We start from the raw sequence: 233232 nt of genomic DNA, 5'->3' as shown, positions 1-233232 counted from the left end.
TGGAGCTGCATTTCTGTCTGCAACTTCTGACAATCTGCCTCACCCCTCTGCAGAGCATGTGCATAGAGTGCTTCAAAATGAAATGGTACAAAATTGTACCTGCTTCCTCTGGGTTGCATTTGACATTCTTTGGCCATTTTTAGAGCATTTTATCAGGCATGTTCTACTGTCTCCTTGCCATTTGAGATGTTTCAGAGGCATTTGGAATGTTTCCAATTGTTACATCTGTCCAGAGCCTCAGTACCACTGAAGTGGTAATTGCTTGGTGCGATCTCTTTTCTTTTGTCTGCTGAGGATGGTCAGTGTAGACACTTTAACACATGCTCTGGGGGTGGGGGAGGGCAACACGTTAATTGGAGCGACTCCAATAGGGCCCGACCGCCATTTTTAAGCATGGGGGCACTGATATGAGATGCAGGAGGCTGTAGATCGAGTCTGGCATTCCAGTGTGTTGGAGCTGCCTCTGTGCTTGACTGCCCTGAGGTCCCCTACACATTTTGCTACACTGCTGCAAACTCTTCCTATTATAGGTGGTAAAACATCATAAATTACACTGTCCAGTTAATTTTTAAAGGCAGTTTAAGAAATTATTCCTATAAGAATCTGTCAACTATGAGACACGCTAGTAGCTTTAAAAGTTTGATTTCTATTTATTAGATTATTTTAACCTTATCTTTTGTAGTATTCTTTTGTGGTGCTATTTTATGATGACAGCTATATTTAAAACATATTACTACTATGGACTCACTGAGTTAATGTTTAAGAAAATAGGCAACATTATAAGCCAGCTCGATCTGGTGAAAGTACAAAGGTAGCTTCTCACCTCCAAGTATTAGTGTGTTTGTTTGTAGAATTCAGTTCTTTTTTGAGGCGACTTGGGCTAGAGCTAACATCCTTAGTTGTTTGCTCCATGTATGTAGAATATCATGGAAACAATCAATAAATGACATTCTGGCTTAAACTGCCTTTTTCTGACACCTTGAAGATCCACTCTTCACTGCCTGAGCACACAGACTGCAGTTCAAGTTAAACATTAAACTTCTGGAGTTTCTAAATGTATTTGTTATACTGTTAGACACAAAAGCCCTTTGGTGATAGGTTTTATTGGACCAACTTGGTATCATCAGTGACTTTGGACAGCGTGTTTTCCACACCCACATCCAGATCGCCGATAAAGATATTGAACAGTACAGGCCCCAGGACCGAGCCCTGGGGGACTCCACTGCCCACATCCCCCCGGGTCGAAAACAACCCATCCACCACCACTCTATGGGTGCGACCATCGAGCCAGTTTGCCACCCATCTGACTATGTAGGTATCAGTGCTGTGGTCACCAAGTTTTTTTAAGAGAATGTAGTGGGAAACTGTGTCAAAGGCCTTCTTAAAGTCCAGGAAGACGACATCCACCTCGATGCTCTCGTCCAGGGACTTTGTGACCTGATCATAAAAAGAAACTAGGTTAGTCAGGCAGGACCTGCCCTCACTGAACCCATGTTGGTTGCTCCTGAGCATTACCTCCCCTGCTGGGCCCTTGCAGAAGTGCTCCTTGATCATTTTCTCAAAGGTCTTCCCAAGGACCGAGGTAAGACTGACTGGCCTATAATTGCCAGGGGACCACATTGTAAATGGGGACCACATTGGCCCTTTTCCAATCCTCTGGTATCTGGCCAGTGCCCTACAAGCACTCATAGAGCCATGCCAGGCCCCACTATGACCCCTGCCAATTCCCTCAGCACCCTCAGGTGAAGCGCATCTGGACCTACTGATTTAAATAAGTCCAGCCCCTCCAAAATTTCCCTAAGTAGGTTGTCCCTGACCCTAGGCATGACGGTGCATCCGCAATTCTAGTGGCAGGAACGTCTTGGTTCCTGTTCAAGAATATGGAGACAAAGAATTTGTTAAAGAGGTCATCTTTTTCGTTTGCTACAATCACCAGATTGCCAAGCCTATCCTGTAGGGACCCCATGTTACCTAGTGCCGCCTTCTTACTTCCTATGTATTTGAAAAAGGACTTTTTATTATCCTTAATTCTGGTCGCTAGCCCTAGCTCCATCTCTGCCTTGGCCTTCCTAACATTCTCCCTGCAGTCCCGAACAATGGAGGTGTAATCCTGCTTGGTGATAGCCCCTTGCTTCCACTGTTTGTACGCCTCCTATTAATTACAATGGGTGCCCCTAGTTTTTGTGTTTTGAGAGGTGATGAATAACAGCTCCCTGTTCAGTTTATGCATCATAATCTTATAGATCTTCATTATATTCCTCCCAACACTTCCTTTGCAAAATGAAGAGTCCTGCCTTTTTCTAGTCACTCCTGGTATTGCAGCTGCTCCATACCCCTGATCTTCTTTGTTGCCCTTCTGTAACTTCTAATGCCACTTCATTCTTGTGGAGATTCACAGACCAGAACTGTATGCAGTATTCAAGATGTTGCCATACCATGTATTTATGCAGTGGCATAATGAGATTTTTCATTTTGTTTTCAATTCCACTCTTAATGATGGTCAACATTTTATTGGCCTTTTTGGGTATCCTTTGAACATTGAGACAATTTTTTGAGAGAAGTATCTAAAACTGACTCCAGGATCTCTTTGTTGTAACAGTTGTAACAGAGCCCAGTGTAGCAAACACATAGTTGAGGTTACTTTTTCCCAATGTACATTACTTTGCATTTCTCAACATTGAAGCTCGCCTGCCACTTTTTTGCCTACTTTCTTAGCTTTGCAAGTTCTTTCTGCAGCTCCTCATTGTCAGATTGGGACTGAACTTCCCAAAATAATTCAGTATCATTTGGAAATCTTGCTATTTCCCTATTTTTCCCCCAGGTCATTTATGAAAATGCTGAGCAAAAACAGAGCCAGCACAGATCCCTTTTATTCTGAAAAGTGACCATTTAGCCCTGCTCTGTTTCCTATCTTTTAAACAGCTTTAAACAGTCTCCACAAAGAGACTTTCCCTCCAATTCTGTGAAAACTCTGTTTTGCCATCTCTTTGGTGAGGGACCTTGCAGAAGTTTTTTGAAAATTCAATTACATTACATCAGTGGCATAACTAGAGTGGGGCAAATGGGGCAACTGCCCCAGGCACCGACTTGGGTGATAAGACCAGTACAGAGCACCACTGACACCATACTTGGCCCAAAAACTACTGCAGCTAAAGTGGCTCTCCCTGGATGCTTTTCCATGGACAGACTGCTTCACTCCTTTGCTGGTTGTAAATACTGATATGAAGAATACAAGACCAGAGTGTAAAGGATTGCTGGGTCATGGGATGTCACCACCCTTCATGAACTGCTGTGAAATGTTCCCCTTGAGGATAGGGTAGGAAATCAATCAAACAAATAAATAAACACACCCTGCATCATAAGGATGACACTTAGAGCTGCAGGCAGGTCAGGGGTTATTGTGTCCTGTTTCTGTACCTGCTGCAAACAATGATGAAATAAAAATAAGCTCAAAGATCCCTATGCCAAGCACAGTTTCATTCTCCAAAGGGCCAAAAGCCAGAGAAATCCTCTCAGGAACTTTGCTGTCACCCTGAAAGGTGCACAGGAGATGCTCAAAGCCTGTGATGGCGGGGTTTTAGAAGGTTTCCCAAGATAGATAAGATCTCAGCAACTCACCGGCAACATCCACGCTTCCATTCTCCCTGCCCAGTGAAGGGAGAAGGAATGAGGGTTAGGACCAAGCACACATATTTTTCCACCTCTTCATTGTCAGAATTGTATCTGAGCAGTGCAACTATTCGTCTTCTCTCTATACAGCTTACCTTCAAAACACGTGCCACAACATGTGCCTGGGAACTTCCCTCTAAAAAGTCCCCTTGTGTTGTTTAAATAACATTTCACCAAAGAGGCACTAGTTCTTTTTCCAGAGAAAATTGAAGGCAAAATCTCTAGTGTTGAGATTTGTGGTTACGTTGAACAAAAAGTAAACACAGAGGTCAAAAGCCTGATTCCACTCATGTCATTGGCAAATCTCCCACTCGATTCAGCTTATAGAGGATACAAAGACTAGCAATGATTGCCTGCTGTAGATGGTGAAAAATTTAGCTTTCTGGATCTCTATTACTACTGTAGTATTCAGCTTTAATAAATCCTTTACCTTGAATAATATACAGCACAATGAGCTCCCTCTGTTGGTTAAACTGTAGAACAGTTTCTGTTGTAGAGCAAGTAGTTCCAAAACATTTGATCCAAAATTTCACAAGCATTTGCAGGTGTTTCAAAACAGTTTCTGTTTTTAACAGGGGAAGTTACACTTCTCTAGACACCTTCCTCACAGTTAAGCCTTTCAAAGGTCACTTCAGTAGCTTTAACCAAGGCTCATGAACCATTCCTAGCTTCCTTCTGAATTAAATACCGTTAATATTTCAAGATACATAATGTATCTTTAACAGCTTATTTTTTCTAACATATCAGATTTGTTAAAGACGGTAACTTTATTACAATCTAGCAAATTTGGTTTTAATAGCTGCCGGCAGTATTCTTAGTCTTTTTGAATGTGGGGCCGGATCATGAACTTTTTATCATCCAGTGGGCTGGCAAGCCATATTCAAAGACCTCACAGGAAGCGGTATCACATCACCACCCCGAAACAAAAGTACAGTGTTTACTTTCGTTTCCCATCACAGCACCTTGGGCCTCAGAAAACGACTTGGAGGGCCACATGGTGGCCCGCGGGCTGTACGTTGGACAAGCCTGTTGTAGATCATTGGGTCCAGTCCACCTGAACTAGGCAGGAAAAGACAACTGGGGTCAAGTGACACAAGCAAGGTGACTGTCCAGTCTCATTTTGAAGATTTCCAGGGTAGGTGACTGCACCACCACTGGAGAGAGTTTATTCCACAGTCTGGACACCCTGACTGTGAAGTTTTTCCTGGAATTGAGCCTGAAGTGACCTTCCAGGAGTTTGTATCCATTGCTCCTGGTCTTCCCCAGGGGTGCCCTGGTGAACAGCTGTTCACCGAGTTCTTGATATACTCCCCTGATGTAGTGGTAAGCCGATACCAACTCCCCTCTCAACCTTCTCTTCTGTAGGCTGAAGAGGCCCAAGTCCCTCAGCCTCTCCTCATATGGCTTGTCTTGCAAGTCCCTGATCAAACGGGTGGCTCTTCTCCAGACTCTCTCAAGTTCTTCCACATCCTTGTTGAAGTGCAGCACCCAGAACTGGGTGCAGTACTCCAGCTGCAGTCTCACCAGTGTGGAGTACAGTGGGAGTATCATTTCCTTAGTTTTGCATGAGATGCAACGGTTAATGCATGCCAGTGTGCTGTTTGCCCTGCTGGCCACAGCATCGCACTCCTGGCTCATGTTCATGCAATGGTCAATCACTATCCCTAGGTCCCTTTCGGTCGTGGTGCAAATCAAATTGTTGCCACCGAGCCTGTAGGTATGCTGGGGATTGTTTGCCCCAAGATGGAGCACCTTACACTTCTGAGTGTTGAACTTCATTTAGTTCTGGTCCACCCAGTTCTCCAGCCTGTCCAGGTCCGCCTGTATCAGGTGAAGTCCATCTGGTCTGCTGACTTATAAATGTCTAACTTTTCTAGTTGGTTTTGCACCAGCTCAGCATCCACAGTACTGGCACAGGCTATCATTCCCACCATGCCCCCTGTGATCTTTATCTTGCTTGTCTTTCCCCTTGGTCTGATTAAATACTGATGCAAAGTGGGCATGATAAAGTGCAGTTAGCTTTATACACACACATGCACACACACAAAGGTATACTCAAAGGGTGATACCACCAAGCTACTTTCCAGTCCCACTGTAGAATGGAAGTGTACTCTATATATGTGTGTGATCAAAGTTTAAATGAATGCTCATCTCAACCTTGGAAAATCATTCTGAGAACCCCAGAGTCAAGCCAGGCTCATCTTTACTCATGTATCTCCCTTTGTAAAGTCATCTGCAAATTAGCCAGTCCATTTTCTTTTGCTGGCTTTGCTTGGGTGTAACTGATTAAATCAGAGTGAACATTTCTGTTGATGATGCACGTGGATAACTAGGACTCTCAGATTAACAGGAGGAAAAAGAGCAAGAAATGATCATTCTAAACAGTAATGGACACAGGCTTGAAAGCTGGAGAGAGCTGACATCCTATTTTTAATAGCCATTTCTCGAAGTACAACCACATTTTCAGCTGGTCAGGAAAGAGCACATGAGCTGGCTGGGGGTGGGATTTTCTTAACTTTTGCTCTGGCTTTTGGTGCAAGGGGGAGCCAATGACAGGTATCCAAGAACAGAAGCTGCATTTCTACTGGCATTTGGGCTCACTCAAGACTGTGATACTCCACCAGGTACATTTTTTCCCCAAATGATTCTGTTCTCTCCTCTGCCCATTTGAGAGTTCTCTCTCTCTCATTCTTTCTCTCAGCCCTTTCATCCACATCCTGGTGATTGAACTCATAGAATCATAGGGTTGGGAGGGACCTTGAGGCCAAGGGTCCAACACCCTGCACCCACAGAGGAATGATGCTTCTAAATCATCCCTGACTAATGTTTATCCAGCCTCCTCTAAGACCTCCAGTGAAGGAAATTTGGCAACCTCCCTCGGCAGTCTCTTCCCCTGTCTCACTGTTTGAATAGTAAGGAAGTTGTTCCTGAAATTTAATCTAAATCTACTTTACTGCAATTTAAAGTCATTGTTTTGCATCCTGATCTCTTTAAACAAGGGTGAACAGATGTTCCCCCTCTATGGCAGCCTTTAAAATATTTGAAGACTGATACCACATGCTCTCCTCTCCTTAATCACCTTTTCTCTAAGCCAGGGGTATCCAAGTTACAGCACAAGGAGCCTCAACATATGGGTCCTAGTGCTGCCCCTGGATCTGGAGTTGACCCACACAGTGTACACTGAACTGATTCCACACACAGGACCCAGAAACTGTGCCACATGCAGCACCCACTTCAGCCACTCCAGGACCCACGCTGCATGCAGTGCTTCCCCCTGGCCACTCCAGAAAAGGTGTGAAATGCGGTATGGGTGGGTCCTGGACTGGGCACTGTATGCAGTGTGTCCCTGGATTGGGCTGGGGCATGCTCTGCAGGTGGTGTAGGTCCTGGACCAACCAGAACTAGCACCATGTGCTGGATCTGGCATGGGGTGGGGAGGCTCTGTGGGCCTGATCCAGGCTGCAGACTGGCCACACACCATTCATCTGGCCCATGGACAACCCACACCACTAGCTTGCAAAGCGAAAGGAGTTTGACACCTCTGCTGTAAACCAAACACTTCTAGTTCTCTCAACTTTTCTTTATACAGCTTACCTTTCAACAAGTACTTAATATTTTGTTGCTACCTTTGGACTCTCATCTCTCACATACTTCTTAAAATGCAGAGCTCAAAACTGTGTGCTATACTCTAGACTAGTGGGAACCAACCTGTTTGTCAGGCCTGCCACAGATTAGAAGGCATCTTAAGACAGAACTGAGTTGCCTAAATCAAAAGGATCTGATGCTCAAAAATCCTGCCTAAGCCTTTGGACACCTGAAGACTATGGACTTGTAAGTAGCAATACTGCCCAAAGCTTAGGTGCCAAGTGTGCTGCTACTACATCTGCCTGGATTTGCTATCTTCTTGACAGAGCTTAGTATCTCAGTAGCTAACCCTTCTTGGGGTTCAGAAATTAGGATTCCATGCTAAATCATCTGAGCAGCCTAATGTGATCATTATGCTCTTAAGGGCACTTAACACACCATGAAATGCAGTGAAAGTCCCAGCCTCTCTCATTCCAAAGCATGCAGCTGCTGGAAGCTCTTTACAGGAGAGTATAATAGTTACAGGAGAGTACAAGAGTCAGGAGGCTGGAGAGTTCAAGGAAGGAGGAGCAGGATTCTATGGGTTCAGTAAGGAGACTCCAGCAGGGAGCCCTGGGTCCTGTTTCCAACACCTTTTCTATATTTTATTCAGTGAATGGTACAAACCCTATCAGTCATCCCTGGAGCAAAAACCAGAATCCAGGTCTCCTCCTTTCTAGGGGATTGGCCTGGCTGCCAAGTCACAGTCCCTCTTGCTTGCTCTGTAATTTTTGGCTATATAGTTGTGTAGCTCCAATGAAGGATGCAGCAAGACATCCCCAATCCAGGTGGGCTTGTATGCTGCCAGTTAGTATACTTTCCTGGAAAGTATGAAGGCTAGGTCCCCAATGGCAGCAGAGGGCCTATAACCCAGATGTCCCACTTCTCAGTGCTGCAGCACTAGGCTGATCAGCAGATGGAGGGCAGCAGCACTGACATGAACCTGTGCCCAAACGGAAGACTTTAGCCCTTAAGTACAATAAGGGATCTGTGGATAAGAGCACCTTACTCAGGGCTGTAGAGGCAGGCACCCAAGTCCAAGAGAGAGGCAGGACTGCCTCAGGCAGGCACCATGCCATGTGCTGGCCTTTGTGAGTCTTTTGTAAGTGCTGTTGTGGGCACTCAACTGTCTTACTCTCTACGTGGAGAACTTAGAGTGTGTCTATACCTGCACAGGTGAAGCTGGTGCTAAAAAAACTCCCAGGTGCTTCAAACCCAGAAACACACTGGTGAGGACAGTGCAAGGATGAACACCCACCCTTCGCTGCTGCTTTCAAGTACAACTGAGGTCTTAGGAGTGAGAGCTGGGACCCCTGGGGCATCTTCACGGACACACGGCTGGGATTTGGACCATGGGAAGGGGTCGGGGAGGAGGCTTATTTTTCAGTAGGAGCCTGATGAATAGGAAGAACTAGTGTAGACAATACACTAGGCACCTCCACAGCTTTGCAAATTCCTCTCCTGATGGAGCTGGACTTTCAGAGTTTTCATCCTCCAGAAAGGAGAGCAACAGAGTATGGACCCTGGACTTCAGAAAAGCAGACTTTCCCTCAGGGATCTGATGGGCAGGATCCCCTGGGAGAGGAGTCTGAAGAGGAAAGGAGTTCAGGAGAGCTGGTTGTATTCTAAAGAAACAAAGGGCACAGGAACAAACCATCCTGATGTGCAGGAAGAATAGCAAATGTGGCAGGCAGCCAGCTTGGCTTAGCAGAGGACTCTTCAGTGAGCTTAAACCAGGGGTGGGAAATTATTTCAGCTGCAGGGCCACTTAACGAGTTTTGGTGAGCTGTCGAGGGCCACAAGGGTAACCCCATCCCTTGACAGGTACCCAGTCCCCTGCTGTCATCTTGGGACCAGAGGTCCCGCCCCCCCTAACCCCTGACTGTACATGGTGGCAGTGAGCTGGGCCAGCCCTGCTTGGCCTCATATTGCACAGCTCCCATACTCCCACCTCAGTCCCCAGCCACAGGTGGTGACAGCCCTACCCGGACCTATAGCATGCAGCTCCCGCCCAAGTCCCTGGCTGAATGTCAGCAGCATGCAGGGCCAGCCCCACCCGGCCCAATAGCGCTCCTGCCCGAGTCCCTGGCTCCACGTGGTGGCAGCATGCAGGGTCTGCCGAGTCCGCAGCGTGCAGCTCCTGGGCTCTGACCCCAGTCCCTGGTCACAAAAGAAGCATGCGAGGCCAGACCCACCTGGCTTCATAGCGTGCAGCTCCCCACACTCCCACCCCCTTCCCCCAGCGGGAGTCCCTGGCCCTGGCCCAGTGGGGCCCTCACCTGAATTCCCAGACTTGCTGACAGGGAGGGCTAGAAACAGCCTCAGGGTGGCCAGGAAAAGTCTCTGCCAGGCAGAGGTTTCTAGTAGCTAGCACCCCCAGGTTTGGGGCTACGGGTGGGTCAGGCCAGGCTGGGGTGGGGGGGTAGTTGCTTAGTAACCAGAACCGCACCTCCTGCATAGAGGTGGTGGCTTGTAGAGAGGCAGCCCAGAGCCAGGGCTTATGGAGGGGCTATGCAGGACAGATGGAATTGCCTGGCATGCTGGATCCAGCCCCCAGGCTGTCTTTTGCCCACCTCTGGCTTAAACACGAAAAGGGAGCTTACAAGAAGTGGAAGCTTGGACAAACAACTTGGGAGGAGCATAATAATATTGTTCAGGCATTCAGGGATGAAATCAGGAGGGCCAAAGTGCAACTGGAGTTGCAGCTAGCAAGGGACATAAAGAGTAACCAGAAGGGTTTCTACAAGTATGCTAGCAATGAGTGGAAGGTCAGGGTCCCTTACTGAATGGGAGAGGCAGCCTAGTGACAGAGGAGAAGGAAAAGCTGAAATACTTCATGCCTTTTTTACCTTGGTCTTCACAGGCAAGGTCAGCTCCAGACTACTGCACTGGGCAGCACAGTTTAGGAAGAAGGCGAGAAGCCTTCAGTGGCAAAAGAACAGGTATGGGACTATTTAGAAAAGCTGGATGTGTACAAGTTCACAGGGCTTGATGCAATGCATTTGAGGGTGGCTGATGTGATTGCAGAGCCACTGGCCATTATCTTTGAAAATTCACGGTGACCGGGAGGTCTGGGATGATTGGAAAAGGGCAAATATAGTGCCCATCTTTAAGAAAGGGAAGGAGGAGGATCCAGAGAACTAGTCAGCCTAAACTCAGTCTCCAGAAAACCATGGAACAGATCCTCAAGGAATCCATTTCTATGAACTTGGATTGCCTTCTATGAAATGACTGGCTCTGCGGATGTGGGGAAAACAGTGGACAGCATATACCTTGACTTTAGCAGGCTGTTGATACTGTCTCCCACAGTGTTCTTGCAAGCAAGCTAAGGAAGTATGGGTTAGATGAATGGACTGTAAGGTGACTAGAAAGCTGGCTGGATTGTCCGGCTCAATGGGTAGTGATCAACACCTCAAGCTGGTCACTGGTATCAAGTGGAGTGCCTCAGGGGTCAGTCCTGGGAGTGGTTTTGTTCAATATCTTTATTAACGATCAGGAAGATGGATGGAGTACACCCTCAGCAAGTTCACAGATGACACCAAGCTGGGGGGGAGGGGGTATAGTAGAAAGAAATCTACACTGCAGGGTAGGGCTAGGATTCAAAGTGAGGTTCAACAAGGACAAGTGTAAAATCCTGCACTTAGGACGGAAGAATCCCATGCACCGCTACAAGCTTGGGACCAACTGGCTAAGCAGTAGCTCTGCAGAAAAGGACCTGGGGGTTATCAGCACTGGATTTATGACCAATACCTTCTTCCAGGTAGACCCAAACCCTCAGGCTGACCACAACCTCTCCATTCAATAGCAGGCAAATTTTATTGATACACAATGATAGTGGATAAGAATAATTCAAACAGTTCTGTATCTACAGTCCTAGAGCTGTCACAGAGGGGAAATACATCTGGCCATTATGCAAGCTTCATCCTGAGGTTCCTTCTTGAATATCAGATGTCAGCAGCCTAGAGGTTGAAGGCCGAGGCCCCCCACTTCCCCCAGTGTGGGGGGAGAGGGGCGGAATGGATGAGACAGGTTGGTGGTGTGCCCTCTGTCCATGGTGGCCTCGGGTTCCCCTCTCAGGGACCTTTTGCTGCTCTAAAATTCCTCCTTTTGTATTCTCTCTCCCCTCGGATGACTCTTCATCTCTGGGTGTTGTTGAGTGGTTTCCCTGTAGTCATCATACTGTCCATGTTCTGTCCTGTCAGCATACTCCCTTGTTTCAAAAACCTATCATACGCATACATCTTAATTTAGTTATGTACTGGGCCTTCTAATTTGGTTTGTTCACCAAAGCTGGAAATCCCAAGGGCTCTGCAGTTTGGGACTGTGACCTAATGCCACCTTATCTCATATTATGGAATAGTGTGGTACACGTCCTTAATTTCCCAGCCTGTCTCTCTGCTGGCTTCAGACACAGTGGGTCTTGAAGAAAACTTTGTCCCAAACAGGGTTTTAGACACCAATTAACCCTTGCCATTCTCTTGGACCACTGTCCTAATGCAATATCTACTTTACCTACATGCCAGTTCCTAAAAGCAAACCTATAAATACCATTTTCTAACTACCAGGGTTTATAATGAACAATAAGCTTGACATGAGACAACATATCCTTGTTGTCAAGAAGACTAACAGTATACTGGACTGCATTAGTAGGAGTGTTGCCAGAAGATTGAGGGAAGTAATTATTCCCCTCCATTCTGCACTGGTGAGGCCACATATGGAGTAGTGTTCAGTTTTGTCCCCCCACTACAGAAAAGATGTGAACAGGCTGGAGAGAGTCCAGTGGAGGGCAACATAAAGGGTTTGGGGGTTGGGGCTGAGGGAGCTGGGCTTATTTAGTTTGCACAAGACAGGACTGAGGAAAGATCTGATAGCAGCCTTCAACTACCTGAAGGGTGGTTCCAAAGAAGATGGAGCTAGACTGTTCTCAGTGGTGTCAGATGACAGAACAAGGAGCAATGGTCTCAAGTTGCAGCAAGGAAGGTTTAGGTTGGATATTAAGAAAATCTCTCTTACTAGGAAGGTAGTAAAGCAGAAGAACAGGTTACTTAGAGAGGTGGTGGAATCTCCACCCTTGGAGGTTTTTAAGGCCTGGCTCAACAAAGCTCTGACTGAAATGATCTAGTTGGGGACGGTCCTGCTTTAAGCAGGGGGGGTTGGTTGGACTAGATGACCTTCTGAGGTCCCTTCCAACCTTAATTTTCTATGATCTCCCTCTCCCCCTAACCCCCATACACAGAGTTTTGCAGATATTCAGAGTAGTGGAAGAGGGCTATGGTGCAGAATGGCTATAGCTAAATTAAGAGAGAAATTGTTAAATTTTAAAAACGAAGGTAAATGACACTCTTTATGATGTTTTAAAATGCTGGTTCTTTGGCTTGTAGCTTAGACCCTGCTTACCAACTGGCCTGCAGAATCAAGAACAGGAACTGGAGGTTGGCTAGGCCTCCGGTGCTCAGGAAACAGGGCTGGAGCTGAAGCTGGAGCAGGCTTTGGGCACTCCAGAAACAGGACAGGAGCTGAAGTTGGAGCTGGAGCAGGTTGGTGGGCCTACCTCAGACCTTACAGGGCTTTCTGGTCTAGCAGGGGTCAAACCTTTCTACCTCAAAAAAAAAAAAAAAAAAAAAAAGATTGGAGTTCTCCAGCAATGGACAAGCTAATTTCAGGGCATTACCAGAAATTGAGACTGATTTTCTTCATGTGCACTTTCACCTTATCAGAGGGATACCTCTGAGGATGTGAAAAAAAATCAGAGCTAGCACTGGATGAAACTGCCCCCTAAAATTCCTTGGGCTGCCATCTCAGTGGTCTAGCAGGGACACCTCAGTCTCATGGGGGTCTGAATGGTCACTGCTGACAGGGACTTCTCTCTCCTGTTGAAGGGTCTTCATTTGGGTTTGCAATGTAGTGCTTTGATACAGTTCTGTCTGCAGCCAGCCATCAAATCCTCTATGGAAAACTGAGAGGTTGAGGGAAGCATCCTGGAGAGCAGGGACTGCAGATGCTATTGTTCAGAGACTCCCAAGCTATCATGGGCACAACTTGGACATGCGGGTGGGGAGGGAGACTGTCAGGAGTCAGGGGCTACAGGCACAAGCCTCGAATGTCTGAAGGTGTCATGAGATGAGTATAGCCCAGGAGTTAAAAGTGGCACAAGCACAGGCTTCGCAGAGGTTCAGGCAGGAAGGAGGGCATCAGGGAAAAGACTGAGGGAAGGAAGCTGGATTAGGGAACAGGGGATTGAAGTGTAGGGACCAGAAATCAGAATTGGGAGCACTGGGACTAGACAAAAGCAGAACCTTTCTTGTTGGGAGCCCAAAGAGTACTGCAAGAGCTGCTGCTTCTATGCTGTTGCCACAACCAAGCACTTACCTGGAGCCATCTGGGGGAACTCAGCCAGTCCCACCTAAGTTACTGGCCCCAGCTGGGGTTTGCCTGGCTGACATCCTAACTCCTGCCACAATCATCCTGCACAGTCAAGTTCTTTCCCGCTTGTTTCTCCCTTTCCTTCCAGCCTCCTCCTAAGCCCAATTCTGCTTGCACCATGACAGTTTAGCATTTTGCAGGCTGGAAGACTGTAACAAATGGCAGCCATGTTTACATGCTCTTACCTCTGGTCAATCTGTGAAGCAGCAGTACCCCACAGTCAAGTGACTTCAGGCAAAAAACCCTAGAGTAAAGAAAACAGATGACTGGGAGGGGAAAAGAAAGTGTTGAAAGGCGGCTTGTTAGTCACTGCCTGGTGTCTGATGATGAGCCACCTTTTCTGGTAAAAGCATCTGTCAAGATCTAAACAAAGTGATGAGCAATAAAGCAAAATTTCTTCTGGCTAAAAAATTTATACTGGATGCATTACACAGTCGTTTATTTGAAGGGTTCAGAGGTGACTAATTCAAGTGCCTAATGAAAGGTGCATCGCCCCTGGGTAGTTATGTAGCTGTATTAGACTTCCAATTTGTAATTAAAGTGTGCTCAAAGTTAAGGCCAGGAAGCATAGTATTTGGATTACAGGAGCAACTCAAATTAATACAGTGTGGGAATGCAGCCGTTTTCTTTAACTGCTGATCCATCTGGAAAAGCTTCCAAGATGTTAGACAAATAATGCCTGAGACATAAATCAGTTGGACATTAGCGTGTCAAATGACACACTCTGAAACTAAACTAGCAGTACACATGTTTCCCCAAACAACTTTTCTGGTTTAAATGGATTTTAGTAGGACATACCTTAGGGTGGGTTTCGATCCCATTTTGAAAATAATTTTCAGATCTAGGGGCTGCATTTCCCATTAAACACTCAATTACCCTTTTCTAACAGATGATGTGTAAACACTGATCATTTGTGATCAAAAGTTGCAGGGTACAAAAAAGCCAGAAAAATATTACCCAACATCAGGCATATTAGCATCTGTTCAACATCCTGTTTCAGTTTGTCATGCCACATTCTTTATTCCAAGCACACTATGAAAACATCAGCCAATTCACTTAGTACTTTATTCCCTGTAAGAAGAACTTTCTGTATGACTGTTACGACCAGGCTCCTACACATGTGGGGAGCCTGGTTCAACATGTTGGAAATCTAGCGCATCAGGGCAGACTTGATTAATCAAGTCTGCTGGAGCATGGACATTAACGTGCTCCAGCAGCCTTGCGCATCACATATATCAGCACCTCTGCACTGACAAAGTGGTGGCAGTTTGCTTTGAAATAAAACACATCCAGTGAGCTTCAGTTCAAAGTGCATCACAACCATTTTTTCAGCACAGGGACATGTGGCAAGGCTCATAAACATGATGCATGGGCACTTTTAATTAGCACGGCTTGCTAATTAAAGCACCCAGTGCCACATTGGAATCACATATAAAAAATGCCCGCTGATTGCAGAAGATGAGTTTTGAAATCCATATGGAATTTCTGGGCTTCCTTTGTGTTTGTGAAAAAATAGCATCCTACAAACATTTATGTAGAGAAAATCAAGCTGCATCTCATCCACATGAATGGAAGCAGAAGTTGCTGTTGTTGGCTTAGAAACAGTATTTAAAGGCCAAGTTTTTGGGGAATTAGTTTATAGGTATAGAGATATGCATTATAAGGGGTCAAGGTAGGCAGCAAGGGCTAAATGGATTTCTAAAGAGCTTGGGAGACACGCACACAGCTTCTCATGGCCCTGAAAGCTGGTGGGCTGTCTAGCACAACAAGGCCAACGGATGGATGCAGCCTGAGAATTAGGCAGGGCATCCCATAACATGAGATCACGACCTTCAAAGCAGACAGGTTGCCTAACACAACAAGGACACAGCCTGGGAACCAAAGAAGTATGTACCATATTGTCCCATAACACAAGATAAGTGACACCAGCAACAAGGCCTCAAAGAGCAGGGGGGTCTAAGTCCCAGTTTGTGGGGAACAGACTAAATTAGGAGAAGGCCCAGAAGACTCCGTGGGCATGTGACCACAGACAGACAACCAACCAGAGGCAGCCACGGATGAGAGTCATCAAAGGAGGAGAATACAAAAGCAGAGACTTAAGAGTAACAAAGGGTCCCCTCCCTTTGTCCCATCTCTCTCTGTCCCTTTGTCCATTCCTCCCTCCTTCTCTTCCTTGACAGGGGTTCCCATCCCCATCCCCTGGAAAGGGTCCTTGGGGCCACCCTGGACCAAGGGCATACCAGCAGCCCGTCTCATGCACCCCACTGGAGGGGGGTTGTGGGCCTTGGCATCCCAACTCCAGACTGCTGACATCTAAGAGAAAGAGCCTCAGAGTTGAGCCTGCATCCCGGCCAGAGGTACTTTGACTCTGATGACAACCCTAGGATTGGTAGATATAGAATGTTTGATTGTTTGCATTGTTGCTTTTTGTTTTTACTCTGTATCAATACATTCACCTATTATCAACTGTCAGGTGTTGTGGTCGGTCTGAGGGTTGTGCCTGCCCAGAACAAAGGTATAGATGCTGGGTCCAAATCCAGTGTCAACAGCTGTGGTTACACATATGACAATGGATTGCAAAATCTTGACCTCTGAGCTCCTACTTAACAGATGCCATTTTTCAGAACAAGTTCATATTTTTTTTTAACTTACAGAGAAAAAGGCTCATGCAACCCAGTATTTATTCTCCCATTTAAAGAAATGGATTAATGCTGAAACAAGCCAAATACCTGCTAAAAATGAACATGAAATCAAGCACCAGTGTAAAATTTGACACTTTTTAAAATAAAGGTATGGTTCTGATCTGGAGTCCAGAGTTGAATGGGATACATTTATTGCTGCTGTGGAGTGACAAGTAGAGACAGGGACGAGATCATATCCAACAAAAGGTGAATTATTTCCAAACCTCCACAGTCCTATTTAGCACGAGGAATTAAAAGCTAAAGCAAGACATGTCCTGCACCTCGAGCAGCAAGCAGGGGTGTCAAACTTGCTTGGCCAAATCCAGACAGTGGGGTTTCCTGTGGGATTGGACAACATGTGATTGGCAATGGCAAACTGAAACCAGATGTTGGATGGATGCTTATGTGCCTGATATTGGGTAATATTTTTCTGGCTTTTTTGTATCCCTGCAGCTCCCACACCCACTGGTTTCACTGCAGCTGCAACACCTAGGGAGTTAACACCACTGCTGCTCCTCTTCCCCTTTTCCTCTGCAACCAATTTTAGTGTCCAGGGGTGACTAGAAACCCACATTTTGGTGGTGGGTAAGAAGAATGGGGGGAGGCAAATGCCGTTAACTACCTAGGTTCCAGAACCACAGCTCCAGCAGCTGAAGAGGATCAACAATGCTTCTGCAAGGGCTCTGGCAGCTGTTGCAATGATACTCACAATCCAAATCTGACATGTGGAGGGTCACAGCAGGTATTAATCAAGGTCCACGACTTCAGGCCAAGGGTTGAAGTATTGTGGTGTGAGAGGAAGGTAGATCAGAGCCAAGAGGTAGGAACACATTTTGGGTAGGGACAGTTCTGAGTCAGCTAGAGCAAACAAGAACACAGCAGGAACAAGGCAAATATCCAAGGAGCACACACGCAAGCACTATTGCTGGGACAAGTTCCATAGGAAATGGAAGGAGTTTCATAGTCCTCCTGTCAGGTGCCTGCAGTTCTCCCTGGTCACTTGACTTCTCATTATCATCCTCATGGGAGGAACCAGGCTGGGCTGGGGCTGGTGTCTGATCAGTTCTGCGGTGCCACTGAGGACCTAGCCTCCATCTGCAACCCAGCCATCCTGGATCTGAATCCTTATGGTCCTAATACTCTGGGCTAGAGAGAGTGTAACCTCTTTTGTATTAGTCTAGGAAGAACTTAACAGGCAGATTGGGCTTGTTTCTGGTGAGCTTCAGCTGAATTTTTTGAGATGAAGGGTACACATTCTCATTCAACTTGCGAGTTTTTAACTGAACAGTTGGCAAAGGCCTGGCCTTGCCTAGTCGGTCAGATCTATTTCTGATTCATCATTTACAGAAGGCCCCCTAGAGACTATGGTAAACCATTACAAAATGCAATGCCTACTATGCTTAAACACATTAAAACAGCAAATACCAGAGCAGCGGATCATTCTACACAGGGAAAGGTGTTAGCTACCCTAATATGGCTGAAGTTGAACTTTGGTAATTACAGCATCAATGTTCCCATCATAACATCTACTTGCATGTTCTTCTGGATTGGGAAATCCTCTTCTATTATGTGCTACTTGGTTGGGTAGGGGCAAATACCATATTAACCCAAATCTAAGATAACCCTGAATTTAAGATGACCCGCCCAAATAATTAGATACTAGACATAGAAAATTATAAATTTGTTTTAACTTTGCATGTCTAAAATCTAGTTACTTGAGGGCCCTCTTAAATTCATCCCTTCCATCACTGCCACAGAGAAAGTAGTGACAGGGAAATCAATGGCTGGAAGGCAGACAGCTTGCCCCGTGCCCCTTTTCCTGCCCCACCCCCCCTTGCCACTTGCCTCCTGTGCCTGCTCGCCTGCCAGCCATCCTCCCTGAGTGCTTTTCCCCCTCTTACCACTTGTCCCCTTCTTGTGCCTGCCCCCCTCCCACTTAATTTTGCGGGTGCTTTTTTTCTGGCTCCACTGGAAGCACGAAGCATCAGTATGGGCCAGGCAGCAGTAGTGGCTCTAAGGGCCTCCTCCAGCCCCAGTTGGGGTCAGGGCTGGAGCAGCTCCCCCTGCCATTCTGCATGCCCATTCCACTACTCTTATAGTTGAATGAGTATGGTAGCTGTTACACCAGTAGTGGTAAAAGTGATCTAATGTGTAGTTATATCATACAATTGATAAAGCTGAAGTAGTTTGGGACAAAAGTAAAAAATAAACATCACCTTACTTAGAAATCGTCCAGACACTGGATTTTAACCTGCCTGATCAATATTTAGCAGGAGTAGCAGCTAAGAAAATGAACACTGTTAACATGAATGAAAATTGAGTATGTATGGAAAGATATTGGGTGGTGCCTGAAGAGCTATCAGGCATATGTCATATTAAAGCAACAGCTAAGAAGACTAGATAAATTGGTACTAGCACCAAGCTAAGACACCAGTGAATTGGGCAGAACACTGGGAAAATACAGACTAAATAGTGAAGTAACTGAAAAGTATAAAACAAAGGGCATGGAAGGTCCAAAAAATGGAAGAAAGGACCAAAGTAATAGGATTGTCAAGAACTTTGAGTTATTAACAGGGTATGAGAAGCAGAAAGGAAGATGAATGAGACTGAAGAGGCTGAATGACTTCTGTAGCGAGAAGCCATATTAAGAGGATCCTCAGCTGCTCTGTGTTGCAGGAAGAAGGTGCAACATTGTTGGTTTGAAGGGACTGCCTTCAACTCTTGGACAAATGGACCCAATGGAAATTGTTAGGCATTGTGACCAAGCAAAGTGACTTGTGGATGTGATTTCCCTTTGAGTCTTAAGGAGATCTTTAATTGATAATCCAGCCGAAATTGTTAGAATCAAGGCATTTCAAAAACAAAAAAGAGGGGGTGGGGGAAGACATGAGGGCCAATGTAAAATGAATAGCATTGTATTAATGTTTATTTCTAATTACAAGAAACAGAATATCAGTCCCTTATTTGTACAAAAATACCTGAAAGATTACAATTAGGTTCACAAGCCAAAAAGCTATTTACAGTATGAAGCAAAGCATACTGAATAAAGGTTTTGTCTCTTAAGTTAATACCTTTTGCATTCCCTGAAAACTTTAACTTTATTCCATTTTACAGTCACTAAATCTTGCATTGTGACAATATAATTTACGATAAGCAAGTCTTGCCACTGGAAAGGTGCATTGATTGGTCAAACTGTCAGGTATTTAGTGCAGAAAAGATAAGACAAAACATCTGAACTGAGGCACGTGTTTCTTCAAGATTAATTAACAAATAAAAGTTTTTGTACTTTAACACCTATCGTAACATAACTTAACTAGTAACTTTATTACCAAAATGGTTTGGCATTTTCCTTCTCAACATATTCAAGATTGCTACATGAAGTATTTATTTAGAAAATAAAATCACAGGCAAAAAAGATAAAAATTCAACAGGCTCCAAAACAACCCTGAGCATCCCCCTTTACATTCATGTCATTTAAATACAAAAATAAGAGTCAAATGTCCTTCAGTCCTTGGTATTCGGAGCTGGCAGCCAGCTGAATCTGCTGGAAAACTGTTAGGGTGGCACTGACCACTTTCCAGCAAAAAGAAGAAAAAGCAGTAACCTGCTCAAGTAAGATTTTTGCCACTTTGAAGGTGGTCACTTTCTCAAAACAGTTCACTTTAGCTGGGAAAGGTACAAAATACTAAGTCAGCCATCTACATACAAAATTATGATTCATAGCCCAACTTCTCAATTTAAATAAAAAGCAAGTTTTATAAATATGAAACACTGCACATTCTAACTGCCTATGGGAAAATGCATGGATTGAATTTTAACTAAACTATGTAAACAGGAAAAAAAATAACTACAGCATAAATGGTCTTATTAAAAACTGGTAATGTAATCAACACAAGTGTCTTTTTCATCTAAGAGGGGCCAACAGAGGCATGCAGAGTGAAGTCTGAGACTTAAGTTAGCTTAATTTCAAGGTTTGAAAATACATTTTAACTGACTAAAAAGCAGGAACACTCAATTCAGTATGTACACTTAAAAAGGCTTTTTACTAAAAACTAAATCAAGTTTCTTCATTCTTATATGTAGACATTACATGGAAAAATACTAAATGTGTTCTGTAAACTAAAATACAGTGTTTCTATACCATTGACAAGAGAGATACAGCTGATATGGTTGACTCAGGCAGGTTATAGTTTGTCTTAAACTATTTTCAACACTATGTGAAGACCTAAGGGCATAAGATTGTTTCTTCTTTAGCCTTTCAGGTGGCTAGGATTCAGACTCAGTGGCAAATATTAGTTAGAATGAACTAGTCATAAACTAGGCTGTAGAAATTGTTCAGTGTCTTGAGAGGACCACTCTGTTCAGCATACTATTCTGAAAGTTCCCAGGGTGAAACACTTCTTGATATGGATAAAACTGCACTGGGTATTTGAAAATAAAGTTAATTTCTACCTACTGATCATCTTGCTGAAAGTGACAATGACATATGCATTTATGGCAGTTCAATGAGAACATTCTTTCAGTACCTACCCTGAATTTAATCCTGGTTTACCATCAGAAGGAAGAAAGTGTTATTGTGTAAACATTAAATAACTGATTTAAATATTAACAATGAAGTAGTTCTGATGGCATGCCAGCCTTAAGCAGAGTATATACTTGTGTACAATAGAAATCGGTATGGATTAGTGTGCATTTCATAAACATTAGTTGTCACCTTGATGGAGGATATTGCCAGCAGTAAAATCAGAAACACCAGTCATAATCAAATGAGTTTCCAATCCCAGTTTGTACTTGTTTCTCACCATGTAAACTTTCACATGATCCTACAGAAAGGAAAAGGGGTACAGTTCTTTTCAAGTTCTATTCCCCAGAAGAGCTTTATCATCGTTACTGTAGGTTTGTTATAAGAAAAGATAGCTCTTTGAAACAGTCCGAAAATTCAAGGAGATATAAAGCTAAAAAACACTGATCTTTTGTCATACTAAGTAGATCATCAGCATAAGTATTGTTCACACAAAAACAGCTGGTTCCAAATACAAGTGTGGTCATTCAGCCCAATTCTATTTAATAACAGTAAATATCCCTAGGAAAACAAAGTCAATAGGCTGAAAAACAAACAAACCACCACATCAATAATAAAAAGGTTCAACATTTGTGCATAGAGTCTGACTAACACAGTCTTTGCATGACTGGGTACCACTAATATGCCATAAACATACTACAGCCATTATGCTAAAAGTCAACAGTTCTAAGAGTACATATGGTGGTATGTTCTTTTAGAACTGTATCCATATACCTTTTTCAAAAGACATCTGCAGGTGACAACCTCAGGTCTCCAGAGAAGTTTTCACACACACACACACACACACACACACACGTGTGTGTGTGCGTGCATGGACATGCGTACACACATACACGCGCGTGCAAATACTTCTGGGTTTTCTTCTAGATCCTTTTTAGGCTGAAGCATTCCATACATGTTAGGGTTTAGATTAATACCCAACTCCTGCATGAATTTAAAAGCCACATCAGCTCCTAATATAGGCTGCATACAATATTCGAAACAAAGTAGGAGTGCAAAAAAAGTGATCAATACAAAAAGTAAACACACTAGTCTTAATTGTCAAGATTATTCCAGGGCAAGAGTTCTTTTCAAAGATTTCTCTTCACAACTTGTTTGTTAAGTGGCCCAGCCAAGATAGCTTCCAGTTTTGTTACAAATTTGCTAATGATTTTTTCATACCCTCCCCCCACATTTTTGGGATGCTGGGACACTCAGCAGCAATCACTCTTAGGTGTTGGACAAACCAGTAATCTTGGTCTGTTGGCACCAACTGAATCCAATCCCTTTCAGAGTCCCAAGGTGCATAATATTTTTACCAACTTACAAATCTGCCAATTCCCCAGTGTCAACTTTCTCTTAACAATTCTCCTTCTAGAAAATCCAGTCTTCGGTGAGGGTCAGATATGATGTCATAAGGCCACTCGGATGCAGTGGTGTTTGAGTTTGCAGGGCAAGACTCCTTTGTTTAGTTGGTAGAACTCGACAAGCTGAATTAGATCAGTGAATTTGGTATTCCCATCATCGAGGCTGAAAAATATTTGTCCATCGTCCTCACACTAGGGAAATAAAACGTCCTTTCCCAGTTAGGTAGCACCTTGGAATTTCCAAGACCAGCAATAAATTAAGATTCTAGACGTCTGATTTTACAATTCCATAGGATAAAGAATAAAGTACACATTAAAACTCTTCAGTGTGGAACTTTTGGGGGGACACCTTTTCATGTTTAGTTTAGTTAAAAATTTAATAGCATCTCAAAATAAAATATTCCTGAAGCTCACCGTCAGCATATCAGTGTCACTTAGGGTCTTCTGGCTGCATAGCTTAATGTGTTCTTAAAGATGCAAAGTATCAAATTCCTGCTTATCTGCAACCCCCCCAAAGCTTCACTACTAGGAACCAGCGTGCAACAACAACAATCTGGGTGAAGATTTTGCTTGCTTGTTTTCCATCCAGTGGAGAGGTGTGGAATCACACTTAAGTGATGGAATGGATCCAACACTGATTGAGCTTCCTGGCCCTCTCCACTATGGAGCAAGTTTCTTTGGTGAGCCCATCTGCTTAACAGGTTAGTAGTACCCCGGGTGCAGCAAAACAAGAAAAGCATTCCCGTTGCGACTCCCACGCTATCAGAGACATGTTCACAAATTCAAGTTGCTTTGGTCAAGTGCCTGAAGAGTAGCTATTAATGGTCTGATTGCCCAAAATGCTGAGTGAGTACCTATGTCTTCCACTGAAAGGAATGAGCTGAAATCCCAGTTAGAATTTTTTTTTAATAAGAGTAAAGGCACTCTGGGGAATGAAGTCTGTATAAGTTTTTAATTGCAGCTCTTCATGAGGTAAAGCAAGAATTCTCCTCAAAGACTTGTTAGCTGGTCAGTGTATTGGGAAGACAACAGTAGGGAAGAGCACAAAAGCCATTTGAGTGGCTAAAAGGTACTTGGTATTTACTTTGTCTAACATTCGGGGCTAATTGTCTGGATTGACTAATCTCATTAATGGGTTCTAGTGTGATGGAGACGACTGCAACTATTTTTTGTAATCTTAAAGAGCTGCAAAGGTCATAGTTCTTTATGTTGCTTCTCTACCTTGACTCAGATATTTCCTCCAGCAGCCAGGGCAATAATTATAAAGGGCATAATTAAACAGGCATGGAGAAATGCTGAGAAATATCTTTATTTTTAATGCTAGCATCAGTATTTTACTGCATTAATGCTTTATTTTTGTAAAATAATTATTTTTTTACATCTAGACTAAATCTTTATGGAGAATGAATACAATGAACCCCCCCCCCACGTTTTGTTTTAATGTGGAAAGTACATACTTACCGGTAAGATTTGAAAATGCTTAATTTTTTGATGGTGACACAGTGTTAGTACAAATGCCTTTGGGTTGCTTTGGCTGTCCCGGAGGAGAAATAGCCTAGGAAAGAACAGATATTGCTATTATTTATGGACAAAAACAAATGTTACTATCTGTAATGTCACCCTTCTACTCGAGGGGAAAAGGGTGGCTGCAAAAACATTTATTCACATTCAACTTCATGAAAGCCACCTCAAAATGTGATCCACAAATTGGGCAGTTGCCTAACCCAGTCAAATTGGCCAACAGCATACCATATTTTTGCACCTACTACCCCCCATATGACACATCTTGTTTTAGGAAAACAGAATGAAGATTTTTTTTTTTCTATTCTTCCCTGCCACAGCCTGGACACACAGTAGCTGAATACTCCTGGGCTGCCACACTGGTCAAAAATTGCTGCCAATTCACTTAATTCAGTTGGGTTAAAGCTTGAGCTGCACAGGCTTCAAGGAGAACTGCAAATCAGCTTAGCATTGTTCAGCTGAGTGAAGCAATCACACCCTAAGGTGAAAAAATGGCCGCTGCAGTTCTTTTTGCTGCTGCCCAGACTGGCTCATTACTTGAGTGCCAAGCACCCTGATCCTTTTTTTTCTCCAGAGCCCGCATCCCCATGTTGCTCCTGCCCCGGCTGCCAGCTGTCCAGGTGCCGCCTGAGCTGTGAAAAGGATTGGGTCCCTCAGAGCTCAGGTGGTGCCCAGCCAGTTGGCAGCTCAGCCAGCAGTGATGTGGGGGCTAGATCTAGAGAAAAAGAGCCCCTCAGAGCTCACACAGTGGTCAGTGGCCATCAATGGCACCGGGGGTTTGCTGCAGGCTGGTTATACACCACAAGAGTTTCAAGGGGCCTGATTCTTTTTTTCTCTCCAGAGTTTGCCCCCTGTGCTGTCACCAGCAGGAGCAGCAAGCCAGTCTGGGCAGTAGCAGGAGGCACTGTGACCATTGGGCTAGATACCACGAACATGCAAGTTACAATCAAACTTAAGAAATAGCCAAGTATATTCCTGGTAGGGCTGTGCGAAATGGCTGTGTTTCATTTCTGTTTTGGATTCGGCCGTTTTGAAGGGACAGTGATTCGTTTTGGTGTTTTGGATCACTGTTCCATTTCAATTCGGCCTCCATGGCTGCCCTGCTCGGCCCCATCCCCTGCCTGGCCCCAGCCTCTCGACACTTTAAAAGGAGGGATGAGGTGCTGTGCCAGACTATTCCTGGGAGGTGCCTCCAAAACATTTTGGATGGTTTCGTTTTGTTTCACAGATGTTTCAGAGCCTTCTGTTTTGTTGTGGATTCAGTGTTTCTGGTATACACTTTGGCACCTTATAAGCTTATATTGTAATTTTTAAATCCACACAAATGGAGTACAGTAATGTCCCCCTCTGTCTACAGCACTTCTGTAAGCCTAGATGTCTGCTACCATGGAAGAACGCTCATGCTGTCCAAAGACAAATAAATAGACCACCAGTGATAACACCTGTGGAGAAGAGAATTTCTTATACATCTTCACCTAGATAGCAAACTGCCTCTCAGGGTATATCTAAATGTGCGCTAATGTGCCATATTTACGGTGCATTAAGTTTAGTACCAGTAATAACAGGCACTAACTTAATGCGCTGTAATTGGCACTACTGCGCAGTAGTGCCAGTGCATGTCTTTTACATGACACTAGTGCACAGTAGACTAATTCTATAGCACATTAGCAACGATTTTTGCCATGATGCGCTAACACACAACAGAATTAGTTTACTGCGCTTTTAGTGCCTTGTGTATGTCAGAGCAGAGCTTAGTGGTTGAGTGCCTCGGCACAGTGGAACTTTCTAGCACAAGGCACGGTGAGATTTTGTACAAGGGAATTTCTTGGCACGGTGGAGAACCCCGGCGTGGAAAGGTTCCCGCCACTCATATGCAAATTCCGGTTCCGGTCCCCATCGCCGACCGACCCCGACATACCCCCGTGTCCTGCATGCTTGTATTAGAAAGATATCTCGTCTTATCAGAGCTCCTCGGTTAAACTGTAACTGAAGTTTGAAGTTAACTTTCTTCCTACGCTGTACAACTCGACAGTGTAAGTAAAGCCATCTTTGTTTGAACCAGTACGCGTTTGTGCCTAATTCTACTCCAGCGGTCGAAAGTACCCATCTGTATGTGCCACAACCCAGCCGACCCTTTCCCGGATCCCCCTCAGCCCTCACATGGCGTCACGAACAGGATCAGGATCAAGATTGGGGACAGGATCAGGATCGGGATTTGGGGAAGACCCGATGGAGTCAGAATTAGTTAGAGGCTGCCCCTGGCGTAGTGGGAGATGCCACGTGTTGGACGCCACAGAACTAGGCGCCCACATCGCCTATCATCAGGCGGGCAGAATAAGTGAAAGATGTGTCAGCGGCTACCTTTCGCTGAAGGGGGAAGAAGAAGATTCAGAAGAATGGGAAGCACATCTACACCCCGGAGCGCTCAAGTGTGTGATGAGCAGTGAGCAGGTCTTGTTTAAGCCCCGGGAGGAAGGGGGCACCGCATCCTTCGCCAGATTCGAGCCGAGCGAAGTGAGCCCGACCCTCAGCCAGGAGTTTGCCCGCTGTACACAACTCATGCGGGAGGGTGGAGAACCGACGCCGACCGACTGGTTCAGTCCCCCAACCCTGGCATTTGGGTTGAAGGGCTGTGAGGTTCTTTCCGAGCTTCGCGAAGGTCTAGAGGCGGAGGAACGCGCCACAGACAAGGGGAGAATATTGAGTGTACTGTTCCGCGCCGTAACAACTTTGCTGCGGAAGAATGCAGATTTGGAGGCCCAGCTGCTCGCAGCCGGTCAGGCGGCTAAAGAAGCAGCAGTAGAGAAAAGCCCCGAGGCGACGCCACTCCAAGATGGCGCCGAGGAAGGAGCGAGCTGCCCGGAGAACCCAGAAGAGAAGGGCGGAGCTTCGGCGGGAATCCGCCCAGCAACCCCGCCCACCAAGGTGACGTCACTCCTGGCAGCCCTGCCTCCTTACCACGGGGAGGGGGCATCGAGTGGAGGGTTACATCCGCCCTTCCTACCAGATGCAGCAACAGCTCTGACAGCAGCTTGTTCTGCAGTGACAGTCAGCCGAGTAACTAATGTGCAGGGTACAGTCCGCACCACCTATCGCGCCCGCACTTGGACCGAGTTACAGGAACTGTGTAAAGAATCAAGGATAAAGCCTGAAGAGATTCTAGCCGTGTGGTTAGGACATCTGGTCATGGGATTCGGGTCCGACTTGTTAGACTTAAAAGAGGCTAGTTTTCTAACCCGACAAGCCTCGTGGAGTGGAGGGCACGCCACCGACATAGACCTAGTGACGTGCAATGTTCATTGGCCTATTCCACTTGCAGCGCTTGTCGCGGGCCAGGTCGATCACAAATCCCACGTATGGCATGACGGCCGTCCATCGAGGGTCAGTGCAGTACAGATTCTACTGGCGATAATAGGAAGCTCATATTGTTCCTGGAACTATGGAGAGCATGCGCTGGGACTGACACCGCCCCAACAGCGAGGACCGTGGCCTCACCGCCACCTGCGAAACCCGGGAACTGTTCCGGTGACTTTCAATAGCGTAGAAGCCTGTGTTGAAGTTTACGGAGGAAGAAACGCCACCATCCTTCGAATCCTCCTCAACCCACTGGCTGGCCAACCTGCGAGTAATCTTTTGCGACAGCTCCCGAGGTTACAGGCCCTCATGAAGTCGGACACGGGAACCTCTAGCGAGTTAGAGCGAACATGGCAACCGCCGCAAAGAACGCCAGAGGAGAGGATCATGTTTGGATTCCTCCTGCATCATTCTAGGCTCACGAAGCGGCAGCTACGAATCCTGGGAGACGCGGGCCAATGGCAACTGGCCTATGAACTAGGTTTCCAGTATTCAAAAGATTCAGACGATGACTCCGGGACATCCTCATCTCGCTGAGCACGGACAAGACCACGCAGCGTCTGTGCATGGATCGTCATCTGTGACGGTGCATCTGCGGGTGTGCGAGAGTCGTCCAGAGCCGAGTCGTGTCCGAGCACCTGTATCGTGTGCTTTGGAGAAACTGGGAAGCCGCAAGAAAAAAAATCTGATTGGCTGTTCCGTTGCGCGCGCGGCTCCATATAGATATTTTAATATAAGTTAATTAACTGTTCAAAGAATTCTCTCTTTGCAGTGTTTTGTCCGAGGCTCGAGATACGTGTTAGAGGCGGACCCAGAGAAAGAGGTGGAGAAGACGCAGAAGCCTGACTTCGCCATGACACCTATCGAACTCCTCGTGATTGAACTTTTTGTAACAAATGTACTTATGTGTGTTTGTGTTTGTATTGGTTATTATTTGATTCGATCCGTTGAGGACGAACTTTTTTCGTTGTATGTTTTTGTATATAGCCAGTTACCTTATGAAACCCCCAAGAGGAACGACGATTTACACGACGTGCATGTGCTTCAATTTCCAGCTGTGCCATCGGCAAGGGGGCATGTCAGAGCAGAGCTTAGTGGTTGAGTGCCTCGGCACAGTGGAACTTTCTAGCACAAGGCACGGTGAGATTTTGTATGAGGGAATTTCTCAGCACGGTGGAGAACCCCAGCGTGGAAAGGTTCCCGCCACTCATATGCAAATTCCGGTTCTAAATTATTCCTACGTGGTGACTAGCAATTGGCTCGCTAGCCGTATAAAAGGTTGGAGCAGTTTCCGCCCAAGTTGGAGAGCTCCGCGCCCATCTCAGAGTGAACATGGCGGACTGATCAACTGCTGACGACTCCCCGTCGCCGACCGACCCCAACGTACCCCCATGTCCTGCATGCTCGTATTAGAAAGATATCTCGTCTTATCAGAGCTCCTCGGTTAAACTGTAACTGAAGTTTGAAGTTAACTTTCTTCCTACGCTGTACATCTTGACAGCGTAAGTACAGCCATCTTTGTTTGAACCAGTATGCGTTTGTGCCTAATTCTACTCCAGCGGTCGAAAGTATCCATCTGTACGTGCCGGGTTTGTGGCCACAACCCAGCCGACCCTTTCCTGGATCCCCCTCGGCCCCCACAGTGTAGATAAGCCCAGTGTATGCTTCACTGCACATGGTATAGGCACACCAGAGTTAGCTTTAAATTAGTTGCTCTACATACTGCTCAAAGGACAGCCAAAGTACCACACAGCCCTTTAAGGGCTCTTAAGAACTGCCTAAGACGATAGGCAGAAAAACTGGATGCTCACTTGTATTGAGCTCTGAGTTGGTAGTTTAAAGTAAGATTGGGTAGGTCTACATGAGCTGCAGTGCAAACACACTCTTAGTTACAATCAGAAGAGATAGCTAAGCACCAGAAACATCTACCACGCATTTTATTGGTCTTCTGGGCCTGATCTGAGCCATTAGAAAAGACCTCCAGTTCTTTTCTTAGGGTGACTTTCTGTTGACCTTGATTCACAAATGTGAATGATAGGAAAACACCAGAGACCAGACTTACCTACCCCAGATCTCTAGGCATGTAGAACCCCAAGCACTGGGGTAGTAGGTCACTTTGGAAAACCATGTGGCTATAAGACCTCCCCTTCACAGCTGAAGCAGTTGCTTTCATGCTGAGTGGGCTGTGAAGCATGTAAGTGCCACGCCTTGCAACACTTAATTCCATTCCATATAAAAACTCAAGAGGAACTGCTATCATGTTCCCAGGAGAAAGCAACCTGCACCAAAGTTCAACAGTGTGAAGTTGGCCAAGGAAGTAGAAGCTAAATTTCCCATACATAGTGTAGTACTACCACTGAGCCACAAATGAAGCATTCCAGCAAAACTTTCAAAAATATACAATAAGGATCATAAAACATCTAAGCTTTGACTGTAGCCTAAGAAACTGGCCTGGACACTCCAACTAAGGCACTTAAGGCAAGGGATGTAGTTGTCATGGGTGATCTAAATTACCTGGACATCTGCTGGGAGAAGCAGTCAGCCAGGTCGGACAATTCCAGGAGGTTCCTGGCCGAGATACAGGACCTCCATCTAACCCAGGAGGTGCACAGTCCCACCAGGGGAAATGCCCTGCTGGACCTGGTCCTGGCCACAGGCGATGATCTGGTAAGGGGGCTCCAGGTCCTTGACCACCTGGGTGATAGCAATCATCGCTTGCTGGAATTCATCCTCCAGCGCAGGGTGACAAGGGCCTGCAGCAAGGCGGTAGCCCTAGACTTCAAGAGGGCCAACTTCAACAAGTTGAGGAGATTGGTGGGAGAGGTGCTGGGCTTCTCAAGGGCAGGGGAACTCAGTGCCCAAGATGAGTGGTTGTTCCTTAAGGAGATGATACTCAGGGCCCAAGGGGTGACGATCCCAACAAGAAGCAAGGGGGGCAAGAGTGCCCAAAAGTGCCCAAAAGCCCCCCTGGCTCACCAAGGACGTCCGGGGATGCCTGGTTGCCAAAAAGGTGGCGTAGACCCGGTGGAGGGGGGGCTATCTCCAAAGTGGAGTATACCTCCACTACTCGGGCCTGTAGGGAGGCTGTTAGGAAAGCTAAGGTGGACAAAGAGCTAGAACTAGCGTCCAAGATCAAAGATAATAAAAAGTCCTTTTTCAAATATATAGGGAGGATGAAGAAGGCACCGGGAAATGTGGGGCTCCTGCAAGATACGCTGGGCAATCTGGTGGTTGTGCCAGAGGAGAAGGCAGACCTCTTTAACAAATTCTTCACCTCCATTTTCTTGTGCAGGGACCAGGACTCCCCCACCGTGATTCAAGACAGACTCGAGGGGAACCCCTCAAGACCTCAGGTTGAGGAGGACCGGGTTAGAGTGCTTCTGGAGGGGCTGGATGTGTTCAAATCAGCAGGTCCAGATGCTCTCCACCCCAGGGTGTTGAGGGAGCTAGCAGGGGTTACTGCAGGGCCCTTGGCACAGCTTTATGAGCGCTCGTGGTGCTCGGGCCAAGTGCCAGATGATTGGAAGATAGCCAATGTGGTCCCCATCTCTAAGAAAGGGAGGAGGGAGGACCCAGGCAACTATAGGCCCGTCAGTCTTACCTCAATCCTGGGGAAACTCTTTGAGAAGATCATCAAGGAGCACATCTGTGATGGGCCGACATCGGGGATGATGCTGAGGGGCAACCAGCACAGTTTCATTAGGGGCAGGTCATGTCAGACCCACCTGATTGCCTTTTACGATCAGGTCACAAAAGCATTGGATGCAGGTGTTGCCATTGATGTAGTCTTTCTGGACTTCAGGAAGGCCTTTGACACTGTATCCCACCCCATCCTCATTAAAAAACTAGACAACTGGCATTGATGCCTACACAGTCAGACGGATTGCAAATTGGCTGAAGGGTCATACTCAGAGGGTGGTGTTGGATGGGTCATATTTGACCTGGGGGGAAGTGGGCAGCGGAGTCTCCCAGGGCTTGGTTCTTGGGCCCACACTGTTCAATTTCTTTATCAGCTATTTGGACAACGGGGTGAAAAGCAACTTGTTCAAATTTGCTGATGATACCAAAATTTGGGGTGAGGTGGGCATGCTAGTAGGGAGGGAAAGACTGCAGCAAGACCTGGATAGGTTGCAGAGGTGGGCTAACAAAAACAGGATGTGTTTCAATACTGACAAGTGCAGGGTGCTACACTTGGGCAGTAGTAACCAGCAGCACACTTATAAGATGGGAAACTCCCTTCTTGAGAGCACAGAGGCAGAAAGGGATCTTGGAGTCATTATTGACTCCAAGATGAACATGGGCCACAATGCAAGGTCATGGTCGGCAGGGCTAACCGGACCGTATTGTGCATCCACAGGTGCATCTCAAGTAGGGCCAAGTAGGAGATCCTCCCTCTCTACATGACACTGGTCAGGCCACAGCTGGAGTACTGTGTCCAGTTCTGGGCCCCCCACTTCAAGAGGGATGTGGACAACACTGAGAGGGTCCAGAGGAAGGCCACCTGCATGATCCGGGGACAGCAGGGCAGACCCTACAATGAGAGGCTATGGGACCTAAACCTGTTTAGCCTTCACAAGAGAAGGCTGAGGGGGGACCTGGTGACCGTCTATAAACTCACTAGGGGGGACCAGAAGGGTTTGGGGGAGACCTTGTTTCCCCTAGTGCCCCCTGAGATAACAAGGAATAACGGCCACAAGTTGTTGGAGAGTAGGTTTAGATTAGACATCCGTAGGAACTACTTCACGGTTAGGGCAGCTAGGATCTGGAACCAGCTTCCAAGGGAAGTGGTGCTGGCTTCTACCTTGGGGGTCTTTAAGAAGCAGCTCGATGCCTACCTGGCTGGGGTCATTTGAGCCCAGTTTTCCTCCTGCCCAGGCAGGGGGTCGGACTTGAAGATCTACAAGGTCCCTTCTGACCCTACTTCTATGATTCTATGAACTAGATCCTGAAGGTGGGCAGGTAGCCACGGTTTTCCCACTGAAAAGCAGGGAAACCTGCTGAGTACAAATGCTATAGCAAGAAAACAATGAAAACCTGAACATGCTCCTAGAACTGTAAAGAACTAGAACCCCAGATACAAGCATTTTTAAAGGGTCCATTCAGCTATGTTTGTCCCTTTTTGCTGAAGAAAAGAAATAATGAGGAAAAGCCAATACCTCCTTTAATACAAGTAAGGGGAATGAAGTTAAATGCTTCTCTTGTGCCAACTCTATTTGCTGGTATTTAAATGTAGAACCCTACTAAGAGAATTAAGATTTGGAGGAAGAAATAGATATTTATTTCTTTGTTACAGGTTATTCTCAGCCCTTAACATTCTTCCCAAAACCTACCTTTACATGTACACTTAATATATTACTTTGGGGATTGAAGGTTTGAGCCCAACACTTATGTGACTGGTCCTACTGAAGCCTTTGAAGAGGACAATGGACTACTCACAAGAATTGATCTATTTGTATCTACAGTCTAAGTGCCTAATCCCCAAAATTCTTTAGGACAGAAGTTGTATTCTTCAACGTGTTTGCACAGTGCTTGTCATAACAAGCTTGTGGAACAACTGTAAATAAGACATACTAGAGAATAATGCTCACCCATCCACAAGCCCTTGTTGTTTAATAATCCTGTGAGATTCTTCTCGAGAGATTCTTCCATGAAACCAGTGCTGTGTCTTATGGATAACTGATGGGGGAGACATAGTTAAAAAAGGTTAACAGCAGTCAGATGTACAACATATGCTTTTCTAGATATAACAACATCATTATATTTTTTTTATTGGCATATTTTAGAGATATAACTTAAGTTTTATTAGAGAAGATAAAATATCTGCCAAGACATGGAAAAAAAATTGGTAAAAAGTGACAGCATATTCAAGATCCTTTATATTAAGACACTAGTCCATGCAGATGTTGAAACTGTAAGAGCAGGTATTCAGTTATATTAAAACAGGTTTTCAGAGCTTTCCAAAAAAACCTCTGCCCTGGGGCTAAAAACTTAAGTTATGTCAGGATTGACAAAGAAGGCAAAGAAAGTTTGAATTAAACTCATTAGCCATTTGAATTAGAACAGAATGAAAACCATCTCCCTCAGTTCTTCATAACTAGAGATGCCTCCAAGTATTTTTCCTTCATAAAAATAATTTAAAAAAATTAAGGCAAAGATATTGAAAACCATAGCAACAGAGAAAGCCCTCCTCTCCACCCCCCCCCTTACCTCGCTATCATTACACTTTAAAAAAAACCTACAAAGGGCTAACCATAAATAAAGGATTTTTGCTTTCAGTTCTAGAAATTCACGGAAGTTAAAAGCATAATACTGTTGAAATATTGTTTTTAAAAAGGATATACAACTTTTTTCATAAAAACCAAATGTCACATCGTTTTTAAATTACAATGTGAAGACATTTGGAAAATCCAGTTGTTAAGATTTACAGAGTATAAATCAATGACTATCACAAGTGATTGACTGCTTGTTTTTAAATTGTGGAAACATGAATTGAGTCCAGTTCACACAATTTAAGATTGGAACCAAAATCTGAGTGATGTTTTAAAAGTTTCTGTGAATTACATCAATTTTTTGTCTCTAGCCTCTTGAATATATTTAATAGCTTCTACATTACCAAGTAAGTTCCTGGGTACCCTGACATTAGATATGGATACGATTTCACCCCAAGTTCAAACTTTTAAAGGTGTCTGAAATTAGAATCTGAGTTTTAAAGGCCTGGCTTCCATCCCTACACTAGACTCATATATAGTGTTCTGCATTCTCAGTTTTTTATTTAAAAAAAATCTGGGAATGTTTTGGGGTTTATCTTTGAAACACAAAAACTGGGATGAAATCAGGGTAAAAGGAAGAAAAGGGGGGAAATCGATTTAAATCGGGAAAAAAAAAAATTGGCGGTGAGGGTGGGAGGTAGTAAGACTGGGACTAGGGAAGGGGTGGGGGGAGGGGCACAGTGCAACCCGTCAGCTGCTCCTGGGGCTGCAGCAGGGAGCAAAGCGGAGGGAGCTGTCAGCAGGTGCAGGGCACAGCTCTTGTTGCTATGGGCCTTTCAGGAGGGCTGTGGCTGGGCTCTTCTTAGGGGGTGCGTGACCCCTGATCTGCACATGGGACAAGAGCAGATGGATGCCTGCCCCAAGCACAGGGAAGAGGCTGATGCCATCCATGCTGAGCACCCAGGGGAAGCCCCCTACCACTGGGAGCAGGGCCAGGCTCTCTTGCCTGCACCTCCCAGCAGGGCTCAGGGCTCACAGTTCCCAGGGAAGGGCTGAAGCTAGAGCCACTGGGGTGCACATGGGACCTGCATGCCCTGGGAGTGATTTCCATGGCCCGTCCCACCCCGCCTGGAGCCAGAGCCAGGAGCCCCACACCCCCAGGCAGCAGCTCCAGCCACACTCCCCCGACCTCCATGTGGCCACCGCCACCCCCCCGCCTCCCTGCTCCGCAGATGGCCACTGCCCCCGCCACTCCCCCACCTGTGGCCAGAAACTTGTTCCTCAGGTAACTGACAGCGTCACTTAAGCTTCCTGGCACCACCCGCTTTTTAGTTCAAATCCCTGTTAAGCAGTATGAGTGGGGAATGGGTCATTACCCACTCATGCTGGTTAATAGGGATCTGAACTGAAAAACAGGTGTAAATCAGTAAAAACCAAATGACTTAAAAAAAAAAAATCAGGAAATTTATCAGTGAAAAATCAGTAAAAACTGAGAATGTGGAACATTATTTCATTTAACACCTTGCAACACCCGCCTCTTCTCCCCACTCCGGGTCTCATTACTACAAAACAAAATTTACCTGTGCTCAGTGTGGAAGGATGGAGTGGACTTTGGCTACCTAAGATGTTCATTCTTGTGCTGCGTTTCTACAGAAGAAATGAGTTACTATTAAATATGGCATGAAACCTTGGCATTAGAGAATTAGAGCACATGCACACAGATTCAATATATAAGAAATGGAGATAGGGTAAATCTAATGCAAGGAAAAGAAAAAAAGAGATGCAGATCTGGGGAGGGAGGTGGTATTCTACAAGCCATAGCACATTTCTGGTGGCTTAATATAAAAGCCGGTTCTTAATGCCTGAAAGCTCAATGACTCAAAAAAAGCAAACAAAAACCTATCTGATCTGCTGCTGCTCAATCAGAGAGCGCTATGCACTCTGCAGAGCAGGGTACATCTCCCAGACAGAAAGCACCACCTAGTGCTTCAGGTAATGACTTCAGGTCCCTAGCAGACGAGACTGTGGGAAAATCTGTACTGCAAGTGTCTGTCCACACAACACTACAAACAAGTTACATTGGTTTGCATTTCAAGAGGTCCTGACTCTTGTATATTCTGCAATTAAACTTACTGGGAGCAAGCCATTAGTCAGAGCCCCAGCCTCTTCCATGGGGGGGAAGCATATAATCTGACACATTCCTCCTCAGAGAGTGGTTTTGCAAACTGGCAGTAAAGTTCTGGTGAGTCTGCTCTCCCCCTCAACCTTCCTCTGGACACTAGTGGGGGACAGAGAAGCAGTGACAGAAGGTTGGTGTGAATGAGACAGGTTTGCTAAAGATTGAAACTGACTCTTTCAACTCTGCATGCTTGCAGCTTGAATGTTTCAAGTTGGAGCTAAGCTATATTGCAACCACCCGCTGTACTAACTTCATAGTGCACTGCGTGTTCAAGTGGAAAACAAAGAGGACAAAGCAGTTACCCTCCAAGCATGTCCTTCTTCTAAGGCGGCACACTGTGCTTCTGCAGGATTTTCAATAACTCTTCCTATTTGTCCCGAAAAATCCATTGCTACTAGCGAGTTTTCGGATACGCTTCTCTGAAAAAAGAATTTTAATTCGTTTCAAAATGCAGGGGGAGCGGGGGGAAGATGCAGCTTGAGAGCACCTGCCATCCAACTCTTGTTCCAGTTTCAAAAGGATGTTTTCACGTTTAACAGTGCTCTATTTTAATTCCTGATTCTTTGAATGTCAAATATTTGTAATGAGGATCCAATATAACTGAGAGTAAAATCAAAGCCATACCCCTCTCCAAATGCCTGATTCTCTTAGCACTTGCATAAAAGGATTTCTCATAAGGTCTAGCAATTCCATTCATAGTTAGCTATGGCCATGCCCTCAGCTACCTTTTTTCAATTTAGAGTGAAAATTCTGATTTATGACCACAGCAGCAATGGGTTGTGTGGCACTACACACCATCAGCAACTGCCCAAGAAGTACACAGAGTCAAAAAAATACAAAGCAGTCTAATTTTGTCATTGGACAAAGCCATGAAGGTATAATCATTCCTCTCTTTCAAAGCTATGATGACTAATGAGGAATTTAGTTTTACAGTGAAGAGAGGTGCGTACAAAACATCAGTTACAAACCAGGCATCTTGGAACCAGGGTGAAGACTGAAGAGGTACTTATGGGAGGGTTTTTTGGTATTTTTCCTTTTCTTTCTTTCTTTCTTTCTTTCTTTCTTTCTTTCTTTCCTTGTTCCTCTTGTGCAACTGCAGTTCAGAATAGGAGTAACCCAACTTGTTTAACGGATTAAAAAAGCATTGCGAGAAGCTGCAGATATATTTAAACATGTCTGAAAACTGGGAAACCTATGCCACAATGACCTTACAGAAAGGCAAAAACAATTTAAGTTTCTGCTTATGGATCTTGTAAGCAGTTCACAGTGTTCTGATTCTAAAAAGCAGACTTATAAAGTAAACTATGAGAAAGGTAATGGAGGGAAAGATGTCAGATAATCATGTATTTGAAAGTAAACTTCAGGACTTACCACTGGAGTGGAGAAGTGTGGAATCAGGGCTTTTCTCTGCTGGGGGATTCTGTAGTTCTGATACAGTAGCATTCCATACTGGAGGTGGAGAGGAGAGGAAAAGAATATTCAGCCATGTATCCTTGTACTGAAAACTATAGCTAGGATAAATGTAATTTGCTTTGGAGTAGGTATTGTAAGGTTCCTTCTTTGGAATTAGAAATGGCCCCAGAGCAACTGGATTAAATGAAATTAGCAGGGGGCAGAGATGGCACCAAACTATGCGTGTTAAGTTTATTACAAGGGTATCACCTCCTTGCATGTATTAGCTACATTCCCATATAAATGAGGTAATCATATTTCTCAAAATGGACAAGCTGATGTGTTGGGAAGGGTTACCCAAGTCTTTCCTTTTCAAAGGTCCTCTGGCATCCCAAAACATGCTCAGCTATCTCCAAGCTCAGTTTCAGCTAAGTGTACTGGGGAGAAGGGTGGCAGAGTGGAGTATTATGCAATGCTGGAGGACCCTCAGCCCCCTATCACTCCACCTGGCTGGAGAGCAAGCTTTTTATAAATGGGACAAAAGTGTTGATTTGAATAAAGCTGGTACGCTCAGAACAGGTGTTTAGAACAGTACTGTTCCAACAAAAAATGTGGCATATGATTACCCTGCATATAACTCTTCATTTGCACAAATACAACCCAGACATATGCATACACAGAAATCAGCTCCACGTAGCATCTTTGATCATGTGCCAACACAAAGTAAAGTGTTATTTATTACTGAGAGCAGCCCACCCAGACCATGAGTTTTTGCTTATCCCTTGGATTCCCTACTCAGAACAGACCGTTGCTGTAATTCTAGGCAGAGGATATACTGACACAGATAGCAGAGGTGAATACCACTGATTTTGTGCCAAACATTTGCAGCTACATAAAAAACTTCTGGAGTGGAAAGTTGACAGATTCAGTAGTTGGGAAGCAAATTGTTTTTAAACATATAATTGAAATTAGTTCATTAATTTGAACAAAGGGAAAAAACACACACACAATCTGAGGGGAAGGGAACAACTCATGGATGTTTCTTAAAATAGCTTTAGTTTGGTAGGTCATTATAAGTGGTGAAATTTGGTAAGATCTACCTGAAGGCCCTACATGTCTTTGAGTAATCTGGCAATAATTTGTCCAGTTTGCAGAGATTTTTAAAAAGCACATGCAAAAGGATTTTGTAATAAGTTCCCTGAAGAGCCTGCCAGTGTTCTACTGGCACCATGCACATGGAGCTTGGTAGTACCTAAGGAGCATGTTGCATTTCCTTATGCTGAACAAGTGAGGTCAGGCTGAAGTGGAAGTTGGCCTCTTGTAAAGGGAAATTCTGAGAATGCCAAGAGACAGAACAGTTGGCAGCAGTGCTCTTCCACCACCTCCCACCAAAATACATGTCAGAGATATCTGTTAAAAAACTTGTGTCAAAAAGTGAGTTCATTTCTGGGTAAAGATATATCATTTCAAACTTTCTACTTGAGTTTTAAATTTAACATTACCACTAACATAACTAAGGCCACTGACACGCATTAATTTAAAGGCTCAATGGGATCTTATCTCTAATCCCAACAATCATGCTTCCTGCCAGGCCACATATATATGGTGGGACGCATGATTTTGGGATCAGGGATTAGTTCCCAATAGCACCCTATTTCCCAGCACAAAGGGATCACAGACTCTCCCTGTGCTGGGGCTGGATGCATAGCAGCCAGCTGACTGCCGCCTGTTTCCAGGACTGCAGTGGGGCTTGAACTGGACCCGGTGCAAGCCGTGGGAGCTAGCAACAGTCAGCTGCACCATGAGATTGCAGGGATTGCACCATGACTATTTGGAGTTTTGGTGCAGACCTGATCCAGCTGATGATCAGCTACTTGGTTGACTGTTGGCTAGAGGGGACCACACCGGAGCCAGTTGGAATCTGGTGCAGTCCCTGATCTGGCCAGCAATCAGCTGATCTCAGCTGGCAGAGACTGCATGGGGGCTGGTTCAAGCCCCAGTGTGGTCCTGGATCCAGCCAGGACCCCGGTATGTTACTATCCCTGCCATACATTCAATTTAAGGTATGATGGAAACCAGGCAGAAAAATATTACATTTGTATTATAATTGTTGTATTACAAGACAGATTAACAAACTAACTGCATCTTAAATGTAATGTCTGCTAGGGGACTAAAATCCATAACTTCTAAGTGTTAACTGCAGTAGGGATTCAGTTTCTTTAATCATGAGATGTTGTTCTAAGAAAAAGGATTGCTAGGAAGAGGCAAGATCCCCCTGACAAAGTGGGAGAAGGGCATCTTTGCACACAGGCTTGCAAACCTAGTGGGGGGGGGGGGGGGCTTAAACTAGGCTCACTGGAGGGTAGAGAACAAATCCCTGACATAAGTGGGGAAGTGGGGGACCTGGAAGAAGCAGAAGCAGGAGGGGGCAACAGGGGAAGCCTCATTCTTCCTGAGAAAGTAGGGCAATTGGGTAGTCACCTCAGGTGTGTGTACACAAATGCATGGGGCCTGGGAAACAAGCAGGAAGAATTGGACGACCTCGCACAGTCAAGGAAATATGTGGTGATCGGAATACCAGAGACGTGGTGGGGTAGTTCACGTGACTGGGGCACTGTCATGGATGGATACAAATTTTTAAGGAAGGACAGGCAAGGGAGAAGAGAAGAAGGAATTGCGATGTATATAAAAGAGCTGTATAACTGCTCAGAGCTCCAGTATGAAACTGGAGATCGGCTGCTTGAAAGTCTCTGAGTTAGAGGGGAGAGTAACAAGGGTAACATCATGGTGGGTGTATCTTATAGACCACCATACCAGGAGGATGAGGTAGATGAGATGTTCTTCAGACAATTAGCAGAAGTGTCCAGATCACAGGCCCTGGTTCTCATGTGGGACTTCAATCACCCTGACATCTGCTGGGAGGGCAATACAGCAGTGTGCTGGCAATCCAGGAAGTTTTTGGACAGCATTGGAGACAACTTCCTGGTGCAAGTGTTGGAGAGACCAACCAGGGGCCATGCTCTTCTTGAGCTACTGTTCACAAGCAGGGAAGAACTGGTGGGGGATGTAGTAGTGGATGGCAAGTTGGACAGCAGTGACCACAAGATGATTTGAGTTTAGGATCTGGACAAAAGCAAGAAAGGAGAGCAGCAGAGTGTAGACCCTGGACTTCAGAAAAGCAGACTTCAACTCCCTCAGGGAACTGATGGTCAGGATCCCTTAGGAGGGCAGTCTGAAGGGGAAAGGCATCCAGGAGAGCTGGTAGCATTTTAAAGAATCCTTACAGAGGGTGGAGAAACAAACCATCCCAATGTGCAGGAAGAATAGCAAATGTGGCAAGAAACCAGCTTGACTTAGCAAAGAACTCCTTGGTGAGATCAAACACAAAAAGGAAGCTTACAAGAAGTGGAAGCTTGGACAAACAACTTGGGAGGAGTATAAGAATAGAATATTGCTCAGGCATTCAGGGACGAGATCAGGAAGGCAAAAGTGTAACTGGAGTTGCCTCTAGCAAGGGATGTGAAGGGCAACCAGAAGGGTTTCTACGAGTATGTTAGCAACAAGAGGAAGGTCAAGGAAAGTGTGGGTCCCTTACTGAATAGGGGAGGCAATCTAGTGACAGATGATGAGGAAAAGGCTGAAGTAGTCAGTGCCTTTTTTACCTTCGTTGCCACAGGCAGGGTCAGCTCCCAGATTACTGTACTGGGCAGCAAAGTTTGGGGAGAAGGTAAGCAGCCCTCAGTGGTAAAAGAACAGGTTAGGGACTATTTAGAAAAACTGGAACTATACAAATCTGAGGGGCTGGATGCAATGCATCCAAGGGTGCTGAGGGAGTTGGCTGATGTGACTGCAGAGCCACTGGCCATTATTTTTGAAAACTTGTGGTGACAGGGGGAGGTTGATTTAGTTTGCAGAAGATAAGACAGAGAGGAGATTTGATAACAGCCTTTTACTCCCTGAATGGTGGTTGCAAAGAGAATGGAGCTAGACTGTTCTCAATGGTGACACATGACAGAACAAGGACCAATGGTCTCAAGTTGCAGCAAAGGAGGTTTAAGTTGGATATTAGGAAAAACTCTCTCACTAGGAAGGTGGTGAAGCAGTGAAACAATTATCTAGAAAGGTGGTAGAATCTCCATCCTTAGAGGTTTTTAAGGCCTGGCTTGACAAAGCCCTGGCTGGAATGATCTAGTTGGGGATGGTCCTGCTTTGAGAAGGGGGTTGGACTAGATGACCTCCTGAGCTCCCTTCCAACCCTAATTTTCTATGCTTCTATGATAAATGTTAATTCAACAAGAAGTATAGATCTACTGCACTGCTGTCTCTCCTTTGAAAGGCACTAAAGTATAATGATGTTAAACAACGATCATGACAACACTGCATACGCATTCAGGTATTACTGTAGACAGCAGCTGACATGATGACATTGCTACAAGTTGTGCAAACTGTTTTCTGAAAGGTCCAGTTATAAATGGTATATCATTTTGCAAACAAAGCACAGAGCCTGATCATGAAGTGCCACTTCATGTAGCAAATAGAAAGGAGGGTGTGCAGTTAAGGTCAAGGCACCACCTGCCTAGCAGCATCCAGACTGGAGTCTTTTTTTTTTTTTTAAACATGAACACACACAGTACAGAAGAGACTTAATTTTATGCAACATAGTGCATGGGAAGCTTTGCAATATATATTTTGCTGCTGTACAGAATACGGGAAAGCCAATTCCTATAAAACAATCGGAATGCATGCTTACACCTAACCATGAAACAGCACCTCGGGGTGACATTCCCTTCTTTCCTGGTTGTGTGCGGTTTCTGATGATATGGCAATTTTGACTAAGTGGTCTCTATCCTTTATATGACATTTTAAGATTACAAGATTCATACAACATTCAAAGATTAACATCCAAACTGAATAACCATTTGACTGCTTAAGGCTAGCTGCATGGATTGATTTTAGATTGCCATTAAATGATCAATTGGGCATTCGTTCACAATGTGTTGCAATATCTGAAAAATCACACCACAATCGCAACCTGGACTCTCTTTGATTCTCCATTTATGGAGTAGGTGTCCACATTTTCCATGAAGTGTCTGGATGAGATTCAGGGAAGACCAAATCTTCCTCAGTAGGTCAAATCCTGGCTAGGGGATTGTAGGTTTGCTAACGATGTATTTCTGTGGCAGGTTGGTATTTGCCCAGGCTTCTCCACATTGTTCTTCCATGCTCTTGTTATCATCTTAGAACTTTTTGGTGCATTTCCAGAAGGGTTTTCTAGAAAACCCTGGCTAAGTGGTGAAAATACCATATGTGTACAGGATGGATATATAGCCCTGCATGCGCGGACAGCTAGGTGCACGTACAGACTGGGAACAAACTTATGCATTGGCAACAAGATGCGAGACAACAAGCCTGGCTGTCTTTTCCCCTGATGGCTGTGTAGCTAGGGCACTCACTTGGGAGGCCAGAGGACCTTGGTTCCCCCTCACCCGAAGTGGGTTTTAACTTGGGTTTTTCTGACTTCACAGCACAGCAATCTAACTATAACATCCCAGGTCAGCCATTATCCAAGGTCTCCGCTTGTGCTCCTTTGGAAGCTGAGCCATTCATATAGACGTTGGAAAAAAGGAATAGAAGGTGCTGTGTGTGTGTAAGTTTTTGGCCCACTGGAAATAAGGCACCAGGTTAGAACCCAGGGCTCCTGCCCTTTTTGGCAGCGGTCACCGTACTGAGCCACAGACTCTTTGGCTTGCTCCCTTGCTTCTGATTGTACATATGTCTGCATATGATCCCTTTTACGGCTGCCTGGAGGGGAGGCAGTTTCAAAAGATGTGCTGGAGAAATGACCAGATAGTGGCTGACCTGGGTGTGGTGTTTGGGTGCTATGTTGGGAAGTCAAAGACATCTAGGTTCAAACCCCGCTCTGGGTGAGCAGGGATTAAAACTCTGTTCCTTTCACTTGTCAGGAGAGTACCTTAGCTACTCAGCTATTTAAGGGCAAAACATGTGAGGTCCCACCCCAGGTCTAGTCAAATAGACATGAGTTTTGATCAATTCTATTTTCAGTTGTCTAAGGCTGCGACATGGCCAGAAGGGCCTGCATACATCCCCTGGGCGGCTACTACACAAAACCAGCCTGTGTGCTTACGTACTTATCCATATACACATGGCTACGAGGCCAACCTGAGTGTAAGTTGTCACTGGCACTTAGATGACCAAATCTGGCCACTTAGGGCCTTGTTACAAGGTAATTTTGGGTGGCTCCTAGAGCTTTTAACTCCAGGACTGTCTGCGCATAATACGTTAAACTAGTTTTAAGCACTTGTTGTGTTGGCTCCAAGTTACAACATTCTAGGGCAGGACTATTTCTGATCCATACTACTCAGCTCAGGTTACACTAAGGTGCAGCCACCCAATGCTACACTTTAGTGTAAAAACCCCACCTACCTCCTCCCCAACCCACTGGCAGGGATCAGGTCCACTCTCCCCAGTACTCCAGACCCCCACTCACTGTCTCACCCCCATCCCCTGCACTGTCCCAGGGAAGCAGGCAGGGAAGAGTTAAAACTTCCTGCCCCACCACCACTGCTGCTATTTAACCCTTCCCTGCCTGCTCCCCTGGGACAGACAGTGCAGGCAGCCACAAGTAAGTAATGCCCAGGGGAGGTGGGGAGGCAGAAGGTAGGGGGAACCCAAGGGGCAGGGGGGGGACACTGGAATGTGGGGGGAGGGGGCAGGATTCTTACCTTTCAGTTCTCCAGGCCCCTGCTGGCCTGTGGTGTGACTGCACCAAATCTCAAGCTAGCACTAACACCCATCAGCATCCGTGCTTCTAACAGCCTAAGGTGTAATAAGGCCCTTAGGTGATCAGGAAGGGAACAGAATGTTACTCCAGCTCATCTACACAGCTGGTAGGTTTTGCTTTCTCATGTGAAAATCTAATACCCTCATCTCTAGAAGAGGGTTCAAGTTTTTACTACTGACAGGACTCTTGGCTTAGCAGAAAAACACTGTCCTGCACCTCTGATATACTCTTTCTCTATGGGCAGACTGCTTAGATGAACAGCTCCATATGTGTAGCAATAATGGAACAAAGTTGAGATCCACTATTTAGAAGTGCATCCGCTATTTAGAAAGCATTTACTTCTTAGCAAGCAATTTAAACAAGAAAACAGATAATACCTGTGGAACTTTAAGTTTCAGTATTTCAGTGAAACCTAACAATATTTAATTGTCATTTAGTTGATCAGAGTCCACTTCAGGAACTGGGGCCAGAATTATGATGGAAGATAATAAATGCTAATTCTACATAACTCACATATGCGTTTTATAACTGAGATGAGATACTTTTTTTTTCTTGCATTGTGGACTATACTTGTATTATGTCTAGTACACCTTGTATTATATCCATTTAAAAAGAAAAACGATTTTCTGTACTGGGGTTTATAGAGAATTGTTCTTAAAGATTAGTAAGTTAGATAAATTGACAAGCAGTCATATGTGCCTTGATTTGGAAGATGAGAGCTTAATGCTATTGCAGGACAGGCAATACTCAAAAACGCTGCAGTTTTGTAGGCATAGGCCTAGAATAGCTAGGACTAAAAACTAGAGTGTCAAACTTTTGGAAGTGAATAAGTATGGGAAGTAAAAGTTTGAACAATAAGGCAAATATCCCACAGAAAACATTCTCACTGACATACATTTTGGTAAATTCCCTCCATCTCTCACAAGGGGAGAGGTGGAAGGCATCTCTCCTTGAGAGGAACTGACTACAAAGTTATAATGCTAATATAGATATGATGATGGGATTTCCAGTCTAGATTTACGCATTCCCACAACTACTACAGTTGATCCTGAACTTCCTGTTCAATCTTAGGTCTGTAGGACATTGTCTCAGAACAGAGTTCCCCCATCTTGGTGAATATGTGCAAATAGGAGCCACTAAACACAGTAACTAGAAACCCGGGAATGCATTCTCAGAGGGTACTGAAAAAGGCCAAAATTTCAGGTGGTGGGTTCCCAAGTTAATGACACTGGGTGTCCAGAAAGCCATTTTCTGGCTTTGGAAAATTTAAACCTAATAGAAAGATATTACAAACATGCCATCTGGATGGACTTGATGTCTTACATGTCCATCCTATGTTGTGGGAAATAGTCAACATGTGGTCTTAGCATACAGGGGGAGAGCAATGGCACAAACAGGAAAAGGAGGTATTCCATGGATAATACAGCCAAGACTCCTTTTCAGACAGTGGAGGCTCTAAGGAGGTTTAGAAAACTTCAAATAAGGTAGACAAGAAAGCAGTTTTTGCTTCCCTGCTAGACCAGCACAGAGAATTCTCTCACATTAGACACAAAAATACACCTGCATCCACCAGAACTTCCACTTGAGAAGCCCCCAGCACAAGTTTCCTCCAAAGTATACTACAATATTGTACACATGCTTCTACCAGTTTAAAATTTCTTCCCCAGCTTTTTGCTACGTACTATCACGACCCAGCTAGTTACCGGATTTTTATTTATTTTTTTAAATAAAGATCAACAACAACACTACAAGAAAATGCCATAGGTTTAAACACACATATCTGCCTAAGGAAACTCAAAACCAAAACTATACCAGACTATAGTTGAATAAGTGAATATTTTTAAAGCAGATTTTGCTGACACATTATGTTCAAAACAAACAACTGTGTTGCTTTTTGAGTTAAACGTATACTTCATGGGTTGCCTTACTGGGCTTATACTTTGTTCATATGTGCAATGAGAACAATGCAGTCTGTGATTATAAGCCTGAGTGTAATAGTCTGCCTGATAGTTTACCTCTGAAATGGAAGTTCTAGTATAGTATGCAGTTGAACTCAAGGTACACAAGTTTTAAAGGAGCTTAGGAATTCTTCATGAATAAATTAACCAACAGTAACTGAAAATATCTACTTGTATTCTGTGTACAATCCTGTAGAAAACACTAGATTATCAAAGTTACATCTGTGCTGCTTGCTTGCTATGGACGGCAATACTGCCCTGAAGCATACTGCCCTGCTTTGTGTGTATTAGCTTCCAAAGTGAAAGCAGCGTGACCACCTAAGGGCAGGTTTATGGGCAGGAAGGTTAACTGAATTGTATACCAGCAGAATTAATTAGTCTGCTTCCAGTGCTACACTTGGGTAGTTAACACAGTTTTGGTAGCATGTATGAGGTGGCAAAGAATGTTTCATCAAAATGCTACCCAAATGTGGTAAGGCAGAGCTAAAACCTCATGTGAAATTGGAGGGCAAGGCCAACCACAGATCATGAGAAAGTGGGTACCTTGAGGAGTCTAAATGCTGTCATCCAACATGTCCTGCTCTGCTCATCTTCTGCACACAGCAATCTCAGCTCCTTAGGTTCATTTCTCACTCTGTTGGGCTACAAAATATCAAGTATTTTTAGTATCAGAACAAAAGCATTTGAAATAGACTTCTTAGTAAAGTGAAGCACAGGCAATATAAACACACTGGATGTCTATCAAAACAACAGATTCAACCCCAGCATCCCACAATGCTCCTCCACTTTCCCTCCCTCACCCAGCTGCAGCAAACTGTTAGAAGCCACAGCGGGAACAAGGGCTCTTCTGAGTGCTCCCGGGGCGGCTATGGCAGCTGTGACCCTTGCCACCTCTACCGCAAGAATAGTGGTAAGAGCTGCTGATCACTGACAGCCCTGCCTAAGAGGGCAGGCTGTCAGTGATTAGTATAGGCGATGTGGGGGGGCATGGCCCCCCCTCCCTGAGATTGGCCGCCACTGAAGCTACCAGTGGCTCATGTGGGCAGTCTACCCCCTGCTGTCGAAGCAGCCGGTGGTGGCTGCAGGTGGTCCCCGCTCGCCATTACCAACACTGCAAACAGTGGCTGTGGGTAGTCCCTGCTTGTCGCCTGCCACCCCCACCCTCGCTGCCAACACCACTGTGGCTGTCTGTGGGTGGCCCCTACTCAGCCCACCCTCGCTGCCGACATCACTGTGGCTGCCTGTGGGCAGTCCCCGCTCGCCACCGCCATGCCCTCACCACTGACTCCGCCACCTGACTCCTCTGCCATGCCCCACCAACCTCCAGAGGCACGCATCATTCATGGTGATTAGGCTCCTTGATAGGCTCCCAGTGGGAAGTTAAAAAGCAGCTTGCTAGCACCTCCTGGCTGCTCAGCACACCTCTGAGGTGACCTTGACTAGGACAATTCCCACCATGAGACAATGCCCTCACCTCCCCTCCTTAAACAGGTGATTGGTGGAACAGGGGGAGGGAGCATTTTCCCAGGGTGGGAATCCCCCTGGATGTCTCTGGCAGTTACTGCTTGTTAGCAGTTGCCAATTGACATTTGACATTCTTCACCCTTCCCAGATGAGGTGGAAGACTGTCAAGTAATGGGCGACCTTAAGGGCAGGGGTAGCACAAGGACCAGCCCTCTAGATCCCCCTGGCTGAAGAACTTGCCCTGGGGTTAGAGGAATGTCTGTATAGCTTGGAAGCTGTACAGTTTGGAAGCTGCTCTAAAGCTATTTTTCTACTGGAAGAAATATCTTCTGGTAGAAATGAACATGTCTGCAGCCATTGCTGCTTTCCAGCCAGCTCTACAGTGCTATATTTTTGTAGAATTATGAATGGCCTCAGTGTTGAGGCATTTTGGAGTACTGTAAAAGACAGCTTTGCCATGCTCTAGCAACATATAACACAGAACAACAGTACATTAAACCTCCCCACCCTTGAGGAAGAAGGTTGTTTTATTTATTCCTAACTATAAAGGTGGGTAACTGGAGATCACGTGGCTTCTCCAAAGTCATCCAGGGAGTCTGCAGAACTGGATGCAGAGCTCTTGAACTTAGTCCTGGACCTTCCCCACACATCTTCCCTAAAACCACTATCTTACAGTTTAGAGGCTTTTCTGCATTCTTGCTGCTCCATGTTGTGATTAATTAATTTACAAGTGTTGCTCTCACCACCTACACTCGAAATGTAGATGATTGGGGATAATTAAAGCCCAATCTTTTTTTAAGGGTTTCCTTTACCTGGTAATTATCCACACTAACAGCTCCAGCTGTCCCCTCTAGAGATGGCACAAAGGCAGAAGTTTTAGTGTTGGAACTGCTTGCAAAAGAGAGCTTGCCTATACCTCCACAGGCAAAAAACCCTAAGAATGACAGCCCCTGTAAAGGCATGAGGAGGTAGAGGAAAGCAGGCTGCATACATATTGTCTTATTTACCTCTCTGTCTTATTGGAGGGAATAGAGCTCTGCCTCTCAGCGCCTGAACAAATGGCTTTCTAGGCTGAGCTCGCCCCACCCCCCAAAGACATCCTTTGAAGGATCCCTGGCAACAGCTACAGAATCCTTGCTAGCAAAGAGAACAGTTCATATCTGTCAACTGTTCTTCAGTGTCCACTTTAGCCCTTGTAGGGCATCAATAAAAGCAGGTCTCAGAGCCTGTCATGTGAATGCTCACAGTAGTGTGCTATAGAAGTGATTTAGATGATTGGATTTAGGAGCTTCTGAAAATTTTACCCAAACAGCAAGATCAATACACACTGAGGCAAGTCTACATAGGAAGACCATATATCTTTGGTTAACTTTCCAGCAGTACAACTACTCCTGTGGAAAAGTGGTAAAAAGTGGCCCACATGGGTATAAACTATTCCTCTTTGAAGATAAAAGTTAACTAGTTATACCAGCATAGACATTTTTATACACTAGTGTAATTGTGTCCATGACAGATGTTGTGGTAATTAAACTACAGATATAGCAACTGTGTCCCTAAGAGTATGCACAACTGGCATAGCACAAAAAGCTGTGCACAGACTGGGCCCAGTTTAAGAAAAAAAACATCTGCATATATTGTTTTCCATTTTTCAAACTAACTTCCATTTTAAAATATGTGCAAACAAGCTGTTTGTCATGTTAATACAATTATAAATCTGTTCAGAATTTGGCCATTGCTGTTATGCAATGTCACTGCTCACCATCATGATGAGTTTTCCTTTCATAGAAATTAACATACACGCACACAAATAAAAATAAGAGGTTTCTTGTGAATGTCTGGAACAAAAGTCAATGTGTAACCCACCCCATGTACCAGGCCTGCTGCTCTAAAGCTCAAGGGGCTCTCTTGCATCATTTTCACATCACCGCTTCTGACCCACAGAATAACAGTGTTAAGATCCCAAGCCAGCTACAGCAGAGGATCCAATATGGAAAAAATATGGTGGTTTTTGTCACGTTGTTTTAAAATTACACTGACTTAGACATGGAAGTGAACTCAGCTTCCTAGGATCATTCTGACATGATCATTGTGGTAGTAATTCAGAAGCTGGGGCCCAGGGCAGTGAAAGCTTCATTCCTCTGGTTCAGAATGTGCTGAACCACTTCATCTTCTCAACACTATTATAAATAATTTTGAACTCACCCAGACTGCTCGAGTTCATGTAAATGTTTACTCTGTTAAAATAAGAGAGTTAGTGACTTCATTTTCATCTTGAGATCAAATTATTAGGAAGAATTACCTTTATGCAAAATCCATAGTCTGCTGGAGCATTATACAATTTCTTGCCTGCTATCAGTGAGAAAATATTGCTGTCTTCTAGGTCGGCTAACAACTGCAAATGTCTTGGCTCCTGTAAACATATTGTAAGATTAAATCACCAAAACATTTCAATCTGAACCCTACACTCTCTAATGAGTGACATTCATTAGAGAACAGAGTATGCAAATTTAGTTTGCTTTGTTCCAAGCATTCAAAATGTATTTTTTAACATATAATTGACCAGATCTCCTCAGACTAACTAGGAGTTTAAGGCCAGCACTGCTCCAGGATATGCCCTGAAAAACGGAACTCACTTCATAAATATCTGTTTGCCCGGTTTATGAAAAGATTCACATTCAGGCATATCAAATCATGCTCAAGAGTAGTGTTGCCCACAACATACCTGCATTGTTTCTGATAAGTTTGGAAAATCAAGGTTAGCGATACTTAAGACATTAACTACTGCCTAAAAGAATCTCATAAGTTGATGAACCAAATGTTTTCTCTATACATGTGGTGATGAGGGATAAAACATTTTAAAAATTGGCTACTTAAGTTTACATATAAAATATAATAGTAGATAAATATGGATTGGATGAGTCACAGTGCTCTGGATTGCTATGTCCCTTGTTTGCTACCTGGCCAGAATTAGTTTAACTTCTTTTGTATTTTTCATAAAAGTGAATGGAGAACGTTAATCTTAAATCTATAGTCATTAGGCATCTGCTTTACATAGCAAGCGTGTACTAAAACTGAAGCCCCCACTCCTTACCTTTGAAGTTCCTTTCGTAGAGCAATAAAGTCCCGACCTCCTCAAACATACATACAATTTCTTCCATGATTTCCGACCTAGCTCTTTGACGTGCAAGAAACCTTGAATTTCAGGGCAGCTACTGGAGTTCAAAAAATTCTGTTGGAAGCGAAAATCAAGAAATCTGAGTTCTATGATTATGTACCATGTATACAACTAACAGTAGTGCTATGCCAGCCATAAGGAGCATTCAGTCACATTCACTGACTTATTTTCCACGTGCCAGATGCATTTCTGGTGCTAACCATTCTTCCACACATCTGCTCTTCTCACACTCATAGAGCCCAAGAGACATTTAAGGTCAGCATTTCCATTACATATTCACAGGCAGTTTATTAACTCTATAAAACTTGCTGGCACACTTCTTGTGGCACACTTCTTGGAAACACTGACTAGAATCTGAAAGCCAGAACTTTGTGATCTAAAATTTACTTAATAAACAGTCTATTTATGGCATGCCCATGCCCAATTCACACACAATACTTATGCAGGTTCTATCACAACAGGAAATACACACCAGCAGCAAAATCTTTAATCCTCAGTAACTTGAGTACAGGAAATTCAAGCAAATCTCTATACCTCCAGACTACCAGAATTCAACATCCAGGAGTATTTTGAAGAGTTATGTTGGTATGGTATGCCCAACCTATTTAAATATATTAGTAAGGGAACCAGAAGAAAAAGGCTGATTTGCATTTAAGCCCAATTAAGTGTTCAGATACTTTAATCTGCCACTACAAATGGAAAGGCTCCTTTCTCAGACATTTTTTTTGTCATCCTCTTCCTCAACGCAAGATACAATTAAGAGAAGCACAGATTCTCCTTTTTATTATAATGTCATAGCGAATAAATCAGAGATTTAAGGGGGAGATGGAGGGTGCTCAGGACTTTTAGGTGTCTCATTTAAAAAAAAAAAATCAGTATCATAATACTGGATAGATTTGACAAAGCCACTACATAGTTAGATGGAGCCATTCCATTAAGATCTGCACTGATGATCCTTTGGCTTTCAAAGTAGTTTCTGTATTCTGGAAAAGCCTTTATATTATATTTACATACATTGTAAAAGAATATATATATTTTTACCCTACTAGCATTTATTTGCCAAATAACAATGTTGCCAATATACTGAGCACTTCAGAGGATAATGTGTTTATCTGAGCATGCCCAACATGAACTCTGCACATACTACCTCTGAATTTACTCCTTTTAAGTTTTTTTTTAAATGAATATAATATACACTTTCAGCACAGTTTCAAAGTACTGTATATATGCATACTAAACATTAACGAAACATTTGTTTCTCTTCTCTTTCTCAGTCTTCATTGCCATTAGGCATGGAATTTAAAAGGAAAAATAAAACTGATAATTTATCTTGTTTCTACTTTGTTTCCTAAAGTTAGTTTCCTTTGGTTGGTATAAATATTAGTGTGCTGATTGCAACTAAACAAAACCTTATTACAAGGAACCTTTTTACTACTTTGATTAGCCAGGAAGCCATGTTATCTAGATAAATGTACTTAAATGGTTATATAGCTTTGCATACACTTACTCAGATTCTTAATTTTTATATTTATCGTTAGAAAATGACCTTTCTGTTCACTAGGCATTTTTGTTGTACTTTGAATCTCTGGCAGGCTGCATCTGACTCCAAACTAGAACTCAATCAAAACTATGCAAAGTCAGCATATCAGAATCCTTATCAGATAGGTTATATATCCTGTATACATAAGAAAAAACATGCACTGCATTTAAAGTAGGGGTGTACCAGTCAAGATTTCTGGGGCCTATACCAATAGCTGATTTTTAAGGAGGCATATTGGCCGATACTGATCTAATTTTTGATATGCAGATGTTCCACTTGATGTGGTGGAAACGGAGGGGAGGGAAGGGATGTGGGAGGGCAGATCATGACTCCTGCGGTGATGGAGGGAATGGGGCTGGAGCAGGCGCTAACCAGCCAGGGCAGGGAGGCGCGCGGGACAGAGCTGCAAGTGGCTCATCTGGGGAGGGCATATGCCCCCTGGATCTGCATAGCGTGGGGAGGACTGCAGCTGCGGGCTGGGGTTGGGATGGAGGCACAGCTCATCGGGGGGCCATCGGAAGGGAGGAGGAGGGCAGCTCCCACCACTGAGCGTGGCTCATCCAGTGCTTGTCTGTTGGCTCCTCCTGCTCATCTAGGAGGGCATGGAGGGGAGGGGGTGGAAATGTGCCCCCGAATCTGCCCTGCTGGGAGGAGCCTGGCCCCAACCCACCCAGTCCCAAGGCACACTCCTCCCTCCCACCCCCCATGCCCTCCCAGACAAGCGGAGGGAGCAGCAGCGGAAGCTGCCAGATGAGCCCCGAATGAGCCACGTGCAGTGGTGGGAGCCCCCGCCTTCCCACGCCCTCCCAATGAGCCACACCCCTGTTCTGTGCCTGCCCCAACCCAACTGGGCAGCCCTTGCTCCAACCTGAACTCTAACCCCACACCCTCCCTCACCACAGGGGCCTTGATCTGCGCCCCCACGCCCCTTCTCCTTCTCCTTCCACCACACCAGGCTTACCAGCTGCCTACAGCACTCCACACTGCTGGGCTGTGTTCCTCACTGCCTACATGCTGCACTGCGGCTACGCGCATGCACGGGCATTTATCAGACAAATTAACAGGCCGCGTTGAGCTGATTTCCGCTACAGAAAATGTTTTTTATATCGGTGCCGATATGATATCGGACCGATGTATCGGTGCACCTCTAATTTCAAGCCAAGTGACTTACCAAACAAAGGAACTAATATAATAACTGATCGAATCAGCTTTACCTTAAAGTGCCAAAAAGCCCTGCTGAAGTGCTCAATCTTTACAGATGCTTCAGAGCCAGGTTGAAGTAACATGCTGCTTCTTCCAGTAAAGCATTTTTTTTTTTTTAACGTCTGCAAGCAGCGGCTGTGGAGCACCTGCTAACTTTTTTCAGTGGGTGCTTGATCCCTCGAGCACCCATGGAGTCAGTGCTTATGGCTTGCAGCTGAATTCAGCTCGTGGAGTCTTTGGATCCAACCTGTGATATAGGGCTTTGGCAGTGGGCACTATTCCCATGCTGCTGTGGGGACAAGCACCAACAGTGGCAGGGTCCTACTACCTGCGTTCTCCCCTCTGATGAAGGATTGGGGTCATCCTAGTCTGCAACTGGAAAAGGTTCCCTGCCACCGATGACAACTGATGAAATCATTCATAGAATCACAGAGAAGTGGGGCTGGAAGGGACCTCTATAGGTCATCAAGTCCAACCCCCTACTAGAGGCACGATCATCCCTATCTAAACTATCCTATGCCAATCCATAATCCATCCTCTTAGTAAAACTACCACAAACCCTGACATAATACAAGACAACATTCTAATCTGCATAGGTAAAGCAGGAGGATCATGGCAGACAATGTCTTGCTTCTATAAAAGGTTGTTAATATACACTCGAGAGATCACAGGTAGAGGGCCCACATTCCATACTACAGAGGAAGGCAAAACCCCTCCAGTCTTTACCAATCTGGCCACGAGGTAAAATTCTTTCCTGACCCCAAATATGGCGATCAATCTGACCCTGAGCAGAGGGGCCAGACCCTCTAACCAGGGACCTCTGGCTTTAAGTCCAAGGAGGGGGACTGACACATGACAGTCAAAACCCCAGCCTTGGCTGCAGCCAACAGACTTAAAAAAGGAAACCCTGATATGAAGCAGAAGGGGGTGGAATTGCTGCTCAGCCCCATGCAACAACCAGCAAAGCCCTAAAGTGTAGGAAATACCTACAGCAGAACACAGACATAGCTACACCTATAGCATCTCTAACCCTCTTCTTGAAGACCTATAGTGATGAAGAGTCCGCAACTTCCCTGGGAGTTTATTCCACTACATCACTGTTCTAACAGTGAAGAAGTTTTTCCAGATATTCAATCTAAACCTATTTTGCTGCAACTTTAAGCCACTGATCCATGTTCTACTCTCTGCAACACGAGAGAAAAGGTGTTCTCCCTCTCCTTTATGGCAGTCCTTCAAGTATTAGAAGACTGCTCTTGTATCCCCTCATAAATGCCTTTTCCGCAAACTGAGCATGTCTAGCTCCTTCAGCCTCTCAGGACTACATTCCTAGAATACTGAAAGTTTAGAGTGGAACAGATTGAAATTACATTTGGCATGTAACAAGTCTCTGTTTAAAAAGAAAAAAAAATAATAAGAAACAGATCTCATTTAAATCAGCTACTTGTGTTTTTTTAAAACCAGATTTTATCCTTCCTAATCCTCTACCCTACCTAATCTGCTGAAATACTGGTGAGGCTCCTCTACAAAATGTGCTTGATAAAATCTTCTAGGAAACTTTACATTCCTACTGGCTTGTTTCTCTCTCTCCTTTCCAGAATTGTTCAGTGATAGCAACTTGCTCTCACAGGAGTTCTGTTTTACAGACCTTTTAGAGCAAGTTTGTCAAATTCATCTGGTCCCACAAGGTGGATGAGTTGCATGGGGCTGGTCCATAGGCTGGATACTGAATGCAGAGCCGTGCCATTTGGTCTGCAGGGGTGGACACTACTCCTCTGGCTGTCAAATTTCCAGCCTCAAAGGCACCCCTGTGGGCCAGATGACATGGCTGGCCAGATCTGGCATGCAGGGCTCAGCATAGGGATGGAAAGTTTGGAGCAGAACACTGTCACTTCTCATCCAACTGTCAAATTTCTACCCCCATGGGCAGTTGGTTCATGGGTCATATCTTTGACACCTGTGTTCTATAGTAAGGAGTGATCTTTGGTCTCCACTTCCCACCCATACGTAAAAGCCCAACAGTTTGACTATCTTTCTACAATGCTTTGATGACACCTCCATCCAAATAGTATGCCACTGCAAAACAAACAGAAATGGAGACTACCAAGCTTCAGCTCCTAAGTTATTTCCATTAGTTTGGCCTACATCCTTATGGATCAGCCAGCCTGAATAAGTAGGCTAGGGTACACTAGAAATTGTTCTTAATATGCCATATTTAACAGATCTTAAAGAGGTAACAGGGCAAAAATTGACTTAAGAGGCCTAACTCATTTTCCATGCAACATCCATTTTTAATATCAGAAATGAGCTTTTAAAATTGTTTTTCCCTAGTTAAGTGGAAATGCTATGATTTTTAATATTTTCCAATTTACCTGTACATGGTATTTAATGGGTTTTAGAAGCAAAAAGAAACTAGCAGTTCAAATCAGCAACAACTTGTTATATCGAACAGAGGGTCAGTACAAATATGCAAAGTGATAGAAATCAGAGGAGAAAAAAGCAGCTGTGTATCTCTATGTGTTTTTAAATAATATAAAGACAGAAGAAAACATATGTTAATTAAGGTATCATCTAGGCAACAACATCTTCTGTTTGTAACATACATCCACATAGGGATTACAATTTACAAACTTTATTGGCCCATAACAACCTTGTGAGGTAGGAATATACCCATTTGAAGAAAAGACTTAATCACTGGAGATTAGACATTTATTCCCATGCACTCATCTTCAAACAATTTGGTCACAGATAGATGACTTGATGATCAGTGTTAGATCTGTTCAATTCACCAAACAATTAGGAGTCAGAGATCCAACAGGATCATTGGAGAGGAGGGCTAGAAGGGACCTCATGAGGTCATCTAGTCCTGCCCTCTGCTTAAAGCAGGATCATTCCTGACTAAACCATCCTGGTCAAAGATCTGTCTTATCTGCTCTTGAAAACTTCCAAGGATGCAGATTCCACAATTTAAGAAGCCTGTTTCAATGCTCAATCACCCTCATGGTCAGAAAGTTCCTCTTTCAACCTACATTTCTCCTGCTGAAGCTTGGGGCCATCATTCCTTGTCCTGTTCCTTGTGGCCTGAGAGAAAAGCCCATCTTTATGCTTGCTATAACCTTCAGGTATTTGAAGACTGTTTTCAAATCCTGCCCTGCTCCCTCCCCATCATCTCTTCTCCAGACTAAAAACCCTAGGGGTCTAGCTCATTCAGAGCTGAAAAAGTTGTTCCAGACTGTGAATAAAAAACAGGTAGGGAAGACCAAGACCTGTTAACTCTAAAAACTTTGACAAAGGATTAGATTTTTAAGAGTAAGTAGCCCACAAGGAATGCCCAGCAGCATCTTCAAAGGTTCCTAGGCAGTTTAGATGCCCAAGTCCCATTCTTGATTTCAGTGGAAGTTTGGCACCTGACTTACTTAAAAATCTTGCCCATGGTGATGGAAGCAATCTATCCGTTTGTCAACTCCAGTGTAATAGTTCCTGTGTTTAGTTCTTCTTTCAGCCTTTCCTCATAAGTCTTGCTTCCCAAGACCCTGATCATTTTTTGTTGTTCTGCACTGGGTTCTTTCCAAACTGTCCACCTCCTCCTTGACGTATGGAGCCCAAAACTGGGCACAGTATTCCAAGTGAAGTTTTACCAATGCTGAATAGAGCAGAAGAATCATTTTCCTTGATTTGCAAGTGATCCCCTTGCTAATACAACCAAATATACTGCTGGCTTTTTTTAGAACAAGAACATGCTGTTGGTTCATATTCATTTTATGGTCCATTGTAACTTCCAGGTCCTGATAGGCAACACTGCAGCCCATCCAGTCACTCCCCAGTCTGTATTTGTGCATGCAATCATTTCTGTCCCAAGTGCAGGAGATTGCTAGATCTCATTTGGTTGATTGCAGGCCATTTTTGCAGCCTATCCAGGTCATTCTGGATCCTAGCTCTACTGTCTGGAGCATCTGCAACTCTGCCCAACTTGGTGGTATCCACAAATATGCTAAGCTTGCACTCAATCCCACTGCCCAAATCATTAATGAACACATTAAATAATACCGGACCCAGGACACCTACTTGATACCTCCTCCCAACTCAAGACAGAGCCACTGATAACTATTTGCTGAATACAATGTTCTAACCAGTTACGTATCCACCGCACAGCATTTTCATCTAGTCTGTAGTTCCATAGTTTGTTAATGAGAATATTGTGTCAAAATCCTTGCTAAAGTCAAGGTAGATCAATCTACAGCTTGTGCACTGTTATGTTTCCCTACCAGCAGATTTCCCAATAATTAAGTCTGCCATGAGAACCAAGTCCTGTGATTTGGAAACTTCTGGCAGGTGCTGAGAGAAGTTTTCACCCCACTCCACCTCCTGCCTTGAAGGCCTGTAGCAGAAGTCCACCATGACATCCTCTCTATTGCTTTCCATTTGGATCTCTACCCAGAGGCTTTCAACAGGCCTACCTTTTGCTTCATACTGAACTTCAGAACACTTGTATATCACCTTTACATATAAGGAAACTCCTCCTTTTTTGCCCCTGTCTATCCTTCCTGAACAAGCTATACACATCTATGATTGTACTCTCTCAACATGTCTATGTAATCCTAATTACATCTTAATTCTGTGTTTGTACTAGGTCCTCCACTTCTTTCCGTTTGTTCCTCATACTTCTCATAATAGTATATAAATATTTCAGATATCTAACTGTCCTATCCCTTGAGATAATCAGACTTGGTAATATATGGGATGTGAATTTTATTAGATAGATTTACCACTTAGCAATATGTGTGTTAACCTTGAAGCAATTATAGCTACAAACTACAGTCTACAAACTGTAATGTGGAAAAACACAGTATAAACCTGACATATGCGCTACTGACAGGAAGAAAGTACAATGGAAGTCTTTACTGACATATGTATTTTATACATGCATATACATGTGTGCACACACACAAACAATTTAGTTTGGCAAAACTTAACAGGGATTACCTAACTATTTTGAAGTTTGATGAATACTGCATGTACTTCATTTATTGTCACTGTCTCTTTTCCTGAAGGAATTTTTTACTCTACTAAAAAGGGTCTAAACTCTTTGGAGACCTGTTCCTTAACTCTGAACATTATCTCAAAACATTCTTCCAATGCATGTTTATGCTTTGCAGCACGGGAAATCTTGTGGGGAAAAACACACGTGAAACATTTAAGATTTAACACTTATTGCAGGTGCTATGCTAGGAAATACCAGGGTTATGAAAAAGTACACAATTTACTTTTACGGAAAATCTGGTTTTCTAAGAATACTTCAAAAATGAGAAATTCACTGTTAGGAACAACTTTATAGGGTAATATGCTTATTCTTATTGCTTTTAACAATAGGGGCCCATTTTTTCTCTTCAAGCTGCTGTTTTCAGGACAAGACACCAAGAAAAAAAAAGGTGCCTCTATCACTGGTGGGTCAACCTAACTGATAAGGGGATATCAAGAAAGAGGACAGGATGGGATCGATTGGAGAATGAAACAAAAATGTAAGAAGAGAAGAATGCAAAAGAAAGTCTGTTTATGCCTGTGTCTCCATGGACAGAAAGATAATATTAATCTCACACATTCATCACGTTAACAGCCTAACCAGAGCAAACACTCACAAATGCAGTAACCCATGATAATATCAGGTAACTTCCAAGTGGGGATGTAGATGTGGAAGTTCAATGTTTATAATTTAACACTAGCTAAAATCTTCACAAGAGACTTTGCACACTAAACTGAAAATTTGCACACAGCCTTTTCCCAATAACATATTTCCACATTTCTGCACCTTCCTCTTCTACAGAAAAAGGTTGATTTAGCATAAGCATGCCTTCAATACCTGCAGGAGCTGGGATTGTGGGATACTGCCATTTGATTGCTGACACCAAGCCACCATCTGCTCTGGAAAGAAATTCTGGGATGGAAAAAAAGAGAGAAAGAGAGAGGGAGAGAGAGACAGAGTTTGGAGTCAGATTACATTTATGCACCACTTCTGAATTAATATATTTAAAAAACAGTGCAAGTGACACTGAGGCTTTCAGGCCTTATTTACCCCTTCCTCCTTTGCCACCTGCCAAAAAATAAAACCATACAAACACAAATTTCACAAACATAGAAACTGGCTTTGTAAAATGAAGTCTGGGATATTTCACAAGGTACACTGCTGAAATTTGAGACTAAGTCATTTCTATCAACACCTTTCTACATAACACTGTTTTCCCCCTCCTCCAGAAAACTAAAATATAAATCAGCTTTTATGGCACTTGCAGCAAGGAGCAAGAAACTCTAGTCCCTGCTTTCTTGAAATGGAGAGGAATGGCCAACCTGTGGCATGCATGCCATAAGTGGCATAGGCAGATTGCGTGTGGCACATGGCAGACCAGGAAGAGAAAAGGCAGCATAGTAGCAGATAGGCTGCACAGAAGGCAGAAAAGCATATGGGACAGGGAGGATAGGGCAGGAAGCATAATGCACAGCAGCAGATCAAGTAAGGAGCATAGTGCAGGGAGATGAAAGCACAGAAGCGTATCAGGCGGTAGAAAAGGATCAACATGACATTCAGGCAGGGTGTGGGGCTAATCTGTAGCATGCCTGCCTAAAAGGCTGGCCCCCACTGGGCTGATACACCTGGGAAGCCTGGACTCAACTTCCTATGCCATCACAGACTTCTCATGTGGTTTCAGGTTAGTTACTTAGAGCCCATGTACCCCCAGATCCCCATCTGTAAGATGCAGAGAAGTGGTTGTCTCAAGTCCAGTTGGACTAGATGACCTAGGGGTTGGACCTCCTGTCAAACCCCCAGTATGACCTCCTGAGGTCCTTTCCAACCCTAATTTTTTATGATTCTATGATTTTAAGTCACGCAGAAGATAAGGCAGAGTGGCACTTCAGAGACTAACTGGTCCAGAGCTTTCATAAGCAACAATCTACTTTGTTACGTGCTAACATCTGACAAAGTAGGTTGTTGCCAATGAAAGCTCACGCCTCTCTGAACCAGTTTCTCTCCAAGATGCTACCTTTCCTTACCTTCTGCTGTCAAGGTGGGGATACTTCCTTGCCTTACAGGGGTATAATGAGGAAAAATACATTATAGAATCAAAGCTCCTGAGTTACCAGGATAAGCAAGAGGCATTTAAATACTTAGAGCAGTCTTCTCTCTCTAAGCAAATTGAAGTTTAATACCAAATCAGGCCTGAACAACTTTAAGATCCATCAGAACTTTTATTCTTAATTGCCTAGACCTGGAGCATAACTGTCAGTGTTTCAGCTAGCCATTTGTTCAGCACTTTTTTCACACTTAAGTCTTGACACATTCCAACTATCAATTTTCAATTTTTTTTCCTTGAAGATGATTATGTATCACAGCAATGTAAAAGAGCTTGTGCATTCCCTGCAGTGATTAGTTAGCTACACATTCTTCAAACTGGAACACAAAGTTTCATGGAGCAACATTCTGTGTATGATCAGAGCAACTTTATGTGCAGCACTTGCAACTTACAAACAATTTAAGTAGACACCCATTCTTACTACCCATTAGCGTAGCACAGTAATTTTAGGTCCAAGCAGAATGGGGGACACTTGCAGGGAATTTCTACAAAGCTTTAAATCTTCATAATACTCTACAATGCCAGCTCAATGCATCATCTTATTCACGCTGAATTATGATAAATCAGGAAACTATGACAACTAAATACATAACTTCACTTCAGACTGCCTCTTTCTTTCTATGTCTCATTTTCAACTTTATATAGGCTGTTAATCTTTGTTAGATGATTGGAGAAATTGAGACCTAAAATAAAAGGTGATCAACAAGCTGAAATGCAACCTGTAGCAATTAGGAACACTTTTCACAAATGCTTTAGATAATAGAAACACATTCCTCAAAGCATTAGCAGATTGAGGATTTAGGAGGAACTGCCTTCTCACCTCATCATATATTTAGCCAGGTGAATTATGAAAATTAAAATGACCAGTTTCCCATAAATATTAGCCAGTGCCAGATTCTGATATCTGATTGAATGGACCAGTAGCCTTAAAAGCTGAAGGAAACAGTAGTGTTTGATAGTCAAAACTAAAAGTCAACTGTTCTGCATTTTCTTTCTAACCTCTCTTAGATTAACAATTAATGTTAAGATTAACAAGCATGCTATACAAAACTTGGCAGTAGAAGTAACCGAACAGAATACAAGGATGGGGCATAGTTTATAAATTAGGGTTTTCTGATTAGAGGCAAAGGCTACAAATTCATATAGGGAGATGAAACATGATTCCCTTTCAAGGGGCAGAGTTCCAAATATGTACCAATAGCTGTCAAACAGGTATCCAGGTGCTTATATACAGGGCATGAATTAAGGGGAAGCTTAGGAGAGCTGAGCCCCCACATAAGAGATGAGAGCTCCCCTGTAAGATTTGAAAATCTTAACCTGTGGGTTTGGGGGGGGAGGGGGAGGTCCTCCAATTGGACTGCTCCTTCATTTATGTAGACTTATTAATCAATGAACTGGTTCAATTTTTTTTGCAGATCCCCGCAGGAGTCAAAGTGTAATTCAAACCCTGCTTATTTGTATGCATCACTGGACTGTCCCCACAGATTGTGTGCACATGTTTGACAGTATGACCCCAAATACATTATAAAACACCATTAAAAAATAACAACAGCTCTTAGGTTCTTGGTTTACTAGTATTACTTGCAGTTGAACAAAGGCAACATTATCAGGTGTTACACATTTATCTGTGAAAGGTGAGTGAGAGGGAAAAGTATTTTGAAATGTCCAGGAGAACTAAGAACCACTAGAAGAACTGTCATGGTAAGCTCACCTACTATGAGCCAATGGGCAATATATATATTTATAAACAGGAAATAATTGCATGAGGCAAATGCTTTAGAGGTTACCCATAGGTTTCTTCATTACTGGCAAAGATTAAGGGATCTGAATACTGCACATTATTTGATCAACTTGCTCCAATTCAAATAACAGCTTTCAAGATAATGAATATGTCGAGTTGCCATTGGCTTAGAGAAACCAAGCTGGCCTTTCCCTTTCTTCAGCATAGCAACAGCTACTTGAAAAACAAATTATATTTGGCAATTTGACAACCACCGTACATCTCTTATTTTGAGACTCAAGACAAGTTAAGATTCTTGCTTGCTTTTAAGAAAGTTGTTTTTGCATTTGAGACTTCACTGTGTTCACTACCATTATTAGGCACTGTAGAAAAAGATAAGCTCTATGACAGACAATGTCTCAAACAATTTAGTATACTTGATGTTTTAATAGTTTAACAATGAGACTCACCATAGGATTTTTAAAAAATTCGTATTTTGCATAATTCTTCCTGAACAAAAATTTACTTTCACTTCCCATTGTGGACTCGACTTGGACTATGAGTTCATGGTCTTCTAAGCATCTCTCTGTGGAAGGAAAAGATGAGTGTTAATACCTAGGGAAACAGGAGGCAAGACTAACACAACAAAGAACACAAACAGAACAGTTCAGAATCAGTGGATTGCACTGACATCTTTCATGAAGATCCTCAAAAAGCTTGAATTTTTTAGAGCCTTCAAGTTGCACTGAAACCTAGTGTAATTTAACATAGCAATACACTTTAGTATAGTAACACAGGATTGAAGTATCAAGGTATTTGGCTTTAAGTGCCCATTCTTTCCATATTTCATATGCCAGGATTTCACAAGTATGAGATTTTGAAGAGGAGGAGTACTGCTATGGGGGGGGGGGGGGGGAGGGGAGGGGAGGGGTTGGGGGAATGGGACTCATAACACTATGAAGCAAATTCTTCCTTACCACTTTGTAAACACTAAACGGAGTGAAATGCTTGGGAAAGCTTTAAGAACAATGGGTGATGGGGCCATCATCAAGTCCCACAATATAACAGAAAAATAGTCACCTCTTCAGCTATATGCTTCAAATGTACTTTCATCCCAAAGTGAACTTCAAGCCAGATTTGTAACATGCTAGACTGCTCACTTATTATAAAAGTTGTCAAAGGATTTCACTTAGAGGAAGGCTGAGAGACAGAAACATAGGTTCTATATTCGTTAGAGGGCAATTTTTTTTGCTTCTTGAGTTGGTCATCTGTAAGAATGAACTTCCCACCACCACCATCTGTTTAGAGAACAGCACATATCAAAGGATGAATAAGATAGCTTACTGGGTCCTATTCCAGTGAAAATCACAGCTCAGTTTAAAAACTTTTTAGATGCCAACTGAAATAGGTCTACACTTCTGTGATGAAATCAACATCCAGATGAGGTTTGATGAAAATACCTATGCATTTTTAGACATTTTATCATCATGGCTTCTGGCCTGTAACTAGGATTCCCTAAAGGTCTCATTATCTTTTCCTGTCTGCATTTGATTCAGCCATTACTATCATTTCACTGAGGTTGTCATTTACAATTCCAAGCCTTTATTACTAGAGTGCTCCTAATGCAGTTACCCATCACAATCACAAGAAAACTACAAGGAGGACAGAAAGCAACTTCCTGTCTAAGAAGTAGAGTCCCAGCTGGTGTAAACTGTCATAGAGCCATTACAATGAGTAGAGGTATGAATCTTTACACCATCTAAGAACCCGTTCCCCTAAACCTCTGACAGATTTCAGGTAAAATTTAAGATAGAAGTTATGACAAACATTATATATTAGTTTGCACCCGAGTTGCCACCGATCTCTTCTCTTTCCCACAAGGTAAGGACAGTGGAAACGTGACAGCAGGATGTGCTCTGATAGGCTATGAACTCTGAAATAGCTTTCCTTCACTGAACTCACAAAACTGTCCTCAACTTCTTCATGACAGTGCATGGGTCACCTTGAATCTCATGATTAAGGCAGAAAGTAAACTTCCTTAGCCTAAGGAAGTATAATTTAGGCAAAATATTGTCAGCATGTTTGGTATCTTGACTTTTAATTTGTGCACAGTGAATGTTTAATGGATCTGATACAAAAGGCTGAAAAGTCCTAAATCTGTTTCCTTACCAAAATAGTCTCCACTTCCCTCTGAAAATGCTGTTGTTTGTGGCATTTATGCTGACTCAACTAATGTCTGGATTTTCATTTTGAGGATGCAAGCAAGCCAGAAATAAAGATTTTATGAAACTTAGCTGCAGCATACCCAAAGTAGTCAGTGCCCTACAACTGGATATGGGCTGCATATGCAATCACGTTCCTGCTTTTAGTGACATTGGGATGAACCCTTTTTGAAAAGCTATTGGTCACATCACATAATTTTTTATGCATTTTGAACCTTAGGCTCCAAAATTAAATCCTAAAAATACATTTTGAGTTCTATCAAAAGTAACTGAGAAGGGCTACTAAATTATTTACAGCTATTTGTTTCATCTGGTGATGTTGTGCCCGTCTTCAAATTTGACATTCTGTACCACTCCCTGCTGTTGATGGGGACTGATCTCCCAGCTCCAACACAAACACAACCAAGGATCTTATTCTACATGGCCACGTACACAGATTCACTATGTTGGCTGATTGCCTTTGTATATATGTATCCTAAATGGTAGATTTCCTAACAGTAGTAACTAGAAAATGCTTACCTAATGGCTCAGAAGCACTCTCAAGTCAACCTTCTTTGAAGCTCTATTGCAACTAAAGGGACTAGAAGTAACTTTCTTATTCTTCTGATCTGCTCCTTGCATTATTTTAGTCTTCTCTAGTAACTACATATAGGCAGGAAAAGCATTTTAACTGCTTTTTTTACTTTTTAAATAGCATAAAAATAGAACTGTGTGAAAGAGAGCTGTTTTCAATACCCAGCAAGTTGCAGATGCAAGACCCAGAGTTCATCATTAATAACAATTATGCATTCCTCCCAAATTGATTTCCTATTTCAGTAACTGCTGTGGCTGTTAAGAGAGTCGTGTGTTTTTTCCATGAAACTTAAATAAGTCTAATAGAGATAATACACATGCAAAACCACAGAATGCCATTATTTACCAACCCTTATTTTCAACACAAACTACAGTTTAGAGACCCATAATTTTGCAACAAGGTCTGAAAAACTCTGCTCTCCCAGCTTTGTTAATAAGTTTGTCAAGGCATTTCTGAAGTTAGGCAGACAGATGCAAGAAATCTCATTTTCTACAACCATTTTACACCATATCAGCATTAAAGTTTCTTAGGTTGATAAAGATGACTCAATTCCTTATCAGTAATGGTTTGTAGTTAACGATGGAACACCATATAGTGACAGCTAATACTGATGGGGAAGGGATGTGTGCGTGGGGTATAGATTGATTTCTAAAGCTAGAAATAAAATAGTTGGATTATTATATTGGAGACTAATGGCTCAATGCTGAAAAACTTTGGGTAACATGACATGTCTTGGTGTGTCAGGAATCTAAATGAGTTTGATGTTAAGGAATCAAAACCATTGATTCTACATGCTGAACTGGATGCACAAAGTAATTTGCACAGTGAGATAAGTTTGCAACTATTTGCATATTAAAGTTAACACTGGCAGCAAATAAGTATGCATGCTAAACAGAGAGCCAGATTACTGGGACCTAAAAGGACTACCACATTAAATGAGTATGCTCTGCTCTCCAAGGATTTGAACATGGTACTTTATAGTGCAACATGGTACACATATGTAACCTAGAACCCGATGTGTGTTGTGTGCCTGGGTCCCAAGTTATGTTCCATGTCCATGGCATGCTACCTGCCCTGTGTAAAAAGGTGGGCCCAACCCATTTGACAAACTGAACTCCGTGGAAGAAGAGAGTAATGAAAGTCAAGACTAGGCCAAAGAAGTAACCACCACATTCTCAAGGAATTTTAGGACTATTTTCTAAAGCACTACTTCCGCCAAAGATCCGGAACAAGCAAAACCTAGGGCATGGACAAACTAACAGAGTTAAAGTAAAGTTATAGGACTTTACAACTCTTTGGTGTAATTTTTCTTGTCTGTTTGCTGTATTAAGTGGAAACAAAACTACTGTAACTTTAAGCATGTTTCATATAGGCTTACAATTACAGCCATTTAGCTCCAGGGTACTGATACAGGAGCAAAGAGTCTAAACAGGTCCATCAGTTCAACTGGAACAGTTAAAATGGTTTATCATTAGGTCGATCCACAGCCCTACTTTAGGCAAAGTAACAAACACCTAGAAATACTGTTCAACAGACATTTTTTTCCCTGTCTCCAAATACCTGTAACCACTGGTTAGTACCTCAATTGTTCGTGAGCGGCTAACTATAGTTTTACTTATAGGGGGGTTGTAACTTGAGTCCATTGCCATAATCTGACAGTATCTGAAAAAAACAAAAGCACTTAAGCAGTCACCCAGAAGCTTGCAACCAAGGCTATGGAACAAAAACAATGACTGTAAGTATAATCAAAATAGTGCTTGAGCGTGAGAGTGAGTTAACACTACAGTGTACATTTTTCTTCCATTTATTAAGAATTTGGATGACATTTCTTCTATGTGGCAATTTATTGCATTTTTTTCAGAACTACAAACTGCTTCAAGTAATGTATATATGCGATCTGAATTCTTTTGTTAATCTAAAATGGCTTTCATCTTTTCTGAAAAATTTCTAACATTTGCATATTCATATAACCTACATTAAGGTATATTCTTCAATGGTATAATCTGGGAATACTGAATAGCTAATCTCAACATCTACCTCCTCTCATCACTGCCATTTTCCCTGTGGAAAGTGTTTTACAATAACTCAATTTGTAGTTTGTACATCACATTCAATGGCAACAATTTTGGATCTGGTTTGTACTTCAACAGAAACCTCAATATGCAGGTTCTAATGTATATAAATGCAGAATGATAAGTATCTTGCTCTTTTCCCATCATTGTTAATTACCAAGTTATTTGTGTGTAAACAGAAGCTTTTGATTTCCTAATCAGCCTCCTGCCTGATTCATTCAGAGATGTCACACACCAGAGTTTGACAGCACAATTAGTCACCATGGAAGCTATTGTGATGTCACAAACACTGAATTGTGGCATCACTGAATGAATCTGGCAGGAGAAGGATGTTGGTTACAAAGGAGAAGGCTTCTGTTTACACAATACCTTAGTAATAAGCAGTGATGGGAAAGAGGATATAAGAAAGGAAGCCTGGTAGTTTAATGAGCATTGATAAAATTTTAAAAAGGATGTTAGAATGTGAATCCAGAGTTTAAAATGGAAGAAATATAAAAAATTTTAAAACTTGGACTGTTATTTTATTTTTTGAACTATGGACTGAAAGTATGCCACTTTATATGAATGAGTTTCCATTTTATATTTAGCTGTATTTTACATTAAAGAACCACCTAATTGGAAAAATTTAGTAATTTGGCTAAACATTTGAGAGAGAACTTGTAGAACAGTAAATTTAGCTGTGCTTACCCGTGCTCATTTAGGACACTGCAAGTCCAGCAAATTATTTCTCTATGTATCAAGGCTCTGAATTAAATGTTTTAAAGACCTTTAAAAATCTGCAGCAATACCCATTATGCCAATATTCATGATTACAGTTAATGCTTTACCCACTCCTGATCATTTCCTTCATAGCCTTTTTAAGGCAGAAATTCATCATGAAGTACGCTGGTTAACATTTCAAGTGCCATAGTCTTTAAGGTAATTGCACTCTCTCATATGCAGTTAAGCACTGTATATGCAGTGCCTGAGTAACATGCTGTAACAAGCTGCACATCAGTGCTACTACTAATCAGTTCCACAAAATAACAGTGAAAGCCAGATTAAATAGCATGAGATTCTTTCAGGTATTGTAATTAAACCAATTCACAGTGTTATTTAATTCCCCACAGTTCTTCCCCTTACTGCTTTCTTGAAACTGTAACCATGGCACCTTAATTTAAATCAGGTGGAGCAGCTGCTGCCTAGAGAGCAGATGCCAATGCTGGTCCAGGAATTGCCCATGCATTGCAGACTATACCAACAGTCTTCCCTTCCCCCAGCCCCCAAGTCAAGTGCAGTCCACCCCCCTCCCCCGCCATCAGTATGTGGCTTTCATAACCATACTGTAGGTATGCAAGGCTGAGACTCTTTACCCAGGTCTTGCAGCTGGTGATGAGCTGAGCTGATTCTCAGGGCCAGTACTCTTTAGGGATCAAGCTTAATTTGCCTAAGCTGTTTATTTGCAACAGCCTCAAACACAGCAAGATAACAAAGCACTAGTGTGAAGGCTAGACTCACGTACACAGTCACACACCCACACACACACATGCAACACACAGGAGGGAAAGGGGGAAAAAAAGTTAAAATGGCTCAAATAGTGAGCACATTATGTTTTAAGACAAAGCACAAAAGTAAATTTCAGCCCATGTTACAGAGAGAAACTTCTAATTCACATGAAAACAGGTGAAAGGACACATTGCACATTCAGATAGCCATGCCACCCCCTTGGCTGCTCCCTACCTAATCCTAGTTGAGGGTGATGCTCCACTAGGGTCCAGCTGTTATCATCCACACAATGACTTTTGTAAACGAGCAGCTGGCAGAGGTCCCTGGCTGTCATGTCTGCTAGAATCTCGACCACTTTGCTTGTTCCATCTTCACTAAAGACTTTTACATCCTGCAACATAAAGGACACACTTACAGATCAACGGCCTTGTGTTCGAAAACATGCAAACCACACAGCTACCATACATAGCATCCCTTCTTACAAATTTCAGGCATCTTGGCATTCAACACACATGAAACGTACAATTTACTTTTGATCACTTCTCATCCCCTTTATTCCCTCTCCCAGCATTAAATGAAGATTGTGATTATATTAATTCTGCCCATATCAAGTGAAAGCAGAGGTTCCTTCTGCAACAGATCAAGGCAAACCAAAATGCAACAATACCAAGAGTGTGTGCTTCTGGAACACGGTTAAAAGAAAATTTGCTAATGTGTTTAGTTTGGGGCCTTTTGCTTTTGAACATTTACATTGACATTAGTCCTGTTCCTAAAAATTAAAAATGGCTCTCTTGTTCAGCACTAACTTTTGACTGTTTCACTTTGGAAGTTTCACTTGCAGTTCACCCTCAAATCAATTAATTAGCCCTGTCCACTTACCTCTCTCTCACCCTTGAATTTATTTTCCACTTGAGAATTTGACTAGTTTGAAATCAAACAAGCATGTACTGTATGTTTTAAACATTAATGGAGATAAAAAGAACATGTCAGAAACCTCCCCCAACCCTTGAATTATACAGATGCTTTCCTGTTAGCATTTTTCTGCTCCAACAATATATGCTTACTGCAAAATTATATCCCCATACAATCACATTTTCAATATCAAGAATTAAATTAACCCCACATTAAAACACTGTGCATCCTAGCAAGAGAGGAGATAGATATTTATCTAGCAGAAACCTGAAGGGTAATTTGATATGGAAAATCTTACCTCAACAGCACGTAAAAGGCAGCAGTCAGAAGAACAAGATGGCATTTTAAATACAGATTGCCTCTTGAAAGAGAGTTTGTTCTCTACCTCCTTCCAACCCTCTGCAGACTAAGCTGCACACACTGGGCGTTTTATCGTTGTCAATGGATTATTGTACTGTACCTGTCACGTAGCCACTGTTGTGGGTACTGTTTCTGGGGAGGCAGACAACTCTTCCAGAGCTCCACTCAAAGGGTTACACGCAATCTTTGCGGTAGTGAATCAAACCACACTGTGTAGACCAATCCTAGCCCTCCCTGTGACTGATGTAATCATTTCCCACACACTATCAGACTTCCAAATTATCCCCCACCCCGGCAAGAAAAAAAAATTACATAGGAAATTTGTTTTTTTATGACCACCCACATACGTTTAAAAAACCTCTGATATGAAAAAGTTCAAAGGAAAAGAAGGCACAAATTCCAGAGCCTAAAGCAGGCATGCTCCCTGAATTCTGATTTCTTTGCCAAATCTCTCAATAGCCCAGCCTCACAGCAGCTGATGTCATCTACATGCAACTTAAGCACTTGAACTTCTACTCCGCTCGCTACTGCTACCTCTTGCTTCGCCTTAGCAGGCTCACCCCCCTCCTCCTGATCCTTTAACAAAGTGCTTGCTTAGTGCTCTGAGTTCTCATTATAACAGACTGTGGATTTAACAAGTGGAATATGTGCCGCTCATGTGCATGCCTTGCTCTAGTGCTACAGGTTAAAGCCAGTGCTATGTCACTGATTAGGTATGCCACTGACTGAATGCAGGACAACTTCCACCTCCCTCACGTCTTCCCCCAACCCCCACCCCTCACTTTCCTTTCCCACAGCTAAGGACAAACTCAAGCCCAGTTAGGGAGGAGTTAAAAGCTTAATCTAGCTAACGTGACTCAAACCCATGCATTCAGGAAACTGCTTCGTCTGACAGCAGGGATGAGCCAGCTCTTTCAGAAGTCGGCTCTGGAGAAGAGGAGGGGGAATCCCCGTTGCTGTAGCTCTCGGGAAGGTATGCATTCTGTACAATGTTACAGCTGCACACAGACTCCTGGTAACACTTCACCGAGTCTCAGAAATCCTAGAAAGGAGCTGTTTGAGGGGGCTTTCCCACTGTTCTGGGCCCCCTAGACAAATCTATTTTCTGCAATTAACACGTTTTACAGTATAAATATAAGGCATTATTCTACACACAACCATCTCAAGGTTGAAATGTGAACGTTACCGAACTACTTTGCAAAGTTTGCTGTGAACAGGGAAAAGTGATGAATGCCCAAGCCACTGAAGAAAAGCACGTGAATTAATGATGGAATGGACTTCCACATTCGTTGTATGGATCTAGAAGGCAATTTCAAAATAAAACTTAATGATCTTCAAGAAAAGAAAGGTTTTTTTTGGGGGGGGGGGGGTTGAAGGAGGAAGGAAGAACAAAAGGAGAATGTAATTTTCATTTTCAGATTCTGATCTATTTTTAGAACTGATACCAAAAAAAAGAGTAAGCTAATTTTTTTTTAAAGGGGGAAAAATCATCTTTCATTAGTTTATTTTGTACATCTGACACCACCCTCTGTAGCAGAATAAAATTACTCAGTTGGACTTCCTATCTCATGAACTAACCTGCTGGCATCACTTGTGTTGCTGAAAAAGGAACGTTCTTACACTTCCTGCTTCCCAGGCCCAAGCGATAAAGAGCTGTTTCAACTGGGAATGGCTGATGAGGACTTGTGAAGAATAGGAAGAAGAGCCATGAAACACTTGGCACCCTTCTTCCCATTACCAAAGAGAAGGAAAAAATGCAGTTGGAGTGAAGTCAGCAGGAAAAGGTGTTAGTACCCTCTCACTAACTTGTTCTCTAGTTGCCCCATGTGCACTGAAATGCTTCCTGTATTACTTAGTGCCATTTTCTTCCCTGACTCCCTATTCACACATAGAAATGCACCACTGATATTTCTACTTTTCTGTCTATAGCTATGTACTGTAAGAAGAAACCCAGTATCTGCTTTTGTAAGCTACTGCTAAGGCTTTATTAAATACAGCATGGAATTCATTCAAGACTTTAAGAAAAAGATTTTGTTCCTTAGGTGTTGCTGAGGGATCAGAATACAGCAGGTAGTCAGAATAAAAGCAAACAACTTAATTTCATCAGCTGTTAATCAAGGACAGCACGTGGCCACATGTCACCAGACGCTCCGGACACAAAGGACCACGTTGCTAGCAGGACATAATGGCCTAATTCAAACACTATTCTAGTAAGGGAACAAGGGAGAGCAAGCAGCAAAGGCAAAGCCCAAAATCTTTACAGCGTAAAATATGACATTTAGGGTTCTGAGACAGGAAGAAAAGCTGAGTTTGATTTCATTCAGGTGACCCACAGAATATTGTGTGTTAAGGGCAAACTTTAGATGTTATGAGGTTCGGGGCGGGGGGGGGGAGGGGGAGGGAAGAGGGAGAAGAAATGGGAGAGAAAGGAGAAGCTTAGGTCTAACAACCATTTTGTTAATATTGCAATAATCTCAATAATACTAAAATGGTACGAGGTGCGTGTGCATTTGTGTGTGTGCGTGCATGCATGTGTGTGTATGTGTGTTACAATGTGCTATCACCTAATATAAACTTGTAAGACTCCATTCTGAAGCCTGTATCTAGCAGAAATGCCACACTTGAACACACATGATACTGCTATGTAAAACACTAGAGCTCTATTAAAGGAACATAAATTTCACCTGCTTATTTTAATAGCAAGAAGCCTCCCCCCACCATCCTGCCCCACCATGCTTCACTAAGACGGGGTCCAGAAAATTAGTTTTAAAAAAAAACTTTCACTCTGCCCTTCTGAGGCAAAATAAAACAGTAAACTGCTTATAATAAACATTTACTCTTAATTACTATTAAAAAAATGCTCTTAATTACATCAGCAGCATGAGGCACCTTCTATTCAAAATTAAGGGTAGGAATGTTCAGCCAATCGGAGTACTAGATTGGCTGAACATTCAGTGCCTTACAAACGTAAAAGAACAGATAACAGACTGCACCATTGTTCTATGAAGAATTCTTTGAGAGAGAGAGAGAAACTTAAACTGAAAGCACGTTAACGTACATCACTTAACTAGTTTCATGTCATGGCCACTTATGACTGATAGCGTCCACCCACCCCCTCCTACCTCCCCCCAACACTTCTTCCCTCCTAATCCCACACCTTCCCTGTATCAACTAGAGTGACTTGGTTACATGAAGTAAGAGAGATGAATAAAAAGGAACAAGATTTAAAATAGTTCTTTGCCAGGGCTGTATTAATTTTCACCCCTTCTCCTAAAATTTTAATTTCTGCACTTTCTTTTTCCTGCAAATGAGCATTTTTGCAAGTACCTTGTGTGAGGCAAGAGTAACAACTACTTCAAATGAAAGGCTATAAGGGGAATTTTCATATGATCAACTTTCTGGAAAACTTTCAATGTTCAAAACTGAGTTGACCTAGAACTTGCTTTATTTTAAAGACGCCCGCCCCTCTCCCAACACAGTATACTAGTTATTTGACTTCTTGAAAAAAAGAGACATGGCAGTGGATTAGTTTCATTTTACTCACCAGCAAATTGGTTGAAAACTTACACTCCTTAGTGGGTGCATCTATGCATGTAATTATTGTGATGCAATAAACTATGGAGCAGTTTATCCCAGAGTAAACTGCTCCTGGACACACCATCTACATATGGGCCCAGAACAGCAGGAATTTGAGCCGGGGCAGATGGCTGGGCTGACCAGGCACAATTTATGCCCAGTCAGCATCCACACATGTTTCAGTAAAGTAAACTACTCTGCTGTAAGGCAGTACTGTCCCTAACAATACTGTCTTATGGTGGAATCAATTAATTTACTGAGCCCAAATACCAGCACATGTAGATGGTGATGCTTTACTGCAGAGCTAATTAATTTACCCCGCAGTAAACCGCATGTGTAGATGCACCCAGTGAGTAGCAGCTGGTTCATAGGGCAGCAACTAAGGACATGTTCACATTATAAAGTTTGATAAAGTTTAGCTCAGTCAAGCCTAGACCTCTGTAATAATCAGACCCTGGTTTTTCCGATTTCTCTAGGCAGCTCTGGAGCTGCTGGGTGAGAAGCATGTTCTAAGTGTCTCACTGAAACACATGAGGCAATTCTAACATTTTCTCCCTCCAGATTTTTCTGCAATGCTGGGGTAGGAGAGCAACAACAGAAGTAGCAGCAGCAGCAATAAGAGCACGAATTCAAAGTGTAGGGCCATTAAATACCACCATGCACTGGACAATGTTTTCTTTATAAAAAATAGGGAAATAAATTCATAGGTAACCTTAACCATGGCACTTTGTGCAAATAAACATAAAAAAGGAAATGTTGAGGTTAAGGTTCTCATAGCAACATTCACTCTCTCACATGGCACACACTATATTTAGGCACATGCTTAACAGCCTCTGTGTAAAAAAAGAGAGTTAATATTATAAAGGACCTCAAATCTTGGCATCTGACTTCTAAAGCTGACTGTAATATTAACATTGCAATGGGACTAAAAATTAGACACAACACACCCCCAACCACCTTTTTTGTAATATCACTCTAAGGTTTAAACTCTTTCCTAGATTCACAGGATTTATTTGATTTGAAGGGGACCTGGGACCCCTGAGGGACTCAACTATAGTTACATCCCAAAGTTAACATAGGCTGGTAGCTGCCAACACAATGACATACTGGGTACTGCAGTTTTCACTCTACTTACAATAGCAAAGTACAATAAACACACAGGTTTGACATATTTAAGCTTCAAAACCAGTCCTACTTCAAATGCATAAGGACTACCCAGTGAACAAACATCGATTTTTAGATTTGGTAAAATGCATCCAATGATGGTATAAGCTGAAAAACCAGTCAGTGTCCAGTGCCCAAGAAAACAGAGCATGGCTGCGAGCAAACTGTGTCAGTTTCAGAGCAGTAAGCTTTGATACCAGTGCTAAGGGTATGATCGAAACAAGCTTAAAGCCTACTATTTGCTATTGTTTTACTGAACAAAAAGCAGGCGTTTCTCCTCTGTCCCACACACCTTTTTACAAAGCTGGCTGCTTGATATGGGGGCGTCTGCTGGAGCCCCTGATCTTGGGCTATTGTTTTATCCTCTCAAAGGCATGACTACAAATGACAGTCTGTGGAAACCAAGGCCTGTGCTAAAACTTTGCTTAAAGCTTCTTCTAAAAGCTCAGATGTGTGAAATGAACTCAGAAGTACTGCATAAAACCACACTTTCAAACACTGAAGCTTTAAAAGCAGGCAGTTCTACACAATCGCACACTTGAAAAGTCTGAAGGCCTGGAAATGCTATGAAAATGATAAGTGCCCTAATATGCATATTAGCTGAAACTGCTTCTCTTAGACTCGAGGCTCCTGCCACGTTACACTTAAGACAAAATTAACCAGTTAATCACATTTTAAGTTGTGACACAGCCACATGTTCAATCAATTAATGGTATGATGAAACAAGGAATAAGCCACAATGTATACCACAAAAAATGTGGAATAATGTTGTGGCCCGTGCCTATCATGCCATTAACTGAATGTGTGAACAGATGTTCCACTGTGGCTGGGAGCCCCGTCAGCTGCTGGAGCTCACAGCTGTGAAGGTACCTCATGCAATAAGGCATGACTGGATCTAATGCTGGATACCACAATCACACCACCTGCCATCCACATGTAGCATGGTAGAAAATGTAGGTGTGGATTGTGTATTAGATCCTAACACGCCTTTACCTGAACATTCAGTAGGGGCCCAAGTGACACAAACCTACCCGTATTAAAATGAACTGCTTTTATCCTGTCCCAGAAGTTACCTCACTACTTTTAGTTTGTTACCTTAAGGCTCACAGCACCTTGATGAGTCATTTAACCCTCCAAATTCTTTCCACTTATAAAATTCAAAGCTAACTTTCTCACCTCACTTCCCCATCTATGCTGACTTTGGCTGTAGCATAGCTACAATTACTATTTCTGAAAACGTATCTAAATTTCAAGAACAGTTTGCAGGGCATGCCACGTAACGAACGTGGAAGTAAGATGCTTGAAATTTAGAGTAGATTAATTTTTTTAAATTGTAAGGCTCTGCAGAAATGAACTGGCAATATAAGCAGAGCAAGTTCATTCAGTTCTACAAGGTATTTGGGATTCCAGTTTCCTTACATGTTAATGTTTTTGAGAAACATCGCATCTCCCTCTCCAGTGTCATCCTCCCCTTGCACCTACCTTCCCTGATCAATTTTGGTGATTATTCAGAAGGCAAATTTTTATCCTCAAATCATTTCTTGTGGTACATCCTTTGTAAACCTTTATAAAGAAAACTTGGTACGACCACAACAATAGTGCACCTTGGATAATGTTAGCCAAGCATTAGTCATTAACCCTGAATACATTTTACTGAGTTAATCCATTCCTAATGTTTTAGTCTTCCCATCCTTATATCTACCATAATATTTATTTGTTATCTCTGACTTAATTTCAAGGATGAGAAAGATTTAATTTTTAATAGAGAAGTTCTTACAAACTAAATAACATACAGTTCTAGAAAAGGCTACAAAAAATAATTCAAGATTTAGGACTTCTTCAGTAGCCAATCGTCTTGCCAGCTATATTAAATTGTTCTTGCCATTACAAATTATTCTTTAGAAATTGAATTACCACCACATATTCCTCACTGGACAGGCTTTCGACCACAGACCCCACATCCATTTTAATTTTGGCACACAACATAAGACACTGGGAAGCAGTTTTCCAGCGGCTTAAGTAACATGGTTTGGGTCCTGCTTACTCCAAGTGGTAGTTCTTTCCAATAATATACTGTGATAACTATGGCTGAAGCATTTATGTTCAGAGCACCTTGGCCAGATTATAAGGCAACAGGCCAACTTCAGTTAGGTGACCTGGACTCTTATATTAGCTTCCTGCTTGAGTCTGTGAACATACCTTCCTCCCAGACACGCTGAGAGACTCGCTCTTTCTCCTAGGCTTCCCCCAAGGGACATTACAGAACAGAATATAGGGCTCCATTAGTGATTGTAAGTTCCAGTTCTGCATCAGACTGCAGTAAACTTCATGATGTGATATCAGTTGTGAGGCTGCTACCTCATTTCAGAGGCAGAAGGTCTGAAGTAATATTTCAGAAGGTCTGAAGTAATATTTGTGAGTAGCTGTATTTTTTTAATATATGGGAAATGCCTAGAGCTAAGACAGTATCTGCTGGAATTGAAGCTATGAGTTTTATGCAAGCCATTAGCTTTAAGCAGGCAGGTTACAATAGCACTGGTGTAATAGTCCCAAGCACGCAGGACAGCCCAAGTTAGGAGTTTTCAGCCATGTTGCATATCATGACTATTATGTTCACTCTCTTGCATAGAGCAGGGCACTAAGAAATTTAAATTTTGCTTTTAACAACAAGAGGTTACATTTTGCTTGAAACAAGTCATATTGGGTCCCTAAATAATAACTAATCCAAATTCCATTGCATCTTCATCCCCAAAACAAAGAAGCCTAATGAGGCAACAGTTGCTTGCCTATCGTCAGGGACCTACCAAATATAGAGCTGCTGCCCCCCCAACTTTGCAGGCAGAACGTGGGGCCTGGCAACCATTTTGCAGGCAGAGCAGTGGGCCACCCCATGTCTCTGGTTAGCTGGGAGGCCCCAGTGGCCCTGCCCCTCACCACTGACTGGCTGCAAGAGCTATTTGTTATGTAACCCCACCCCTCAACACTGATTGGAGAGAGGCAGGGCCACATGACAGGCAACCCTTGCAGCCAATCAGCGGCAAGGGACGGGGGGGAGGGGAGGGCAGCCATCTTCCTGGCAGCCCATCGAATGGGCAGACCCCCCTCCCCCTTTCTCTGCCCTGGTCAGCTGCTGCAGCATCTTGAAGATTGCTTGTTTCCCCTGGGGAGCCAGCATTTTCTTTTCAGTACCTTCCCCCCCACCCCGGCAGATTTCATGGGCAATGCCAGATTTCGTAAAATCTGCAAAACTGCAATTTCGGTAGGTCCCTACCTATCATTATTGAGCAGTAAGTACAGATGCTCCTGGAATTTTAATCCTTGATTTCAGGGCTGACTGTTGTGGAAAGAGTGGTTTTCGTTAGAAAGAATTTTTTGCCCTCAACTGCTTCACACATACTTTCCTAACATTACACTGATGCATTCCTTTCTTTTTCTTAAAAAGAAAGAAACACAAAACCAACAACAACTACAACAAAAACATGATCACACTGCTGTATGCCTATCTGCTCCTACTGATGATCCCATGCTTGGTAGTTGTGCTGAGCAGGGTCCATTCCCTTGTTGGACTGCACTGATGGAGTCTAAAGAGCACCTACAGCATATGCATACATTTTGATAAATGCCAGAATCTGTGGCCCATCAAGAAAGAAATCTCAGTGTGCAATTTAAACATTTTTGCACAGACAGCACTGAAAATAAACTGATACAAGTCATTAGCTAGCCATTTAGATGGAAAGGAAAAAGCTGCTGGTTGCTTCTCCAGCATGAGATGAAGGGGAGGGTAAACTAAAGATACCTTCTATTCCTACACCACAAACTTTACAGGAGAAAAATCAGGTCATGAAGGTTTAGGGAACAGCCTACAAGAGCTCCCACTAGCCCCCCTCCACCCTGCTAATCCTTGCATATACGCTTGATTAGAGGTGTGATAATGGTAGAAAGGGGCAGTGATAAAGCAGGCAACAGAGACTGTTATCAAAGGTTTTCTTGAACTTAGAAAAGTATTCAAGTGTTTCAAAATTAACAGCAATCTCCCTGGATGTGAATATTGTGATAGGAAAGAAAAGGGGATGAGTGACTATAAACTAAAAACAAAGCAAAATATTCAAGAGGAGAGAGGGGAGGGATGGAAAGAGCTCTAGCAGTGTGTTGCTCTGACCAGTCTTAAGGCTGATCTAATTCAGAATAATAATTAAAAAAAGGCATAAATATGCGAGTTCAGGGCTGGCAAACTCGTGGCACATGTGCCACAAGTAGCATGTAACATGCAACCATTTCACCTGGCAAGCTGCAGATCTGGCAGACAGAATACTGCAGATAAAGCAGAGAAGAAAGCAGAGCAGTGAATAAGGAAGGGAGTAGAGAGCAGAGCAATGGATCAAGCAGGGAAAGGAGAACAGAATGGCACGTGGGGAGTAGGCAAGCCTTCTGTTGTGGCATGGTGGCCAGAAAGGGTTGGTCACCAGATAGTGATGTATTTGGGGCAAGGTCTGTCTTTTTGTTCTGTGTTTGGACAGCATCTAGACCAACAGGAACCAGGCTCATGGGTGTGGCTCCTTTTTGCTACAAAATAAATATTAACAAAAAGCAGACATGGTTAAAACCTGAGTATTTGTGCACTGAGGACGGAGACAGAAGTTACTTCAAGAGCCAGAAATCATGAGATTAAATTTGAACAATATGTAAGCTAATTTATCTGGTTTCCATGAGAAAACTAATCCATAACAAAAGCAAATTAAAAAATGCATTTAACAGTATTTCCAAGAGAGATCAATAAATGAAAAGATGCACTTAATATTTTTAAGAGAGATGAGATATAATGCTGCGCACACAATTTGATAAAAGTTTGCAGTACATTATTGACAAGTTATATGCTGCTATCTCAAGCTTTTAAAATACAAGTCAACCATCTTAAAAATGAAATTTGAAATCTCATATGATCTAGAATTCTTTACTTTTTTTTAGTGCTGATGCCTGCAGCCATGAGTGTAAAATATATGACTTTTATTAAAAAAGATGAGTCTCAGTTAAACCTTCAACTTCTAGAATCAAGAGAAACAGCCTCAAGGGTTGGCCACACCAAGATACAAGTTTGTTACATATGCAGAGGGGTACTGGTTGTAGCTGTGCTAGTCTAAAGGCATAGGCAGACAAAACTCTTGCAGTAGAGACGATATCTTTTATTAGACCAATTAAATAGAAAGAAAATATTTTTGCTACTATTTAGTTGGTATAATAAAAGATGTTGCCTCTACCCCAAGAGTTTTGTTTACCTATGCAGAGGTATGTGGGGCTTCAGGGATGTGCCCCTGCTATGTGTGGATGAAGACATATAGTTTTTACTATCTGAAGGACAGACCCATGAAGGAGGATATAGTCTGCAACAGTGCAGAAGGAGAGAGATGAGAGAAATGGCATAAACTGCCCAGAAGGAACACTTCAGCTAAATACTCATAACTGAGAACCGATATACTCTTAAGGCACTTCATAAGCCTGGACTGTTTAATGGTACAGGTGTAGCTTTCTAAAACTATTTCACATGGCTAAAAAAGTACAATTGTCCTTTTGAACTGACAAAGCCCTTAAGAGTTCAAAGCATGCATTGAGAACAAGCCCTCCAGCTTGATAGCTTCAGCTGAACTTTGCAAAAGGCTTTTCCAGTACAGCCAAATTAATATTGTTCTATGAGCAGGTGAGGGTGAAGGGTTGGCAGGTTTAAATACTTATGCTTTGGTATGCCATCATAATGTCTGACCAGTGGTACATTCTTTGGGATGCAGTCCTCAGCACTGTTATTTAACTTCCTGTTTCACAAGTTACTGGTGCTTGAAAGCACGAGATTGCAAGCAGAGAGTGTTGGTTAATTCTTGCCGATTGCAGCTTTGAGAATATTTTAGAGTTCAGTTTGTCACATTAAAAAAAGCATTATTGTAACAGAGCTGCTCACATTAGGAAGCTATTTCTGTGCAAATGTGTCAGCATTAATTGTGTAACTAGAATTAACCCCCTATAGATCCCTGCCATGAAAAAGTTATATAATGGGGAATATCACGAGAGCTGTTTTGGTTTTTTTTAATTTGTTAGTACATTTGATTTTTACTGGCTACTTTAAGAGGGAAAACTTATTAAAACTTCTGGTGATTTGTGCCAGGTAATGGAAACCCTATGGAGAAACACCTTCTTCAGTTCCTTTTAGATCAAATTCAAGGAGTAACCAAACAAAAGAGGAAAAAAGCTTCCTTCCTGGTGCAATATCCAGGAGGTTCCTTTCTGATGCAGACTGCCTGATGGCTCCATCTTCAAAACTGCAAGCATCACACAGGCACAGAATTTCCATTCAACTTAGTGTGGCCAAGACTTGTTCACTGCTGGGAAGAAAACCTTGTTTTTTTAAACAAGATGGCATCTTGCCCACAAAAAAGTATGAATGCAGTCATGCATCAAGTTTATTACACCAAGTCTCTTAAAATGAAGGTGTAAAAATGCATGTATGTGTGGCTTTAAAATAGTAAGACTTTTACAGCACAAAATCTTATTTTCCATTATCCACGCATCCAGGCTGTGTGCTATGATAGGACCATAGGACATCAATGACAAAATGAGTTCTGATGCCATGGTGATCCCCTCTAATTTAACCTACCTGAGGTTCCCTTGTGTATCCTTACTTCACACATTCTGTATCTCTTCCTCCTGGTGGGGGCACTAAAAACAAAACATACACAACCTAACCCTTTGCTCAGCTTACAGGGACAAATTCCCTGCTGCCATGGTTACCATTCCAACTTCTCTTGTGGAACTAGAAATAAAAAACTTCCCTTGAGAACAGAAGGCTATAATGTTAGCTCTGTCTCCCTCCCCTCACTCATGATTGTTAGCCACTAAATCGGCTACATCTGGCATATTTAATTTGGACTAAATAAAATGTCACTAATTAAAAAGATGCCGAACAAGCAGTACATGACATTATGGAAATAGAGAGCATAGTATTTGAACACAGCCCATTAGGAATTGAAAGGGCCAGCTAGTTTTCACTAAGAGCTCAGGGATAAAGAAGGCTAAATGGTTCCTCTATAAATTCTTGTTTGTGACAGCACCCTCCAAAAGTTCTGCCTTAGAATCTAGGTATATGAAGGTCTTGACGTGTTCTCTCCTGCAGCAGTTGTGCTCATAAGCATGGCACTAATTCAGTCCGATGCTGAGAGTATTGTTAGTTTGGCAATGCAAAATCCTTGTTCTACCTTTTTAGTTGGATGCCTTTGTTAGAGACATAACAAGTGGAATGTTTCACAGAACGTTAATACAGGATGTTGCAGAATGCTCAAATGGTCATGTATCCTTCTCCGAACCTTAGAGAGCTGAAAGCAGTCTATTTCCAAGCTATATTTTAATAGTCTATTTTGCAATACTGTGCATCACAATGCTATAGTAATCTTCCTCCTTCCCTCAGGGCTGTTTTCTCTCAGTTATGTTCAAGGTTATCCTCCCCAGTTTCATTTAAAGTCTTGGATCCATTTCCCAGTCTACCAACTCTCATATACCCTGGTATCTGTATTTCACTCTAGTTATGTGCATCAACACTACATGTGGTCAAAATAATACTTTTTGCTGATGGCAGCTCCTTTTAGAACCTGCAGCCACACAGCCTGATAAAAGTTCAGCCCATTCTCCCGGGTGGCATTTATATCTGTGCAACTAAACCACTAGCCAGGACACTTCCACCCATTAAATTGCTTTTCAGAGCCAAACCCCTGCCTATGTAGGCACTTACAAAGCTCATTTCATATCCAAGATCTTGTCTCCATCTTCCATACCCTACTGGTTAAGCATCAAAGCTAAAGATGACCATCATTACAATATGGAAGGAAAACTAACTTTGAGATTCCACAAGAGGGTTCCACCATTTCCTGACTATTCAAACAATCCATAAGTAGTAAGGGGGGGGAAAAACAAACAAATAAAAACACTTGCATGCTTGTTTCATATTCCTTCCTTTAGCATCCCCAAGATTTCCTTAATCTTGTGAGAACAGCATTTTAAAACTAGTATGTTCCCAGTTTCAACTAATGAGAAATAAAAAACTCCAGAACAAACAAAAAACAACTCCCCCCCACAAAAAAACCTCAACCCAAAGCATGCCTTTATTTTCAGATGAGTATAAACTGCTATGCTGGATACCCAAAACATTTTGCTTCACATATTTTCAAGTTTATTCTTACTGGGACTCAAACAAGCTTCCTAAACTCTAGACAAATTCCTCCAAAACTGAGGTTTAATGGACATGTTGACTGATGCTCAAACGGTTCATTGTAGTAACAGTTGTACATCAGCTACCAAGTGTTTCATTCTGTATGCCTCACTGAAGAACTGCTTGCTTTAGCAACTCAATATCTGTTGCTGTATTAGCTAAATGCGTTGGAGTATAATCTCCACAAGTCTTATTAACTTTAATTAAGTTAACATATCATACCATGTACAGTACAACATGTAACCATACTATTTCACAGTCCTTTTCCCCATACTGACTTAAATATACATCCCTTCCAAATGTATTAAACATCGTGGATAAGAGTACAAAATTTCAAATACCATATACAGACGGTTTGAGCTCCCTAGCTACTTAGGTTATGAACTGATGTCTCATTTAACCCAGGACTAATTATCCTGGAGTTCGAGCTAAACTAAAAACAGGAGCAGCACAGTCATTTACACACTCCCTTCTAAGCTACATTGCTGCTCCTTTGCCAGTGAGTGGCCAGTGAGAGCACAGAGCCTGACCAGCTTGTCCCTGGAATGAACAACAATCACTACAAAAACAAAGAACAGGATGTCCCGGGGGGGGGGGGGGGAGGAGGGGGAATATTAGGACATTTTATCTGGCGTAGTTCAGAGGGACTTGAAATGGGACAATATACATGATCCTGGGACAAAAGGCTTTCTCCCAGGACAAACAAAGTATCTGTTTACAGCCAATGGGACAGAGACATCTGAGAAGATGTCTCGTACTCAAGTACCCTTGTGGTAGGGGAAGAAGAGAAAGTATTACGTAATTTTACTGTTAACTTGTACATATTTTAACCACTGAAAAACAAACCAGCCTTCAACCAAAATTGGAAGCAAGTGAATAAGTAAGCATTTTTCCATTTCATTACACACTTCTTTCAGCACGTTTAAGATATATGTGAGCATACCTACTTATATGTTGTTACACCTTAAATAAAAACATTAAAGCCCACTATAATTTGATCAGTAGGAGAATCCAAACATAACCAAATTGGCTTTCATTAGTACCTTGCTAGGCCATGGCAGGATGTTGCAAAACCCTTCCTTTGATGAAAATTTATCAGACTACATTCAGAAGGCAATATACTGGTTTAAATTTTAGTGTTATTCAACAGTAAGCCTGATGAGGTAAATTTACCTAAATGAATATCATGATAGAAAAATCTAGCTTTATCATTAGAATGAGTTTTACTTCTGCACACAACATTAATGTCAGATTATTATGGAGCTGTCAAGACATGGTTAGATTTCATTGATAGATTTCACAGATTTCTAGGGTTGGAAGGGACCTGGTAGATCATCGGATCCGACCCCCTGCTCCAGACAGGAAAGAGTGCTGGGGTTAAGTAACCACAGCTAGATGCCTGTCTAATCTCTTCTTGAACACCTCCAAGGTAGGGGAAAGCCCCACCTCCCTTGGAAGCCCATTCCATATTTTGGCAACCCATACCATAAAGAATTTCTTCCTTATGTCCAATTGAAATCTATTCTCCTTCAGTTTGTGGCCATTATTTCTGGTAACCCAAGGGGCGCCCTGGTAAACAGAGCTGACCTCCCCCTGATGAGTGTGTAGGCAGCCACAAGATTGCCTCTTGGCCTTCTCTTGCAGCAGCTGAACAGATTCAGGTCCCTCAGTCTGTCTTCGTAGGTTCTTACCTGCAGGCCCTCAACTATACGAGCAGCCCTCCTCTGAACCCTCTCAAGGTTATTCACATCCCTCTTGAAGTATGGTGCTCAAAACTGGACACAGTACTCCATCTGTGGCCTCACCAATGCTCCATAGAGGGGAATTATCACTTCCCTAGACCTGCTTGTGATACACCTGCTGATGCAAGAAAGAGTGCGATTAGCCTTGCTTATTACCTCATCGCACTAGCGACTCATGTTCATTTTTGCATCCACCAGGACTCCGAGATCTCTTTCCACTGTTCTGCCACTATAGGTCATCATATCTCCAAACTTGGTTGAAAGAACAAATTTTATTCCCTATTCCCATCTACCCTGCAAACTGAAGAATTTGTGGCAGTTTTCAAATAGGTTTGTCCAATACCATTGGTCTACCTGATTAACTTCTTGCATGAATGCAGTTTATTGCCCTTTTCTACAGTGGAAGAACCAATGTAACATCTTTCATGGAATATCTTGAAGGCTAAAATGGGTTGTGAGCTGCTTTAAAGAAATATTTAAATTGGTCACCTGCCTAGTTCTTTTCTTTAATGTAGTATGTAAGTGAATATTAACTTTTTAGATGGAAAGACTTAGGATCAACAGATTAACCTTGCATTTATAAAAGACTTTGCTGCTCTCTGTTACTCTGACAGAACAATAGAAAACTGTACACCTACAGGGCTTGCCAGACTGTGGCTTTACTGGTGTTATTTAGGTTGGAGAAACCATATGTAACACTGAAGAACAGAGAAGACAGAAACAGTTTGATCTTATTTTAGTAAGGCCAGTGGTAGGCAAGTTTCCTTGAGTACATAAACATGTACAGACAGAATGATCTTATAGCCTTGGAATTGCCTTCATTCAGAAGTGGAGCTAATTGGTTATGCCAATAAAATATAATACCTATAAACAAGTTCTCTCTAGTATGTCTAAGCATAGTCTCTCCCTCCCTGCCCCACATTTTAACACAGGTTACAGCCAAAGTTAAAGAAACCACTTATACAGAAGAACACTAGAAACTTTATTCCTGTCCTGGCACCAGGGACAGCCTTTAAAAGGATTTTGTAGGTGCAATAGTTGCAACATGGTGCTTCTTGAAGGAGCTCTCTGAGAAAAATCTAGGTCACTGAAACTTTATCTGAAAATGAAGCACAGAGGAGCCAAAACTGAAAATAAAGCACTGATATAGAATTTACTACTTCCTTCACAAGGACATTTTTTCCAGGCCACCTGGAGAAATCTGGGCACTTTTTAAAATTTAATTTTTATCAATTTTAAATCATTCCCATTCAAAATACATGTTGAACCATTTGTATGCATCAGTCAAGCCCAGCTACTTTTAAATAGTTTTAAAAAGGATTACAATTGAAAAACACAGACAAGTTTGGACAAAATGGTGCACTGTTGTGTGTGCATATATATTGTGTGTGCATTTGTATATGTGTGTGTGTATATGTGCATTTGTATATTGTGTGTGCATTTGTATTTAGTTTTTTTCCTTAACCAGAAAACTAGATACTTGTTTCATCTCTTCATCCCAGGAAAATTCTACAGCTTTTACAGATATACTTCCAAATAAAGCTGTCAGATGATAGTTTCATAGGTGCATGAACTTTTACTAACTTATTAAGATTTGTTGGCTTTGATCATCACCATTACCATCTTCACTTATATCACAAAAAGATCTGCAATAATTTTGACTTCATAGATTTAGACTTGCAAAACTTACTTCTCTTCTCTACCCCTCCACTTTTATTATTTTGGGTCAGGAGCAGACAAGAGTATTTCTTGAATTAAATACAACTGGTTTTACATGCTGCATCTTCAAAGTTCATTCTTTTAATCAGACATGTTACTTCTAAACCCATTATTATTTTTTCCCTTTTCAAATGCTGCTTTTCCTATTGAACCTGGATTTCCATAAACAAGCCAAATTCTAACTTTACACTGTTTTTTTTTTTTCCAGTGACAATTCCTTTTGCAAAAATGATTTGGGGTAATGAAGAGTTCTACTGAAGATTGGTCTAGTCTTGTTTTTGTGGTATGAAAAGTAGAAAATTTTTGCAGAAGTTGCCAATTTTCCCTTCCCCCAGCTTTTACTATGTATAATCACATTTAAGAATAAAACATTTTGCTGGCTGCTGAATATCAACAAACACAGACTGTACTTAAATGATTTTCTGTTCAACTGTTGCTCATACACAAATACACCAACAAGACAGACATTGATAAGACCCTCAATGCAACTTAAAAGAAATAATTGGGTTTTATGGGTTTGTTGCCAGAGTACTCAAGGTTCTTCTTTCTACTCATCTGACTGCACACACAATAAAAATCAAATGATCCAAGATTTGTTACTGTACCAATTTGTACTGAAGTTCTGCCAACCTATACGCTCTATTAATTTCACTTTTTAAAGTATTATGAAATAAGGAGACTGTCAGCTTATTCCAGGCTATATTAGGACAGCTGGTTTTAAAGACTAATTGAAAAGACTTACCCTATCGTAGGAGTGTATAAATCCTGTCAAGATGCACACAAGACAATGTTCAGGTTTTTAGCATGTTCCCCTCTAACAAAAAACATTCTCCCAATATAAACCAGCAGATTTCTTCCTTATGAGGACTGGCATTAGAATGAGTTTATTACCTTTCCCAATGCACACTGCAGAGCACTGGTATGGACTGAAGGAAAGTCACTTACAGCCTTGAAACCCTGTTTTAGAGAAATTAACCCACATTTCATCTAAACCAGGCCTGAAAAATGTTGCATTGAATGTTTTGACAGAGGCGTTATGAATGCAGGACAGCTCTTCAGAACACAGGAAGAGCTTGAAAGGTCAGAGGCAACTTGCTGCCATATTTCTGGAGTGCCCGCCACATCAAAAAGGGCTTGGTCTGTAGACTCCAACTGTTGCTCACTCCAACACAGTTGCTGGCTGAAAAAAGAAACATTTGCTGCTCAAAGAGAATTCCAGTGGCACCCTCAGAGATTTTGCAAAGCCTCTAACATGGGTCATTCTCAAGGACTGTAAAGGAGCTGCCAACTTCTGCTTTCTTGAAGTTTAAAATTGTCCCCCAAAACAAAATATGGACCTTCAGTTGTCATGTCAGTCCAGCCAATGTTAAATTGGACAGACATGCAGACTCGCACTCAGCATTTTATTTAAACACCTGTGTGTAGGAGTTACACAAAAGACAGTTCTAACATAAGCCCCAGGAAGAACTGAAAAAGTCTTTCAAAGCCCACCACCCTCCCAGATGCCAATATCTCTGCAACTAAATAGTACCTGCTATTTCTGTCACATGAAGCAGCTCAGCTGGCAGACATTTCATGGAGATTGTGGCTGGGAGTGGAAGTAAGAGAGGTCATAGTTTCTTAGTAGCTAGGGTCAGGAGGGACCTGAACAGATCATTTAGCCTGACCCCCTCCCACAGGCAGGAATGAATGCTGGGTTCACAAGACCCCAGACAGGTGATTACCTAACCTCTTTTTCAATTTACCCAAGGTAAGGGCAAGGACCACTTCCCTAGGAAGTTGGTTCCAGATTCTGACCACCCTAACTGTAAAATATTGCCTCCTGATCTCTAACCTAAACCTATTCTCCGTCAGCTTATTACCATTGTTCCTCACCACTCCAGGTGGTGCTGGGGAGAATAGGGCTCTTCCTATTTGCTGTTAATCTCCCCTGATGAGTTTGTAGGCAGCCACCAGGTCCCCCCTCAGCCTCCTCTTGCCGAGGCTGAACAGGTCAAAGAGCACAGATAGGCTTGGAAGATAATTCAAGTTCATCTCTCACAGAAGAGTTCAGCAGGTTGGGGGAGGAGGGGAAATGATTAGTCAGAGATGAGTAACTACAACTTCCCCTGGTTCTGAAGTCCACTGATGACAAAACAAGCCCTATTCCCTTGCTCTTTCTGTCCCTCCAAGAGAACAGGAACATGGCAATGAAGGGCGTACTGAGGTCTGCTCCAAGGTATCTATTGAATTGCCAATTCCTAATTGGACAGACATCCAGGCATGTCCATCTGAAAGACATGCAAAGACCACTGTATTTAAAATTAAGCTATGCACAAGTGCAACATTTTTAAATTTAACATTTAGTTACAATAGGCAAATAAATTTATCAAACAGAAGTATGAAATATAGCTCTGGACTAACATGCAGCATGTGTCTGTGTGCCTTTCCCAAATACCTTTGGCACTATGACCAAGTTGAAAGATTTCAGACATGTTGACGTAGATATATTAAAATGAATAGACTTGATACAAAACTTCTATATGTTCATTTTATCCCTATCTTGGTGAAAACAAAATTTTGTGGGATATACTTCAACAAGAGAGCCAGGAGCTTTTTAGATCAGGAAGAGGGGGGGGGAGGGGGGGGGCTCCAGTCAAGTCACCATAGATGATGGATTTTTTTCATAGAGCAGGGGGGTCAAAGATCAACCATAGGGGTTGGATGCAGCCCGGAGAGCTGCACTGTCCAGTCCATGGTAGTGGCCCTGGGTCTGAGTTGACCTATAGGCCACACGTGACGTATGCACCCATTCTGGGCCACTCTGGGATCTGGGATACATACTGCACACAGTGCTTCCCCCAGATCCACTGGGATCCACTCCACATGCATGGGTACCAGGCTGGCTGGAGTGGGTACTCATGCAGCCAATGGAATAGGGTACTGCATGCAGCAGCATTGACTGGAACAGGCACTGCCTGCAGTGGATCCAGTACGCAAGGAGGAGTGGGGAAGGTATCTGTGGGCTCAATCTGGCCCATGGACCAGCCCCTGTCCACTCATCTGGCCTAGGGACCATATGAATTTGATACTCCTGTCACAGAGATTGTATTCATATTAAGTGTGCTAAACTTGTGCTAAAGGACAAGGGTTCCCATAACTGGATCAGACTGCTCAGATTAATAAAACTTTTAAAAGTAGCCTGAGACTTTATATTCCGTTCATTTAAAGATTCCCTTCCTTCCACTCCTCACCCCTGCCCTGCCCCACCCCCTCAAAAAAAAGAAAGAAAGAAAAAAAGTGGCCTTTCTTATACACTCATTGAATTGAATGAGACTGTAGGAACATAATATCCTATATGGCATTGCTAAACTATTTAAAAGAACAACAAAAAACAACCCCTCCCATTTTCACCATTGCATTTTACTGACTGAAAGGTGTACCTTCCTGAGCAGTACAGGGCAAAAAGACCTGCTGTTCTGCATGTCATTAATACTCCTCTAAATAGCATCACTCAATATTTCCCAGGACTTTTCAGATGTATATTCAGCAGTACTCTCATACATACCAGTGATATGATTAAACACAGCAGAGGTAAAGATGGCACCAACTCACAGTGGAGCCATAAATGGGCTGCAGTGCTCTTTGAATCAAGTCTTACTTAAACAATCCAGCTCCATCCCTTCCTTTCTTCCTTCCTATCTTTCTTTTTAAGCCTCTTTGTAATTCCTTACTAAAGTGTCTGGAAGTGAGCTAGACCTTTGGATGCTCAAGCAGGAAGCTATTGAACTCTCAACCATTCCAAGCTGTATAAACTAGAAAAAAAAAAACCAGCTGGCAATCATAATTACTAAAGTATCAAACCTGGAGGTGGCTTGAGAGCAGTGGAAGAGAAAATATAGAAGTGCTGTTTCTATAAGACATGTAACTTCACCAAGCTACGTCCCAATACTGCTACTTTAGAAATAACTTATAAAAAAGAAATGCAGTAAGATGGTAAATACAGGGCTGCATTCCCAACATGCAAAAACAAAGACATTATCTGCCTCAGTTTACAATTTAAAAAACCCTGCAGCCTAGTATTTTAATAACATCCAACACTACTAACGAGATTATAAATCTTGTATAATTTTTAGTTAACTTTATACAAAATGTTTCAAATCTGCACTTCAGTTTAAATGGTTCCCACATATCTAGTCAGGTTGCTTTTCACTTTTAGATGCATCTTTCATGCTGCAAGAAGATGAAGAAGAAAGCATTAGGAAAACTGGAAAAATATAATGTAGTGCTAGAAAACTTGGGAAAAGACTCCATGGAAGAGATAGAATGTTAAACTTCTTCATTACAACAGACTGTAAGTCATTCAGACCTGGCCTCTGACTGATGAATTTGCAGAAAGCTGAAGCATAAGTCATAAAAGGATAAAGCGTTCTCCAATTTACTAGATGGGTTGAGGAAAGTCAGAGATGCGATCTTGAGCTGGCATAACATTTCTTTAGACACCTTCCCCGCACATGCCTTTTGTTACTGACATTTTTAAGTGCAGGGGGAGAATCTTCACATGATGCTTGGTTTTTATAGGCAGAAGGGTAAGTGTTTGGTAGGGGCTTACTCTAGAACAGGGCAGTTGGGGTTAGGTGTAGGCTCACAGGTGCAGGCTCAGGCTTTTCACTGCCTGGCCACTGTTCCACCCCTACTATCTAGACCCTCTACAGGGAGGTAAGCACCACAATAAATAAGTTAGTCTTTAGAATGGGGAGCTGCTCAATTCACAAAAGTTATGAAGGGGTGCCCTGAGTCTATCAAGGGGTGCCTCAAACCACTGCTCTAGATGCAGCCAAACCTTTATCAGACTTGCAGGGGGTAGGGAGATCATAAGGTGATCTGATTAGCAACTGAGGGACAACATCCCTTAACCATTATATGATAAGAATCTTGTTTATATTACCTCTTAAGCTAAGAGTTTCTTTTCTTTTGAATAGTTTGCTTACACAAAAAGAGAGCATTTCCTTCACATTGGAAAAAAATGTAAGAACACAGCATACAACTATAACAGAAGTAGTAGTACAAGTCAGTTAAAGAGAACTGCAATACTTCTGATAGCAGGAGGCAGAATGTGCAAACACCTACCTTGGAAAAATATTTTCAGCAGCAGGTATGGCATGATGCATTAGTTTAGGATGCTTAAGGGCTCTGACAAAGAACCAAGTTTTGTTAGGAAGTGGCCAACTATATTGTACAAAGTTTACAACAGGTAACAAGCTCTCTACTCTTCATTTAACCAGCACCAGCTTGGTTTCAATTTAGGTCATATGCAGAAGTAAAGAATAAAGGCCTGCTTATTGCCCAGTTAACTAAAGCATAGAACAGTAGTACTTAAACCACAGAAGTAAAGTATTACAAACGGTCACAATTTAATAAAGCAGACTTTGTTAATGGTGAATTAAGCCAAGGTTCTGGGAGCAGTGACACTGCATTTAAATTATTAATGCCCACTCCACTAACGTGTGGGAAACCACTTGTCTTTTCAGTAAATTAAGATACATTCAGAATTCAATGTTATGGATTGAGGGTATGGAGAAACATACATGCATACCTGCTACAAAGGGGAAGCGGACTTGAAGGAAGCAGGGTCAAAATTTGACTGGTTTTGCTACACTGCACAGACTCGCAGATGTAACAGAAGTGTGATATATGGAGTCTGAGAGCAAGGCAGAATCCTTTAAATGGGTTCTAGCACATGCCTTTTAGTCACAGACACATAAGGCTGGAAGGACTGCTGGAAGTCATCTAATCCAACTCCTTGCACAGGACAGGCTATCTCTGTCTAAACTAAGTGTTTGTCTAAACTGCTCTTAAAAACTTCAGTGATAAAGATTCTACAATGGCTCTAGGTAATCTGTTCCAAGGATTAACTACCTTCAGTCAGAAAGTTTTTAATATTTAACCTTAATCTCATTGCTGTAATTTAACTCCATCGCATCTTGCCTATCCCTTGCAGACCGTGAGAACAATTAATTTTTACTTAAAAACCTAATCCGAAGAATCCCCCTTCACACCCCCCTTCCCCCCTCAATCTTCCCTTATTCAAACTAAATAATTCCAGTTTAGGTCTACCATCCAACCTATCATAGTTAGTTGCTTAAAACAACCAGGCTACCTGCTGTCCTGCCAGTTAATGGAGAGGCAGTCATAGCCACCTACTACAGTCAGCAAGGCAGCTGCATGGGTGTCTCCTTTGGTTAATATGCAAAGCAAGTCATGTGCCAGGAAATGCCTTAGAAATACAACCTCTTCAGCTAAGTTTAGACCCATTCCTTTACACCACAATTAAGTTAATTCTGACCCTGCTACAACCCTAGTGGGAACACTAGCAGGTACAGGAACAGGCCCCCAGTCTGCACAGCTGGGGACAGGAATTCTTCCTTATGCAGAGCCTCCAAGCAAGTGCTTTTTATGGTACGCATTTCATCCTTCCTTTTAAGAAGTTCAGGTTTAACTGGCTGCAAGATTAATTTTAACACACTGACTGAAGGGATTAACATTAACCAAACAAAATACCTTTTCAATATACCAGTAATTCTACAGCTCTGGATATGAGACAGCACAAACTAGTACAAGTACAGCATCATAAAGGAAACTATAAACCAAAAGAGCAAAATGCGAGTCGTGAAAGGATGATCCCTGAAGTAGTTCAGTCATGTCCTTTTCCTGTAGGGGGTTTATTAAATTCCTACTAAAGTACTGTCCATTTAGGAACTGGAATGAAGGTGGATGAATTTAAAACATCAAATCACCATGCCAATAAATAAGAAAATTATAAAGTCAGGTATCAACTTAGCAGGCAAAATAACTACGTAAGTGAAGAGTTAAGTTCCAAACAAATTTCAGTTTTAAACAAAGACACTGTTTGCCATACAAGTACCATCTGCACATTTCTCTTTTAGAAGGGACAGTGTCAGCCTCAATCTTTAAAATGAGGACTGCTTTTATATAGTTTGAAAGTGAGCACACCAAATACTCTTGGGGCAGGTTAATACTGAAAGCTTTCAGTATGAAAATGATGACTATTAACTTTAACACGTCTGTATTGAAGTCTAATTGTAGTTACTAAAATTTTGGCTCCATCTGGTCAGTGCTGCCAACCCATCCACCATTAGAATCACCCACCCATTTCAAAAAATGCCTCTTGCTGTCCCGAGCACCAATCAATCTGCATTCTCTCATATATTACATCCTGTTCCCTTGGCCCACAAAGGCCTTATTCTTCTAACTGCCGACAACAAACAGTATAGATTTTATTAGACTGGTTTTATGTTTAGTTAAGTTACTGTCACCACGTTATTTCCTTTTATATCATTTGCATATTACTAAAATTCTATTAGGACACATAGGTGAGGAGTGTATATATTAAAGTCTATAGTTCACACACAAGCATGCTAATGTACCATTGCTCTAAGCCACAAGAGGCATTTGGTATTTGTATAAAGGTAGTTGTAAAGGTTAATTGCAGCTACCATGTTATTTCAAGCTGGTTTCTGAACTTTTACAAATATTATTATGCCTGTTTTATTGGGCTCCAATGGGGCTAGCCACGTTTACATGGTTGTTTTCTCAGTCCAGGCAACCCCAATTGGAGGAGTGCTCTTGATCTGACTCTACTAAGGCCAGCCATCAGCTGTAACTGAGAAGCATGCTTATGCATGCTCCAGCACTATGGGAGCACTGTGTACTAACAGACAGCGTACTCCTGGGAGCACGGCCATCTCCATGACCGAAAGAATTAAAAAAAAAAAAGTAAGTTTCAACACAAGAAAAAACCAAGGGCTTTTTCTAGGACTTCTCTTTTGGCCTTTCTGAACTACAGTATTGTCACCTGCAAAAAGCAATGATTGAGAGATGCTTGATTCTCTGTTTCAAAGCCATCTAGAGCAAGAGTTAGCAGACGGGCAGAGACAGCTTGAATTCATCTGAATCTAGTCCCAGACCCAAGCCGGAGCCCCACAGCCAATGGCAGCACCACTCAGGTTTTGTGCTGTGGAGTGACTTCCTTTACTCTCTAGCACAGGCATGTCAAATGTATGGCCTGCAGAGCCACACCATCTAGCCCACTGGGCTCCTGATAAGCCAGGGAATTTGGGGGCAGGGCTAGCAGGGGACAAGGCCTGCCACAGGACCTGGTGCCCTGGCTGACATAGCTGACAGAAGCATGAGGCGAGCTTGGCCCACGGCTGCTTGCTCCACAGCCACTTAGGCTGCAGCCTTTGTCATTTACCCATGCGTATCTGGCTTGTGAGAAACCCTGTAGTTTGGATACACCCCGGGGTGTGGGCGGGTCTGACACCCTGCTCTAGCAGCTGTGCACCATGTATAGCTTATTTAGTGGACACTAGAACTCTACGGTCTCTCTTCAGTCTCTTCTCTCCAAGCAAAAGGCAACACCATTTAAGTTGCAAGGACTCAGTTTTTACCTTCCTAAATCCTACAGCTCTGCATGCAAGGTCTGACCTTCCCAATTCTCCCCACTCTATCATTGCAACAACCTAATAGGTAGAAAAAAGACAAGACACCAGGGGTAGGAAACTATGCACTTTGTCTTATGAGACTCATAAGTGTACAGCTGAAGTTCTGGGAGCTTATTTTGGCTCTTGGAAATTTGCAGCCAGGGTTAAAAAAAATACACCAGAAAGCTAAAGGTTTCTAAAATTTAACCATTGGTGCAGATTCTGTGACTGGGACTTCAGAAACTCAGCTAAGGAAGCCTGGCAAAGAGGCAAGAGGCTGCAGACCGAGGCCCCTACAGAGTATCCTGTTAGAGGCAAAGGTTGAAATAAAAGCCTTTGTTTTGATGCTGACTCAACCTGTTGCCAGCACTTGTCATTTGACTAAAGCAACACTGTGTTAGTGTTACTCCAATGCAACTTTTACATATGGAATGAGGGCTAATTTTGCACATCAAGCATACATTACCCTAAATGTGCATAATTTTATACTGTTGGGCTTTCAGGAACTAGCAACCCTGCCTTCAAAACAAGGAAAGTATAAAGCTTTTTTGGGATGACAATTTATAAAATCTGTTTACCAACATGTAATTAAACTAATTAGAACTAGAAAGTTTGTTTACAGAAGTTCTCTTAAAGGGTAACTAAATCTGGAATAAAGGTGGATATTAATTTATAACCATTTGTGAGTTAAATTTGATACAAAACAGTAAATAATTTAGGTACATCAACTGCTGCTTGGAAGTTTGCCTGGGCTGTATAGAGAGGGATGTGAGAAATTTGCCCTATTTTTACAGTTGAAAGCTTCATTGACTCGCACAAGATACTTTAGACTAATATCCTGTGGCATTGCAGTGACCTACATGTAATTATTGCATACTTCTTCCAAAATATTTGTACACAACCAGAAATTATAACCTAAGTTACCAACAAGTTTTTGGTTTATACCAGCAACACAGAGATGGACTTCAATTAGTGGTAATCTATCTGTCTGATGTTTTTAGCAATCTTATATATAAATGTTTGGTCTTGGTCTAGTTTATTTTCTGGTTATAATTTTTCTTAGATAAACATATTTATCCAGTTAAGCAAAGGATATTTAAAATCTTTTAGCTGTCTTTACTCCCATCCTGTAATTACTGTCCTCCCTAAATTGGGGGGGAGGGCAAAGATCTAGATACATCTCTCTTACCACTCCTTCCTCCCCGCCCCCGCCAAGCACCCAACACAAGCTAGGAGCAATTATATATGTGCAGTTTCATACTAGCTTTATACTTAGAAGGGGCTGCAAATGCTCTTACAAAAAAGAAATGCACAGAGTAGAAAGTGAAGGGCTGGCCTTTGCTCCATGTAGGCCTCTCCAAAGTGTCACAACCCAAAGGTGTGATTTTTTGTTTGTGTGTGCTTCGGTACTGCTAAATTATTTCCTGCCAATTTGTTGCTTTCTTTGCACGGTAGAACTCTCTGCTGCTAGAGAGAACTCTGGTGCAGCAGGGGATTTCCCGCCGGATTGCAGCTTCTTTGCAGTGTGCATCTCTTTCTTGCACCGTAGTGATGCACGCTGTAAAGAAGTTCCCGCCATTTGTATTAGGATCCGTGCCATGTTATTGGCCGGTTCCTAATTTAGGCACACGTGGTGGCTAGCGATTGGCTTGCTAGTCGTACAAAAGGCTTGGGTAGTTTCCGCCCAAGCCAGAGGAGAGAGGAAGAGAGAGAGATTCTATGTGAAGATCTCCAAGCACTGCGGACCCGGCGCGCCTCCCCTAAGCAGGCAATAGAGGCAATAGAACCGAGCCTATGGAGCTTTCGCTTCTCGCCTCTCCCCGTCACCGAGCGCAATCCTAGACGTATCCCTTTCCTGTAACTTCGGACCCGCAGAGCCTAAGTAACTCCGGGGAAACTTTTCAAACCCAACTTAACCGGACCTGCAGAGCCTAGCAAACTCCGTGGGAGCAATCGATTTGTCAGAGTCCTCCAACAAGGGTTCAAGCAGGAGCTGTGCCTGGAAATCTGTCCAGCCTACACCAATGCCATCTTTGGGTGTAAGTAAATAATCTTTTCAATCAACCATTACGCCTCCGTAACTAATTCTAATTCACGTGCGCTAAACCGCCTCGCGGTTCTCTCCCGCCCCGTGTGCCCGGGCTGCTGGCCACAGCCCGTGTGCACTGAAGATGGGTCCGGTACGACCCTGGTTCGCCCCCGGCTTGCCCATGGCGGCCAGAATGGGATCGGAATCACCGCCGCACATGGCGACGAGGGCGGGATTGGGGCCCAGCCTGCACACAAAGATGTGAGAATTTACTGTCTAAATCTAAGGATAACACAGCTTTTCACTCAGTAGTTCTATCAGGTCACAATTTTAAGACAACAGCTAGGGATTCAGCAACTATTCTAGCAAGTGTCTTTGAAGAACCATAATTCCTTATATTATCCGATGTACTGCGGGTCTCATCCATTACAGCAATGGTTTTCAGATCCTTCTGGTTCTGTGGCCCACCTGTCCTACCTACCTGTGTTGTTGCATGGCCCACCTACCAACATCCCCAAACACACTGTTTACTAAATCAGCTCCTCAGTCCCCCTCTATTGTTACTCAAGTCTTCAGTATACCAACTTTTATTGAAACCCCTTCTACCATTTAACAGGGATAGGCTGATGCTCAGGACTACACACTGTTCATTCACTTCACATAGACTGTTGCATCTGTTCAGCCTTACATCACAGCTGGCAACTCACTGCAAGAGCACATTTGTCCTGTTACTTGTTCCTAATTTCCTTGATGCATCAGATGTCCGATCACACTAGAAAGAGCTTTCCCTGACCTTATCTCTCTTTTAACAGTGCACCAGATTTGATGACAGCACTTCAAACTGCCCTTTCACCTGTTCTCAGTTCCCTCATGAAAGTTGCATGACACGGGATTGCTAAAGTCATGCATTTATCATATAGGTTCATGTAGAAATTCCACTATCTGGCATCAGTTGTGACATCCCTTAATTCAGCTGCCCATCTGCCTCTTTTAAAACTGGTATAGTTATGCATTTACATATTTTCATATCTAGTCTCTCGCTGAAATGCAGAAAGTCTAAGTTTCCTTTTTTAAGATCTAGATGCATTTTGAATTGTACTCTTTAGAGGACTTGCTGTGATCAGATGTCCCACTTGTTTCATACCACACACACATTTGTATATAAGCTTATCTTAATAGCATATACATATATTTTTACAGAGGAAAGCAAATATAGTCATTCACCTTCAAGAAAAAGTGAAAACAATGTATTGCAAAGAGGGAACCAGTGAGTGATGGTTTCAGGTTTCTTTCCACTTCTGTTATTTTTCTCCCTGACGTACCACTGAAATGTTAAGTGTGTGCTACACTTTTCTATCATGAAAACAAAGGCAGCCAAAGGTTCTTAAGCCAATGCTAGATATTGCCCTACTTAAAATTTAAAAAACATTGCACCCTTCTGAAACAGGGCAGAGAATATGCATAGCAACCCTAGACCAGTGCATTAGTGAGGTCTTAAAGTAATTCCTGAATCAAGCAGCAGCAACTCGAACAAAACAGTAGTTTTTCTATGTACATGACATGAAGTACACAAGAAATCTGTAGGTTTCAGTTGCAGTGATGGTTTCAAACAAAGCTCTTTTACAAGCATTAAGCTGAAAAAACTCCGTGCTTTTACATAATATTTTGACTCCCCTACAAAGCTGCTAGCCACTTCCAACTACCAGCTTCTTTGGGCAGGAATCCAATCTTTGGTTTACATAGAGCAACACTGCAAATAAAGTTCCATGTATTTTGTCAAGTGCTTCTATTTCATAAGATTAGCGGAACATGTAACTGTCCTATATATTTCCTAATACTTTTGTGGCAAGTGAAAACAAAAATTCTCTAGCTATTACAGGCTGGGCAGCTTTAATCAGTAATCAGCACTTTCATCTATCAGCTATTATGAACACAATCTGAGATGTCTAATTCATTTTTTTAAAAGTGTAAGTGAGAACAAAGCCCCTCAAGCCTACTGCCACAGCATAAAGGGGAACAACTGGTTCGTATAGCTTGGTAATGCAAAATGGAGCCTTTCATCTGTGGAACACTTGTTACAATTTTTATCTGTCAGTAACTTAGACTTTGCTGTAGCCTGTGATTTATAAACTATTTAATGTTGCAGGTCTCAAGGGACGGGCATCTATGTAGCAGTTAACTACTTGGACAGACTAGCCTCTGATCCACTACACCTACAGGCTCAATTGGCATAGAAAGTATTACTTTTCCCTTGTACTTGCTCTCATCCCATGCACTCTAGGGTGGACTGATTTAAACCGCACATTTTAATTCCGATTTAAACCAACATGCAAAAAAAGCTGGTTAAGTTAAATGCAAAACAAGACTGTTTTGCATTTGTACATTATATACCTTCTTAAAGGCTGAGTCTCATTGGCTGGTAACCATTAAAGTATGAATATGTAACCTTCACACTAAAGCTGTCTCTTTCATCTGCAATCTAGGAAATTACAGCATATCTATGAAAATTTATTCAAGATACTTCTATTCAGATTCTTAATTTTCTTTATGATGTTAGAAATACAACATTCAATCAGGACTTTTAAGCTTCAGTTACCTTACAGACTGCACTTTATTACATTTTATTAAAAAAATTAAATCTACAAAAAGTTGCTGACCCTTAAAGTGCAAAACAAAGGAATGGAGGGAGGGAGAAAGGAAGGAGTAATTGAAGTCTCCAAATTTCTGCAGTCTCTTTCATTACATGCTCTCAAGATTGGAAGAAAGGCAGCAAAGTTATTCTGCCATCAAGTGCCATGGATAACAAGAGAATTGCTTATTGTTGTCTGCTTGGATACAGAAATCATTCCCTAGCACCAAAGGCATCCTGGCTCTCTAACCTCTCTAAGCACTGTATGACAGCACAGTACTCAGCCCTCAGATCAGAATCCTTCTAAAGTCTCATTACAGGACTCATTACTGTGTGGAGACCAATTGGGAATCTTTATTTCAAGTTAGCCCTTGTATTACTAATGCAGGCAGCTGTGAGGAGTTGTTTAAATTTCAATTTGCAGAACTGTTCTAGACAAACTAATACAGATAAGTGAGGTAATGTAACATTCCACACCTTGTAGTTCCAAGGGCAAATCATATTTGCACCAAACACAAATGAAAATATGTTAGCATAAAATGATAAATTATGTTAGTCTCCCTCAAATTGTTCAGGTTTTTCTGGCTCAATTTTAGCCTCCATTATTAGTCCCAGAGCACTCTTGAAATAGAGGTGGTGAAATGATGCTCAGTAAAGGGTGAAGAATAGCAGAAAAGGAGGAAAAAAAAGATATTTTAAAAGGACACCACCTACATGCTCATTGTCTTATACATCATGAGAGCTGTGCTGTGGGTCCAATCTGTTCAATTTCCATTGTAAAGAACTCCAAGAGCTGTTTAAATCAGCTTTCCCCATGTTCATTCTGCTGATCAGTCCCATCTCCTCAGCTATGGTCTTAAGAAGATTACTTTGCTTTTTGTGCAGCTTTATGCAGTAAAACCAATAAAGATGATACAATATCTCTAAAGAATATAGGCAGCTATTTACAGCAACCATGAATTTTAATCAGCAACAGGTAGTAAGCACTACTGTGGCTCCTAAAATATGCAGTGTAATTTACCCAATTACTGCTCTAACTCCAAGCAAATTATCCAGACTTCTGAAGTAAATGAGTCATTGCCTGGCATAATGAAATTCAAACAAGGATATTAAACATTATTGCTTCATTCACTACAAACATCCTTCATTAACTGGAAGAGCTGCTGATAACACTTCGTACTTACAAACCTTTTAAAGCTTTGAAATCTGGTTGCAGAAATTATTCTCTTTTCTGCGTTACCCTGCTCAAGGACAAGATATATAAATATTTCTAGTATTTTTTATGTTTTTCCTTCTGCCTTTCAAACTGAAATTTAAAATAATCAACCATCAGCTTGTAAAAAATATCTGTGACATGAAACTGCTCATTACTCACATGCTTAATAGCAGGTTGACTTTGAGGTAAAGACCCAGGGGTCAGCACTGGAGAGCTTGTAGGACTGCAGAGCTCTGGAAATGGATTTGGTATGGCAGGCAAGGATGATGTTCTGAACTGTTGCTCTTCTTCTTGTAGACGTCTACAAAAACACAAACTGGATATTAAAAGGAAAATTTGCCTCTCCTGGCTAAATCTGATGCCCACCATGCAAAATGGATCATATAGTTTAAGAAACGTGAATCAAATAAACTTGAGATAAACAAAGGTGGATTTTTTTTTTAGTGGAATTACAGAGACTACATGCACATGTAAAATTACCAGTCAGACATCTAAGCTTGTTTTGTTACTCATAATTCAATTTGTGTGCAAAACTGAGGTAACTGCACAGGAATGAAATACACCTTCTGTTTCAAAATTCAGGCCTACACCCTACGTAGCGAGGACTGATTTTCTCCAGCCACAATGCAGTTGGTTAAAGGTTGCTCAAATAGAATGAATGCATGAGAAAGAATGTTGACATAATTTGGAAGCCAAACTATACATGGCCTGAAATGCTATGTGTACCTAAAAAGATCAGGGTATGGTGATTGGTTCCAATACCCCCACCATGATACAAATAAAACATTCAAAGCAGCTCAACAGTTGTTTGTCCCAAATGAAAAGACAGACTCAACTACAGTAGCACAGCTAAGAGACGCTTTACTTTTAAGTGTTAACTGCAGCAGAAACTTCATGGCAGAGATGCTACAGCTTGAGCAAGTTGGCTTGAGATGCACCTTCTGAGCCACATCAAGTGAAGTGATTTTGTGATCCCTTGCGAGATCAAACATAGCCCACAGCTTATGGTATGCTGTCATTTAAGAGTTTCCTTCTAGCTCTCTTTAAACCTGTTAGTTACTGAGGACATGTTTAACAAAGTACAGGATGATTATCCATGACTAACTACTTTGTCAAGCCTCCCGATTAGTGTTCCAACACCAAGGATGCATAGGATGAGGGCAAGTTAACTCTGCAGCTGCTTTGCAAAACGTGCCATCTTGTAGCAAACCTTCAGCAGGTTTCAGTGGGGATGTAACAGCCATACCTGGCTCCACCCAAGTAGAAGACAACACAGAATTAGCAAACCTCTCACCCATCTACTTCCTAGGAATTTGTCATCATTTGACCCAGCTTCAGCCATCAACTATGGTTTAAGTCACCTCTGTTCCACTTTCTTCAGGAAGCAGCTCAAAATGCTGCCTACTCTACATAGCTGGACTGCATAGGACCCTGTTACTTAGACTTGGCCCTGACCCCCACCCAGGGGCAACACTATCATTCAGGCCATAATAATATTCAATCCTGTGTTCCAAAAACATCCTGACACCACCTCCCATTCTGTTTGGTGAAGCAAGAAGAATGGTCATTACCCCAAGATGAAGCTAGTTCTGCCACTGTTTTCACTGAGGACAAACATATGATATATTAGCACTTAGGAAAGTGCAGAATTAGGACAGGAAAAATTTTCCAACAACCTTGCTATGCTTCAGAATGCCATGCACAATTTTAAAAAGGACCTCTGCAGACCATACTGAACTATAGCAAGATGGAGAAGTCTCTCGAGCAGGAACTGGCAACCTGGTTTCAAGCCAAGGTGGTATGTCTGATTTCCCTGTGCCCCTGCTAGAACCACACAGCTGCAAATGGTAACTGCGTTCTGTTGCTTCTCCCCCATCCCCCTGCTCCATGGCTGCAGTGTGAGCACAGCTCTCTCTTGGAGAGTAGCTGTACCAGTGTTGGGAATCTAGAAGCTACCTCTATGCTGCCGCCACTTCTCCCTGCCTTCCTTCGCTCACTCCCACCTCCTGGCCTCAGTGCAGCTCTGTTCCAGATAGAAGCTGTTTTAGCACTGCAGCCTTGGGGAGAAAGGAGAGAAGTGGCAGTGTTGGACGCAAAGCTTCTAGTTCCCTGGCCCCAGCACACAGCTCCTCACTGCTGAAGCCCAGATCAGACACAGACAAAGCTATGAAGCTCCACAAACCAGATCCACTAGCTCTGTGGGTCATAAATTGCCAACCCCTTCTTTAAAACACGCATGTTGTAAAAGTTGCATTGCAAAACACAAAGCACTTGGGAAAACATCAGTACATTAAATAGTTGATGTGATTTTATCACATGTACTCCCCATTATCTGTTAAAATAGGAAAGCAGGAATGCTGCTTAAAGAAAGATGTTTTGTTTTGTTTTCAAGGGTATCAACTGGAGAAAAAAAAAGAAAGATAGCTCAGAATAAGTTTTAGAGAGCCATAATTTCCCATTTATTTTGGAAGGCTAGTCAGTAACTAGACAGATGGAAAAGTGAATTGATAAGATTTTTTTTTAGAAGACAATTTTGGAGAACTATGTGCAGTTAGTATTTATAAGGTTTGTTTTTAATGCAAACTTGCATTAGTTTCACACTGAGAAGAGTGAAATATTCACTTTCTACTTGTTATGGACTAGCTTACTGCCACTATGCTGGAGGAGCTGAAAAATGCCTGGAGGTGTGGTACTGATAATGGAACACTGCTTAGTATGTTTAACTTGGAGTTTTATGAAGACTTTTATATTGATCTAAAGCTCTGAAAATTTGTGAAGACCAACTGTGGTTTTATTTTGGGCGTTTCTAACAGGGGACCTTCTCAGGGCCGATTTTCCTGTGGCCCGCCTACCTGTTTCTGGGCTAACCGCCCGCCTTCTCTCCTGCCATGCCTTGTTGTTAATTAATTGATGTTAATCAAGTGGAAGGTTGTCCATTTCTTGCCCCAATGCCAGGGGGTGCTATCTGCAGCTCTGTTCCTCCCCTACACCACAGCCCAAGCCTCACAGATAGCATCCATAGTTCTTACAATCACCGGCCCCACGCTGGGCCCCAGACTTCTCCGATTAGGACCCCTCTAAGATCCCTCCATTCCGGCAGCCTAATCCACCTTCATTTTCAGCTACATAGCTCCCTGAGCTGCTTCCCCCTTACAGATGTGGTCCCCCTGGGACCTTTGGCTCTGCTGGCCCTGGCCCAGCTCCAGGCCAGTTAGAACCCCAGGCCCTCAGCTCTGGGCGTACCTTGCGGTTGGCCCCTGGCCCTTCTGGTCCTGGCCCCGGCATGGACCAGTCAGGTGATGTCAATACAGGTTTGAATCTATGTCCCCACTCTCTCGCCAGGGTCCACCTTGCAGACCCTACAAGGGGGTAACCCACCCAGTTGTGGGAGCTGGGGTTAAGGTGCCCCAACCTACCTTTCACCAGGGTGGTAACTGGCCTGGCATTTCCTGGGGGCTCCTGCGCTACTGAGAGCCCCATCAGGTCACCCACTCCCGGCAGGGTGCAGTTTTAGGTCAGGACCAGGAGCCTCCTGACCATCCCCTACAGCTCCTCCCTTATCTCCAGAGTGATACCTGCAGCCCCGCAGCCAGGCAATGTTGTTGCCTGGCCTTCCAGCAGCAAAATGCCCTGTTTATATGGGAAGCCCTGAATCCAAAATGGCTGCCCTAATCAGGCACCTGCTGGCTGCTGTCTTCAGCCCCTTAAAGTGGCAGGCACAAACAGTGCCCTGCCACAGCGTTATAAACATACCCTTGACTGAGGCATATATGTGGTTAAAGTGGTCATTAAAATATTCCTAAGGAACTAGGAAATTATTCTGAGCAAACATTACAACTGACAGTACACTTAGATGAAGGAAGTAAAATAAATCTCAAACAGGACGTTACTTAAGCAAACCCATATTAATGAAGTGGCTTGTAAGTAAGGCACGCAAATAATGCACCGAATTCCACGCCCTGCCCACCTCTATTTTACCCATTCTGCCCCATTCAAAAAAAAAAATAAAAAAATCAAGGATTTCATTCCTTGGCATGCTAAGCAGCCATTAGGTGTCAAGTCATAAGACACCTAAGACTCCTTTTCCCCCACCCCATTTGTTAGAAACTAGTTTTAATAAATGGAAAAGTCCCTTTGTCTCCCCCCTTTTCCATACCTCACTGCCATAATGCGTACTGGCTGAGATCGCTGCACCTTCTGCCTTGGAGACATAGGGTGAAGTGAACTTGTTCCTGAGGATGGCAATTGGCTGCGATTAAATTGACCATTTTGAAGAAGTGGAGTGGTTTCTGACTGCATACTGCAGGTAGTGTACAAGCTTTCAAATGAGGAGTTCATGTCGTTTACCAAAGCTTCTAGGTCCACATCGTCATCTGCAAAATAAAATAAAGATTGCATGAAACATATGAAGGCTACAGCTAAAAAAACATGACAAGAAACCTGCCTTGGTTTTGTAAAGAGATTGGGTACTCTTCTATTACTACACAGGTTTCCCTCGCTTTATGCTGTACATGCATTCCTGGAAAACAGTGCATAACTCGAATTCTCATAAGAGGAACCCACTTTACAATGTAACAAATAGGGATATGTTCCAAAACCTCAACTGTACTGACCCTCACTTTCTACCACTTTTACAAGACAATTTTGGTACTCACCAACAGCACACAATACACACAAGCACAGGGCACTATTAAAATAGGGATGGCACCTACAGAAACATGGCGCAGACAATGAGTGAGGAGTACAGATCCACACAGAAGACTATATTTTGGTGTGCGCCACTCCCACAATGCACCATACAAAGCAGCTGACTGTGGGCTTCCACCACACCAATCGCATAAGAGTAAATTTACCTTGCATATAATGAATTTTTAGTATAAATAGGGTCATCACATAAGAATCCACATAAAGCGAGGGAAACCTGTATATCCTTGAGGTCCACATTTCTTACACGATGTCTTGAACCATTGTGAAAAGGTAAGTTCACAATTTAAAAAAGCCAAAAAACAATTGTGACAACTATTGAGAGGACAAGCAACCTCAAAGTTAATTGTTAAAAGTCACTAGGTTCACTACCGTCAAGGTATATTTGGCCCGCATAGTGGATGAATGTACAGTCACAGGTCTCATTCACTGTCAATACCAATTACCATATTTAGTCAAATATAAGATGACCCCTCCCTATCAGAATGGGGGAAAAGCCCCTCATTTTATGTTTGCATGTGAAGCCAAGGGGAGAGCAGACAGCTGCTGCAGCTCTGACTCTGGCCCTGAGCCCAGGCTGGGGCCGAGCCAGACCAGACCCACAGCAGCCTCCTGCCTCCCCCTCTGGTCTGCTCTGCAGCTTCTGCCCATCCACTTCCCTCCCCTTTATTGTTTCTCTTGGGCACAGAATGCATGGAACCTCATTCCCCTAACTGGCCAATCGGCAACACTGACACTGCTGCATGGGCAGTCAAGAACTGAGATTCCATGTGCCATGCTCCAGGACAGAGCAGCTCAAGCAGCATCAGACTGTAAGGGGCAGGGAGGTAAAAAGGCAGAAACTGCAGAAAGTAGTTGGGGAGGAGGGGCAGAGACTGGGGGGGGTTTGGGGGCCATGATGCAGAAACTAGAGATGTGGAGACATGTGGTGGGGGGAGCAGGAAGGCTGCAAAGGGAAGGGGGTGGGGCAGAGGGCAAGGGGGTCACCTGACCCCTGCTCCAGCAACTGGTTCCCCTGCGGTAGCAGTGTGAGGAGTGGGGAAGGGTGATTCAAGACAACCCTACTTAGATTCTAGACCAGGAAAATTATTTTTTTTTAAATTTCCTTCCATATATAGCATCCAATTATTGGGGGGGGGGTCATCTTACATTCAGGGTCATCTTGTATTCATGTAAATACAGTAGTTGTTGAATCAGTAAGGTTGGGAGGGACTTCATGAGATCATCTTGTCTAGAGATCATGAGATCATCTTGTCCCCTGCTCTAGGCAGGATCATTTTTGACTAAACCATCCCACCAAAGTGTCTGTCTAACCTGATCTTTAAAATCTCCAGAGAGAGATTCCACACCTTCTCTAGGTACCTGGTTCCACAGCTTGAACATCCTCACAGACAGAAAGCTTTTCTTAATCTCCAACCTACATTTCCTGTGTTTCAGTTTGACGCCTCTGCGCCTAGCCCTGTCCCCTACAGCCAAACAGAGAAAGGTATCTCCATCCTAGCTTTGGTGGGGGTGGGGGAAGGAAGGTGCAACCCATGGCATAGGAGTCACAAATGGTATGGGCAGCCTCTGTGTGTGTATCACCCAGAGATCAAGCAGACAGGTAGTGCAGCAGCCAATAAGGCAGGAAAGTGGAAAGCAAAGCAGGAGATCAAGTAGGGAGCATGGAGCAAGAATCAGAAAGCAGAGCAGCAGATCTGGGAGGGGAAGGGGAACAAAGCAGCACTTGGAGAGGGGACAGGGCTAATTTGTGCCAAACGTGCCAAGAAGAGTGGCCCTCAGTGCTCTTCTTTGTACCTGCCCTTCAGGTATTATCAAGTCCTCCCTGAGTCTTCTCTTCTGGAGACTAAATAATCTCTCAGTTGGTTCAGCCCTTCCTCATAAGGAATTCTCAGGTTTTTCAGGTCTTGTCAATAAGAGTTCACTAGTGACTTAAAGCACTGTGATTTAAAGCACTGCTCTTCTTAGTATAGCAGCTTTATGTAAAGTTACAAATGCAATCACTTTCTAACTCTTCCTCTAAACCTAAGAATGTTTGAAGGTTCAGAAAAGGTGTTTAGTTGTAATATGTAATAACCTAGATTCGCATGCACACTTGCACGTGGCAGCCAGGCAGCGTAGAGGGCAGCTCTTGCAGCTCTCTGTAGGTAAGTCGGGGGGGGGGGGGGAGGGTTGAGACCCCCACAGTGAGGGAGGGAGGGAGACAGGGAGTAGGGCAGGGCTGGGGCTGGAGGCACTGCCAAGTGGGGCTGGAGCTGTGGGTGGGGAGTCAGAAGCAACAGCATGGACAGGGCACCAGCATATCAGGGCTGCTCAGCGCCACAAAGCGGGGGTGGGGGGAGGGGGTACAGCCACAGCTGAACCCAGTTCCTGGTGAATGAAGGGGACAGGGGGAACTCTGATTTTCTCAGATAAAACCCCCAAAATCAAATGCCAAAATACATAGGAATTTAAAATTTATTTTATTATAATGATTGAGGCACTGCAGGCTTCCAAATTGCTTTAAAAATGTGAGAATATCAATAAAAATATTGTGTTCAACTGATATCTATCTATCTATCTATCTATCTAGACAGACACACACACACACACACACATATATTAGGGAAGTTAATTTTAACCACCGAAAAACACAGATTTTGAGGGGTTTAATCAGATAATTTGGGATATTTAAACAGAGAAAACCAGGATCCCTGCTTATCATGTGCTAATACCCTTCCATCTACTCAGTTTAAAAGTATGGTACCTTAAGAAGCTAAGCAAATATTTAAAATACAAATAAAGTATTTTGTATTTGTATAAAACACTTTTTGCTAACCAATTTGATGTAATATACCCTGCCCTTAAATATTTCAGTACAAGTCAAGTCAGGAAATGAGGGAGGATTAAGAAAATGGAAAGACATTGGAAGATTGGTCCCAAAGTTCACCAGCCTTCTACTACTGTCTAGCCATGCTACCTATGCCACCCTTGTTCATTCTTTCAGTGAACTACAGTGACTGCAGATAAAACCCTGAAAGACTTAAAATGATCCAGTCTGTAAAATGTATTATAATTAGTACCTACTCACATGTGATGATCTATGTATTCTTTTCAACTTGTCACTTGGTGACCACACACACACACACCCACCCCACCACCCCTGCAACAAACACAGGGTGGTCTCTTCTCTCTCTCCTCTAATTCCTTTATAATAGCCCTCTCTAAAGATTTTTCCTAAAGTTATTGTATGTTGAGTGAATCAAGTGAGCTACCAAATGTTTATACAACACTATACAAATGAAAATCCATTCCTCATTTTTTTCCCTGTCAGCCAACCACTAAGTTTCCATCAAGTCACTCACAGTGGCTGATCTGCCTACAGTATTCCAGTAAACCATTACTGAACTTCAGAAAGAAGCTGGTAAAGCCTTTACCAGTCTGAAAAAGAATTTGTTGAAATCTCACTGCTCTAATTATTTAGTTGTAATCTGTGAATGGTAATAACACAAGACTTAAAATGCTGCTTTGAACTAGATTTGGACACTTTTTGCTACAAGCCATGATGGTCAATGATCTGTTAATTTGTTCAGAACAAGACACCAAAAACTGTGTTCAGATGTACTTTTAATTCATTGCACCATTATCAGAATCATTTGAGTGACTTTGGATATGCCTATAGAAGTTTACAATGTGTTATTTTCTCAACAGTAATGTCCTACATTTGTGCTCCTATCCTGCAGTAAGAGTAGATTTGAGCTATCTTGCCCCTCAATGAAAGTTATACAAACTTACTAAGTGTAAGTGCAAGACCAAACCCATAAGCACTTATCATAGAGTAGCTTATAATCTGTAAATTCACACCCTACTTTACCTTGTAGGATCTTCATTGTAGCTTAAAAGCCAGACCTCATTGTAAACTCTTACTCACTACAGGAACAGCAAACAATTTTGCCATGTTCTGTATTAGTTTCTCAACTTTTTTTTGGACTTAAAGCATCATTAGAAAATGCCAGCTCTTAGTTTCCACACAGTTTTCTTTACAGAAGAATATTAGAGCAATTGTTCTGTTGCAAAAAAACCCAGAAAGACCACAGCAGGTCAGAATGTCTTTGACACTATGGGTTCCTATTTGAAATTTCTGGGTTTATCGTGCAAATCATGTATAGATGTTTGCACACCAAACAGAGCTAATATTGCATGGCACCCCCAGCACCTTTAAAAGGACTGAGATATACCCACTGGTTGATAATCACCGTTGGAGATTTTGCCCCTCATAGAAAAGCTAGGCAACACTTCCAGCTGGTATACTGAAATATGTACAACTTCACCCTACTGAAGTCACTTCCTCCTTCAGTTTCCTCCTATGCACATGGCACAGATCTGAAACAATCCTGTTTCAGCTGTTTCTGTCTAAGCATAGGTAAAATAAGGATGGGAGGTATAGAGGTAGATTTCAAGATCCTTGTAGTTATCACTCAATTAAAATACCATCCTCAGGTGCCATTGGGTACCATCAGTAACACATGGGATAAAGCCAGATTGCTGTAAAGCAAGGATGAGACAACAGAAGCAAGACTCTGGTTAAGTGTTCAGTTACAAATTCAGATAACTGTTTCAGAGGAGTGAAGTAGAAGAACAATCAAAGATGTGTATTTTGTGGAAGTTGGCAAGGCTTAATCCCAGAGGGTCTAATTTTATTAACAATTTAGATGAAGCTATTAATGTGTAAGATCATTACGTTTTGATACTAACACAGTATGAATGATTAAGAGTCATCTGGAGCTGATCTCCTGGATGCTCCTGATTAAGCAAATAGGCTCAGGGGTGTAATAGGAAGTTTAATGTGCAAAAAAATGATGCACTTGATTAAAATACTGTGCAAACTAAGCGTAGCTTAAACTGTGTAGAATTAGTTAGTGTTAGCAGGTTTTCAGTGCATCAGTATTACATTAACATTCATTTAAAATCACTTTCCAGTTTAAAAGAACAGAAAAGGCTGGTAAGATTTAGCAAGTGCCAGTTAAAATGAACAGAATGCAACATCCAGTTTAACTGATAGATTTTATTAACAAACAGCTTTCTTCAAATATATAAACCAGAGGCATGCAAGATAACGGCAGTGAAGAACAGAATTAAAGGGCTTCCGTCTCACTCAGGCAAACCACAATCGTTAGAGCAGACTGAACTGAACCTCCTTGTTGATCCGAGGTGAATATTTAAATTTGGGTATCCCCCAAATAGAGTCTGAGACAATGGGCTTGTTTCACATAAAAGTGCCAACAGCAGCACTGACTGAGCCTGCATTCCTACTATTAGAAACCATTTGGCAATAAGCTCATGACAGAGTTTGATTTATTTTTTTAAGCTGTTTAACTAAGGAGAGAACTTTCCTGAACATGTTCAGTCCACTGTTTAAATAATTCTAAATGATTTTTCCTTGTTGACCTATCAAATCTGAACCTTCATCATTTTTTAGACGTAAGAGAGCACTTCAAAAATATCACACTTCCCTCAAAGCCACCTACAGGTTATACCCATAATGGAACTCTGGAGAGATTCAGGACAGTCTGCAGTCACAGGTTAGGCTTTCATACTTCATTACAGTGATGTAACTTAGGATCAGATAACTGTATGAAACAGACCCAGGGGAGCCAGACTGCTGGTTTAAACTTCAAACTTTTAGCCTAAGACTCCTGGCACATGTTATGTTTAAGGTGCAATTAACTTGTATAAATAGGAACAGTTCTACAAGTGCAGCTGATCAATCACACCATAAAATGGAACAGCAGCCACAAAAATATTCCACAAAATAGGAATTTGTATGCCGCCATACTTTACATGTGTAGCATGTCCATGCTGATGCTAACAACAAGCTAGCTGTCAACATTGGTATTGGGACACAAGTCTTGGGCTACTAGAGAAAGAGTCAAGTTGTAGAGTTCCACAGCAGTAGAAACTTAGTGTTCTGGGAATTGTAGTTTTGTAGAATGGCAATGGAGTTCACTGCTACTAGGTTGAGAACTAACCCCTGTTTCTTGCTGCTGAAAGCAGCAATTGTTTCCCCTCTTGACAAGGGCTTTGGCGGCAAAAAAAAGGGGCAAACACCCACCCAGCAACAGCAAACCCCATTGTTCCTGTAAGGAACTATAATTCCCAGAATACTTTCCATTCCATGATGCACGCAGCCCATGCTACTGCTTCCTAGTGCTCCGGCATGCTGCTTCATGCAGAAGTCAGAAGATGCATGGGAAAGAGGGGAGGGGTAAGGTGGGAGGCCTGCCCCGGGCACATTCTTCGCATATTATGCCTCTGGCCCTGCTCTCCACATGTCTAGATTCTCTAGGACATCTAGATGAAGCAGATAACACCTTCAAGATTGGATTGGACTGGGGTTTGGACTAGATAACCTCTAAAGGTCCCTTTAAGGCCTACTTTCTATGAATGTGGAGAGCAGGGCCAGAGGTCAACAAAAAGGGTCAACATGAGTCTGCAGTGCAGTGCAGCCAAAAAACGGTATAAGTACTTTTGGGATGCATCAACAGGAACACTAGGTAGAAGACACAGGAAGGGATAGCGGCACTCTACCTAGCACTGTGTAGAATACTGTGTGTAGTTCTAGGCTCTGCATTTTATAAGTGATATGGAGAAATTAGAGAGGATATAAAGATGGGAGACAAAAGTGATAGAGGGCTTGGAAGGCAATCCATGAGAAACAGTTGATAAAAATAAGCATGTTCAGCTTGCATAAGAGGATTTGATCTCAGGGGACATGATATCAGTCTTCAAAATTTAAGAGGCTGCCATATACAAGTGGGAGAATACCTTTGCTATCTTTCTGCAGAGACTAAAATGTTTAACAGTAGCTTAGAATTGCAACAAAATAGATTTAGACTGGATATCAGGAAAACTTCTTCACTGTTAGAACAATGAGGCAATGGAACAGACTGCCTAGGAAAGTTATGGAATCTCCTTCATTTTTCAAGGTTTTCAAGAAGAGGTTGCCTAAATATCTGTTAGGGATGATCTAGATGTAGCAATGCCTGGGGTGGGCTGTGAAAAGTTGGAAGTACTAGAAGTGCAGGAGACACCCACAAACACATTGCTTCAAGACTATGAAAAGAGCTCTACAGCTGAGAGCTGCTGGAAAGTGGAAAGGACCATGGTTTAACTGGAAAATGAAAAGGAGTTCCACAAATGGCTTGGTTAAAAAAAGAAGATTTAGGAGCTGGGATAAGTTCATGTGAATGGGACAGGTTAACACAAGGGTGGGCAAAATGTGGCCCGGGGGCCAGATGCAGCCCACCAGGCCATTCTATCTGGCCTGTGGAGCCACTAAAAAATTTAGAAACTTAATATTCATCTGCCCTGGGCTGCCTATCATGCGGCCCTCAACAGCTTGCAAAAACTCAGTAAGTGGTCCTCTGCCCAAAATAATTGCCCGCCCCTGGGTTAACAGAAAAGGGAGTTTTGGCTTTCCAGTTAGGGTGTGTGGAATTGCACTTGTGGTCCCCAAGTTGCAGTGCATAGTGGAGGATGTTTCAGTTTCCCCATGTTTCTCAGCTTCCCTGGTTGCCACCAGGAGTAGGAAATAATTTTTCCCCTCCTATTGCTATAGGTGCCAAGGGCAAGAGAAAAGTGATATTCCACCTTTTTCAGAAATGTTCGGTGTTAGCTGCAGACTTAAAAAGACCAGAGACACTTGTTTAGGAGGCTTTTGCTTCTCTGCTCTTGATCAGACCTCTTGCCATATTTGGGGATCAGGAAGGACTTTTAACCCAAGGTCAGATCAGCATGGGAGGAAGGGTGCTTTCCACTAAAGTAGGATGGCCATGGTCCTCCTCTTAGAATCTTGAGTGCATTTTAACAGACAACAGCATTAAGATATGGACATTGCCCTCACCCTCTGCTCTACCTATGGTAAGTTGTTGGTTTTCTCGGTGTGTTAAGGCTTTGGTGAGGCATACCTAACATATGTAAGGGTGGTTTAGATTACCAGGCCAACCTTTCTGGCAAACATGACACAAATAGCCCTACATCCTTCCTTTCCCTTACCCAGTCTGTTGCTCTGCTTTTTGCTCCGTGCTCTATTTGCCACTGTGCTGCCATTATCCCCTCCCCAATCTGCCAGATGTCACATGCAAAGGCTCCCTGCACTGCTTATGGCACTTGTGTTGCATGCTGGCCACCACTAGTTTAGATAGTGGCTGTGTGTAGATGAAACAGGGGCACTAAATTGAAACAGTGGGTTTTAAAAAGCACTGCTTCAATTTAGGGCCAATTAAACCCCCGTGTCATGCATAAACCCTGTTGACTTATCTGCCTCTCTGGCAGGGAGGGGAGAACAAGCTGCCAGCAGCCAGAGTGATCCCTGGGCTGCGGGACAGGGGGGGGGGGGGGGGAAAACTCGTGCTCCCTCTGCAGCAACAGCAGCCTCCAGCCCCTTGGCAGCACCTGTCCGCAGGCACACAGTTTGGGCAGTCCCAGGGAACACAGCAGCCATGGAGGGAAGCATCCGGCCCCTGCGCAGCTCAGGCAAGCAGGCAGGCTCCGGGGGCGGGGGGGGGGAGGGGGGGGGAATATTAGGCTCGCCACTTTTCTTGGGTACAGCCTGGTTTTCCAGGCTGCTACCACGCTGTCTGCAGGGCTTCCTGCAGAGCTGTGGAGCTGCATGGAGCCCAGTGCTTCGCCCTGCAGCTGTAGGGGCAGCAAACTAAAAACTCCTCAGAAGAGTTTTAGTTTGCTGCGCCCCAAGTCATTTAAGGTGCGTGTCACGGCGGGGTCCTCGCAGAAGGCCGTGATCTCCTTGAGGCCCTCTCACCGCGCTACTCCGGCCCGAGGGCACCCTCCATTCTCGCCCACCACGTCTTGATGGAATATATGTAATAGGGAGGCTGCCTTGTGTTTCCTCGGGCCTGTCAGCTCCTGGACCCCTTGTGGGTCTTCCCGTATAATGGGTGCTACCCAAGCGCCCTAGCCTTATGGGCTATGCGTGGCTCCTACCTCCCCTGATACCACGCCCCAAGCCTCGCAGATGTAAAGGACGTTGTCCGGTCTGTCTCTCTACTGTGGCCCACCCTGGGCTCCCTCTCTCATGCCCAGCCTCTTGCTGGGACTCTGATCTAGCCCACTCTGGGCCTCCCCTGCCGGTGTAGTTCCGCTTCGGGACTCTCTAGCGGGCCTCCGGTCCTATGGGCCAACAGCACGGACACCCTCCCTGACTCTGGCTCCCCGCGCTGCTACTCCCTGTCTTCTCAGGGGCAACCGCAGCGCCCTGCCTTGGTCTGAGGGGGATTGCCGCACTAGCCTGTGGCCGGGCTCGCTATGCCCGTGCGCCCACACTAGGCTACTCAATAATACACAAGGGCGTTCCCCCTCTCTGGGGGCTCGCCACGCCCACACTGGGCTCCTCAGTAATACCGCCCCTTTCCTGGGGCCGGGGGCTATGTTCCCGCACACGCAATCCGGGGTCTCAGTCCCCGTCCGCAACCTACGGGTTGCGCCCGCGACCCACTGGCCGCGCTCCTCGCCGCCAGCTGCTCGCTCAGTGGCGTGCGAGCTGCGCCTTCCCTGGCGCTATACAGGGGCTATGCTCCCCCACACGCAATCCGGGGTCTCGGTCCCCGTCCGCAACCTACGGGTTGCGCCCGCGACCCACTGGCCGCGCTCCTCGCCGCCAGCTGCTCGGGCAGTGGCGTGCGAGTAATTGAGGCCTCCTCCAACCCCTACAGCCTCGCCCAAGCCTCTGGGTGTACTAACACAAACACAAAGCAAAACCACAAGCCCCTAGGCTGTAACCCAAATGCAAGCCGCCTGGCCATAACTCCTCATCATAGCTCAAGCCTCCAGGGCTATCATGAGCTGTACTTGCGACTTAGGCTCCTTCCCATATCTTGGCCGAGGGAGCTCCTGCCTCTCCGGCTGCTGGCAGAGAACTGCCAGCCTGGCCTCAGCCCTGAGCTTTATAAGGGCCAGGCCCCGCCCCCAACAGGCAGCTGGCTCTGCTTGGTTGCTCCGGCAACCTGAAGCTGCGCTCATTACCTGAGCAAGCCTCAGCTGGGCTCGTTATGTCAGGCCAGGGCGCACTCACTCGCTCCCTGGCAGTTTCTCCTCTATAGGAGCAGGGGCACCGAGGTGCCCTGCAACATACCTCCCGCCCCCCCCCCCCCCAAGATCTGCACTCACCGAGGTAGATCTTCCTCTTCATCAAATTTGGTCGGATTTGGTGGGTCTTCTCAGCCTTTCTTCCAGCACCCAGCGTCTCTCTTACAAGTGGTGGAGGTTTTAAGGCGCCTCCTCCTCGCCTTTTACCCAGGGGCGCATCACGTGGGATTTCATGGGAGTTACCCTGCCAAAAGTAGTCCCCCCACGTTAGCCCTCCCTGGTGGGGTGCAAATTAGGCTTCCCTCTTTTCTTTCTTCACTGCCTCCTCCCTCCTGGGAGAGCTGCTTCCCACTGTTTGGGGTACCCTGCCCCACTTCTTCCATCTAGATCCCAGGTCTCCTTCTGCATGTCCCTTGTAACACTCCCTCCTTCCTGAGGTTTCTTGCCTATCTACGAGTATTCCCCAGAGCTCCCATTGTCTCTTCAAAGCTTTCTGGGCATCCTTCTCTTCCCAAAACTCTATTTTCCCCCGTCTGGTGGGTCTTCCTCTAGGCCCTTTATAGATTTTCACATAGGCAACGCCGGCGATTCTGGCTTCCACAAGCCTTCTCAACATCCACCACTGGGTTAGCCCTGGGAGGTTATTAACATAGACACAGGGCCTTCTTCCACCCCTTGGCTCTTCCCCGGGTTGGATCACCTGGGCTATTGGTGGACCTTCGGCCCTTTTACCTCGACCTGCAGTTCGGTTCCATTTTGGTCCCTGTTGCTGTGCAGGGCTAGATACCTCCATCTTAGGGTGGAGCTTGAGACCTTTCTCTCCTCCCCCTTTAAGTCCCTCGGGGTTTTGGCCCCTCCGGTCCATCCGAGGCCTTTGTGCCTCTCTTGTCCTTAGAGGTTCTACTGCTTCTTCTCTTTTGGAAGATGCCTCCTGCTTGGTATATGTCCGAGTTTGGGCCATCTCAGATCTCTGATCTTTCTGGTTCATGGGCCCCCCCTTCCGAGTATGAGCGAAGTTATCAGGGTCACCTTTCTCCTTTCTTCCACAGACCCAGTCCCTCTCTTGTCCAGTTACCGCCTTTTCCTTGTCCACCTCCATCTGTTGACGATGCTTTGGCACTGCTAAAACTCCAGGGTCATGCCTGCCGGCCATCCCATCTAATCTTTCCTTCAGATTCTTCATAACCTCAGCGTACTGATTTGTCCACTGGCCCCATGTCTGGTTTAGACACTCCATTACTATGGAGACGATCTCTTCTCTCCTTCCCGTGGGGTCTGCCTCCGGGCATACCTCCATTTTTACATCCTTTCCCAGCTGTTTTGGTTCCCTCTCCTCTTTAGGGTTGCTCTTGATTACACAGCCCCTGCTTCTGAAGAACCAGAGCAGACTCAATCGCCCTTTCTACTCTTGTTAAGGCTTCTTGCAAGCTTTTAAACTCTTGCAAGTGCCCCTCGCATTCGCCTTTAGCCCCAATCAGGTGTTCTTCCAACTGTCTACTTATTCCAGTTAACCTTTCCTTCTGTGCCTGGACAGCCAGCCCTAGTCGCTGCTCATTCTCTTGCTGCAACATTGCCTCTCTGGCTGTACTTTCTCTTAGTAGGGCCTTCAGGGACTGTCTCTCTTCCTGGAACCTTTTAATCTCTTCCTCTAAGGCCTGTACCTGTTGTTTCAAGGTTTGCATCTGCTGTCGTAGCTGCTCCCTCTCAGTGTCGATTGCTGCCTCTTTACCCGACCTCTCTTCTAGAAGAGCTTTAAGGTGCTGTACCTGTTCTTCACAAAGGTCCTTTTCCACTGCCCCTTTTTTCAACTGGGCCCGCAACTCTTCAGCCTCTCTCATCTTGGTCTCTAACTCTTTCACTCCCCTTTGACACTGGGCCTGCAGCTTTATATGCTCCTCTATTTTAGCTTTCATCCCGGCCTCAAGGGACTGCTTCTGTGCTTCTAAAGCCTCATAACTAGACATATACTCTTTCACTTTCTCCATTTCTTTTGTTATTGCTTTCCTGGTTTCTTCTGCCTGGGTATGATTCTCTGTAAGCTTTTCTCTGAGCTCCACAACCAAGCGTTCAGCCTGTTCAGATCTCTCCCGCCAAATTTCCTCATTCTCATGCATGGTCTCTATCTGCTCCGCTTGGTCGCGGATTTCTTCCTGGAGGGCTGCTATGAGGTTCTTGGATACCTCTAGCCGTTGCCTCGCTTCTTTTTGTTCCCCCGTCTGGCCTATATCAGGCTCTGGGGACTTCTTCTCCCATGCTGCTAACCGTTTCTGCATTTCTCGGAGCTTTTCCTCCCGCTGCCTACTTCTCTTAGTTTCCTCTGCCACGAGCCGTTCTATTGCTCGGGTCTTCTCCGCCTCTGCTGCCAATAGGCGCCTAATTTCTTTGGAGCCTTCCTTTTTTCCGGGTTGTCCCCGCAGTTCTAAAGTGGCCACTTTGGCCTCGGCTTGCTCTTTTTGTGTCTGAGCTATCGCTAGCTCCCATTCTACTCGTTCAATATTTTCCTCTAGCTCGCTCACCTGTAACAGCCATTCAAAATTCTCTCGTTTCAGGCTTTCTATATCGTCTATTCCTGCCATCGTTATGCCTCTTTTTCTCTAGACCTAACCCAACGTCTTTCTAGCTGCAATTCTGACTGGCAGTCTGGTACTTGACCTGGGCCTATGCTCCCAAGCCCCTCAATCCTACTGCCCCGTCTGTCTCTGCAGATCCGTTCTAGCCCTAAGGTTCTTTTCCCTTTTCAGGGTCACGGGTTCTTTCCCCGTGCACGGCCGATTCCCGGCCAATGCACCAGAATGTCACGGCGGAGTCCTCGCGGAGGGCCGTGATCTCCTTGAGGCCCTCTCACCGCGCTACTCCAGCCCGAGGGCACCCTCCATTCTCGCCCGCCACGTCTTGATGGAATATATGTAATAGGGAGGCTGCCTTGTGTTTCCTCGGGCCTGTCAGCTCCTGGACCCCTCGTGGGTCTCCCCGTATAATGGGCGCTACCCAAGCGCCCTAGCCTTATGGGCTATGTGTGGCTCCTACCTCCCCTGATACCACGCCCCAAGCCTCGCAGATGTAAAGGACGTTGTCCGGTCTGTCTCTCTACTGTGGCCCACCCTGGGCTCCCTCTCTCATGCCCAGCCTCTTGCTGGGACTCTGATCTAGCCCACTCTGGGCCTCCCCTGCCGGTGTAGTTCCGCTTCGGGACTCTCTAGCGGGCCTCCGGTCCTATGGGCCAACCGCATGGACACCCTCCCTGACTCTGGCTCCCCGCGCTGCTACTCCCTGTCTTCTCAGGGGCAACCGCAGCGCCCTGCCTTGGTCTGAGGGGGATTGCCGCACTAGCCTGTGGCCGGGCTCGCTATGCCCGTGCGCCCACACTAGGCTACTCAATAATACACAAGGGTGTTCCCCCTCTCTGGGGGCTCGCCGCGCCCACACTGGGCTACTCAATAATACATAAGGGCGTTCCCCCTCTCTGGGGCTCGCCGCGCCCACACTGGGCTCCTCAGTAATACCGTCCCTTTCCTGGGGCCGGGGGCTATGTTCCCCAACACGCAATCCGGGGTCTCGGTCCCCGTCCGCAACCTACGGGTTGCGCCCGCGACCCACTGGCCGCGCTCCTCGCCGCCAGCTGCTCGGGCAGTGGCGTGCGAGTAATTGAGGCCTCCTCCAACCCCTACAGCCTCGCCCAAGCCTCCGGGTGTACTAACACAAACACAAAGCAAAACCACAAGCCCCTAGGCTGTAACCCAAATGCAAGCCGCCTGGCCATAACTCCTCATCATAGCTCAAGCCTCCAGGGCTATCGTGAGCTGTACTTGCGACTTAGGCTCCTTCCCATATCTTGGCCGAGGGAGCTCCTGCCTCTCCGGCTGCTGGCAGAGAACGGCCAGCCTGGCCTCAGCCCTGAGCTTTATAAGGGCCAGGCCCCGCCCCCAACAGGCAGCTGGCTCTACTTGGTTGCTCCGGCAACCCGCAGCTGCGCTCATTACCTGAGCAAGCCTCAGCTGGGCTCGTTATGTCAGGCCAGGGCGCGCTCACTCGCTCCCTGGCAGTTTCTCCTCTATAGGAGCAGGGGCACCGAGGTGCCCTGCGACAGTGCGTTATGCTGCTAAATTTCCTACATAGGCTGGATTAATGCACAATACGCTGCCAAGGCATGCAAACACCAACACCATTAAAGAGGTGCAAAAGCATTTAGCCCACTTTAAAGTGTCACATGCCCCTCATTTCATCTACACATGGCCAGAGATGACCTTGTGTTGTCCCTTTCAGCCCCACATTTTATGACAGTGTTGTTTGCAGCTATATTGCGTTCCATCTTTAACCACAGCAACAGAACTGCTTAAATCACAGCACCATCTACTGTTCTTGGACTTTCTCCTTGTTACAGCCCTCACAAATCAAGCCTAGGGACACCTTCACCTCTGAGAGACTTTCTGAAGCTTAACTGATCATGCAAAAAGTTGTCCTCTTCCTCGTGTCCCGACTTGCTTTTTGTCCACCAGCCCTCTCTCCTGCTCCACCCCCACCTTTTTAAAGTTGTTACTGGTCCAGTAGAGCCACTCCAGCTAGTAGAAACAAGCTGGATTCCATTCTTTTTAAAACAGCATAATCTCTGACTTAATTCTCATCAATTGGTTTCACCTGGGTAAACCTACCAGGGAAAGCAGATTTTTCCATTGCTGTGACAAGCTCCTTGTTACTCCTGCATAAACCTTGTTCTTCAGGATGATGCACAAGAACAGAACCCAGATTTTTGCCTAGAATTACACTTCATTTATACTGTAACTGGATTACATTTTATTTCTCTAGATGGCAGCCCAGAAAACACAAACATCTTTATTTCCATATCAACTGTACTCCACATTGTATAGCGTGTCTTGAGTTAAAGACAGTGTAAGTGATGTTTGATTTCAGGGACGGTTAAAAAACTGAATATATAAAAAGACACAGCTGCTTTGTTTTCACTTGCAGCTCTGATACTGTAGGCACAGAAAGCAGTATATAGAGCTGAGTATTTAGTACTGTATAACAAACAGCCATTTATTAACACTGTTGTTGTCCAGTCAACTTAAAGTCTCATTAGCATTGCTCACTGAAGCTACATAACAGCAAAGGCCCAATCCTGCTTAACAAAGACAGCATAATTTTACCCAAAGTCTTGTTAAATATAGTAGAATTCTGCTCTGCCCCTTCCCCTGCCCAGCTAGCCCAGAAGAGGATTAAAGGGCATGGTGAAAAAGCTGAAAGGTCAGATGCATGTTCTTTAGAGTTTTGCACTGATTAGCAACCGCTATTATGTTAACGCTATTACAGGATCTAGGCAACTAAAAGGGAAGGTCCATCTATATTAAAGAAAGCACAGAGTCAATTTATGATCTTTCAAAAATCTGAATTCCAGATTGGTGAAATAATTTTGGCACTAATGTTGAGAGTCATTTTTTTTCAGGTACCCCAAAATTGAAGATAAAGTATTCTGGTTCAGATTAATGTTTTAGACATGTGCTATATAGGTGATATCAAGTTTTGATTCTGTAACTGGCAGGCAAGGATCATCACCTATGAAGGGTGACTGAGAAAGTAAGCCTTTAGGTAAGTTTTACCCAAATAAAAGGCACTCTTTGATTTAAAAAAAAAAAAAGAAAGAAAGAAAGAAAAGGATGTGATTATATAACCTAAACATATTCTAAGGACATCCATGTTAGAGATCGGAAAGGGAGTACCTAAATGCCTTGAGTACAAATGTTTTTGTTTGTTTGGTTTTTTTTTTGGGGGGGGGGGGGGCTTGAGGGCAAAAATCTGCTTTTCAGAAAAATGTTGCTACCTTTAGCAAGATAGACAAAGAGTTAATTTTATAAATAAAATAATGAGACCCTATTTCAGATGGATATCCCCTTTCCATATCAAGTATTTTCCTTTCCTCAAGAACAGCAACTCCCAAACTAATGGGTCATGAGTCATGACACCAAACAAGGCCACAGCATTTGTTTCTGGGGTAGAAACTCCTACAGAGACCCTAATCCCCCAGGCTGACAGTTACCCCATCTGTCCTCAATTCCCAGGGATTGGTGTGTCAGTTGCTCCATGTTACCATTTTTGTATAGACAGTTATCCTACAGTAAGCGAAAGAACTTTTTCATTCACCCGTTTTATTCAGGAAACAGCTTTCCTCATTTAGTTCTAATCTTTGAGTATGAGCAGCTGTATGGATTTACACCACAGAGCAGCTGAGGTGCATCTAAGTCCTCATTCCCTCTTAACCGTAGGCACCAAAAATATGACCCCAGAATGGGGTCACAAGCCATTATAGGTCTGTAAATGGCATTAACTGGAAAAAGATACACCCTATGATCAAGAGTAGGCCAGTACATGTTTTGAGCTTTATTAATTTTGCAGGTATTAGCTCCTTATGGGACCTTGCAGGTTCCAGACTACAGGTAGGGATCTACCCAAATCGTGACTGTACAGATTTTGCAGAAATCACAAAATTGGGTGATCTCCGCAAAGTCCAGGTAGGGGACAGGACAGCTTACTAAAAATAAAAATGCTAAGTGGGAGCCAGCAGCCCTGGCTGCGTAACCTGCCCAGGGAAAGGGGGAGGGGGGCTGTCAGCACAAAGGTGAGCAGGCAAGATGGCTGCTCTCAGCCAATCAGTGGCTGTCCAAATGATGGACAGCCCTCTCCACCAATCAACACTGGGGGCGGGGCCACTGCCCCCCCCCCCCCCGGGCCAGAGGAGAGAGAGTATGGGGGTGTGTGTGGGGGTGAGGGCTGTACCAGCCATGATAAGTCCTCAAAAATGGTGGCTGACCCCGTGATCGCCCCACAAAAATCAACGCGCTTCCTCCTTGAGTTGGGTAGACCCCTACCTATAGGGCATTTGGAGCCTACCAAAGAACACTCCATAAGTGCAACTGAACATTTATATATGTGCTCTTCAGAATACAGGTGAAGCCAAGAATATTTTCTATTAAAAATTTAAACAAAAAACTACTTAAAAACTTACAGGAATCTCTTGCAAATTATTGCACTGCGATAGCTGCAGCTACAGGCTGTTGCTTCCATTCACAAAACAAGAGTAAAAATTTTTCAATTGCTAATGTTTTTACAAAGCGGTCAATTCCAACAGTCAATTAGCACAAAATTTTATGTAACACGAAAGCAAGCAGAAAAACAACACACAATCACAGTACATGTGAGTAGCAGAGACTCTTTAGATTAGTCAGAAACAAACAGCTGAAGGAAACATTCCTACATTTAAGGGCAGAGGCCTGCATTTTTGGAATAGAACAATGTTCCAGCTCCACAGTCACTGTTCAATCTGAAGTGACCATTTGCTGAATGACAGTTAAAGCTATAAAATTTCAGGCACAAGTCTGTTGTTCTCCTTTGTGGGAGAAGATGAGCACATCCAGCTAGGGGGGGAGGTGGGGGAGAAGAGAAAAAAGAAAAAGGAAAAAAAACAGGGAGGGGGGAAAAGAGAAGAAAGGAGAAAAGAAAGAGAGGAAACAGAAAGGAGGGGGATGGAGGCTAGGTGGATACATAGGTGATTTATAAGCCCAATCTTTGCCTTGAACAATCTGCTGCAGAAGGGCAGGAAAGCAATGAGGACTGGGTACAAGAGGTTTTCATTTTCCTGGTCACGTGTTTCTTTGTTGCTTCTGCCATGCATTGCTGTTTGAAGGCCAGTGCTCCATTCTGTATTGATGACCTCCAGGATGGACGGCCACGAGCAATTTGCTCCCACAATTCTGGGTAGATGCCGAAACTCTTTAGGGACACCTTTAGGGTGTCCTTGTACCGCTGTGCTGTGAGAGCATACTCCATTTGACAGTTTGTCATAGAAGATTTTCTTTGGCAGGCGAGTGTCGGGCATTCTTGAAAGGTGGCCGACCCATTTTAGCTGTGCCAGTTTCAGTAGAGTGCGAATACTGGGGAGAGCTGATCTTCCAAGCACCTTGGTGTCCAGAATCTTGTCCTGCCACTTGATCTTTAGTATCTTTTGCAGGAAGCACAGGTAGAAGTGGTTTAGTTTCTTGACATGATGCTGGTAGATAAGTAGGTACACAATTTTACACAAAAAAGAATTCAAAAACAAAAAAGCTCTTCCATGTGTCCATCTATTACTGATTCATGTCACTTGGAATAAAGTCTTTGTTTCCAGTGTGCAAAACCTATCAATAACTTGGGCTATTGAAGTTCCAAGCATCATACCAGGAAATTCTAGAACTCACAAAATGTTATGGGGACTGTCTAGTGAAAAGGAGGACAGAACAGAAGCCACCAATTTTTGTCTCGGGGAAGTGTTGGGCTGTATTATGGAAAAAAAATCCTCCTTGAGTACAAAATTCAGTATGCATTTAAATCCAGGGCAGAGAAGTCAAAGTGAAGTTTGTAACCCTACAGTAGTCTTTGGGGAGCTTAAGTCCCACATGTATTTATTCCAATTTCTGAAATCCAAATAGGAGGCTGGGAAGTCTTTAGCACAAGATTTATGCATGTTAATCTTTATATACTGAATTCTTTTCAGCACATAAACAACTCTGTGTTTAAAACTTCATGAGTGCACTCTTGTGTGTTCTTAATATATACCTTATATTTATTTAAATAGTATATAGACAAGTTACATTACATAAAATTCTTGTTGCTAAGTAACAACTATAAAAACAAGCTATGTGCTTAGGAGGTTAAGTCTGTGTCAATTGCTTATTTCTGTATACTTTAACATTGGAGCCAAATCTACATAATATATAAAACTAGTTTTAAAAAGTTGGTTGACAAACAAAATGGAAAAGGGTTTCTTGCTTTTTTTTCCTGTAAAAATTACAGATTCAAGTTTTGCCTATCTGACAATGATAATAACATCATGGGAAATCATGAACACTGAGCAGCTGAGACAGGAATGATTTTCAGACATACTGTTTAAGACTAAGAGTATTTGGTTTATTTTGTGCATGCTTCTTGAAATTCCAACAATAAGTAAATACTTTAGCAAAGGCCATTTTTAAGACATTTGAAGAGCCTGTTCTCTGGTGACAATGAAACCACACAAATCAAACATGCAAGGGTTTCTCTACAGATCCTTTAGCTAAACCAAAGAAAAGAAAAAAGTGGATCACATCAAACCAGTTTAATTTCTTTTTTGGGCAGGGTAATTGGTGTAGTGAATATGGGGAAGCAGCAGAAGTAATGTATACTTTGACTTTCATAAAGCTTTTGAAAACACGAGCCAACTAAAGAAACATGACTTAGATTTAGCCATGCATCTATACAAGGACCATGTATAATTAGTTGAAAAGCTGAGTCGACGTCAGTGGTTTGCTGTCAAACAGGAAGTGCATCTCAAGCAGGGTCCTGCAGGTCCTGGGTCCAGACTATTCTTATTTTTGTTAGCAACTTGGATGATAGACTTATAACATCTCCAGTTTATACCAAACCAGGAGGGATTGCAAGCAATCTGGAGGCAAGAATAGTAATTCAAAGTAACTGACAAATTTGAGACAGTCTGAAAATTAGCAAGACAAAGTTCAGTAAAGCCAAGAGCTACAGACTTAGAAAAGAGAAATCAAATGCACAAGTACAAAATAGAGAAATAACTAGGTAGGCAGCAGTATGGCACAGAAGGATTTGAGGGTTATAAAGCAAATTCAGAAAATCCACAGTGCAATGCTATTGCGAGAGGCAAATCTCACTCTGAGATGAGAGAAGTTATTGTGCTCTACTCTGCTCTATGGAGACCCCAGTTGAAATACCGTGTCAGGTCTGGGCAACGCAATGCACCGATGTGGACAAAAAGGAGAGATTGCAAATGAGAACAAGAATAAGAGGTTTAGAAGAATGGCCTGAGGGCAGTCTGAAGGTATTGGGTTTGTTTAGTCTAGAAAGAAAGAAGAGAGGGAAGACATGGTAACAGATTCCAGGATGTAAGCTGTGCTTATAAAGAAGACTGTGATCATTTGGTTCTCTGCACTCACTGGGGGAGGGAGAGAAGTTAACTTAATCCATAGCAAAAGAGATTTAGGCTGGATATTAAGAAAAACTCTTAGTGTGATGAAACACTAGGACAGGCTACCCAAAGAACAATATGGACTCCCCTTCCTTATGAGTTCCACTCCCTGGGAAAATGTCAGCACTAGTGTTACATACAACAGTTGCTCAGTTCAATGTTGTATTGCTGCCTGAAGGCACAGGAGTGAAATCTACAGGCTGTAAAAGGGTTGCTCAAGAACTGAATGGGAAAAAATAAGAACAATGACAGAAAGCAGCAGAGGCACACAGCTTCAGAAGGAGTTCACCTAAGTGCCTGGGGCAGGGTGGGAACTGCCAGGCTAGAAAGAGATATTCTGTCCAAGGCCAAACCTCAGATAAAAGAAGACATAATACTTGGAAGATCCTAGGAGACAGATGGAGTTGGGTTTGCTAAAAGGGACTACTGCATGTGTCAATGAGAAGCCAACAGACCCACTGCAGCTGAGATTGAGAAATACACGCTGCAAGCAGAAAGGGTTCCTTCTCCCAACCACAAATAGAATTAGTTGGGCTGATGGGTAATCATTTGAGGAATAAGGATTGCTTTGCATTGAAGATGCCAGCACTGTCGCTGCAAGCATACTGTCAACAACTCCAAAGAGGAAACTCTTGCTGAATCCAAACCTCAACTGGACTTTCTGGCCCTTAAAATCTGAAGCTGGGAAAGAGATGATATACTCTGGGGGACAATGAGAAGGGACAGTAGCGCAGGCTGCCTGATAGCAGCAACTGTTACCTATAAGTTAAGATGCTACTTACCAGTAAGAGTTACAAATATCAGTATTAAAAGTTATGTTAAATAGTTAAAAAGGAAGAGGAGGAAAAAAGTGACAAATGTAACCTTGATTAGCAGCCACTTTAGTGAACTAGACTGCCTAGATTTTGTGACCTACACGTGCCAAGCATCTAGTAAAGCTGGATAAGCTGCCTTCATCTAGAAGGCATGGTGGGAAGAAAGGTTTGTACTTGATTTGCAATGACTGACTCTTGTTGAAAGACTGTCACCCATTCAAGGAAGTGTGGCTGGGGCATTCTGGACTCCCCCTCAATGGCACACTGCATGGGGAAACCAACTTGCTCCTGGAATAGTAACTTACTGGTCTAAAAGTAGTATAGGTCTGGAATTTCTGGTCATTTCATCTGTTTGCTGTAGGCATTGCCTGTTGCTCATACAGTAGATGGTCAGCAGACTATAACTCATTTTAGAGGTCACACTTTAAAAGGATTTCCAATATCAGCATGATCTGTGCTTTAACTTAGCAAAGGTTGCATTTACTGGAATGCAAGTTAAGATTCTTCAATATGGAACTGCATGCAGACTGGATACACTGTTTAAAAATGCACCCTATTTAGGCAGAAGGCAGGGAAGTACCTTAAAGGCTAATTTGTTCAGGGAAGCATAAAGCTTTCATAAGCAACAGCCTATTTCATCAGATGCTCTGAATTTCAGTTGGTCTTTAAAGGTTCCACCCTGTGCTGCTTTTTGCCTGACCTCAGACTAACATGGCTAAACTATCTCTCGCTACACCATATTTACCTTCCCTTAAGTCTATGGAAATAAATGAGTGAAGGAAAACACTATTAACTCTAATAAATATCCTTTGCTCTATAAAGGTAGAACTATACTGAAGATGTGTAGTGTAATGTTATGTTAAACATGCCTTAACAGCTATAGTTTGTCTATAACTCTGGGAAAGAGGCCACAAACTGAGTACCACCCCGATTCCCTTCTTCCCCAAGGAGGCACAAATTGCCAAAGGGGGGGGGGGGGGGGATGTAGGGAGAGGAAGAAATGGTGTTCCAGAAGGAATTTAGTTGAGACTCAATTGAAACCCTAGCAAAAACCTCTCACAGTGTTCTGAAATGTTAAGCAAGCATTTAAAAAGTACTGGCAGAAAAACCAAAAATACATTTAAGTGATTATGTTGCCTCACATTAAGCCACTTTTCTTTCAAGGAATTTTCACTCCTACATTGTTTAAAAGCAATAATGCACAGCAGAACTGGCAAACAACCCTTGCAAATTAATACAAATACTATTTAATGGATTAGCCATTTCAGTCCTGCTAAAGAAGCATAAGCTTTATCCCAGCTCCAGGAAACTGAGTGCATAACCTCATAGCATGCTTCTGATCACTCTAAGCCAAGGCCTGAAGCATCAGATCTGCTACTAAACCAAAGACTCCAGGACAAGAGGGCAACAACAATGCTACAACAGCATACTAGGCTTTTTCAGTTAAACTTTCAAGCAACAGTCCAGCTGTAATCAAGTATCAGAGCACTAATTTCACACCTAACTCACATTATTTGAATAAATTGTTAAGATGTCAAGCTAGTTATACCAGAAATAAAATTTTTCACTAGGTTTATTCTTCCCCATTTAAGAAACAGATAAGAAACTTATGAGCCAAGTTTTATGGTAGTCAATTATTGTTATATTAGCACACAACACATTACACCAGGATTATTCTTTTTAATTCCACTTGCTTATCACACATTTTTAAAACTCATTTGGAGTGTGTGTGTTTAGGCCCAAATACAATATTCAACTTAGGGAGTCTGTGCAACTTTTTCTTCTAAATTAGTTCAGACTGGGATTTATACTTCACTTAAACTGCACTGATGTAATTTAAAGGAAACTACAGGAAACTAAAAAACACCTAAAATATTTGGAGTCATGGTTTAATGAACAAACTGAAGTACAAGAAAACTTTTTAAAAGTTGTCCTTAAGTAGGAGTTAAGCAAGGCTGCATAATCACTCCAACACTCTTCTCAATATTCCATACTGCAATGCCACATCTGACAACAGGAGATAAACTTCCAAATGGATGGTAAACTATTTAATCTCAGCCAACTCAGAGCCAAAACTAAGACTACCCTGACCTCAAAGCACTGAGCTCCAGTATGCTGATGATGATGTAGTCTGTGCTCACTCAGAAGCACACCTTCAGACAAATCGTCCACGTCTTTACCGAGGCATACAAGAAAATGGGACCGATGCTTAACATTCAGAAAACTAAGGTCCTTCATCAACAAGCACTTAATGATCAGCCCCCAGCTCTGGTAATTCAGATTCACAGTGGGACTCTGAAGAAGGGTGAGTATTTCCCAAACCTGAGAAGCCATCTGTTGCAGAAGGCTGACATCAACGAAGAAATCCAACATCACCTCAAATGTGCAAGTGCAGCCTTCAGATGCCTGAGGAAATAGGTGTTTGAAGATAGTGATGTCAGATCCGAAACCAAGGTCATGCTTTATTAAGCACTTGTGACCCACACTTCACTGTACAGAGCTGAGACGTAGACAACGTACAGGAAACACCAAGTTGTTGGAGAAGTAAGCACTTGGAGGAGAAGGTGATTAGGAACAGTCTGTAAGGATTCACCAAGGACAAGTCATGCCTGACCAACCTGATTCCCTTCTGTGATGAGATGACTGGCTCTGTGGATACAGGGGAAGCAGTGGACATATTATAATTGGACTTTAGCTTGCTTTTGAAACTGTCTCGCACAGCATTCTTCCACACAAGCTAAGGAAGCATGGGTTGGATGAATGGACTGTAAGGTGGCTAGAAAACTGGCTGGATTGCCAGGGTCAACGTGTAGTAATCAATGGCCCCATGTCTAACTGGCAGCCAATATCAAGTGGAGTGCCCCAGGGGTCGGTCCTAGGGCTGGTTTTGTTCAGTATCTTCCTTAACGATCTGAAAGATGGGATGGAATGAACCCTCAGCAAGTTCACAGATGACAGAGCTGGGGGGTATAGCAGATACACTGGAGGGTAGGGCTAGGATTCAGAGTGACCTAGACAAATTGGAGGATTGGGCCAAAAGAAATCTCATGAGTCATGATGTTCAACAAGGGCAAGTGCAAAGTCCTCCACTTAGGACAGAATAATCCCATGCACCGCTACAGCCTGGGGACTGACTGGCTAAGCAGCAGCTCTGCAGAAAAGGACCTGGGGGTTACAGTGGGCAATAAGCTGAATATGAGTCAGCAATGTGCCCTTGTTGACAAGAAGGGTAACCGCATACTGGCCTGCATTAGTAGAAGCATTGCCAGCAGATCAAGGGAACTAATTATTCCACTCTATTCTGCACTGGTGAGGTCACATCTGGAGTACTGTCTCCAGTTTTTGCCCCTCACTATAGAAAGGATGTGGACAAGTTGAAAACAGTCCATCAGAGAGCAATGAAAATGGTTTGGGAGCTGGGGCACATGACTTGAAAACCTGAGGGAACTGGGTTTACTTAGTCTGAAGAAAGGAAGACAGAGGGGATTTGATAGCAGCCTGCAACTAATTGAAGAGTGGTTCCAAAGAGCTAGCCTGTTCTCAGTGGTGACAGATGACAGAACAAGGACCAGTGGTCTCAAGTTGTAGCAAGGGAGGTTTAGGTTGGATATTAGGAAAAATTCTCTCATTAGGAGGGTGGTGAAGCAATGGAACAGGTTACCTAGAGAGGTGGTGGAATCATAGATTCATAGATGTTAGGGTCGGAAGGGACCTCAATAGATCATCGAGTCCAACCCCCTGCATAGGCAGGAAAGAGCGCTGGGTTCAGATGACCCCAGCCAGATGTCTATCTAACCTCCTCTCGAAGACCCCCAGGGTAGGGGAGAGCACTACCTCCCTTGGGAGCCCATTCCAGATTTTGGCCACTCTAACTGTGAAGAAGTTCTTCCTAATGTCCAGTCTAATTCTGCTCTCTGCTAGCTTATGGCCATTATTTCTTGTAACCCCACAGGGGTGCCTTGGCGAGTAGAGCCTCACCAATTCCCTTCTGCGCCCCCATGATGAATTTATAGGCAGCCACAAGGTTGCCTCTCAACCTTCTCTTGCAGAGGCTGAAGAGGTCCAGGTGGCCTAGTCTCTCCTCTCCAGGTGCCCTAGAATCTCCATCCTTGGAGGGTTTTAAGACTCAGCTTGAAAATGGCTGGAACGATTTAGTTGGGGATGGTCCTTCTTTGAGCAAGGGGGTAGACTAGATGACCTGCTGAGGTTTCTTCCAACCCTAAGTTTCTGTGATTCTAAATACCATCAATACTGCCTGCATAAGATCCTTTGAACCCAGTGAGAAGACAGATGTGCCAACATTAACATCCTCTCACAAGCATTAGGGGTAATGATAATCTGACATCAACTTTACAGGGCCAGACATGTCATCTAGATGTCCAACTCCAGACTCCCAGGCAAGCAAGTTTTATTCTCCCAGCTTAATCAAGGTATACAATCAAGAGGAGGGCAGAGAAAGCACTTCAAGGGCATCCTCAAGCCCAACATAAAAAACACAACATCAACATCAACTTGTGGGAGACTATCACCTAGGACTGCCGTAAATGGAGGAAGAGTTTGCTGCAAGGATTTCAGTATCCTTGTATCCCATTTTCTCACTGAAAAGTTTCTCACTGAAAACTTACAGTGACAACAGGAGATGGAAAAGTGGGAGCAGCACAAACAGCATGTCACAGACTGAATCAAGAATCCAGAGCCACCCACTCCTCATGGAAACACATGCCCAAGTTGCAACAGAGTGTTGATCATGGATTGCTCCTGTCAGCCATCTTCTGACCCAGAGATAAAACCATCATGGAAGACAGCTATCCTCGACTGTGAGGGATTGCCAAGCAAGTAGTAGTAGTAGTTTATTTAATTAGGTAATAAGCTAAGCTATTTTAGCATAAACCCCATGTTTCAATTTAGAAATAAAATGGCTCAATTAACTCAACTGTATAGTGTCTCATCAGTCCATAGTCTGCTAGGGCTCTATTAAGAAATTCATCCTGCCCTCATAAAACCCTGTACAGGGTTTCTTCAGATCTGGCAATTTTTGGAAAGAAGGCATAATATAAAAGCATAACTTGTCCCAATATAGCCTAGCTTCCTAAAACACGTTTGATCTTCTGTCACTAATGTGTTAACAAGGAGTAAGACAAACCTATGTTTTCTCTTCTGTGTTCCATTAAAGAACATTCGCTTTTGGTGTTCAAATTTGAGTTGGTCTACCTACAGAGTTCTCCATCGCCTTTGATTTGACTGAATATAATGGGCTAGAGTTTCATATAAACTAGTTTTCATTTGAATCAATCAAATAATTTTTACAGTTGTACAACTAATAGCCATCCTTGGTTCTGTAGTTACATGCCCCTATCCAATTAGTGTAGCTAGCTTATAAAATAATTACTTTGGTAATGTTATCCTTTTTCTGCTGCATCACCAGTGAACACCAGAGTTGTCACGTGGATTCACAGATTGCAGAACATATTGCTGAAATCATACTCCAAATGGCTCTGTGGATCAACTGTTGAATGCATCCATATTCTATCATGCAGATGTCAAACAGAGACGTTAAGAAGTCATTATTCGTATGTTAAACAAGTCAGCCAACGTGTAAAAACTTAGCAGTACATTTACCCACTTCATTGGTAGTGTGATCACATGGTCCCTCATTAACTGGCCTTTCCAGAAGACATTTAGCAAAGTTTAGACACGTGGTTCAATAGTTTTACTGAAGGCAAGGACACAGAGCAGAACCATCCTAAAGCTTCCTTGTTAAACCTGTAAGGCATGTCACAAGAATGCATGCTCTAAACTTCTGCAGTTATTACATTTATCAACTGACAGAAGAATATGGAAGCCCAGGAAATAAAACAAAATTCCCCTACATGTAGTTATCATTCACACTTCCACTCCCTTAAATGAAGTTAAAAACAAAGAAAACAATCTTCTTCTATAAAACTTACTAGAATCAGATTTCCTTTTTAAAAATACATTTCTTCTCTATTTAATTTTAATACAACAAATTAGTTTGCACTCTACATCACAACAATGCCACCTCTGCATAGACTGGTACAATATTTCTGTGTATGTAACTGTACGTATGTGAATGGCTACATATGCACCCAAAACAGAATGCCAACCTGTGTTAAAGTGGCATTTGGGGACAGAAACAAACTGATCTGATTACCACCATGGTTGCCCAGATGCCCAGAAAGAATAGGATGTATCCCTTAGAAGCACACTGCCCAAATTAAGACTCAAATTGGGATTAGGACCACCAGAACAAAAAACAGCCTATGTGATCTATGAAAGCTTTCTCCCAACTTTGTTTCAAAAATGCATCCTAATGCTTTTTACAGAAGTTCCAGCCCTCCTTGTTAGACATTTACAGTTTGATTTTCAGAAGTGCAATTCATGCTGAATTCTGGTTGGTCTGTACAGTGAAACAAGATTCCCTAACACTTCCTATGGCACCATCAGGATCCTCTCAAATTAGTGGAGAGGTGTTCTATAGAATCTTAACTAGATTTACCTTATATCCAACCAATAAGAGAATGATAAAGCTAAAATAACAATTTCTGTTACTACTTTAATAATTTCTTACAGCTGTTTTTCTTTATAGAATCATAAAAAAAAATTAGGGTTGGAAGGGACCTCAGGAGGCCATCTAGTCCAACCCCCTGCTCAAAGCAGAACCATCCCCAACTAAATCATCCCAGCCAAAGCTTTGTCTAGCCAGGTCTTAAAAACTTCCAAGGATGGAGATTCCACAGCTTCTCTGGGTAACCTCTTCAAGTGGTTTACTACCATCCTTGTGAGAAAGTTTTTCTTCATATCTAACCTAAACTTGCATTGCTGAAATTTGAGACCATTGCTCCAGGTTCTGTCATCTGCCACCACTGAGAACAGCGTAGCTCCATCCTCTTTGTAACCACCCTTCAGGTAGTTAAAGGCTGCTATTAAATCCCCTTTCAATCTTCTTCTGCAGACTAAATAAGCCCAGTTCCCTCAGCCTCTCTTCATGAGTCATGTGCCCTAGTCCCCAGACCATTTTTGTTGCCCTCCGCTGGACTCCCTCCAATTTGTTCACATCTATTATGTAGTGGGAGGCCCAAAACTGGACATAGTACTCCAGATGTCGAATAGAGAGGAGGAATCACTTCCCTCGATCTGCTAGCAACACTCTCACTAATTCAGCCCGGTATGCTGGTAGCCTTCTTCACAACAAGAGCCCTGTTGGCTCATATTCAGCTTATTGCCCACTGTAACTCTCAAGTCCTTTTCTGCAGAGCTGCTGCCCAGCCAGTCAGCCCCCAGCCTGTACTGGTACCTGGGACTGTTCCTTCCTAAGTGCAGGACTTTGCACTTGTCCTTGTTGAACCTCACAAGATTTCTTTTGGTCTAATCCTCCACTTCATCTATGTCTCTCTGCATGTACCTACATGTGCATTTTACTGTGAAGTTGACTAAACTCCACAGTAAAGTGTCACCATCCACACATGCGCCAGTATTAGAATGCAGTAAATTAATTAACTCCACTGTGAAATAGTACTGTTGGGGACAGTACTATCCTACAGTGGAGTAATTAACTGCAGTCAAATGTTCATGTGGACAGTGACCCCTGGGTGCAAAATGCCAGAATTCTGGCTCCTGCAAGCTCCTCTGCTGCCCTCCCGAGCCCAGGGCTGACCCCCCCATACCCTCTGCCAGCCTGGGGCTGCTCCGCCCCACTTCTAATTGCCGCAGTCCCCAGCATATATGTAGATGCTGAGCCTGGGAGTAGTTAACTCCAACACTAACTGCTCTGGAGGTTACTGTCTCCTTAATAGCATGTGCAGATGAATCTTTTGAATCCTATCTCTACCCTCCAGCATATCTAGTATTTCCTCCTGCTTGATGTAATCTGCAAACTTGCTGAGGGTACACTCCATTCCATCTTCCAGGTGACTGATGAAGATATTGAACAAAACTGACCCCAGGAGGACTCCACTTGATACTGGCTGCCAACTAGACACTGAGCCATTGACTACTGCTCTCTGTCAAATGATGCACTAATTTAAACAAGAGACTTTCTAATTCTCTTGATTTCCAAAGAATCGAGAATCACAGATATTGCCTTATTATGAAAAGCAACCTCTTTCCCATGAGCTCTGTAGAGCCTGGAACCATTACAGACTTTCTACTTACACCAGTGCGTCAGCCAGGTCATACAGCTAAGGGAAAAAGCAAAGCTTATTGTTGACTTGCCTGCTTTTTTTTCTTTTCATTCTATTTCATGCTATTCTACAATCTGCTTTCTATATTCCTTTAGACAGTTAAGGCCAGGACAAATAATGTAACAAAAACCATATCTAGAATCATAAAACAGTAATCAGGACCTGCCACCTAGCTCTTATGTAGTTTTCCCAGATTATTGCTTTGATGGCCACACAGAAGTTAGATGAAAGGGTCTGGTATACAGAAAATGGTGCTGTATGAAAACTATATTCATCTAGCTTCCACTCCATCCATCCACACAGGAAGAACTTGAAATAAAAAACAGAATGGACTATATTACAAAAAAGAGACAAAAATTGCAAATAATTACTTGATAAACTACTGTATTATGAGCCAAAATTGTTGAGTCTGTTCTAGAATGAAGCTACGCCCAGCAGATGGCACTGCTTCCTTTTCAAAATGTATAAGTAACTCTTGCATTTATATTTCGTATCTTCTTGTCTGGAGTAAGAAACTTATAAAGCTTATTTCTGTAACTCCAACTTTCCCTCTGCACGCACATGCAGCTGAACACTCCACAGGTATACATGAGCAAATTCTACAAATTCTACATGGTTACAAGAGTTGCAAAGACAAATTTAATATCTTCCATGTTTTGGAGGTATTGGTTGTAGCTGTGTTGGTCTAAGGACATAGGCAGACGAGTTTATTTGGGTAAATCTGGTATCTTTTATTAGACCAACTGAATAGCTGGAAAAATTGTTCTTTACAAGCTTTCAGGCACAGGCACCCTTCTTCAGGCATAAGTAGGATCTACTGATGTTCTCTCTAGGGTCGAACTGAAAGCTAGCAAAAGAACAATTTTTCCAACTATTCAGTTGATCTAATAAAAGATATCACATTTACCCAAATAACATTGTCTGCCTAAAGACAAATTTAAACATCAGGTGATTAAAGAAACAACCTTCCAAATTTATGAAGATTGGGATAAGGCTGAAAATATCCAGAGATCAATATTTTTCAGATGTGAAAAGTGATTTTTCAGGTGCCCAGCTTAAGATACTTTACAAGGACAATTCTGAATTCAGGCAGTCCAAGTACAACATATAATTAATGTTGTACAATAAGTGGACCAGTTCCATTGTTTCCTTCCACATTTTATAACCTAGAGCAAATTGCAATCCTGATCTGGATGTAAAAGCAAAATATAGTACTTGTGTGAGCAATTGCAACTATTAATTTAATATTAATACTAAGACTTGCATCCTTACATATGATAGCTTTCTCTGGATCATAGTACTCTACATTTGTTAACTATTTACTTAGTAAATTGCCATTAAAGACTTTGTATTTGGCATTTGTCTTTGCAATGCCAAAATATTCCTATTTTGCTCTAGTTTCCACTATTGTATTTAGTCAAATAAGAAGCAGATTTACAGAATGGGGCTCACATAAGTTATATTAGTTTCCCCTGGGAAGCTTGCTGTTAGAAATAATGCACAATTATTTCAATTTTAAAACATTCATGCAAGAAATGAGTGACTAGAGATGTCAGCAGCTTTGAAATTATGAGCTTCTAAAGTATCCTTGCATGACACTACTTGCTTATGCTGAAGTGCTGCCATTAACTACTTGTAGCACAGTGTTTACATAAAAGCAGGAATAAATACTGTCACATTTATAATCTGGTTTAACAAACTGAAAAACCAGTAACTGAGGTTAATGACTACAGTGTTGCCTTTCAATGAAAGATTAAATATTTAATAACTGCAGAAGGCAAACTGTGGAAGACAAATTTCTGCAAATACACATGAATTCTAAGAATTATTAAATTTAAGGGGGGAGAGGGGGGAAAATACACCTCTCAATCAAGATGCAGTGGTTAGATTAATCTTTATGTCCAAAAAAATCAGTTTAGAAGTCCACAAGCTTTAGCTCGCTTTTGAGTTAGTTTGTCCTTTAATACTGTAGGTATAGTAGCACTTTTTAATCGCAAGTACAGAACCGCATTCCATTATGATCTCCCTCCTCCCACACCTCTTCTTAGAAGTACTTTTTAAAGAGTTTTTCCTGCAGGATCACAGCGTTTCCAAGAACTAGCACCTTCACAAGCTTGAGGAACACATTATCTAAAAACATCTTTGTGTTCCTTAACACGCAACTGAGAAGCATAAACCCTTAACAATTCTACTGCAGAAGTCACGAGCATTATGAGTTTGAAACCTGGAGTTCCCAATTCATGCCAACTGTGTTCCCAATTCATGCCATTTAAAAATAAATTTGATTTTGAACAAATAAACATTTAAATATATAAGTACCATATCAATGAATAACTAAAAAACATGGACATTTGAAGCTAAACAAGACCTCATGTGCTCTAAGCAAGCTGAAATTAAATGCTGTTTTTGAAGGCCTCTGTTCTCTGATCTCTTTTTGACAAGCTAGTCATTCTGCAGTAGGTTAAATTTTAATTTTTAGTGAATTAAATATGAAATTGATTTACTTTACACAATTGTGTAATTCCTACCCCCACTTATTTTATGTTATTATTAAGTTCAGGTTAGGGCTCTAGCACACATTCATTTAAAGACACCATTGGATCTGATCCCTGATCCCAACAAACTCATCCCCTGCCATGACACATGCATGGTAGGAGATGCAGTGTTGGTATCACTGATCAGATCTCATTCCACCCTTTCTACTTGACAGTGCAAAGGTAGTCCAGGATAATAATCCCAGGTTCCCCCTGCACTGGCAAGTTAAAAGCCAGGTGCCCATAGCTTGCTATGACCTGGTGCGGTCATAGGGCTTAAATTTTGTGGTGGCAACAAGCCTAGTAACCATTTGTGCCATCTCTCCAGCTGTCCCAGGGAGGAACTCCCTTAGCCTCAGGAGCCCAATCCTGGGTGACCCACCCTGATGTGGGGCACATCTCTGCAAGCAGGGGGAACCCCCTGCAAATACACCTCCTTGTTGAGGCACAAGGGATTCCCTCTGCAGGAGATTCCCTGGACATGTGCCTGCAACCTTGGTAGAGGGGAACTCCCATAGGGGTCCCCCCTCCATGCTTGTATACTGCACTCCAACCTGGAAGAATGATTTCTCTGGCACAGATGATTTCCGTAAGGTTTCCCTCCTCCGCTTGCACATGGCACTCCAACCTACAGCACTGTGTACAAGCACAGGTTTTCCCCTTTGGGAGTACCCCCTTCCCCACTTGAATTGCCTGAACAGGGGTTCCCCCATACGTGGTCTGCCCCTATGGGAGCTTCCCTCCTCTGCACTTTGCATACACATATGGGGAAAATACCTTGCAAGCAGGAGGCTTCCCCATTTGCAGAAGTATGCCCCAAGTTAAAGCAGGGTACCCAGGGCTCTTCTCCCTCAGGCCCAGGCCCCTGAAGCCCTGGAAGGGGCAGGAGACTGACTCTGGGGGACAACATCCCTGGCAATATTGGTTAGACATCCATGAAATGGATTAGCTGTGCCACAACATATTGCAGCACTCCTGATTGTGCTCCAAAGAGGATGTTTGTTCCAAACCCAGAGCTGGGATCAGCAATCACCTGCTTGCTGGCCATGACACTGGAACACCCCGGACATGCCACAGGATCAATTTAAAATGCCACACAGGCCATTTATGCCACCTTAACTGGCACATTAACACCTTAATTGCAGAAGGACTTTAACATGTGAAAAATCTCTTAAGTGTCTTCACTTTCCACAGTTCTTAATAGATAGCTTTTATTCATCTAGAAAGCTCTACTAGAAATAGGTCTGGCAAATCATTTTAACATGAGTACGGACCTACTCAAATCATAAACACTGCAAAAAACAGCAGTTTCTGTGGTTGTGTGTGTGTGGAAATCGCTGAGGAAAAAAAAAAAAAACTTACTAAAAATAAAATGCTGGCTCCCCAGTGGGGGCAGCCACTGTAGCCCCAGCCTTTGAGCCTATGGGGGGGGGCGGGGGGGTGGAAGGAGGGAGAGGCGGAGGGAAATCCACCGGAATCAAGCTGGAATCCGATAATCTACCAGAGCAGTCACCCCCTCCTCCCTCTGATGCTGATTGGCAGAGAGGGCTGCCTTTCATGTGGCCCCACCCTTCTTCACCAAATCAGTAGTGAGGGGTGAGGCTGCTGGGGCCCCTCTCCCAATCGGGGGAGGGGAGGAGGGCGGGAGGAGGCGGCCTAGACATAAGCCCATGAAAATGGCGGCTGGTTCAGTGATCGGCCTGTAAAATTGCCCGTCTGCCACCTTAATTTGGGTAGGTCCCTGAACATGGGTGTTGATTACACAGATAAAGCAGTGCTTTCTGCCAATGTAACTTATGTCTATTCAGCAAAAGAAATAAACTATCCGTTGCAGAAGCACTTTTTAACCATTACGGTAGCCTCTATTCTAGGTGGGTCACAAACAGTCACACTCCTAACTGGGATTATTGTACCAGCAAAAACTTGCTCAGTTGATCTAGCCTCAAGTTGAAATCTATTTAAGATTTTTCAAAACCTAAAGACACCTAAGAGAAAATAGAAAAAAATATAATGCGGATTGAATGGCACATAAAGACAGCAAATATTTGAAAAAAACTCAAGACTTCGAACCATCAAATCCGTTTACACAGGGAATGGCATGAATATACTTCCTTGACATATTTTTAAAGATGTGTTTGGATATTATTAAAAATTGAATGGTAAGATCTTTGGGTCAAGAGTTATGCCTTTCTTTGTGTTTACATATCACATAGCACATGGAGACTGTACATCAGACTGGGGCTTCTAAGGCAAACAAAAATCACTGGCACATCTCCAAATTTACTTTTTCAAATTCCAAGTATACATCAGTGCACAAATGCCTAAAACCCATTACAGGATGAGTTCTGTAAAAGGCATGAGTAGGGTTTTCCATCCTTCCCACCCCCCCCCAACTTTTTTTTTTAAAGCCACATTGCTATATCTAAAATTCTCACGTAGATGCTGTTATAACAGCAGTGGAATGCTTGAGCCGGTCTACATCTTATTTCATTTGCCAAACCATTTAAAGCTATACCAGAAGAAACATAGGTGGTTTGGCATACAGCTATACCAGAAAAACTTTAAAAGCCAAGCTGAAATGGCCTAAGAGCTGCCTATATCCAAGAACACCACCCACAATACAAGTGTATAAATGGCCACTACAGAGCTCAAAACACCTGCCTTGCAAACACCTTCCTTGCAAGAAGATTTTTTTTTTTGTTAGGAGTCCTTAACTTTGAATATTAATCCCTCCAATGAGTGCAGTATTTTCTCTTATACAGTATGCAACTTATTTCCAAAAGCCAGCTGCTGGAAATTGGGGTGGGCATTACAAGTGCAGAAACACAGTAAGCTTTTGCTCAGCGACAGCAAACGTTACTGCAAGCAATCCACAGGGAGCAGAAAAATGAGTAGGCTTGGCTCCCCAGCTGCTGCTGTTCAGTTACTTTCTACAAGGACTGATCTTTTTTTCTTCATTCTACCTTTGAAAAACAAGGTTCATATTTTATTCTGGGGTGTCATATCTGAGAAAATATGATACTCTCAGGGTGCCCTGAAGGTCAACATTCTGCCAGGTTCATTTCTGCCAAAGATCTCTTTCACTGCCTTTTGTTCTGTATGTTCTGCCTTTAGCACTGTAAGGCCCTGATCCATGACTGGAGTGCTTGTATGCTACTGCAATACAGATTTAAAAAACAAAACAAAACAGTTGCACAGAAGTCATGAGGTATTACTATTTGTAGACTATTACTGTATTGGTAGACATCTTGGCACCAAAAAGAAACAGACCCTTTAGAATATTTTCAGGAAGAAATTATACCTCAACCAACATGGACAGATGTAGTATTTGAAAAGTGGGGTGCTGCAGCATCAGATATAACATGATATTTTTCTTCAGTTAGAGAGAAACTAGAAAGAAGCCCAGCACTGGGAGGGACAATGGCATTCAGTTTAAGATCAAAGCAAAAAACAATATAAATATTGGAATGTGCATTAGTTTGCTAGATTATGTGAAGTTTTTCTTTTTTTTTTTTTAAAAGGCAAAAATAGTCAAAAAGATATTGTGTCATTACAGTTAAATGTATATTCCTTACTCTGCCAGGGATGTTCAACCTCTGTCCATGGGTGAAATCCAGCCTGTGGAGCCATAACACTTCTCCCATGGGACTTCCCACAGGTTGGGAAATGTGGCACCTGGAAATAAGTGACAATACTGCCACCCACCTACTCCCCGCTGCCATATTCTCAAACCCAAAACTCCAAGCCCTTAATGGCAGATCAGAACTAGGCTATGTCCCTTTCCCCACTTGCCTGCCCAGCCAGACCAGGGGTGGGCCACACCTCCATCCCTCTATATGGCCAAGTTGGGGTAGGGCCACAATTCCTACTCCCTCTAGGGCTGGGCCATGTCCCCCTCCCCCCCCGGGAATTATCAGGGCCAAGCCACACTACCTCCCCCACAGGGCCAGATGGGAGCCAGGCCATGCCCTTCCCCCACCAAAGGTCTGGGCCAACCCTCTTCCTCCATACAGCTTCCCCTTGCCTGCCTCTGTATGGCTGGGTGGAACCATCTGTACCAGTCCCAGGTACCGGTTCAGGACTACCAGTCCGATCTGGCTCATGGCCAGATGGGGCACTGCCCATCCACCCACTGGGCAAAAAGGTTGAGTGCCACTGTCTTACTTGAATTTGGAAATCAAAAAAATCTAGTCTGTTTGAACATTCTGACAGTACCTCCAATCGTCACACTCTACACCTGGGAGAAGGTATTCAGCTAGAGGTAAAAACCATCTACAGGGCTGCTAAATAGAAGCTGGATAGTACCAGGAATGGCTAATATGAAGAAAGAATAGCTTGAATAGTGGAACATCAAAACCATTAAAAAGGAGAGGGGGCTTTAACACTTGTGCAGCAGACAGAGATTAGCAGGAATCAGGGAGATAACAATGAGCCGTTAAATCAGTTGACTGCTTGAACACTACCTGAATAGAAATACCATTGCCCCTCCCAGACAGTTGTTTTCAGGATTGAGGTGGTAGGCAGGCAGGCAGTTGCTTAGGATCTTGGAGTGTAGGAGAACAAATGCCCAAAAGCTTTGAGGCCACGGCCCTGAGGACTAGAGATGCTATGGGGTCATGGTCATGAAGACCAGACTTACATGCTTGGCTCAGAGGATGGCAAAGACAAAACATGGGACCTAGAGTCAATGGGGAAGAAATGTCGACCAGCCAGATATTGCAGGTGAAGCGTTAGAACCCAAAGCATCAGGAGGGGAAGGTGCAGGCTAGGTACACCACATCTTTCTGTACTAAGGTGAGCTTTGACCCTGGATTTGATCTGGGCTCATGGCTTTATCCAAAAGCAAAAAAAGTTTCCTTTCTTAACCCATCTGATCTTGAATGTATAGGACCAAACTTGTCCTGGATAACCAACTTGGCATGGCAATACAAGCACATGCAACTGTCCAAAGCAGAAGGGACAGTTATGAAATCTCTGGACTTTGGTGACTTACAGAAGAAAAACAGTGTTGTCCCCTTACGTCAAGGAGAGCCTTCAAAAGAGAGTGAAAACAACTTCACTAGAATGGTGACATCACATGGGGGAGACCAAAAACACAAGGAGGAGGCAGCAAATTGTGCAAAGGTTAAAACATTCTCCTTCCACTTCCAAAATAACGGATAGAAAGGAAAAGCAAGAAAGAACAAGACATAGAAGAATAAAATAAAGAACCCAATAATGGGGGCTTTGAGCCAAGAGGAGTTGCAAATGCAAATTGATGTGACTGTGCTCCATCTCAGTGAGGCCACTAAGAGCAATTGCGTACCAGCCTCTCGTCAGCACAGTGAAAGAAGCTGTTAGCATTGTCTTTAAAGTGTGCGCCAGGGCAAAGAGTCTCTGGTCAAAATCTCTGGACATGAAGCACACTTTCAGTATGAATAATTGTCTGCTTAAACATTAATAAAACAAACAACACCTCCCCCACACCTTTTAACACTATTCCAGCTTCTCTGACTTAGCACAATATTGTAGTGAAATCCAATTACTTAACTACACCACAATACATTAATACACTATGACAGAATATGTTAGGCAACCCATATTGAAGTGGATTCATAAGTATATGGTGAGGCAGTGTGTTTGTTTTAATTAAAGGGTTATATTTACATATTCATGACATTCTGTAATCTCCAGTGGATTCCAAGTCATTCAGCAGAATTATTCTTCTGTAATTGATTAAAAGGTATACTTAAAGTACTTTTAAACTTTAACTTGGTATGAATTGACCACTTCCACCCTCGGCCAAAAGATGTGCTAGATTATTATGCAACACTTCTGCTCTTCTGGAGAATAAGCTCCTAAAATTGTACTATTATGTAGAAAAGGATATTAAAATATTAAGCTAATTCTATACTTGACCAGACAGCTTAACCTAAATTTGGTATAACAGTGTCAGCCAACTTTTAAAGCCCCATTCAGCTTAAGCACCAAACCTACATTTGTTTAGGATTTATAATTACTTCTATACTGCAAGTACCTTAAACAGCAAGTGCACCTGTCGACTGTGGTATTTTAAATATGCCCAATTTGAATGCGTTTGCAGCTTTACTACTTTTACAATGTATTATAGGACTCTCTTCCCCAAAGACAACAACTATAAAACATATAGCATGCATACTTTTAAAGAAAAGGGTTTAAAAAAATGTATCCTAATTATTTTTATTCCATTATATCTAATTATTTTGTGTATAACCAGATTCTAAACAAAACCTAATCTACTCTTACTTTAATTTTCTGTTCTACCTGGAAGAAATAGAGCATAAAATACAGCTATTGAAGCACTTTTTATTGTGGCTTCCAAAGTTTATCAGTAATGAATTCTTCACCCTCTAGCTGTTTTCATAGAGACCAACAACTTTAAAAGACCAATAAAAATAAAAGGCTTCAATCTAAATATTCAGAGTGGAGAAGTCCTCTGTCATTAACATTATCCATCTCTAATTGCAGCACAGCTTCACCTAGGTGCTCCGTGTTCCTTACCCGTGATTCCTACGATTCCAATGAAAACATCCTCTGCGTTGAACTGACATAAATATAGGCAGAACTGGATGCAGGTGAGAAGTCTGCATCATGCCAGCTGTGAGAAATTCTGCCATCACAAGATAGAAGCGTCAGGCTGACCAGATACAGAGCACAAATAAGTTTAGCTTTGTTTGAAAGGTCGGGGGGTGGGGAAGAGAAGGAGAGGAGGGAACATGACTTATGCCAATATGCGAAAAGCATTCAATGGATTTTATTAAAGTTCTAGGACACAAATCCCAATAATCCACATGCGTTTTAAGTAGGTGAAGGGATACTACATTTTAAGAGTGTAGTAATTTCACCTACCCTTGAGTCCCCATAATAGATGTCTATTATCAATTTTATAAGCAAGCAGATTTCTTAAGTGCTCCTTTCCCCTCTTGTCTTTCATAGATTCATAGATGTTAGGGTCGGAAGGGACCTCAATAGATCATCGAGTCTGACCCCCTGCATAGACAGGAAAGAGTGCTGGGTCTAGATGACCCCAGGTAGATGCTTATCTAACCTCCTCTTGAAGACCCCCAGGGTAGGGGAGAGCACCACCTCCCTTGGGAGCCCATTCCAGACCTTGGCCACTCTAACGGTGAAGAAGTTTTTCCTAATGTCCAGTCTAAATATGCTCTCTGCTAGCTTATGGCCATTATTTCTTGTAACCCCCAGAGGCGCCTTGGTGAGTAAAGCCTCACCAATTCCCTTCTGTGCCCCCATGATGAACTTATAGGCAGCCACAAGGTCGCCTCTCAACCTTCTCTTGAGGAGGCTGAAAAGGTCCAGGTTCTCTAGTCTCTCCTCGTAGGGCTTGGTCTGCAAGCCCTTAACCATACGAGTGGCCCTTCTCTGGACCCTCTCCAGGTTATCCGCACCCCTCTTGAAGTGCGGCGCCCAGAATTGCACGCAGTACTCCAACTGCGGTCTGACCAGCGCCCGATAGAGGGGAAGTATCACCTCCTTGGATCTATTCGTCATGCATCTGTTGATGCACGATAAAGTGCCATTGGCTTTTCTGATGGCGTCGTCACACTGCTGACTCATGTTCATCTTGGAGTCCACTAGGACTCCAAGATCCCTTTCCACTTCCGTGCCACCCAGCAGGTCATTCCCTAGGCTGTAGGTGTGCTGGACATTTTTCCTCCCTAGGTGCAGCGCTTTGCATTTCTCCTTGTTGAACTGCATTCTGTTGTTTTCTGCCCACTTGTCCAACCTGTCCAGGTCTGCTTGCAGCTGTTCCCTGCCCTCCGGCGTGTCCACTTCTCCCCAGAGCTTTGTGTCATCTGCAAACTTGGACAGAGTACATTTGACTCCCTTGTCCAAGTCGCTGATGAAGACATTAAAGAGTATCGGTCCAAGGACCAAGCCCTGCGGGACCCCACTGCCCACACCCTTCCAGGTCGAAACCGACCCGTCCACCACGACTCTCTGGGTGCGACCCTCCAGCCAATTCGCCACCCACCGGACTGTGTAGTCATCCAAGTCACAGCCTCTTAACTTGTTCACCAATATGGGGTGGGATACCGTATCGAAGGCCTTCCTGAAGTCTAAGTATACGACATCCACCCCTCCTCCTGTGTCCAGGCGTTTTGTAACCTGGTCATAAAAAGAGACTAGATTAATCAGGCATGATCTGCTTGCTACGAACCCGTGCTGGTTTCCCCTCAGCATTATTTGTCCTGCCGGGCTCTCGCAAATGTGAGCCTTGATAATTTTTTCAAAGATTTTGCCAAGGATGGAGGTGAGACTGACTGGTCTTGTGGAGGATCTAAATGTAGAAGGGGGACATGCACTGAAACTGTGCTCTTGGTAGTATTTCACTTGAGTTGAAATAGATTAAGATATGAAGGAAAGTATTTTCCTCTTCTCAGTCAGCAAATTTCAAATGTTGTATGTGCTACTGTTAGATAAACATCCCACTCCTGAGCTACTCATGTTGATAGCTTTAAACTGGTATGTAGGACATATAGATATTTTTCCAAAAAGACAGCTACTGTAAGAGGAAGACTACTGCACAAGACTGCCTAAGCAATCTGCTTACAGAATTAAAGTGCTGCAGTAAACAATATTTTACCGAGATGGACCACAAGTAGGATGTCTTGGGTCATTTCCTTAAGACAAAATGAGATAAAGAGTGCACATTTAAGCAGGAGGTTGAAAAAAGGAAGCACTTCACTGTGAACAGTCAGGATATCTGAAGAGACATTTCATTCTGTACTGCTGGGGACAGCATGCTTAAAATCCTGCATTTGTGACAAGGCCAGTACTACAATCTAGAGTAGGGGTCAGCCTGTGTGTCATGCAGTACATCAGGGAGGAGTAGGCAGCACAGTGGTAGATGAGACAGGGAGTAGAAAGCAGAGCAACAGAATGGGCTGAGGAAGAGCACTGGAGCCACTGAAGTAACACTCAGAGAGGCCATAGGGCTTAATCCAGAGGTGGGCAAAATCTGGCCCACAGGCCGGATGTGGCCCACCAAGCACTTTCACCTAGCTCCCAGTGCCCACTGACAAATTGTACCTCACCCAGCCCTTCTGCCTACAAGGATGGGACCAAGGTGCCCACACGTACACACAACCCAAAACATACCCTATTGACTCGCTCCCACCCTCGTGGGCAGAAGGGGCCGGCCCGGCCAGTGTGCAGCTTCCACATGGGGCTGCTGCTGCAGCCCCCGGGATGTGCTCTGCTTCCCCAGTCTCCTGCTGGCTCCAGGAAGCACGTAGGTGTGCAGGCCGGGCCCCGATCCCGCCCTCGTCGCCATGCGTGGCGGTGATTCCGATCCCATTCTGGCCGCCATGGGCAAGCCGGGAGCGAACCGGGGTCGTACCGGACCCGTCTTCGGTGCACACGGGCTGTGGCCAGCAGCCCGGGCACGTGGGGCGGGAAAGAACCGCGGGGCGGTTTAGCGCGCACGAGTTAGAATTAGTTACGGAGGCATAATGGTTGATTGAAAAGATTATTTACTTACACCCAAAGATGGCATTGGTGTAGGCTGGACAGGTTTCCAGGCACAGCTCCCGCTTGAAACCTCGTTGGAGGACTCTGACAAAACGATTGCTCCCACGGAGTTTGCTAGGCTCCGCGGGTCCGGTAAAGTTGGGTTTGAAAAGTTTCCCCAGAGTTACTTAGGCTCCGCGGGTCCGAAGTTACAGGAAAGGGATACGTCTAGGATTGCGCTCGGCGACGGGGAGAGGCGAGAAGCGAAAGCTCCGTAGGCTTGGTTCTATTGCCTCTATTGCCTGCTTAGGGGAGGCGCGCCGGGTCCGCAGCACTTGGAGATCTTCACACAGAATCTCTCTCTCTTCCTCCCTCCTCCCGCTTGGGCGGAAACTACCCAAGCCTTTTGTACGGCTAGCAAGCCAATCGCTAGCCACCACGTGTGCCTAAATTAGGAACCGGCCAATAACATAGCGCGGATCCTAATACAAATGGCGGGAACTTCTTTACAGCGTGTATCACTACGGTGCAAGAAAGAGATGCACACCGCAAAGAAGCTGCAATCCGGCGGGAAATCCCCTGCTGCACCAGAGTTCTCTCTAGCAGCAGAGAACTCTACCGTGCAAAGAAAGCGACAAATTGGCGGGAAATAATTTAGCAGTACCAAAGCACACACACAAACAAAAAATCACAACTTTGGGTTGTGACAGTAGGGAAGCAGCAGGGGTGGGGCTGCAGCTTGGCAGAAGCACGAAGCATGGGGCTGGGGCTGGCGGCAGTATGGAACCCACAGCCAGGGCGGTGGCAGCAGCGTGGAGCTTGGGTGGGCAGCACATGGGTGTGAGGGAGGGTGGTGGGATGGAAAGACTCCACCCACACTCCGTCTATGGTGCACAGCCCTGGCAGCCAGTGGCGGCAGCAGCAGGTGGCAAGGCGCTCAGGGCACAGGTGCCTGGTGGGGTGTGGCTGCAGCCAGCACTGCACATTACAGTAAGGGGCGCAGCCTCTGCTGGGCAGTCTGTATCACCAGTACTCCCTGTCATTCATGCGCAGCCCCTGCACTCGCACGTCACAGGAGGGAAGCCCCACACACTGGAGCTGGCTGCCTTCTTTGCCCCTCTGGGGAAGGTGCCTGGGGCTTCTCCCCCTTCAGGGTAGTCCCAGCGGGGAAGGCAGCTGTCTCCAGTGCGCAGGGCTTCCCTTCTGTGCCTGGCAAGTGCAGGGGCTATGCATGAGTAGCAGGGAGCACCAGTGATACAGACAGTGGAGTGGAGGCTGCGTTCCTCACTACCATGTGCAATGTTGGCAGGAGCTGCGCCCCGCCAGGCACTTGTGCCCCAAGTGCCCCACCTGCTGCTGCACCATGGGAGAGTGCAAAGGGGTCCCCACACCCCCCAAACACTATACACCCATACTCTGCCCTCACAACCCCCCACATATACAAAACCACCAACATACCCTATGCCCTCCACACACACAGCCACACCCCCTCATGAACCGCTCACACCCTACTTCAAGTACACACACACCCACCCACATGCCACCATACACATGCACACCACACCACACATCCCCACCAAACACCCCCAACCCCACCAAACACACAGACCCACACCCACAATACACAAGACTAAGAATTTATTTTTGAGTTACTATGCAATCACTTCCATATACACTACATAAACGTAAATCATGACAAAAGTATTTTTCATAATAAAATTCAAATATCTTATAGTAGGTGTTTGACTTTTATTTTATGATGGGGGGGGTTAAGACTGCAACCCCTCTCCCCCAAAGGAGTATTTCTGGGGGGCAAGGGAAGGGACTTCTGGTGGCAAAGGTCAGGGGTTAGAGCTGGAAATTCCAGTCCCAAGATTGCAACAAGGGGGCCGGGCAACTGTCAGAAGTCGGGACTTCTACCCATGCGGCCCTCGACACCTCACCAAAACTTAAGCAGCCCTCTACCCAAAATAATTATCCACCCCAGCTTAATCTGTGGCATGCCTGCCAGAAAGTTTGGCCCCTGCTAAACTAGAGAACCTGCATTTCATATTAATATTGGTGTACTAAATTCCATCATCCTCATTACAGCAGGTTTCTGATGTACAACATTCACTTCTTGCCAACTACATGACTACTTTAATATTCTGCACTGGCAACACAAAGCAGTTTTGTTCTTTTTCAAGTTTTATTACTTTATATCAAAGCATAAAATGGTTTCTTTATACAAGAGCCACTAGACAGGGCAGATTAGCAATAGTTTCTTAGAGCCCTGAATTACAGATATAGCCAAAGGCCAAGAACAAAAAATAGCTGGATGATCTTTGCTAAACCTCTGGATTACTTCCTTTTCTTTTTTTTTTTTTTTTTGGGGGGGGGTTCAATTAATAGGGTTCATCATTTTAAGATACACACACACATACACACACACTTAGGGGAAAAAAGCTTTGTTTCAGTAAAGAAAAAAAAAAAAATCAGATTCTGTTTCTAATGTATGGTACTCATGCTTGTGCCAGGATATTATTACTATTCTACTCCCTCCTAGTTTTTGGACAGGGTTTGTTGAAGAACAGAGGTAGTATTCCTGCTTTTACATTTGACGAAGAGGTAAAATAGAGGTTAGCCAAGCAACACTCCCAGTAGGGCTCCCTGCCAAAGAATAAGCACCACTTCTGCTGCTGGGGGAGGGATTCCGCTAGGGAAAAAATTGAGAGAGAGAGAGAGAGAGAGAGAGAGAGAGAGCGCGCGCGCAACAGGTAAGCATGCTAATAGCTGCAATCAGAATCTATATCTTCTACTTTTGTTCTCAAAAAAACTCTGATGCATCACACATGTAGCTGCATATACATGTGTCATCAGCACCAAAGTTTAAAAAAAATTACATTATTTATTTTAGCAGGTGGCTATTTAATACCTACAAAGATGATTCTGAAAACTGAAGGAGAAAAAACTTACATTTAAGGCTGGTGAAGATATATACACTAGTAATGATTTAGATAGGCAGCATATGGACAAATGATGTGAAATTATAAGTAATGCAAGAGATCTGGCTTTGCTTAACAGACAATAGGTGATTCTTAATACATAAGAATCTATGAAAAAAACTTAAGCAAAACGTGAATGCTAATTTAGCATTAGACAGATTTTGTCCTTTCACATTCAGTGACAAAAAAGCAAACCATAACCAAAGTTAGCCTACCTTGAGGAAAGGTATAGAGTTTAAAAAGAAATATCACTGTCTCAAGCTACAAGGTAACTAGACAAGGAAAGCCAGGATCAGTTTTCATATCACCCAGCAAATGCCTCACTTACAATGAAACCATGCAAAAAAAAAAAATAATAATAATAATAAGAATAATCAAGAGACTACCAAGGCAGATTTCCAAATATTTCACATTCAGATCTTTAGACCACTGGAGAAACTGGAGATACAAATTATAGCCTGCACTAGTCATAACAGAAGCATGATACATTTTATGCATCAAAAAAGAAGTTTCTTTCTAGATGCTCTTGGTCCTGTGATGAACACATTTCAGCTTTTAGCTATTGAGTTTAAAAACTGGACATCTGTTTTACTTAAAAGAACAAGAGTTCAATGAGATGCATATCAAGAGTCTTATCTGATTCATCTGGGCCTATTGAGCAACAAATGCTTTAAGAATGAAAGTTCTACGGAAGTCTAGGAAATTGATTGCTCTATGTGCTTAAAATCACACCACCTGCATAACTTTAACTGCAGGCAAGATTTCCTAATGTGACCAGGAAAGATGGCTGAGTCAGCTGTTGAGAGAACTGCTGCTTGCCAGAACTCTTAATGCACTTGTTTTCTGCTACTAAAGAAACATGGCTATAGAGCAAGAGATACAGCACTGCTCTTGGTTTCCTGCTTGAGAAGGTAAACCTATGAGACTGAGCAGCAAATCCCTCAAGAGTAGCGAGATGGTCTCCCTAGGTCAAGGACAGCAGGTCAAGGGAAGCGATTCTTCCCCTCTATTTCAGCACTAGTGAGGCCACATCTGGAGTACTGTGCCCTGTTTTGGGCCCCACACTACAGAAAGGATGTAGACAAATTGGAGGGAGTCTAGCAGAGGGCAACAAAAATGGTACTTATAAGGAAAACTTATAAAGAAAAACTGTGGAAACTGGGCTTATTTAGTCTACAGAAGAGGAAACAGAAGGGATTTAATAGCAGCCTTCAACTACCTGAAGGGGGGTTTGAAAGAGGACGGAGCTAGACTGTTTTCAGTGGTGGCAGATGACAGAACAAAAAGAAATGGTCTCAAGTTGCAGCAAGGGAAGTTTAGGTTTGATTCACAGATGTAGGGTCAGAAGGGACCTTGTAGATCTTCTAGTCTGACCCTCTGCCTTGGGCAGGAGAGAAAACTGTGCTCAAATGACCCCAGCTAGGTAAACGTCAAGCCTCCTCTTAAAGACCCCCAAGGTAGGTACCAGCATCACTTCCCTTGGAACTTGGTTCCAGATCCTAGCCACCCTGACTAGTGAGAAAATGTTTCCTAATATCTAATTTATTCTGTTCCCTTCTTCCTGAAGAATGAACTAATTTGATCCTGACAGTTTCTCCAGGATCTCCAATGTAAAGAGATTCATCCACTTACCCTCAATGGGTTTCAAGTTGTCTACTCGAGTTCTATTTAGAAAGCTTCTGTAGGTGGAAATTTTTACTACCTAAAATATCCTGGGCACCTTTTTAGAGACAGAGGAAAAGTGCCTCTCATCTGAAAAATGTACCTTCATGATGATCCCTCTAGTAGCTGGGGAAAAGCCAGTAATAACATGGTTCATGTCCAAGAAGGATGTGACTCAGAACAACTATGAGACTACATAAAGGAATAAATACTGTTTTTATAACCAACATTTAACATTAATTTGTATTTTTTTAAAAACTGTTCACTTGCAAGAACATCCTCTGATTCCTACTGCTTTGTACAAACTAGAGGATGTTCTGCAATGTGTTCACAGGTCAACATACAAGTACTTAAATTTCTCCACACTGCAGGGTCTCATCTGCTGTGAGGAGACTTGAACCAAGGTTCTCTACCCTTATACAATGCTCTACTTGCTTTAAATGTCTAAGGAGGTTCAGATTCCTGGAGAGAAATCTAAGTGCCATTTTTACAAGCAAAGCAATGAAGATATAACCTAGAGCTAAAAGCTGTTGTACCAACATTTCTCACCTAACAAGGGATGAACACAAATTTAAGTAAGGATGGTAACTTAATGGTATTTTCTGAATTTAGTGGTCAAATCTGACATGTAAGTGTATGTACAAAATCACAGAAAGGGCTGGAAGAGGGTTTAGGAGGTCATTTTGTCCCAATCCCATCTCAAGGTAAAATCTTTCTCATCTAAATCATCCCAGCAAGCTGTTTGTCTAACCTTCTCTTAAACACTTCCAATGGTGGAAGCTCCACAATGTAACAGCCAGAACAAATGAACCAATGCTGAAAATTCAGTTATAGCGCATCACAGGATACACAAGACAAAACTAGATAAAGCATTTCTGTTCAGCCCAACTGCATTAAAAACTTCTCATCCAGGTAAGGATGTGATAGAACATTATGGGGCAGCTTCCCCACCCTCCCCACCAAGAAAGCTTAGCACATAGGAGTAAGGGCCAAGGGTTTGCTACTTGGCATCACTTTATAACTGAAATCAAAATTAACCACCCAACTTGAGCAAAGCTGGACTCATCAGTACATATTATTGCTTGCACATGCTCAACAGCACTTTCAAAAAATATTAAAATTTTGCTACAACTCATACCTTCTGATTCAACACCAACCAGGCACTGGAAGCAAATGAAGTACAAGACAATTAGGTTTAAGACTATTAATACCGTATTATGATTGTATTTGTTTTGTTTTTAAATTGGGTGATCTACTTAAGTCACCACCTTGACCTGTTTTAGAGCCAAGCTTCACCTTCCTCTGAAGACCTTCTAAATTGGCTTCTCATAAGTAACTAAATTAGCTGCAATCATCTCTGAAAATGCAGCAGTTGCTCAATGCTAACATACTTTTGCTTTTAAGTCTGTATGCAAGAGTGCCCTTTTCACAAATTAGAATAGCGTTATTAGGCTGAGAAAAAACCAAAATGTAAATGACCATAAGTCATGGTACGCTTTCACAACAATATGGGAGGAGCATTAAGCATTATTCCTGTGTGGGAAAGATACAGCAGTTAAAAATGTCAAAAGCAGCAGAACTCTGACCCTTCTGATTTCTCATCCTTTGCTTTGACCATGCCACCCATATGACTAGTAAGATGCATGTCCACTGTGGCAAGGAGTTGCAAAATAATGACAATTATAAAACCACTTCTATTTTTTTGTTACATCTTTGACTTGACTGCTCCTGTTCAAACAATGCAGAATAAACACAATTCATTAAGTTTAACAAGATAAACTTTTGGTTAGTACTGTATAAAATAAGTTTTTTTTTTTATATGTACATAAAAGACATACACAAAGCTCAAGTCTTTACCTTGCTCTTTAAGCATTCTTTAGAACAAACCAATGTTTTGGAAAATATTCTATTAAAAAACATCTGTTATTTTGGATGAGATCGCATGTGAACATTTGTCTCAAAGAAGCTCAGGCAGAGATACATCAGGAGAGCCTTCATACATGCACTGGGGTGGCGGTGCTTTAGAGTAGCTCCAAGAGCTGCTCTAATTAAAAACACCCACAGCGTCACAGGTATTCAACATCCCATGCCTCATAATGGCAGTGGGGGCACTTTCAAACTAATTAAACAAGCTTTAGTAAAAGTGCCTCCACTGCCATTTTGAAGTGCAGGGACACTGAATACATGATGTGGAGACTGCTGCAGTGTGCTAATTGAGTCTGCTTGATTAATCAAGTCTGCTCCAACATATACTAATTAGCACACATCAGAGCAGACATCCAACATGCGTATAGGTGCTCCAGGTGCCATATAAGTCTTCATGTATGTATTGCCAGTAACAAGTAACAGAAGACAGCTGGAATTACTGAGCATACCCAGGGATCAAAAGCTTTGGTTTGCAGGAGCATCATGAAGAAATATTCAAGGTACAAACATAGTTTCTAGACATCTGAATAGAGCTTACATATACCAACCCCCCCACCCCAAAAAAGGATCCTTTCAGATACCATGGAGCAGAAACAGTGAATAATTTTGTTTAACCACTTAATGCCTGGAGCTGCCTCATGTACAGAACACCTCATTTTGAAAATTCATGCAAAGAAATACCTCAAAAGGTTAAAGCGTCCGCTCTGCAGGAGTGATGTTGCTTTTCTATGTACAGATATATTTTGTCAATTACTAGTAGTGTAATAAAGGTGGCTACATCATTAGGCAGGAGAAGAGAAGGATTTTTTTTCCTTTGGTAGTTATAATGGCATCCCAGTAGCGTTGAGAGTTCTGAAAATTTGCTTTAAATTAACATCACAGTTTGCAATGGGAAAGTGTGGGCAGAGGTTGGGGAAGAGAATGATGGACGCAAACAAGCAATGCTTTCCAGCTCTTCAGTATAATCAAGATCTTACTTCTAGCCCTAAAAAGCAGTAAATCAGCAGCAACAGATTTCATGGTCTAATTCAGTGACATAAGCCTAAGGGCCTAGTGTCTGTTGGATGCAATTCTACATTTTGTTAGAAGGCTTGAAGCCTAATTACGTCTACCATTAGTTTCAAAGATCATCATTTATATAAAATCTGTCAAGAGCACTGGATGTCAGAAGGGAGATGTGATTAGTGCAGGTGGTTAGCCCAAGGGGCATGGAAAGTGGAATGTGTCATCCACCCATATCTTCATGTAGGTATCAGAAATATGAAGTAGTACAAAGAGTGCAGGATATTGATTTGTGGCACCTTCAAGTAACACTCTACCCCCACTGTATAGTCTTTAGAAAAAGTTTAGGGACCTTACAAAAGAAAAAGTTCAAATTATAAACAACTTTGGTTTGGGGCACTTTTGCCAATTTAAGTAACCCAAGGGATTTGCAAAACCATAGAACTCAAACCTTGCTGATCCCAACAAATAAACAGAACAAGCAATTAAAAACACTGTAGTGTGTATCTTGTCAATGGAGTCTTTTAGCCACCAAGTTCTCCTTCACTAGCCTTATGTGTGCACTATCAAGGTGAACTGATATTTTATGTAAATGATACTCTAAAGTAGATTTCTGAAGAGTGAAGCAGTAAAACTTTAAAAGGAAGTTGTAAGGAGCAGTGAGTGCTTAACCCTCAAAGTAGTTCCCTTCATAGTTAATACATGGGTCCCATTATAGAACAGTCCTGTGGAATTTAAGCTCTTTCCTTCCTATAAGGCTTTTAATTCCTTCTAGGATACATAGCGTCTATGTTAGGAGTTTAATGAATCCAGGATTTTTTAAGGGAATGATTGTGCCTAATAAACCTCAAACTAAAGCTGAACTCAAGAACCACATTAAGAAATAACTAACTGGTGTAATATTACACTTTGGCTTCAGTAGTGAGAGACGAGTTCAGAGTTCTTCCTTGAGAGTTAATAAGCAACATGAAATTCAGGTAAAAATGCAGACCCTTTCCCTACATTAACTAGATTGATGATCACAACAGAAATACTATCCAGGACTAGACTCTGGCAAGTAAAAACAAGCACTTTAAAACTATATTTGAAGTGTTGGATGTGTTAACATTATTGGGCACTCATAAAAACCAAAAAACTCAAGAAACTCCACCTGTAACTGCTTCGAGTTTTTAACCAAACTGGAGTAGGAAATGTCACAAAAGGAGCACTTCAGTTTGCGATGCAACTCAAAGGAGTTTACAAAGATGTTACAAATAATTTTTCAACATTCACATGAAGAGTGGAGAAAGAGGCACAACTATCAAGTTATTAAATATTCACTGTGGTGAGTCCTCAGCCATCTCACTGGCCAGGCCTGAGCTCCACAACACCTCTTACCTTGGTGATTCAGGGACATGCGATTAGAAGGTTCTTGGAATCCTGGTTCCACCAAGTCTCGTCGAGCATGAGTTGAAGTCTGATCTACATTGTCCTAAAAATAATTAAAAAAACAAACACACAAAGAGCAGGAAAAAAACATTGGATTAAAACATGTTTTGGATTTGTAAAAAAATCAAACCTACTGCAAAGTCAAGGCAAGTTGTGAAGAACTAGTCACTGTATCTTCAAAAACGTAAGTTAAAACAAAGGCAAAGTAATGTGAACTTGTGAAGTCTGAAGCAGTGATTAAGTAAAACACAGGACATCAAAACCTTACACTCTTGGCTCCACTCTCAGTCAGTTTCCCAATTGAAACTGGGAAATTTGATGCTAATAAGATTTTTCTTCTGGTCAAGCATTCTTCACATGGTATGCTATACAGTTCTCAAGAGATACAGAAAAACAACCTCCTGAAATTCCAGGGATTACGGTTAAAGGATTTATAGCTAATTAGCCAGAACAAAATGAACAGAAAGGAATTCAGTAGACTCGCTAAGGAGTAACATTGGTTTAGTTTAGACATTCACTAGAAATTTGCATGTCAATCAAAACTACTTTTCTCAGGACATCTCACAAGATAAGACCTGAAAAGTTTTAACACTTCCTTTTGTAGGGTTAAAAATATCACAACAGCTTCTTGTAGTTCTTTCCAAAACCCAGATTAGGAGAGAGCAAGATAACATCCTAGAACTGCAAGGTCCTTTTTTAAATGAAAGGTCAGAATTTAAAAGGAAGTATGAATCTGTTCTGACACTTACTGTCCTACGCAAGCTAGAACTTAAGCCCAAACTCTCTTTTCAATCACATCCTAAAACCATGTTGACATGCAATCATACTTACCCTTCTTTCAAGGTATTTTAATCTCATCATTTTGCCCTCATTTTATAGCTAGCCAAATAGCTACACAGGCAAGAATGGATTTTATAGGCCATCTACCTCAGTCCCCTGCTATTTCAAGCTATAGTGTATAAAACATATATAGGCACCAGTGTTTGAAAAAAAGTGGCATAGTTCTCCCTGCTTTTCTTGTATGGCAGGTGGAATCAAACTGCTACAAGTCAACTAAATCAAAGCATTTAGGGCACTTTTCCATGCGCTCGGATGCGTTCTAATCAGCATCTCATGTAATCAGCATCTCATGTATTCAGTGTCCCGTGTTTCAAAATGGCAGTGGGGGCACTTTAACTGAAGCTTGTTGAAAGCACTCGCTGCCAGGTACGCCAAAAACACCCCTGATGCCGTTTTGAAATGCAGGACGCTGACTACATGAGACACTGCAGGCATTTTAATTAGAGCAGCTACTGAGAGTCACTCTAATTAAAACGCCCTCCACCTCCCCACCTGGGATCGTATATAAGCACCCTTAGACTGTAATGGTTACACAGAGAAAGTAGATCGAACTCTACTGGAAGCTGATCTTTTAGGAGACTAAGAGATGTGTTAGATGAAATGGCAATTCCCTGTTAAGCTTAGCACAATATCTTTGTGAGGCCTCTGAAGATAGGAGCAGATCTAAGAAGCAAGAAATTGTTGAAAGACTCTGTGCTAGGAACATGAACCCAAGGTTAACTGCAGATCCCCTACTCCTCACAGAGGATACGGCAAGGATTAAAGAGCTAAACGACACAGAATAAGACAAAATACTCCTCTTCAGTATGGAACTTGAAAATCTATGGCATTCCACCCCTTCAGTCTTATATATTTAGTTTTCATTTGGCAGCTAGAAATGTGACAGGATTATAAAGATTAAGAGTCCTTCATCATCATAAGGGTGCTAGTTTCAATTCTCATGCCACAAAGTCAAGTTCAGAGAGTTTGAGTCAGTTGAGCATGCTTAACCTGCCATGGCAAATCCACCTCAGTAATGAAAGTGAGTTATACTAGAAGCTGTTTTATCTTGCTACCAGGCATTGGTGTTCTCATTGTCCCAAATCTCTGCCTCTTCAGTTCCCTCCCGCAACCCCTCTACATACACTTTAAACCATCTACAACAAGTATAATAATGCTGTGTTTGCAAGAACACAGTACCTATGAGAGCCTTTTGCCTTTGCATTCCCTCTACATCACTAAGTGGACCTTACTTCAAGTTGTCGTACAGTGGGCACAGTGAGTCTACACATTACTGTATGGTGACATTGCTATGGTGCTGTACTCTGGTACTTCCTTTTGGAAGTACTAAAGCACGGCGCAGTATGGGCGGTTGCTGTGCCGTGCACACTTAGATTTTGCTGCTGTGGTACTGTAGTGGCACACTATTCCTGGGAACATGTCGCTATGGCAACATTGCTGGCAATCATGTGTAGACATATGTGACCGCTACGTTGCTGTAGGGCGATGTGTAAACACGCTCAGCGTTGGCTACAGACGTGTAACTTAGTATTTAAACAAGTTTGTTTTATTTTGAGCTAACTAATGTAACAGTTACATCTCAGGAACAATGTGACAGTTCTCCAGGCAGGTGCTCAAACCACAAAGCTAGCTCATGGATTCTAAGGTCCAGTTACACATTTTTTCAGTGTCTTTAGAAGTAGAGGTTTCAATTATCAAGTGTAGAGCAATTCTAAACTTCCATATCAAAACCACCTTCCTGTCTCTTCCACAGGTTTGTTTCCTCCCCACACCCCCTCATGTTTTTCTCACAGGAGGCATGCCACAGAGATCTCCTTAGGGTATTAAAAACCACTGCAACACAGTCACTCCAGTAAAGTCATAGACTTGCATAAATTAAACCACACCTGCAATGCAGGCAGCAAAGAAAAGGTAACTAACATGTAGTTTTTAAAAGCTCATGATAGTTTCACATGACCCTCCAGGATCTATTTATGTAAGCTGTTCAAAGACAAATAATGGCAGGTTGCCAAACTGCGGCAGAACTCTCACTGGACACTGGAGCAAGGTTAAAAGTTATATAATTGTTCCAAGTCAGACTGTCACTGTACAGCCAAATAAATCTACCTATTCTGTTCAATCTACATATATTAGAGAGGTAAACACCTGCTTTTTCTAATCATTCCCTCCCCCAGCTCAATCCAGGCTTCCAATAAGTCACTTTTCCTACATATTTTTATTCCTCCGCCATATCCCTTCTTCCAGTAAGCACTTTCAGCCTGAAATTAAAGTATACTGTGACTTGACTTATTGTGACATCAACCCACAATAGTATTTTTAGAAGCTAGCCTAAGCATTAACCCTTACAAACTTGTTTCTACGTATTGTTTTGTCCGTCAAGTAGCATCTGCATTCATCAAGCGATAAGCGGCAGGACTGGAAGCATCTTAAGCAACATCTATTTAGAGGTTCCGATGGTAGCTGGAATTTTGTGAAGCTGGACAAAATGGGTTGTCACAAGTTTGATTTCAGTATCAATTTGCAAACTTAAATACTGCATGACATAATGCAATGCCTGTATCCAGCTTGAAGAGACACAGAATTCATAAACAGCCAAAACAATCTGAGATGATGCTACAATCTGTAATTAATAATTATGAAGCACTGTGTGTTACTGTAATTGTTATCCAAATTTAAACTGCTAGATTTGCAATTTGGACCAGCACAGCAGCCAGGTCAGTTATCAAAACAAATAATTAAGTCTGCCATTTCAATCAGAAAGATATAGAGGATAAGTCAACTACACTCCTCCCTAGCTCTGCTGCCTACATAAGTTGCATCTTTTATTGCGTTCTGCAGCTTTGAATGTTAATGTCAAAAACAATGTGCCTCTTAACTCATGGAATAAGAGTAATGAAAATGAAAGGAGAAAAACAGGCTAGCTTTTTACCCAGTAGTAATTTGTGGGTATACTTAAAAGAGCCAGTAGATTAGAAAAAGGAAATTTAGTCCATTGCCAGGTAGAGACATTGTTCCTCCTCACACTGCTGTGTCCTTTTCCTAAAGAATTTCTAGAACTAGATTCAGAAAATATGGATAGGCAGGGAAGAACAACACTGATATCACCCCCACACTCACCTGTCTTTACAGAGGAAGCAAAGAAAAAAAACCCTCAATTACAGCTGAGTTCTGGGGGGCTGCACATAGTGGAACAGAGATATCCTGGCCTGCTGGCATGCACCTTTGCACCAGACTGGGCTGGCTCCAAGCTGCCATGTGGGGTGCCATCAGGCTGGGTTAGGCAAGCTCCTTGCCTCCACGTGAGCCTTCCAGCACTCCCTCAAGGAGCTGCACTGGGAGGCATGGAACCAGCCCAGCCTGGTGGTGCACACTCTTGGCTGCAGTCAGGGCCGTCCCTGGGGGGTGGGGAAGGCGAATTGGGGCAAGCACCCCAGGTCCCGCATTTTGGGGGGCCCTGCAGACAGTGGCTTACAGGCCCCACCACCACCACCGCCTTCTGTGGGCAGTCACCACCCCCCCACACACACTTCCTGCCGCCAGCTTCTGTGGGTGGTTGCCACTTTCACCCCCCGGCCCCACACACCCTTAGGGACAGTTCTGGCTGCAGTGCCGGGAGCCCCATGTGGTGGGCCAGGCCAGGCTAGGCTGGCTCCATGCCACCACATGCAGCCCCTGGGACTCAGCTGTAGCCACGGGCCTCTGGGGACTGTTCCTGCTGCAGGCCATAAGAGCCCCGAGGGCCCGCCGTCTGCTGCTGCTGCTGCCATCATGGGGGGGGGGGGAAGAGGGGGCATGTGGTGGGGGTCCAAGCCCCCCTCCACACATATCCACACAAACCCCACCTCCCCACAAACCAGCACCCCCCCCAGATTCCCCACAAACCCCAAACCCACATACCCCTGCATCCCTTCACAAAACCCCACACACACTCCCACCCCTCCACACACACCAAACAACCCCCACCCCCCAAGAAACCCCACATCCAATATACAAAAGTAAGGTTATTTTGAGCTAATATGCAAATCGCCTTATATACATTATGCAAACACACATAAACCAGGACAAAAATATTTTTTTAAATAAAATTAAAATATGTTATAGTAGATGTTTGATTTTTTGTATACATTTTATTTTCTGGTTCCAAGATGGCAACACCCCCCCCCCCCCCGGAGTACTTCCGAGGACAAGGAGAGGGATTTCTGGAGAGGGCGGCAAAGGTCAGAGATCGGGGGTGGGACTTCCAGTCCCAAGATGGTGATTGGGGCAGGACACCTGTCAAAGGGCAGGGCTACCCTTGCAGCCCGCAACAGCTCACCAAAAGTCATTAGGCGGCCATCCAGCCAAAATAATTGCCCACCACTGGTCTAAACCGAACAGTGGTTTTCCAGGCCTCCGGATGAGAGACAGCAATGTCTTCACTCTCTAGAGGGAAAAAATTATTAGGACAGGATGGATTTCTTGGAAGCTCCTAGGAACATGTCAAATTTGACAAGTCCACACTACCAAGAAGATGACACTCATTTTTAAACTTGATAATTCTAGTACAGGGGTGCTCAACGCCTGGCCCATGGGCCAGATCTGACCTCTAGTGCTAAGTCATCAAGCTTGTGGAGCTCCCTACAGATCCCATGAGCCATAGCTCTGTGCAGAAGAGTCAGCATGCTGAGCAGCACGGATGCACTCCAAGCATTTTGGGGGGGGGGGGGGGGGGGGAGCAGGCAAGAATTGCACAGGGCTCTGGAACCTGATCCCAGTCTGGCAGAGTTTGATCCTGGCATGTAAAGGGATCCAGATGGAGGTGGTAAGTGACCAGTGTGGGATCTGATCCAGCCTGCAGACTGACCCCATGCCATTTTTTGGGCTGCAGGGTCAAAAACTGTGAGCACCATTGCTCTAGTGCATTGAAATTGAACTATCTTAAAACAAAAGGTTTATTTGTGTAAGACACAGCCCAGCTCACTTGTGGCACTCCAACAATACCACAGAGACAAATTATGATCAGTATGGTATGTCTGGTTTGTGCACTGCTCACCACAAACTAAGCAGAGGCTAGATTTTTATGCAATATAAGAGATGATCACAAAGGTGCCTATGTTGGCAGTAAAGCACGCCTATACTTAAAACTTTCTCCTTCCTGGGCAAGTGAACTGATTTCACTGACTTAAATCACATCCAGGTAGACATCTGGACACTGTCAAGTGTGAAAGGTTGCTACTAAAAAGTATCACCGTGTTCCCTGTACTCCTACATAGTATATAAATTATATTAATTTTAGAGACAAACAAAAATGGGCACTTCTTGTGGAGGACACTTTATACCTTTCCGATAATGTCCATATAAAGGAACAAAGCACTATTATTTTTGGACCAGCTATACCTTGTAGCCTGTTCCTGGCACTGCAGGATGCTACAAGTTTCAGATGCCTTCAACAGTGTTTGCATTTCCATGTCTATATTAAAGGAAGGGCATGTCACTGAAGCTAGCGTCTGGTTTACGTTGTATAATGGCAAGACTGAACAAAAGAGACTGACCGTCACCTAGAGAAAAAGAAGGCCCTGATATATTTTATAACATACTGGGGGCCCTTGGCAGACCTTACATTTAACATGCAATTCACATGATAATCATATGGTAGCATGTCATTTCATAAAATAGCAAGCCAGCCACAAAAGTGCCCACATTTAATGGGGCATTCAAATGTTCCACATTCTTGGAATACTGAATGCAGATGGTATAGATTTTTAAACTGAACACGTGGCGGGTAGCTGACAGATGACTGGCCCTAGGGTTTACAGGTATCAGGCTGCCTATGCAGGGCTGCTCCATGCACAGGTTTGAACTTGCCTACCTCTGGGAGCCCATTGACTCTTCCTACCCAGTACCTATCAAACCATCTACCAAGCAGCCCTGTGGCCCATGTGGCTTTGAAAAGGTGTCATGGAAAGTGAAACGTTGGAGACCAGACCCCAGTGCTAGGCCAGCAGTTTGGGATCTAACAAATTTTATCCCCAGTCCCAACAGTAACACGTTCTGCCACGCACATGTGGCAGGGCAGGACACATGTGATGGGATCTGATCCCAACAGTCTCCATTAAATTAACAATTGTCAGTGGCCTAAATTAAGCTGTAGCCACTATCCTGTGCTCCCTCTGGTATTTATGCTGTGTTAGAGCTTCTGTCCAAAGAGCAAAAATATTCCCAAGGGACAGCAATTCTATTCCATCTACACAATCAGATGGGGCAGAGAAGAGGAAAAAACAAAAACAACTTTTCTACTATAGAAAAAGTGTCCTAGAAAGGATTAAATATGGAGTCCCTGGATAGCATTCAGCAACAGCAGTATGCTATCAGTAGAAGTACAACTTTCCTCAGAAGACACCACTCTATACCAGATAAAAGTTTTAGCACTGTGCTTTCAAATACATGCAGTAGGAGTAGAGCTTCAACTCATTTTGGATATCTTTTAAAGTGTAATCTACATTGCTGCATCTGTAAAACTGACCATGATTGTTCCAAAAGGAATTCATTTTCAGATAAACTTAAGATTTTTCTACAAAACAAGCTGCATACAAAAGATTCAACATGCCTTGAAGAGCTACAAAAAATGATTTTAAAGAACAAATTCATAAGGGCACTCTGTGCTTTTTGAATCACTGCTGTGTGTTACAGGAGAAGAGATTAAGTACATCACAGCTGCCATATTTTAAAGTCAGCCCACAAGAAGAGAATACAACTGACAAGCTTAGACGTTTAAAAGCCTTGCCCTATTTTTAATGAACCTAATGTCACAGGGGCTGTTTGAGAGCCTGTTCGTATTTTGAAATTTTATTCTGATTTTAAAATAATTGAGCAGGCAAGATACTCAGGAAAGACAAGTGCTTCTTAGAACTAGCTTTTGCTTGGATGCATTTATAAAAATAAAGTACTTATTTTCTGATACAAACTATTTTAATTTTAAAAACACACCACAAACTAGGTTTGACTACATTTCTCAAAGACGACAGCCAATTCAATTAAAGCTTTACTAGGAAATACCATGGGTCTGGTACATTTTGACCAGTAAATAGGAAAATATGTGCTTACATGAAAGTCTTCTTCGTTCTTAGGAATTGCCATAGGCCTTAACTATGATTTTTCAGCCTCTACTTAATGGCAAGTCCGACTCTCTCAAACAACTAGACAGAGGAATAGGCAACTCTGCCAACAGACTGGTGCTGCTGAGTTTCCAAAGCCCTAAACTACTGCCTAATCCCAGCTATTAGTTTTCAGTTAAAACTGGCCCTGCAATAAAGCCACTTGAAAAGAGACTAATTTCTGACAAAGAGAATAAAACTTGACAGCAGCAATTAAACAGAGAGAAAGAAAGTCTGAACTTTGCCATAACAATAAAGGAAAATATCAGGTAAGCCAAGGTAAGTTTTCATATCCTTCTGCTGAAAGAGGTCTAGAGAAGGATATTATTAGTAGTGTTCCATTAACATTGTTAGCAGTCAGAAACAAATTATCTGATATTTGATAGAACATTATTTTCAGATTCTTTAAACAGAGTACACTAATGCAGCATCGCCAACAGCAGTACCTGTATGCCAAATACTACCTAAGATTTCATAGGCATTAGGGCTGGAAGGGACCTTGGAAGATCATCGAGTCCAGGCCCCGGACCGAGGGGCAGGAAGTCAGCTGGGGTCACAGGATCCCAGCAAGATAAACATCCAAACTTCTCTTGAAGGTGTTCAAAGTAGGTGCTTGAACCACCTCCAGTGGCAAGCTGTTCCAGATCTTGGGGGCTCAGACAGTAAAGAAATTCTTCCTTATGTCCAGCCTGAAACGGTCTTGAAGGAGTTTATAACCGTTCGACCTTGTCATCCCTAGGGGTGCTCAGGTGAACAAAAGTTCCCCCAGACCCTGGTGAATACCCCTTATAAAACTTACAGGTGGGCATCAGATCATCCCTGAGCCCATGCTTTTCCAGGCTGAAGATAAATACCAATGTAATTTTCTGGATGCAAGCAGGTGTTGTTACTGTTTCTCCAAGTTTCTCAAAGAATAGCTTAAAGAGGGCTGGCTGGTCCTTGGCTTTTAAAGCTTCACTGATATGCAAAATACACAGTTGTTTTTAATACACCTGGCATGCTAGGTGGATCAGCCTTTCTGGAGCATTTGCCAAACCAGGTCAGACTGAAGGTCCATCAAACCCAGTATTCTGTCTCCAATATAAGCAAGCAACAGAAGCTTTACAAGAAACATTTTAAAAACAGGTAGCATGATCCATTCTAGCCAGCACTGGTAGGTTACATCCTAAACATTGTGTATAACAGCCTCTGACAGACCTATCCTTCATAAAATAGGTCTAATCTCTGTTTAAATCTGTTTATACTATTGGCCTCCCCAACATTCCATGGCAGGAACTTTCACATATTAATTATGCGAGTTAGAACTTTTGAAGAAGCTTCCCCAGTATTGATAGGACCATGGTTTGCTGACTGCTGATTGCATCACACGTGCCACAGTAGAACAGACTCTAATCCATCCAGGAGTCTCTTCTACCATGGCACATGTGATGCAATCAGCAAGCAAGCTGGCCAAACACCCACAGGCAAGTCTGGACTGGGGAAGCTTCTTCAAAAGCTCCAACTTGAATTAAAATCAAACCAATATGTATGCAAGAACATTCCACCCCCTGCCTCCTCTTACAACATGTGGTGCAAGTTTGAGACCAGGGAAAACCAATCCAAGCCATTTTTACTACACTCCCTTCCTCACACCTGCACATTAGTTACCATATTTATTTGAATCCAAGATTAGGTGCCCACCCCCCCACCCCTCTGCATTTAGCATGCGGGGGGGGGGGGGGGCGGAGTCTTATCTTCAATTTGAGTAGGGGTTCAGCAGACAATTGCCGAGGCTCAGTCTCCAGCTCAGCTTGCCCCTTCCCTGGTGCCTATCCCTGTTGCCACTTCTTCCACCTCACCGCCACTCCCTATACCCCACTTGCACTCTCTGTACTCCCTCAGTCTTGTGCCCACTCCTCCACTGCACGAGCCACCCTGGAACAGCCGAACAGCAGTAGCAACAACAACTCCAGCCTACAGCAGTGCAGAGGAGCACTGTAAACACTACACAGCAGCAGGGAAGCTGGTATGGTTCCAGGTTTGGCTCTGGTCCTAACCCAGACACAAGGTTCAAATGTTACCTTGGATCTGTGTAAATACAGTAGATCTTTTGTGATAGTACTCATCAATCCCACTCCTACTACAGTTCTGTAGCAAATCAGGCTTTAAGAAAACTCTGGTGGATGGGTTTAAAGAGCACTGTTGCAGGAAACATGAAGTACTGCACTGTGCCTTCTGCAGTCTGTTCCTGAGAGTATGACACTTCAGAATGGTGAAAGCATTTTTCTAAAGTTAACTTGATATGCCTGTCCTAGGGTAGAGGTGTAAAGATGTTTTGTTCATTACAGTAGCTTTGAGCTTTATTCTGGGTGAGAATAGGTTGGCTGACCGCTAAGCCAATGTTTCTCAAAGTTTAAAGATCATAACAGATTACAAAGAACTTCTTTCCTGGGCTTGTGCTTGACTTATGAGTTTGAAGAATGATAAATAAGGCTGCCTCTTTGGAGGGCTGGTAAAATATGCCTCACGGCAAGGTCAGGTCAGTTAACAGAGTAACTCCCAGATCCCCAGAAAATGATCTCTCAGGGTATAAATAGACATTGCCAAAAGAAATGGATTAGCTGTTCTGGGATGTGTCCTGGCACAGCTGGTCTATTTCACTGGGTAAAACACCTTGCCTAATGTCCTGCACATTGATCCTCTGGGACAATGGATGACACATTCTACCCCTCCTCCCCCGCCCACAGAGAGAGATGCCCCAGGGAATCTCCAGGGTGTGCATCTCTACATGGGGAAAGCCAACTCTAGTTTAGGCCTGGAACTGCCAATCAGCTGAGTGGTGGTCACAGCCCTAGGACTGCACAAGGAGTTTTGACATGCACCTGGGGAATCCCAGATGAAGGAACCCAGGAGGAGCAGCAAAGCTTTGATCCTCAGGAACCTCAGTGTGAGAAGCAGGTGGGGAGCAGCAGAAGGATGCTCCTTCCCACCTCTCCTGATTTGCAGCACAGGTGGGAACAGCTGCCCCCAGAGCTTTCTCCTGATCAGTTACCCCAGTCTTGAGCAGGTACAGAAGAAGTCATTCCCCCCTACTCCTCCTGATCCAGGAGAAGATAAACTGGGAGAAAGTGGGCAGACAGGAGGAACGCTCTCCTAGGGCTAAGTACAGACAGACAAAAAGCTGGAGGCAGAATGAATTCAGTCTTTGAAGGTTAGTCTAGGTTGCAAAGACTGAACCAATAAGCAAATGAGCAGACATTCACTTTCGATTCAGGAAATGCCTGCAGTGGCTCAAGCCAGTGGGCACTAAAGCACAGCTCTCTGGCACACAGCCAGCATGGGTTGTGTGTTCCCTTTCTCTTCCTGCTGCACCCAGGATCTCTGGGATTTGTAATCCACAATCACAACGGTAGGACTCTGCAGGGATGCTCATCACTTCTATTTGCCCTCTATTTGCTTCCAGGTGCCTCTGGGATTTGTAGTCCAAAGTCACAATTAGCAATAAGTAAGTAGGGCAGGGCAGCTCCATACTAAGAGGAAGGGCAGTTTCACCCCATCCCTGGTCCCAGAGGGGGTTTACCTGGGGGGGTGGGAAGGAGGGAGCAGTGAGCCAGCCAGTGAGACCAGTGAGCCAGCCCTAACTGCTCCAGCTAGGGAGCAAGAGGTGGGGCCAGCCTTGCTCTCTGGAGCACACAGCACAGCACAGGGCTGCAAAGCACGCTGAGATGCTGGGGGACTTGGATTTAACTTGAACCAGGAAGGGGTCTGGGAAAGAAGGTTTCATAAACCAGTTTGACCTAAATCACTTACGTCTGATACTACATTCAACTAGGTTTATCTTAAACCAGTTTCGGTCATTTTGAAACTGGTTTATGAACACTGAGCTTCTGTTCTGTTACAGGTTTAAACCAGTTTCTGATCACCAGGGCTCTGGGTTTTCCATTTCACGTGGAAAAACGGAGAAAACCACGGATTTCCCTTTTTAACAGAGAAATCCACAGATTCTCTGCTTTTGCAAAGAGCTCTTGCAGGCTGGCACAGCTTCACCCTGCAAGAGACGATTCTGGAAAGGGCGGGAAACCCCCAGCTCCCTCCCCCTCAGGGCAGGGAGAAGGGGAAGGGCGGGGCCTGAGTCTGAGTCAGCCAAGGCTCAGACTCGTCTTTCTCAACAGTGCTCCTGATGCCCCTTGCAACAGCCCCCCAGACCCACAGGCACAGATATGCAGACACAGACAGTGATACTGACACCCACCCCAGCAGGTAAGTGTGTGGGGGGAAGGGGTGGTGCTGGGGGGGTAGATCAAGAAGTGGGGGAGTCTGGCCCTGTGCCCACTCCCCAAAGTAGGGCCAGGGAGAGAAGGCAGGGGTGCCACTCTGCAGGCCACACACATGCTGGCCGGCGTGACAAGGGGTTCACACATGGAGGCTGCCACTGCAACTCTGCCACTGCACCCTGCACTACCATCCCATGGCCACTTGCATGGCTTTGTGAGCAAGTGGCACAGGGTGCAGCAGCAGCAGCACCATGGCAACCAATGTGTGCAGGCCACATACATGCCGCCCAGCCAGGGGATGGAAAGGGGGGCTTGCATGCAGCGTCCACCACTGCACAGCTGCTTATGCCCCGCAATCAGCTGCACGGCTCCACGGTGGTGTGGGGTGGTGGTGGCTGTGTGCAGGCTGAGGGGGCTTTGCGGATAAGCGTTGCAACTGCGGAGTCATGCCCTTCACCCCTGGATCCTAGAGGTAAGTGGGGCAGGGCTTGGGAAGATGGTTGGGGGCTGAGGGAGCGGGGGGTACTGCCGGCCCCAGGCAGCACACCATAGCCGGGAACAGGGCCAGGGGGTGAGGGCAGGGGTGCCCATCTGTGGTGGGCTTTGGGGGCAAGCGATGTGGGGTGCAGTGTGGTGTTGCCTTCCACATGCGGGCTGCACACATGCTGCCTGGCCACCTGCCCAAGGAAGGGGGAGGACGAGGCTTGCATGCAGCCAGCTGCACAGCTCCATGGTTGGCTCTGCAGCAGCGGTGAGGGATGGTAGCTGGGGGGGGGGAGGAGGGGGGGGCGGAGGGGCTTGCGTGTGATGGCCACTGCCCCTCACCTGGAGGGCCATGCCAGTGGTGATGGCCACTGCCTTCAAAACTTCCCCGCGCTGCTGTGGAGCCATGCCCGGAGCTGTGCTGGCACACAGTTTTGTACGCAGCAGCCGCTGCTGCTTACCTGTGGGGCCTCCCATGCCAGTGGTGACAGCTGCTGCATACAAAACTTCATGCTGCCGCTGCAAAGCCAAGCTCAGAGCTGTGTGGCCGGCCGCATGGCGGCAGCAGCAGTGTGGTGGCAGCTGAGGCCGCTGCGCTGTACGGGATGGTGGTAGGGATGGCTGCATGCCGCCCAGCCACCACCATAATGCCGCCCTGTGCCCAGCTCCAAGCATGGGTCCGCAGCAGCAGCGGGAGGTTTTGTAGGCAGCGGCCATCACCACTGGCACGGCCCTCCAGGTGAGCAGCAGCGCCCACCACGTGCAAGCCCCCCCGCCCCCCCAACCACCATCTCTTGTCACCACTGAAGAGCTGGCCACAGAGCTGTGCACCAGCCACATGCAAGCCTCCTCCCTTCCCCTCCTCTGGGCAGGCGGCTGGGTGGCATGTGTGCAGCCCATACATGGCAGGCACCACCACACTGCATCCCACATCGCTTGCCCCCAAAGCCCACCACAAAGGGGCACCCCTGCCCTCACCCCCGCTTCTGGTTGTGGTGTGCAACCTGGAGCTGGCAGCACCCCCTGCTTCCTCAGCCCCCAACCATCTTCCCCACCCTGCCCCACAGCCAAGCTCCACTTACCTCTAGGATCCAGGGGCAAAGGGCATGGCTCCATGCTGGCAGTGCTTGTCCGCAAAGGCCCCCCAGCCTGCACGCAGCCGCCACCACCCCGCATCGCCACAGAGCCGTGCAGCCAGTTGCAGGGCATAAGCAGTGGTGCAATGGCGGCTGCTGCATACAAGCCCCACTTTCCACCCCCTGGCTGGGTGGTACGTACATGGCCCGCACACGGTGGTTGCCACAGCACTGCTGCTGCCATGCCCTGCACCACTTGCCCACCAAGCTGTGCAGGTGGCCATGGGATGGTAGCACAGGGTGCAGTGGCAGTTATGGTGGAGGCCTCCGTGTGCCAACCCCCTGTCAGGCTGGCTGGCACATGTGTGGCCCCACAGAGTGGCACCCCTGCCCTCACCCCCTGGCCCTGCTCCTGTGAGGGGAAGTGCGGGGCATCAGCAGTGCTGGGGGAGGCTAAGGGGGGCCTCTCATTTTTATCATGGATTTTTGGGTTTTTAATCAGAGAATTCGCATTTTTTAAAATCAGAGAAAACCAGGATCCTTGCTGATCACTTAAACTGGTTTATGTGAAACTTCTGTCCCTAGCCTAGTTGTTGTTGGATTATTTTTCTCCTGGAGTGGTCATTTTTGCTCCATGAGAAAGCCTGAGTGTCTGCGCACTTGTGGTTTTTACTGGGAGAATGGTGATTTTCTGTACATAGCCACTATATCCCTGAAGGGTCTCTCTCGACACACACATGTACACACCGTGTCCCTGCTGGGTCACAGTGCTGGCTTCTACCTGTGCTGCCACTGGGGCTGCCAGCACTAGAGCCAGCATGTGACCTGCAGGCACCTGCAAAAGGAGGAATGTAGCCCTCCACCTAATTGAATATGACACCCCCTATTATATAGCAAATAAAAGTAGCCAGTCAAAAACTTCATGCACAGGAAGCTTTTTCTCATTGTCACTGAATCTTGTCAAGAAAGGAGCTTTAAAAAAAAAATCTCAGAAAAAGTAAAAGATTTGCTTAACCCAAATGTCAGGAAAAAAATTGGCTTACTGAAAACTATGTCAATGTTAGCTACTCTAAACTATACCAGTTAATCCTTCCTATAAATAGCAGCTGGATACCAAACATTGTACCATCTCTCAAACACAGATCATTATACTCAAGCATTCAAGAAATGGCTAGATTCCAAGCTTCTCAAACTATTCAAAGAGAAAGATTACAAGAAGAGAAGTGGAAGTTTTGAGGTTGGACTTTTTGTTTCATTTTGGGTTTGTTTGTTTGGGTTTTTTTACTTGAAGTTGATACACCAAGTTATTTCATGAGTGTATATAAAAACTTGAGTTACAAAAGAAAAGATGCATCATTTCACACGCACTAAACAAAGTAAAGACCTATATTTTGAAAGCACAATAGACATTTCTTTATCTTTGAGTTCCCGTTGGCCATTCAGGGGTCAGAGCTCAGGAAATTACTGTCTGTGTCACCTACCTCACTTCCTGTTTCAAATGATCCATTTTGTTTAGATTCAAAATTGTTTTAAATAAGATAATGTTACTGATGGAAGGATCCTACTTTCTACTGAAAGGTAGGATGATGCATTTTAGACCATACTTTGTTAGACTGGCATCCTGACAAATTAATTTTACAACAGTCTTCAAAATGGCCAAAGTCTTTATTCTGTAAAAGGAACATTAGACTATGCAGAACCTTACAGTTTTAACCGGGTAAACAGAGCGTTGACATAGAGACATTGGCCAAAGCTAAGGCAAGCCACCATGTTCTAATCTAAATAGATGTTTCCAGTTCCACTGACTGAACAGGAGAAAGGAAGAACTATTTCGAGTTTACTACTCAAGTATGCTCAAGCAGATGCACTTTAACTTGTAGAAAATATTTTTTTAACCCACTTAAGTCTTACTTTTTGCTCCTAGCCTTGGAAAAAACCTAGGAGATGCAGGACTAACAAGAAATTAAAATCTTACAAGTTATACATACTAAACCTGCATCCCAATCATAACAGGAGTATCCAAGCCTGCAACATTATGGATCTTTAGCAGTCTACTTACCTACAAGGAAGTTCTGAAGCAAAGAACCAACTGTTGGCAGATCTACCAAATATTCAGCAGCAGAGAGAGTATTTCACAGATTATTTTTATTTAGTTAACATACCCTGCAGCCAAAGATTCTCAAAAGCTCAGCAATTTGCATTTTAATAGTAACAGATTACGAGTAAAGCTGCAATTTGTCTCAGGAAAAAAACCTGTGAAAAATGTAAGGTCTCTACCTCTTCAAAAACTGGTATCCTTGCTCTTAGCAAGCAAGTTTTTCCAATCTTCCCAAATGTATTGGCAGTTTGTTTGTTTTTCCCAAACACTTGTGCTGCAAACAATAAAATAAGAAGCATCTTAATTTGCATATTTTTCTCCAGCCAAAGTCTACTGGACACCTTTTGAGCAAAGAAAAGTACTGCAATTCTTCAGGAAGTATGTTGCAACACCCGAGCAGAACTACAACAGCTCTGTTAATATTGTTTAAACCCTCCAAATAGTAGGCTGTTAGGTTGGATAGGTTTAGCCATATTGATCTAAAGGAAAAAGCAATTTTTTTTTGCAAAAATCTTGTTCGTCTAATAAAAGATAATCTCCTCTACCATAAGCCCCGATTGCTTTAGGCTATGTTAAAATCTTAACATACCAAAGCATTCCCACAATCACTACTCCATTACTGGGAGGACATTAAGTAGAGCATGCGTTTAAGGTTACAAACGCAGTACTCCATTTCACAAAAAAGAATCTCCGACTGATGACCATGTACACAGCATGATCAGAAAACATTGCCAGTTTCTTGAAACACCAAAGACTAGATGCTTGTGTTTTCCCCTAGTTAGGGTTTTAATTCATTATTTGGCTCTATTACACTGCAAAAGAGATTTTGTTATCAGTCAACAACAAAAGCATTTTTGTCTAATGGATTTATACGAATATTGCCTGTTGGGAAGTCAACATTTACTATACTTCTTCTACTCTTCAAGTTAAGCCACCTAATGGAAATACAGGCTTGTGAACTGAAAATGCTGCAAAACAATAAAAATAAATAAATAAATAAATAAATAAACGTTTAAAAAAAAAAGATCACTCATTAGAAAAAGCAGAGCAAAAAGATTCCTGTAACAAACTCATTCACATGCATGCCATATATATATATTTTAAAAATAACCCTTAGAGACTGACACTAAAGAGCAGTGGTTCTCAACAACTGTAGATTCAAGACACCTCTGGCTAGACTCGAGGTACCCTTCAAAAATGTGAGCTCTTAGTCTTCACTCTTATTTTTCTATACACAAAAAAAAATAAAAAAATAAAAATAGAGCAGTTTTTCTGTTGCAAAGAGCTCAAAACAACCACAACTATGGATTTCTATTTGAAATCTCTGGCTTTAATCTTGTGAATCGTGTTTGTAAACCTAACTATACTAACACTGTGTGACACCCTGCAGCACCCCTGAAAGGGTGTTGTGGTACTCTGGTTGAGAATCACTGCACTAGAGGTATACAAATGGAGTGAAAATGAAATAACTTTATTTGACTTTGTGCGTCAGAAAAACACAACCAACAGTTCTTCATTGACTTTGGTCCATAGCCAAAAGTAGAATGTGCCCAGAAGAGCATCTTCTACAATCTCTCTTCTCTGGAATCCTATTACAGGGTGGCTGTTAGTTGTGGTTCAGTATTTCTTAGGCTACAGCTGCATGTTTCTTGTATCACCCCCACCCAAGGAAACAAAAACCTTTTATAAACTAAAACACTCACCCAGTAACGTTTGCTGGACAGATATGGACCGCCAGCATTCTCTCACTGCAATGTGCAACAGGTTTGGTGGAAAGGGAGTAAGAGCTTGTCTACACTGACACTGTGCCCTGCTCACTCATTCTTGCTCCAAATCCCAACCGTGAAGTAGTGCAGCCACCTTTCTTCATCATGCCAGTTCCCTTGGCATTCTGGAATTAATTTGGTCTGGCCCTGATAACACCATTCATTTTTTGCCAGTTTGTCCAACATGCTCTATACTTGTGATCTGCAGCTTTTCTTTGTCTATACTAAGTTTTCTTAGATATTTGGTTGGAGGTTGTGAAGATTGTGGAAAAGTAGTCACTGAGCAGCTCTGCCATCTTTGCTTTTTCTCATAAAGCAGCTGAACTATTGAACAGTGGATCCACTGTTTCCTTGGTCTGTCTTTTTCAGTCCAATGTATTTTAGAATCTCTTTTTGTTGTCCTTCTTATCCCTCACCAGCTGTCATTTTTTTTTTTGCCTTCGCTTTCTCAACGTTGTCCCTGCAGGTCTTTGTTATTCCTTGGTATTCTTAGTGACTCATCCTTCTTCCCAATGCCTATACATTCTCATCATTTTTAGATAACTAAGAAGCATCTTATTTAGCCACACTCATCTTCTGAAGTTCTTATCTTTACATTGTAACACACTTTTTGTCAAGCCTCCAGTTCTATGTCCTTTGTGAATTTAGCTCTCCCGGTCCCATTTATACTTCACTCTCTCTACCCATGGGACCTTACCTATTTCTCTGTCTCCTGAAGCCTGCTATTTTGAAGTCTAGTACCTTTGTTTTGTTTAATCTCATCCCTTCCCTTCCTTAGAATCCTATCATGTAGTGATTTCTTCCTCCAAAGTTAATATTACCTTCATATTCACAGCCAATTCTTCCTTACTGGCCAGAAAAAGATTCAAGACAGATGACCCATTAATTGTATCCTCAGCTTTCCAGAACAGAAAGCTGTTCTCTAAACACACTAAGAATTTACTGAACATTTCAACTAATGTAGGGGCGTCAAACTCATTTGGTCTCACAGGCCAGGTGAGTGGTGCAGGACTGGTCCTCAGGCCAGATAAATAGTGCAGAGAATGGCTCGCAGATACTCCCCCAACCCTCAGTGGATCCAGTGCACATAGCACCTGCTCTGGCCAGTCTGAGACCCAGCAGGAACAGGCCTGGCATCCTGGGCACTGGGTTGCTGCCACAGGAACAAGCTGCAGTGCAGGCTTCTATGGCTGTGTGCATTCTAGGGCTTCTTTGGTCGCTGATTCAATTCAGCAGAGATTCAGCCCGATTCTGCGGCCGAATCTACGAATCCAAATGGAATCAGGAGACCCTTTAATCTCTCTGAACCGAATCAGAACCCTCCAAATTGATTCGGAGAGATTCGATGATTCAGACATAGACACAGCTTCAAATGTTTTTTCTATATACCTCAAGGTACCTGGGTCTGCCACTGAGCACACCAAGGACCCCCCAGGCTCCTGTGGGATGCTCCTCATCAACTGGGGACTTGTCTATCCAGAAGAATTTCATTATCATCTGCAAAATTGGAGGTTTTACTGTGCACCCCCCAATTCCAGATCATTGGTGAAAATACTGAACAAAACAGGGCCTAGCACAGATACCTGTAGGACCTCACTTTTGACCTCCTCCAAAGTCAAAAGTGACCATTTAGCATTACTCCTAGCTTCCTATCTTTTAATCAGCTCTCAGTCCACAAAAGAATGGTACATCATAATCAGAGCTGATACTGGAAGCATGTCCAGGTCTACATGTCATTTACTCTACCTTTAACATCATTTGTCAATGCTGATTTTTTGGGTTTTACTTTAAAGTGTCCCCCTCTTTCAGCCCTCTGCTTGGCAAATATAAATACACTGGAAAAGTCTAAGGCAGCGGGCTGGACTCAATGTTCTTCCGAGGTCCCTTCCAGCCCTAATGTCTATGAAATCTATGACAGAATGAGATTTTTAAAAACAGCTCACATTTATTGATGGTGGCTGCCAGCAAAGAAGACTGTTGCTAAGAATATTTCACGGAGCAGTGCTTGCCTTTCAGTTGTTTCCATGGCATGATCACCAATTGGTCTTTACCATGAGTGTCAAAGACAACTCCAGAATCAAGCTGAGAGGTGTACACAGACCTGAAACTGGGGTCTTCTATTATATTACCATGTGCCTATAAACAACGATAACAACTTTGCAGAAGGAAAGCTGCATTCAGCATTTAATCCTGAATTTAAAGATTCCTGTATATTTAGGATTCCTTATTTAAAGATTCCTGTATATTGAGGGGAAAAATTAATCATTTGTATCTTCTTACTTTACAATTCCCAATTATACTTGCGATTTGTTTTGGAAGTAGCATCATTTTTATTATTGCAGTCACTCTGATTTCTAGTTTTTTACCATTTGTTTAAACCCATGTCATAAGACACGTTCACAATGTTTGGTTCTTTATTAGCAACCAGCAATATTTATAGAACATTTATTTTATCACATTCTTTTAACTCTTCATTATAGGTGTAATCTATAGTCCATCAAACTCAAAAAAAAAAGTCTTTCAATTTATATCAATGGATTATAGATCAGGCCTCAATTTTGGTTAAAATATATGAACTTCACTTTTCTATTTTTAACAAATAGGTGACTTTTAATAATCATATTAGAAAATCATAATCATATTAGGCAATCTGATGCCCTAGTTTAAGGAAACAGACTAGTTCAGACTAGAGATTTCAAAATAAAAATCAACTTCAGATTTTTAGGCAAGCTGTGTTCTCAGTTTAAAAAAAGAAAAAGATTGATTGGAAACCTAACTGCATCAGTTATAAAGTAGAAAGCCCTGTGATAATTCCTCCTTTCACTTATCAGTCTTAGAAAAACCCAGTAGAGTTGAAATAATGGTCTGTCAATCCAATATACTAATAGCTTCAAGTACTTTTCTTCTAAAAAGATGCCAATACCACTTTGTCAGCTTTCCCCTTCCCCCAAACTGTGTGGAAGTATTCAATGTTCTGGGGAACTTGCCAAAGTGACAGTATTTACTGTATGACTAATGTGCATTAATGAAGCACAAATGGACAACTATTTACTTGTGCTAATAACTAAAGCGCTTTATTAGAGTAGAGGCCACAAGTATGAAGAATTGCCAGCTTCCCCCACTTGCCAAAAGTATGTAAAAAAACAGAGCCAATGTATAAGCACTGAGGGCTACAGCCAACATTTGGCAGAGTTCTAATTCATTATTCAATATGCAGTATGTAAAGTACTAATAAACCCTGAAGCTGCCTCTCTTTTCCTTTTGAGGTCTAATAGATTACAATTCTCACTCTTGTCTTTGCTCTTAAAGTTAGAAATAGCCCCTTTACTGAGCACCCAGGGCTCATGCCCAGGTTTATCCATCCTAACTTACACTAATGAAAAGAGGAACCAAAGGAGGCTGTAATTGCATCACTACACCCCCACCAGCCCCTGGAACCAGATGCTCTAGGTAAGTACTGCAGTAGTACTTAGCTCTTCCAATTACCAAATACAGGGGTTGACAACCTATGGCCCACAGGCTGGATCCAGTCCACAGAGCCTTTAGATATGGTCTTTGGAGTCATGCCTTCAGTGGCATCCAGCAGCAAAGTGTCCTCTTTGTGATACACCACAGTCACCCTGGGGCTCTGTTAGAAAAGGAGGTCTGTCCATGCTGTACCACAGTTAAGTGGCACCGGCTCCTGAAGAGGGGGTCTTTCCCTATGCTGCAGCTGAGGCAAGGAGAAGCAGTGATGGTGGCTTATTCCCAATGTCTAGCTGCCTCTGACCCGCGCTGGGTAAGCCTGGCCCAATCCACCAGAAAACAGTTTCCTTACAGCAGGTGTCAGCAAAGTAGCTGCTGCCAAAATGTGTACATAAACAGCTTTCTGTTATCTGAATAACTAGAAAGAGGGTTTTGACAAACACCAGGACACTTGGTTTCAATTAATGAGTGACTGGCATAGCTTAAGTATCTCCTATAATTTAGGACCACACTGCAGCTTTTGTCCCCCTACTAAAGGGATATTCTGGTCTCATCTTAGACATACAGGTAAGAACAGCTAAGTCACTTCAATATTAAATAGGTGCTACACAGCATGCATCTTAACGGCACCTCTCTAATTATAGATTAGGGAATAGATTCTCTCTCTCAAGAGGCCACATTTGTCACAACATAGGAGAGACATATGAGGGGAGGTGGGGGAGGAACTTTTAAAAACTTAGTTTTTACTATAGCCTTTCCAGAGATAAAACTGTCAGTACTGGAGGGGGCAAGGGGAGGCAGGAAGGAGTGAGGAGTTGCATTCTGTTATACAGCTCCCATATATTGTGCAGAGGTTTGTAGTATGAAGCTAGACTTAAATGAGTTCTCCAACTTAACAGAAGAGTTCTTACTGACACAAGGACACTCCTATTGCAATAAGACCTCATTAAAAATTGTAAATCTGGAAAAGATTCCATTCAAAGGGTAAGGAGGAGAAGTAAATATGCTGGATTCAGTTTGTTGTTGGAGTATTTTGATGTGGTAATTAGTAGTAGTGGGACTAATCTTATGCAAGATCTTGTGCAACTGACTGGTGGGCGAGAGTTAAGTGGTTTTTATAAATGCTGGTGGTCAGACAGGGAGTAGCATCTTAACCTAACAGCAGATTCCAGATCTAGAAAGATTTGTTCCACCCCTGCACCTTCTCCTCCTCCAAAAACATTTGCTTTGACCCTAGGAAAGAGCTCCACTGAGTTCCATGATAGCCGTCGGAAAGTTTTACTACAAATTCTGAGCAATTTTCAAACTTGAATAGAATAAAATTAGGTGAGGGGAGGAAGGAATCTAAGGAACAGACAAAAAAAACATCTGCTTAGAATGTGTTTTGGAAGCATGCGAATAATCTCCTTGGATGAATGAAAAGTCAAGGAAACAAGATGCCATGAAAATTAGTGCCAGCACCATTTCTCAACTCTCAAACACTCCAAACTCACAAAGATTCTGCCCAGACTTAATCTGGAGCTTGGCATCATAACTAGTACCAGATTGCTCACCTTTTGCAGTAGACCTGGTAGAATGGGTCAAAGATCAATGGTCTGTTGGGAGAAGCAGTAAAACCTGGCAGGTCTGAAAATAGGTTTCAGTTCTGATCCAAGAGGATGAATCTCAAAGACCATTCCTATAAAAACTTACAAATTAAGACTGAACAAGCCTTTTTAGGATGCTGTTATTTCTAGGACATAAACCACTTAAAGAAAGCCACCTAGTTAGACTATATTACCTGCATTTTCTCATGGGATCTGCAGCTACGGATCTTGTCTGCTTTATGAAGCAAATCCTACAATCTTTCTTTTTTTCTTTTTTTTACTGCAAAGGAATATATGAGATAATAGCAGAACGTTCTGAGTTATTATGTGGGTTATAGGTAAGAAAAGCTGAGAAATAGGGATTTAAAATGTGGAAGCTTGTAAACAAGTATTCATCTATCTTGACCGTCAAGAAGGGCTGTTTCATCAGCCAGATGTATATTTCATCTAGACTGACATCCGTTTTATAATCCAGTTAGAACCACAGATCCTTATATTAGAATTGCTAACAAACTGTAGTGAAGAAAAAAAAATCTGATATGGGTATTCCCTTAAAAAAAATAGGAAGATTTAGAAAGATAGTACAAAAGTTGTTTTCATGTGAAGTCACAACTCTCTAACATTAAATGAAAATGTTTTAAAGAAATGTAGACTAAACAGAATGAGGGGGAGGGGAAAGGAGGAAGTAACAACTTCTTACCACTTCTAAAATACAAAAGTGGTATTACCACAGTTACCCAAATACAGGGCAACTTTGAATTTAAGATGCCGCCCCCCCCCATAATTAGAATCTATAACAAGAAAATGTATAGATGTTGATATAATTTTCCACGTATGGAATCTGACTATTGGAGGGCTGTCTTAAATTCTTCTCCCTCCCCACCCCACACTGCTGCAGTAGGGGGGAAGGCAGCAGGAGAATTAAATGGCCTGAACCCTACCCCTTCCCCCCTGCTACCTGTCCCCACCACCACTTAGCGCTCCTACCACCACTGATACCTGTGTGCCCCAGCTCTCACACCCCTGCAATCCTTTATCATCTTGTCTCCAGCACCTGCGCCTCCTGCCATTTAATTCCCCCATGCCTCTAACCCTTCCCACCACTACTTCTGCTCCCACCCTGAGCACAGAGAACATGCTGGCTGACCCTTTCTGGGCCCAGAAGTAGCAATTATGGCAGCAGTTGTTCCAGCCCCTGAGCCAGAGTTACAGCAGTTGCCTGCTCCCTCCCTCTCCACTTACTCGTACTCAAATCTAAGGCAAGGGCTCCCCCAGGGTTAAACAGAGAAAAAACCCTCATCTGTAAGGGTTCAAGTATTTACAGTACTTTTTTTATTTTTTAAAGTTGCTTAAACTAACAACAAATCCAACATTGCCTCAAATGTGTAAGTGCAGCCTTCAGATGCCTGAGGAAATGGCTGTTCAAAGACCGCAACATCAGATCTGAAACCAAGCCCATGGTTTATCAAATAGTTGGGACTCCCACCTTATCATATGGAGCTGAGATATGGACAATGTACAGTTACACCAAGTTGCTGGAGAATTACCATCAATGCTGCCTATGGAAGATCCTTCAAATCAAATAGGAAGATAGATGCACAAACATTAGTGTGCTCTTGCAAGCAAACACCATGACCATCAAGGTGATCATCATCCAACATCAGCTTCACTAAGCCAGCCATGTCATCTAGATATCTGACTCAAGAGTCCCAAAGCAAGTTTTAATCTCCCAACTTAGTCAAAGTGTAAACTCAAAAGGAGGGTAGAGAAAGTGCTTCAAGGATATCCTCAAGGCCTACTTGAAAAAAATGCAACATTGACATCAACTCATGGGAGACCATCACCCAGGACCGCTCCAAATGGAGGAAGAGTCTGCTGCAAGAATCTCAGTACTTTGAAGCCTTATGATGACAACAGGAAATGGAAAAGTGGGAGCAGCAGAAACAGCATGTCACAGACTGAATCAAGAATCCAGAGGCACCTACCCCACACAAAAACACATGCCAGAGATACAACAGAGTTTGTCAATCCCAGATAGGCCTCGCCAGCCATTTTTGGACCCACAGAAAAGACAATCATGGAAGACCATCATCCTTGACTGGATATACCCAAACATGAGCAGCTCCCTGGGAAAAATCTCATCCAAGAAAACCAGGAAAGATCCTCCACAACAGATCTGACTAACTTCTGGGCAGCAGGAGCTGCTTGCTGCAAGAGCAGCCCTTCTCCCCTCTCCCCCTCACCTGCCACACAGGCCATTCAGCACCTTGCTCCCCCAGATGCATCTCCCATGCAGGCTAACCTCCTCCCACCTGCTACAATACAGGCAGCCCAGCTCCCCTGCTGCTGTGCCAACACAGCATCCCCTCATGGCCATGCTCACTCACATGCAGTGCTAGGAGCCAGCCTCTTTCCTTTCCTGCACAAGCAGCCCAGCCCACACCATGGCACAGAGAACAGGCAGCCTGGCTTCTCTAGCTGAACTGCCGTGTCCCCAACAGCTGGGGAAGTAGAAGCCAGAGGAGGGCAACGGAGCTCAAAGAACCCAGATACTAAGGGCATTTATACACATACAGTTGTCTGCTCCGATGTGCTGGATCTCTGGCACATGAGAGCAGACTTGATTAATCAAGTGTGCTCCTCATGCAAGCTGACACACCCAGTGCTGCACTGCATGAATTTGTATAAATGGCAAAATGCGCAATCGCGCTGAGAAAAATGGCAGCAGCGCACTTTTGAACTAAAATACCTTCTATGTTTTTTAGTTCAAAAGTGCGCAACCACTATTTTCTCAGCACTGAAGCACTTTTAGCTGTTTGTACAAATGCACGCACCGCAGCGCCGGATGCTTTTAAAAGCACTCGGCACTGTGGCGCAAGTATATGTATAAATGCCCTAAATTAGAAGCAACATGGTGGGGTGAGCAGCAGCCAGGCAGGAACCTTCTGACCACGTGCTAACCCTCCCGGGGCACACGCGGCCCATGGGCTGCCAGCTGGACAGCCCCACTCTACAATAGCAACAACAACCTCACCCTGCAGTTTGGGAGACCAGCCAGCTTCTCAGCTGCTTTAGGAACAGCAATGGTTGTACAGCACTGCTCTAATGAGCCTGCATTTATCTATATCAGAAAAAGCTTACATATGTGCAAAGAAACAGACCCCCTTTTCATGTGGCTACAGAAGGCTTAATATTACTGTAATTAGTACAACTTGATTAGAGGTTTGCTTTACTCTAAAACCTTGGGGCAATTCTGGAGTAAAAATATTAGGTGCAAAGTTCTATTCTGAATCCCTACCTGCTGGTGCTGTATTTGATCTTGAAATCCTGAGCCTACAGAGAGCAAGGAAGAAAGATCCAAATTCTCCCCCTACTTTGTAACCAAGTGTTTGTATTCTATTTAATGCCAAGTTATTTGTTGAGCACTGCCAAACAAGTCTTCCTTCTAACAGGAATTAAGCCATATGAAACTGAACACTAGTGCATTTAATAATGAAGTTTGTCCCCTCCTTTGTCTCAGTAGAGCGGCGGTTGGGAGAGGAGGGAAAAAAAAAGGGGGGAGGGAGGTAGGGATAGAGACAGTAATGCAAAAGCATACCTCCTGCATTCACAGAATTTCATGTTTTACAAACTGGGTGCCAAATCCTTAATCTAGCCATTTGCAAGGGCATTTGGACTTGAAAAATTTATACCACCAAGGGTTAAGAAAGTAAGTCTTTTATTAGGGTCAAGTCACTGTGCGTAAATACTGCTGTGACTACAGATTGCAAAAGAACGGAAACACAGTAAATCATCCCATTTTTCTGAGAAATTCTGGAACTATAATCTGAATTTCCAGGAACAGAAGACAAACACTGCCAAATTTTACTGTTGGATTCTTACTGAAGAGTTAGAAAATTTGGAAAGGGCTCCAGAAAGCCACTGAAAGGTAGTATTGATTTTTCTCCACAAAGCTAGAGATTGCATTCCCCTAGAAACACACAAATGAGCAAATGGTTTGTGCAAGCTCCTGATACAGTAAAGAAAATCTCATGTAAACAAAGTCCTACATTTGCCACTTTAGAAGCTCTTATAAACAAATCTGCTAGCAAGGAATCTTATCAGACACCCAATCACCTACATTAAAAAAAAACAACAAAAAAAAACAGTAGAGCTGGTTTGACTGCTGCTTCTGGTTAAACTCTGAACTAAGGAAGTAACAGATGAGAAAATAAGAGAAACCAAGAGATTTCAGTATTTTGAGATAAGGCATCATGTAACCTACAACCAGGTGCCTCTATCCATTCTAAACCTTGAGGTACCAAAATAAGAAAACCAGAGTGTGTAGAAACTACAAGAATGAGGTTTTTTGGACTTTGACTTACGTAAGTTAAGGAAGATTTATTAAATTCTACTAAGAAAAATACAAATAAAAAGCAAAGAAAGAATTTAAAAAAAAAATCACAGTATACTGCAACCTAGGCTTTCTTTTAGCCTTTAAACCAATATGAAGCGGGTTCAGTAACCAGTTTTGTACATCAAAATAAAGACTTCTAATCAAACTGAAGATTGGAAAAACAGATGTTCCCTTTTCTAAAGAGAACTTAATTCCCCACAGAAGATACATTAGTTGTGAATGGGTTTCCCAAGCCAATTTTTGCAACAGGTTCAATCATTAATTTCAGGAATGCTAGCGCACAGTAAGTTTCACATAACCTTTTCTGGCACAACTGTTATTAATAGGAGTCACTCTTTCACTGTCCTCTCTGGATGCTGGTTCAGAAGTGTTGCTCTACCACCATACATGGATGATCCAATCCACAGCAGCTGTCCCTGCTTCTGTAGCCTCATGCAACTAAGGATATTCAAAAATCTAAGAATCAATGCAGAGTACAAACAGATTTTCAGAGAGATGGGAGCAAAGAAAGACACCAGCGTAAGCTTCCAAATGCAAGACAGGAAGATTAGAGTTACTAGTATTGTCACCTCTTCCACGATTCTCACAATACTTGTCATTATTCCTGAAGATCCAGCCTCTGGAATCAAGCAATTAAGAATCTGAGCTTTCATCATAAAATTTAGTTCTAGCCTCAGAGATTGCAGAGAAAAGCTGGGAAGTACAGCCTATGCCCTGACAAACTAGAAGCTAGAAATGAAAATAAAAGCCTTTCCCCCTCACACACAAGGTATTTCTGAAGATCTAATAAGTTGGGTGTGATGGATTGGAAACACTTTCCCATCCACTTTGGATACTCTTAATTAACTTTGCCTGTATTGTAAAAGCAGGAGCAGCAATAAAAGAGTACCAAGTATTCTAGAACTGGAAAAGCCTTCTGTCTCCACAAGGCAACTTGGGCAGAAAGTTAAGTTCTCATTAAACCAATGATCTCCAACCTTTTCATGGTAAAGATCACTTTATGGAAGTAAAGGGCACCCCAGGATCTACCATGCCCCCCACCTAGCCCGCACCACACCGCGCCCCGTCTCCCTGCCAGGACACACATCCCGCCGATGGGCAGGCAAGGGGGCAAGGCTCAGCCAAAAGAAAATGTAGAAATAACAGTATACAACAGTATATTTTATTCTCTCCTTGTTAATTTTAATATAGGTCTGTCTAGAATTAGTGAAAAATTGTGTGACCACAATAAGGGGATAGGTTGTTGGAGTGAGAAAACTGATATAACCTAAGTAGATATAATGGATGAGGGACCCACCTGAGGATCTGTGCCCAAGTACATAAAATGTTAGTCTTAAAGAAGCAGTGAGAACTCCCTCTAGTGTTCGTTACTGCTGGTGTGATCACATGGAAGATGAAAGGCCCAGCTATATTCCCAGGTCAACTGAACCCTGTAGTTATGGCTAAATTAGGCAGGGCTTTTAAATAGCGCTCAAGAGAGCACCAGGAGCTGGAATCTGGATTGCATGAGACAAGTAACCCTTGCATCACCTACCGACAGAATTGAGGTTTTGCACCAAAAATGTACCCATGCAGACAGAAGCTCCTCTGGGAAGGAGAGAAACAAGGTTTGTGATCCTGGCAGCTCCACATCCACTATGCTTCGTTCTTGGCCCGTTCTGCCACCCAGGGCCACGTGCAGGGGGAGGAGGGGGAGGCTCTTGCTGCTGGGCACAGCCCGATGGAGCCCTTGGGTGCCTGTGCCCCCTCCCCTTGTGCTCTGGGCGCAGCAGGCAACCCGCAGCAGCAGCCACTTCATCCAAGAGCATGAAGGGGAAGGGCACAGGCCCCTGGAGCCCCTGCCAGGTTGTGCCCAGCAGCAGGAGTCCCCCACCGCATGCCCCTGGGTGGCGGAAGTCCCAGACCCAGTCAGGCTGGGGACACCACACGAGTGCCCACTACTGAGCTGAGCTGCATGTGGCCAGCTGCAGCAGGGATCAAGGTACAGCAGCAGCCACCTCTGCTACTTCTGCCCCCACAGAGATGGGGAGGGAGCTCTGCTGAGTCCCTGGAGGAGTCCCCCTGGTGTTCTAATCCTCACACCACCCAATGGGGCTGGGACCCTACTTACTATCCACTGCTCCTGGATGAGGACAGTCCCTCACCATGGGGGTGTCAATCTGCCCCCCCCTTCTCTCCCCCACAGATGGACCTGCTGGGGGTGGCGCATGTGTGCATGTCCATGTGCCCAGCTGTCCCCCACAACCCAGGATTGACCTTAAGAGGCTCAGGCATCGACAGGTCGCAAGCTCCAGGTTGGTGACCACTGAAGTAAACCATTTTCAAAGGAAGATCCCTACCCTGCAGGCATATAAACCATAGTAACATAATGTGCATTTTGCCTTCCTCTATGGGTTGGTCCCTATGGTTAAGAATTTGTTATAGCTGTAATCTAAGGAAGTTTCTACTTTAGCTCAAGCAGTAAAGAATACTAGATTTTACTGCTGTTCATCCATACATGATCATCAGCCACTAGGACAAACTTCTATGAGAGCAGAAAGCTTGCAAAGAAGAAAAAAAAAAAAATCAACTGTTGTCACTGACTTCAAGAGACAAAAGTGGGTGAAGTGTCTCAGAGAAGAACAGGCCTCTCAGCCCTATGAGTGCTAACTTGGGGAAGACTTCGGAGAATGATGACCTTCAGCACTGAGTTGCACACAGAGAAGAACATCTGGTTTTGTCTGATTTTATAGTAAAGATCTCCATTGATGGAATATCTCGTCAAATTTCCCAGATTATTCATCATGTTCCCTAGTTTAAAGTCCAGGTTCAGTTTACTCACTTTGGATTGGAAGATTCATTTTTGTTAGTGCACGCCAGTGAAAACAGGCTATAGGGAGGCATTCATGTCTAGCACTGCAAATTTCTGGGAAAGTTCTAGCAAGAGTGAGTATACAAGCATTCCAGCCTGCAGCTGCCCCTTCTTCTCTGTTTCCCATGTGTTCCCCGATCAAGGTGACCCTGGACAGGTTAAGGCAGGGGAGCAAGTGCTCCCCTGCTCCCAGGAAGAGATAAGCAGCTTCTGCTTCCCACATGTTCTCAAGACTGAGTGAACCACATCTGGATAAGGCATGGGGAGACTTGTGCAACTGCTGTTCCCCTCTCCTCCACAAGACCAGGTCCATCCTGGTCCAACGAATGCACAGGGAGCATTCACCAGCCACTCTACTCTCCCCAGTCCTAGGAAGGAATCAGCTCCCCACATCTCTTTCAGACTGGAGGAGTGCAGCACCAGAACCTTATAAATGTTCTTGCCTTCACAAGAATTTCTTGCACAGGCAAAGTCTTCCATATTGAACCAAGGAAGAACTTTCTCCTAGAACTTGTATGTTTCCTGCGGGTGAAACTGAACAAATGCCTGTATGCTCCCACGTCCTAGCAGGAGATAGGCATTTCTTCTGTTAGAAATGTCACTCGTGTCCATACCCACAGACTAGTCTATCCAGAATATGTTAAGAAATGAAGAGCTAGCTGAATTAAATCAATGCTGGAGTGAAAAGGAAAAAGACATTCTACAGGGCAATCCTGCTATTTGTCTAAAGCTCCCACCATAATTTTTACCTGAACCCTAGCAGAGTTTAGAAAATGTTACTGCCAACTCCTATTGACAGTTCAGCTACCAAATAGTCATTCCAGGTTACCCTCTATCACCAAAAAATAAAAACATCTTATGGAAGGACAGTGGAAGCAAACTCCATACATTGAAAATTGAACTCTGGAACTCGCTTATAAAAAGATACTGAAACAAAAGTTCTCAAGAAGGACTAGTCGCCCCATGCTTATTGTTTTTAATTTAGTATTGGTGTGGCTGTAGGGCTCAAAGGAAGCCCAATCTGGTCTTGGTTGTGGTAAGCACTCTACATAAAACAAAAGAGAATAGTCTCTGCTCCAGAGAGCTCATCTGCACTCTCATTATACTAGAGTTAAAAGCATCACAAGAGGCATATTTTAAAAAGCCAACCACTAATTGCCTGGGGAATGGAAGAAGTACATTTTCAGGCATACTATTGTCTAGTTCTCTATTACAGGAGTATTATATCTTCCTCTCAAACATCTGGTCTTTGCTACTCTTAAAAATGAGATAACAACTAGATGGGCCTGTGATCCAAGCCAATACAGCAATCCCTGCATTTCCCATTTCTGCTAAATTGATATTCAGCATCCACTTCAGTGCAAGAGATATTGCCACATTCCACTGGTGTTCTGGCCTGGGAAAGTTTATTCCCTACCAACAAATCAATGTGTTTTTCACTCCAGACTGCCAATTTTATTTGCTGAAAATAGCCTTATCTTTACTGCAGTGGGGGGTCTGGCTTGCCCCAAATTAGCCCTGCACCTTCTTGGAATGCCATGTTAATCCCCTTTCCCTACCCAGTCTGTTGCTCTGCTTTCTGCCCTATCTGTCACTGTGTTACCTGTCCTCTCCCCAACCTTGCACATGTCACATGCATGCAGACGCTCCCTGTGCCACTTGTGGCACTCATGCCGTAGGTTGACCTCTCCTGGTTTATCTGTATTAGAGACTGAGACTGGTCCATGAATGATGCTGGAAATCCCTGCCAGCAACATATAATCACACTGAAAGTATTTCTAGAAAGTAGCTAAATCTGTATCTTAAACCGGAGAGTTTAACATCACCACCCCCACCCATCTCCACCATTTCACTACAACATAATGTTAAACAGTTTTAGACTTACAAGCCGGTATGGAAGATGTAGAAAGGAGTCTGGGCAGCCAGCTAAAGCCATTTGTTCGTTCAAATTTTCTTCAAATTACTTCTACTGCTTCACGGCACCTGCAGAGTATAAACAAGCTGTCAGAAACTACACCGAAGACATTTCATCAACTTACCATTGCAAACAATTTGAGAGAGGGAAGTGGAGAAGAACAAGGCGCTGAAACAATAAGTATTTGTGATAAGCATACCAAAACTCCTTCAACTATAACCCTACTTAATTCAGGGTCAGAATTAGTTAAATGGCCCTAAAGGACCATGAAGACAGTTGTATTATACAACTGAGCACTCCCCAGCAACTATCCTCCCTTCCCTTCTAAAGTGACTGAAGTACATTTGCTCATATATTTACAAAGCAGGCCTGGGGTAGAGAATCTGTTACAGTGCTAGGCAAATATGTCTGCTTGATTTTTCATACAATAAAAAAATTAGAGAGTTCTAATAAAGTGGCTATTATCAAGCTGAATCATTCTATGTGCCTAGTTGAAGGCATTGATAAGGAACTTTAAGGAGTTGTCAGTCTCTTTTTGGAGGCTTGTTATATGCTTAAATTTGGTTTCAAACTTTCTCTGACTTGAAGTCCAGATATCCTCAGTCAGAAATGAAACCTACTCATATACTTCCCATCTTATGACTCAAGCACTTGCTTATAAGTGAAAAGGAAAGGAGACACAACCATCTTTACATTTCCCTGGTATATGCCATTGTGCAGTCATGCAGCTCAACACAGTATATTCTCCCTTCTCAATTAGGATTATAGCAATCTCCCTTTATTTCTTATTCCATGAATACCTGGTCTAAATTACTAGAGGTGCACCGATACATTGGTCCGATATCAGATAGGTACCGATATAAATAAAATTTGCTGTACTGGATATTGGCCCGATGGGGCCGATAATTTGGCTGATAAACGCCCATGTTGCACGCAGCTGCAGTGCAGCATGGAGCGGAGCGGAGCAGAGATAGGAGCATGGAGAGCTGCCTCCAGCTAGTAAGTTGGAAGGGGTGGGGAGAGGGAAGGGGTGTGGGGAGACAGATCAATGCCCCCACAGTGAGGGAGGGAGGTGACAAGGGCAGGCACTGCCCAGGGTGGGGCGGGGACGCAGGACAGAGGCACGGCTCATGGGGGGCAGACATATCCCACATCTGCTTGCACCCCGGGAGGGCAGGGGGGGTGGTGTGTGGCCCCCGGATCTGCCTGGGAGTAGGCTGGAGCCGGCACTGCATGGGGCTCTTCTTGGCGGGGGCTGGGCTTGCAGCGGGCATTGGGAGGGGCTACAGCCACCCTAAATTTTGCTGCAGCTCTGCTCCCAGCCCTGTACCACCAGGTGCAGCCTGGCTCCATGTCCCACCTCCCCCTACATGCTGGGAAGAGCCAAGGCTGTGCCCACTCCAAGCCCAGGCCCCACCAAGAAGAGCTGTGCAGCACTGGCTCCAGTCCACACTACTCCGCGCAAATCTGGGGGGCACACCCCTCCCCTCCCCCTCCAAGGGTGCAAGCAGTGGCAGGAGCTGCCCCCCACCACAAGCTATGGCTTTGTCCTGCGCCCCTGCCCTCCTGGGCAGTGCCTGCCCCTGCCCCCTCCCTCCCTCACTGCAGGGGGTGTTGATCTGCCCCCTCCATGCCTCTTCCCCACCCCTCCCCCCACACCACACTGACCAGCTGGAGGCAGCTGTATCACATATTGGATCGGTATCGGCCGATATGCCTCCTTAAATATCAGCTATCAGTATTGGCCCCCAAAATCTCTATCGGTGCACCCCTATAAATTACAGGTGAGCTATAGCAGACCTGGGCAATTATTTTGGTTGGAGGGCTGCTTAACAAGTTTTGGTGAGCTGTCAAGAGCTGAAGAGTGGCCCCACCCCTTGGTCACCATCTTGGGACTGGAAGTCCTGGCCCCTAACCCCTGAACTTTGCCACCAGAAGTCCCCATGCCCCTGGAAGTACTCCTTTTGGGGAAAGGAGTTTGCCATCTTGGAACCAGAAAAAAAACACAGATTATATACTAAAAATCAAACATCCACAATAATATAATTTAATTAAAAAAAAAAAATGTTGTCCTGATTTATATGCGTTTGCATAGCATGTAGAGGTGATTACAAAATAGCTGAAAATGAGAATGAAGTCCAACTTTTTTATATGTGGTGGGGGGGGGGGGGGGTTATGCATGTAGCAGTGAGCAGGACTCTTCCCAGAAGCACGTGTGTGTGTGGGAGGGTGCGGAAGGGTGCAGGTGGGTACAATCGTTGTGGCGTATGTGATTGCGTGCAAAGGAGTGAGCGACTGTGGGGTTTGTGGGGGGGGTTGAGGGTATGGTGGAGTGTGCATGGGAGCCCCACCACGTGGGCCCACCCCACACAGCCAGAGCCCATACACCCTGTGGCGCACTCCCTACCACCAGCAATTGTGCAGGCCCAGCCCACTCCAAGCCTGCTCCTCACCACCTTGCCATGGCTCCTGTCTTGGCTCCTGCTGCCCCCTGGGCACACAGCAGGGCTGCGGCAGCTCCACAGCTGAACTGCCTTTCTAGGTGGCCCAGGAGGCAGTGGCTCCTTCCAGCTGCCACCACCACTGCCCCCAGCCCCACAGTACCGTTGGGGATCTGCACACGCAGACTTGACCCGGCGCGCCCTGTGCCTGCTCCAGACTTCTGGGCAGAAACTTGCTCAGTATGGGGGAAAAGCAGCCTCTCTCCCTCACCGCTGCCAGGCAGTTCTTGCTGCAGCACCAGGCTGTCCTGCATCTCCACCACTGTCATCACCGCCCAGGCTGCCCTGGAAAGGGTTCAGGGAAGGGCCACCCGTCTGCTTAAAGGCCTACAGAAAAAACCCTATGAGGACGGATTGAGGGACCTGAACCACTTCAGCCTGCACAAGAGAAGGCTGTGAGGTGATCTTGTGGCCATCTACAAACTCATGGGGGGGGGGGGGGAGAGACACAGCAGAAAACAGGGGATACAATGTTTACCAAGGCATCCATCAGGGTAACAAGAAACAATGGCCACAAACTGAAGGACAGCAAATTTAGACTAGACATCAAGAAAAAAATATTTACAGTGAGGGTTGCCAAAATGTGGAATACGCTTCCAAGGGATGTAGTGCTGTCTGCTTCCTTGGAGGTATTTAAAAGGAGATTGGACAGACACCTGGCTGGGGTCATCTGACCCCAGTGCTCTTTCGTGCTCAGGGTAGGGGGTCGGACTCAATGATTTAATAGGTCCCTTTTGACCCTAAAATCTATGAAATAATGGCAGAAGAGGAAAGTGGACTGATTTTCAGAAAAGTTCCCTTCTTCAGTAGTATCACCTAGCTAAAGAAAAGTTTCTCTGTTCAAACTGGCCAGACCAATTAAGGAAATGCTACCAGTAGCCTCACACATTCCTACCTAGGGCTGTGCGTCTTCTCCAAGCCAGTGCTAGTGTCCTGCTGGAAATGCCCCTTAAAGCAGTGTTTCTCAAGCAGGGGGTTGCAAGAATATTGAAAGGTTCATGAGCAAATCCAAGAAAAATGTGCAAAAGTGTGGGTTTCCCCTTGCAGGCTAGCAGCCTGCAGGAGGCTGCTTGGGACGATTGGAGGCAGTGGGTGCATGTACATCTGTGTCCACGGACACACATGGCCAGCATACAGTGAGGCCAGGTTGTGGGAGCAGCCCCAGCCACTGGATGTAGGTAAGTGGGGAGTGGGGTTTGGAGGTCCAGGGGCTTGTCCCAAGGGATGGGGCAGGGGGAAAAGGGTTGTATGGTTGCCTGCTCACACTGGGGAAGGTGGCTGGGCACAGGCTGTGGCAGGGCAGAGGGAGCAGGGGGGCGCCTGGCCCCTCAGCAAGGGAAGGGAGCTGGGGGTGGTACTTCATAGTGGGGAAACCATGTACCTGGGCCAACGGCACAGGGCTGGTGCCCATACATGCAGGGGCCCACACTCTCTGGTTGGAGGGTGGGACAGGGGCAGCATTTGATGCTCACACTTTGGCCAAGCATGATAGGGGCAGCTTAGGGCCCCCTCTAGACGGGCTGAGGTGTGCAGGGGACTGTGGGTCAAGAGTGAGGGGTCCCAGCATGGCCCAGGGGGGCAGGGGACTGTGAGTCAGACACCAGCAAGGCCAGGGGGGTGTTGGTCAGGACAAGACATCAATCTTGGCAAATGAGTTCCAGTACAAAAAGGTTGAGAAGCCTTGCCTTAGAGCACCCTGCTGATGTCTGACCAGCCTCCACTCATCAGATGCAGTCCCAGTAAAAGGGGAGAACTGTATAGCCTACTGCCACCACCCTCCCTCAAGACCAAGTTTTTTTGTTTAAATGATGGACTGCTTCTTTAAACAGAACGCTAGAACTTAACAGCTTGCTGCCTCAAGGCCAGTTGTTGCCACGCAGAGGGTGTGAAGTTCCACGTAAGTCTCTCCTTAGCTGGAATTTCAGCTTGAAGCCAATTTGAGTGGAAACCAACAGTTGAAAATCCTTTATCTCCATGCTCTTCTTCAGCAGTCAAGCTCCGATGCAATTCTTGAGCCATCTGCCTTCTAGGAGGTGGCAGAGCACTGTCAGTGACAGGCTCTTGGAACTGACTTCTCTCCCTTCATTCCAAAGAGTGCAAGTTGCTGATAGCCAGCTCATATTTCCTTCTAGGGCAGGGACTACTTTTTCATTCCAATTTCATTTAAATGCTAACATGTCGTCCCCCTCCATCCCCTCGCATGAAACAGAAAGCTGGAAGTTTAAACACCAGTTAAAAAGTCTGAAGCTCATAAGTTATAAAAAAAACCAAAAGTGGACTTCTCCAGGGGCCAAGGACTTTTTAAGAGTGGCAGGCTGCTGACTGCGACCTGGCCACTGCTGCAGCCAGTACCACCTGCTGCTCCCTCCACAGCAACCCTCAAGCTGTCTGCTGCCACAAGCCACCACCACAACCTCTGATTCCTATCCGCAACAGAGAGGCTGCAGAGAGGATTGGTGGCACAGCACAGAATGGAAAAGGGGACCACACCAGCCTGACCTATGTGCTGCTGATCTCCTATGCTGCTGGCTGATTAGATAAGACCTGAACAGGCTGGATCTGGCTTGCAGGCTGTAGGTTGCTGACCCCTGAATTACCTAATTCAACCACTGTACTCTATTTCAAGGAAACAAGTAACATTTATTTAAAAGTGGGAGGTGGGAGGGAGTCTTAATAGCACCACAGAATAAATTATGAGGTTCCCTCTTATAAAAGGAAAATTTGGAATTCGTAGGGCAACAGATAAAAAAAAAAAATCAAAATGTGTTTAAAGAAACACCGCAATACAAATATAATAAATAAATAAAACTTACTACTCAGCAGGCCATTACTTTGAGTTAAAATGGCACACTGATTTATCTATATCAATTATTCTTAAAAGTTTAGGACTAAAATCTTATATTACTTAGATTAGAAAGGACTCTCAAACTTCTAACAATGCTTTTTTTTTTATTATGGTGTGGCATGATGACCTGTTAGTACAGCTGCTAGGACATCCATAAAAAAATAAATCTTTACACATGCAGACAAGAGACTAAGCCAAAACCATCTAACTTTCACTCCTCAGAAGTTTACGTTTTGTTCTTACAAGGAAGCTTAGGGTTTTATTTTTAAAATACGTGTTCTACCTCAGTTTGACTAAAATACTTTACATGCATTTAACACACACCGCTTCAGGAGGACATGCACATCAACCTAACCAATCAGCCCAAAACCTTTTAATTTGTACACTATAGGTTTTGTAAACACTCAAAAGTTTAGCTGGCATGACTCTACAGGAGGTGCCATGACAGGGGCAGGCAAAATACAGCTTGTGGGCTGAATCCTATCTGCCACGCATTTTCATCCAGCCCACAGGTGCCCATCAATTAATTGTACCCCCAGCCAGCATGCACAGCTTCTGGGTGGGGCCACTCCTGCAACGGCCTGGGTACCTCCCTAGCCTCCAGCAGCTCCTCCTCGTGTCCCTACTACAGTGCTTACTCTGGGCAGAAGGTAGGAAACTGGCAGCAGCAGGAAGCTGCAGCTAAACAGAAGCGTGGAGCCTGGAGCCCACACCTAGCAGGGCAGCAGGAGCACATAGCTTGGGCAGTCAGGGTGTGGCTGTGAGGGTATAGGGTGTGAGGGAAGGTAAGGGGGTGTGGGGATCCCCCATATGCCCCCCTACGACACAGAGCCCACTGCCAGAGGCTCCAGCCAGTTTTGCGAGCTGCACATGGCAGCAAGGGGTGGAGCTAGGCCAGCCTGCTTCTATTGCACGGGGTTCCTCAGGGTGCACTGATAAAGATTTTTTGGCCGATACCAATGGCCAATTAACCAGCCCTATCATTCAATTGCCAATACGTAGCCTGGCAGCTTGGAGAGTAGCATCCAGCAGGTAATCTGGGGGGTCGGAGGGGGGGAGAGGGGCGTGTATGGGGGAAGGGGCATGGGAGGCGAGATTGAGGCCCCCATGATGAAGGAGGGAGTGGGGCAGGGGTAGATGCTCCCCAGCCAGGGTGAGTTGTGGGACATCGCCCCGGGCAGCTCGTCCAGGAGGCACGAGAGGCAGCTCTCACCACTGTGTGCATCCCCAGGGGAGGCATATGCCCCTGAATGTGTGTGCAGGGTTAGGGCAAGGGGCCAGGGCTGTGCCAGTCTCTTCCTGGCAGGGGGGTTGAGCCGAGGCTAGGGCTATGGGGTGGGCTACAGCCACTCCAAAATTCACGGTAGCCCCCACTGTAAGCTCCCCTCCCAGCGCTGCTGCCGCCCACACTGAGTACAGCCCCGTCCCAGCCCCCCCACCGAGAAGAGACCAGCGCAGCACCCAGCCCAGTAGCGGGCAGCCCGCCTTTGCCCTACACACAAATGAGGGGGGCATATGCCCCCCCATGCCTCCCCCAGGGGCACACGCAACAGAGGGAGCCACCAACCCCCCCACCCCTGGCTCCAACCCACACCTACCTTACCCTTCACCATGGGAGCCTCAATCTGCACCCCCATGCTCCTTCCCTCTCCCACACCCATTCCCCACCCCACACTTACTGACCAGACACTGCTCTGCAAGCTGCCAGGCTGCATTCCTGGCCACATGTATGCTGTGGCCATTCACATGTACAAGGCATTTAGCAATGACATTAAAATCGGCCACATCAGCCAAAAAAAGCTAATAGCCGATAATTTCAATTTTCCTTTTACTGGTGCCGATACAATATGGACTGATACATCAGTGCACTTCTACTCCCCATGGCTCATGTGCAGCTCCCAGGACTCCACTGGAAGGGGAAAGGAGATCAGCTCCCTGCTTTCTGGAGGAGTCCCAGGAGCTGCATGTGGCAGCAGGGAGCGGGGCCAGGATGTCAGTTCCATCATGCGGGGCTTCCTGCTGGTGACACACAAGTCCTGGGTGCTGCACGTGACCCACGGGGAGCCCTGCATGATAGATGGGGGCCAGCCTGGCTCCACTCCTTGTTGCCATATGGAGCTCTTGGAACTGCTCTACATCACTGGGCAGCTGCACCTATGCAAGCCATAAGCACCCGAGGGCCCACCGCCTGCTGCTGCCACTGGTAGTGGGGGCTCTGCCACATGGGGTGGTATGTGGGAGGGCCCATACCTCACACCCTCCCTCCCACCCCCGACAACCCTCCCACATATACACCCCCCCCAACTTACTGTTGCAGCGCTTGACAGCTCACAACTCATTAAGCAGCCCTCCAGCTGAAATAATTGCCCACCCCAGTGCTATGAGGTTACTGCCATAGAAGAGGTACGCTAGAAAAGAACAGTTATTTTTAAATGAACTTGGAAGCTGAGCTAGATTAAGGGGACTGTGAGGGAAAAGGAATGGAGGAGAAAGATTGGTTTTGTGCTACAATTTTAAAATCAGTATTTAAAAGCAGCATTCACAAAACAGTAATAATTCTGTCGCAACAGTTTATCATACTTTGTGCGCTTTAGTCACACAAAAGCTTCATGTAAACTGGAACCCCAGAGCCTGCTGTGCCACCACAGTAAAGACACGGTTCAAATTACACTTTGACTCTTGGGGGGGGGAGGGGGGGGAGAGGGTCCAGAAAAAAAACCCCAACTGATTAATTGATCAACAAGTCCACCTAAGTGAAGGAGCAATCCGATTGGAGATCCCCACCGCCCACATTATGATTTTCAAATCTTACAGGGGGCTCTCGTCTCTTGGGGGGGGGGGAGCTCAGTCATCCCCCCCCCCCATCTCCCCCTTAATTAAAAAGAATACATTTCAGCAACTTTATGAATTACTTTGTTTATTCAAATTACAAAAGGGAAGATTTAAAAAAAAAAAAATTCACATCAATCCCTCCATTTTTTCAAACATCTGTGAACGTGTTTGTATCAGATTTCAACCATACTCTTGAAATGTCCCTATTCTTGTAAGTTTAAGAAGGACAAGTAACAAGATGTTATTCAGAAGCTGTCTTTTTTTCCATGGAGCTTTGCTGAGAACTAAGAGAAGGGTGATTCAAGAAGCCTGCAAGCAGAAAGCTCTTTCTATGTAAAGTCACATCCTCTTACCAGCATCAGCACATTCAAGAGCTAGAGATCAGCAAAACAGCAACACAACACAGGGTGTAATATATATGACCCAGCAAAGACTAGAGGAGCATGTCTTTGTGTAGAGCCCCTGAAAGAAGTATGACAGCTCAGATTTCAATGTCCACCACAGACTCTCAGTTCAAGAGACACGAACTGCTTTGAAAGGCAGACTTAAACCCTCAGTCTCTCAGAACATTAAGCATGCTGTTTTTGCAATCATTTGATCAAAGGAGGAAAAAAATCATACTAGTCTGGCACATGGAAAACTTTCCAGGCATGCATATTAAAGCTTTGAATCTGTATTTAAGTATTATTTGTTTCCATTCACACTCTGAAGTTATCTGACCAAAGGCAGTAGATTAAACAGCTAAATCATAAGCAGTCAGGTATGTCTTTGGTGCAAAGACAAAGGTATCTTGCGCTGCCCTGTGGAAGCTCACAGACTCACTCAGCCTACGCAACTACATACAGTGCAACGGGAAGATGGCAATGATATGGTCATTTTGCCAATCGAGGAACTTTTCCCAAGTTTTGCATAAACCATCTGTCAAAGTCTTTAAATTCAAGGTTGGGGAAGGGGGGGGGGGGGGGGGAAAACACTTAGAAAAGTAATTAAGAAGGGTAAAGGAAAAGAAAAAGCAGCAAAAATGTTAACCTAGCATGAGAAGCTATCTTGAGAGAAATTTGAAGACTGGGTTAGTATCCTTTCATGAAGGTACAGAAAGCAACTGGAAGGATTTTTGGAGGGGAGGCTGTTTTTTGTTGTTTTTTTTTTAAATAAAAGCATTCCTATGAGTGGTCTCTCCCCATCCCATTCTTGTCTTCTCTCCTTTCCCCACTCCTTAAAATCCTGGCAGCTTCAGGTTTTGTCTTCGGGATACACACCTCTAAAGCTCTAGGAAAAAAAAAACCCTAAGGAATCTTTGCTGCAAAACTATAGCAGAAAGCTTCCTTTCTCTGTGTGTTCCTCACCAAGTTAGAGGCAGCACTGATGAGACATTCCCTTCTCCCTCCCCCTACAAAAAAAATGGTATGTACTCATTAAACACTGCTTGCTTTCTGTGCAATCCACCTTTCAAATTCTTTCAACTGACCACCATCACGTTAGTATTTCTTCTCCAAGCAGCATTTCTCTTCAGGATGTGAAAGACCAGGATTTGAGAAAAGCCTCTTTATGCACACACTTTGCAGGTGTATTTCACACAAAGCAGGCAAAACAAACAAGAAAGCAAACACAAACACCAAATAGAATTGCAACATCCTCCTTTGCAAGTCACCATTCAATTTATAATGATAGTCATTTGTAGCCAATGACATCCAAGCATACTTGAAGGTTTCCTTGTGCTCTGTCCTGGAAGTAGTAATAGGGAAATCTGAAGCAGCAGCCCAAGTTGAGCACCTTAAAGCATCACTTTCTGTATAATCCGAGTGTTCAAAAGCATTTTATATTTTGAATTTTAAAAAGAGGGGAAAAAATCCTCCACAAACTATGCAACTCTTTCTCTCTCTGTGTGGCATGTGCACACACACACTTAGAAATAATTTTATTCCTTCCTGTGACACGATTAATTGCAAAACTGTTAATCTAAAACTCTAAATGTTATGCATTGAAAAGGAAGCCAATTTCCTGAAAGTGTAGGTTCTTGGCAGCAAAACCTCATATTTTGGAGAACCTAAATCAAATGTACATTTTAGAAGTACGGAAGTGATATGAACCATCTCAACTCATGCCAGAAAAAAAAAAAAAAGATTCATTTCAGAAAATTACCAATACCAAGACTAAATACTGGCTTTTTTCTTCCACCAGGAACAGCCAAAGATTTTGATGATGATATAAAATGAGGTTCAGATGAAATCCTTGTCAAGACTGCTTAAAGTAGAAAAGGACAGGAAAGACAGTGAGGAAAGTAGTTTACATTTTTCTAGCTTTCAGCTGAAGTTTGGCCCCAGACTTGATTATACTGGATTTAACCTAAGAGCAGCCTTCTTTGGCATATCAAAACCTATATATAGTTCCACTATTTTGCCTCCTGAACTGAAGCTTTTGGTCAATGAGTAAATGACAAACTTAAAATGAAGACATTCTCCCAAGTACAGGGTCACTGTAGTAAAAGGACAAATACTGTTCTGTATAACTTCTGAGAATAAAGGTCCAATGGAGGGAAAACAAGCACTTTTTGAAGGGGAGCATGACCAAAGCAGTTTATAGCATTTTCTTTGGCACAATTTTTTTTCCCATTTAGAACAAATATCCTGTATAATCAGGTGGGGTGGGGGTGCTTAGTTTGGTTTGGTAAACAGAAAGAGGTTTATTATTTTTAGCCTAAGTTGGGCAGTGTTGTCCGCTTCTAAGCCCAGGGGCAGCAACATTTTTGGCTGGAGTGCCAAAAACACCACAACCTTGACCCACACCTTGACTTGGTATGCCAGAAGCAGGCAGCAGGGAAGCTGCAAGGGGCCCAATCCTTGTTGCTAGCAGCAGGTGCGCTCACATCTCAGGGCAGATGGTGGGAAAGGATCCGAGGCTGTACTGTCCCAGGCCCCAGCCACTGTTGCCAGGGCTCTGGAGCCTGGTGCAGCTGTTTGCAGCCTGCCCGCCACCTGCTGCAGATGTCCAGCAGCTGCATGCACACCTCAGGGTACATGGCTGGCCCCTCCCCTGCCATCAACTACAAAGTGAATGTGCAGCTGTAGCCACCGCTGAGCCCAGCCAGAGCCCAGTGCAGCTGTTCCCAGCTGCCTGGCTCAGCCAACCTGGGCTCTGGGCAGCAGGCAACAAGTAGGCTGCAAACAGGAGCACTGGGGTCCAGCCCGGACTCTGAGCAGCTGCTGCCCACCACAGAGTCTACAGGCTGCTTGCACCATATGTTGCAGCCTCCAGCCCAGGCTCCATAGTGGGCAGCAGCTACTGAGCCCAGGCCAGCTGTGGCGAGCCAAGCAAAATGGCCTCATGTGCCACCCCTGTTGTAAGCACTTGAGGACTGAACACCCTGCAAGCTGCACCAACAGGAACTGCACCCAGACAAGCCATTGGTCCCATGAGCCACATACTGAAGACACCCTGGCTGTACTGTGAAATCACCTCCCCCCAGGGTATCACGCACACCCAGCTCCCCCAGCAATGCCATGCTGCAGTACCCCACCCCTGAGGCAGGGAGCAAAAAGCACAGGGTGCAGGGGGTGCTTGGAACCTTTGGGTGCTCTTGAAATGGGCACATTGGGGGGGGGAGCGGGTGGGGAAGTAGTCAGACAAGATCCCAGGGGCCACTTAACCCTATGCATGCCACATGCAGCCTACTGGCTACCAGTTGGATAACCTTGGCCTAGGTAATCACTAAAGCATCTAAGTCTAAACAAGGCTGCAGATATTACTAACTGGTTAGAAATTGTGTTTTGCAAGCAAGATCCAGTGCCCCATGATGCATGTTTAAAAGTTTAGGTGACTTGCCACAAATAGAGCCCTAATGGTCTCCAACTCCTTTGCAATCTACTTGGCACTGGCATTTATAAAAAGCCAGTGCCAGTGTTCCTCCAGTGGTCTAACCACAGAATTTCTCTAAGCAGCTAAAGGTACATTTTCATGTTGTTTCAACTATTTAATCAAAACTGGTAAAGGATCAACTACCAGCAACAATACAAGATTACTAAAGAAGATTCCATTCCCCTGATGCTTCAAGCATTCATGGACACCAAATTCTTGACTAGGGAGAACAGGAAAAGGACTTAACACAATGCTCGCAGGGGATACTCTTACTTCCCTAAGCAGTAATATCAGCTCTTAAAGCCTTCCAAGTTTTAAGACCATCTAAATCAGATAGATTAATACCTAGCTCTTAAATCAAATCCTTTGTATTACATGGACTTTGGTCAAGGGTTTTGAGGTCTGTATCATTATCATCTCCCCTTCCTCCTCCATTTAACAAACGTGGAAACAGAGAAACAGAGCAGTAAGTAAATTTGAGGTCTTTCAAACAGCCAGCAGCAGGAATAAAACCCTGATCTCTCAAGTCTCTGCCCACCTGAATGCAGACATGTTTACAGCAGTTTCACTCTTAGAAAAGACCTGCAATTTCATTAACTTGACATCTATTGCAACATTTTGAACAGCATCCTTTGCACAGTGCTGAAACTTGGGTGAGGTAGAATTTATGTAGTCTGTGGATTGGCAGACAAGCTGCCACCTAACATATAGAAACAAACTACTTAACACAGCTTCTCCTTCTCATTCTTATGAGAGTTTGCCACGTACAAGTTATAACATACTTGAGATGCCAGCGTGACCCACTAGGATGCCTTCCATTCACAGATTCTTCCTGTGAACCATGCAACAGAGAAGTTGGGAAGGGGAAGGGGGGCAGGCGGGGACTGGGTGACAGTAAAGTATAAACTAAAATCTAAGGTTTTAAAAGAAACATGTAGCTAGACAAAAACTTCTGTAAATTGAAACTGTTGCATACAGAGTTTCAGTATATATTGAATTACTATTTCATTTTGCTGATGAATAGTCCATGCTTCAAAGAGCATGGACTTTAAGAGCATACTTTACCCGCCATCTCTCACCAATTTTTGATTTTGAATAAGACTAGTACTAGTTTTGAGATAGCAAAGCCATGATACTAAGATCCAAGATCTTTCCTGACTTCAGAATACAATACAGAAGTTCTGAAAAACTGACAAGAGTTTTTTTCCTCCATGTTCTTCCCTAAACCCATTCCACTTCTTAAAGGTTATTCAGATTTACCATTGTATAACCAAGTTCAGATTTACTGTTTTATAACTGAGTTCTTCTAACTTGGACAGAATTTTGTGGTAGCATGGAAGAAGTGGAATGGGTTTAGGGAAGAGTAAGGTTTGAGAGACAGAAATGGAGGACAAGTAGTGAACAGTTCACTTTGAAGTGTTCAACAACTGGAGGCAACAGGTGCTACATTTTGCAGTTTTACTTTCCCCTTTCTGTGAAGCTAATGTTATTCAAGCTTTAAAGAGCTACATACTTTACTGTGAATCTAACTAAATGAAGCAGCATCACCCCAAAACTACCACAACCCCCCAACAACTGCCAAAATCATTACTGAAATGTGTAAACCTAGCAGTTTGAAATGTGCAAAAATATTGGCTTGACTGCACTTCCTAAACATAGTGGAAAGAAAAACAGCATGTTTCAGTAACTTAAATCAAGATTCTCACCATTTGGTACAGCTGAAGGATGCCAAAAAGTTACCTTCTTCCCCAGGTCAGCTTCTCTGCTTCTTGGCTATATACATGTTCAACAACCAAAGTCAGTTCCATGGACAGTATTATTTGCTAGAGGCCTTGTCACTCCAGCCTTCCAGGAATTTTACAAGTCAGTGTTGAAGGATTTATAACTTGAAATGTTATTAACTAGTGCAACAAAATATGAAATAAGGCATAAGCTAATTTCCCTTTTATAAAAAATTACTTATGAAAAAAATGTTTTAAGGGAACAGTGAGCTAGTCATATCAAGATTGGAAACTGGGCCAGCAAAAACCTAACAGAAAACTTTGTTTGTACTTCTTTGGGTAGCTGTCTCCTACTTGAGATCACTGACTGTAGAGCTACAAGTTATTCTCTTCCTAATTGGGTCCTTGTCTAAAATAGTCATGTTATTTTTAGCATGGTACTTAAGTATCTGAACTGTGGCCTGTGCAGCAAAAGCTGGCACGTGTCCCTGGCCATGCCAGGAATTCCAATATTAAACATGAATGCACATGCCACATATCTGGGCCAACTTTTGTTCTTCTTCATTGTGGTTCATGCAAGACTTTAAAAGTTTAACACACTAGCAGCATGCCAAAACAGCACAGGATTATAAAGTGTGTATTCTGTTCCCAAAGCATATAGCATTTACATACTCTTTTGGCCACAGCATGACACAATATTTGCCAAAAATGCAGCTTTATGAGAAGGTTTCTTAATTAAGGGAGGAAGCAAGTGTTCCCTTGGCAGGATGCAATATGCATTATTATTCTGCTCTATATAAATGCTGTTGGTATCAGAAGAAAGGCTCTTGAAAGGAAGCTAAGAAACACAGCTTAAAAGAAGAAAAATACTTGGGAGGCAAGAAGTATCTCAAATTGACACTCTGGCTGGATCAGAAATGGCACATTTCAGTACCTAGTTTATTCAGGAAGTTAAATGTTTAAGCTATTTGTTTTAACTGCTGTAGCACAAGACACTGAGTACCTGAGTTACATCCAGGAAGGCAGTCAGCACATTATCACATCACCAGTTTGATGATTTTTGGCACAGTGATTGATTAGCATCTCCTTTCACAGCAGCTCCAACATATAATCCTTCCATTCCCAATCAAGAAGACTGTTGGGTCTCCCATGTCCACAAACAGCACTCAAGCTGGTAGGCCATGGTTAAACAGGGTCTCACCTTCAACAATTAGACACTGACTTGTACAGTAGTGCCAAGTAACAGCAGTTTCAATTTAACAGCAGCTTTTGAACAATGCTGCAGCACCTGTGACTTCCTTCTCACGTTCTTGTTGTGATAAAGTATTTAGCAGGATTCAGAGATTTGTTAGAATCTGACAAGGCCACACAGTGAGCGCTTCTGCTATGGCCTCAAACTTGCGACCCAGCCCCCACTTCTTTGACTGTAACTCCAGTTGATTCCATAGCCAAGCAACACCCACTCACACACCCTGTTTTGGATTTTCATGAGCTCAATCATTTGTGAATTGGCATTAAGGGTTTCTTACAACTGCAGACAAAGTTTAGCAGCTTTAAGGAGAAACTTCTCAGAGACAAAGTAATATTAATTACCAAGCAAGTTAAAAAGGTTGAAAAGTAAAAGACTCCTTTTATCTGACAAAAAAATAATAATTATAACAGTGGCCATCATTGATCCAGCTCTGCCATTCTGTACCCTACTAGAAGAGTAGATATTGGTACAAAGCAAGAGTAAAATCAACACAAGGAGTGACTGCAAGAATTCCAAGGTACAGGACTATATGGAATATGAACTTGACTCTTGGTCTCTGGCTCCTGTCCTGCCACCCAAAATTGACCTTTGGAGATGCATGAGAGCTGTAAAACTAGAACTAAATTAAATCCTCATCTCTTGGAATGAAATAAAAAAAAGATACCTAAAGAGGCAGAACACTAGCCTTTTTTTAATTACAGAAATGCACTAATTATGCAAGGGCAACTTTGCATGCTCCTAGGTCACAGTTCCCATTCTCCAAAGGTGGCAAGATTCCTACGAAGAGCACTGTGAAAAGCAGAGCAAGCCATTACACAGCAAAAGTCTGTGATGTTCAGTGATCTACCTCGCTAGTCCTTGTGCGTCCACCTGTCTCTCTTACCTTGCACTTCTGTTGTGAGCTCATCTCAACAAACACCATCTTTGTTAGGTCAGGAAGGACACGAGTCCAGAGAGGACCTGACTTGCATAATTAAGGAAAGAAAGCAAAATGGAAAGAAAGCAAGAATTTTGCTTTGATTTTGTCCCAGGGTGTTGCACAGTTAGGTTGAGTCTCTAGTCCAGATCTTTCTGAAGGGAAAGGACCATGCTATCCATACACTGCCACCTTGCAATATAATGTGGAATTTTGGGTCCCTTTCAAAAACAGTTTCCTGCTACCTTCTGACAGTCCTATCTTTGCTAGATGTCTCTAGTCCTTAAGCAATCTTTTCTTCAAACATTTCTACAGTATGTGGAACCAGAACATTTGGTCCTCGGTCATAACTGACAACTCCTAGCAGGGTTAAGTAGGGTCACAATGACTAACACATATTACTTGCATAATTCTGTATTTCATCAGCTTAATCCAAGCACTACACAAATCCCATGTAATTTCAGAAGTAGTCAGAATTTAGAGTTCTAGGTATAGATGCTTGCAGCCCAAGTTTGACTGCAGCAGCTCAGTAAAGCATCCACATATTTTAGAGTCTACTTATTAAATCTGGCGACTCCTGCTTTCTAAGAACAGAAACACATTGATTGTGTGCATGTCCTATTCAAATTTAGGCTTTTTTCCCCCACTGGCCTTTTCAAAGCTTTGTAGTGGCTTCAAATAATCCTTAATTTTGCTATTGCTTATTTATTACTAAGAGAATTACTTATTTTAATTCACTGCCCTTATTCAACAAAAGCTAAGCAATCATAAAACTCAGAAAAGCTGTTCAAAAAACACATTTGCACAACTTGTAGTACTGAGTGGAAATGGCCATGTGGTTTATAATTGAACTAAACTTACAGTTTTTACTATATGCTATGTATAATACTGCCCACCTCAATTTGATGAAGAAAGTTAGCACCTGAACCAATTCCTATGGATTAAGGCCCAGACTTTTAAAGAGTATTTAAGAACCTAAATATGTGGATGGCTGGTTTGAAAAGTCTGTTAAATACCTTCCTTTATGTACTTCAACCCTCATTTTTAGAAGTATGTTAGCACTTCAAAACAGGAAGTGGCATCTAGTGACATTTCTAGAAGTGTCAGTGGCATCTGTAGGTGCTAAATTTCCTTTAAAAGCTAAAAAATCTGACCCCCAGCTGTTTAACCCTATACCCTGGGCATGTCCACACATGCTATTAATGCACCTTAGGCTTACAGTGCAGTTAAATAAGGCACAGTAAACTTTCCCCAGGGACCCACCTGTGTGTGTGCCCATTAGGAGCAAATTTGCTCCCAATGAGAGCACTTCAGAGCAGAGTTTCTCTGACTCTGCTCTGCCCCTCTACAACAGCCAAGGGGGAGCTCAGGGCTCCCCTGGGTACCAGCATGGAGGTCTGGCCTGAGCTCCCGGGGGCAGGGGGAGCTGTTGGGGAGTCTGGACAGCTGCCAGCCAACCCTGTGCCCCAATCTACAGGGGGCATGGAACTGTGTATGAATCCATACAACTCCCCGCCCGTGCACATCAGCACGTAGAGTTGGCAGGCAGCTGTCTGGGTCCAGACAGCTCCCAACCCCCTGCTGCCTAGGCTGACTGGAAGCAACTTACTCCTCAGCTGTCAAAACATGTGTTACTGCACAGTACCTAATGTTTGGTTAATCTGTATCTATAGGTACTAGCAAACCACTCATTAAACTAATTTACTGTGCAGTAATTGCTGCGCATGTGTAGATGGTGATGCTTTACTGCACATTAGTCTAAAGCACCGTAAAGCACCTCATGCAGACACACCCCCTGGGTGCAAGAATCCACCTATGTCTCACCATAATCAAACCAGAGACTTAGGAACAGAGAAACAAACATTGCAGGCCTACATCCTGTAATCAGCAGCATTTGAAATGCTTCCTGCTCCAGAAGCACCATTTGGAGGACTAAGTGAAGTAGTTTGACATGTGTAGTATTCAGTTACATGCTCAGATATGAGGCAGGGGGAAAAAAGTGGCTTACAGGTATGTTTAGTCAACTGTCAGAGGGCATGGGAAGGTCATACCAGCCACAGTACCCTTTTTTGAAAGTCTAAGCAGGAAACAAGTCATCTGTGCAGGCTTATTCTAACACACCAATATATTAGAGAAACACCCAGGGGCTATCTATTGGTAAACCACTTTGTCAAAATTTACTAGCCAATAACCAGTTACAAAAAAAAAAAAAAGATTAAAACGTAATCCCTTTTGTTTTTATTTTTTAAGCCACTGTCAAATGCTGAACTTCACCCACTGCTCCACCCCAGACTTTGTTCTTTATGTATGTAAGGCCTTTTGGAACGTTTGGGGGAAATCAACATAGTTAGACAGGGCTGCAAGCACCATCTTTAGCCAATTCTTTGTCCTTGGAGAACAACAAATTCCTGTCTCTCTCAGCACTCACAGTCACTCTCCGCATCAATGAAAGCATGTCCTGAGTTACATTCTGCAAGTCTTGCAAATTCAATGTTACTTGATTCAGGACTTCGGTTAGCCTTTAATTATGGGATTGGAAGTTATTTAAACTACCCACAGGGGGTTAAGAGAAGCCTGAGGCTCACATTTGCTTTGAATTATAGAGTGTCAAAATTAAAGTTAGTTTGCCATCTTCTCTTGAACAAGCCAGACTGAAATGCTGACTCAGGAAAAAAACAAGTTTGTTTACAAAGATATTTGACATCCTTTCTTTAATCTAACCACTACACTGGTTACATTGCTTTAAGACACTGGCATAGATTGTCTCACTATATCCACCAGATCCTTGACACCACAACACAAGAAGATTGTGGAAGTAAGAATCTAGTTACTAGCATACATGAAACTGAACTATATATGTCAGAGTAGCATAGAGCTGTACTGCTGCCCCTCCACTTAGTAACAAGGTATTTTATTTGAGAGCTAAAACTATACCTTGCGCAGATACCCATCACATGACCTCAAGCAGTAGGATCTGGGAATAATGACTACCACATTGTTAAAGTCATCTGAGACTATAGAGGCAATTCCTTATCAGAGACTGACTCTACTGGGGTGGAGGAAATCAGCTTTTACAACTGTTAAAACTGGTTTTGCCATTTCATTGAGATTTTCTACTGTGTGCAAGCTAGACACACTTTTGTTTATTCATTACACCATGTGGTGGCCTTGGAATTCCCTCTTATCCAAATTGCCACCATAGTGTAGGATATGCCAAAGAAACATTTATTCAGCAGTGACACCTGTGGTTTTGAAGCAACTGAAGCAAGCCCAAATTGTAAACACAAATTAGTTACCTGCAACACAAATGGGATGTTTATCTTATTTGTAGTATAAATACTTGGTTTTCCCTTACTACTATTACCTTTCTAATGTTTAACTTCCTTGAAATGGCTATTGCCACCTAATGTGCCAGCAAAAAAAATCTTTTCCCTATGCATTCTGCCTTCCAAAAACAAGATTTGTTTCTTATTTGGAAGTCACTGATATTCTAAGAATGGCTTCACACAGAAAAAGATTATTATAGCCCATATTTGTAAGAATAAATAAAAAAAAACCCCACATCGTCTTTCTTGTATGCAAGGTCATGATTTAAAGGTTTTGCTGAAAGAGGGAGGAAAAAAGTCCATAAAAATCCAAAACCAAAAATGCCAAGGCAAGCAGAGCAGCTTTTGTACACTCAATGCATTTTTTCCAATTAACTTTAGGAATTGAACACTTCCTAGATACTGCCCACTGCTTCTACGGCCAAATATGCCTGTATCATTTGATTATGTATTAAATATTAAGAGTAATGTTTCCAATGTTCTGAAGGCCCCTAGTAGATGCTTTTTCAATCGTGGTAAGGCTTTTTCCACATTTTTCTACACCTACACATGCACAGGGCTGGCCATCAGGAGAAGGGGAAAGAAAGAAAAAAAGGGCACAACAGCTTGCACTGGTGCTGCTGACCAGCAGAGGGAGCTCTTTCTGATCAGCAGCACCACTGAAGAAATTAGATGCCTCTACTAAGGACACATCTCTTAGGATCACCGCCAGGGAAGGGAGGTGGTTGGGGCAGGGAAATCCCTGTCCTGTTGAACCAGGCACAGTGAGAAAAGGGATCTTGGATCCTGGGGATCCCTTGATTCCAAGAAAGGGACCAAAGAAATCCCTCTCCAGAGCTAAGCAAAGCGCAGGGTTTCTATATAGCAAGGGCAGACAGAAATTACCCCCAAACGGTAGAGAAACCTTTGCCCCAGCACAGACCTCAACTCTGCATTCTCTCTGTCCCTGACAGCACCACCTGCTCCATGCTGCACATGGGGACTGGGGTTCACCCCTCCTGTACTTTGTGCTGCCAGGGATGGGGAGAGAACCTCTGGGGTTGGGGCAAGAGTTTCCCTGCAGCAGGTTCTGTGGGTTATTTCCCACCCCTTGCGCAGTGCAAGTTAGAGGGAGAGAAGAAGCAATGCACCCCTAGGATGCTGGATAACCCAGTATAGACCTATCACCCAATGTGTTCCTGCCACCTGCTCAAATTAAAGCTGGACAGAATGAGACTCTGAATACTGACTTTGCAGCTAAACTATATGTTTTGGATGGCTTTGCAAGACAGGCCTGCATAGAGGGTGGCATGAACACCTGCAACAGGCTAGTCAAATATTAATTTGCAATACAGCAACACCCAGACTGAGGTCTGTTTTAACACATCTGTGGCACCACATACCACACATTCAGCTGTTCTCTGTACTGCATGGGAGCAGCTCAGAGGGGGATGGGGGTTGACCCCTGGATATCCAGGGGTCAAAAAAAACCCATGCAAAAAAAAAAAAGTGGAGTGATGCATGCAGGGGGAGCATGTGACACTCAAAACAGTAGCTTAGCCAGCCGGAGCCATACTGCAGCTACTGGCCAGGCTCCAAGTGGCAGGAATGCCACCGCTGCAGCCCTGGGAGGCCCCAGAGCACATGTGGCACAGGTGTTCCCCGGAGACAACTGGAAGGGGCACAAGATACACCGCCACTAGTTGTCCCTGGGGTACCAAACATTGCAGACTCTGTGGCTGCGTCCAGATGAGCGTAGATAAGTAAAGCAAAGTCTACCCAACTATAGACTGAGCTTGTAAAACAACTGCACATGGTCAAAAATTGCTCACTAGTTGATGCTCACACAGCCAGAGAATAGAATAAGTCCCTGAAGAGCTACATGGCTAATCATTTCTTATAATCAAGATTCTGAGAAGCTCAAAGCCTTGACTGCTTGTCTTCATAAGTCTGCCTTTCCTTTGTTTTAGCTAGTATTGATCCAACAGGTTATGTCAGTGTAATTCTAACATTTATTAAGTGACATGCAACTGTGACTAGCATTGCTCATAATCAGTAGGGAGGGCAACTGAAGTAAACAGATCATCAAAAGCTATTCACGATCATTGTGTACTCAAGCACTGTAATCTAAGCAGGAAAGATGGAAGGGCTGATGATGACTACCTTAAAAGAAAAGTGTTCTTCGGTCTCTGAAAGACTACAAGAGCTTATGGAAGGGTCAAGACAGATGTATCAAACAATTGGTAGTCTAAATTTTTGCCAACTGAAGCAAGAGAACTCTCTCATATGCTTTTATGTGGTTCTCTCAGATATAAAGTATAGCATTATGTCATCAAACAGCACTCTATCCTCTTTCAAACAACTCTAGAGCAACCAACCTCTGTGTGTCTTACAGAGGCAGTTTGACAATGAACTCATTTCCATTTCAACCTGGCCAGGGGTTCAAGTGCAAGTGTTTCAGTACCATAAATTGTTGAAGAATATTAGTCTTGATAAGGGTTTTTTTCTACATGAATGCTGATAGTGTTTTAATAACCTGCTGTGACTTGTAATAATATATAAAATAACATACAGTAGAACCTGGACCATTTGCTTGCAGGTGGTTTGCAACCCACAGTCTGCAGCTGGTTTCTCAATGAAGGACCATGGGGCTACACACTTTCTAGGATGTTCTGATCTTTAGCTAATTTTAGAATTATGGCAGGGGAGACAAAGTCTATGTAAGACTTTCTCCCCCCACATACCCCAATCCCAAATTATGTTAATGTTTTGTGAAAACTAATGCACAGGACTAAGTTAAGTGTTCACTTAACCCAAGGCTGCCTATACATGTGCTTGGCAGCAGGGGAGGGACATTTTAATTAGAGCGGTTCCCGGACAGACGCTCCAATTAAAACGGCTCACTATCACGTGCATTTCAAAATGTCCGTGGGATGCTTTATCTAAAGCTTATTTGACGAGGTTTAGATAAAATGCCCCCTCAGCCATATTGAAATGTGCAGGGGCTTAATACACATGATGGTGAAGCAACCCGGGAGCGTTGTAATTAGAACACAGTCTGCTCCAACGTGTTCTAATTAGAACATGAACAAGTGCAACTATAGGCACCCTGTGCGTGGCAGTGCACTTGCAGTGCCTGCCACTTCATGGGCTGAGTCAAGCAACCAGCAGGTGCTTGACTGCAGCAGCTGTTTTAGAACCCGTGGCTGCCCATACAAACACAGCAGTTTGCTGCGTGCAGCCAGGCAGAAACATCACCTGGCTGAAAGGCTGTATGAAACATCTCGCAGGTAAGAGCAGGATGCTCTTGGTCCTGGGCATGACCTAAAGCTGCATGCTGCCAGGGAAGGGTGGCCTGGTGGGGCTCCTAGCAGGATGGGAGCCCCCAGGAAGTGCCTGGCCCCCAGGAAGTGACAGGTTAGTTACCTCCCCGGTGAAAGGTGAGGAGGGGCACTTTAACTCCAGCCCCCATCTCCGGGAGGGTTTTGGAGGCAGCTGTGGGAGTAGTGGGGCCAGGCATGGCAATCAGAGTGCCACCTGAGCCCAGCAGGGATGCAAGATCCTGGAGGCCCCAGAGGGGGCAGTGTGAGGAGTGTAATGTGGCTCCACACAGAGTAGGGCTGAATGAGGATTAGGCCTGAAGGGCAGTCCCAGGGGTGCATTGAGTAGGGCCAAACTGGGAGTAAGCCTGAAGGGCAGTGCAAGGGCCAGCCCTGTGAATAGTTGATCATGAAGATGAGAAGACCCCAGTGTGGGGCATGGTGTAGAGGGCCTAGAGGGGGCATGGTAGAAACCCCATGGGTAGGGAAGAGGCCAAGGCATAGTTGTGGATGCGTGAGACTGTAGTTGGGCCAGAGGCTGAGTAAGGGGCTCAGCCAGAGAGTTAGGGGCAAGTCCTGACCCCGGTAAGTCCCCTGCTGCAAGAAGGCCACATGTGGGTCAAAAGTAAGACCTACAGTTTGAGCACAAAGACCTGCTGATCCAAGGATGGAGTGAGGGTCACTGTGAGACCCTGGAACACCAGTCGTGGTGTAAGTTATGTTTACATTGTGTGGATGCCATCTACCAAGCATGGGCTGCGGTGTAGGGGAGGTTGGAGCCGCAAATAGTGCCACCTGGCAGTGGGACGTGTAATGGGCAGTCTCTCGCATTTTACCACCTGTTTTGAGAACATCAAAGTCACGGCAGGAGACACTGCCTCATAGACAGGTGGGTGGGCCTGCATGAGACCCGGCCCCAAGAGTTGACCCTTGTCACTGTTTTTGTCAGGCTGGAGAATGACCAGAGATAACGCTGCCAACATTTATTTTGAGCCCAATTTTAGGTAAGATGCCTAAAGTTAAGAACAAAAACCTGTCGTTAGACACCTAAACACCGTTTTAGAAATCCAACTGCCTGTGCATTTAAGCTCTTATTCAGGAGCTGTTGTGCCTAATGGGACCCTGCCAGATTTTAATGCAACTAATTAACTTGTGCTATTCTGTAAAACTGTCAGCTCAGAAGCAGCATTATAACAGCTCCAAGGGCTCCAAACCAGGATAAAAACCTAGCCATGCACCCATACATGATCAATCACTTCCATAACCGGTACCACCCATTTTCCCTCATTCCTCAAAAGGGGGGAAGGGGGGGTGGGAAATAGGCAATTTTCTTGTAACCCATAATTATAAGCAAGACCAATTGGTCCAAATTAAACCAGATTAATGAGGCATCACATTCTGCAATAATACTCTCCTATGTACTACAATCAAAGCAGATGTACCACCTTGTAAAGCCCTGTAAAAACAATTACCTGTACCATAACCCCATTGTGTTCACAAGTTTCATCATGCTGCCAGGTTATGCAAGTTTCATCTCTGCTCAATGCCTTGGCAAAAGCAAGCCAATTCCTGTATTGGTAACAAGGATTTCACAGCTGTTTCTAACCAGAACTCAGAACATGAGAGTTCTCTTCCTGTAACATTCAGTCCCATTCCACTAAACCTTTAAGGATGTAAAGCTAGATCAATTGATTCTGCTTAATTGGGCAGACAAACTCCAGAGTGCAAGCCACAAGTAGCATTTCGTCTACAATCTTATTTCCAAAACTGGTCTTTCAGCCACCAACAAACTCTTGTGAAGCTTTCCAACAAAGAAAAGTAATGCCTCATTTAAGCCTTTTTAACTGCCAAATGCTATTTATGGCAATTCGGCTTTCAGTACCCTTACCTAGAAGGACATAATAACAATGATTCATTGCAAGTCTAATATAATCCTTACTGTTCAGCAGAAATCTATTAACTTTAGAATCCAGGTAGGGTCACTGTAGAAAAAAAAGTCTCTCACTCAGAATCATCAGTTGAAGAAAGTTCAATCAGAAGGCCAAGAAAAAGAAACAGTAACATTCAGAGCTGAAGACTTATAAGGACTCAACTTTTGAGATTTGCATGTGTCCAGTTCATGATCCATGATGTAAAAGTCAAGTACCTTTAGTGCAAGAGAAAAAGCTCCAGTAGTTCCAGCTAGATGTCTATTCAGAGATTCCCCTCTTGCTAAAAGTGATTATATAAAATAGGTTCAAGACAGACACTCCAACAAGAACAATGTGCAATTGCAGGTGTCCTGTAATTGGGCAGTTGACGCTCAGTCAGTTTCACTGCAGAAAGAATCCTTCTACTGGGATGTCTGTTCAATGCTGCTACTACTCAGATTAGGTCAACTAAGTGAAAAAATGTCAGAGCCAGAAGTGTGTGGAGGAAGGGGCAGCAAAATCTGACCCACTGAGATGTGTCTTGTTGACACTGCTATGCACTCTGCATACAGGGTACTTCTAGTTTGGAAAGAGACAGGAAAGAAGCCTGCAGTACAATGCTGTTAGCAACAGGTTTATTAACAAAACAGTTATTGGCAACACAGAACCTTGACCCAAAAGGAACAGGGGAACTACCACTTAGTGCAAAGATAAGAGTGGCAGAGAACAACTGGTACTTCCAGCTGCTTCTAGCAGTTCCATTACTGATTTGCAGGGCACTAGCTACTGAATGGACTAAAAGAGCCAGCTAAAGCCTGACTCTCCATAACAGACATGGAGGAACCCTGCCAGCAAAGTGGAGGGTCCTGACACACTAGATGAGCTTGGAGCCTGAATGACTTCAAAGATATGATGGCAGAACTGGAGTTCTGCCAGCAAATCTTTGTAGCTTAGACCAAGTCTAAAAGACCAATGGTTCCCACAAGCACAGCATAAGCTTCTGAAATGCTGGCTTTAATTTTTCTGGGGTTAATGATTTAATAAGAAGGAAGCATTAATTTCTCAGTTTAAAGAAGCTGGAGTTTTACCAGCAAGTGAGACCAAAGCATCAACATCGGTCATCCTTCCATTTCTGCCTCCTCAGTTTCAATGAGAAATGATGGATAATTTTGGAACATGAACCTTTGAGCCCAGTAGTTTGGCCAAAGTTAGCTTCTGAACACTGGAAGAACGAAAGCAGGAAGGCCTTGAATTTTTAATCCTTTCCTCCGACAGCTAAAATGTAGAAGTTCCTAGTTTCTGAAACACAGGAGGGTAAATACTATGTGCCTCAAGAAAAGGATAAATGAAAGATGTTTACCTCCTCCATCTGGTGAAGATATTAGAAAACAAGAATCAACACAGATCTGAAGCACCAGTTGTCTGAAAGCCATTAGAGAGGGCAAACCAAACTCTAGCATATATCAGCTGATGTGTTGCCAATAGATCCAGAGAAGTGCTCCTCCCCTTCTATTCAGCATTGGTGAGGCCGCAGCTGGAGTACTGTGCCCAGTTCTGGGTGCCACACATCAGGAAGGATGTGGATAAGCTCGAAAGGGTACAGAGATGGACTACCCATATGATTAGGAGCCTGGAGAATAGGTCCTATAAAGAGAGGCTCTGGGAACTGGGTTTGTTCAGTCTGCATAAGAGAAGACTGAGACGTGACTTGACAGCCGCCCTACAAGTATGCTAGAAGTGAACACCAAGATCTAGGAAAGCGACTCTTCAGAAAGGCACCCCTTGGGAGGACAAGAACTAATAGGTGCAAGCCAGTTGAGGAAAATTTTAGGCTAGACAAAAGGAAAAACTTATTTTCTGTAAGGGTATCTGGAACACACTCGCAGGAGAGACAGTGCAGCTGCCATTCCTGGAGTTGTTCAAGAGGAGGCTGGACAAGCACCTCATTGAGCTCATTTGAGCCCATGGCGGGGGACCAGACTTGAAGTTCTTACAGGTCCCTTTTGGTCCTTCTATTCTATGATTCTAAGGTATTCCAACAAGGTGTGATACAGATACTACACGCAATGCAATCCAATTGCTACTTCCTGATCAAGAACTCACTTGAAATGTATTTCGGCAGAACGCTAGGTTTTCGGTAGCCATGTTTGCCTAAGGACATAGGCAGGCAAGGTTCTTTGGATAAATGCGATGTCTTTTATGTGGCCAACTGAGTGGTGGGAAGAAATTTCTTAGCTAACTTTCGGGTACAGTCACCCTTCGTCAGGCAGAGGGAGTCTCTGCTGGTCATCAGGCATAGGGAGTCTCTGACTAGCAGAGACTCCCTATGCCTGATGAAGAGTGACTGCGCCCGAAAGCTTGCTAAGAACTTTTTTCCAACTACTTAGTTGGTCTCATAAAAGATATCACATCTACCCAAAGAACTTTGCCTGCCTTTTGGCAGAATATCATCTTAGTTCTCTCTCTCAGGCACATGCTAGATTTAGGCAAGAGTTTTAAGTTCTATATTACAAGTACAGGCAGTATTTAAAGGTTAAGTAGTCAAAGCTACTTCGCAACTAAGGAAGGATTTGTTGGGCTTTTTTTAGTTTGTTTTGTTTTTGCATAACTGCTGACCACTTACTGTGTGCTGTGAAAGAGAAAATTATTGTTCTTCATTATTGCACCCGAAGCACTGCAGCTACTGGATGCAAGTAAATCTGACTACTGTTTAAAAAAAATGCAGAAAAAAAAGAAAAGGGGGGGGGGGGGGAGGCAGAAAAAAACAAAACAAACAAATCAACCCTGATCACTGACGTACTAAGAAGCTCCTTGACCTCTTAAAACCCTCACCTCCATTGTGAAGGAATTGTCTAGGACCAAGAGATTTTCCCCATTACTGTATATTTTCCCACCCTGGTGAGGTACTAAAGAGTGATAATCCAAGGGAATGTAGTGCCATTCACTCCTACTGATGAGCTAGAGCTCTCAACAGCTACAAGCTCATGTATTTGTAAACAGATATTATATACTACCCATATTCATATCAATTTGTTGGCAGTCTTTTCTACTCACAATCTCTGAAAACTTTGATCAGTCTACACTCTGAACAGGCCAAAATAAGGAAAACACACAAACTTGTGCTTTGTAACAGTTTCTTCCTCACCTGCTAGCAATCTGGGCATCAGGCTCCCTTTGTTCAGATAGGATGGCACAGCATTTCCTCTGCAGCATGTTCAATACAGCCTGCATGCCAGAAAATTCCAATTTCCTATTCTTGTCCTGTTGAGAACTAGTAGGAATTGGCACCGATTTAAGTTGGGACAAGTCAGATGCTGGTTTACCAGTGGTTTAACTAAACATATGGTTTACAATTACCTCATTCATTATGACCTGCTGCAACAGAGTTGTCTTTTTGGAACTTGCTTGTGTTCACACTGGCTTTGGTCTCTGAACAAAGCTGAAAGATTTACTCCAAGAAATCCAATGAAGAATACATTAGCCCCTTACTCGAACACTAAAGCTGCCATAATTTGAGACATTAGCCAATACTCAGTTACTCACTACACCGGTTTTCTTAGGGTTGTTGCAGCACCCATTTAGTCATCTAGTTCACATACAACCCTAATATGCAGAAGTATAAACAGGCCTTTTAATCCTACCTAAATTTGTATAGAAGAGGTATAGTTGCATTTAATGTTAATACTAAGAAAGAAGCACCAAAGTCTGTTTTAAACCCCTTCCCCGCTCCCTCCACAACACCTCACCCCATGCCAGGTTAGATACCTCTATAAACGTGGCTTTGCACATCCTGCATCCCCTAGATACAAATAGCCGGATAGTTACAAAACTTTCCCAAGAAGCAACTCTGGCACACTGGCTTCCTCACTCTGTGGCAACTACATGTTTGAGGGTCCCAGTGAGGAAGTATGCTTGTCTTGCATGGTGTGTAGTTAGAGACAGAGAAAGTCATGGGTTCAGGTCCTTGTCCCAAATGCTACTTATGCATTTTCTCCAACAATTTCTGAAAAAAGCAATGCATATGCAGTCCTTGAAACAGAACCCAAGCCTCTGTCCTTTCAGGGATGGCTATTATCACGGAGTTGGAGGCATTCTTGCCTACCCTGTAGCCCAGCTTCCAACAGGACTTGAAGTGCTTAAAGCACTCCACTAGTAAAAACCAGGTCAGCTGGTTTTTCATTAGTCCACAGATGCCATTTTAAACTAAAACACAGCTTTCCATTTGCTCCCTACAAATGAAGGGAACACAGCTTTCCACATAGGGAAGTTCATTTGATAAATAAGCACCTGGTTATGTAACTGTCAGACTACAAGCTGCCTAATCTACAGAGGTGAGCTTCACCATTGTTGCATACCACCCTGACCCACTCAGCGATTCAGGATCTGGCAACTTTTCTAGATTGGATGAATTCTTTTGGCCTTACAAGGGTTTGAGGAATCTCTTTCGTTTCACCTTGTCAATACCAGGGTATATTTTCTGCTATCAGCATACAAGTTTCTCCATCTGGTGCAGTCAGTCAGAAAAACCAGGAGACCCATGTTGGGGACAAGCTATATTTGAGGCCAGCATTTGGGGGTGTCACTGCCATATTGCTGGCTTCTGGTGATTCACCAGGTCCAAGACCTTGTGTTTGGGAGGCTGGCAGTCCTGTACACTTCAGCAAGGTTTTGGGGTTCTTGTCATCCATGAGTCTTCGTGGTCAAATAAGGATCAATGGTCTCTCCTGTCACTGAGAAGCTGGAGGATCTCCAATCAATGTCTTAATTAGACTGTCTGCCTGAGCGTCGGTTGGGTTGTGCTGTCTTCAGTCTTGATACACAGCCTAAGGCAGATATGGACAATTATTTGGGCCCAAGGGCCACATAGGCAGTTTTGATGAGCTGTCCTGGGCTGATGACCGAATTCTTTAGGGACATAATGAAAGGACTTTAATGTCCTCTCCTCCTCCCCCAAGAACTCACCAGAACTCGTTCTGGGGCTGTCTTCAGGCAGAGAGCAGTGTTCAGGTGTGGGAGAAGCTGGAATCACATGCCCCTGCCCTCTGGGTGGGGAGGTGTACGTGCATGCGTGAGTGCGGAGGGGGGGCTGCCTGGACACTAGGTCCCACGAGTCTGCTGTGGGTGAAGGGGTGGGGTGGGGTGGGGGGGCCTCGTACAGCAGAGCTTGCCCAGGCAGTGCACTCCGCACTGCCCCCACAGTGCTCTGCATGGGGCTGAGCTCCGCTCGCTCACACTGGGGCAGCCTGCACCACACTCCCACCAGTGCCCACAGCCCAGCCAAGTGCTGCTCTGTGCCCCCTGCCTCCAGTGGCAACTCCTGCTCCTGGTCTTGCCCCTGCAGCACTGTGCCAAGTCATGTTGCTCCAGGCAAGCAGCTTCAACCAGGATCCTGCCCCTTCAGCCAGCCTCCTGCAAGGTGGCTGGGCACTGGGGCAGTAGCCCAGCTGAAGCTGCTCACCTGCCCGCCTGCCTACCCAGAACAGCATGATGTGGTGCAGCACAGCAGGGACAGGAGAAACTTCTGACCGGCTGTTCCTGGTGCAGCTCTGCACCACCCAACTCCAACAGCAGCTCTTTCTCCTACTCCTGCCACACCACTCCTGGCAGGCATGTGGGGCTCCAGATCCCAGATGCCTTCCACCAGAAGGCAGCCATGAGCTGAAGCTGGAGCCCCATGTGGTGGGGCAGGAGCCATCTGGCTGAAACTGCTTGCCCAGAGTGGCGTTGCACAGTACATCACTAAGTAGCACAGCAGGGGCAAGATCAAATCCAGAAGCCACCACTGGAGGCAGAGAGTGCAGAACAGTACTCAGCTACACCAAAAACAGCCCCTCCAGAAGCTCCACGCAGGTTGGGACCTGGCCCAATGGGAGCCCAGTGCAGTGTGCCCTAACGCAACTGGGCAGAGCATGGCCCCATGCAGGGTGACTGGATGCCGTGGGCTGGATCCAGTCACCTGGCAGGCCGGATCTGGCATTCAGGCCATATTTGGCCACCCCTGGGCTAAGGGACCAGATTTAGATTGTGACCAGCTACTTGAATTGAACCAGGAATAGTCTGTCTCAGTGAACAACTGAGCTTTTGGATTTTCACAGACTTGTTGATGAGCATGTTAAAGTCTCTCAGGATGAAACTTTAACTACAACACTGATGGCACTAACCTGTAAAGGAGCATGCAATCTGTTAGACCCGAATCATTTCTGCTCTCATATGAATTAAGCTTGAATTTTCGTGCTCAAGGCACCTCCCTTGCATTGACTGTTTGATGAAAAGATGAAGGCACCGCTGTCTGGCTTCTTATCCTACCTTGTCCTGCAATGAAGTAGTTATCCTGGAGGAACAAGTTGAGCTAGTAGAGAGTTCCCAGTTTCATCCAACAAGGTCTGACAATGCAGACTATGTTAGATGCTTCAGCACTGGTGTGGTCAAAGATTGTCTGCTGGCTGGCCTTGCCTTGTCCCACAAGGATAAGTCATGTCACTTTGTGCGGCCTGCTTCTAGTCGGCATGTAGGCAATAGAATCCAATTTCCTTTGTATACTTTACATTTCCTTAGCAACATTACCTTTACATTTCCTTTCCTCCTGATTTGAACTCTGAGTTAATTGTGTGAGTGAAGGAACAGATGTCCAAATCTACAGAGGCCAGGAGAAAGGCAGATAAATTGGATCTGGTTTGGAGTATGTCGAGGTCTGGGAGCAGGTAGATTTGCAAGCCTAGTGGGATAGAAGCAATGGAAACAGAACAAACACTGAACAACCACCAGCAACAACAACAGGTAGAATGAAGCACGGGCCAATGGCATCAGGCATCCATTTACCTGAAATAATGTTGCCATGACACCCATGTTGCTCTTATCTGGCTCTGGAGAAAGAGAAAGGAAAGCAGCACTTACTTGTCACATCTGAGTTAGAGCCGGAAAGTAGCTTCTGAGCCAGCAACTAGTGGCAAGGCTGAAAGAAAAGAACTGAGACTGATACCTCTGTTATAGGTTTCTTTGGTTGCTTCATTCCTAGAAAGGATGAAACTGATCCAAAAGGGGAGGAGTCACAGCCCCACCCTCACCTGTCACAAAACCTCATTAATGATGTGCAGAGGTGAAAGTGACTAGGAGCTGCTCTCAGACCAATTCCTGGGATGATGCCCACAGGTATAACCAGATATGGGGCATGGGCCTTCAGTTAGCATACATAGAAAAGAAGCTCTTTAGAGAAGACCTTATAATTGAAAGCCATGCATCCTTAGTAATAAACTAAATCAGATAGTCAAAATGGAGGTGCGAAAAGTTCACTACTGCAACACGACCACATCCCATGAGACTACATTCAAACAGTTTTTGTAAGATTTGCTCAGCACGCTTTCAAGCAAACACTTTTAAAGTGAAGAAATCTAGCCTTACTACAGAAGTTTCTCCCCCTAGAGCTCTTACTCTGTCGCACACGTTTTACGTAGGGAACCCAAACAACTAAATTAATCCAGGGTGCTAAAAGGAATGTTCATGTAATGCCTTAAAAACATGTGTGTCATTCTCTTATGGCTGACAATGAGTTTTCTTATTGTACCTCTTTGCTTGGTTCTCAAAGCCAGACTGTGGTATTTAGACATAAGCCAGTGGGGTACACACCAGCTGGCACCAGCCTCCAGTAGGACACTGCTAACTGGGTTTCATCAGAAACACAGGCTAGCACAGTCATATGCCCCCAACCCTCTCACCCCATCCTACAACAGCTCCTGGAAGAAATGGTATTTGACAGTTATACAACTTCTCTGCCACCCGGGACTCCCCAGGCTGGAGGGATCCCATAGCTAGTTGGATCCAGCTACTTTTAGACACTGGGCTGCAATACAGGAAGAAACCCAGTGTCTATAAGAAACTACAATGACATCAGCCAGGTTCTGTGAGCAGAACCAAAAACAGATGCGCTTTGCAATTAGGGAAAGCTTTCTGGACTAGAAGACAAAACACCATTGAAAGAGTGTCACAACTGGATTAGAGGATGAAAGCCAGATACATGGAGCAAGACAGGAGAGAATATTTGGATTATCAAAACCAAGGAAAACCACAGAAGTACCATAAGATCTAACACCCAGCCAGAGCAAACAGAAGCTACCTCTAAGAGCAAATAAGAGTGCAAATGAAGTACAGTACAAAAAAAAGTGTGTGTATGGGAGGGAAAATCACTGAAGGCAGGTGTACAAGTCTGCCTTTCTATCAATTCATAGTTCAGAACAGACACCACCAAGTGTTGCTTTCCAAGCTTTGTTTACCCTACACTGTGCAGCATTTTAAAAAGACAAATCGATATTTTTAGGGTTTTTTTTTAGCAAAGCAAGCTTCAGAATCAAAAGTTCGATGTATTGGTTAGAATAGAAATGCACACCTTGAGACCAAAGGATGAGAAAGAGAAAAATACGCTTCTTAAATAGCTGCATCTCTTCTCATCAGACCTTCTAGGTAAGGAGCACCGTAACTGCAGAACATGCTTAATATCTTTTCTCTTGCCTTTGCAGAGGAGGAGCCAACAGGAGTATCATTTCCACCATTCAGCCTTTGGCATTTGAGGCACACCAGTCAGGTTTTCTAAGCACCGTACACTTTTTTTTTTAAACCCGTCCTCATAACTCACTCCTTTTAATCCTGGGATTAGCCCTGCTGCCCTTCTCTGTACCTTTTCCAGTGCCGTAAATAAGGCAGGTCCATGCATGGAAGAAGAAATTAAGTTAGAGCTTTCGTGGTGGACCAAGGCAGCTTTTTGTAGCCGGAGCAGTTAAATAAAACAGCAACAAAGAATTAAAACATCCACCCCTGTAGGAAGCAGCAACCTTTCCAACCCATCATCCGAATGCAACTGAAGGAAAGAGGGAGAGACGTACCCAAACTTTGCCTTCCGTCCCACCCCTCTCCTTCAAGGAGACAAAACGGGCAGCGAGAAGCCCGCTTAGAGCTGCTCAGTAAGCCTGGACCCATGCTGCTCTGACATGCCAGCGCCATATGCTCCCGGTTCAACAAATCCAAACATTTCTTCCCTTTCCCCCCCTCTTCACGCACAGAGAGCACCGCTTCAGAGCCGCCTGCTGAATCAGCACTTGCCACCCCGCTTTAAATACAGACTTCTGCCCAGCTTCAAAAGAAAAGCGTTGGGAGGCTGGGATGGGTCGGATCCTGCCTCGGGCAGCCTAACTTCGCCGGGTCCCTTCAGCCCCGCTTCTCCAAGGCTCGGGGGGGAGGGGGAGAAAAAAGAAAAGAGGGGGGCGGCAAGGTTAGACAGACGAGCCCTCCCCGCCCGAGCCCGGGGCTGCAGCCCGTTCTCGATGGCAAGCCAGGGAGAGGCCGGGACAGCAGCGCCGAGGGGCAGCCCCAGCGGAGGCGGCTGCGAGCCGCTGTGCCCCCGCGGCGGGGACTGGAGAAGCGGCGGGGCGGGGGCGGGGGCTGGGGCGGCCGCGTCCCGGCGCAGGGGCTGGGGGCCCGCCAAGTTTGCAGCGGGGACGAGGAAGTTGGCGCACCCCGCGGCCACGGCTCAGCCTTACCTGCGCGCCCGGCCCGCCTGGCCGCTCCCCCGCTGCCGCCGCGGCGGGAAGTTGGAGCCCGGGCGGGCGCGGAGCAGCACGAAGGAAACTTGTGCGGCCGCTGCGCACACGAGGCGACGCCGCCGAGCCTGGCCTCTCCCCGCCTCAGCTGACTCCCCGGCTTAGGGTGCATCCCTGCCTCCTCCCACCGCCCGCCCCGGCGCCGCACGCAGCCGCAGCCGCGCCGCCCACGCCCGGCCTCCGCGGGCCGCCTCCGCCCGGGGCTGCCCCTCGCCCGCGGGCCTGTCTGCACCGGACCCCGGCCCGGGGCCGCCGCCAGGAACCATAAAGCCTCCCCGGGCAAGGCGGCGCCTGGGAAACTCCCGGCTCCTTTTCTTGGGACCCGGTCAAAGGCGGGGGAGATCACAGGGTCAGAGTGAGGGAGCCGAGGGGGGACCCCGAGCGCGGCAGCATGGACAGCGCCCCCGGCCGCCAAGGAGCCAGCGGCCCTGCCCAGGGAAATTGCCGAGAAGTGAGCTGGCACCTTTGGGGTTGGGCAGACACATTGGGGGGTGAGCAGGCACGTTACAGGTTGAGGAGACATAGGGGGTGGGCAGACACATTTAGGACTGCGCAGACAAAGGGATGGGCAGACACATTTATGGGGTGAGCAGACACATTTAGGGTTCAGCAGACGGGGTTAGCAGGCACATTTACTGGTGGGCAGACATGGGGTGAGCTGGCACATTACAGGTGGAGCAGACAGAAGTGAGCAGGCACATTTAGGGTTGAGCAGAGAAAGGGTTGGGCAGACACATTTAGGGTTCAGCAGATGTATTTGGAGTGTAAGCAGGCACATTTAGGGTTGAGCAGACACATTTAAAGGCTGAGCAGACATGAGGGTTGGGCAGACACATTTAAGGGTTGAGCAGACAGCGGTGAGTGGGCACATTTAGGGTTGCCAGCTTTCCAGGACTGCCTTGGAGCCTTCAGGAATGAGATGTAAATCTCCAGGAGACTGCTGAGAGTCACCGGGGACATAACTGATAGGATATTAGTTAAAATAATTATTAAAGGTTGAATCCAATTTATGCTGTAGGGTGGTGGGTTTTTAAAATGTAATAGGAACATGCACATGTCTTCCTGCCATAAAGTCTACATGCCCATAACCATAACCCAGAACTGATATATGCTAGCATGTGGGCATGTTGGCATTGTGTGTCGTGGGCACACTGGAGTTCTGGAAACCTCCCAGAATAGATTCAAACAGAGTCAGCAGCCCTGGCAGACAAGGGACAGGAAAGCAGTCCCTGAGAGTATCCCTCAGCCTGTAATGCAGGCCAATACCCACAAGGGAACGCTATAAGCCCCCCTTAAAAAAGGGAGGCCGCTAGGTAGAAAATAACTGATTTCTGGGAACAATTAAAGACAATAGGGCTGGGAGTGAGGTCAGAGGTTTAAAACAAGTGCCCAAAGGGGGCACATGAAGCATAGCACACCGGACAACACCCACTGGCTCTCAGATAAGTCCAAGGAGCTAGCAGACACTGCCCAGTGGTACTCTGCCCAGAGAAAGGATCACACCAGGGACAGGACTTTAACACATCAGGGGATTTCATGGCCCACCAAGGATACTATAAGCTCTCTTTTAGTACTGGGGGCCACTAGTGATGTGTGACTGGTTACTTGGGACAAATCATAATGAAAACAGGGACAGGAGTGGAGGTCAAAGGTTCATAACAAGAGTGCCAAGGGGAGACACCAAGCAAAGCACACTGGACAGCACTCACAGGCCCTCAAATGAGTCCAAGGTGCCAGTGGACACTGCTCAGTGATACTCTGCCTGGAGACAGGATCACATTGGGGATAAGAAAGCAGTCCCACAGTCCTCAGGGTCCTCTTGCCCAGAGCCTCCTTCCTGGTGCAGGCAGAACCCCAGCAGGAGGTTCTGAAGGAGGCCGTGAAGGGGCTTCAGCCTGGTGCACTCCAGGTAGGTGTGCTCCACGGTTTCCCTCTGCTCCACGGTCTCCCTCTGCTCGCAGAAAGGGCAGGTGTCAGGAGCATCCGTAAACCATGCCAGATACATGCCTGTGGCAACAGCTCCGTGTAGGAGCCGCCAGCAGAGGCCCGGAACAGGGGAAAGGCTGGGGCTGCCCTCAAGGCTAGCACCAAGCGTGGTTGTACTGAGAAACCATTCAGGCTATGGGGTATCCAAATGCCTGGGGTTGTTCAGGAAGAAGCAAGGCAGGCTGCAGAAAAAGGGCCTTGCTACATGTTGGACTCTGAGTTACTCAAATGCTGATTGGTTAGTGCTACCTTGAGTTTGGGAGCAATCACACCTTCTAGCTAAAAGCCTCCTCTGATTATTCCCCACCTGCCCAGCTGTGACTTACTGCTGGAGGGCTGGTGAGCAGAGAGCTACAGCTGGGACTTGCTGCTGAGACTTGCAACTTGTCCTGGTGAGCTAGGACACGTTTCTAGCCATGCTCTATATGTGGGGGGATGTGGCTGGGGGGGAGGGAGAAGGAACAGTAGGCTGTTAGCATGGTTGTATCCATGGGGGAGGGCAGGTCATACTCCCCAGGAAGGCAGGAGATGTTAGCTTGGTGCCTGGGCAGTAGAGTTCAGGGGATGGAAAGTTTGTCCACACAGAACAGGAGAGTAAGGAAAGGGACACTGCATCCTGGGGTGCTAGAGGACTGCAACTTGGGCAGTTCACTTGCGGGGCATGGCCACCCATTACTAGTTCATTCAATTTGATTGACATGATGTACCCAGAAATTACACCAAGGAATCTGTACCCTTAAAAACACTCTACCCTGTTGTGGTCTTTCTGAGTTCTTCGCAATAAAAGAATGGCTGTATGTTTCCATAGTCAAAAAGCAAGTGACAGCCGAAATAGCATTTTCTGATGAGTACCTGAAATTTAACATGGGGTGCCTTGGGTCTAAAAAGGTTAAGAACCACTGCTCTAACCTTTAGCAATTGAGATGAGGTAGATAAGTGGTACTCAACCATTTTTAGACTCATGGCACCCCTTGACAGACTCAAGGTCCCCCCTTCTAGGCTCAAGACATCCATCAGAAAATGCGAGCCCTTTGTGTTCACTTGTGTTTGACTATGGAGAAATCCTAGAGAAAATGACAGTGTGTTTCCCTGGGGAGAAGTAGCAGTGGCACACCTTATGCCGCTGCTACTTGTCCCCAGGGAATGCCCATGCCAAGTGTGCTCCGGTGTGTGGCAGGTTACACTGGGTGGGGTAGGGGAGGCTGAGGCCAGCAACTGTGCCTTACCTGGGGTCCTGGGGGCCTCCAGGAGCTGCAGCCACAGTGCTCCTGCAGCAAAGAGCCTGGCCAGCAGCCAGAGCATGGCTCCAGCCAGCCAGGCTCTGGTTTCGGGTGGTGTGCACTGCCATGTGTGCCGCCCCACTTTTTTCTGACATTGGGTTTTTTGATCCGGGAACCCAAGAGTCTCCAGGGGTCAAAAAACCCTCCACGCTGCAAAGTGCAGGGAATGCCTGTATGTGCAGTGTATGGGACAGGTCTGCAGTGTCACTTACCACAAGTCCACACTCATATAGATACGGCCAAAGAGGCCACATCAGGTCAGAATGGTTTTACCACTATGGATTCCTATTTGAATTTCTGGGTTTATCTTGTGAATTGTGTGTGCACACTTAATAGTGCTAACATTGAGTGGCACCCTGCAACACCCTTGAAAGGATCTCAAGGCACCCAGGCTGTCACAGCACCCTGGTGGAGAATCACTGAGCTAGACAGTACAAAAGCAGATATTTTAGGTAGGCAGCATCTAGTTCTGACTGCTGCCAGAGACAGGATTCAGAACCAAGTGAATTCTTGGTCTGATCAAATGCAGCTGTTGGTTTCTTCCTAACAAGGGTGGGGACAGGGTCATAGCATGATATTGGAGAGACCTGGCCAATACAGCTACCACTGGATCCTGATGTTCAGACACCTATTTTTGGCCACTTGTATCCACCTAACTCAAAAGGAGCAGCCAGAACCTTTGGGCACTGGGCTTGGAGCACTACAAAAGGAATGTCCTGTCTCATCCTGTGGGCTGAATCTGCAAGAGGGACATGGCCAGCTGTCTAGTCAGCAGGGAGTTTTTATTTGGGGGGGAGGAGGGGGGCGGCAGGGAGAGGAAGTGCAAAATGCTTGCAGGATGATGCATCTTGGGTGTAGTTTGGACGAATGGCAAAAAAAGACAGGCGTTGCTTGGGAAGCTAGATGCTGGGTAATGAACGGGGATGGTGGCTAGCAATAGGGGACAGGATAGGAAGTTTCATGAGGAAACACTTCACCAGGAAAGGTGATGTTAACATGTTAGAATTGCAGAGATTTTGTACATATTCTACAATCTTTTGGCAAATTCATGTGTGCATAACAAGTAACCGCATGACCTTTTTTTATCCTAGGCTGCCTGTCATATTTTCAATTTTACTCTCACTTATTCTCAATGCTGCCATAACAACGCAGGGAACACTGCCAGTTTGGTCAGGTGTATAACACAATGTGTCTGAACAAATAATAGTAATGGAACAAATAACAGTAATGGAAACTGCAGGACAGGCTTTCTATATTGTAAAGATTATTAGATTTTCATGCACTCCCCAGGATTCCCACGTAAGCACAATACCTCTAACTTTTCCAGAACACAAGGCATCCTGCATTTCACTCCAGATATCTCTGGGGCTGAGTTGTGAGATTCAAGGAAGAATAAGCAACTCATAAATTGCTATGTACTGCATATTACCTTCCAGAGAACCCAAGGCTGTCTTTCTTCAGGAGACTTTTAAAAAAATATGTACCATTTGTTTCAATCGAATGCATTCTAAAGGTGGGCGGGAGGCATTCTCTTAGCCATACATAGAAGAACCCTCTTATAGTAGGATTGGCTCTATCTATAGAGTAGGACAAATTCCGGTGGAATCAGGGAAAGTCCCAGTGCCCTTTGTTAGAAACAACTCAACTGCTATATTCATGTTAACATTGTTCAACTCTTCACTGAACATATTCTAAAAATATAACTCATTCATTCTATATTTCTTTTATTCTTTCTCCCTTTGCTTTTCCTTTAATCCCGCTGTTCTGTACACTGTTGTCTTTGTACTTCATCCCTTCATCACCCCCGTCCTCCTTCTCCCTGGATGTTGTACTTCTCTCTCCTCCTTCTGTGTTCTCATTCCATTCTCTCTGATGAATCTTTCCTTCATGCCCTTCAAAATGTTTTTTCCAGTTTCTCACACACACATCACCTGCTCCAACATGCACAAGTCACTCTTTAGTGAATTCATTGCGCACTTTCCTCAGACAGTCAGCTTCCCAAGTGTGACCCACTCCTACTCTATGCTCAGTCGTGTCCATTTCATTCACTGTTGACCCTCCTCCCTTTTCACAATACTCACCCCGGTCAGTCATTTTTCAACTTCCCAGTTTAAATTGTCACTCATCCACACCATCAGTCAGTCCTCCTGCCTCTTCACCATTCCCAATTGACCTAGGCATTTTACAGTTCTTGAGTGATGCTGTCCTGTCAAGTGGAGGGTAACAGGGACCACTCCCATTAAGATCCCACATCTGGGTGGAAGTTGCATCTTCATGCCAGCCAAGCAGTCAGGGCCCACAGCCCTTCCCTACTTTGAAGAGTAGGGAAACTGGAGGGCCATGGCTCTTTATTGCTACTCTTCTTCATGATTGCTGAGGCTTTTTAATACTTCAGGTCTTCCCTTTGATTGGGCTAGGATCCAGCCCTTTTGACCGAAGTTGAGGGTTCTACTTGGGAGGCCTTACCTTCCACCTAGCAGAGGACAAAGGCCCCTTAGTTGAGCTTGATGGTATAAATAGACACCTTTCCACACATGGTGTCTTCTTCTTCCATTCTGGAAACGAGCCTCTCCTCAGCAGGCCGTGTTCTGGACAGAAAATGTGGCTCAGAGAGCTACTGTAGCAGCAAAGTAGGCCCTCACAGAAGCAGCTGTAGAAGAAAACAGCTGGGAGATAGTGACTACATCCTCCCAGCTGCTTTCTCTTCTCTAGTGAGGGTGTTGAGAACTGAGTTCCTCATCACTGGACACCCTTGCTGCTGAGGCAAGGGTATATGTTACAAGGACAGGCCAAACCTAAGTGGCCAAACATCAAGATCTGCTAGCTGATGTTAAGTGTTGGTCAGACTTCTTCAGTCTGAAGAGTCTGACTCAGGTTACTGAAGAGGAACAAGACTCTAGAGGGGAACAGCAATAACATCCTGCCAGCCCTGCAGGAAATTGGGATCTTTCCCCAGTTGTCAGAAGACAATGGTGATTTCCTGTCTCCCTATGGTGAGGTTGATGTACTGCTTCTTGCTGACACCTGTCTAAAGTTGTCAGCCCGGACCTTCAAGTACAATCTGAGATTGGGCAGTGTCTCCTCTTACCCTCTTCAAGGCTGTGAGTGGAGAGGTAGCTGCTTCAGCTCCTCCTCCTTCTATTGGAGTACATTGTCTCATGGTATCTGATGCTCCTGCCTCATGTTGTCCAATGAACCAGTAGGCCTATGGTTGCTGTTATTTTATCTCATTCCAAGGTTTATGCAATTGCATTTAGTAGTTACATAGATATCTCACCAGTACACCTTAGTGTCACTTAGTAATATGAATAAATACAGACCTGCCAATTCCTGGGTCACATTTCTAGAAATGTGGGAAGAAAGACAATTCACTTCTCTGTTTCTAAGCTCACAAAGTCTGCTCTCAGTTCAGGCAGACCTACATCTGGAATTCCTAGATTCCAAGCTATCTTCCACCTTACTTGTCCGTAATACATTTTACATGGGTGTAGAGCAAAATAATTTGCAGATATGTTAATACTAAAAATAAACAACACTGTTACAAACAGAGTTACATACAATACAGAACTGACAGAGGTAGTCTGTTGTTCTTTAGTTTTTTCTCAGCAGCCATACCTGGCTCTTAATTCACATTTTTCTCCAATCTTCATGCTTTTCATCACACAATGTAACGCTGCTGACCCATCAGTTTATCATACCAAATAGATACCTAAAATTAATTTTTAAATTATCAAAATGTGAAAACATATTATTTTAAAAGATCAACATGTATATGCACTTTTTGTCATTAATGTTACATTTAACAGACAGTAAAATGACTTGTATTAGAGCCAGGTAGTTGATGGATTCCTCTACAACTGTTTATGACACTGATAAACAACGTCCAGTTGAATAGGTATTAATAGGGTGTCTGTACATATTTTTTTTTTATAGAAAATACCATTTTTGCTAGAAGATGATTCAAGTATTCACTTGTACAATATTTATTTGTCTCCGTGTGGCTCTATGGGAAAAAAACAGTGTGCGTAAGGAATATTTCCTGTACATTCTGGCAAGTATAAATACTAGGAAAGACATGTTTAGTTTCCTAGACTACAGCTGTTTTGTTTGAGACCAGACTATACTGTCATAAAACTGTTTATCAAAAATGGCACCATTAAAATGGTTAAATTTAGCAGTAGCTATACATCCCTGTAAGTGCAGTAAAAGGCAGATTTATGATATAGTTAGATCCTTCTCCCTTAACTAACAAATCTCTGGAAAAGCTGCAGTTATACTACATCATGGAAATAATAGCCAGAATGTAAAATAGCCTTCAGGACAACCCCATATTTCCTTGGAAAATAAACGGTAATTTCCTTCAATGAAAACATGCAAGAATTAAGGGTGACAAAAACATTCTGGCAGAGCATAAGCATTATTTCTATTCAAGGCTAATCAAAGACATGGAGATTCCTAAAATATTTCCATACTAATAAATTTGTCAGGAAAATAACGAGAGAGCTTGGATTTAAGGTGCCTGCCAGACATTCAGGTAAAGGCACAATAGGACTTGATGCACGATCTGCACAATTGCATCTCCTGCCATGCCACAGTTTCCGAGCCATACAGAAGCGTTGGAATGACAATGGCTTGATGTCATGATTTAAGAAGACTCTCTTAGATGTCCAAAGGCTGCGCTTGCACATTTCAAGCAGTGTTGTATTTCCATGTAGGATGTCTGCATTTGATGAAAGATGTCTTCCAAGATAGGCAAAGTGATCCATGTTCTCCAGAAATTCTCTGTTGATTTGAATGGAGGTAGGGTTTGAAGAATAACAAGGCAGCTGGTATTGACGGGAATATCTGCAGAGATTTTCAAAGGAGGAGGAGAACAACTTAAGTGTCAGCTTCATGTCCTCATCCTTAAAATCTGGAACAAGGAAGAAATCCCAGCCAACCTAAGGGAAGCCTTGATTGTTACTGTCTTCAAGATGGGGGACAGAGCTGATTGCGGAAACTACTGAGGAATCTCATTGTTGGCCACTGCTAGGAAAGTCATCGCCCATATCCTTGCCAACTGCCCTCTCCCACTTGTGGCAAAAATTCTTCCAGAATCTCAAAGCAGCTTCAGACCATCTCAAGGAACTGTGGACATGATCTTTACAGCACGTCAAATCGAGGAGAAATGTTGTGAGCAAAATCAATCTCTTTATTTGGCCTTCATTGATCTCTCTAAAGCTTTTGATTCTGTAAACTGTGAAGCCCTATGGAAAATCTTGTCCATAATTGGCTGCCCAAACAAGTTCATTGGTGTTCTAAGACTTCTCCATGACAACATGTCAGCAAGGGTTCTCAGCGATGGGAATCAAACAGAACCATTTGAGATATAAACTTGAGTGATGCAAGATTGCATCATCACTCCAACTTTGTTTTCCATCTTGAACTCCACCATAATGCACCTTGTCAACAGCACGCTCCCACCTGGAATTGAAGTTGTGTATAGGATGGACGGAAGGCTCTTCAACCTCAATCTGAAATGGACCTCCAAACCATTCTTAATGTATTCTCGGAAGTCTATGAGAGTATTGGCCTAACTCTAAACATCAGGAAAATGCAAGTCCTTTACCAACCTGCTCCAAAAGGAGAAACAAACCTCCCCTCCAGTCAAATCAATAGAGAATTGCTAGAGAACATGGATCACCCAACCAGATATGCCTTGGCTGTAGTGGTAAGTACTGAGGTACTCTGGATGCTCCTCCAGGGCCCTGGGTAGCCCCTGCTACCACTGCTAGATGGCATCTAGCCCTTGCACTCTAGTCCAATGGTACTCAAACATGTTAGACTCAAAGCATCCCTCAGAAAATGCCAGCTCTTAGCTTTCACTCATTTTTGGATTAAAGAAAAATAATACAGGCAATTCTCTTTTTCCAAAGAACTCAGAAAGACCACCACCAAGCCACTATGTTTTTTGACACTATGGGTTCCTGTGTAAAATCTCTGGACTAATCTTGTAAACCATGCATTAGTGTTTGCACACCTAACACTCCTAATATTCCATGGCACCCTCACAAGGCACTCAGGGCACCCCCAAGTGCTGTGGCACCATGGTTGAGAATCACTACTCTAACTGTAGAGGGATCCACACTGAACTGGGTTTATATTTGCCTGAAACTGGCCTTGGTCAGAAGGGACAATTATTTTAGCAGTGATTTGAATTATGTCATTGTGGCAAGAAATGAAATATCTGGGGGCTGATTCTGCAGTCCGGAATCTGGAAAAGCTTTGAAACAAGAATTTTCCCTAAAGCCTGTGTACCAGGTCTTAAAAAACAGGATTTAAATGGTAAGCATGTGCCAATGGGGCCTAATTAAGTCTAATTCATTCTTGATGCTTAAAAATGAAAGCACAAGGGCTCAAATTCACCCATCACAGTGAACTCTCAGTTTGGTATATGTGCTTAGAAACATAACAAAGTCTCTGTTCATCACTGAGGTATAACTATGTGACACTTCAAGTTTTGAATTCAGCCATTCTGGAGTTGTGCCTAAGAAAAAGTCAAAACTTTTAAAAAGAGAAAAAATGTTTTTCTTTACTCACCTAATTCAAAACAGATGTTTTCCTCAAACTTTTCCGAGAAATTCATATTTATTCTGAGTCCAAACATAAGGAGTGTTATTCTGTCACTGGCACAGTAGTAACACAGAAGTAACTCCACTGACAGCAGTGGGGTAACATTTCTGAGAGACCAGAATCAAGTCAAAGACATACCAGTCCCAAATGGCATTTTCTCAAGAAAGCAGGAGTTGAATTTCAACTCCACAATTGCAAATGCTGCAATAAAAGATTTCATCTAATGAAAGGGTCAGCACGGTCATATTAACTGATGATCACACCACACAAAAAATGATGATCAGCTTTTAAAATGGTCTGTGAATGACACATGCACACTTTCTGCAAGACATTTCATTCTGAATGAAGAGGAAATCTTCCAACGGATGATAATTGCCAACATTGTGAATGTCAGATGCAGCAAAATAATAATTGTTTTCTGCCTCTTATTATAGCTAATTGCAATAATTAGAAATGTGTTTAAATTAATAAAAGTAGATATTTCCCTATTTTCCATGTTAAAAATGTTTTTGATTATATTGAACATGAGAATAAATCTTTTGTTTTTCTGCCTATCTTCTTTTGTCTTTTTCTTCCATTTTTCCACTGAATGAAGATTGCCAGGGATTTAAATTTGATTTAATTTAATTTCATGCTTTAGGTTTGGCCACTATGTCTTTTTGAAAACTTCCTCGTCTTTTCTGTTACCTCAAGAAGTAAAGTAAAAATTATTTTTTTTTAAAGTCTTCTCTTCATTTTAGGCATATAGTGGTAGAATAGATAAAATGTGGACAGAAGGGCATGGGGAATAAAAGGAAAAACTGAAAACTTTGAACAGTTATTAAATAAATGTTTAATAATTGCATTGTTCTTTGAACAAAATTCTGGTTCATTTTCAAAACTACAGAACAAAAGTGATGGTCGTGCTCAAAACTTTTCACAAATTCTTTATCAGTCAACTAATTCTGTATTTTTTTACCTCATACTACAGAATATTTAGCAAGTATATTACATGTAGAGATTTTGGATTCCTATTTTCAGCTTGTTACTCACAAATTGTTACTCGCTGATAAAAGGAACAAACTTCCCACTTTTGAAGAATGAGGAAGATTTTAAATGGTTTGACATATGTAACCCTGGGCGCGACACTACATGCGCCCTCACCTGAATAATGGGATCCTGGGGTACCCGGTAGCCAGTTGCCCTGCCCAGCCCCCCTGGGAAGCTGCTGCAGTGCCCCGAGCAGAGAGCCTCCCCTTACAATCAAGCACCCTTGCAGACAGTTCTCAAACTATTTACAAGATTTAATTATTTACAACATAACAAATAATCATTAAATAAGCACATGGATATACCGACTAATAAACCCTCAAGAACTGATTTACACAGTCTCTCACTTGCACACGGTGTTCTGGGGATCCCGTGTGCACTGCCCCTGGCGGGGTATCTCAGGGAGCGGGACTGTCTGTGTCCCTGCACGTGATCTGTGGATGCTCCCTGGCGCTGGTGCCCGTGTTCCTGGGGTCTCTGGGCAGCAAGCAGCGGCTCCTCTGCAGTTCCTGTAAGACAGCCTTCCCCTGCCTTTGACCCCCTTCCCTGGTTCTGCTGGGAGCAGTGTCTGGGCTGCAGGCTATAGCAACCCTCCTGCCCCACGCAGCCTCACAACCCTGGCAAATGCAGCCCCTCCCTGGGCTTGGCCTGCCCCTGGGGCCCCTCACCCCTCAGGGAAACTAGGACAGACTCCGGCAGTCCCCACCCCGGCTCTGCTGTGCTCACCCAGCCTCACCAGCTGCAGTCAGGTCTCTCCAGACTTGAGTTCTCCACACCAGCAGTCCCTGCCTGCTCCTGCCTCTGCAGCTTCTCCACTGCTGCTGCTGCAGACCCCTCTCAGGGGCTCTCTGAGGGACCACTGCGCTGAGACTCTGAATCCGGTCTGCAGCCTGTCCCTCAGCCCCCTCTCTCTCTTGTTCCCCCCCCGTGGGAAAAACTGCTCCCCCTTTTATCCAAGCCTCTCAGCCAATCCCAGCTCGGGGCCCTTCGGGCTTTCCCTAACGGCTCTCTTTCAAACTGTGCTGGGGTTACATCACCCCTCCCACTTCCAACAGGGCTGCTCCTAAACAGCTTCACTTGCCCTCAGAGCCTACAGCGTCCCCTCGGGGACAAACTCTGTCTCTGCCAGGCAGCCCTTCCCATTCTGTTCAGGTGGGTCCATTTTTTAAAGGCTGCTACACATATATTTCCAAAAACTGTGGA

At 43.9% G+C, this 233232-nt stretch overlaps 1 protein-coding gene and 1 long non-coding RNA gene across 4 annotated transcripts; both read right to left on the bottom strand.

Moving 5' to 3' along the window:
• Positions 1-11086: 11086 nt before the first annotated feature.
• On the bottom strand, positions 11087-18252 carry LOC132250841 (uncharacterized). The gene is made up of 2 exons (XR_009462497.1): positions 13902-18252; positions 11087-11517 (listed from the first exon to the last, which is right to left on the bottom strand). It is a non-coding gene; the product is annotated as an uncharacterized LOC132250841 (long non-coding RNA).
• Positions 18253-19305: 1053 nt separating this feature from the next.
• On the bottom strand, positions 19306-221218 carry GRB10 (growth factor receptor bound protein 10). 3 transcript variants are annotated; one of them, XM_019483873.2, is made up of 18 exons: positions 221063-221218; positions 218430-218487; positions 187049-187146; positions 155166-155259; positions 104548-104764; positions 100551-100692; positions 68551-68707; positions 62434-62549; positions 58977-59051; positions 50296-50433; positions 49504-49614; positions 46284-46382; positions 36960-37037; positions 35891-36007; positions 34990-35056; positions 32789-32876; positions 23787-23880; positions 19306-22517 (listed from the first exon to the last, which is right to left on the bottom strand). In XM_019483873.2, exons 3-18 carry the CDS (start codon positions 187097-187099, stop codon positions 22371-22373), a joined length of 1791 nt encoding a protein of 596 aa, XP_019339418.1. In that variant the 5' UTR covers positions 187100-187146; positions 218430-218487; positions 221063-221218; the 3' UTR covers positions 19306-22370. The 3 variants fall into 3 exon arrangements, with proteins under 3 accessions (XP_019339418.1, XP_006270623.1, XP_019339419.1); XM_006270561.4 differs by lacking the exon at positions 218430-218487; XM_019483874.2 differs by lacking the exons at positions 155166-155259; positions 218430-218487; positions 221063-221218 and having other exon boundaries at positions 187049-187118.
• Positions 221219-233232: the final 12014 nt, after the last annotated feature.

Source organism: Alligator mississippiensis, chromosome 5 (assembly GCF_030867095.1).
Source record: "Alligator mississippiensis isolate rAllMis1 chromosome 5, rAllMis1, whole genome shotgun sequence".
NCBI classification, from domain to species: domain Eukaryota; kingdom Metazoa; phylum Chordata; order Crocodylia; family Alligatoridae; genus Alligator; species Alligator mississippiensis.
Note: the sequence above shows the minus strand (reverse complement) of the source record. Positions and strands in the feature narration are given on the sequence as shown.

What these genes read in the sequence shown, in the direction of transcription:
- GRB10 (XM_019483873.2), bottom strand. Translation starts at nt 187,099, where the DNA reads ATGGCTTTAGCTGGCTGCCCAGACTCCTTTCTACATCTTCCATACCGG. An exon ending in AATTTTTTAAAAATCCTATG is followed by an intron (nt 59,052 to 62,433) that starts GTGAGTCTCATT and finishes TTTCCATCCCAG; the next exon opens with AATTTCTTTCCAGAGCAGAT. An exon ending in AGCATTTTCAAATCTTACCG is followed by an intron (nt 22,518 to 23,786) that starts GTAAGTATGTAC and finishes TTATTTCCCTAG; the next exon opens with TGTGAGGACGATGGACAAAT.